This window comes from Anthonomus grandis, chromosome 1 (assembly GCF_022605725.1).
Source record: "Anthonomus grandis grandis chromosome 1, icAntGran1.3, whole genome shotgun sequence".
NCBI classification, from domain to species: domain Eukaryota; kingdom Metazoa; phylum Arthropoda; class Insecta; order Coleoptera; family Curculionidae; genus Anthonomus; species Anthonomus grandis.
The window spans coordinates 23,962,552-24,250,909 of NC_065546.1; the positions used below are offsets into that span (position 1 = coordinate 23,962,552).

General features: G+C 33.0%; 3 protein-coding genes and 1 long non-coding RNA gene across 7 annotated transcripts; 2 read left to right on the forward strand and 2 right to left on the reverse strand.

Annotated features, from left to right (window-relative positions):
• Nucleotides 1-759: 759 nt before the first annotated feature.
• Nucleotides 760-119,888, forward strand: LOC126744771 (uncharacterized protein CG1161). Of its 2 annotated transcripts, XM_050452330.1 has the most exons (5): nt 760-971; nt 1,093-1,217; nt 119,171-119,414; nt 119,470-119,496; nt 119,569-119,888. In XM_050452330.1, exons 1-5 carry the CDS (start codon nt 915-917, stop codon nt 119,710-119,712), a joined length of 597 nt encoding a protein of 198 aa, XP_050308287.1. In that variant the 5' UTR covers nt 760-914; the 3' UTR covers nt 119,713-119,888. The 2 variants fall into 2 exon arrangements, with proteins under 2 accessions (XP_050308287.1, XP_050308281.1); XM_050452324.1 differs by lacking the exon at nt 119,470-119,496 and having other exon boundaries at nt 766-971.
• LOC126744762 (uncharacterized) lies at nt 28,970-31,636 on the reverse strand. The gene is made up of 2 exons (XM_050452318.1): nt 31,213-31,636; nt 28,970-29,906 (listed from the first exon to the last, which is right to left on the reverse strand). The coding sequence occupies exons 1-2, from the start codon at nt 31,358-31,360 to the stop codon at nt 29,023-29,025; spliced, it is 1,032 nt and encodes a 343-aa protein (XP_050308275.1). The 5' UTR covers nt 31,361-31,636; the 3' UTR covers nt 28,970-29,022.
• A 3,926-nt stretch (nt 119,889-123,814) lies between the features above and the next one.
• Nucleotides 123,815-126,164, reverse strand: LOC126744787 (uncharacterized). Of its 3 annotated transcripts, none has more exons than XR_007663308.1 (5): nt 125,769-126,164; nt 125,573-125,721; nt 125,140-125,497; nt 124,660-124,733; nt 123,815-124,496 (listed from the first exon to the last, which is right to left on the reverse strand). It is a non-coding gene; the product is annotated as an uncharacterized LOC126744787 (long non-coding RNA). The 3 variants fall into 3 exon arrangements; XR_007663307.1 differs by having other exon boundaries at nt 124,572-124,733; XR_007663306.1 differs by having other exon boundaries at nt 123,815-124,733.
• Nucleotides 126,165-203,046: 76,882 nt separating this feature from the next.
• Nucleotides 203,047-204,100, forward strand: LOC126736459 (transmembrane protein 223). Its single transcript, XM_050440826.1, has 2 exons — nt 203,047-203,496; nt 203,546-204,100. The coding sequence occupies exons 1-2, from the start codon at nt 203,157-203,159 to the stop codon at nt 203,842-203,844; spliced, it is 639 nt and encodes a 212-aa protein (XP_050296783.1). The 5' UTR covers nt 203,047-203,156; the 3' UTR covers nt 203,845-204,100.
• The last annotated feature ends 84,258 nt before the right edge of the window (nt 204,101-288,358 follow it).

Sequence of the window (288,358 nt, forward strand, 5' to 3'; positions counted from 1 at the left end):
CCTGCATCTGTTCCATCAGAGAGAGCTTTTTCTAATGCTGGTAATATTGTTAATGCAAAACGAAGCTGCCTAAAATCTGACAATGTTAAAAAGCTTTGTACATTGTTTATCCTGTAACTTAGTTCTTCATTATTTTCTACTTTATCCATTTTGAACTATTTGTTTGTTATTTTGAAACCTTATTGTACGTTTCTATAAAATGTTATTTTTTTGAGTTTATTTGTTTGCGTTTTTTTGTTTAAGAGTTTTTATTTGTGCTCATCTATTTTTAAATGTTTATTTTATAGATTTATTGGTATTTCTTTAATATTCCCATTATGTTTCGATAATATAATATTTAAAACGACTTTTTCGGTGTTTAAATTTTAAATAAACAGCTGTTTAAATAATTGACTACCAATCTAATTGATTAATTTTATTGGAATATTCAAATAATTCGAATATTTGAATTATTCGACTATTGGCAACAAATTGGCAACAAATCGAAAAACGACTAATTGACTACAAAAATTTCAGAAATTCCGAGCCCTAGTTTCTACTAGTCGAAATTGTAATTCTGTTCAAGTTTGCAGGTGCGGTTTAGTGCAGCCAGTCGAAAACTTCAATAGTGTTACGACACATTTGTGCAAAATTTTGACAGCTTAAAAAAAGTCACAGTAAACACTGAGTGCTGAACTTTCATTACAAGTGGAAAACACTATAAGAATTACTAATATTTGTTCATTCTCATTTGTCAAAACCAGCTGACGTGACTGACGTAAGACGGACGGTACAGTCAAATACAGTGAAATCCTGAAAAAAAAAGCATCTATTTCTATACATAAATATCTCTTTGAGTGGTGATAATATAGGGTCACTAGTTTTTTAAAACGTCAATAGTTTTTTTAGTTTTATAATTAAAATCTCTTGTAACAATGAAGTATTTATTAATTGTAGGACTTTTTATATGGCCCTTATATACTAATTCCCAAGTAAGAATATTTAGATAATATGGCAATACACAATTTTCACTGTTTGATTCCTAAACTACTCTTGTTATTACTATAGATTTAATATGTGCCATTATTTGTAATTAACTCATATATTTTTTAGGCTCAATCATTTGATGACAAACGCTGCAAATGCATTTGCCCAAGCTTGTCTTCAGTTACCAACAAAACAGACAAATCCCATACTGAGACACTGATGCAGACTACAAATGATCCCCCTAATAAATGGTAAGTAAAATTAATAACTTTATCCCAGAATATATAATTAGATCCAAGATGCTATGATAATTTTGTTTAATATATTAGGTAGGATAAAGATGTCTGTTTATTTACTTAATAAGATAGTTCCTATATAGAAAATTCAAAATATCTTGATGGGGCTTAAAAGACCTCAATAACTTGACAACATGTTTATTGAGTCCGTTAAAGTTAAAGCGACGTCTAAAAAATGATTTTTTTTGAAAATTTTTACATAGAATGTTGAGTTTGAACATTTTATTGATAAAAAAGTGAGGATGAAGTAAAAAACTGCAAAATCTAAAAAATTATAAACGATTCTCTACTTATGTATAATTCACAATTACATCCAGCTTAACTATACTTTATTTGCGATTAGCCATCACAGTGACCATTATATATGCTATTAATTTAAATTTAAAGCCCTAAGTAACCAAATTCTTTAACTTAGAAGGATTTACATCACTTCTTTAGGTCATATAGACAAATTTCCAGATTCAAATCAGGAATATCAAATATGTAAATACTCAATACGGATTAATTCATAAATAAAAGAGACTGTCAAATGTCACTTACATGAACAACTATTATTTTATTGTTTATTGGGAGTGGCAATTATCATAATTTTCTGTCATGTCTCATTATAGGTAAGTATTTGTTTATTTATATAATTATAATATATGATTATAAAAATAAACAAATACAAATTTTCAAAAAAAATCATTTTTAGACGTCCCTTTAACTTTACCGGACCCCTTTAGTAGAGATAAGCAATGGTTAATTAGCAAGTTGTGTATACAGGGTGTCTCTAAAAGGTCTGTATAAAATCAGGAATATTTATTCCTGAGGTCAAAATAAGCCAATTTAAAGCAGTATACCTTAGTCCAAAGTTGCTTCATTTCTTAGTTATAGGGTGTTACATTTAAAAAACAAAAATCAATTTTATTTAATTTTTTTTACAATTTCCAACATACCACTTTGAAAATTGTTACCTAGGGGTTTTTTGGTATGAGAAATTTGAAAATGGATATCTTTTTACCATGACCAATAGAGGGTGCTCCATATTGCATTATTGTTGGTGTAAAATAGCCATAACTTTTTTGCAAGTGTGGTTTTAATTTTTTTTAATAAAGGAAACAATTTCCAGAATGCTTTAGAGTAAGAAAGAGACTCTTGTTAGAACCTGCATAGAGTTTTATGTCAAATTGTTATTTTTATAGTACTGTACATTCCTGTCCTTGTTCCTGATGCGTGCAAATTATTCTATTACGAAAAATCAGCCAAATATTACTACAGTTCTACTTGATATATTTTAATGCAATAAAATATTAGTGGAGCGGATTTTAGTAGCTATTTTGAATATTTTTTTCCTTTTCTTTTTTTCTTTTTCTTTCGGAATGGCTGATGTTTTCAATTGCTGTAGAAAACAAAATGTCAATTGGATATGCGTGGTGTGCAATAATATCTTCCATCCAAGTTCCATGAAAAGAACTAAAAATTATGAAATTTTGAATGATAACTTAATAATTTTGAATGATTACGACGCCCGAACCTTTCTAACCCTGATTCATAACTTACAAACTGAGTTAAAGCAAAAGAACAACTATATAACGCGATTAAAGCGTAACTCGGAAGTGTTAGAGGAAAAGTCTTACAAAACGGGGTTTAAATTTCATAATGCCTTTGAATCTCTTAAAACTAAAATTTAGGAATTGCAACACTAATTGGAAAACCAGGATGTCATTATCACGAAATACGAAGATAAAACATATGCGGATTGTAAAACCGAAAGGTCAATAAAGAATAATACCACCTCAACTTAAACCTCTATTTTAAGCAAAACTTCAAGAAGTTCCCAATCTGAAAAAGTTAGTGTATGTTCTTCTGGAATTCAGACCTTCACAAAATCATACATAGAAACATTCGATAAAATAACTGACTGAGCTAAATCAAAACATGATTGTCACCATTGAGGTTTTGGAGAAGGATAATAATCGATAAGTCTCTCGAATCCTAAAACTTACAATGAAGTTTCTGAGTTAGAAGGCGCATCAAAATCTTCAAATAATACTCTTTAATCATACGAATCTTACACTGATAGGCCCTATGTTACTGCAGAACCGTCCATTACTTAACCACACAATTGCATCTCAAAACTTGGTACTTCACCGATGTATGCGCGGATACAGCGATGTTCATATCTCTCCTCTCACCTTGGCCCATCCCCAAGCAGCAAGTGGCTAAATACCTTGTGAACTGCTATGCTCTAAATGATGGTGCACCTAAAGTCACTAAAGTAACTCTGGACCCCAAAATCCAAAAGCTGCCTCCAAAGAGTCACTGCAGGATCCTTATGAGAAACATTTTTTATCTGCCCGTCGAACCCCACGGTAACGGCCAGCAGCTCCAAGTTTTCGTTAGTGTTGTTGAATGTTCAATGTGTTCGTAATAAAACGAGTGAACTTTCTTTACTTTTACACGGACTTAATGATCCTAATATTGTACTCCTTACTGAACATTGGCTTAAAACGAACGAATTGGTGAACTTTCATAATTATGTAGTTATTTCTAGCTTTTGTAGGACTCAATTATCTCATGGAGGATGTATGCTATTAACTAACAAAACGTTTTTAAAGCTCTTTTCAAAGAATTGATAAATTTAACCATCTTAAAGAATCTGTGAATTTACCATAACTTTTTAACAGGAAAACCTATATGTTATTTGTATTTACCGTTCACCACTGATTCTGTTTATGTTTGGAAAGTCTATTGCTTGAAATCCCTTGCTCCTCCCTGTTCTACTGACAGGTGATTTCAATGTAAATTATAATGAGGAGATCTCTATTGAAGCATCAGTATACTACGTAACCTACTTAGTTCATTTACCCTTAAAATGCATGTTGAATCTCCGACTCGCGTTACTCATCCAGCACTATCGACTATATCTGCACTAACTATCCTGAACATGCGGTAAATTGCACCATTGTGAATTCTGGCATTTCGGACCATGAAGCAATTATCTGTGAAATTAGTGAAAAGGGGATATGCTCCAAGACTGCTCCATGTTCTTATGATCGAATTTTCAGCAGAAAGAATTTCGGTGCATTTCATCATGCATGTGTGGCGGCTGGCGTGATGAATTCGCCTGACCTAATCTCATGCTTCCACCAGAAATTGGTACACCTCTTTAATGCCTCTTTTCCCATGTGAAAATCAAACCAAAAAAAAACAATAAGTCCTGGTTTACTAAGGGACTTAAGACTTCATGTAGGAATCTCCTTTCTCTTCATACATTGAAAAAAATTCACAGATTGTCCAGTGTTTCATCAATATTTTAATTTATATAGAACCTTGTATCGCCGGTTAATAAAAGTTTCTAAGCGATCCTTCTATTTAAATCATCTATCTAAGGCTACAAACAGGTCAAGAGAATATTGGCGGATTGTCAACGACATCAGACAAGCACACAACAATTATTCTAAGGCTGTGCCTAACATCCCTGCTTTCGACTGCGTCAGTCGAAAGCATTCGAGACGACGAGATTCTGCTGCGAAAGCTCTTCCACCGTGGGTCCGTGGCGTTGTGGCAACCTGGTTTATTTCATATCTAAAAGGTAGCTGTCAACCAGTGTATGTGGGGTCTAAGTTTTTTAAATATAAAACTGTCGACTGGGGAGTCCCTCAGGGGTCTGCATTGGGACCAATACTCTTTTTCCTATATATAAATGACCTTACCCAACTCTGTATCCAGGGAAAATTTACATTGTTTGCGGATGACACGACCATTCTCTGACATGGAGAGCCATAATGACTGATCTTAAATTTATATTTGAGTGGTTTAGGGCAAATTTACTATCTTTAAATCCTCAAATAACCATAGCCTTGATAACATTCTTGTTGCCAACTGTCCTGTCCAGCAGTACTGTGTCAATAAATTTCTGGGTCTAGTTATTAACAAGGATCAATTTAGGGAACATTTTTTGTCCTTCAGCAATCGAGTTTCTGCAGGCTGTTATGCTGTTAGAGTGGCTTGTCAAGAGCTTGGAGGGGAAATTGGAAGGACAGTATACTTCTTCCTGGTTGAATTCCATATCAGGTACGGCATCTGCTTTTGGGGGAGCGCTAGTAACTACCTTCTGCAGATTTTGTTTGTTCTTCAGAAACGTGCTGTGAGATATATATGCGGAATATCATCTAAAGAGTCTTGTCGGCCATGCTTCATCAAAGAGAGTATTCGTACTATCTACTGCCTCTACATACAGGAAGTAGCATGCCTGATTTTCCTAAATCAACACAAGTTTGTCACCCAAAATCCGAGATATGTTACTCGCCAACATGGTAATCTACGTCTTCCTATACTAACATCTGCTTTAGTCAAGAGATCAATTTTTTTATGAGGGTATAAAAATTTTTAACCATCTGCCGAGAAGCATTAGGGAGGCAAAATCTCCTAAACAATTTAAATTACTATTAAAAAAATTCTTATGTAATCGGGCTTGCTATTCAGTGCTTCAATATTATATTATATATATATTATATATATAATTTATAGTGGAGAGATGCTAATGTTAAAAAGAATAGTATTAGGAATATATGTGCATATTTAATGTTCAATGTTATGCAACTTTTGTATATTGTGACTTTTTTTAATTGTAGTATTATATTATTTTATTAGACACAATAAGGCTTTGTTTATAACATTTTTTTGTTGAGAACAACAAAGCATATTTAAATTGAATTGAACAGCATTCTTATAGATGTAGATAAAAATGAAACTTATTTTTCAGTGAACCATTGTGTTCTATGTTCTCCTAAGTTTTTTATTTATGATAGAAATGGCTTTCTATTAACTTACATACTCAGTATTTTAATGAAATATTTTAAGTTATTAACAAAATAATTCTATTTCTGCGAGTTTTTTCTCTTGAGTTTTAATTGTACTTAAATATTTATTGAATTTTTTTAAATACAAAATACTCAGAAGGAGAAAATTATTCAAAGTTATTATTATTCACACTATTATTCAAATTCATTAAACAGCTATTTCCGTAAGTCAAATTAAATATGGTCAAAATTAATGATTTTTCTAATTAATTTTTCATAATTATAGACTTGCTTGGGTTTTGGCTTGACTTCTATTTGCAAGACAAACATTCGATTTTCAAGACGACGTTTTTGTAACAAAATAATTTGGAAATATAAATAGAAGACCTGAAGAAGACATTTAATATGCTAAATAAGGACAAGGCTCAACTTAGCGCGGAAAATTCTCAACTTAAGAAAGAATAGGAAGAATTATTAAGCCAAATTAATATTTTTGATTTCTCAGACCTTTTAATCACAGAAAATGTTAACCTTGAAAAGAACATTTCCGAGTAAGAAAATACAATAAAAACCAAATAACAAATCTTCATAAAAGTTAAACTATAGATGACAGTAAATATAATAATATTTTCAATGAGGGTCAAGTGTGCATTGAGAACCTGAAGTCTAGACTTCAGAAAATATTGCTAATAAGGAATAAGATAATAAGGAATGCGGTAATATGGGACACTTCGTCTATATGAGGGAGAGAAAAAAAGTTTTGCAAATAAATTGAAAGAACTAAAAGGAGAATATGCAAAACTAACTGGTTCGACTAAGGAAGATGTACAGCACAAAAGTAGCAAACTATGAACATCAAAATAGCGAAAGTATTTGATGTTGATTTTAGTGGGGGTAGTAAAAACAACAAGAATAACAATAAAATTACCCATGATAGGGATAAACATAGCAATGGAAATAACAAGAACTATAGGGAAAACATAAATTACAACAATAATAATAAATATAACATTCATAAAGAACCTAAACATAAATACGGGATTCTCTTACTAACGGACGAATATGGGAAATATTTGTATCCTTATTTTAAAAATCAGTTCTCTTCAGATTATAATATACAGGTTGTATGCAAACCTAATGAAACATTTTACGGAGTTGTAAATGGCCAAAAATCTTTTATTTCTGAGTTGACAATGAGTGACTTTGTGGTGGTGTTGGCTGGCGTTAATAATTTTGATATTGATATAAGTGATATAAGGCTACTGTCTGGTATGTGTTTCTACAGTAACCTTATTATATGTACCGAGTGTACTACTAAGAGAGGTCGTCGGTCATATCTCAGTAACTAGCTATCCCACAGCATAGGAAAAAAATCTTTCTAATCCTAGAGAAGAATGATTTTGAAGTATGATAAATTCTAAACATTTTTTATTTTAAACTTTTTTTTAATCTGTCAAATAATGGGTGGGGAAAGGGTTGAATATTTATATTCAAAATTGTTGATAACTTTTGATTGGCTTAACCAATTTTAACAAGCTTGATTTTTTAGCCGACTTAGTTGTTTTGTTGAGGGCTAGAGAGCGGTTTGTGTTATTTTGGACCTTTTCAACGATTTTCTGGCAAATATTAAATACAACAAGATAATTTTTTTTATTTTTCAATTTCAACTTTTTGTAATAAATAAATTGTTTTATATTTTTAATGGTGTCTCAGATGCTCAAACTGTTTTCCTTCAGTTTCAATACAAAGTCGAAGTCGTTGACAGAACCGCTGTCTGGATTTCTGCTTTGGGTAAGGAATTTATTGCATTGCGTATTCGGTCCTGCATGTCGTTCTTTGTTTTGGGTGGGGTGGCAAAAACAAAATCTTTAATCCTTCCCCACAGATAAAAACAGTCAGATATGGGGATCTAGCAGGCCAAGGAAAAATACTTCCTCTTCTTACCCACAAACGATACTGTCTGGTTAAGTATTGACGAACTTGAACTTCAAAATGTGCAGGGCAACCATCACGTTGGAAAATTATTTGCCTGCCCTCTTGTTTCCAAATCAACATCTTCCAGTAATCCCGGGAGATCATTTAGCAAAAAATGTAAATACACATTACCAGAAAGTGTTTGATTGAGAAAGAAAGGACCAATAATTTTTCCCCCAATAATGCCGCACCACACATTTACAGTCCATTGGCCTTGGTGTTGAGTCTCGCGGATCCAACAGGGATTATCTTCTGCCCAATAATGCAAATTATGCAGGTTTACACCACCATCACTGCTAAATGATACCTCGACCGTCCATAATATCTTCGAGATAAATCTTCTCTAACCATGTTCGACAGCCAATGGCAGAAATTAAGTCTATTATCAAAGTATTTTTCAAGAAGCGCCTGAACCACGTGATATGGATGAAGTCTAAATAAAAAGCAATAAATATAAGATATTAGGATGCTTATTAGCGTTGTAACAAATAAAAATAGGTACCTGTGCTCTTTCAGAATATTTTCTGCTGTACCGAGGGACATTCCCAATTCCCTACAAATATTTCGGATGTTTATGTGAGGGTTTATTTCAATATATGCCAAAATATTTATAACGTGTGCCTCTATGCACCCTCGCCTTGGTCTTCGATGAATATTGCCGCTAAACCGGTAAAGATTCTATGATTATCGTGTTTGCTATCAGGATATCTTTGGGCATAAATACGGGCTGCAATGCGTGCATTTTGCATTAACTCAAAATACACTGCTAGCATATCGAAAGCCATGTCGTTTGGAATTACGATTGGCATTTTTAAAAACTTAAGTGATTTCAAAAACGTCTTCGACGTGACATCTATCATAAACGTTTTATCATGGCCCCGAAAATATTTATCAAATTCATTTGTTTCCAAACCTTACTATTGACTATGTGACGCAATAATGCCAGCGCGGTGACAGATTTCATTGTTTAAAAAAATTTTAATATATAATTTCGGAATAAAATAAGAAATCAAGCTGCGATTTGTGCCAGTTTCTATGTTTTTCATGTCTTTTAGCTCAAATGAAAAAACTACATCGTAGTATTTAATATATGCCAGAAAATCGCTGAATAAATACAAATTAAAACAAACCGCCGTTTAGCGCTGAAACAAAACAACTAAAACGGCTAAGTAATTATACAACATAAAAGCCTAATAATTATCCTTTAAAATAAAAATAAGCTCGTTAAAATTCGTTAGGCCAATCCAAAGTTATTAGGAATTAGAAAAAAAAGTTATCCACCTATTATTTGACATATTTGAAATAAATAAGTGTTTAGAATTTATCATACTTTAAAATGGCATCATTCTGCTCTAGAATTTACTTTGAATATTTTCAATAAAACCAATTTTTTCTATTTCAAAGTTGTATTACGCCCCCTAGCGGGCATCGTACGAACTTGTAAATAATTTCCAGCAATTTCTCTTTGCCGCTTTTATCAGAAAGATTTTTTTCCCTACGCTGTGCGATAAGTAGTTACTCAGATATGGCCGGCGACCTCTCTTAGTTTTACACCCGGTACAGTTCCAGCTAAATATGAGGCATATTTTCCTAACAAAAATATAGAATTTATTAATAATAAAATTATTAATTTGGTGGCAGATCTTAGATAATATGCAACAAATATAAACCTCTTGGACTTATATGCACATTTAAATATTCAGACTACTCTAACAAAGCTACACTCAAAAAAAAAATCCTTAATTTAAGGGTACTCCTTTTTTTTATAGAAAGATAAGTAAAAATATTATTAAAAATTTTTATAAAATTATTATTTAATTAAAAATCTCCATATAACTGTTTTGAGAGATACTTATACTTTATCAAGCATACAAAGTTTATTCAATTAATGTAAATATATTCTTTCTTTTAGATGTCGATACCATATTACAAAATACGAAATTATTATAGTAGTTTAAAACTGATCTTGAATTAAGAACTTTAGTATTTAACATTATTACTCAAAAGAGTTAGTATAAAGTACAGTGATGTTCTTGGATTAACTATTATTTAGTTTTGAAATTCAAAATGTATTTATTTGCTCTAAGAGTATTTCTAGTTCATGATTTAAGAAATTTTAGAATTAGTATACAATATTGGAGTCGTCAACAATAAGGATTCATCTTAGAAATTAACTGCTACACAAAGCAGTTGGTGTAGGTGTCTATCAACTCCATTCTTAAGCTTTACATTTGTTTTTCATGATAGGGTAAAGACTTTTTCAAACGTTAATTTTGATAGAGCCGAAATGGACCTTCTCAAACTCGGCTTAAAACATTGTTTCAATTCAATTTTCAGTTGAGTTTGATACAGTTTTGGAGCAAATTTCTAACAACATCAATTTAAAAACGTCTCTTCGCAACGACCTATTTAGTATATAGCATAAATTTAAATCTAATTTAAAAAAATCAAAACCTTACTTAAAATCTCCAGACAAAGCCTTAAAATCCATTAAAAACAAAATAAAAAACTATAATCTGGTTATCTCAAAAGCAGATAAGGGAAATTGCTGAGTGATTAAGGAAAAAGTATTTTATATATCCAAAGTTGAAACTTTTTTAACTGAAAACAACAAATCACTAAAGTCGAGTTTTTTTAACAACTTTATTAGAAAGAGTTCCATTCTTTTAGAGAGAGAAAGAGTTTCAAAAATAATTTGACCATTTTTTAGAAGAATATAGTGCTCCGTATTCCCTCTTATCCACTAATCCACATCTTTATGGTTTACCCAAGTTACATAAAGTCGACATTCCAATAAGACCAGTAGTTAGTTTCACCATTCATTGTAGTTAGTAACACTCCAATTTTCCTTTTCTCCAATTTTATCCTTAAATTAATAAATAATTTAACAGCTTTCAGCCCTAAATTTGGTGTTAAAAATTCTACTGATCTTGTAAATAAACAGTCTCACAATTGCCTTATAATTATCTATTCGTTTCTTTTGATGTAACCAATCTTTTCACTGCAGTACCTAAATCTGAAAGTGTGAATATCATTAAAAATATTTTAAGGACAAAATAAATAACAATAATCTTATTTCCCTAATAATATTACTTAACCACTGCCTTTCCCTAGATTTTTTCCTTTTCAATAATACGTTTTACCAACAGCCAGATGGCTTAGCTATGGGTAGTTGTTTATCTCCATTTTTGGCGGAGGCCATCATCGCTTGGAATGAAATTTCATAAAGACTGATAACAATAAAGAGATTTTCAATTGGTACAGATATGTTGACGATTGTCTCTGTTTCTTGAATTGTGGCACAGTGGGAGCTCAGTTACTCTTAAACAAGCTAAACCAACTATATCCGAAGATTTCTTTCACACTAGAAATAGAAACGAATATTTGAATTTTTTAGACTTAACTATAGATAAGCAACCAAATAGTTTTTTAGAATTTTCAATATACCAAAAACCCAAACAGACCACATAATTTCAAATGTTTTCAACCACTCTCACCAACACACGGTTGCTTTTAATTCTTACATTCACCGTCTTTTAAACATTCCTTTATCTCCTTCTAATTTTCAAAACTAAATAAATATTCTTAAACTAATTGCTTATAATAACAACTATGACCCCAACCTAATTAATATTTTAATCAAAAAAATCAAGTTAGCTAATTTAAAAAAAAAACAGATCTTTCCTGATGTTAAAAAAGATACTAAATTCATATCTCTGCCATTCATTAATTCTCATCTAAATAAGAAAATTAACAATAGCTTCATTAAACACTAATCAGAATTACTAGTTTGAATTTGATCAATACCAAGGATAAACTTGACATATTATCAAAGAGTGGTATTTACAGGCTGCAGTGTGATTCTTGCGATTGTTCATATGTGGTAACCTGTAAAATTAAAAATTTCTTTACCCGAAGAAAAATTCACTGTTGTAGTCTAATTTGTGTCAACAATTTATCACCAACTAACTTGTACTTCCACACATTATTTATGATAAAATGACATCTAGACCGATCTGTCGTTACTACCGCTCTGACAGGTTCACATAACATTGATATAAATTAAAGTATCATACGTTTACCCACAGATGCATCGAACTTCCCCCTGGAAGTTGACTATAGGTTAACCTATATTAACATACTATTTCCCGCCATTTAAGAACTACAATAAAATGTAAACAAAACACGAGGGACACTAAGGTGCTCCCTTTTTAAATACTGTTTGTCCTGTTTAGTGTTCCGTATAGTCTTAAGTGTTTTTAAAAGTACTACGCTCCTTAGAATAATTTTGATACTATCAAATGTGTTCCCACCATGAAAAACTTCTGGGCTTAACTGACAAGTGAGTACATTCCATTTATGCACCTTTAGCTATAATGTTTTTTAATGCATATAACACCCAACTCATTTTTAGTTAGCACTGATGATGGCTCATACGCCGAAAGCGCTTTACTAAGCTTTTAAAAATAAATTGCTTTGAATACATCTGGTTTCATTAATTTGTATTATTTATTTGTTATATGAAAAAATTAGAGAAAACATTATTTTTTCATATACAGAAAGGGCCATTGAAAAACAAAACATGGCAAATATTTTATATACCTCTCCAAAAAAAATATCGCTTATACCCTTTTAACCCTCAACATTACTGCAAAATTTAAAGCAATCTCAAGCATTTTAAATCTCCTTTTTAAATGCAAGCCTTTGAAAATGTGGAAAAAATGGATAGTTTCTGTTAAATTCATGATAAGGATTACAGTTTTATCAATCAATCAATCATATGCTTTATTGTCAAAAAATTACAAAATTTTGTAGACAAAGCTAATAAAAACAAAACAAAACACACAAAATAAAAAAATAAAAATAAATATACAAACAAAATAAATACATGCAAAATTGTACAAAAACAATGTACCTGGTCAATATACATCGGAAAAAAGATTATGCATCTTTTTGGCTTTGTATAGAATAGAGCTTTTTACTAACTCGGACCGAGGGGTTTGCAGATCAAGATCATGCACTGCGTTGCGAAGTGAATAATTGTAAGACGGCCTACTTGGCATTTCTGACTTATGTTTGCGTACTAAGCAACTAGATTCAAATATGAATAAAGAGGGAAGAGTAAGTATCTTATATATTTAAAGATTTCTTGACAGTGAGCTCTGCTATTAAGTCCAAGCAGATACCGAACTGCTCTCTTTTGGATTTTAAAGATGCACTCAAATTGAGTCACACCGCATGTGCCCCAGAATGGAAGGGCGTAACGTAGATGTGACTCAAAAAGGGCATAATAAACTGTTCTTGATGTTTGAAAACTTAATTCCCTGGAAACTGATTTTAAGGCAAAACATGCTGAACTTAATTTTTTATATAAGGCATCAATATGCAAGTCCCATTTTAGGGAGTAGTCAACATTAAGTCCTAAGAACTTCACAGATTCAACGACGTCCAAACTGGTGTTGTTAAGTACAAAGGGTTGAATAGTAGTTTTATAATATGATAAGACTTTAGTTTTTGAGACATTTACGCACAGAAGATTAGAATCGCACCACGATTTAATGGTAATTAAGTCATTAGAAATAGTAGCATGTAGTGCCCTAGCATCCGGATTGCTCCATGTAAAGCTAGTATCGTCAGCAAAAAGACAAATTTTGCCACTGATGTTAAGATTGGCCATGTAATTTATAAAAATCAGAAACAAAATAGGGCCCAAGACTGAACCTTGAGGTACCCTACATTCTGTTGGTTTGCAAGAAGACTTCGTCGTATCAACCTTTACAAGCTGCTTTCTGTAACTGAGATACGATTTAAACCACTCAAGGGGCGTTCCTCTGAACCCATAGTGATTCAATTTGTCAATTAAGATGTTATGGTCTACATAATCAAAAGCCTTGGAGAAATCACAAAAAATTGTTGCTGTTGAATGATTATTATTTATACTGGTGTAAACACTATTAAAGAGAGAAAACATCATTTGTGCACTTGTTACTCAAGAATCCAAATTGGCGAGGAGTAAGAATTTTATATTTAAACAGAAACGATAAGAGCCTTTTTTTAACCAATCGTTCAATGATCTTTGATAAAGTGGGAAGGAGTGCGATTGGGCGATAGTTTGAAGCTTATTGTTTATCTCCTCCCTTATGAAAAGCAATAATTATTGCAGTCTTAAGGCAGGTAGGAAAGACTCCATTTTGGAATGACTTGTTAATTAAGTTTGTTAGATGGATTAAGGTGCAATTTGGCAGATTGGAAAACATTTTGAGAGTGAGCCCATCTGTACCAGATGATGATTTGTTTTTTATTTCATTTATTGTAGTTTGAAGCTCTGTTGATACAATGGGGGTAAAAAAGAAGCTGTGTAAATTTTCATTTGGGAGATATGAACGAGGATCGTGAGAAGGTGTTATGGTAGCCATTAGATTTTTAGCTACAAAGTAGTGATTAAGGTCCGCGGGTGAAGTAGGGATAGTGCTAGATGAAGAAGTCTTATTTCTTAATTCATTTACAATAGACCATGTTTCTTTGGCAACATTACTTGATTCGATCATCCTTTTATTATAATAAATATATTTTGCAGCTTTTATAGTCTTATGGTACATTTTTCTATAAAGCTTGACATAGTTATGAAAAAAATACGCTGTCTGTAAATTTTTTCAGGTGTGATAATGAGCGCATGTTTTTTGCAGAAACACGTAAGCCTTTAGTGGTCCATGGCTTATGATGTTTAAGTCTTATTATACATATTTTAAATTAAGAAAATTTATATTTTAATGGCATTTGAAAAGGCCACTAAAATGATGTATATCGCACTCGGCCCTCCTTCCTATTTAAGATTTTAGGGTGGATGCCACCCCCTTTGAGAGGGTTATGGGTATATGAAGGTGATTTTGTGATTATTAAGTGTCCTCCTTGAAATAAAATTGGACGGATCTGAGCGATTTTTTTAAACGGTATATGAAAAATTATCCGTGTTTCGTTTTGAGTGGGCCACTATAAGCAATAAATTAACAGTTAACTAATTACTATTTACAAAATCCTTAATTAGTAAATACTGATGTTTTTTAATCCTTACTTTAGCTATTAAAGAAAGTACATACATGCTAACGCAGTATTTGGTACATCTTTTGGCCGAAGCTCCGATCGAGGACCGGTCATGTAACGTTGAAGGTATTGATTAACCCAACTCCGCAAGCTTTTTTCTCTCTCTTTGTTGTGTTCGCTTAGAGCAGTCCGCGTACTGTTTTATAGGGCATCTACGCTTTAAAGTTTGCTGACCAATAACCTCATGAGATCTGCATGCTTCATTCTTGACAAATCCTTCTAATAAGACAGTCTCTTGCATAACAAGCCAATCGTGCTGTTTTTTCAAAAACCGATCTTTCATGTAATGATTCTTTTTCCAAAGTTCAAATAATTTTTGTCAAATATAAATCATGCGGTCTTGCAGCTTTTAAGATTGGCATTTTCTTTATTGCTTTCATCCAAAAGAAGCGTATTACATGTTTCTTTAAATACGAGCACACTCCGCTCAGCGGTGCTCAAGTTCTTGTTGCCATACCTTGGCCAAATTTCAAACGGATACATGGGCGTAAATACACACTGCCGACTTAAGCCTTACTAATAAGAAATAATTGAAAATACTAATATTATAATACCCAAAATAAAAATTATTATGTGATAATTTAATAAAACCATGAGTTAAAAACAAAGTAGTACGTATTTGTTTTTTTTACAATTACCTTAAATTGGCGAAAATGGGGAAAGAGATTCGCATAAAATATTATATATAAGCTAAGATATAACACATCAAATTAGATATACAGGGGGACGTTTAATTATGCATTTACTGAATTTCTGTCACCTCCTCACCTCCAGCTAACCTCACTTTAATATGTCAAATGGGAACCCCCATCGTGTGTGATACATCATAGTAAGCAGCGTAAAATTCTCTATTCAACGGTACCAAAAAAAACGAAATCGGTAAATGTGTAAGCAAATAGTTAGCGAAAATGTCTAGAAATAATGAATATTTTATTTACGCCAAACTTTGGTATTTTAAATAAATACTTTTAGTGTGGTACCTACATCGTTTTAAAATTCTTACATTTTTTATAATAGATCATCAAAAAAAAATACAAGCAATTTAGAAGTTAAAATGTGTGGTAACAAACAGTACATTTAGTTCAAGCAAATTATTTATTTTTTTAAGTAAAGAATGTGTTTGCGAGAAAAAAGAGTGTCTTCAAATTTTTTGCAAAAATCTTTGCAGTCTTATAACTTTGTATGTGTATTTATTTCACTTATATTTTTTGCGAAACCTACCTAATAGGTACAAAAAAACACTGCAATACCTTACATTTTTAAGGCGTTTAAAAAGCAGGCGATTTATTATTGTTAAAACTGTCAGTTTGACGCGTGCAATTTTTCAATTTTAGTTAAAACAGTGAGTTAATAAAATGGTGTATACGCTAGCCGAAAGAATAGAAATAATTTTTAGAAACATTTGCTTCAGTGACGAATCGACCTTTTTTTTAAATGGCCTGGTGAACAGACATAACTGTAGATACTGGGATAATGAAAATCCGCATGTTTTTCGGGAAGGCCATACCCAATATCCCCAAAAAATTTATGTTTGGGCAAGAATTTATGGGAATGAAATAATCGGGCCATTTTTTTTGGAAGAAAATTTGACTGGCGAAATTTATTTAAACCTTTTAAAAAATGCAATATACCCTTCCATCATCCAATCTATGGAAAATCAAGTAGATCAACATGGTGCTATATTATTGAATGAAAATTATATACATTATCAGCAGGATGGAGCTCCTGTGCACTACACTTTGGTAGTTCCAGAGTGGCTTGATGAAAATTTTCGATTTCGAAAAGTGGATTGGCAGACGTGGTGCAATCGAATGGCCTGCGCGGTCTCCGGACCTAACCCCACTAGACTTTTTTCTTTGGGGCTATTTAAAAAGCAAAGTTTATAAAACCCCACCTGAGAGAATTGAGAATTTAAAAAATAGAATATTTTAAGAATGCAGAGAAATTAGCGGGCAGACCCTTGCCAATGTTCGTAAGGAGTTTGAAAATAGGCTTCTTTATTGTCTTGCTAATAACGGCGCGCATTTTGAACATTTAATAAAATAAATTTGTTAAACTAATTACATTTGTTTTTCTACCCTACCGATTTACACTTTAATTGCTTCTTGGTCAATCAATTTTATTTTTTTTATAACCACTTGTATCACACCATGGGATAGCCATTTGACATACCAAAGTTTGGCGTAAATAAAATATTCATTATTTCTAAACATTTTCGCTAACTATTTGCTTACACATTTACCGACTTAATTTTTTTTGGTACCGTTGAATAGAGAATTTTACGCTTCTTACTATCTATGATGTATCACACGATGGGGCTTCCCATTTGACATATTAAAGTGAGGTTAGCTGGAGGTGAGGAGGTGATTGACAGAACTGCAGTAAATGCATAATTAAACGTCCCCCTGTATATCTAAATTGACGATTTTTTTTTTTTTTTTGAAATGAAAGCACGGTATAATAGTTACATAATGTTGTTGCCAAATTCTACTTATACAAATAACTTTAAAATTGTCAGTTATATATAAAAATAAAGTACGTACTTGAAAAAGTACGTACCTTGTCCTTGAAATCCATCAATTCGTAAAGACCGACCAATAAAAACTTGTAATATCTCGAGTCACTGATAACGCAACGAAGTGATAAGCGAACTGTCAAATTTGAATTAGTAAACTGCAAAAATTTGAAATATTTGTGAAATTCGAACATCATGTTGGTTACATTAATTGGTTCATTATCATGATATACATACAAGGGAGCCCTATACTATTTTAATTCAACACCGTTAATGTCAATTGCCATATGACATATTTAAGTATTTTGGTAGACATATAACATAATAAAATCTTAATTGTATTTATTTTTTTTAAAGGTCACTGTTGTTATATTGTTAAATTGGCATATACTACTCACATACTATTAGGCGGTTAGGGTTTAAATCTTAAATCTTGAATAGATTTTATGTCTCTACAAAAATCTTTTAAAATAAACTGATAGTAATAATTATTGTTAATATATAATTATTGGGCTTGATTGGAGAGTCAAATACAAAAAAAATATAATTGTTAATTTTAAAGCTGTCTTTTATTTACTCACGACTAGTTCTGTAAAGTTCTAGTTTAGGGTGTGGGGTTTATAAGTTAATAGGTTTTATGGTTTAAGCCGCCATAAGCCAGTGGCGCCGATTCCACCTAGGTGTAATAACTGGGAAATTAATGTATTTCTTTCAATAACAAATATTTACATTAGACATACAATTCTTAAGTTGAGCCAGCAAGGCATTTTGCTGCACCATTTGACATCCCCAATTCCCCAACCCTAGCGTGATTCAACAGTGTAGCAATTTCTCTGTAACATGACTCACCCAATCCTCTTAGCTCAGCAATAATATCAATATGACTAATATTGCCCTAAAGATGAGAATAAAATTCTTTGATGTCAGCTGGCATCAGTATGAAGATAACATATATGTTCTATCTATGTTAAGATGCCTTTTATTACAAGTTCATATTCTGAACTCCTCCTTCAAAATACATATCCTCAGCTCTGCAGTTTCAAGAGAATCAGCCACATATGCGATTGTTCATCATATGTATCATCAGCAAAAAGAGTAAATTTACTATATTGTTTTATTCAAGGCACAATAAGAGAAAAGTAGTAAAGAAACCATGAGAATAATTAAAGTATTTACATTTTTATGTAGGTTGTATTAACACTGCTTCCCTCTTAAGTTTGATCAATTCGATTAATCAATACCTTTAGTGTCAAAGATAGGTTCACTTGAGTTATGATAAGGGACCAGCCGGACGATGTTTACAATTTACATTTTCATTGTCAGACGTCGTTGGATCCAGTACTTTGATTATTATTACTTTGGTCTTTGATTCTTGTGACCCCATGAAATAGACCTTCCAAATCCCTGTGAAGCTTTGGTGGCTTGACCTTCATCCTTAGTGGAGTCTATAACACTATAAGAGGCATGCTGATAATTTACTGATAAATGTTTTTTCTTTGTAAGAAATCTTTTATTGAAAGATTTATAACAACCGAAACGCTGGTAAGAAACAAATAGTTTTATTTAGCACTTGACCAATTTTTTTTTGGTCTTGTGCTTGGCACATTTAGCCACTTGTTTCAATATAGGAACTCATTTATAACAGAACAGGTTGCTAATATAGTATTTAAACAGTTATACTATTGGGTAGTGTGACATTTTATTCTCATTGTATCTAATTTCCAAAAAAGAGTATAAAAAAGGAATAGTGCAAGAAAGATTAAAACTGGGGATCTTAAACAGTCACACACTTCTTCTTGTCTCTTCTCTTTCTGGAGCCAATGCAGGATATTTTTTTAAAAGACAAAACATAGGGGATCATTCATTCCTAATTTATGTAAATATTTGATAAAATTTCCATGACCCTCTAGAAATCTGAAGAAAGGTGTCAAATATCTTGGAAAGTTACATTTGGAAACCATACTATAACTGCTAAGGGACGTTTTTATCATAGTGTAGGTATTTGAGGTATTTGCTAAATATTCAACATATTTTCTTTTCTAAGTTTCTGAAGCCCTCCAACCTTTTGGATAGTTGGAATTAGATCACTAAAGTGTACTTTGGAAAGAATCCGATCTGTCTTAATTGCTTCCTTGGACTCTTCATCTGCCAAATAATTTCCTAGCAATCCTTTATGTCCCTTTAACCAAATGAATGCTACCTTAATATTATGTTTATCAAAATTACTACTTTGTAACTACTTTGTTTTTGATTGCAAAACTGATTATGAATCAGAAAGTATTAAAAAGTTTGAAATTATATTAGCATCACTAATAAATTCCAGGACTTCAAATATTTCTAACGCCTCTGCACTAAAAATAGAAGATAGTTCTCACACTTGTACTTTCTTTTAATATTAATTTTCAGAATAATAAAGGCACAACCTGTACCATCACCAGTTTTTGATCCATCTGTGTATATTTCTAAGTAAGTTTGAAATTTATTTAAAATATCTTTAAGAATAGTTTGATTGGCTTTATGACAGTACTAAATCTACTAATAATTATTATTGTGGACTCAAAAAAATGAACTCCAAAAGGTAATTGGTACATCCACAGTATATTTGTGTTTAATCAATGTCATTAATCAATTGATGGAGGTATTTTGTTTCAGTATAAGCTTCAGCCAATGGAAGACTATTTTTATTCAACCAAACCGATAGTTAAATTCGACATACCAACTTTATTAATTGTATCTATTAGTGGGTTATTGCGATATTGCACATTATTGCTCGATATTGCTCATTAGTCTCTGCTAGTAATGCTTCAATCGGCGTGGATCGTAAAGCGCCTGTGACTAATCTCAAAGCTGTATAATGTATACGATCAACCTTTAGTAGTAGTAGCCTTAGTAGGCTCGTTTTAGTAGCAAAACCATAAACATTGAGCCGTTATCCAGCAACGATTTAGTAAATGCTCGATAGAACATTAAAGCTGTTTTAACATCAGAGCCCCATTTTCGGGAGGAGACTGATTTTAAAATATTCAAGCTCTTTTTAGCTTTTTGTAACATATAATTTATACGGGTATTTCATGTCAATTTTTGGGCTAAATATATACCAAGGTATATTAGTTCTTTTATCCAAGGAGGGTAGTATTACTTAAAATTATTTGATTATTTCTTTGCAGATTGTGTCGTGATTACTACGGCTGATTTTTTGCTAGAAAGACTAAAACCATTGCTTGAAAAATATGTATTACAATTATACATAACATGGTTATGATCATTTTTACAAGTTGGCATATCTATTGCATATATGCTGTACAATAAATACAAAAATCGTCTGCAAATTGAAATATTTTAGATCTTAGTTGCAGCTTGTGAAAATCAGCCGTGTAAAGATTAAAAAGTAAGAGGCTCAAAACCGAATCCTGATGTAGGGCTGCAGATGTTGTCCTATAATCTGTAGTATTATAACCAGTTTTTATGGTAATATTTCTGTTTGTAAATAATCTAATAATATTATGAGCAAATCTTGCAGGAACACTTAAACCAATAAGCTTTTCTAACAGGACATAAAGATTAACATTTTCATAAGCACTTTGAATATCAAGAAATAATGAGTTGAAAGTTAAATTGTAAAAATAAAATTGGTTGGCTTAAATAGGGGTTTTTATCCGATTGTTTTCTTGGAATATATTGATAAACCGAAATAGGTGCTACTTTATTTAAAAATGTATTAGCAATATCATTATTTCCGGATGCAGTTTACCCTATTCCAAATTTTCGTTAGAGAGGTTTGAGCACTACAAAAGTTAATCCAGTTCTCTTTAGATTTTTTTTTAAAGTATAGTTTGCACTTGACCGATATTTTTTCATATGCTATGTAGTTTTCATAATTATTATCTTTACGGTAAAAGTTATAAATATGTTTAAGTTTATTTGAAAGGTTTTATTTATTTATTTCAATATACGGCAGAACCAGTTTACAAAAACAATAATAGATAATACTAGATAATATAACAATATAAATATAATACTAGAATTACAAAAGAAAATATATCAAGATAAAACCTGAAAAAACAATAATCAACAAAGCTAAAAACTTAACACTATCCAAGGAACGTACTATAAGATTATTAATTTTTGATTTGAATGACCTTAAGCCGCTGGAAAATGTCTTAAAAATCTTATGATCTTAAAAATCTTCTCTGTCCAACCTCAAGGCGTTCAATATGAGAATCATAATAAGGGGACCAAATTACAGACGCATACTCAACCAAGGAACGTACCAAAGAGTAATAAAGTAATTTGAAACAGTAAGGTGAAACATGTACACTATTTCTAGTGATAAAAACAAGACTACGCATACTCCTGTTAATAATATCCAAAATGTGCGGCAAAAAAGTTAGCTTGGTATCGAAAAGAACACCTAAATCTTTATCTGTATCAACTGACCTGAGTTCGTTTTTGTTGATGGCGTATTGATAATTAATATTTTTATTAGAATGACCAAACGAAATACATACACATTTCTTTACATTCAGTTCCATACTACTGTTGTGACCAGCACAAGTTTAGATATAAGGACAATAATAGAAAAAGACAATTATAAACTTAAAAACAATTATTGTGTCATCTAACTTTGGACTTAAATAATGTAACTGTGGCGTATTAATAACGCGCGTCGCCGTCCACCCCAAATCAATCAATGAGTATGCAGTATGAAGTCGTCGATCGAACAAGTAAAAAGTAGGTCGCGGTCGCCCTTCGCACCGTCGCGTCGGTCTCCGTCTGGACGGCTATTCTGTAAACGCGTGAAACAACATTCACACGAGAAGTGGGTGGAGCTCACTCGAAAATTACTAATAAAAGTTTATTCTGTAAACAGGGGAGCGCTCACATCGTGCGAAAAATGCGTGATCACACTTCTACTGCTAAATTGTGAGGGAGAAGGATATCCTAACCTAAGTTCCAAGACAGGTGATGAAAATCCAAAAAAAAAATAGCGTTGTTTTGTTTGGTTTGTTAGTTCTGATTATAAAAAAATCCCTCCGATTATTATTATTGTGTATAATAATAACCATAATATGGATTTTGCTTTTATTTATGGATTATTTATGGATTTTTTGCCTTTATGTTTTTCTTTAAATCTTGCTAAGACTAAAAATGAAAGGTATACTCAAAACTGTTTTTATTTACCCTAATGTTTCACCTACTTTTCGCCATTGCTTCCAAGTTTTACAGGATGCCCCAGGGAATGCATTTAGCGTTACAGTGATGTTTTCCCACAAGTTTTGGGCGTCTTTCTTTGTAAAACTATTTAAAAATAGTCCACTTTGTAGCTGGGGGTGTTTTTTCATCCACTCAGTTAGAATTTTTTTTTGTCCATTGGTCATGGGGGTCGATCGATTACACTCTGCCATTTTAATACCACATACTACTTCTATCTAATTTCTAATTTATTAAAGTGGTAACACTAACATAGATAATTATTAATGTCTTTTAATCCGTTGTACAAAAAAATAAAATAAATAATAAATACCCGGCATCCGGTACGTCAAATGTCAAAATCCTTGTCAGGTCAGCGGCGCGTCGAATGTATGAGCGCGCGTATTCTATTGGTCGAGAATCTGGCAACGCTGTAAGAATTACATGATCGTGATGATCGTTCACCACACGGTCACTGCTATTACAGAATACTAATTTTTATACCTAGGGAGAGGAACGTGATGTGAGATCCCTTCTCTCAGGAGGAAGTGTCACTTCCTCCAAAATTACAGAATAGCCGCCCTGGCGTCTTGAACTTTGCTCCCAGTTTTGGCGCGCAATAATCGATCTCGGTATCTTTTATGTGCTATTTATAGCTCGCGGCTTAAGTTTTTAGTAGTATTTATTTGTTTAGTAGTATTTATTTGTTTGTAAGTTTTTATTTGTACAAGGTATAGTTTTGTAGACTATATTTTGCACAATTTTATGAATTAATCGGGTTTAATAAAGTTGTGTTAAACCAAAAGGTTCTTGATTTCCCAAAGTAAGGCGAACCCTTGGGCAAACTAGTGAACGGAAATACAATTAAATCCCTCAAGAAATTAGGAGGGTCTCTGCACCGTGCAGTAGAGCGCTAAATTTATTGTGGAACGTAACCGCCTCAATAAGTTGGTCCTTCGAGCCGGATACGTCTTTCGCCCCCAGATGTTTACAAGCCTACTTTAAAAAATATAGTTCCTCTCCAATGCCAGTTTGTGCCTCTCCAGTTTCAGGCAAGATCACATACAATATTTAACGCACCGCAATAAGTTGCTACATGCATTAAAAACATTTAAAGCATAATATTCAACACTCCCACTTGTGTAAATGTTTTTCAAACGTCAGTAAACACTAACCTAGCACTTAACAATTCCCAACTTATCTAAAAATCTATAATGCTTTTGAGAATTTAAACCTTTAGTCAATAGGTCAGCGGGCGTATCAGCTGTCTGTAAATATTTCAGCACTATCAAGTTATCAGCAATCAGCTCTCGAATAAAATGATGCCTAACATCAATATGTTTCGATCTTTTATATAAACTTGGATTTACAGCCAGCCTATGTGCACTCTGATTATCATTATAGAGAATTACCCCTTTCGATTCTAACATAAGCTCCTGGACTAAATTCCTTAAATATATGGCTTTCTTAGATGCTTCGGAGATATATTCAGCCATATATTCAGCCTCTATCGCAACTATCTTTTGCTTTCTACTTTCCCATGACACAATAGAACCAGAAAGTTTAAAACAAAATCCAGTATATGACTTTCTGTCAACTAAACTATTACCCCAATCAGCATCAACAAAACCTAACAAATCTTGATTACCATTATAATATTTTAATCCATAAGATTTCGTACCTTGCAAATATTTTAACAAACGTTTAGCCTGTTTCCAATGACTCTCATTATCAGGCCTAGTCAAAATACATAAGTACATCAAGCTACCCATGAGCTGCTGATATTGCAACCTTTCAACAGAAACATTATCCTTAACTAAATTAACATTTGGTTCAATAGGTGTTGACATCTCTTTACAGGTACTCATATTGAATCTCTTTAACAACTGTTCAGTATACCTCTCTTGATCTATAAAAATCTAATTTTTATCCCTATTTATGGTAACTCTCATTACTAAACATTGTTTTAGCTCTCCTAGATCTTTAATCTTAAAATTAGAAGCTAACTCACATTTTAAAAATTCTTTTTCTTTCTTAGAATTACCAAAAATGAAAAAATCGTCAACATAAAATGCAATTACAGTCAGATTTATTCTCATCAGATTTATTTTCACCATCAGTTAAACTGCCACTCGCCTCCTACATAGTTTGGTACTCCTCAGAGTCTCCCACTGAAACTGAGTCTCTAATAATTTCGGGCTCGTTCATTGTAATTGTTGTCTCATTAACATCAGATGGCTTCTCTATTATTATAACATAGCTACCAAATATTCTTAGATTCCTGACGTCAGGCTTCCTGCTATACCATAATTCAAATGGAGTTTTGCTAAGTCCTGAAGCCATACTTCTATGTCGTAAATACTAAGTAGACAGCTGTATGAAATGCTTCTGCCCAAAACTTCTTGTCCATCTGTGCATCAAATAACAAGCACTTTGCTTTCTCAATCACAGTCCTATTCAACCTCTCACACATTCCATTCTGCTCTGGTGTGTAACTGTTAGTCTTCTGGTGTACTATACCATTCTGTGCAAAAAAACCTTTCTATGTCACGTTCAGTGAATTCTCCACCCTGATCACTCCTGATTATTTTAAGCTTTTTCTCTGTGTAGTTCTCGATTTAAGAAAGTACACAAAAGCGATTCTACTATAATCGTCAATAAAAAGCAAGAAATATCTTGACCCACCTAGAGAAACCGTTTCCATTGGGCCACAGAGATCTGTGTGTACTACTTCCAGAACACACTTGGCTCTTGTACCGTCCTCCTTGAATGACTGCTTAGCCTCGCAACAAATTTCACAATTTGCCTTTTCAGTTTTAACCAAACCACTGTAATCCAGCCCTTTCACCATTTCTTGAGACTTCACCTAGTTAAGATAACTGCTATTGATGTGGCCAAATCGCCTATGCCAAATCTCTCCACTTTCGATGGTCAAACCAGTAAACAGCATACTACTTGAATTTTTGACATTCAACCGATAGACTCCTCGAACTAAATCCCACCTGTACCAACCAACTCTGTACCAACCAAGTCACCAACCGAGTCGTAAATCAGGCAAACATTTTTGTCAAATTCCACAGTATAGCCATTCTTAATTAATTGACTTACCGACAACAAATTTGTAGTCAATTTTGGCACATACAGTAACCGCCTAAAGTTCTGCATAAATTCGATAAAAATTAGAGATATGATTTTTTGAGAAAACGCTCGGACCCGTCAATTTTTATTTTAAGTTGCGCATTATTTCACATACATTTTTCTATACAGGGTGGAACAAAAAAAATTTTTATTGCATTTATGAAATATAGGCGAAATTCCAAGCAAGTTTCTTATAATACATCTTATCTCGAAACTCAACTGTTTCCGAAATATTTACATTTAAATAACAATAAAACAAATAAGTACGTCTATTTACAAATTAAGGTAAAATGGAGGATAAAAATAATGTTATAAGCACTGCCAATTGTTTCTATTTCCATGGTTGCACTTGTAAAGAAACTCCATTTTCGAATGTCACTGTCAGTTCAAAAATTAATAGTTTTTATCAGAATAAATTATGGCTAATTTAACAGAAACCCAACGAATTGGAATTTTGATAATGCCAGGGTACGGGGATCGAGTGCGTACGCAAAAAGAAGTAAATGAACTGTTTAATTCCAAATACCCAAACCATCCTATTTCTCAGTCAACAGTTAGTAGAATAGAGCAGAAATCCATAACTTCAGGTCATGTTAGGGATTTGCCACGATCAGGTCATCCAAGAATTTCTGAAGAAACAAAATTAAACGTTCTGCTCTGCGTCGAAGAAAATCCGAACAATGCAACTTCACAAATTTCAGTTGATAATAATATAGGCGGAACGTCAGTAAGACGCATCTTAAATAATAACCGTCAGTTTGTGTTACGAGTTTTGTTTAAATGCAACTTTTTGTTTAAATGGTGTAAATCGGCAAAATTGTCGGTACTGGTCAGTATCAAATCCACACTGGGCAACTGAGGCTCATACACAGTAAATCTATTAATGTTTGGGCTGGCATCGTGGAAAATAAAGTAATAGCGCCATACTTTTTCGAAAACTTAACAGGACAACGCCATTTGAATTTTTTTCAAGAAGATCTTATCCCAGCTTTGGCTGCCCTATACCCAGACGAACAAGACCGGACAGTGTTCCCAGGAAGATGGATGGGACGAAGAGGGCCAATAGAGTGGCTGGCCAGGTCACCAGACCTAAATCCCTACGACTATTTTCTATGGGGGTACCTGAAAAGTAAAGTTTATATTGAGAAGCCAAACAACGTAGAAGATTTGAAAAATAGAATTAGATATGAAATTAGACGTATATCACCCGAAATAATTGATAGTGTTTTACATGAGTTTGTAAACCGTCTTGTTTTCTGCCAAGAAGTAAATGGGAATCAGTTTGAACACTTGATACATTAATAAGAGTTTTCACAGTTTATAACATTTTATCCTCCATTTTATCTTAATTTGTAAATAGACGTACTTACTTGCTTTCTTGTTGGTTAAATGTAAATATTTCTCAAACAGTTGAGTTTTGAGATAAGGTGTGTTATACAAAACTTGCTTGGAATTCCATTAAATTCCATTAAAAAAATGACCGATGACGTCATATCTTTTTTTTTGTTCCATCCTGTATACAAACATTTATGTGAAATAATACACAACTTAAATAAAAATCGAAGGGTCCGAGCGTTTTCTCAAAAAATCATGTCTCTAATTTTTATCTAATTTATGCGGAACTTTAGGCGGTCACTTTGTAAAACATCTTGGACTGTCACAGGCACAGTTTTATTTCCAACCACTGTATTAATTAGAACATTACCACAACTTTTGGCCTCTACAACTGTTCGATCAGCTATCATAATCTCTTGGATCTCAGGTTCATACCCATTTAATCCAATCTTTATTGGCTGTTAAGTGGATACTCGCACCACTTTCCACATACCAATCAGGCTTATTAAAACGACTACTCAGAAAAACAACACTAAAAGCATTCATTTTTTTCTGATCATTACCTGATTTCTCAGATATATTTTGAGGACACTTGTTTCTAAAATGTCTAAGTTGAGAACACTTGAGACACCTTACTTCACTTTTGTCCTTCTTATCAGGCTTTTTATACTGCGAACTAGACTTTGAATAACTGGAACTCGAACATTTACTAGCAAAAGCACTGCCTAAAGCACTGGTAACATGACATTCTATTTCCAACTTTTGTTTAATGGAATCAGCTCAAATATTTATCCCAGAATGCTGTATCGCCATAATCATAGGACTAAACTTTTCTGTGAGTCCAGCTAATAATAATGACCCAATCCATTCATCGTCTATTTTAAATCCTGTAGCACGCAATTTCTGTCCTGCCTGTTTCTATAACCTGGTTAACATAAGATTGCATTGTATCGCAATTTTCCAACCGTATAGAAATGAAATTGCGTAAAAGACTTATCTTTCTACTGTACCCGGAATCATCATACAACTTCTTTAAAACTGACCACAATTCAACACTAGTTGTAGCATCCCGTACATGAACGTATAACGATGAATCTATAGTTAAAATTATCTTCGCCTTTGCTTTCGCATCACTATCGGTGACAACCTCCGATAAGCACTTTTCTAATTCTTCTAACACAAGGATTTGTTCAACGGCAAAAGACCAATCGCGATAATTTTCTCGGCCACGCAGCTTCGCCTGGTGAAATTTGGCGTGGCGAGCGGAATAGCGGCGAAGTGGTATGAAAGTGATATAAAGCGCACTGAAGTGGCAAACAAGTTAATGTCACCGGTTCGCCATGTCGTCCTCGGAAGAAGAAGATGCCCTTTTATTTGTGCAACTTGCTAATCTAAATGCTCGACATCAAGAGACGAAGAAAAAACAGCATTGGGTTCATCCCCTGTGGCAAAAAAATAAAAAGTTTGGAATCTTTAATGTTTATAAAAAGGATTTGAACTTGGACGACCAAAAATGTAAACTTTTCTATCGAATGGAGAAAAGGACATTTTGCAAGTTACTGACTAAAATACGGCCTATGCTTCAAAAAAAGGATACAAACTTTAGGAAGTGTGTTTCTCCCGAAGAAAGTCTTCTAATAACAGTGCGGTAAGTATAATAAAGAATATAATTAAAGATATATTTATTATCGAAATGCAAATTTATTGTACAACGTTATTCTTAAAAAGCAAACTCATGATCTGGTAATAATGAGTTATTATACTGGATATTTGGTACAAATGTATCTTGTGCTTGTATGGGTGGCTGATGTACTGTCGAAAACGAAATATCTTCATATGTCCGCGAATCAGCTGTCTCACATCGAGGTCGAATAGAGCTAGTACATGCTGAAGAGGAACGGGTAGAAGGCATGCTGTCTGCAGCCAGCGATGAATAACTAGACGTTGGGGAGAAGAGACGTGCAGAAATATGAGACACTACAGGCTGATCCAGGATTTCATCGGCAAGATTTAGGACTCCCACTTTATATTTTCTTTTCTGCTTGTCCGTAATTTTTTTTAAATCGGGCAATAAACTCAACAAAAACTGCACATCGGCATCATCATTAGTGAAAGCAGGTGGTCTATACGGTGCTCGCTTCTTTTTTTCAAAAAATTCATAGGCAGATTTGTTAACATCTGCCAAAGATATTTGATTCGAAATAGTTTTATCTCGAGAATCGTTTTTTTCCAAACTGTCTAGCTGAGATACAGTAACATTTGATACATCCTCATTAACTTCTCCAGTAATCGACTGTTCGTCATCACTATCGTCATTTCTCCCTTGGTTGTTTTTGTAATGTCCAATTTTTTGACTTTTTCTTTTGGAGAATTGTTCAGTTTCAAGCTCTTCGGTCTCTAGGTCCTCCGTAATTGATTCTTCATGAAGTATATCGGCCGTTTCATTATTCTTTGGTGCGTCAACATTTCCTTTGGGTGGGCGTGACTTTGTGATCGGTAAAACAAAACATATGTACTCCGAGAGATAGTATGGGCGTTTTACCGATGCTCCAGATCCAGATGGCACGTATGTCTTCCACCTTTTCTTGCAGTCTGCGATGGTAGCTGCAATAGAAACACATCATTAAGATATACAAATTAAGCGTACTGCGCATGATGTGTGTAAAGTTCACTTTATTGCTTGTTATCATTATTATTATTAATATTATTATTATAGTTATTCATATTTTCACTTTTTTACGCTATTGAACACTATTGAAAAAAAACGTGAAATAAGGCCAATTAATATGTAATTTTTTATATTTTTAAAAGCGAAATTCCGTGCTGTGAGGAAAACTACTATTTCTGCACTTTGTTAGATAAAATAAAGTACTTAATTATTGTTTTTCTTTCCAGGTATTTCGCAACCGGCTGCAATATCAAGGCACTATCATGTTACTTTTTGAGAGGTCATACTACTATTAGGGAAATAATTGCAAGAACTTCAGTAGTAATTTGGGAAGTCTTACAACCAGCTTACTTGCCTAATCCTACCAGAGAAACATGGGTACAATCGGCTCGAAGTTACTGTTATGGAACTTACCAAATTGTGTGGGAAGTCTAGACGGTAAACACATCAGGATCAAACGTCCACCAAAGTCAGGTTCCGAATTTATTAATTACAAAGGGTATTTTTCCATTGTTTTGATGGTTGTATCAGATGCAGATGGATGTTTCTTGACCATTGATGTGGGTGAGTATGGCCGAAACAGTGACGGGAGGGCATTAAAAGAGAGTAATCTTGGAAAGAAATTAATCAACCGCACTTTAGACTTACCAGACCCATCTCCATTACCAGGACAAGACACACATTTTCCATTTTATTTTGCTGCAGACGAAGCTTTCCCATTGATGTGTAGTATAATGAAGCCCTACCCTAAAAGAGGCTTAACAAATAGAAGAAGAGTATTCAATGGTAGGTTATCAAGAGGTCGCAGATCAGATGAGTGTTCGTTTGGAATGATGTCATATAAGTTCAGAATTTTACACACAACGATTGGTCTTAATATAAATACAGTGAACAATATTGTTAAAGCAATATGCTTACTGCATAATTTTATTAAAAGGAATGATGAAGGAATAAGAAAGGAAATGATGATGACATAGAACTAGAAAATGAGGAACGGCCTTAACCGAGACTCTCAAATCAAAAAAGAGCTACCAATCCAGCAATTGCTACACGGGTGATTTTTTTTTCATAGTGGACGGGTCACTTAAAGGTCAAAAACGATTTTGTGTATGAAAGCAAGAAGACAAAAATATTAACACTAATAAACAATAGGCATGAGAACACTGGAGAATAAAAAGATAACTAAATAATGCCTTTAATAAAAAATATATTTTTCAAGGAACCACATTTTTTATTACTTACCACCTTCCCCAATGTCTTTTGCAATTTTCGCCCAAGCCCGCTCTTGCACATGGTTCATATGATAATCCTCCCGGGTATTGTCGTACAGACAGGGATATGCCTCTACAAGAGCTACAAAATTAATATTAAATTCTTGGTCGTCTCGCATGATTCACTTCAGAAAAAGGTATACAAAAATCCACGTCGCATCGATGTCACCAGCTTGCCAGTCAAAAATTGTTCGAGATTGTGGCACCAGACTGACATCACGCCACCTGCAAAATGCCACGCCGCCGCTACTCCATTTTAATACGCGCGTCTTCATTTGCTTATATAGGCTTAAGCGATTCCACCTGCCACTTGGTCATCGCGCCACAACCACGTCACTTACTCGCCACCTCAGTGCGCGCCTTGCCTTACCTGTAAAAACTGAGGTTATATCGGGAAATAAAACTCACAGGTCCAGCGTTTACAAGCGACTTTATTATTACTCATCCGTTGACAGTATGGTTGACATAAGAGTGACACATATTAAGACAAGTTCACATACAATATGTAACGCACCGCAATAAGTTGCTACATGCATTAAAAACATTTAAAGCATATTATTTAACAAATAATAGAAAAAGGCTTAAAAACAATTATAGTGACGCCATCTAACTTTGGACTTAAATAATGTAACTGTGACATATTAATAACGCGAAATACGAACGAAAAAAAAATTGAACGACACGGAGACTTTAAAAAACAATTTTATTTCTTAAAATACAAATTGACAGTATAACGTGCAGCAACAGAAATAATGAGATTAAGCGACTTAAAATCTAAGGTTTATATAAGGCAAAAAGTACTGATGTAGCCAACCCCGCAAGTGGGTAGATTTACACTGGAGAGTCAGCTCTTCTTAGGCATATAACTCCTCCCTCCTTAAGAGGCAAACATAATGGAGTGTAAACACACTCTAACTACTACATAAGAGCAAACGCTCTTCTGGCTCTTCAGGGTTGGAAGTGGCAGGTCCAGGTTTTGGCTTCTGGCATCTTGGAAGCAGCTTCTTCTGGGCAACCACTAGTAAAGTTAGGATTATAATAATAACAATAATCAGGGTACTGTTGATTATTGTTGAAGTCTGGATCGGTAAAACGTCGTCAATGGGATGTAGCTGGTTCGCTAGGCTCCTGAGTTCATATAAGTCTTGTATGTTGACTTGACTTATATTGGGCAACTTGTAAGGTCTGGATACTTGAGGTTTGTAGTCCTAGATTTCTGGTAGTACCAAAGGTTTCCCTTTTACTAGCTTGATATCATTGGAATATGTTTTTCCATCAAGCTTTATTCCGCAGTTTGCAGGAACTTGGATAAGGGTTGGTTCTTCCAGAGTTATATATTGGTCGGTCGTACATTTAGTAAGGACTTGGTGTGTTTATGGTTGGGATGATTAGAAATTGTCCTTGGGTAACTTGTTCAGCTAGGGGTTGAACAAAATGGGTTTGCAGGGGTGTGCAACTTGTTGGTGGACGTTTTTCCAACAACTCAATAGTGCAACTATCCTGAGGGTAAAAGTTCTCTAGGCAGTAGAATGTTTTCTTGATTTCCGGGCATAAGCTGTCTTTGAATTGGATGTCGACTTCTTCTTGTGCCAGGTAGGGGTATTTTGGAATAATGATGGAATTGTTTTGTATGATAGGAAGTAGGTGGTGGAAAGTGGCTTGTTTAAGTTTTAATATAGGGACATGAATTGCGAAAATTATTTTGTTACTTGAAAAACTTACTTGTGTTCCAAGGAATTGATAGTAAGAAAGAATGTTCTTAAAATTTGGCAAAGCTCTAGGATCGTAAATAGTTTCCAAGCATTCCATCATTTCTCTGATTTCGTTTACCGAAATTACAGAATTGTGTACAGCATTAAGTTTTGCGAAGGTGATGGCGTTTTCTAGATTATCCAAAAAGTTTATTAAGTTTTGGCAATCAAGTTGATTTGAGAAATTACACCTTCGAAAGAAATATAAAGATACGTATTATTTATTTCATTTTCTATATACATTTGTAGCATGTTGATCCCTTTTTCTAACTTAATTTGGTTATTTATAAGACTAGATATTGGGAATTATAGTTATCAATAAGTTTCTTTGACAATGACATTTGCGAGTTTACCGTCTTGACTAAATTGTCTTTATCTTTTTGCAAAGTTATTATTACGTCAGTATAGTATTTTTCATCGTCGGCATCAAGGGTGCCAAATAGCCATTTGTTTATTTTCCCTACTATGTTGAGCAGACCTCTTTTAGTCCTGTCTGTGGGTTCAAGATTTAACAATTTACTTTGAGTAATATTAATTAAATACACGGTTCTGAGTATTAAGCCATGGGTTAGGCCAATAAAATTTAAAGGATGAGTCGATTTTCCTTTAGAGGTTTGAGCCTTTAATTTGTTAAAATATACTTGTATATTATTTAGTTGTTGTTTTAGCAAGTGTGTGTCAATAAAATGGAGAAAGGTGTGTTTAGTGTAACTTATCTTAGATGGTCCTAATGAAATAGGAAGAATGGGGTTTTTGATAGGGGTTAGTTTAATTCCTTGAGGTGTCACAAAATGACCTAGGAATTCAACTTCTTTTCTGAGGAACTCACATTTATCGATTTGGATTTTTAATTTGACTTCTCTTAATTTAGAAAACACAAGTTTGAGGTTTTGAACATGCTCTTGGAGGCTTGTACTGAAAATGATGATGTCGTCCATGTATACCATGCATACTTTATTTTGAAGATCTTTTAGAACTTCGTCCATTACACGTTGGAAAGTACTAGGGGCATTTTTAAGGCCGAAGGGCATCCTAAGATATTCGTAGTGCCCGTTATCTACAGAAAAAGCGGTTTTTTGGATTGAATTCTGTGCCATTTCAATCTGATGAAACCCACTGGCTAAATCAAGGGTGGAAAAGTATTGTGAACGTCCTAGTTTGTCAAGTATGTCAGTCATATTAGGGATTGGATAACGGTCGTCTATTGTCTTTTCATTGATTTTACGGTAGTCAATGACAACACGCCATTTTTGTTGTTTGGATGCGTCTAATTTCTTAGGCACAATCCATATAGGGGAACTCCATGGACTAGTAGAAGGTCGAATTATTCCTTTCTCGAGCATATCATTTATTCGGGATTTTATTTCAGCCTTGTGGACATAGGGGTATCTGTATGATTTAGTGTGTACAGGGACCTCGTCGCTAGTTTTTATTTCATGCTTTACTTTGGATGTAAAGGAAAGTTCGTATCCTGGTTTATAGAATATATCTTTGAATTCGGTGCATAAATTAATTATAGCAAGCGATTCTTCAGAGTTCATATGCTTTGAACGAATAAGATTTTTTATATCGTTATTGCATGGTGAATTTTGAAAATATTTATTTTTTGAAATTTGCTTAATACAATCATATGAGGAAAATTCAAAAGTGTCTGATTCAAAAGGTTCGACATTAATTGGTCTGTTTAAAGTTGCATTAATAATCTTATCAGTATTGTTTAATATTTCAAGGGTTGCATGACCATTTTTTGCACAGCTAAGTGTCTGTGGGATAAAGAGCTGATCAAAGTACATCGAAGGTACTAATATTTCGCCTTCGTATACAGAAACAGGTAGACTTTTTAATGTGCGTTCGTGAGGGTTCAAAGATAAGATTATGTTAACGTCCTCGGGTCGTCGAAACTTAAATGTTATTGTTGTTTCGCTATTACAAAGTATTTGGTTATTAAAGTCAATGTTTAGGTTTGTTTTCAGTAAATCTGTGAGCCCGATTACTCCTTCAAAATAATCATGGAAATCAAAAAGGATAAAATTTATTTTATGGTTGATTCCATATTCTGACAGTAAAGGAATTGTAGCTTGATACTGAGTATTTTTGCTACCTACAGCTGTCTTTATTATGTTTTTGGAATTGTATATACAATTCGGGAAATATTTTTCTGCAATATACGGTTTTAGTATTGATCTACTACTACCAGTGTCGATCAACAATTTTGTTTTGGGGAAACTAACTACAATATAGGGTAGCGAGTTATAAGAAGAAATATTTATTTCTACTATGTTATTTGGTCTGTTATGTATAGGTCTTGAAAATTTAGAGAGTTAGTATTATAGATTTCATTTGAATTTTTCTCTTGTTTTTTTGATTCGACATTTTGATCAATTTCATCAAATCAATTTCGTCTTGAGGATAATCTGTTTCCCAATTATCTGCATAATTGGTGCAATATGCGCCTTCATAATTATCGGAATATTCTCGAGAGGATTTATCAGGATATTCCTGGTGATTTAATTCCTGGAATGTGAAGTTCGGTTTTACATTTGGATTTGTTTGGAAATAGTAGCGATTTCCATACTGTGGGGGTGGTCTGAACTTCTCATAGAAGGATTTCTAGAAGTAGTGGACATTGGTTCTGGTTTTGGTAAATCCCGCGGATTTATTTGACCGGGTTTGAAGACATTCTTTGGTTTTCCAAAAACTTGACTATTTGTGAAATATTTTTGGGGTGGTAACTGCCTTGGGGGTGGCATGTTAACAGGGCCAGTTGGAAATTGGGAAGTTTGCATTTGTGGTGTGAAAGAGTTATGTTGATTAGGGAATTGTGGTGTTTGATAGTACTGTTGTTGATTGGATTGTGAATTAAAGGAGTTATTGTAATTTTGTCTATTATATGACTGATGGTTGCTTGGGGAATTACTATTTCTAAAGTTATTATTTGTTTCGAAACTGCCACAAAGCCTTTCGAAATTTTCGAACCCTTTAATATAGGCCATTGCGTCTTCAAGACTGGTGGGTCTTTTTAGATGCATATTATTTTTTTGAACGCCTGTACAGCCTGCAATAAAAGTGTTTAGGGCAGTTTTTTCGTAATGTTTAATGTGGCATAGTTTTTCATTAGTACTATAGCTAGAATCATTACCTATTTTTTGAGCAATATCGCTTCTTAAAAGTTGAAGCCTATTACCAAAACTTAATAAATGTTCATTTTTGTAAGGTCTGGTTCTAACTAACTCTTGAGTTAGACAATCCAGATCTCTACAGTCTGAAAAGCATTGTATTAAAGCATCACGTAAAGTAAACCAATCAGTTATTTCGGCGCGGTTACCGACTAAACTTTCAGCTTTATTAATTAATTTTTCCTGGATGCATTCGAATATATGTTTATTCAATTCCTCGTCGTTGAGGTTCCTATAACTATCAATAAAGCTTTCGCACCTACTAATAAATTTATTAAGCTTATTGCAATCACCATCGTAAGGCTTAATATTGGTGGAGTCATTTCTATAAGTTTTTCTATTAAAGATAAATCACTGAGCGAAGTACTTAGTTCTTCTATATCGTTCATAAGAATGATAAAATGTTCTAAAACTAAATGCGATCCATGCGCTTGAGATTAAAATTAAATACGATCAATTCGCAGAAACTACCAACTAAAAATGCATTCAATGTACTGGTAATAAAATCTATATGCGTTTAATTCGCGAAAATTCTTAAATATTCCTATAAATTCCTTAAACAGAGGGTTTATAGAGGTGAAAGGAAAAGGCACTTACTGCGTGACTTCTTCTTCCCGTGATCTCTTGAATCTGCCTACAGAGGTGTCGGGTGTCGCTGGTTCTTCTGGATTGCACTATTAGTGTTGGAAACACTCCTAGAAGTCTTTGTTTTTCGGCACGATTTCCGTACGGTACGAAAATTTTGTAGACCGACTTTCTGACGACTAGGGCACAATCCTACCGACTGCGCTAAATACGAACGTTGAACGACACGTAGACTTTTTAAAAAACAATTTTATTTCTTAAAATACAATTGACAGTATAACGTGCAGCAACAGAAACAATGAGATAAAGCGACTTAAAATCAAAGGCTTATATAAGGCAAAAAGTACTGATGTAGCCAACCCTGCAAGTGGGTAGATTTACACTGGAGAGTCAGCTCTTCTTAGGCATATAACTCGCGCGTCGCCGTCCGTCGTCCACCCCAAATCAATCAATGAGTATGCAGTATGAAGTCGTCGATCGAACAAGTAAAAAGTAGGTCGCGGTCGCCCTTCGCACGGTCGGTCTCCGTCTTGAACATTTCTCCCGGTTTTGGCGCGCAATAGCCGATCCGTATCTTTTATGTGCTATTTATAGCGCGCGGCGGTACTTCCTCGGTATGTTTCAACTAAGATTTTAAATTTTTAGTTAAGTTTTTAGTAGTGATTTATACAAGGTATAATTTTGTAGACTATATTTTGGACCATTTTATGAATTAATCGGGTTTAATAAAGTTGCGTTAAACCAAAAGGTGCTTGATTTATTTCCCAAAGTAAGGCGAACCCTTGGGCAAACCAGTGATTGGAAATACAATTAAATCCCTCAAGAAATTAGGAGGATCTCTGCTCCGTGCAGTAGAGCGCTAAAATTATTGTGGAGCATAACCGCCTCAACTACTGCTATTACACCATTCTGCTACACTCAATGGCTATATACAGCTTAAAATCATCTTGCTTTTATGCTTTGAATGAACAATTACATCACTCAAATATCTTATGAACAAGTTAAAAAAGACCGGTTCAATATGCGAACCTTAAGCACGCGTGAAGATACTTCAATACCATTAGAAATATAATTATTTATCCTAACCAACTGTGTGCGACCAGTCAAAAAAACTGTGACGACCAAAGTCTTACCAAGGGCCATAGCCCCAAACTTCCTATTCAGATGTTCATTACCAACCCTATCAAAGGCCTTTGAGATGTCTGTATACACACTATCGATCTGTACAACCCTCTTAAAGCACCAATCGAATCATACAGGTAAGTCAACAGGTTAGTCACCGTAGATCTACCCTGAGAAAAACCATGCTGATGATCACTAAGCAATCGCCTACTGTGCCATGCAAATCACACAGAAAACAACCTGTCAAACAGCTTAGGAACTACAGATTGACTACACACCTATAGTTACAAATATCAGTTCTATCGCCATTTTTATGAATTGGTGTTAAAAAGCTTACCTTCAAATAATAATCAGAAAATTTGCCTGATGTCAACCAAAGATTAAAAAGGTGATGCAAAGGCTTACTCAGAGTACACACACAGTTTTTAAGAAAAACAGATGGGATACCATCAGAACCACAAGAATTTTTGATAGGAAGGCGTAAAATTTCATCAAATATATCCAACAAAGAAAAAAAGAGGCGAATCCAGACTGTAATCAAACTTATAGTCAAGAGCCTTGCTGATAGTTTACCTGAATGTAGTTTCAAAATACCTAGCAAATAAGTTATACTACAATATCTTGACCATTACCAGTAACCTCGGCTTCCATATGCATGCTATTGGGGTATGAATCATACCTACGCTATCTTTTGGTTTCAATGTGTTTCCAAAGTAAAGAAGGATCATGAGAAATTTTAGTATTTAATCTTTCAATATATGACCTAAAAACATTAATCACGAAGATTTTTACATTTATTCCTAAAATTTGAAAAATTAACATAATCTATGGGATCCTTACTATTTTTGAATTTTGTGTGAGCAATCTTTTTTTGAATAACAAGATTCTATAATTTTCTACTAAACCAAGTGGGAAAATTAGATGATTTAAAATGTTTAAGTGGAACAAACATCTCAATAGCAAGATAGAGAGCATTGTAAAAATATCAATGCATTTATTAATATCTTTCTGATTGAAAGCAGTATCCCAATTCATGCTAGCAAGGAAATTATTAATGGCAACAAAATCACAGTTCACAAAATCATAATAATAAACATCATACTTAGGATTTAAATCACAATTAATAGGAATACTTATTTCATAAGCCGGATGGTGGTTTGATGCCGGTGATAAATTTTCAGTGGCATATATGACTTGACATTTGACAAGCTTGAATAAACATATCAAGAACTGTACCAGACAAATTTGGCAAGCCATTCCCCTGCTTAAGATTAAGATAGTTACAACAACTACATAGCACATTTGCAGAAGATATAGACTCAGCCGTTTCAACACGCTGTCCGTTCACAGAGTTCCTCCATACCGCATGTGGCAGATTAAAATCACCACACAATAGAATATCACAACTAGTATGAACACTCGCAATATCCATGGATGTAGAGGCAAATTCCTCATAAATTGATAAAGGAGAAGCAGGAGGGATGTAGACAGCACCAAAAATTATATTCTTGTCACTGCATGATACAAGCACAAAGATGTGTTCCAGGGTTGAATCACTGGTCTGTAATAACCTGGCTATAAAACATTTACGAACAGCAAAGTGCCACCTTCCCGTATCTATGTAACTTCGATCCTGACCGAAAATATTGAAGTCAGCTCTACTCCGAGTCCAGAAAATCTTCATTAAGCCACGACTCCACCAAAATTACATCATATATGCAACTGTTGACAGCATTTCGCAGCTCATCTATTTTAGTTTGCAAACCACCCGCATTATGAAAGTATACATTTAGTTTTTTGTAGTTGGCTTAATAACATTATTCTTCTTTTGTTGGACCACCTTAGGAATGCAATTAAAATATTGTATGTATAAGTTCTGTCCTGTACGTGAGCGCAAAGTAAGTTCTTCATAAGCTTTTTTTATTTGCTTACGTTGAATAGGTGTTAGATTAGCTTTTATTTTAATTTGACAATTATCAAGTGATTTTTTATTTCTTAAACGTGAAGGACGCCAACTCACTATTAGGAAAACCACTCTTTTTCAGTTAGATACTTCTTATCGTGATCTAAACGAACTTTGGATTCTTTGGCATTAATCTCGGGACATCATAAAAAAGAACATTCCTGGAACTGGAAGCTCTATCGTGCATTACCTCGTAAATCTCTGCAGGAGTCTGCTCAGCAGTCATGTTAGCCTTACTTACCCCCTGAGATTTGAATTGATCCAACTCATACCTGATGTCTTGCATCAGTAATCATGCAATTTCATCCAACATACATGTCAACTTAGTGTTCTGATCTATTCTATTTGTTTACTGGACGATAGTGAATTTTCTCTCCTAACCCGAAAAGTCGTCAGCTGTTTCAGCGAATTGATCCTGAGCACTGTTCGAAGCATACCGCGGCGAAACACGTTTACGGGCTGTAACGAAATCGCTGTTGGCGAAAGTTTATTAGCAACTTCTGTTATTATATTAGAAATAAGTTCAATAATTTCATAAGCGTATTCAGGTTTATTTGTTATACAAGACATTTTGTGATCAATTTCGTATCTATCGTTATTCCAGTTATCTTGTGTAAGTTTCCAACCCAAATGCTGCATAGAAATATTAGCATTGTTAACTTTAAAGTTATTTAAATTCAAGACAATTAGGAGATGGTCTGAAACATATGAGTCCTGAAGTACCTTCCAATCTGAATTTTGAATCAGATTGGATGAAATAATAATAACATCAATAGCAGAATTAGATTTATTAGGGCCACCAACTCTGGTCGGTTGCCTTTGATTCCTAATAACTAAATTATGAAAATTGTCCAAGGAGTTAATTAGTGTAGTACCAAAATTATTAGAGCTATCAGAACCCCATGCTCTATGATGAGCATTGAAATCCCCACCTATAATACAATGCTCTTTTAAATGTGAGAATATTCTTTCGTAGTTGGAAATAGATACCTGAACATTGGGAGATCTATAAATAGACACAAAAGATATTTCTTTTTTGTTAAACATTATGTTAACTCCGCACAATTCTAGTTTATTATTTGTTAAATTTACAAAGTCAATTATATGGCTAGTAAAAAGTATAAAGTTTCACATAATAGTATAGCGTCTGCACACTTGGTGTCATTAATAAGGTTTTTTAAATGGTTATGATTAGAGTAAGCAGATCTAGCATTCCACTGTATTATATTTAGTTGTTGTCTTTTACTAGCTATATTTCATCAATAATATTTGTTTTTATTTATTTTATTTTATTTTATTTATTTATGTATTTATTTAGGTACAGGTACCCATTCACAGCAATAATATTACAAGGTACTTACAACTTAATTTTTATCTAATACTAAACATATTTTGCCAACAATATGGGTCAAGGATCCATATTGTGTTTGTTTGCGATTAAACTATTTCATCATGATTAAGAAGAAAAAAAACCAAATAAAGAACAAAATTTTCTTAATAATAATACATTCCCATTCAAATCTTAAAATATATGCGTACCATAACTCAAACACTAAGATGTAATATTAATTCATTACAGAAAAAAATAAGAATTAAAAGTCCAAAGGGATGCTTGTATCGGCAATCCAGTAATTCACTTTGGTCATTTACTTCTCAGGTCACTGGGTAAGGCATTGTATATCGTATAAAGCTAACATGTCTTTTTGCAACAACATGCTTTACAGATGTCAAACGAGATTTTGATTTGAGGCATGCCTTGTACAGCATTTTTACATTATTACATTTTTATAATAATCATTATTAAGGATAAATCTTATTACAGCTTTAATGTATAGTTGTTTCACATTTAAAAGGTTACTTTCTTGGAATAATATTTGACTTGGATATCTTTTTGTTTTAAACCTAATTATTTTTGTTATATATTTTTGAGCAACATCTAAACTATTTAACAAAACAAAGGTAAAAACACAAAGTCACGGTCTCATCAAATCCATATAATTTTTTAAAGCTACACGTGTTTCGCTCCTATCGGAGCTTCATTAGGCCTAAAAAATACATTAAGATATTTTTCACAAAACAAAAAGAACGCTTATAAAACTCATTACCTAGACCTACACAGATCACATTACAACTAACAACAAAAGAAAAGCTAGGTTAAGTTAACAATTCCCACCATAGATAAAAATATATGCTTAAAAAAGTATAAATGTATGTAATCGCAAACCAATAAATGGTTTGCAAATCATTTATTGGCCTCCTCACATGGTTTTTCTTTAACTCAGGGAGCGGATATTTTGCATGAGTGCTCAAAAGGCAAAAAACTAGACTTGTTAGAGAAAATGGAAATAACTAAAGCTAAGAAGAGCCCTATCCTTGTGTGTGTGAACGATATTTTCACGTTTGAACCTCACCTCATTTATAACAACCTCTCTTAAAGAGTCTTTTCTTCTTCTTTCTTTTTCGATTTTAGATATTTTTAGTTTTTATTGTGAAGATTGTTTACTTATATTCACACTTATTAGTATAGTTGGGTTGTTTTCCATTTTTGATCATGTTACTTGGTGGCCTATGGGTTAGACGCGCGCCTGTGAATCTAAAGGTTGCTGGATCGTTCCCCACTGGTGACATTTTACATTTTTACTTTTTTATTTTTTTAAGCATATATTTTTATCTATGGTGGGAATTGTTAACTTAACCTAGCTTTTCTTTTGTTGTTAGTTGTAATGTGATCTGTGTAGGTCTAGGTAATGAGTTTTATAAGCGTTCTTTTTGTTTTGTGAAAAATATCTTAATGTATTTTTTAGGCCTGATGATGCTCCGATAGGAGCGAAACACGTGTAGCTTTAAAAAATTATATGGATTTGATGAGACCGTGACTTTGTGTTTTTACCTTTGTTTTGTTTTCGTTTGGTCTCTTAGTGAAAAATGGATGATACGTTTCTATTTAAACTATTTAAGACATGCTTGCAGGCACTACCTCAAACAATGATCCCATAATTGATAAGAGACTCTACAAGAGAAAAGCAAATTGTTTTTAGTAGCTTAAAAGCCACAATATTGCGTAATTCATAAAACTTATATACGACTTTTCTTATTTTTGTAGTGACATACTCCAAATGTTTGATCCATTTTAAACATTCATCTATATAGATATCCAAATATTTTATATACTCCATTGGTTCCAACTCCCCTCAATCACAAACATCCATATAAGGTTCATAATTTGCACTGTGGATTTTTAATTTATGAAAGTCAGGTAATGTTTTCCTACTCAAGGCAAAAGTAAGAAATTTTGTCTTGTCAATATTTAATGACAATAAACTATTATCTAACTAGCATTTTATTTTTAAAATTGCAATCTCTGACCCTTTAATAGTTGTCTCCCATGTTTCCCCTACAACCAAAACTACAGTATCGTCAGTAAAACAGTATACCTCACCTTCACCCAAAATCGAAAGTATGCCATCAATATAAACATTAAAAAGAAAGGGACCAAGCACAGTAACCTGTGGCACAGCATAGTCAGCAAATACTGAATTACTTAAATAATTTTTAACTTTAACCTTTTGTGTTCTTCTATGTAAGAATGAACGAAAAAAAAACTCTCCTAATTTCCATTTTGTCCAGCCTCTCTAGTAGAATATGATGCGCCACAGTGCCAAAGGCATTGGTCAAATCAATATCCCCTAGACCCTCTTACCCCTATCCAAGTTACCTACAATGGCCTCTTTTACCCGGCAAAGTGCATTCTCAGTACAAGCATTCAAGTTATCACTTTCTATAAAATACATATACTGTAGGCTTACTTTAATGCATGGGCATATAGTTTGTGGTTAACCCTATATTTCCTTGTTTAAAAATAGGTACTATATTTGTCTTTTTAAGCTCACTTGGATAAATTTCACCACTAAAAATGCAGTTGACCATATGCAACAGAGGTTTTAATAAGTGTCTGTGATTATGTTTGATGATGTCAGAATGTAATTAAATCATCTCCACTTGCTCTATTGTTTTTTAAGGTTTTAATTTCTAATATTAATTAATTTTCCGTAAAAGGAGTGAAGTAAAAGAAATTTAAGTTAGTCTCAGTTCTTTCTAGATAATTTGGTCTTGACTTCTTAATTTTACTTGCCAATCTTTGCCCTAATCTACTAAAATAATTATTAAATTCATCAGCAATAAACGTGGGATCACAGGGTTCTGCTATTTTCGTCGACAATCTTTTTTATTTCACAGTTTTTTGTTATGTCATTAGTGGCCTCTTTTATCACTTTCCAAGTCTTTTTTAGATCATTATTGCAGTTTTGAATCTTTGCTTTGCAGTACTGATATTTAATTTTCTTTATAAGTTTTGTATGATTATTTCCATAGATTTTGTAGCTGTTAAGTGAATCTTTCGGTATTTGGATTTAATGTACATTTCCTTTTAAGCTTTTCTCGCTTTCTTATAGAAGTTAGTAGTCCCTGAGTGATTCACGGCCTTAATCTAAGATTTTTACAACTAATTTTACAATTATAAGTACATGTCTCAATCACACGCAAAATAGTTGCAAACTCCACAGTACAGGACTCTACATGTGAATTTTCCACTGTTATTCCAATCTAATTTGGATAGAAGGTTTCCAACTTTACATAGTCAATTTTTTGTATTTAGTTTTTTTTTGGCACACAAAACCCAGATTTAAGTCTAATATTCAATAGAATAGAATAATGGTCTGTAAAGTCTCTATTTAAAATAACTGAATTTATTTCATTATATATGTTAGATTGTAGATTCCAAAAATAACTTTTAAAAGAAACTTTTATTTCAAAATTACAAAAATAAAAACCGACATAGGTTTATCTTATACTAAATACTTAATAATAATGATCTAAGAGCTAACAAGCAATGGCTTTTATATAAAGAGAAAATGCTGACTATCATGAGAACAATATGATAAGGTTCTTTCCACGGTCTTTTTAAACAACAGCTAAGCATAAAAGGTTCCTGGAAGCGCCTACGGATCTGGTTGAGACGGTAAACATGTGGGTTGGCCTTGGTATCGGGTTTCATGGTATATTCTCATCTAACAGCTCCCCTTTTAAAAGAAAAGTTGGTGTTAATCTAAACAGCAACTTTTAAGCAGAACTCTTATTGGCGTTGAGTTCCATTGCTTCTTCTTGGTCTCCTAGGGGGATACTAGGACGTCTTCTTGGGACCATCCTCGAAAGCTGCTCTCTAAATATCCATATTCTGGGCTTAGGTTGGAATGGTGGGAAGTCATCATTGTTTAAACGATTCGTCACTATACCAATGGTTGGAGTTCGACGTCTTCGGCACTTGCAAGTAATGTAAAGAACTATGAGCAGAACTATGGATACAATTGTTGTAATGGTGAACCAATTCGTGTGTTTTTCGATGAAGGGTTGGTTGATTAATTTTTCAAGCTATTCGGAATACTGATTGAGATTATGTTCGGCAATGTTCAGGTCATCAACATTTAGTTCACTGGTGCGTAATGGTTTCAGTTTCGGCATTTTCGTTTTCTCTGGCAATTGATCACAGCAAGAGTATTGAATCAATATTGGAGATGAGTTTGGCTTCAACGAAGTCTCATTTGTTTCTCGTTCAAGTGAAGCTTGGATCCTCGTACTTCCAACAAACGTACCACAGGTAGTTCCAAGGATGACTATGGTATTGTCCGTGAGAATTTCTGAGACTATACCCTTGTTTTGATACTTAATGGTGATTGGAACTGGATGATGTGATTGATGTTGTGACTAGCCATGAGTTTTGACGGATAAGCTGCACATGGTAACCTTGCATAGAAAATGGTCTACAGGTTTTAGGCAGTTTTGTATGTTGCCTAAGGAGTTGTGCTTCACAGATCGCATCACTGTCGATGGGGTACGGAAGTACATTCGTACAGATTTTCGTTGCCCTGTCGATATTTTTACAATGGTCCAAGTTTTGAAATGTAGTGAAAAACAATGAATCATAATCACGTGCAATATAATTATTTGTAGTTGATATTGTGTGATAAAGACCTGTTCGATTATCTAAGATCGGGATTGGATAAAGGCGATACAGGGTATATACTGAGGGTTCAACAAGAGGTATTCTTAAAACAAATACTATTTTTGTATCAGATTGATAAGCATCTAATTCGAATAAATCTAAGTATTGAGCAATAGTTGAAGTTGAAATTGGCAAAGGTAAGTTGTATTTTTATAGAGAGAGAGAGATTTACCCAAGCGAGTCCTCTAAATCTGATGGTTTTATTATAGAGCCATGTAATATCTTTAAGCCTGCAAAGGTGACTGCATTTAATGCGTCATTTATAGTGTCTTTAATGAATGTATAGCTTTCCATTAGCGATTCACATAAGTCTAAGATTTTAAATTGTGCACGATAAAAAGCTAGATCATCTGAAAGTGAAGCAATTAAAGTTTCTATTTTGCAAATATTATGATTAAAGGTTTCTTCATCGATTTTAAGTTTTTGTATGGTAGAATTAAAACTCTTTATAACAGAAATTGTAACTGAAATTTGTTGTTGCATAAGCCGTTCGATGTTTGCCTCATTACTATTGATTTTGTTAATACAGTCATTAAAGTATTGTCCATCTGATGCATCTAAGTTTCCAGTTATTGCTTTCCAAACAGTTCCGGTACCGTGGAATATTCCTCGTTTTTCTCTTAAAAAATTAATATCTTTAGTACCGATGATTAATTCTTGATATTTAACGTTTACGTATTGTATTACGTAAACGTATTGTATTACGTATCATTCGATTAGATTTTTCGATTGACGGGCTGTCTAATAAACCGTTTAGGATGTTATCATTGTGCTCAATTGCTTGTTTAAAGTAAATGTTGATATACTAAAAGTGTCCATTTGTCGTTTAAAATTTTAATGTTAATTTCTTCATTGAAAAAGAGTCCAGCTGTATTGTTAATGGGCGTTATTCGGTATTGGCTGCTGGCGATCGAAGTCAATCCCAGTAACCTGCAAGGAAATGATAGGGAGATAAAACCTATTCGAAATATGGTTTCATTCTATCGAAATTAACGTTGGTTGTTTTATTCGTTTCGGGGTTTAATAAATTGGCTGAATTTAAAAGAATTTCAGTTATGACATACGGACCGTTAAATTTGTTTTCTGATTTGGATTTTATTTGTGATTCTCGGACGTAAACCTTATCACCAACGGAGAATTCGGGTGGTTTTTCCGATATACGTTGATCAAATCGTTCTTTTGACTTTTGTTTAGCATGTTCTGTTCTTTGCCTAGCAACTTTATAAAAATAGCTCATTCTGTTATTTAGATCGCGGATGTATTTTGAAATAAGGGCTTCTTGATTGTAAAGTGTTTCTGGGGGTCTATTTGACGTATGGCCCAATATAAGCTCATACGGAGTAAAACCGTGTGTTCTGTTTTTAGTGTTATTGTAACAAATAACAGCATAAGGTAAAATCGAGAAAGGTTGGTCTTCAGGATGTTCGGCCAGATTTACTCTTATCATTTCGCCTAAGGTCTATTTTCGTATCAAAAAGTTGACATAGGTCTTTTAGCAGTGTATTATCAAATTCTTTGCCAGAATCGCAATGAACTCTTAGAGGCGTACCAAAGTATTGAAAGTAAACTAAGAGTGTATTTACAACGGTAGAAGCTTTTTGGTCCCGTAAATGATAAGCTTGAATAAATTTCGTGAGCTCATCCTTAATGGTTAAAGCGTAGTTACGAGTTGGGTATTCAAAAATGTCAATGTTTATTCTTTCGAATGATGTTCGGGGGGGGTTTCCGTAATTACTAGAGGTCTACTTAAGTTTTTCCTAACAATTTTGACCTTTTGGCAAATTTCGCACCTTTTTATAAAGTCTTCGATGTTCTTATTCATACCGCGCTAATTGTATTTTTGTCTAATTCTTCGACATGTTTCGTTAATTCCGCGGTGTAGATTGTTTTTGCCAAGGTGGTATTGTTCTATGATAATAGGTATTTGGTCTTCATCAGGTGTGGTTACAATATTTTGACAAATTTTTAATTTGATTTCTTTGTTGGCAAAAATAAATGACATCATTTCTAAAGAAGGTAGATCTAAATTATTTTCAATGCAATAAACTTCATTTAATTCAAATAAGTCTTGATATTTAAATAAACAATAAAACAAGTGTTGACTACAAGAATTAATGCCAAATGTTAAAGGGATTATTAAATACTTCTGGTTTTTAACTGATTTACTATTAGCAACATTAATCTTTAATTCTTGGAAATCTAAATATTCTTCAAGAATGTCGTCAATAATTTTAAAATGTAAATCTTCCATTTTAATTTGCCTAAAGAATGTAACGATATTTTTATTTGATTTATCTAGTAGTTGGTTATTTGTAACCTCTATTTTAGAATAATCGATTAAAGATCTAATTTTATAATTATCAACAAATCGATTGTATTCCTTGGTTATGTTTCGATCGTCTTCTTCGGTAAATGAGGGTTGAGGGCTCGGTTCAGGGATAACAGTGTCTTCTTCTAACGCAAAAATGTTTACTTTTTTATGGAAATCTACGCATTCCTTAAGGTGATTTATTTTAATTCGAGAAAGTGCGTCAGCATTTTTATTATATTTACCGAGTTTAAATTCGATTTTAAATGAATATTCCTCGAGTTTGAGGCGCCAACGCGTTAACCTGCTTCCGGGGTCTTGAATGGACCATAAACATGTAATTGGACGATGGTCAATAACAAGCGTGAATTGTCTGCCGAATAAGTACGGTCGCAAATGTTTTATGGCCCAAACTATAGCTAATAACTCACGTTCTATAGTGGAGTATTTAGTTTCCGCGGCACATAAGGTTCTCGATGCGTAAGCGATGGGCATATCTTTCCCGATCGGTCCTTGAGATAAAACGGCTCCGATTGCAAAAGCACTTGCGTCAGTAGTTAAGATAAACGGTTCCTCGAAATTCGGATAAATTAAAAGTGGGTCAGTGGTTAATGCAGTTTTTAATGTATTAAAAGACTCTTGACATTCTTTACTGAAAATAAAAGGGGTATCTTTTTGAAGAAGGGTGGTTAGGGCTTTGAGATTTTAGCGAAATTTGAAATAAACCGTCTGTAATAACCTGCTAATCCGAGGAAAGATTTTATGTCTTTTTGATTTTTTGGTTCTGGAAAATTTAAAATACATTCGACTTTTGCCGGATTAGGTTTTACACCATTTTCTGTTATTAAATGTCCGAGATAGGCTACTTCTTTGCGTAAGAATTCGCACTTATCTGGTTGTATTTTTAGATTGGATTTTCTTACGCGTTTAAAGACTTCTTGTAAGCGGTTAATGTGCTCGTGGATAGTAGGAGAATAGATTATGATGTCGTCCATGTAGACGAGGCATCTTTCGTTTAAAATTCCCATAAGAATATTATCCATAACTCTCTGAAAAGTTGATGGAGCGTTTTTCAGGCCAAATGGCATTCGAACGAATTCGTAGTACCCATTTTCTACGGAAAACGCGGTTTTAGAAATATCTTTCGGGTCTATCTCTATTTGATGGAACCCTGACGCTAAGTCTAAAGTAGTGAAATATTGGCATTTACCAAGTTGGTCGAGGAGGTCTGAGATATTAGGTAATGGGTATTTATCGTTAACCGTAACTTCGTTTAGTTTACGATAGTCGATAACTACTCGCCACTTTTGCTTGTCTGAAGCGTCAAGTTTTTTAGGGACTACCCAAACCGGGGCTGACCAGGGAGATATGGATGGTCTTATAATATTTTCGTCGAGCATTTTAGAAATTTGTCTTTTAACTTCCTCTTTATGAATATGAGGATATCTATACGATTTTGTATAAATGGGTTTGGCGTTATTAGTATCAATCGAGTGTTTAATTTCGTTGGTAAACGTAAGTTGATCACCTTCGATATAGAAAATATCGGAAAATTCTAAACAAAGTTTAGTAATTTCCTCACGTTCTTCTTCGTTAAGGTGGTCAATTCTCAATTGTTCTTTTATTAGTTGCCGTCTATCAACAGGTTCGGCTGACTCATAATAATTCAAATTATTTATCGATTGTAGATCAGGTGGAGGTTCAAAAGACAAATTCGGGAAATCGATTATTTTATCAATTGCTTTAGGGTTAATAATGGTTGTTAAAAATTCGCCTTATTCGTTTACGTGAATAATAGCATTTGGGACTTTAACTTTTTCTTTTTCTTGACCTAATAAAATTACATCGGTGTTTTTTAAATTACATTTTAGTTTAAAGACTTTCTCAGTACGGAGTTCTATTGATATTAAATTTTTATTTTTTATTGCGTTAATTTGAAAATGCTGATTAGTTTCGGTATCAACTGTTGGGGTTAGAATTTGAGGTAGGCAAGAAGAGTCTTTAGCTAAGTTTGATTTTACTACAGGTTTTTCATCCTCTGGTGTAAATTTATACATAGGAATATCTTTAAAATTTGTCTTAAGTATTTTTGATTTTAAGTCGATAACACATTCATAGTGTTGTAGAAAATCGAGTCCTAAAATACCATCGAATTCGATATTTAAGTTACAAATATAAACTTTACAAGGATTATCTACATTAAAAGGAATCAAAGGTGGATTCTTGGATCAATATTTTTTGATCAGTAATACCTTGTACGACAATATTTTCCGCAAAGCGTTGCTTAAAACCGTCTGCAACATGATCCTTAAAAACTGAAATTCCCGCGCCTGTATCTATGAGTAATTTATATGTTTTGGAAGCATCGTAAATGTAGTAAAGTTTTTTTGAGCTTACGGTGTATAAATTATTTAAAGAAAGTTTTGTTCGGGTTTTTGTTTCGGGTCGTTGATCCGCAACGTTTGGATTTGTGTTGCAATTTGCGACATTGTCTGGTCTGTTTGTTTCTGATCTGGTGGGTGGTTTTGGTTCGATATTAATGGAAAATTTTGATTTGACGTTACTAAAGAATTTTGTTGTTAGTTGTTGTTAGTAGAAGTTATTATTAGATTCGTGTTGATTTCCTATTGGCTGTTCAAATAAATTATAATCAATTTGGTTAGAAAAATCTTCGACATTTTGATCGTAATAATAGGTTTGACTATTATCGGAATAATAGTTATACTGCTCGAGGTAGTTATCAGAATAACTATTCTCATCAAAATAGTTATTTTCGTCAAAATAGTTACATTGTGAACCGTCATCAAAGTTCATATGATAGGTTCTTTGATAGTTTGGGTTTCTTTGAATGACACTGGGACGATACTGGTTTTGGCTACTTTGTCCAAAATTTGGTCGTGGTTGGGGGTTAGAAGGGTTTTGAAATAAAGGTTGATTTTGTGAATATGGCCTTTGAAAATTATTTGGGTTACTATTTAAATTTGGTGCTGGGTTTCCAAAATTATTAGGTCTGGGGCTTGACTGTACTCTACATTCAATTGAAGTATGGCCAATTCTTCCGCATTTAAAACATTTTATACTAGGATTTTGCGGGCGTCTTAAGGTAGTGTTTGGTTTGGATGATAGATGTATGGGTCTATTTTGTTTTTGATTTTCAAAATAGAACAATTGCAATTCTCGCCTAATTCTAGCTTGAGCTACAAGTAAATTGTTGGGATTACTTGCGCGTACTATGTGACCAATACGTGGGTCTAAACCGGTTAATAGTGTGTTTAGAGCCATCGAGTCTATTAAATTCGTTTGCGCAATTTTTTGAGGTGCGGTTAAATTTTGTTTTTGCACGGCAGAGTGCATTTTAGAGTTAAGAGTTTGAAGCCTATTAAAGAATATTAACGGTGATTCATTTGGTCATTGTTTTAATCTCTGCAAATCTTGGATTAAAGAAGAGAGGTCCCGACTATCATCAAAATGTAAACTTAATAATTGCTTAACTTCTAAATATGATAATAAATTTCTAGAATTGACAAGTTGTGCGGCTTTTCCTTTTAATTTATTTTTTATGTGAATAACTAAAAGATCGCGTTGTTCACCGACTGCCATGTTGTAAGCACAATCGCACAATGTAAAAATGAGCCTAAAAATATTGCATCACCATCAAATTCAGGAATTAGAGAAAAAATTTCAGATAGTTTATAAGTTTCAAGGTGAATATCGTGAGCTGACGTATTCGCTTGTCGATTTTGTCTCGCCTTTGTATTAGTGGGCGATTTATGTTGTTCAGTTTGTTCAGTTTCGTTTGTGGTAGACATTATAATATTTTAAATACTTTTTTCGAAATACGAAATTAGAAAATCGAACAGTATAAAAATAGTAAAATAAAATGTGTATACAATATTAAAATACACAAAAACAAAAATATAAACGAATGATTCAATGCTTTTACTTACAAAAGAATCTTCTTAACCATTGTCTTGTTCTCTGCTTGTTGGATACCAGGGGCATCACCAGGTGTTCCTTCCATACCCTTGTTGCTGAGTGAGGACGCTGGATTAGCTTAGTGGTTCTTACTGTAGCTAATATCACTCGCGAATTTGGGTCAACCTGTTTTCGCGGCGTGTAACTATCCGTTCCGACTGCGCCAATGTTAGATTCTAGATTCCAAAAATAACTTTTAAAAAAACTTTTTTTTTCAAAATTAGAAAAATAAAAACGGACATAGGTTTATCTTATACTAAATACTTAATAATAATGAGAGAGCTAACAAGCAATGGATTTTTATATAAACAGAAAATGCTGACTATCATGAGAACAATATGATAAGGTTCTTTACACGGTCTTTTTAAACAACAGCTAAGCATAAAAGGTGCTACGTTTATTTATTCCTGGAAACGCCTACGGATCTGGTTGAGACGGTAAACATGTGGGTTGGCCTTGGTATCGGGTTTCATGGTATATTCTCATCTAACATATATATCACTCTTGCATTTAACAAACACGTGGTCAACATAAGTCGCCAAGTTCCCCTGTACTTTTGTAGGTTAATTTACCATACCAGAAAAACCATAATTATGCCACAAGCTTAACTAATTATTTAGAGTAGCCCTACTAGCGTCTAAGATATTCAAATTTATACCACCGGTAAAAACGCACCGGGGTTTAGGGTCAATAATACTCTCTTTTAAAATAACATCCAAACTATTTATGAAATCATTAGGATTAATTAAATGTGATCATTTGCCTGAATAATATGGCTTTGCTGGAATATCTCGGTCTTAGCATTGTCTTAGCAAATTGCACATCCATCAAATTTATTTAGCATGCTTTAATTGCAAAAAATATTATATCCTGGGATGTTGAAATCACTTTTGTTGTGAATTGTATGTGTCTCTGACATAATAATAATAATATCAAAATTTTTACCTGTAGATTCGAAAAAAACTAAAAAATTGTCATAATTCTTATATATACTTCTTATATTTACATGTATTATACTTAAGCTTATTATGGAGTCTCTAAAAAAAGGAACTTAAGTAAGATTTAACTCTAACCATATCAATCTTAACTCTAACCATATGATTAAAAGAAAGAAAGTTTAGGAAAAAAACTAGTTTAAGTTATCCTCTACATTCTGTAGGTCCTGATCTGATTTTATTTTAATAGGCATATCGCCATCTGATTTCCTTAGAAAAATATTACCATGTGATGTGTATACAGCCCTATAGCTAAACCTTGATTTCAGTTCCCTAGCTTTTTCAAATAATTATCTCTTATAAACAGTCATATCATCGTTCAGGTATAGTTTTCCATCCTTCCCCTCCAGATTGCACCCTCTTACAGTTATTCCCCTTCGCTGTCTAACTTGCTCCATAATTTGCCTCTTTTTCTCTTGACTCTCAAACTTTACCAGTATTCGTCCCCCTTCTCTCTTCTTTAGTTGGTAACACTCTTTAATGTCCTGATCCACCAGCGTTACATCCACGGCTTTACAAATTTGTTTTGTTATTTTATGTAGATTGGGTTCTTTTTGCTTTGGCACGCCTACAATTATTAGGTTATTAGCCCTTTCATGCTGTTCAATGCCATCTAAGGTACTTTCCAATAACTGGACCCTTTGTTTGAGCTGGACATTGTTCTTTTTTAGCATTTTGATTTCTTCCAATGCGTCCTCATAGGCCTTTTTTTGCTGTTCAAATTCATTAAACATAAACTGGACAGACCGCTCTAGGTTATTAAGTTTTTGGTCCATTTTCTTCTCCACTGGTAATTTTTACTCTCTGCGAACAACTCTAATGATAACTAGCACTACACTTTACACACTGAACTACTTCAACTACTTTTTTTTTTACAATTATTGCATTTTTTTTCAATTTTTTTACCATGGACATCTGCCATCCCATAACCGTTTAAAATTTCGCCAACACATTTAAGAATTTTTGGAATATTAGTAATGGTGTTAGAATTGAGAGATTGACTTAAACAATTCCTTATGTTCTCATGTATTTTTGTTTCAGTTGTTTTAAATTTTCTTTAGGTTGCTTCTATCTCAATTCAAGGGGTACTGGTATAAGACCAATCGAAATCACTGCGAATAGGTTCATAATTAGGGCTTCTATCCTGAACCCGCCGTTTTTTATTTGAATTACTATTGTCAGTAATTGGCAGGGAGTAAATTCATGGATTATTTATGTTTTTAGAAGAAGTAAGAAGAAGAAGTTGTGAACATCTTTTTGATTATATTTGTTGGATAATTCAGGAAAATTGTCTTGAGTGATAGTTAATGAAGCTGCAAATTTATTTTTGGCACTAGACTAGAATACGAGGGCATATCGATGATTTTTTCAGCTTCTTTAAATGAAATGTTTAAATTGGCCATGGCTTCTTTGACTTTTTTTTGTCTTGACATTGCTTGCTAGTTGAAGAATATACATTTAATTTACAGTGTCATTCATTGTCTGTTATAATTACTGAGCAATTTTTATATCGTTTCTTTCCGCGGCATTGTTTATTTGTATGTCCAAAATTAAGGCAGCTAAAACATTTAGTAATTGGACTGTACCACGTTTTGACTTCATATTTTAGTTTGTAAATATATACATATTGAGGTAATTGAAGATCATCAAAAGTTACAAGAATTTGTTGTTTAGGAACCCTAAGCGTTTTACCTTCATCATTTATAATAGTTTTGTATCTTCTTTGCAGTGATTGTATAGGGATTGAAGACTTAATAGCTCTAAATAGACTTTCTTCCAAATATGAAGTATCTACTCCTCTGATAAGACCTTTTTTTAGTATTAAATATGAAGGAATATAAGCAACTAAATCATTTATTTTAAATACTGGGTTAACTACAACTTTGTTTGCACCTAAAGCAGATTGACAAACAATGTGTACCTTAGGGTACGACCCACTGGATTAATATGATTAATATATTTCTTGTATCCTCCTAGATTAAGGAGTTTTTTGCTAATTTAAAGTGGATGTAACTTTCCAAAATTTAAGTATTTATGTTCAACATATATGATAAATCGGTCTTCACTATTACAATCTATATCTTATATTAAAATAAATGTTATTTAATTTTTCTGATATAATTTTATCTTGGGAATTATCGCCTAATATATTTCCTGCGCCTGAATTATATTGATTTGGAAAAGGCGTTTAGGGTCAGGCATCATGCATAGATAAATCTTTTATCTTTTACTATTTTTTTCGACATATGTGATATACACTACTTTAAGTATTTTGCTTATCGGAGGGTTTCCTCCCCCTCCCCCTTCAACACTGCCATCCCAATTATTTTAAGAACATGAGAGGGTAAGCAGCATGATAAATTTTTTTTTTGGCTTGGACTAGTTTTTAGTCGTTCAGCCAGTCACATTCTTTATATATTATTTAATATCATAATTTTAAATACACGATTGCTAGGCGGGTGTAGACTCACCGCGCTACCGGTGCCGGTTGGATAATAATTGATAATAATGGTTAATAATAAAAACATGATAATTATATTTTTATTTAAATTGAAATAGATTTAACTCATAGAATTGTTGCTAATTTTAAACACGCGTCGTTTATCTCTCGAAACAATTATCAGTCCGGTACCTATCGCAGATAAATCGATACTGCACCTGACCAATTTAACCTCCAAAAACCAAATTATAGTTTTGGTCACTAATTCAAAAGAATAACCAACAACTTGTTTTTTTTTCTCACACGGGAGTAGATAGAATGGATATGTCTGGATTTTTAACTACAAGTAAAACACACTTTGGAGAACAAACAACTCTTGATGTTAAATGCTGGGCAAACACTCAAGCACACAGGAGCTGACTTAGAAAAAACTACTTAACAACAAAAAGTTTCTATTACAATGTAGTTAATTATCAGTGAAAGTCAGTTTGTAAATGTATTTATAGAGCTCTCGGCAGTTTTGAAAGAAAATTGCCGAATATTAAAAGTAAATTTTTACCCTGAAATAAAGATACTGACTGAAATACTTAACAAGACAAGAAAAGGCAACGTAAAAAACACTAGTACCAATACATGTCGATATGTTTAATTTATCTTTCGTTCCAATTTACTGTATTCTTACCTTGGCAGGACATGATTATTGATGTAGAATATATTTTGTGCAAAATATCAAATTCCAAGGAACGTATTCTTAAGAGGAATGCTATTATTAACACCATTACTAACTTTTCGCAAAGCAAGTCAAATGACACATACTTCAATAACTCCGTTAACAGCAAAATCATTCTTAAAAAAGCATCCAAACTTATTAGTAATGACAGCAGTTAAAGGTAACAATTCAACAGCTGTTGGACAAAATATACTACTTATCAAGGTTAGCGAATGTCCCACACAATGGTCTATCTAACATATAAGGAGCCCTTGCCTCTAGAAAGCAAATAAAAAAAGTCTGAATACTGGCGCCAATTTTAAATCGAAATACAGTGTAAATACGTGAAAGAAAGATTTTACTGCGTGAATAGCAATGTAGACGTAAGGCACTGGTGCAGGAAATGCATTGTATTTAATGCCCTAGATGACGAGCCGTTAAATATTTTTCAGCAATTATGGTGGCAACAGGATGGGGCACCACCACATAATGGTATTGCTGTGTCTCAGTTTCTTAATCAAACTTTTCCAATAAGTGGATTGGAAACCAAGGAGCAATTCGCTGGCCTGCCAGAGGCTCCGATTTGTCACCTCTTTATTTTTTTTTATGGGGATATTTAAAAGACGGGCAAGAGGAAGAATGATCTAACTGGCAGTCACGAGTTATCTGCGCCGGCGAATTCAGAAATGCATCGAAGTTGAAGGCGGAATATTTGAGCATTTCATGTAGTTTTTTTCATTATCCAAATTTAATTAATGTTAAAAATTTAATTAACAATTAAATTTGGCTTTTTGGATGGCAGGATTCGACAAAAATACGTCATATTTACTAATATATTTCTTTGCTTTTCGTTAGTATTTTTAATATTTTAAAAAGATCTTAGTGTTTTTAAAAGATGTTAAATGTTGAAAGTATAGTTTATTTAGTTATTTATATAATCGGTAATTTTAACTGTCTTGTAAAAATGTGTGTGTTTTTAATATTAAATTTGAAGATAATGTTGATGATATGTATTTCATAGATATTTTATAAAATGAAATTATGGGGTGGATTAGTTTTTATTAATAATAAGTCGATACTTTTATAATAAAATAACAGACATTTTCTAAATTGTTTTTATTTTTATTGGAAATAATAATTAATAAATTATAAATTAATAACAAAAAAAAACATCTGTAATCCGTCACTTAAAACTAGAACTTTTAATAAGTTAAATGTTAAATATAGGTGTTTTTCTTGATTTAACGCCAGCAAATTCTTTTATAACTTCATCAAAATCGACTTTGTCAACCATCTCCTGCTCTATGGCTAATATCCCTAGCCCAGATAGTTTCTCGTGATGCATAGGTGATCGAAGAAAATTTTTTATTATTTTTAATTTTGAAAATGACCTCTCCCCAGAAGCCGCAGATACTGGTAAAGTTAATAGTATTCGTAAGGAAATTGTAACGTTTGGCAGAGATGAAGTTAAATTGTGTTCAAATATATATTGCAATATATCCAAAGGATTTGAAGGATGAGGAATTGAAAATAATTTTAAAGCTTTAATCTCATTAAACAAAACATCTGCCTTAATATCAGCCTCCATCTTTTACCACATCAGTAAGCTTCTAGTAGAGCTTGGAAGTTCATTAGGAGATCATCGTCACATAATGTAAAAATATTACTAAAAAAACCAAAAACATTGTCATAATTAGAGATCATATCAAATATACTTTTAGTACTTGATCAATAATTCTCAAAAAAAATTAACTTTAAAGGCGGTTTTGGGATTTTGAGGTGCTTCATCCCTATGTTCATAATAAAAAAACTTTGGTTTATATTTTCGTCTATACTCTATTTCAGAAGTGTATAGAGCAATAAACTGGGGAATTCCGTTCTGTTTGGCTACATTTCGTGGTAGTTCATAGGCGCAGGTACTTATAATATTTATGAATTTAATTTTCACGGATTAAATGCCTTTATTTTGAAAGAGATTAAATACTAAATAAATACTTTTAATCCTTTTGTATAGGTACCTATCTTTTAACGCTTTGTAACATGCAAAAATGGGGTCAGGTAATATATACAGACTATAAATACTTTTAAATCATATTTTAAACGTTAGTAGTCACTGCTACGCTGTAGTATAATCACAATATTATTATCCCAATATTTAAAAAATGGAGGTATTCAGTCCAACGAAAAGATGTACTAAAAATTCTCCACTATCGCTGAGTGAAAAAGTTATTATTTTAAATGTACATGATTGCATAAAACACGATTACCCTAGTTTTACTGTGCAAGAAATTGTTGAAAAATGTTCTCGAATGAGTGGAATTGGAAAGTCCACCATTTTCAAATTGTTGCGGGAAAGAAAAGTAGCAGGTCAAGTGGAATCTCCCAAGCAAAAGCCAGGACGACCTACAAAAGTCCTTGATGAAAATGCTAAATTCGAAGAAAAGTTCACTCTTTTTATTTTAAAAAGGAAATACCCACCCTAGACAAAATTTTAATGGAGCTTGGCTGAGATGACAGTATTCCGTTGATAAGTAGAAAACTTTTATGGAAAACTTTAAAAAATATGGATTTTGCCTGGGAAAAGCATAACCGCAAAGCACTTTTACTGGAGAGCGACGAAATTGTTTGTTGGAGACGACAATACTTGAGAAGTATCTAGCAGTACCGCAGGGAGCAAAAGAAAGTTTTTTTATCTTGATGAGACTTGGATTAACGAAGGTTATATAGTCCAAAAAATGTGGCAAGACAAAAATATAACCAGTGCTCGCCAAGCTTTCATAGAAGGCCTGTCTACGGGTATTAAAGTACCTTCGGGAAAAGGAAAAAGACTTATAATCACACATATTGGAAGCGAAGAGGAATTTTTAAAAGAAGGTCTGCTAACCTTTGAGTCGACTCGCACAGGAGATTACCATGAAGACATGAACTCAGACGTTTTCGAGGACTATTTTGGTGAAATGATAAAATTTCTTCCGGCTAATTCGGTGGTGGTTATGGATAACGCAAGCTATCATTCACGGCGAATAGAGAAGACGCCAACTTCAAGTTGGAGAAAGCAAGAAATTATCGATTGGCTGACTGCAAAAGGTATTGCGTTTGAAGCAAATTTGATAAAAAAAGAACTGCTGGCAATAGCAAACTTACACAAAACTCGTTTCATGAAATACGCCGTGGAAGATATAGCCGAAAAATATAATATAACTGTACTGCGCTTACCGCCATATCGCTAAATCCTATAGAACTGATATGGGCGCAGGTAAATGGATTTGTAGCAAGACAAAACACGACTTTTAAAATGAAAGATGTTAAGCTACTGTTTGATCAAGCCATTACGGAAGCGACACCAGAGAATTGGCGAAAAGCAGTCCAGCATGTAATTAAGCAAGAGGACAAAATGTGGAATCTTGACAACCTCATCGATCAGACAGTCGATCTTTTAATTATAATGTCAAGAGGTGATGACAGTTCGTCAGATGACGAAGAAGACTACAATCTATTATAATTTAAAATTGTTATACACTGTTCAAAAAGTGCCAGATCCAAAAGTGACATTTTCAACTGTTTTACTCTACATATTATGTTCAATAAATTTGTGAAAAAAATATATTATTCCATTTAAACAAAAGTAACTTTCTAAAATAAAATAGCATTTAAGTACATTAATTATAAGGTAAAAAACAAGTCCCAGTTGCACGCCTTTGGCGAACCGTTTTCAATGTTTATCAGTGGGTAACAATGGGCAAAACTCATAAATTGACCCAAAACCGGGTGGCACTACCTGCAATCAACAAAAAGAAAGAATTTTACATTGAAACTAATACCCAACTAAGGTAGTGGCATAAAATATTGGTGGATCACCAGGTACCACTTTTGCATACCTAATGAGGTTTTATTGCTCTACACACTTCTGAAATAGAGTATAGTAGTATTGATTGCGGGAAAATCTTGCTCTATCTCAAGATCGGTGGCTAATTTTGCCGCTTGAGCAATTATTTCCTCAAAGAAATTATCATTTCTATAATTTTTGAAATAATCGACTATATATAATAAGTTCTTTAATAATATAATGATAACTAATATAAAAAGTTCTTTAAATAATTTTGACATACTTTAATGTCAATTGTTACACTTTGTATCCTTTTGCTTACAATAATAATCTGAAATAACATCATACCAAATAATTACACTACAAATAAATTTAAATGTTTGGATATTTAATAGAAAAGAACTTGCTTTATTCTATGTTAAAAGTATCGTTATCCGCTATTTCTAGAAGACTCTCACAAATTTTAATTATAATACATTTTAATGGCTTTATATCATCTATCCTACTTGACCATCTAGTTATCACTTAAGGGCTTTAGATTTAATGTATTATAATTTTTTTTTATATCTTTTTGTGGGGAAGAGAAAAAACTTCTAGAAAACACGAAAAAAGCTCTAGGATTAACATATTGACACCGTTATCATACCCTTGACTCTCATGTCGTTATTATCTATATTTAAATTTTGTAAAATTTCAACTACAAAATTAAATAGTCTTTTTCCTGTATAATCGAATATTGGGCTGAAAGCTAAAAAATTCTCATGTATTTGAACTTTTTTACAATCTTGATTTAACACCGCATAACGCAAAACAAGGCTTATTTATTCTGTGTGCCTTGTATCTGGGGTGCAGCCCATAATTTTTAAATAATATTCGGAATTGCGTACCAAATTTAAAATATTTTGTACTTAGTAGAAGACATTAATTCTACAATTTCGTTTTGAATTTGATAGCATGAGATTTTTTTAAAGAATTTTCCTGGGAGTTTCGTACTTTCTTTACGTACTAAGATTTTCTTTCATCACAGGCTCAAATGAGGAAATCATCTCGACAGCCTTAAGAAATTTCCGTTATCAGGTTGAAAAAGTATTTTAGAGGAACCCTGAAATGCTAGACATTGTCGGGACAAAAATTTTACGACTGCAAGAATTCTTTCCAGAACATCATGTCAATATTTTTTTCGGTTTCTAAAACCCTTAAATGATGATAGTTTACAATAATAGATAATTTTAACATTTTCTTCAAACTCATCCATGTATTTATATGAACTTCATGTCTTTTTATAGCCAACGATAAGTGTTGCCAATCAAAAAAATCATTTGAATCAGAAAAAGTATTGATAGTTTTACCGAAAACCTTACAACAAAAGCAAAATATAGAGTTTTTTGAAACTGAATAAATAAGCCAAATTATCTCTGTTGTTTCACCATTCTCCAGTTTTCTGACAAAGTACATATTTGAAAATTTTCTTTTGTCTTGATTTGTAGGAAATTAATAATTGCGTCCTATCAAAGGAGGTTCCCGCTCCACCAACCGTCTGACTTCCTCGTTGTTAATGGTTCTACGCCACATACCAGGATTCTCTGATATAGAAGAATGGTACTTGTCATCTCAGAGCTCATTTCAGTCAAGACTTCGGTTTCATATTCACTTTCTACATTTTCTACGTTTTCACTGAGAGTTGATGTACTCGTAGATGGTTCAAGTGCAGGAACAGCTGAAGCAGCGACCGCCTCAAAGCATTGACTCTCTAAAGTTTCTGCATTGGAAACTGGAGCTTTTGCCAAGAAATCTTTTATTTTGCCAGCCATCTTCTCGTGTTCTTGGCCTCTAACTTGTTTTTGCTTCCGAAATTTTGCACCAGAAGGTCGCTTTCTCTTCTATGGTTCCTAGAATTAAACAAGTAAAGCTAATATACTAGATCAATAGAAAATGAGATGTAATCAATATAAATTAAGATGTACCAGGCTCAGAAAACATTTAAGAAATAAACGTGGTGAGATCGTTGGATGATAGGCGAATAAAATAATTTGACAGTTTTGGCACTACCGGCAACGCCGGAAAGAGATGTTAACTTCAGTAATTTGAATAAGATTGTTTAAGTCTTCTAGTAAATTTGATTCATTTTCTAACTCCTTGTTGTGTAGCTCTTTAACTTGGAATGCCGGCCTAGATGTAGAATAATTATTTGATCTTTGTTGTTGGGTAAATGGTCTATGTTGATTTGAAGGTGGCCTAGTAGTAGCTGTAGAAATTCCCGACATAGGTGTTGCCTTTTCTGTTATTATTTTATTTGTTGGTTTCCAAACATTTGTTGGAGTTTGTGTTTTCCAAAAACTTTGTAATTCTTGCTCATTTGTAAAAAATTTTTGCGGTTTGGGTCGTGGATTTATAGCCACGGGTTGACTAGGAAAACTTGGATTAAAATTTGAAGGTTGCATCATCACGTATGTATACTAGAAAAAATTGCCACCGTTTTATTTTTAATTGTTAATTGTTTCAGAGGTCAGGTATCTCAAAAATATTTTTAGCTATACTTTCTGGTTTACCTGGTTAAGCCAAGGGTTAAACATAAAATAATATAATATAATATTTTCACGGAAACCTACTAAAATATGTATGGAAAGTTTTGTAAGAATCGGTTGAGTAGAGTCGGTCAGAGTAAGAATCGGTCAAAAAACTATTGCAAGATTAAAAACAAACAATAAACAACTATACAGATCGAGCAATATTAAATAAAATCATTTATTAACAATTAAATGCTTATTTTAAATTTCTGCTAATATTTAAAAAAAAAATGTAATTGAAGGATTGCATTTCTTTAAACCAAATTAGAATAATATGCAGTATTCGTAAATCGCCAAGCTTGGCTATAAACGTGAAAACTTGTCGAGCTGTAATAATTGGTCCAGACTTTGGATAATTGGCATATTTTGGTTGATTTTTTCCAGTTCGGCCTCGTCAGGGTATAAATTAAAACAACGACAGACGTTCGCTAATCAGTTCTTGACATTCAGTGTTTAGTGTTTTATATTTTTGGTTATTGGGTTTGGTGTGGAAATTAAATTAATGGTCAGTATTATATTATATTGTACAAAAAATAATATTTATAATTAGACATATTCCAATAAAGTAATAAAATCCAAAATTAGTTTTATTAGAATAGTTAGATCGTACGTAAAACTCGAGGATAATCTCTTAAGATTTAATGGCTTTTGGTATATTTTAATTTTCATTATTTCAAATAAATAATATAGCTTATAAGTATAAAAGTTAAATAAAATAATGTCTTGATTATAGGAAAAAAATCAAATATAATTTTTGAAATAAAAATGATTTTTTTTTAATGTTTAAGGATATTAAATATACAAAAATCCAGTAAATTTTATGTGGTACTCTATAATAGGTAATAATATACAGGGTGTTTTATTCAAATTACTGAAGTTAACATCTCTTTCCGGCGTTGCCGGTAGTGCCAAAACTGTCAAATTATTTTATTCGTCTATGATACAACGATCTCACCACGTTTATTTCTTAAATGTTTTCTGAGCCTGGTACATCTTAATTTATATTGATTACATCTCATTTTCTATTGATCTAGCATATTAGCTTCACTTGTTTAATTCTAGGAACCATAGAAGAGAAAACGACCTTCTGGTGCAAAATTTCGGAAGCAAAAACAAGTTAGAGGCCAAGAACACGAGAAGATGGCTGGCAAAATAAAAGATTTCTTGGCAAAAACTCCAGTTTCCAATGCAGAAACAGAAACTTTAGAGAGTCAATGCTCTGAGGCAGTTCTCTCTGGCTGCTTCACCTGTTCCTGCACTTGAACCATCTACGAGTACATTAACTCTCAGTGAAAACGTAGAAAATGTAGAAAGTGAATATGAAACCGAAGTCTTGACTGAAATGAGCTCTGAGATGACAAGTACCATTCTTCTATATCAGAGAATCCTGGTATGTGGCCTAAAACCATTAACAACGAGGAAGTCAGACGGTTGGTGGAGCGGGAACCTCCTTTGATAGGACGCAATTATTAATTTCCTACAAATCAAGACAAAAGAAAATTTTTAAATATGTACTTTGTCAGAAAACTGGAGAATGGTGAAATAACAGAGATAATTTGGCTTCAATTTTTTAAATGGAAACACCTATATTTTATTCCATTTTTTAATTCTGCATATAATTTTAAGTGCATTTTGTATACCATGTTTTATACGTAATACTAACATTAATAATAAATTTGCAACTGTTTGTTTTCAACAATTTACAAGAAAATCCACATAACTCAACTCGACAAATTGCTGCAGATCAGTCGGTTAGTAAATCATGTGTTCTAAAATATTTGGATAGGAACATAGAGTAATTAAAAGTATGAGAGGGTTCAATCCCATAGTGACAAGTAGGCATCATCTTTACCCTAAACTTGATTGCAGCGTGCGGTTGCGGTCTAACCGAACTAAAATAATTGACATTTGTCACAGTCGGTAAAATAGTCTACTGTAATACCGATCCGTCATAGAAATCTGCCTGTCATTTCTATGACGGATCGGTATTACAGTAGACTATTTTACCGACTGTGACAAATGTCAATTATTTTAGTTCGGCTATTCAAAATTTTAGAATGGCGCGAAATTTAAAATTATTGACCCATTAAATCAATTTTTAACAGCGTAAAGGCTGCGAATCTCGATCACAAACTCTAAAAAATTATGAAATAGTGCAAGTGTATTAATTTAATTTTTGAAGAGGCTAAGAGTGATAATGTTTGTAACTTAAGTTTATTTTATACATTTTTTAATTGAATACGTTAGTGTTTTGACATTAAATTCATCAAATCTACTTTTAAGCTGTTAAGTTAAAGCATTTAGGCCCTTCAAAAAAATAAATTGTTAATTGCACTTTCTCACTGATTTTTAGAGAATGTGAAAGAGATTTTACAGCCTAATACGCTATCAAAAAAAGATTTAATGGGTCAATTATGTAAGACAATATTTTAGAGATTAAGTATAATATATTTAGTCCTATTTTGAGAATTAAATGCTCGATACTAACAATGTTAATTTCACTGTTATCAACAAATTAACAAGGGTAGGGGTAGAATTTAAGTCAATTGTAAAGTAAGTTTATAATTTATTGTCTTAAAAGGGATCCTGATACAATTTGTTTTTGTGCTGCTTTAGCACAACACTCCATGGTATGTATTTTGCTTTTTACATTTTACATTTTGAGGATATGATACAAAAATTACAATTTATCAAATTTATAAATTAATTATTTATAGACATAAGAACTATATTTCTCAAAAATATGCCCTAAAAATTTTACGTTTACTACCTACTTTTTTGTACAGAGGGTACCCAAAAATGTTAGGGGAGTGGTAATATATAAAAACTAACCCTGTAATTAAAATATTCTTTATGGTTAGTATGATATTAAAAATTAGTTGACACTGATGTATACCCTTAATTCTAGATGTCATCGGTCCTTTTTCTTAAATATTCAAAGAGCATCCCTGGATCTTACTCCCATCTTATCGAGGTGAGGTACCTCCTTGAGTAGTGACCTGGTAGAATGGAAGTTGTTTCACTTATTGTGCTTTTGGTACTTCCTAGCAGCAAAGCACTGATCATACCTTTCATCAGACCTAGTAAAAAAAGTTTAAAAAAAACTATGTTAAAAAACTACTATATACAATGTATATAAAATGTTTTGAATTGATCAGGGAGTTTTAAAAGAATTTTGTATTCATATTAATTGGTATCTAAAAAAGTTTTGATTAAAAAAAATATATTTGAATATGATGAAGTGAAGAGTTCCAATGCTGTGTTAAGGATATCATTTTTAATATTTTCACAATGTTCTTTGCATGTGTACCATTCAAATGAAATGAATTTCCATATAAGATGCTTGATTTTTTGCTTAATATGTGTGATATGCCCATAGGTGGGTAAAATAAAATTAACATAATCATGAATTTTTGAAAATTCAATAATTACTTCTTTCGTCGCATATATTAGCCTTTTTTTGTTATCAGTGTACTCCTTAAACATGGTAAACATGTGATGAGATTCCAATCCATCACTTAATAAATTTACTTGGCATTCCTCACAGTTATTAATTGATTTTAATTTTTTTATTAAAAAACCAGCAACATATGATAATGTATTTTCATCATGATCAGAAAAATCTGTAGTAATAACTGGCAAATTCAATTTTTCTATTTCAGAATATTCAAACACATCTAGGTTGACACAGTCTCTTTGAATATTATCATGCTCTAAAAAATCATGCAGGTTATCAAGAAGAGAGCTGTCATCAAGTTCACAGTTTCTGTTGGAATTAGGAGTGACAAGATTACTCAGTAAAGATGTTTTAAAGCAATCTATGAACTGATGACAGTTTGGGTTGGAGTTTTCAGCCCCAAAGTGTCGAATAGCTGAAAATGAGTTTTCTAATGGGTCCTGGTTTAATGACCTAGTTCTCAAAAATTTAAAACCCAAGGTTCTGCATGTTTTCCAGAGCTCTTGTGTAGCAGTTATTGTTGTAAGCCAACCTGATTTAAATGGCATTACTCTTTTGGACACATTATCATTGACAAAGACCCAACTGTTGATTCTTGGTAAAAGCCGACTCCAGAGAGCTAAATGTGGGGATTTATTGGATATACACCTTCTATAGGGTTTCCCATGCTCTGGTTTACAAGTCCTGCCATTTAAACTGTCAAAAAGTTGATCTATATCATGTACAAACTCTGCTGTATCTATTGCCTGAGCAGGAACATTGTTGGTCGGATTACTTACCATTTCTTCAATTGTGGCTGCAACGGTATGGCTAAGTGTTCTTACTGCTACTGACACTTTCATTTTTAGGCGACTCTCAAATTTTAAGTTTAAATAAACTTATCTAATTTTTCTTAAAGCTTGAAATCTTTTCTTTCGGTCTATAACAAAACATTGCCTAATATGGTCCAATCATTTTTTTTTCATTAAACCTAATATTGTATGTCAAAAGAGCATAACAATCAATAAAGTTGATTTAAGCAAATGTGTCACATCAAAAAGAGTAAAAACCCTATGGTTGTTTATATAAAAGTATGGACCCGGTCGAGTATTTTCTTTTGAAAGTTGTTTTATGGCAGAGCGATTATTAGATGCCTGGTCACATACTGTACATAAAACTGTAAGTCCAGTTTCCTCAATTTTGGCAATCAACTGTTTTATTAAAACTTTCAATTCTATTGCAAGTAAGTCCCTAGTAAAAAAATATGCAATTGGTTGCTTCCAAGTTTTGTGGAGGCCATTGACCATAAAAACTAATGCATGATTTGCAAACTGATTTCTTCTACCCATGGGCCCTAGGTCTACATAGCCATCAAACATATCATATAACTGATTGTACATTAATTGTTCTGACAGTGAAATTTCATTAAAAATTAATGAGCAATACCTATCAATTGCTTTCATTTTATTCACTCTTAATTTTAATTTACCAAAAAGCTTATCATTAATGCCCGCTTCAAAGGGTGCACTTTTTAAAAGTTTTTGTAGGGTGGATTTACTTGGTAAAGCTAGACTGCTTTTTAAAAACCTGTATGATTTTGGACCTCTTTTGTAGAGTGCTAGGGCATATACCTTATCTTTGGTTGTCCATGTTGGTCTTTTTGTTTTTAAATTTGTAAAGCAATTTTGAAAAAAAGAGGCTACTGAATGATCCATATTTTGCTCTAATTCTTTAAAAACTTGGGTTTTTGACAACTGATATGCTGCTTTCAATTTTTGTTTGCTCGAAAACAGTTTGCTTTTTAATTTGCAGATTCTGTTGCTTTGGGTTTTGTTTAGATAATAAATTTTTTTTTCTAGGAGTAAGATTTTTAACCCTTGTTTCAGAAATTTGACTCAACATACTAAATCTCTGTTTTTTTGTGCCATTTTCTCCATCAATATGCCCTATGCTTCCCACAACCTTTCTTTTCGAATTAGGGTGAATGACCATTGGCCTAGCATAATTATGTTCATTGTGAACATTATATTGAGATTGCTGGATAATGACAGCAGGTAATATAGTCAATGTATCTTCCCAAGGTACTTGTGCCTCAACCAGTACTGGGGCATTTTGAATAATACTTGGGCCAGCAATTGGGAGAGCACACTTTCTTAACCGAGTATGTATAGTACTAGTAAATGAAATATCCTCAAAATGGTCTTGACATAAATAACACCTTGTTGAGGTTGGGCTTAAACCAAGTATTTTAAACCATTGGGACCTCCTAATAATGTCACTTTCAGGAAATTTAAAGAAAATTTTATTTTTGTATGAATCTTCAATAGGACAATAGTATGTATTAGAACAAGTGGGTGCCTTGCATTTAAAAATTAATTTTCCTGGTGATGACATTATTAGGGCAGTTTTAAAATGGTAAACAACAATTTTAGGTGACCTACAACATGGTGAAAACTATTTGATAAAAAAAATTGCACTTACCCCATCCTAGGGATTTGAAACCACACAATAAAACAACAAAAAAGCTTCTGCCTATATGATGAAATTACACTTTAATGACTTTAAGCTACATTTTTAACTATTTTTTGGTGAGAAAAAAACAAAAGAACACATCCAATGGACGCCTAAATAAAAAGGAATAAGCAATGGCGACGATCGAAGATGCGAAGGTGGGTGATGGCAAGGAAGGAAAGAAAATCGATAATCTAATGACAATTATGACAGAAGTTGGCCCTCGATGCCGTCTAACCGAACTAAATATCTTAGGTTAAGGTTTAAAACTTGATGATCAATTTAGGCTACCTTTCAAACACTCTTTTAATATTCATTTCTCTATGGATAGGAATAAATGGCATGCATAGAAAATTCATTTAATTCAGGAGCCTATTAAGGCGCGGGTCTAGAAATACAGCGATTGCATTTTTCGGCGCTTGACTCTCGGCTTCGTTAATAAAAGGAGAAACTGGGAATCGGGGAGTACAGGTGGTGGGGATAGAAACAGATCACCATCATCGTCATCGCATCGCGGATCGAGGCGCTCGTCTCGGTACGAACGCGTCGAACTGTCGGCACTTAGGCAGTTGCGAGTTGTGATGTTTTTTTCTGTTTAGCGGAGCGAAATAGGGTAAAAACAAACTTTTGATAAAATGCTTTTATTGTTATTTATTGTCTTATTGGACATCCAAAATGGTGATTTACGATATTTTTTAGTGGTCAAGTGGTTTTTTATTTAGAAAAATAGCACCAAATTGGATAAAATCGAAAAATGTATTTTTCAAGTTTACACCACTAAGTTCTCTAATACTAACAAAGCTAGGAAATCATTTTTTTCACCATAATAAAGTTCATTTGTTGGGCTTTCTAACAATTCTATATATTTTTGTACCGTAGATTGTTTTATATTTTTTAAACGATCTTTTAAGAATGAAGTTACAAAAAGTGACTGTAAAACTTCACTAAGCGCCACATTTTTTTATTTTTTACTTTTTTTACATACGTTTTGCGAAGAAAATAAAGAAAAAATATCCAAAAAGTTTTTAAAGTAAAAATCTTTTAGCTAAGAGGATAAGAGGTATAGTTGTTTAGCTATGAATTTTATAAAACCGCGCAATTCTTAAAAACTTTCGTTGGAAAACGTCCGCGGGTTTGGCGACAGCGCAGCAGTTATTTAGAAGTATTTTGTGTCCGGAATATCTAAGAATAAAAACAAAATTAATATTTATAAAATAAAAAAAAGTAAAGCCTTTTCGACAAATTAAATACTTATATTATAAATTAAATACTTATTATACAAATTAAATAATTAAATATGTAAATAAATAATTAAGGTTTTTAAAATAATAGTTTTCTTCAATTTTGTATTTCTGGCAATTACATCAAGAGTCTCGCCCACCTAAAAAAGTTAATACAAATTTAAAACAAATACATATAATTAGGTATGTAAAAAAACTTTTACTTTCATTCCTTTATTTCTTCTTTATTTCCCTTTTTTTTTTGTGCATCTAAAATAAACTGAGGATCAAGGCACTTCAGTTTGTTTCCTCGTCTGTTTAAAACGATTTCTGGAGCTACACATTCCAGAAAAAATTGTTTCAGTTTAGGCAGCATTATGTTATTCCAAACCTCTTCATTTTTTGGAATTTTTTGAACAAAAAGCTCATTTTTAAGTCCGGAATAGACAACAAAATAACATAAACTTGCCCCCGTTATGGCCAATTGCCCTTGAATCTATTAAAATATATGAAAAATTTAAAAAAAAATTACAGCTTTTAATATTAAATGAAAACCTGAAAATAGCAATCATGTGATTCTTTTAACATGATGTGCGAATCATTTTCTACTAAATAGGTTATTTCATTGTCCTTAACTGCAGCTTCAAAGGTCTTTTCAGAATGGGCAATTTTAAAGCTGCATTTAACCTCTACAATTTCGTTTTCGTTAATTATGCCTACAAGAATGTGTATGGGTACAAATTTCTAACTTGGTTAAATAGTTCTTACCATCCGGTGATGCAGCCAAAAAACCATAATTTAGATCAATAAATAAGCCTGCAGGAGCCACAACTTTTCCGGTTTTTTCTGAAAAGACGCTTATTGCTACTAATTCGTTTTTTTTCCATATCTTGTGCTTGCTGTTTGAAAATCTTGCGAACCCGATAATATTTTTTTCACTAAAACATCGCAAGGTGTAGCGGTTCTTATTTTAACTACTGCCCCAAAATTAGAAGCAGTTAGCCTATTCAATCGGTGAGTTAGGTAAAGAGGATTATCAAACTGCCTGACAGTAGATTGGGATATTTGGATTATCTCCTCTTTAGTAACCTAAAAACAATATTTTTTTTTGGTTGTAACAATAAATCACCATCATATAAAACTAAAAATAATTCCGATTTAAAAGTTGCATAAAAAACGACAAATTTCATGTTAAATATTTGTAAGAAATATTAGTTTACGAACCTTGAATTGTTTAACAACTTGTTGAACCTCAACTTGAAGTTGCTCTGGAGTAAGCAAGATTTCGGCAATGTCTTGACCGTAATCAGGAACCGTTTCTTCTTTAAAATTTAGGCGCCGCTTTTTCGGTCTTCTTGAATCTCGGTCACTTTTTCTTTTTTTTTCCTGTAGGGATATAAACTTTTGAAGCGATTTTCCTGGACTCCGCTTAAACGTTTCTTTCCAGGGACTGACATGCCATTTATAATCATAATTATATTTTAGCCCTGTTACAATAGACCTAATTTCAAATGAGTCCCTCTGAATTAAATTAAGTCGTTTTCCCATATTAAACCTTGCTAAAAGGCTCATAAATAACTCAGCTCTATTATTTGTTTCTTTATCTAAAAGGAGATGCGCCTTGCTTGAAAGGTTATTAAGAGCTGCTTGTAGATGGTGATGTAAACCAGAAGCCATTAAGTTATCACAGTTGTTTTGTGATTTGTTGCCTACATTTGTGCAAAGATAGTCTTTGCAGGCTTCATGGTTTCCAAAAACATGAAAAACGGAATATTTGATATCGCATTTGAGGGTAATAACATCATTGATGTTGGCGTAAATAGCATTCTGAACCGAGTGACATAATTTATCTAAAATTTCTCGACTTAAAAGATTTCTTGCCTGAAGAGGTACCCCTTTTGTGTCCTGTTTTATTTTATAAAGAGCTTTTCCAAAATTTTTCATCACATGATTAGTACATTCAGCCTTTTGTACCTTAAATAGTTATTATAAAATAGTAAAATCATATTAGGTATATCACTTAATTTTATACTATACTTACTTCTAAACCATAAGAGACATATTTACGTATTTTTGAAAATACGGTTGAGTCTCCATCGGCAATTATTTTGGTGTACTTTAAACTATAGCTTTCAATACTTGATTTGAAAGCCTCCACAATAATATCAGACTCCATTGCGCTGGAAGAACCGCTCCAGTTTTTAAAGCATATGTGCTCAGGTACTTTATTTTCATTTGTCGCCTTGGCACAAATGGAACAATATTTATTCCTCACTCCCAGAAAAAGGACTTTTCCAGTAGCTTTTCCAATAACAACTGCCTAAAAGTAAATGTAAGAATTAGTATACTAAGTACTAATATTCTATTATTAGTATTTTGTTCGAATTTGGTGCTTTGTAAACCTATATCGAATTTACTTGCTTCAAAACAAACTTACCACTCCTGAACAAGCATTGAATGTGTGACCATAACTCCTTTTTGACCACCCACATCCATAAGCACGGAAATGCAAGGAATCCCTTGTTTGTCAACATTTCCATTTTTAATGGCAATTTCCTTTTCTTCTTTTCCGGCATTATTCATGGAATTTATAAGTTCATCTTTCCATACCTTAAAAAAAGTTAAAAATTATTATAGTTTTTCTTGGGTATTTATTTAAAGTAGTAGCTTTTAACACAAGTGTTTATTTAAAATAACTTACTTGACTAAGTTTCCTTTGAGTGTTATAAAACATAGACTTAGTTTGTCCCGGAATGTCCAAGACACTTAAAAATTCCTGTGTATGCGCATATGTACTACCAGTTGCAATCGTTGCCCAAACCAATGCTTTATTAAAAACTGAATTTTCCTTCTTAGGATGCTCATTAAAAAGAGAAACAGATTTATTGCAATAATTGCATTGCACAATAAAAGTGCTCCTTAAGCCAAGGCGAATTTCCTTTTTATAAATCAATTTCCCAAATGGACAAATCTTTGTATGTTCATATTGTGCAGAAATAGTGGTCTCCAAAAAAAAATTAATGTCTACAATCCTGTTTCCACAAATATTTTCAGTATCTTGAACTTGCTCAACTTCCAAGATGTGCTCATCAACTCTGAAAAACAATATAGCTTAGGTAAGTAGGAAAGACAATGAATACTTTCTTAAATTATTCGTAAAATGAAAAAAAAAACAAAAATTTTATTACCTCTGACATTCTTTGATATATTTCGAATCATTGAAAAAACCATACTCAGCATTATTGTCACATATTTTAACAACGTCTTCAAGAATGGTAGCTAAAATACTATTTACAGCAAGTGTAGCTTCTCGTCGGCGCTCACGATTTTGAGCAGCTTTTGCTTTTGAATTTCGTTTTTTGAAAGACATTTTTTACCAGTAGGTTCACTAAAAAATATGTTAAAAAATGATATAAATTGATATGTGATACATAATATATCTGCTTTATGAACCAACTTCTCGTTACAACTACCCTTTCTATAATAAAAAATTGCCACATTCCACAATCACAAAACTTAATAGATTTAGAATCCCACATTAATATATACCTACCGTCAACTGACAAAAAATAGCTTCTAGCTTTTTTTTGTTTCTCTTTCATTTTAACACCTATTTTCAGTAAATACATACATATTCAGGGTGATTCATGAAGAAATGTCAATACTTTAGATACGTATTCAGGGCCCAAAAATAAACATAAAAGTTTATACAAATATGATGGATTCGCAACGCCTTCGTTTCCAAAATACAGGGTGTTATAGTTTTTATATATGTATGTGAGTGGCGCCCCCAACAAGTAAGAGCCATACTAAGATTATATTCGAATTTATCATACCAAAAAACCCCCCGACACCAATTTTTGCTCCCATATTATTACAATATCTAAGATTTTATTTAAAAAATATAAAAATTTAATAAAAAGTTTAACACCCTGTATTTCGGAAACGAAGGCGTTGCGAACCCGTATTTGTGAAAACTTTCATGTTTACTTTTAGGCCCGGAATACTCACCTGAAGTATTGACATTTTCTCGTAAATCACCCCTGTAGATATCTAGAGAGCTGATCATAGACACTTACCTAAGAAATACTTTTTGTCACAAACACAATAAAACACACAAAAATTAAAATTGTCAATATAATCTAAAGTTCACAAAAAACAGCACTTTTTCAAAAATGCAACTTTCTTATTTTTTCAAAATATTTCAAAAACGAAAAAAGATAAAATCGTTCTCAAAGCGGCATTGGATTGGCATTTAAATTTCTTACAACTTTCCCCTTGCCGGTCATCGTTGTCGTGTTGATGTTGCTTCTTGCGATAAGGATTAGGAAGGGAGAGCTAGGGACGAGTGGCGCCTCTACAAAAGCCCATAGAAAAAACGGCTGAACTAAATTCTTGAAAGAGATCAGACCCCTCTCTCTCATACATTAACAAACGTCCATAAGAGCCGTAAAACAAATTTTGGGGTCGTAACCGGCTGGCTAAAAAAGCACAAATCTCAAAAAATATTCATTTCTTTGAAAATTTTTTTTGGCTATCGTATTTAGAAATGTTCCCAGATTAGTATAAAGTAATTTGGTTAACTTTGGCCCATTATTAACTGAAATATTGCGAGTTTAAGATGAGAGATCTTAATTCTGAATTAAAACCGGAATTTTATAAACGATTAAAAAAAATAGATAGAATTTTTATTAAAATTTGAAACTGCTTCATATAATAGCTATAGCTTATACCTTTATAATGGTGTAGTTTAAATTTTTAAATAATAAAAACTTTTTAGGATTTGTGCTTTTTAAATCTCTTATGAAAAATTAACATTGCTTTTATCATCCGCAGAATAGAGTTTTGCGAAATAATGATGAATAAAGGTAATGCAAACCCACAATTTCTAAGTAAGATTGTTTTTTTCCGACAAGGCAAGTTTCAAATCCACACTGGAGTATGGAAAATCACACACAATTTCACAAGAAGTTAAACGTATTGGCAAGAATTGTGGGCACGTCAATAACACGAACAGTACGAGATTAGCTTACCAACATATTCCCAAATAGATAGATTGGAAGGGAAGATTTTATTGAATGGCCAGCAAGGTCGCCAGATTTAACGCCATTGGCTTTTTATCTATGGGGTTATCTAAAATCTAAAGTTTATTTTGATAACCTGAAAGCTTAGAAGAATTAAAAAATAGAATTAGACAGTGCTGTGAATACCGTGGTAGTAGCAGCAACGTAAATTCTTGCCTTATCTGAGATAAGTTTTCGCGACCTAAGAAAAGTCTTTTATTCACGACTAACTTGGGTGGCGTTGTTTATAAAAGGGTAAGTTGAGCATAACTGATTTATAGTTTAATTTTTCTTCATATGCTTTCGTTTTGATTTTTTTGAGATATGTTTTGGCTTCTAATTTGGTAATTAATAAAATATATTAATTTACATCCTTTTACACAATGAGTGACACAGAGGGGGACGGATCCCCCCCAGCTAAACAACCAGTATCCAAATCAAATGTAAAATCTTTGGGAAATATTCCTTGTAATTTTGTTATTAATGATATTAGTAAATGTGAGTTAAAGGTGAACCAAATAGGTCCAAGGTCATCAGAGTAACATTCTTCAATAAATAACACAGTTTTTTACTCAAAAACAGATTCCGGTCCCTTTGTTGTTTACTTGGAATCTACAGAATAGGTTGGCTACAATATAGGAAAATTCAGTAATATTAAAATAGCAAGAGACATATTTAATTTAAATTTAACAGACATTAAAAAAATTAATAATAAAGGACTAAATAGAATTTCCATTGAATTTACTAATTTTCAGTCAGCCAATGATTTTATTAAAAATAAAGTTCTTATAAATAAGGGATACAAAATATTTATCCCATTTAACTTGTTACTTGTTACATGCAAAGGAATTGTAAGACAAATAGACACTGACATATCAGAGGATGAAATTATAAAAAGATGCAGTATAAATGGAGATATTGAAATTCTTAATGTTAAAAGGTTAAATAGAAAAGTAATTAAGTAAAAAACATCTTATGAACCCACAGGTTCCGTTTTGTTCACTTTTAAAGGTATCCTTCTTCCAAGATCTATTAATTTATATAGACTAGAAAGACCTGTCACAATATATGTTTCTCCAGAGACCCAATGCTATAGATGTCTACGTTTTGGACACACAAAAACAAACTGAAAAGGCCGGGAAAGATGTTTTAACTGTGGACTGGAGGAAAATCATTTGAATGATGAAAATAGATATACTTGTACCACACAATGTTTCTTCTGTAAAGAAAACTGGAAATCAATTTCAAAAAAATGTCCAGAATATATGAGACAAAAAAATATTAAGGAACTGATGGCATTTGAAAATTTAACTTTCCATGATGCAAATGAAGCATGCAAAAAATCTTATATAACCAAAGGAGAATTTGTTTATAATCCAAGTGGTTTTCTCAACACAATATTAAAAAACAAATCTCAGTACCCCAAAATTCAATACCTATTACACCCTCCCAAAGAAGAACCCAAAACATGAACAATAGCACTATTAAAAGGGCGTACTCTCAAGTTGCTACAGTCAATAACAATAAAAAAAGAATAGTCCAAAAAGGCTATGACAGAAAACTCCATGAAAAAAGCTTATTTTTTCCTAACTCTAGACCTAATAAATCCGATCCTGACCACACTTCTCAAATTCAAATTAATTCACAGTCTTTCTCATGCTCAAATTCTTCAAGTCCTTCTCAAGTAACTTCTCAAAAGCCTATTAGTGCACAGCAAATTTCAATTTACCTTGTAACATAGAAACATGTATACAATTTGTTAGGAATACAACAAATGATGACTATCTTGACACCCTAAAAAAACTCATCCCGTCAAAACCCAGATCTAGAAATGGATCTGGAATTGTCAGACTATTAAATAAATACAATTAACACACAATATTTAATACCTCCCACACAGATATTTATAATTAAAATATTATACATCAAATTCAATCTTAAAATTATACAGTGGAATATTCGTGGCATTAATTCCAATAGAGATAATTTGATATTATTAATCCATAGGGAATCACCAGATATTTTATTCCTAAATGAGACTTGGCTTAAATCACATTATAATTTTACTCTGCCAACATATACAATAATCAGGGAAGATCGACCAGATGGTTATGGTGGGATTGCAACCTGTATTAAAAAGAATATCGTTTATAACAAATTAAAAAGCTTTGATTATGACTCAACCCCAATACATTACCATTCAACCAGGTAATCTTTACCTTATAAATATCTATGTCAATACGGATAAAAATATTACTACCAGCTTATTGGAAGACCTAATACAGGAGACTACCTAAACATAGAACAAACCATTATAATGGGTGATCTTAACTCACACCACCCTCTATGGGATGATTCTCCTGTCAACAAAGAGGAAAAACTAATTGCAGATTTTATCTCAGATAATAATTTGGTGGTAATCAATGATGGTTCATGTTCGTTTGTACAAAGTCCAAACTCATACTCTACTGCTCTTGATTTAACTATGGTAAGCGGTATATTGGCAGTAAACAGTTCCTGGAAAGTCATACATGACTGTGCTAACAGCAACCACTACCCAACCTGTTTAGAACTAAACCTATCGCTAAAACTCAACGCAAGGAAAATTTTTATGACATCTTTTATGGCCAGAAACCTTAACAAAGCAAACTGGAAACCTTATCATGATAATATAATACTAGAAATAGATGCAGAAGACCTCAAAGTGTGGTGTTTCTAAGAACATTGGCAATTTGTGGTGGGACAAGGAATGTTCTACCTGGATCAAAGAAAGGAAAAATGCAATAAATAACTTTAATAATACCCCTACATTAGAAAATTACCTTACTGCAAAAAAATGCATAGCAACTACTAAGAAGAGAATTAAAATTAAGAAAAAAGAAAAATTTAAGCTCTTTTGTCAAACTCTCAACAGAGAGTCAAATATTAGTTATGTGTGGAATAAAATTTAAAAAATTTCAAATAATATAAATAATACTTTAAGCAACTATAATATTTCAGATGATATTAAAAAATAAATTCTCCAAAATATGTCTGGTGTGAATCTGGATCCCGATTTTGTTGTCTTGCAACCACGGGATGACAATAGTGTTACTCCATTTTCTTTAAATGAATTTAACAACGCAATAAGAAATAAAAAATTGTCCGCCCCTGGCATGGATGACAAAGCTTACCCAATGTACAAACATCTACCAATAAGGGCAAAAATAACTTTACCTAAATATATATAATAAATGTCTGTTTGAGGGATATATTCCAGAGGCATGGAGAAAATATAACATTATTCATATCCTAAAACCAAAGAAAAACCCTATCCTACCGGTAAATTATAGACCTATAGTGATGTCAATGTGTGGCTGTAAGATCCTTGAAATCGTGATTAAAAATCTATTGGAATGGTTCCTTGATAACAGAAATACTTTCACACATGAACAACTAGGTTTTAGGAAGGACAAGGGCATATATAATAATATTGCTTATCTCTCAAATTCAGTCCTTGAGGCGTTTGGTCGGTCTAAATCTGTCATTGCAGTATCTTTAGACATTAAGTCTGCATTTGATAATGATAATATATATAAATTGTATAATAAACTAAATCATCTTCAAATTCCTATTGAAATTAACAATCCTATTCATCAAATTATTGTGAATAGACTTCTATAAAGCAGAAAGGCTGATGGCACATTCATGAGCCCATATCTAGCTACAAAAGGACTACCACAGGGTTCTCCTTTGAGCACTATACTTTTTAATAGGTATATCTTTTTAATTGAACTTAGATTCTGCAAAAATAATTGGATATGACCTGGCTGTTTTTTGTGAAAGGTTCCAATGTCAGCGTTATGACAAACAAAATAAATGAAGCATTGGAAATGATTAATAGTATTTTAAAAGATAATGATCTCTCCCTTTCCGCCGAGAAGTGTGAAGCAATTTAGTTCACAAAGGGTAATCTCAAAAATCCCCCTCCACCTATACATATTGGCAATTATGTTATTGATTGTAAGCCCCATGTTAATTATCTGGGACATATTCTGCAAGAACACCTAAAGTGAAACACTCACATTGACCATATAGCTGATAAGGCTAAAAAAGCACTTAACATTCTGCGCGCTGTCTTTAGGGTTTGGTGGGGATCTGACCCTCTTACCCTGTTAACAATTTTCGGAGCAATGATTCGATTCCACCTGGACTTTGGCTCGATTTTCTGTAAACCAAAAGGGTCTAAATAAATTGGATGTAGTCTTTTTTGAAGGATTGCGAATATGCCTGGGTTGTATGAAATCGACTCCCAAAGTGGCTTTATTAGCGGAAGCGGCAATGGTAAACTTGGAGCAGAGACGAAAAACCTTGGCAGATAAATACATTGCAAGGTTGACCTCAATAACTAATCATCCTATACTAGAGATTTTGCAGAGTATCCGGAGAAAAATTATTACATTGCCAACTTACATTAACTCTGATAACGTTCCATATTTGATAATCGCCTTACAAAAATTCCTTCCTTACCTAAACACAATAAGTAAAGATACAAATTATGCATGCTATGGAATTGATTTTGATATCCTGAACAATCCAAATAAAATCTTAGACTTAAGGAATGAAGAAGAGTGACACTATGTTAAAACAATATTTTCTAACTGCCAACTTTTTAATTTTACCGGCCAACAATCTAAACATTTATACAAAAAAAAACATTTTTTGTTTTTTTTTGTATAAACCGTTGCATGCATGCAAATGCATAGTTATTTATACAAAATTTAATCGCAAATTTCTTAATAAATATTGAGGTTAGGTATACATGGTGTACAAAATATAAATTTTATACAGAATTAAAAAATATAATAAAAAATGGGTGTTTCTTTTACATGAGTATAATACATGAATTCATCATCAAAAAAAATAACTTGCGCGTCCTCACTGTATAGTTTAGTTAGTGTTTAAGATTTGTTCGGCAAGAATTTTGGTTAGTGGTAAAGCTGGCTCGTAATTTGAGTAATCATATAAAAGGTTTCCACCATAGGACCAATATTTTACAACTTTAGATTTGGCAAGCGATTTCCATCAAATACAAATTCACAAAGAAAGTGTTGAAATTCACAAAAAAAGACGGCCTTTTCAACTGAATAAGGACATTATGAATTCCTGAGGATGCTGTTTGGATTCAAGAATGTCCTGGCAACTTTCCAAAGAATGATTAATGGAGTCTTTAAAAAATACATTAACAGATTTTGCTTAGTTTATATAGACGACATAATTGTATTTTTAACATCTTTGGAAGGGCATATTAAAAATTTAAGAGACATTTGTAAAAAATTTGCGGAATAGAACCTAAAAGTGCAACTTGACGAATGTGATTTAAAAAAAAAATATTGAATTTTTAGGACATACAATTACGACTGAAGGCATAACACCTAATTCAAAAAAGATTGATGCTATTTTATATTTAATAATACCTTTACCTAAAACTCAAGTAAGAAGTTAAAAGCTTTCTAGTAGGTTCTTATAGAAAGTTTATTAATAATCTAAAACATGTCATTTTAGCAAATTCAACATTATATTGTGAATGGTCGCTGGTTCAATTGTGGCTAATTTAATCCCAAATTAGCGAATCCACCTTCGATATACTGCTGGTTCTGATTACTATTAAGTTTTTCCTTATACAAATGCCCCAAACTCTCAAATCTTATATTTTCCCAATGAAGGACCAATAAAACACTTTTTCACTTAAAATGTTTACTAATTATATTAATACTGGATATTTAAGGAAATAACGGAGATCGAGAGTCAACCGATTTCAGGAAGAATGAAAAAAATAAGAACGAGAGACGTAACCAATATTATGAAAGGCGAAGAGCAACTGACTTCTATTTTACCCCTCTTAATAGCCAAAAATAAATCCCAGACACGTTTAATAATCGTATGATGGTTTCCCAGAAGTATAATGAATTATGTTTTAGTTAGGGTTAAAGTTGGCCTATAAGAAATTGTCTTAGTGGTCGGTTATTAGCCGGCTTTTAAATTGGAAATCCAAACATCCTCCCCCCCTTGAGGCGAAGTCCTCAACTCATGTCGTAAGGAAGCGGACACATTTTGGTAATGGGCCTTATAAATACACCGTTCTTTGTTTTAATCTTTGCTACACGAACCTTACCATCATTTCCTGGAAATACCTCCAGAATACGAGCTAAATTCCATTTTAATGGTGGTAAATTATCTTCTTTAATCAAAACGATTGAATTAACTTTAATATTATTAGATGCAACGAACCATTTTGGACGGTTTTGTAGCCGATTTAAGTATTCAGTTGACCACCGTTTCCAGAAGGCCTGCTGTAACTTAGTGCATTTCTGCCAAAAACTTAACCTATTTTCAGGTACATTAATTAGGTTCCTTTCGGGATAACTAGTCAGTGGTTCCTCTATTAAAAAATGAGATGGTGTTAGTACATTAAAATCGTTCGGATCATTTGAGACTGGGCACAAAGGCCTTGAATTTAAAATGGCTTCTATCTGAGCCAAGACAGTGGAAAACTCTTCAAATGTTAATTGAGTTTCCCCTACAATTTTGCGAAGAATGGTTTTTGTCGATTTTATTCCAGCCTCCCATAAGCCACCCCAATGAGGACTGCTAGGCGGTATAAATTTCCACTCTATTTCCTTTGTGGATAAAAAATATTTAATTGTGTCTAAATTTGAAGTTAATTTGAAAAATTCATGAACTTCGCGTAATTGATTTTTCGCTCCCTGAAAGTTAGTGCCGTTATCGCTATAAACAGTTCCTGGTAAGCCCCGTCGTGAAATAAATCTTTTAAATGTCAGTAAAAATGCGTCAGTGGATAGACTTGAAACCAATTCAAGATGTATAGCTTTCGTAGCCATACATATAAATAATGCTATATATGCCTTTGAAATCGCTGCTTTGCGAACCCTTGTCTGCTTAATAAAGAAAGGACCTCCAAAATCAATTCCTACCTTTAAAAATGGACGTGAAATTGAAACCCTATCCGACGGTAAACTACCCATTAACTGACTTGAAACCTTAGCCTTGAACCTGTAACAAATAACGCACCCCTTTATGACTGTTTTAACTTCAGTTAATCCATTTATTGGCCAATATCGCAATCTTAAGTTCGACAAAACTGTTTGAGCTCCCGCATGCAGTAGTTTTTTGTGCTCAAACAATATAATAAGCCTAGTAACATGATGTTTAGATGGTAAAATAATAGGAAATCTTTGACTATAACTAACTGTTGCATTTGCAAGACGCCCATTGACCTTTAATAAGCCATCGATATCAATAAAAGGATTTAAACATTTTATAGTGCTGTTTTTCAATATTAAATTTTGTCTTTCTTCTTTTTGATCAACACCTTTAGAAGTTTTTAAATAATGAATTTCCTGAGCAAATCTTTCCATTTGAACTAATCTAATGATAGTTCTAAGAGAAATGTCTAACTCTTCAACTGTTAACGGACCTATTTGCTTATTAACATTTTTACAATTATTAAAGAATCTAAAGCAAACACTTACAGTTCTTTGTAAAAAAGAAAAACTAGAATATCTTTTCCAATCAATAACAATTTGTGAACAAGTTTGAACTAAACTCACTTTTTTTTTCTTCATGTAATGATGCGAATGAATTTTGTATTTGCTTAATAACTGGCAATTCCTTATTTTCGCGAAGAAATGACGGCCCATTCCACCATTTTTCACACAAAAGCAAATCTCTTGGATAAACTCCACGTGATATATAATCTGCTGGATTGTCCTCAGACTTAATGTGTCTCCATTCATAGTTAATGGTTAGTTCCTGGATCTCAGAAACACGATTAGCCACGAATGTAGTCCAACGTGAAGGAGTATCCTTTAACCAACACAAAACAATATTTGAGTCTGTCCATAAGATGACCCTTTTTGGCTCCATCCCGAAAATTTCTAAGACTCTGTTAAGTAGTCTTGATAAGAGTAAAGCCCCGCATAGTTCTAGTCGCGGCAACGATACTGATTTTAAAGGCGCAACTCTAGATTTTGAGCAAATCAAATTACAACTTATCTTCCCATCTTTAGAGATGCCCTTAATATAAATGCAAGCACCATAAGCTGCCATAGAAGAATCGCAAAACCCGTGAATTTCTATATTTGTCAATGTTCCTGAACCCAAGAATAAGTAACGAGGAATTTGCAATTTGACTAAATCTGGAAGAGTATCAGAAAGACCTTGCCATTTTTCCAACAAATGTGCTGGAAGTTCATCGTCCCAATCTATTTTGCTTATCCAGATTTGTTGCATTAAGATTTTTGCCAACAACACTACTGGCCCTACCAGCCCTAATGGATCAAACATTTGCGCAATTTGTGATAAGACTATTCTTTTAGTATATTTCATGTTTTTTATCTCAACGGGAGCTAAAATTTTAAAAGAGTCTTTAAAAGGAGACCATGATAAGCCTAAAATTTTATTCGATACACTCTCATCTTGAAATTCTATTTCGTTTTTAGAATCACTTAAATCTGAAAGTAGTAGTGATGAGTCGTTAGATGAAAACTTATGTAAATAAAATCCCGCAGATCCTAACAATTCTGTAAGTTGAGTCAACAACTCCTTGGCTTCTTCCCTTGAATTAGCTCCTCCTAAAATATCATCTACGTAGCACTGCTGCAAAAGAGCCTTGGATGCTAATGGAAACTCCATGGCCTTATCAGTAGCCAACTTACTCAAACAACGAGTAGCCAGATATGGAGCACAGTTGGTGCCATAAGTAACAGTTTGAAGTTCAATACATTTAAAATTATTATTTCGATCGTCTCTCCAAATAATATTTTGCAAATAGCATTGCTGAGGATTAATCCTCACCATCCTGTACATTTTTTTTATATCAGCTATTATTACATAACTGAAAGTTCTAAATCTACACAAAATATCAAATAACTCTGGTTGAGTTGTAAATCCTTTAAGCATTATTTCATTCAATGAAACCCCTGTTGATGTCTTTGCCGAAGCATCAAAAACAACCCTAAGTTTTGTGGATACATTTGATTCCCGTATTACGCAATGATGCGGTAAAAAATTTCTTTGTACCCCATTTTGATCTAAATTTTGTTTAAAATCATATTCTACATAACGTGCATGTCCCAATAAAATATACTCCTCAATAAATTTCTTATATTCATAAAAGATCTCTGGATACTTTAGAAACTTCTGTTCAAGAGAATAAAATCTTTTAATTGACGTAGTTAAAGAATTACCCAACCTATGAATATCATTATCGCTACGCAATGGCAAATCTACTTGATACTGTCCATTATCCAAAATCTTCACAGTATCTAAAAAGATCTGTTCGCAATGTCTATCATCTAAGGATAAAATTTTTTTATTTGAAACTCCTTCCAATTGCCAAAATTTTAGCATAGTTGTGTTGATATTTTCAGTATCCAACGATTGCCCTAAAAGTGCAACTTGAAAATGACATGAATTAAAATAATCCCTTGACTTAGCTGGAGCAGTACCACAAACCAACCACCCTAACTGAGTCTCTTGTAAAACAGGCAATCCAACACCCAATTTTATTAGTCCTGGTAAGAGAACATCAAAATATATATCAGCTGCAATTAACATGTCTATCTCTGAAGTTTTATAAAAATACGGATCAGCTAATTTTATATGCCCAGGAATATTAAATTTGTCTATATCTATATTGACATGCGGTAAAGGGCATGTTACTGTATTTAAAATATAACAGCTCATTTTAATACTTCTATTATTAGAATACCTTGTTTTAATCTGAATGTCCGCCATATCATTTACATGAGCGATACTAGTTCCTATACCCCCTATCGTTAAATGCTGTTTATATGGTTGAACCTCTAATTCTTTTAAAAGTTTAGATGATATAAAACTAGACTGAGAACCTGAATCAAGAATAGCCCGAGCTTTAATTATCTTACCATTGCCTGTGCATATTTCAACAATTGCAGTTGCTAATAATATTTGTGACTTAAATCCCTGAGTATGCAGTGTTCTTTGAATAACTGAAGAAGAAGTTGTACCATTTGTACTTGAATGAATCTGCTCATTGTCTTTTACATTTTGAGTATGCATAACTCCTTGACCCTGGTGATCATTTTCTTGAATAGTATTCAGTGGAAAACGCTCCTGATTACTTTGTGAGAAATTACCTTTTTCATTGTTAGAACTAAAACCTAAGACATTTCCCCCTTGCACATTGCCCTTAATATTGTCATCATGTAAAAGTGAATTATGCTTTCTTTTACAAAAATTGCACCCTAAAGATTTACAATGTATTACTGTATGATTAGTACCTAAACAATTATAGCACAGTTTTTGTTGCTGTATAAATTCTCTTTTTTGAACAAGACTAGCTCCTTTAAACTTAAAACATTTATTTAATGAGTGCCCTTCCCGATTGCAAAATAAACAGTTTTGTTTTTTAGTGTGCTGTGTGCTTACAAATGTTGAAGATTTCTCCCTTTTAACTGTATACTGCCCTTTAAAACTTTTAAAGTTTTTATCAGTCTCCGTAATATTTTCTAATGCCATACAACGTTTCTCTAAGAACTCAAGAAATTCGTTTACTGTTGGCAACACTGTAATATCCCTTTCTAATTCAAAAGCACGCCTAGTTTGAAAATCTAATTTTTGACTTAAAACGTACACAAGTAAGATGTCCCAAGAATCCACTGGTAAATTTAAAGCTTTGAGTGAATTTAAATGTTGTCTAACCTTTGTGAGAAATGATCTTATTTGATCCCCTTGACCTCTTATTATTTGTGGAATATCCATTAACCCTTTTACGTGTGAGTTTATAATAAATAAATTATTATCATACCTTTTCTTTAAAATTTCCAATGCCACTGTATAATTTTCATTTGTTATAGAAATGTTGTCAATTAAATTCAACGCTTCTTGTGACAGTGCACCCTTTAAATACATAAACCTTTGGACATTGGTCAACTGAATATTATCATGTATTAATGCAGTGAAAAGATCATAAAAAGATTTCCAATCTTCATATTTGCCAGAAAATGTAGGTGCATTTATATTCGGCAACCTTACTCTACTCTGAGAATCACTACCCGATATAGAAGTGGAGGGTTGAGACTGTTGGAAGTTCACCGTTGTAGCTACCCGACTTCTATTTTGAATTATTGTTTTAATTTTAGCCCAAGCTCTAAAATATTGTGTCTCTATAATTTCCCTATCCGCTGACTCTAGGTCGTCCTCATTTTCAATTAATGATTGAACATTATCATATGACTCAAAAGCCTTTTGTAAATGCGATTCCCTAATGACAAATTCATTAATATTAATATCTAAATTACTCTCATTATTGTTAACATAGTTTTCAATCCTAGTGATACTACTCTTTAGCTTTCTACGTTCCTTTTTGTTTTCTTCCATACTTAATTTTTAATACACCAAAGAAATTAAATTTAACAACTAAAATCTGTTTCAACTAAACTTTAAATAACGTAATAACCTTTTAAACAGTACCAATATACATTTGCAGTAGTAAATCTTAATCCCAGACCTAATCTTTATTTAATTAAAATAAAGCTTTATACCTTAGAAATTATTCTAAATTTAGAAATGTTATTTTAAACAACCCTATGTAATAACTAGCTATAAATTCAGCTTTACATTTAACCACAAACAATTAAAACCCTTTGTGTTTATTAAAATTCTTTTTCAAAAACTAATTAGATCCACCCTGTAAGAGCACATCAAATTTACAAAGAAAATTGAATCAAAAATTTTACACTTTTCTTCTAAGTCAATTCACTACACTTGCAACAGAGTACGATAATCGACGTAAAATATTAAAAAAATCTGAAAGATCTGACCTTGTAAGTCCCTTTGTCCAGCGCTCTGGAGTGAAAAGTTCCCAATTCCAATGTCTCGGAGTTGCTCGTCGAACTCTTGCTGCAAATTCCCTCAGCTTTGCCCTCAACTATCAGTGGTAAGTCTGCAAATCCCAAAGCCTTGAAGTAAATCCAAATCCCAATCACTTCGTTAGCTTGTCCCAGTAGTTTTCCAAATTCCCAAAACTCCTTCCTGGTCACGATAGTATAAGTGTAAGAATCCCAGTAAAAACTTAATAATCCGGATCGTTTGGACCAAAATGAATGGTCGCTGGTTCAATTGTGGCTAATTTAATCCCAAATTAGCGAATCCACCTTCGATATACTGCTGGTTCTGATTACTATTAAGTTTTTCCTTATACAAATGCCCCAAACTCTCAAATCTTATATTTTCCCAATGAAGGACCAATAAAACACTTTTTCACTTAAAATGTTTACTAATTATATTAATACTGGATATTTAAGGAAATAACGGAGATCGAGAGTCAACCGATTTCAGGAAGAATGAAAAAAATAAGAACGAGAGACGTAACCAATATTATGAAAGGCGAAGAGCAACTGACTTCTATTTTACCCCTCTTAATAGCCAAAAATAAATCCCAGACACGTTTAATAATCGTATGATGGTTTCCCAGAAGTATAATGAATTATGTTTTAGTTAGGGTTAAAGTTGGCCTATAAGAAATTGTCTTAGTGGTCGGTTATTAGCCGGCTTTTAAATTGGAAATCCAAACATATTGTTAATTATCATATTGTAATCCCACGCGTGTTGAATTGAAATGCCGCATCTTATCTTTTATAAAAATGCTAAGTACTAATTACTCCTGTGTTTTATCTACTTATTGTAAATACTAAGTGATTATAAACCCAACGTTTTAGTTTCTTGTAAGTTAGGCTGTTGTTGATTTGATAAAAATTAAATACAAGTTTAGAGTAATTTCATTTCAAGTCTAGTTTAGTACGAACCCTAAATATAATTGCCACCCGCTACAGGTTAGTTGCTTTGCCATATGGACGTTGGGCTTCTGCATCCATCCATCGAGGAAACATTGGTTAGAGCTGCCTCGGAATAGTTTTGTTTTGGAATCGAATTAATATGCATTGGATTTAGGTAGATGTACTTAAAAACTATATTTCAAATAATACAATATAGATGAGAATAATACAATATGTCATGTGAGGATGTGAAAATTCTTGGGGGAGGGGCGGAGTCCCAGAGGCCTCCCTCAAGACTCCGCCGCTGCTAATAGACCTTATTGACCTAACGAGCTAACGAGAGATATTATCATTAAATGATGGTCAGTGATTTCACCTAATACACACATGTATGACTTTGATCGTGTTCGACTTTTGTGTTAAGAGTAGTTATTTTGAATTTAATGATGATGAAGTATATTACCGATCTGCTCAGATATAGTACTGTCATAATTATAAAATACTTGTCCAGGTAAAATCTTCTCGGAACCGATTTTTATGAGGTAGGTGAAGGATGTTCTTGTGCATAGAGTAGTTGAAGGTGAGATTCTTAAGCTTTTAATTTGCTTTATCCAATATTGCAGTTTACTATAGGTCTTGAGGTCAATCACTCTATTTTTGGATACTAATGTCATAAAAGATAACCATAAAGCAAAACTCCGTTACATTTACAGTCAGGTGTAATATACAATTATCCTTATACAGTGCATTTTTTTTTAATCTCAGGTCATAGGGTTTTACGTGTAATATTTTCAACCTCATGTCAGAACCTGTTCTATTTAATCAATAGGATTGAAACTTGGAACAAGTGAAGTTTAAGTTAACAAACTTTAAAAAATCCCATTATTTTGCAAAAAAATTTGCGAGAAACCTATTTAAAATACGTTTTTCTGATGAAAGTTTGCTTTTTCTGCACCTCGTAACCTTCATTACCTTTACACTTCAAAGCAGGTAGACAAATATCTGACAGTGACACAAAATAATTTCCTCAAAATCTCAAAAATATATTTTCAAAAATCAACAATAAACAAATAAAACCTTTCAAATAAATTGTTCAAAGTGCCCTCCAAATTGAGCCAAACAAAAGCCCAGACAGTTGTAGAAATGTCTTTTAACATTTAGGAGCTGCCGGAGAGTAATGGTACGCGAAGCCTCGATAATTCTATTACGAAGTTCTTCGATATTGTTGGGTCTGCCTCTAACAATATCAAACACTTTCGATGATAGATAGCCCCAATAAAAGTTATCTAAAGGCGAAAGATCGGGGCTTCGCGCCAGCCATTTAGATGGCCCAAAACGTCCAATCCAGCATCCTGGGAACGTGGCATTCAAAAACTCGGTAACAGTCGCTGCACTATGAGCGGGGGCTCCATCATGTTAAAAAATTATCCTGCCATTTTGAACAGCGTTTCCTAATGCGGGAATGACCTGCACCTGAAGTAATTCTAAATATTTTACAGTATTCAAGCTACCCTCTATGAAAAATGGTCCAATTATTCGATCTCCCAGAATTCCTGCCCACACGTTAAGTTTCTGTCTTGTTTGGGTATGCGTTTCCTGGATGACGTGAGGATTTTCTCGCGCCCATATTCGAGTATTTTGTTTGTTGACTGTACCATTTGTACAGAAAGTACTTTCGTCTGAAAATAGTGTTTTGTTTGTAATTGTGGGGTCGTTGTTAATTCATTCCATCCACTGTTCACAAAACTGCATTCTAAGAAAATAATCATTAGGCAAGAGTTCTTGAACATTTATAACTTTAAAAGATTTGTATTTTTCTTTTCTGATTGCCTTATAGCAACTACTCCTACTTTTTCCGGTAACTTCAGCAAACTGAGTAAGACTATTTGTTGGATTTTCTTCAACGCCCAAGCATACCTCCATTTTAAATTCTTCATCTACGACAGTTTCGGTTCTTTTTCGTTTTAAGTGAAAACTGGCGATGCATCCAATCGTAATAAATTTTTCATGAAGCCGTTGTACAGTTGATCTAGACGGGACGGGAGGGTTAGGATAAGACACGGCAAAATTATGTACCACTTCTTGCGCCCACATTCCTCTACTGTCGTTTGAAACCATCTCAATACGTTCCTCCGTAGTGTAAATCGACATTTTAAAGAGTTTTTGAACAAGTTTAATGGAGCAATTTAAAAATTATTTTGTGTCACTGTCAGATATTTGTCTACCTGCTTTGAAGTGTAAAGGTAATGAAGGTTATGAGGTGCAGAAAAAGCAAACTTTTTCATCAGAAAAACGTATTTTAAATAGGTTTCTCGCAATTTTTTTTGCCAAATTATGGGATTTTTTAAAGTCTGTTAACTTAAACTTCACTTGTTCCAAGTTTCAATCCTATCGATTAAATAGAACAGGTTCTAACATGGGGCTGAAAATATTACACGTAAAACCCTATGACCCGAGATTAAAAAAAATGCACTGTATATTGCAATATAACATTTTGAAGCGTTTTTACCGTTCGTTGTGAAGTAGTGAATTAAAACACTCGATGCACAAAAATAGTCAACTGATTTATTTTATGCGTACGCGCTAAACACGATCATTTAAGACTACTACAAATATTTTATTTACTTGAGAGTGGTATCAAGAAACCATAAGAATAATGCTGAATAATCCGATTTATAGTATAAATAGACATATTAAATAATAACAGGTAACATTACGCCAGTGTCAAAGCTAGTTGCTATTGCTAAAAGTATGTAACTTTTAGTAAATAATAAGAATATTCATTAGCTTGTGTACTTAATTGGCGCTGCGGACAGGATAGGGCAATTCTATTCTCTTTCGTATATCGTTGAATAGAAGTGATTTTGAAATAAATCTGATGCCCTATATCCGACCTATAAAAACTTCGTAGAAGGTCAGTCAAAACTACTAAGGAATTTCCGTAAAAGCAAAATTTCACAAGGATCTACGAAAATCTTTAGAATCGACAGAAATATTGGTGGAGCCAAAAGCCCTGACGTGCCGCTAGTGACTAATACTGAGACTATCGACCGCGTTGCCGAGACTTTCTCCATTATCAGTTTCCTAAAACCTGTACGTTCAAGTCGACCATTCCCACTATACTATAGGCTTTATGGATTCCTTGATTGTACTGTAAGTAACTATTAAAATGCCATTTTTTTAACTTTTAAATATTACTGCTTTATGCCTAAATCCATGAAATCGTTTGCCGCTGCTCTAAGGAAACAAAAATAGATTTTCTTTAGGATTAAGTTCTATCGAAGAAAGTGAAAATTAAACATTCAGTATGACTGCTTCACATAATTCAATAAGTTTAGAAAATCTTCTGTCAAACCTAGCCTTAAGTTCAAGCTATCCAAAGAAGAACCACTATCAGATATGGAAAAAATTCGTTTTTATACATCTCTTTTACAAACTTTCTTAGATATACAAAATCACTTTAGTTTAAAGGCACGAAGTTTTATCATCAATACCGGGTTTAAGAAAGATTAAAAACTTTCGTCTGAATATCTGCTTAAACTCAATGTGAAGTGCCAGATTTAAATTTAAAATTAATTTTAAATGATCAACGTCAAAACACATTCGTATTAATATTGACTGCAAATTCACAAATTAATTTTACGAATTTTACCCATTCTTTACAGTACTTTACACTATTGGAAACAACCTTCCAATAATTTATTTCACCTACCCCAAACAATCCTAAGAACCAACGAGATTCCCTATTCTACTAAATTTGGCACTTAGCCCATCTCGGTACAAACCAGACCCTCCACCTCTTTACAATTTAATAACCCTCAAAATCCAGAAATGTTTTTTTTTCAACATAACCAACCTATATTAGAACCACCGACAACAATGTTTCTATGCACTTCTTCCAAAATCTTTCTTAAAATCAAAAATTCTTTAGACTTTCTGATTTCCCGAACTTTATATCCCAAGAATTGACAAATTTTTAAACCTACCCCCACTTAAAACATGAACCCCCAGAGTATCAACATGAGAATACACTCATTAGACTATACAGAGGAGTACCAACAACCGGAACCAACAATTGACCTAAATAATATGGCTCAGCAAATAGAATTACCATATATTTACCTCACTGAAATCGAGTTAACGATAGATTCTGGAGCGTTTGACTCTATTAGTCTAAATATTGCAACATTTTTTGAATAAATATTTTTTATGAACCATTTGAAATAATATGTAAAAATGTATATAAAGGAAACAAAAATGTAAATGTATGTCTTTTAAAAGAATTAGGAATATTGTATAAATTTAAGTTTCGAGTTCTAAATTGACATAATAATTTTATGCTTTTATTGAATCAAATATCGTGAAATATTGAATGCACTTATTGATTATAAGACCAAAACCATGACAGTCCAAAATACAAGAATTCCCTTTTTTCGAGATTTCAATAAACTACTAAAAAAACCAATTGAATACAGCTGCAATAATTGTCTCATCTTTCCAGTAAATTATGAAAACGGTATAGCAATTTTACCCCCGTTTACCGGAAATGAACATATTGTCCCAGATGGTCAATTATTATTACAGTGCAAAACGGTTTTTGTAAAATTCCTAACCCAACTCCCAATGTTAACTAATGTATTTAATTTTCATTTAAACCAAAGACACAATGCGCACCAATTTATGCAAAATCCTATAGACACCCACCAGCCATGAATATTGAATTTAAATCCCCAATTCAAAATTAATAGACAATAAAATTATCAGGCCATCTATCTCATCCTGTTCAGCCCTTGTTTATATTAGTTGTATTGTGAAAGAAAAAAGATGCTTATGGAAAACAAAAATTTAGGCTAGTGATTGGTTATCGTCGCCTGAACGACGTCACTGTCAAAAAAACCACTCCCTTCCTCGAATAGAAGAGATCTTCATCAGATCAAAATATCAGATCAGAGGATGATGGATGAGATTTTAAAACATTATGTTATAATAAAATAAAGAGAATTAGAAAAAATCAGATTTCTTGCAGCGTCCTGATCCTCCTGACCCTGAAGAACCCATGCCTAGCACTTCAAATTCAAAAAATGCTTAACAATGAATATTTCTCAGCAGAAATCTCGTCATCCTTAGTATTACTACTCCACCTATATCCTATTTAATTTTACAAACATAAAAATATCATTAGTCCATATTTTCTCTAATGTGTTAATCACCTAGAAGACAACCACCTTAACAACGTTATCCAGAATTTAGAAATGCACAAGATTAATGAACTCGGCTCATTTGCTGGCAATATAAGACATTTCGAAGAAATTCTAAAAATTGTCAAAGAAAACGACAATCGCATTCGTAATACATTTTTCATAACGAATCAATTATAATTTAGAAAACGATCTAAATTTTATTCTTATTTAAAGCTTTCCAATTTAAATGACTACTTAGAGAAATTACTTCGGGTGATCACATTTGCATATTTAAAAACATTAGATTTGGAAATATTTATCTTAAAAGACATTATACAAATCTGGGACTATTTAAGAATGCACTTCCTTAAAAATTCCTATGGTCAATTAATCATATACCTGAATTAAGTTTAATTTGCAAATCAGGATTTTTAAATTTAGAAGAAATGGCAATTCTAGTTGTTAATGTACCTATTTTTAATGAACAACCAATATAGCCTCAAGTTTGTGCATCCAATCCCTAATAATGAATCTAAAATTCTAATTATACCCAGCAAATTTTACTCTGGTAATTTTCTCATTGCCAATAGTAACCCCTTGAATTAAGAAAATCACTATGTTGTTGTCTGAAATAACTTTCAAATAAATATACCGTCACGTACGAAAATGCTTTATTGTTTTGTACAAAAACTTCAGAAACAATTTACGAAAACTGGTACCAATTTGAGAAGGTCACTTAACAGAATGTCATCTCATTAAAAGTCAGTGTGAGTCATAATTAACCATGATAAATTTTCTATGTCCAATAACAATATCTCTATAGCTTTGCCACAAAATAAAACTTCGACATCTTACTAACCTTAAGGAAATTAAAGAAAATTTAATAGCAGATATAACCTTTGAAGATATAGAAATTAAGCAACGACATTATATAATAATTATTGTTTTCCTTATCATATTTTGTATTTTACTTTTAGGCATTTATCAAAAAAGTAGGTTAGATAAAACAATTTCTGTAAAACTTTTACAAAAATTAATCAACAAGGACGTTGAAAACTCTAAGGGTGGATGATTGATATTCACAAACCATAAGAATAATAAGTAAAATCTGTATTGTTGTGACGAATTTATAATGAGTTACTTATCTTATTGGGTATTATGTCACTTATAGCAAAAATCAATTTAGAAATTTTTCTTTGTAAACCGCCGGACTATTTTTGACATAACAAGCTTAAAAAAAATAATCGTATTTCAAAAGAATTCTATAAAATAAAAAAGGTTTGAATATCTATTTAACTACGATCTTAATTACTTGAAAATTAAATCATAAGTGAATGGTAAAACTAATTATGGGAACTAATACTAGAAAAGCTTATTTTGCGATACAATGAGATAATATTGCAATACATTATAATACTATTGTTGCAATATTAAATTGTATTTATGCAATAATAATATTATATTAATCAGCAGGATTTTCCGGTCATCCGGTTTATCGGCTTAGTTGCATCAATTGCTGGAACAGTAAACAGGTCTTCCTGCACCTCAGAGAATGGACTCTTTCCGCCATAAGAATGATGTGCCATGAATTTGAAATGCCAAATCCAACTCTTGTTAGATTTTCCGTAGTTCCGCGTCTTTGCTGTTTTCATAATAAGGAGCCAGTCTATTAAGTGAATGACTCGAACTTTACCTCGCGGCGGCTTTGTATTATGCAAAGAACATCGTTGATGACTTCCAAAACTTTGTATAACCCATCTCAGGATGTTGACAAATTTCGTTGATAGACCCTTTCATCTCTTAGGATCGTAAAACCAACGGTAACTTGGCCGTTGTTGTACTTCTGGTCTTGACATAATATGCGTGCTCTATCCGATCCTGGAATCGAAATGCGTTTATGCGTGCTCCATCCGATTCTGGAATCGAAATGCGTACTTGACTATGAATGCGACCTATTTTTCTACGCAGCTCACTGATGCAATCTTCCCCAGAACATCGGTTCTTTTCCAGCAACCAAACTTCATCGCATAGGAGACGAAGTTGTCTTTCCACCATTATTCAAGACTTTCTTATGCTTTTATGGATGGTCGATCGATAAGCCAGTAACGAATAAAAGATACCTATCTCAGTCTCTTGGGTGGCCAAAAACCAATTAATTTTGTCCAAAAACCAATTAATGGTTCTATGCATTCGTTCTACCATTTCATCTGACTGTGGGTGTAATGCAGTAGTCCTCGGTTTTTTGATTCCAAGGAACAAGTTGGGTTCAACATTTCAGATGACAGATCCATTAATTTATTAAAGTGGTGACAATGAAGGTTTTCTGATTTGGTGGAGGGGGTATGCCTTATTTGCTGAAGTAGTCATCACGACGTCACTCGTCTAATCCTCCATTTCATCGGAGAAAGGTTTTCCTCCTTAATAAGAACTATAGTACCGACTTTAGCTTGATTATGCTCCGTTTGCCATCTGGTCCTCTGTTGAAGCTCAGATACATACTCCTTGGTCCATCTGGCCCAGAAGTTCTGCCGCATTTGCTTGAGAAGCTGGTACCGGGTTAGCCGTCCTTCTGGTACGTCAGTGATATCAATTTCAGGTGTGATAGTCAAAGAACGTCCAATTAAGAAGTGGGCAGGATCACATGTTAATGGAGAAACCGCCTCAATCTGTACAAAAACTGTATACATTTCCTCTGTAAGAAATGTAAGAACATTATTACCGACTACTCGTTTTAAGTGCGATTTAGACGACTTAACGTCAACTTCCCAGAGTTCGCAACAATGAGGGGAATTTACTGGAATAAATCGCCATTCAATACTCTCATTAGCGCAAGGATCTATTATCACGTCTGTATTATCATGTAAAAATTGGAAAAATTGACGGTTTAGATCTGCACTAGCTCCCACAAAATTTGTTCCCTTATCAGAGTAAATTCGTGTTAGTTTACCCGTACGTTTTGGTAGTCAAATCCAAAACTAATTCGAAATGTACCGCTTTCGTTAGAAACACACAAAATGGGCCAGCATAATCCACGCCGCAAGTTTCAAATGGAAAACTGCCCTCTAGCCTTCTTCGAGGCAAATCACCCATCATTGGAGAAATATACGTAGGATTACATCTAAAACAAACGACGCTCTGTCACGTATCACGTACTGTGGATTTGGCTAAATTTCGACCACCGATTGGCCACAAAGTTTCTCTCAACTGTCTTAAAAGTAGCTGCGGACCTGCATGTAACAACTTTACATGTTCATATTTAAAGATTAGTTTTCACAGTTTGTCTTTTGCCGAAATAATGATAGGATGTTGCTTGTTGTGGTGAAAATCACCATTATTTAGTCGACTTATCTAAAAAGGGGTTGAGCTTAAAAAGCTTATTGACTGATTTTTTGAAAGGGCGTTTAACTCTGTCAAGAAATCCTCATGCTGACTTTGTTTTATGAAAAATAAATATGCGAAAACATCTTGTCGAACTTGCATTGTCTTATTTATTTAATGTAACACGACGTTTCGGTTGGTAAGTATCTCCAACCGTTATCAAGTGTAAACTGACAGCAAACTACTATTCTATAGGCTTATATACTAGATGTGTGCAGCGATGTGGAAAGGAAAGTCATCCATGAAAAGAGTTGGGGGGAGGACACGCCTCTCTCTAGATCCTACATTGTCCTGAGAGTAGAGGCTTCCAGATGTTGGGTACATCGACGCTTGGCTGGCTGAAGATCCCCTGATTCTGTGAAATGAAAACTGCCTCTACGAACTTCCTCTTCCGCCAGTGCTGTTCCTTGTGCAGAATCTTGGCTTCTGACCAATGGATATTGTGTCCATTATGCCACGCGTGCTCTGCTATTCCGGATTTGGAAACCTCTCCTCTTTGGGTCCAGCTGCGATGTTCCTTCGCTCTGACTTCTAGGGGGCGCTTCGTTTCACCTATGTATGAGTCACCGCACTGACATGGGATTCAGTAGACGCAATTTTTGGTATCCAACAGGCCATCTGGTTTGGTCTTTGATACCACGCTTCTGATAGTGGTGCTAGATCTAAAGGCAGTTCTAATATTGTACTTGCTGGCGATGCGTCGGATTTGTTCCGATGTACCCCTAATGTAAGGTATGGGTAGAAGTTTGGTTGTCGTGGTGGCCTCGTCTCTGATTTGATTTGGACGCGTCCTTTGGATGGTCCTACTTATTAGCTTCTGTGGATATCCATTCTGTTGTAGGTCTTTGTAGATGGTATCCACTTCAGTCTTGAGATCCTCGTCGCTTCTACAGATGGTTCGAGCTCTATTGTAGAGGGATCTTATGATGCCTACTTTGGTGGTTGCAGGATGGTTGGACTCATAGTGAAGATACTGGCCCGTGTGTGTTGGTTTTCTATAAACTGAAGCTCGTAGATTTCCACCGACCTTTTTAACGAGGACATCTAGGAAAGGTAGAGCTGAGTCCTTCTGTGTCTCCATCGTGAACTTGATTGTTGGTCTGAAGTTGTTGAGGTGAAGCAGAAACTCCTGAAGTGCTTTTTCCTCTTTGTCCCAGATGATGAAGGTGTCGTCCACATATCGAAGCCAGAGCTTGGGTTTGCAATGGGAGGCATCTATTGCATGTTCCTCGAACCATTCCATGAAGATGTTTGTTATTACTGGGGAAAGAGATGAACCCATCGGAAGTCCTTCGTCTTGGGCGTAGAATCTATCCTTGACCTGAAAGTAAGAATTACGAAGACAGATCTCCAAAAGTTCCATCACCCCGTCCAGAGGCAGTGTGGTCCGAGTTGAGAAAGCTGCATCCTTGCTTAGTTTGTCTCGGATGATGTTAAGAGACTCTCCTATGGGTACATTGGTGTAGAGACTTTCGACATCAAAACTCACCAATCTGTCATTGGTCTTGACTTCGATCCCTCGGTCTACAAAGTGGGCAGAGTTTCGCACGAAAGACGCTGCATTTCCCTGGATCGGTCTAATGATCTCCAAAAGGAATTTCGAGAGTTCTGATGTCGGTGAATTTCTAGAGCTCGTGATGGGCCGCAGAGGCATTTGCTCCTTATGAATCTTGGGTAGTCCGCATAGGTGTGGAGGTTTGCCATAATGTGGTGTCAGCCTAGAGCGTACCGCATCCGACAATGTTGAGGAGTACTTTTTAAGTGCTCTGTAAATTCGACCTTCTATGGTTGTCGTCGGATCCTTAGATAGTAGCCTGTATTCGCCTTTGTTCAAAACTTCCTCAACCTTGTTTTCGTAGGTTTCCAGGTCCATAATCACGGTTGCATTGCCCTTATCTGCAGGAAGAATTTTGATGTTCTTTTCACTTTTGAGATTCCTGAGAGCTGTTTCCTCTTCTTTGCTGATGTTCTGCGAAGGTTTCTGTTTTTTAAGTGAGTCCAAAGCAACCCTTACCTCGTGTCGAAATTCATCGGCCTCAGGACGTGGTAGGTGGATTGATTCTACTGAAGACACTATGTCTATAAAGGATGGTTTTGAGGATATGGCGGATAAGTTTAGTCCTCTGTTTAACACCTTTTGTTCAGCATCGGTAAGGGTTCTTTTTGACACATTAATGATGGTGGCGGGGAGGTTAGAGGTTGGTGCTGGTTGAGTCCTATTGGTTCGTCTGGATTTAAGGTTTTGGAGTTTTGAAAGGTGGCCTGCTCTTACCTTTTCTCTTAGTTTCTGGCAAGCGAAGTCTATTTTGTCAAAGATTGGTTGATAGTCTTCCTCCAATGTAACTTCTTTGATTTCTTCGAATCGTTGAATGCATTCGATTTCTATTTGTGCTTTCTTCCAACGGTGGTAGCTAAGTTGAGATCGCAGCAGCTCCATACTAGCACGTTCAAGAATACGTTCTGATTTTCCACCTGGTATAGCGGTTTTGAGGCGTAGACCAGTAGGAATGACATTGGCGTCTCTCGTCTCTCGCAGGAAGCTGATGTGTTTCTCCTCCTTGATCTTCATCTTCATCTTGGTTTTCTCAAAGCCTCTAAATAGGTTGCTGGTTCCGGGTCCGTACCGGTTATCCTTGGTGTTTCTTGTGCAGAATCTTGGCTTCTATTCCGGATTTGGAAACCTCTTATGTGAGTGCGGTGACTCATACATAGGTGAAACGAAGCGCCCCCTAGAAGTCAGAGCGAAGGAACATCGCAGCTGAACCCAAAGAGGAGAGGTTTCCAAATCCGGAATAGCAGAGCACGCGTGGCATAATGGACACAATATCTATTGGTCAGAAGCCAAGATTCTGCACAAGGAACAGCACTGGCGGAAGAGGAAGTTCGTAGAGGCAGTTTTCATTTCACAGAATCAGGGGATCTTCAGCCGGCCAAGCGTCGATGTACCCAACATCTGGAAGCCTCTACTCTCAGGACAATGTAGGATCTAGAGAGAGGCGTGTCCTCCCTCCAACTCTTTTCACGGATGACTTTCCTTTCCACATCGCTGCACACATCTAGTATATAAGCCTATAGAATAGTAGTTTGCTGTCAGTTTACACTTGATAACGGTTGGAGATACTTACCAACCGAAACGTCGTGTTACATTAAATAAATAAGACAATGCAAGTTCGACAAGATGTTTTCACTGTACCATTGTATACCACCTTTAAAAACAGAAATAAATATGCGTTATTGATTTCGGATGAAGTTATCATGCAATGTTTTACAATTGTGGACAAAACGAAATTAATATGCGCATATAAGTTTTATTCTAATAAAATTCGAAAATCGGTCAAAGTCTATAAGGGGTTCGACTGGTTTTTATTTACGATAAGTTGACAGCCTGTAAGTTTGGCCATTGGTCTTACATTCTGATAACCAGCATGGCCCTTGCCACCATAACGGTAAATCAACCAACTCTGTTGAGAGTTGAAGATATTCCACGAGTTAATATATCCGCCCGATTTTGTCTTATCGGCACATGCCTCCATACTTCAACTAGAAATGATTCCTGAATCTCAGAAATCTTATTAGCAACGAATGTCTTAAGCGAATTAGGTGAGTGCTTGAGCTATCCTAAAATTATCGTTGAGTCTGTCCAAAATCGTGTTTTATTTATTCTTACTCTGAAAGAAGGAAAAACCTTTTTCGCTAGTCTGACAACTAAGACAGCCCCACACAGTTCAAGCTTAGGTATTGTGATAACCTTAAGAGGTGCTACCTTTGTTTTGGAACACAACAGGTTCACGTGAATGGATCCGTTTATAACGACAGAACGAACGTATATGCAACAGCCATATGCGCATTCACTTGCATCAGAAAAACAATGCATTTCTATATATTTTGTGCCTTGGCAAATGACATGTCTTATCCCGAAATTTATGTCATGAAGAATGAATTGCAGTGGGAACCGATTCATCCCAGGATAATTTTTCTAACCAAAGAGTTTTTATGGTTATCACGCATAAAAATTCTTCTTCAGAATCACTTGGACTTCAAGCAAACTTGTAGCAAACCAAGAGGATCAAACACCTAGGTAATGCATGAAAGAATAACTCGTTTGGTCACGCGACCTGTAGTGGAAAACATACCTATATTATAGGTTAACGTATCATTACTACTACACTAGGCAAGTCCAAGGGTCTTTGTTGATTCGTTTGAACCAATTTTGACGATTTAAACCTTGATTAAATCGGCATTTAAATTTATGTTTTTTACTATTTGTTCACAATTAGAATGCCATTTTCTTAGTATGAATCCAGCGATGCGCAATATTTTAAAGATTTTAATCCTGAGACGGTATAATTTTTCAATAGATTCACTTCCAAATAATCCATCATCCACGTAAAAATCATTTTTTATTACTTTAGAAACATCAGGATGCGCGGCTTCGAATTCTTGTGCCAGTTCAAAAAGGCAGCGTATGGCCAAAAATATGGCACTGCTGGTTCCGTATGTAACGGTTTACAATTCATAAGTACTAGTTGGACCTGTAGTATTATATCGCCACAAAAATCTTTGCAAGGGACATTGTGATTTATGAGAACTTGGCGATACATTTTTTCAATGTCTACAGAGATAACAAAATTATAGTTCGAAAACGTAGAGAATATGGATAGTAAGTCGTTTTGAATAGTTGGTCCGACCATCTGTAAAATATGATTAATTGAAACACCGGTTGATGTCGGAGCACTACCATCGAAAACGACTCGAAGCCTAGTTGTTTAACTATCCTCTTTAAAAACACCATGTTATATGATATGTTTTAGGTATCAAGTGGTGTGATTTTTCGCATAAGATCTAGGTCTTCGTATTCTTGCATAAGTTTCGCATATTCAGTTTTATAAGATAAATCACGGGATAATCTTCGTTCCAAATTTAAGAAACGCCTTTTAGCTTGAGTTCTCGATTCACCCAATATTTCTAAAGAATCTTTTAGCGGAATAGAAACAATGATCCTACCATTAACATCGCGTTTAGTGTTTGTGGTATCTTTTGATTCACTAAGTTGGATTTATCAGCAAATGCTTAGATAGCAATTCAAAAAATCTAACCACGATTTCGATACATAAAGGATATACCAGTTTAATAGAGCACCATTTGGTATAGCAAGTATTCCCTCAAAATTTCAGAAAATCATGGAATCTCTTTTTGAAGGCGTAGAGGGGGTGGTTGTGTTTATCGATGACATTTTATTTACGGGAAAAGATCGTTTGCAACATTTGGAACGTTTAGATAATGTTTTAAAATTATTGGATAGGGCAGGTCTAAAAATTTGCTTGGAAAAATGCAAGTTTTTTATGGAACAAGTTTCATATCTAGGACTTAATATCAATAAAGATGGTCTTACGACGTGTAAAGAACAGATTGATGCTATTATAAATGCACCCATTCCAACAAATTTAGCCCAATTAAAATAATGTTTGGGACTATTAAATTATTATGGCACTTTTCTTCCCAATTTGGCAACAGTGCTGTTTCCACTTTACCAGCTTTTTGAAGATGATTTAAAATGGAATTGGACCAATGAATGTTCTAATGCATTTTCTGCAATAAAAAAACTTATGACTGCTGCTCCAATATTAGTGCATTCTAGGCCTAGTTTACCTCTAAAGTTGGTAACAGATGCCAGCGATTATGGGTTGGGCGCGGTTGTATTCCATGTTTTTCCAGACAATATTGAAAGACCTATTGCTTTTGCATGGCGGACATTATCTGCGACAGAAAAAAAATATAGTCAGGTGAAAAAGAGGGCTTAGCCATAATTTTTGCCTTATGCAAATTTAATCAATACTTATATGGCCGTAAATTTACTCTTATGACTGATTCGAAAGCGCTTACTACAATTTTTCATCTGCAAAAAAATATACCCCAATTTTCAGCAAATCGCTTACGGAGGTGGGCTGTTATTTTAGCAAATTATCAGTATGACATTCAATTTGTAAAGTCAGGTGATAATTTAGCAGATAGCCCATCACGTTTGCTGTCGAAATCATTGAAAGTGGGAGGATGTGGATATTCATTTTATTAATTATTTTTCAAATAATCCAGAATTTCCATTAAATTTCGAAACAATTAAAAGCACATCTCGAACAGATCCCAAAACTTCAGAAATAAAAAATTGTGTAAAGAATAATAAATGGCTATCTAAGATATTAAACAGTTTAAGATACTATTATCGCAAAAGAAATGAAATGAGTATAGAGGATGATTGTCTTTTGTGGAACAACCGCATAATCATTCCAACCGAAATCCGCGAGCATATTTTAAATCAACTACATATGTCACATCAAGGGGTGGTGAAAATGAAAAGCTTAGCACGGTCGTATTTTTGGTGGCCTGGACTTACTACAGATATTGAGAGGTTGGCAGGCAATTATGAAAATTGTTCTTTGTATAAAAAAATCCTAATAAGGCTGAAATTCACCACTGGCCATGGCCATCTCGGGTATGGGAGCGTGTACAAATTGATTTTATGGGACCATTTATGAATAAATATTTTTTTGTAATTATAGATGCCTATTCAAAATGGTTAGAAGTTTTTCCTGTTAACAATTTAACAGCAAAATCAACAATCGAAATTCTACTTTCAGTCTTTTCACGATTTGGATTACCTGAATTTTTGGTGTCAGGTAATGGCAAAACATTTTGTTCTAAAGAATTTTTCGAGTTTTTAAATAAGAATAATATTCAACACTTACAATCTCCACCATATATTACAAGCTCCTCAAATGGAGCAGCTGAAAATGCTGTGAAAACGGTAAAGGCATCTCTAAAAAACTCATTGGGAAATAAGTTAGGTATGGATATAAATCAATCATTATGTAATTTTTTATTTGATTTTCGTAACACTCCACATTGCACGACCGGAGTGACTCCTTCTTTTCTCATGTTTGACAGGAAGATCAGAATAAGATTTGATGCTTTACTCCCTAATAACTTAACAAATAATACTAGAAGTAGCAAAAACCAAAATATTACTGAAGTCAGAAACAAAGTATTAAGTAATCAAGCTAAACAAAAAAGTTATCATGGAGGAGAGCGTTCTGTTGAATTTTCAATCAATGAACAAGTTTTTGTTTTTCGATGGGATAACAAAGTTAACAAACGTAAGGGATTTTCGTTGTGTAACAAAGCCCACCTGGATAAAAGGTTTTATTATACAAGAAGTGGAAAAGAATATATATATATATATATATATATTTTTTTTTTACGTTTAAATGTTTTAATTTCGGTTTCCGACATGTTTTCTAAGAACAAGTATAAAAAAATAAATAAAAAACTATACTTGAGGTCCTCTTAATAAACGCAAGTTAAATAAAAGTGTAACGCTTAACGAATAATCTTAAAATGAAGTGCTTCTCTTAATGTAGCCTTAAAACAATAACCGACAACGTCGCTTTACCGTCCGCGCCGAACCACACTGGCTAGACAAAAAGGCAATCGAAATAAAAATGTCGATTCCGTCACGGAGCGAAAAGGAGCCGAAAACGTACGAACCGAACGCGGAGGTATTAATATTTTATTTATAATATTTCGTATAGTATTCTAGTATTCGAATAATACAATTATTAAAATCGCATCGAGATTTAACGCATAAATACAGGGTGATTTTTATAAGAAGTTCATGCTTTTGGGGGATGATAGGGGACGTTCAAATATAACTTTTGATATAAGACACTATGGGTCGGAAATGCCTCAGAAGCAAAATACAGGGGATTAAAGTTTTTAAAAAAATTAAGAAATTAATTTTTAGTTTTTTGACTATTTTTAAGATATCGGTGTCAAATTTTCTCAGTAAAGCTACCTAATAAAGATGCTTTAAATGTAAAAAGTAAATGTTTTAGTTTCAGCCGTAGATCAGGTAGGCATTAGAGTAATTTGTTAATAAAAAAAAATAGTACGCCACTGATAATCAAAAATTTTAAGAATCCTTGGTTTATTTAACAGAAAAAAAGGTATCCTGCATCTTTTTCCCAAAAGGCACCATTTTATCAGAATTTAAAAATAAATAACTTTAATAAAAACTAAGGAAAAAAATTTATTGGATAACGTTAAAAAATACTAAATAATAAATAATAATAATTTATAATTAATTTAAAAGGTGCTCAAAGTGGCCGCCATTTTGTTGGATACAGAGCCTGCAGCGTAATGTTAAATTGTCGTGAATTTTCTGAATAACTTCACCCCTATATTTAATTTCGGTATTTGGTCTCGCACGAACTCATCGGATTCGCCGAGTGTGCATATCCGCTAACTTAGTGCCACGCAAATTGCAAAGAGGGACATGATAACAAAATAACTAATAGCTTTGACGGTTGCTAGGATATTTTTGACATACGAATCAAAACTTTGTTATAACGTCATCTTCCTGATTAATTTAAATAAGGTAGTTGTTCTGCCGTTGCTTTATTTTGAATGTTATGGAGCGATTTACGTGGAATGAATTGGCAGATATGCATTTAACCCTTGTTGAATCCAGAGGAAATGCTGTATTGGCTTGCGCGATTTATGCTGAACGTTTTCCCAATCGAATGGTCCCAGAGAGAAATCCTACAGAAATCTGCTTGGAATTCAAGGAGACATCCTAACATTTATTATCGAAGCTAAATACTTTATCGAAACCAATAACACCATGGGAAAATGAATCTCCACTAAGAATCAATAAAATTGTTAGACGAAGCTGACTTGGCCTCCGACTTTCTAAAGATGTCGAGCAATTTCTGAAAAACTTTGAAACGTGCCAAGAAACTAAGATATCGAAAACACTTAATTGGACCATTAGTTAGAAAATCCCAAAGATCTCTTTAGAAAGAATTAACAACGACGTTTTTAAGTACCCAACAAGAAACCATGCATTAACAATTCGAAATAAACTAACCAACATTACCCTTTTAAATTATATCTTCGCTTAAAGATATAGCAGCTAAAACTATTGTTAATACACTTTTCGTTCTCTTTTCGAGTCATAGCCTATGCGGTAATGTGGTGCAACAATACTTTTAATAAGACATGAATTTTTCTCATACAAACGAATACTTCAAAAATTGTATCAAGAGCATGACGAAACCTAAATTGATGAAAAATCAAATATCCAATTAATTTGAGTGATTTTTTGTCTGAACTCTCTTAAACAAATCTCAAACAATAAATAAAATTAATCTACCTTTACTCGAAAATAGTTTAATTATTAGTGATATAGTAAAATTCTTCTAGTAGAACTAGAAATTTAGACACTGTATCATGTTTATCTTATGTCAGATAGTAGAACCGACCAGATAATAACTCGATGCTTTAGGTTTCTTTGCAAAATTTGGAAAACTGTAAAAGTTTAGAACGAAGTAAGAAAATTTGTCTGGACGGACTATTTCGAGACGCAATCAGTCAATGGCGACTGCACGAACCCTCCTATTTTGTTAATAAAATAACAAAACAATTAAAAATATTCACTAAAAATAAAAATAAACAGGTTAAACTAATAAATTCCCCTCGTACATAATTAACCTTCTATCCAAGCCTATCCAGCGGGATTTATCAGTAAATAATTTTTAAAGTATCCGCAAGAGTAAAGTAATGACTGGACATTGGTGGTAGCTAAACTTTAGTTCTACAGGGTTTCGATTCGAATGCAACTCGATGCGACGTCACGCGAAGCACGTTATAAAATATATAGCCGTATATATCGTTATAAAAATATATAGCCAATAGATCGGCAAGTAGATCTGTAGTTATCCTGCCAACGGACAGTGTCATGCATCTACTGCGGGCACAAATGTTTGCAACCTTTCGGGGTTCAGCCGTAACGAAATAGTTTATTTTCATTGCGGATCTCATCTCGTCGTTTCGGTTGGATTTTTTATGTTAAATGTAAATAATAATTATCAATAATGAATACAATTAAATTTAATTTAAAAAACTAGGCCACCGACTTTTGAAGAAAAACTTGACAATAAAAAGTTCACGTCAGATTTACAAATAAAATTAATGGTACTATGTTGAATGTTGATGTTGAAAAAAAAATACAAGAGAGTAAAGATGGTAAAATCCGTCAAAAGGACTTCTATGTAATTTTATTTTCCTTTTAGAAGCCCTTCATCATATAACTTTACAAGTCGAAATATTTCTTAATAAAGATCAGTCGAAAAATGCTGATAGTATTTATATACTATATTTGTATCTAATGAATTTTGGAAAACGCGTACAGGAAATTCGAAATCATAAAATTTATCTGATTTCGAATTTCCTGATTTTGTAGTTTTTCTTCTTTAAATACTTTCCTTTTTTTAAATTCGGGTTCACCTAGCTTGATAATGGGAGGGTTCAAACAGATGAATTCTACTCCATGCAAAGCCATAATTTTTAAGAGGTATGAGGTTCCAAAAATGTTTTTCGTAATGACTTTTCGGTCAAGAATTTGGGAGCGGAATTTTCAGTGTTTTTAGCCTCCGTCGGATCACCTACGCCGCCTTTTTTTTATCTGTCATTTTATTTTACCACCAAATAAAAAATCCACGAACCGCAATATGTGAAGCGCAAATCATGAAACATAATACCTAACTACTACCACAAATGTGCCAACTTAATTTTCTCCTAATCAAAGGTTAAATCAAAAAATAAATCAAAACTTATGGTTGGTTTAATCAATTACTACTAAATGTATACGAAGTGAGCCATCTTCCAATATCTCCAACTTAAAGCGTCTTGTACAGCCTTCATTAATAGCACCAGAGTATGAGCCAAATTAGTTGAAACTTCAAACAACACATCAAAAATCAGTTACAAAAACCAGCCTGTACTTATTTTCTATCAATGTTGTGAGCACCTACCAAGTAAACTAAGTAAGATCAATACAGACGCTCTTATTATTACTCGACATAAACTGGCTCAATACTCAAGAATTGGATCAAATTTTACAACAACTTGCGATAGATCAACACACCTCCTTGCTTACTATTGCATCATGCTTTTCGTGGTCATTTAAATTTTGTTGAAATATAAATTGCTGCAACTTGTGAATATCACTTCAGCAGATAATTTTCCACCAATTTCGAGAATACACAACCGCAACGATTCAGCGGTATTTTTTCCCAGTAGAAGGCCTGCTGTTTACCCCGATGCGTTTCTCAAAGAAACCACAGAGTTGACTCTGTCGTAAGAAGTTGCTGCAAGGCACCAGCTTTAACTAAATGAGGGGACTGTTTAAGTTGAAATACAAAACTATCCAGGTGTAGTATTTGGCAACAAAACCCGTCAGCAGTTAAGGGAATAAAAAACTTCTAGTATTTCATCAATAGCCTGGTTCTTCCACCATGGGAACTGCTCACACAGCTCTACCATAATTAATCTTATGTCCTTTTAAATTTTGAGTTTTTAATTAACAGTTACAATCTTTTTTAGAAATAAAACATTTAATGAATTTTTCTAGTTTATCAGTTTGTTTATATAATTTTTTTTTCATTATATTTTAATTGCTTCTTATATACCTGTAATATGTGTTTTTTCTATTTTTAACGCGGGAAAACTACCACTTCAGTAAATTGTTTTATTAGTTTTTTCTCCTCAATATTTTTATTTATTTATTTTTCTATGGTTTTGGTTAAAACTTGTCTCTACCACTTTGCCTTTTTCTCTTTTTTGTTTAAAGATTACTTTCTTTCTATCTGTTAAAGAGCCCTGAAGATGAATTGATTATAATTCGAAAGAAGTGGCCAGAAATAACTAATTTTCTTTAGAGTTTGATCACTTTACCCACATAAAACCACATCTGATTCACAACAGTATAAAACCAAAGTCCCTAGGATTAAAACCAATAGATTTCGCCTTAATTTTATAACGTGAGTTCATTCTGTTTCTAGGTGAAGTTTGGTTCGCGCCTGTTCATGGAGCGCTTGCAAATAGCCCTTTTGTAGATAGTCCAGGTACTCCTTAAGAGTTTCAGCTTTATAGAATCTAAATCTAAGCGTAACCCAAGTTCATCTTCGCAAATATTTTTGCCAGGGTTTTTCTAATAGACAGAGAAACGATATGACAATAGGAATTGTTGTATACAACTATCCCAGTTAGAGCTTAGAGTTTACTACAATTCTTAAATAGGTTTCAAAAAGGCGATTATAACTTTTAACCATTTCACTCGTTGAAAGTGTAACCACTGGGGGTGGTACGAGTCGTATTGATTCCCAGCAACTGTAATACTTGTTGGAATACTTGTGGCTCAAAGTTTCCTCCTTGGTCTGAATGTATCCGTTCAAAGAGGGCACCAGCGTTCAACATCGTCATAACTGTTCAACCACTAAAACCTTTGTTTCACCTTTGCCCAAATCTTACTATTTCCAAAATGTCAATATTCTGGCTTTGGGATTTCTTGAAATATTGTTCATAAATAAGAACTATTTAAGAGAACCATACTCGATCACTCATAAGAATGAATCACACGGCAGTTCTGTTCTGACTTTGACCGCGTTTTACTGAAATAAGCTATTACTTGCTCGCTATCTTAATATTTTTATGATAGGATAGCTTTAATTCTTGTTAGCCTTTAAAACGCTTCTTCAAAGTTTTATGTAAATGATTTGCAAGGTTAGCGAAATTTTTTAAGAATGTTCTGCAATATGTACAAAGGTCTAGAAAGCTTCTTAACTGGTTTTCTACTGTGATTCACTGAGTCGTTGCCTATTTTCAATTGCTTCTACTTTATTTGGATCAGTTTTGGCGTATATTATGTCAGGGCCTGGTAACTTGTATCGTTGAAATTAATTCCGTGCCTATTTAGAGATTAACAATTTTAAAAACAATGTTGATACCAAATTTTTATAGGCTACAGTCTGCGGCACTCCCGCGCCCCCGTATGCATGCACAAAAATCAACTCCAATTAGGTGTCTCTCGCAAAAATTGTGGGATAGTACGAGCGTCGGAACGATATCTGGTCGGGATACAGTGTTTTCGTTGTCATACCTTTATAGTTGGGTATACACTGTTATGTACATACTTTCTTTTTTAAGGCATTATTCTCCTATCTGTAATATTAATTTCCCAATGCTATATAAAAAATTTATAAGTGAAGAACACTGGTATCGAACAACATTGGTAAAGAATATAATGAAATATATTTATCATGTGTCAAAGGATTTGTTAATAAGTAAACAATGGTCGAGATGTCGAACTTCTCTTTGAAAAAACCATTTTTGAGGTTGGTCGCTCTAAGCTTATAGTCGCCGCCAAACATAATTTATTTTGGTTATTTGTTAAAGAACCTACTTGAATATGTCAAAGAACCTAACAAACAATGTAAATGGCAAGTGGCAATATAGTTGTGATAAGTAAAAGGCAAGAGCTTTGATAGGTCCAAAATAAATTATCTCTGGCAGCGATTATAAAAAATACTTCTTGAACGTTCTTCAAAAGTTCTTCCCAGTATGACATCAACCAGATAAACTAGGCATGTTTCTTAAGTCATTAGCTTTTCAAAGGTAGCTGGAGCAGTACAGACTTCAAAGAGCATGATTGTAACTTACCAAAGATCTTTCCCTGTCGAGAATGTAGTCTTTTCATTGCACGAATCATCAAATAATTAAATGAAATGCATCTTTTGGATTTTTATCTGCCAATATCCGCGTTGAAAACCATTGTGAACCCAATAGTCTGTCCAAGTTATTTATATCCATTTTAAACTTCTGAGCATTCATAACATATAAGAATGTATTCACTTGATCCTGCATCCACTTCCATCTTACATTCCCAGCCGCATTTTTTTTCCGATACTCCCAAACTCTCTCCAGGATATAATAGCTGGTCTTATACGAGGGGATTGGTATCACCTTGTTAGCTTGCGACCTATGAAGTGGAAGATTCTCTGGTTCCTCAGGTCTGTCAAAGACGGAGCATTGGCTTTTAAGGTGCTCTTTTTCATTAGAGTTTCAACTACGGAATGGTCATTCAGGTTTTCTGGTTTAAAACCAAACCGGTTCATCCTTTTTAACGCGGTCTTCGAGGTCACTAACCGCATTTTTAACTGGTCTTATTTGAGACTGCTTTCTAGTTGCTAGACAAGCCAGCTCATACTTCAATCCATGGGCCAAAGCGTCTGAAATACTTAATACGATTAGCAATTATCCTTTGACACTGTGAGATATAACGATACATTTATAATGTTTATCCAGACATATCAGGATCACCCTTCTTCTTACGAATGGATCTAACCTTGGATAACTTAAAAACATTCAGAAAGGTGTTCTCCTTCAGACTTTAGTCAATTAGTTTGGTGAGGGGACATACAATTAAAATATATCAATAAAATACTCAGTTTTTTCCATCTGATTAGTTCACATTATGATTTACAAAAACAGTAAATTGAGCACAAGAATAAAGGATTTATATAAGTTTCAAATGAGGATCCCCAACACTGAATTCTAAGCAAAGATTCATAAGACAAAAAATACAATCTCATGACACAATTGAAAACCCTAAAGATACAGTTTAAAACAGTAGTCCATGACTTATATATTTGACTTATATATGTGAGTCTTTTGAAAAGTCACAAATCACCAATGCCAAAACCTATCTTGGGATACCTTGCAAAATCTGGGATAAAACATTATAAATATAATCATTTATAACATAAGTGGTATTATTCATTTCTTTTTGGCATCTCATTTGGTTGTAGATTATTCTCCTAAACGCATAGGTGAAAAATTAGCTCTGATGACATAAAAGCCGAAAGTGCGTTGCTATGATATCTTAATTCGGTTGGCTAGGAGATTCTTGTTATATTTTATTATATTCTTGTTATATCTTAATATTTTATTATTATTTTCGGAAAATACTTTAACAGTAAGTAACTCTTATTCTTATGATCCTTTGACATCCATAATAAGTAAAAATAAAAGAGAAATTAAGGCTGTATTTTCGAAAACCTTGTATTCATAAACCAGCACAAATATCATTTAAAAAAATCATCATTCTGGTCTTTGTGAACATACCATACCAACTAATTTTGTTCCTGAAATACAGGGCGAAAAAAGTATAACCATACAAAGAAGTCTAAATAAATTAAGTCCGGTGACCTAGGGGGCCATCTGATTGGTCCGTGTGTGCCAATCAAGCGTACCAATTACCTTACCATATTACCTTTTCTGCAAAATTCGAATCTTCATTAGTTTTAGTTAAAAACCAATTAGAAAATTCTAATCGTTATGGATCATCAGGATGCAATTGTTGAACAATATTTACCTTATAGGGTTTAAATTTATGCTTATATTTATTTTTTTTAAATGTTTGCACTTTTGTTTTTGAAACTCCTACCTACCTCTTATTCTGGAAACCTAATAAGACCTTTTTTATTTTTTGAACTTTGTAACAAAATAAATAAGCCGATTCTTTACCTGTTATTTAAACACAATTGCAGCGCTGCTTCGACATTTTCGTTAGAAAGGTTTAAACATTTTATATATTTCATGTTGTCACCGTCAACCATCATTATTGATTTGTATCGACTCGGTTTGTGACTTACTTTCCATGAATACAATAAGCATAACATTTTTTTTGCATACTCAACTTTTATGCAAGTGTGAAAGAGTTCATGGCTTACTATTAAAAAAAGATTCAAAAATAAATATACATAAATATAGATTTTTCTGATTTTTTTAAACTAAAATTTCAGAATTTGTATTAAGAAAAAAAAACAAAAATTGGCGTTAAAATATACAGAACGTTTCATTTAAAAAATACCAAGATTGTATCCAATCTTAAAAACAATGCTCTAAAAAATTATTTAATAGGCCACTGACTTTTAGGTAAAAATATCTATTATAAGCAGTTTTTAGTTTTTTTCTAACTTATACAGGACCTGAGAAATAATAACTCCAAACCTCCAAAAGTAAAAATTTTCGTTTTCGCCCTGTATTTCAGGAACAAACAAACAAGTAGTAGGAATATGTTTGTTTATGGTTTTAAAAGTTTTACAAAAAAGTGATACAGGGTCGCGAAAACTGCGAAGCTATATCTTAAAATATGACAGAGATACGCTGCAATCTCATCCAAAATGGAACACAGTGTACATTTACAGAAATTAGCAGTAATATTAGCATTTATATCTGTAAGATCGTAAAATCTAATCAATAAAAAAACAAAAGTTCCTTCAAAACCAAAATATAATATTCCGAGACGTTTTAATAATAATCTAACACAGCTGTGGTTTTACACCGAATAGCGAACGAAGACTAATGGTAACTTTCACTTTTCTTATCTACCCTTCTGCCTGTTTGTCTGCGTGGGTAGTTTTCGGGCGGGTTTTATTTACCTAGCAGATGGGGTCTGTATGAAGGTCGTATCACAAGCCGGCTCGCTTGTGGTTTCTTTTAGTCGGCCATGCTACCTATTTTTCGTCCTCGGAAAACACTATTCCTGTGAAAGGAAACAGAATAATGTTAGAACCAGAATGAGATTAAAACGTCGACATATGTTGTTTATTCGAAATAATTATTTAAACTTTAAATCTCTAAATTAATTCTATTTGGTAAAATACTTTGAATGAGTTCTATTTTGGTAAAATACTTTGAATAAACAAGATATATCGTTTTATGATCTACTCATCAAGTTCGTCAACGTCATCGGAACCTGACGAGTTACTTTCGTGATCAGGGACATAGGGTTTTAACTTATCAATTGATGCTATGCCATGATATCTTTTTGGAGCTCGTCGTGCGCCCGGAAGATCTTCAATGACATAGCGATCAAAATCAAGCACCTTGGTCACTACGTATGGACCACTGTATATAGGAAGAAGCTTCTTACTTTTTCCCTCATTAGATGCTATCTGTTTACGTAAAACCACATAGTCACCTGTGCTATAGTTATGCTTGCCTTTTCGTTTAGCATTATAACGTAATTTTTGTTTGGCTTGTGCAGCCAAGATTCGTTCTTTAGCCTCTTCTCGGACATCATTTACGTTATTACAGTCTGTTTCGTTTAGACTGATCTCCTGAGTTATGAATGCGTCATCCATACCTCGAGGTTGATATCCGAAAAGAAGCTCGTGGGGACTCTTTCCCGTAACACTATGTACGGAGGCATTGATTCCGAAACGTATGGACTCAATATTAGTATCCCACTTCCTCTCGTCGTCGACCGTTGTCGACAGGGAAGCAAGGATCGTCCGGTTGTATCGTTCAACCTGCCCGTTGGCTCTTGGTGTTGCAGTTGCGTTATGCACCACCTTAATTCCAAGCTTCTTCATGTAATCTTGGAAAGCTTTGCTTGTAAAGCACGTGCCTCGGTCACATATGATACGTTTTGGCGTACCAAAAGTACCAAACACTTCATGACAAAACTTTAACAATGGACCCGTCTTAGTTGATGAAACTGCTTTGCTCCAAACGTACTTTGTGAAAGCATCCACTGCTACTATCAGGTATAAATTACCTCGAGTACTCTTCACAAAGGGACCAAGATGATCGATATGAATAGTGTTCATAGGACATGATTTCTTAGGAATGGGTTGTAAGAATCCTTCTTGTTTACCAGTAGGCGTTTTGTTATATTGACATTCTAGACATGCTTTAATATATCTGTCAATATACTTGCGCATCCTTGGGAACCAGTAATTTTCACTTACTGCCTTTAGAGTTTTGGTTAATGCTGGATGGCCTCGTTTATCGTGATAATACCCAACTATTGTCCTTTGGGCCCTTTTCGGTACATACCACTTAGGACCATAGTCAGTATTTCTATACAAGCGCTCATTCTTTAAGACATAATTGGTTGTCAAGGACTTATCATCAATGTCTGCAAGAGGATTTCGTAAAATATCTATGATATTCTTGCATTTGTTATCCTGTAGTTGTACTGATAAAATCCAATCATCCTCTACAATATTAATTTCCATAATTTCAACAACAGGTATAGGTGCTTCGTCTTCTTGCTCAACCGGATTACGGCTGAGGGCATCAACATGTGACATTCTTGTCCCAGGGCGGTATTCCACAGTAAAATCATACTCTTGCGTTACCAACCACCATCTTGCAATTCGTGGAATGATATCTCTTTTTGTCATTGCAGTACGTAATGCAATACAATCTGTCACTAGTTTAAATGGGATTCCTAAAATATATACTCTAAATCTTTGCAGGGAGCATACTACTGCGAGAGTTTCCAACTCATACGAATGGTACTTATGCTCTTCTTTAGTGGTTTGCCTGCTGTAATACATAACAGGTTTTAGGACTCCCGTTGACTGCCATTGTAGTAGTATACCACCTAGACCACGAGTGGAAGCATCTGTATGCACTTCAGTTGGTAGCTTGGGATCATAAAGAGCTAAAATGGGTCTATTGCTAAGGTGTTTTTTAATGCATTGAAATGCTTCTTCCTGTTCCACATTCCAGTTAAAGGTAACATCTTTTCTTGTTAATTCAGACAATGGACTTGCAACTTGAGCAAAGTCTTTGACATATTTTCGAAAATAACTCGCAAGCCCAAGGAATTGTCGAACCTCATGTACATTGCGAGGTGTTGGAAACTGCTCTACTGCTTTAGTTTTTACTGCTCCTGGACGGATTCCTTCTGAGCTAAGCTCATGGCCAAGGTAGTCAATATTCGTTTTGAAAAAGTGACACTTGGATAATTTTAAGGTAGCTCCAAAGTTCCTGAAGGTGGTTAAAATTTCTTGGAGAGACTCCAAGCCAGATTTAAAATCAACACTAGGCAATAGAATATCATCCAGATAGGCTAAAGCGGTTGTATTTTTCATTGTCTTTAGCATTTTATTGACAGTACGCTGGAATACCGCTGGGGCGTTAACTAATCCAAATGGCATTCGCAGATATTCGTAGTGCCCATCAGGAGTTATGAATGCAGTTTTGCTTCTGGAGTCTTCAGAAACTTGAATTTGGTGGTAACCACTTGCCATGTCTAATGTGGTAAAGTAAGTCATATTAGCTAAAATCTCTAAGTGTTGATCCGATGGAATCATGGGAAAACTTTCTTTTACTGTTTTAGAATTAAGTGCCCTATAGTCTACACACATTCTTGTCTCACCATTTTTCTTTTTAATTAAGACAATAGGGCTGGCATATGGGGAATGTGACTCCTGGATAACGCCTGCGTTTAACAGTTCATCCACCATGTCTTGAACTTTTTCTCGTTCCTTAAATGCAAGGCGATAAGGTTTATAAACTACAGGTGCATTATCTTTTAAAGTAATATTCATTTCAGTCCCACTTATACATCCTAACTCGTTAACATTTTGCGCAAAACAATCCCTAAATTTATTTATGGTATTTAGTAAAATCTTAACATTTTCCTGACCTACATCCAAATTAACTTGATTTTCTATATCTTTTAGTGAAAAAGCCGGAAGTTGAGTTTTATTTAAAACATTAATCGATACCTCAAGCTCCCTTTTTCCTACGTCAGGAATACAGGCTAATCCGCGTACAACCAACTGTTTCACGTTGAAACAAATTGGGTGCTCGGATATGTTAAGCAAAGGTACGATTATGTCATTAGAGGTCGAAGTAACACAACGTGGAATAATATATTCAGCATTTGGTTTATGTGATTGTCTTAAATCTATAAAAATATCTCCGCTATATGAGTCGGCTGTAGTACAAACTATCAACCCGATATGATTTGGGGAAATTGTAGTAGTGATTTTAGATCTAAGTTGCACCTTAGTTGGAAATTCATCTAGCTGAGGGAATAATGACATATGCTTATCAAAAATTCTTAGTTCATTATTTCTCATTAAAACTACGGCATCAGCAGCATTTAAAAATGTTTGCCCTATTAAAACTGCCATACTTTGAAGTAAATTTGGAACAATAAAAATTTGGATTTGTGCTTTAAATAAATCTACCTTTAATTCCGCCGTGGTTTGACCAATTACAGCTACTTGTGCCCCACCATAACCATTAATAATTATATTTGATGGGTACCATTTTATTCCAATACTTATAGCATCGGATTCCCTTAGGGTAACGATTTCACAACCCGTATCAATAAAGCCTTTTAATTGACTTCCATTAATATAACAAGTTACGTTTAGGCAATCTGGACTTACCCCTTTTCGAAGCTCTCCTACCATACTCTTTTTGGAGCCACTCGGTTTATTTCGTCTGCATTCAGCCAATGTATGTCCCAAACGTCTACAAAATGAACATTCCTTTTTGGGTTTTGGACACTGCGTTTGAAAATGTCCGGTTTCTTTACAATTGTAGCACTTTTTCTCTTTTTTTGTAAGAGAATTCTTTGAGTTCTCCGCAACTATATTTTTGAGTACAGGTCTTGGTTTTGGAGACTCCGTAGGTAGAGTAGATAGATAATCTTTATAAAGGTCTTCTGGGGTGCCGTACCTTCCTGCTTTAGCTCCAGCTTGAATGGTTGTGTTTTCAATACCATCAATTATCATGGCAACAGCATTTTTATTTGTAATTCCACATTTTCTTAAAAGTTGATTTTTTTCGAAATAATACTCAGTCCAGTTCTCTGTGGAAAGCTTATTTCTTTGAACTAGGGCTTTAAGTGTGAAAGGAAAATCAAAATGATCTGGGAAAGCATTTTCTATTAAAATTTTCCACTGTTCCCAACTATGGTCATAATTTTCTAAATTAAAATACCATGTCTGAGCTAAACCTCTAAGTCTGGATTGCATTAAATAGACCATGGTAGCTTTATCCCATTTATTGATTTCTGCCAACTGTTCAATTTTATGAAGCCACTTGGTAGCACTCATACCAAATTTTCCAGGATTTAGTTCCGGAATTACATCCCCTCTAGGCATTGGCGCTGCTGTTCTGGACTTATTTTTATCTAGCAGTTCTAATACTAAGTTTTCCAGCGCTTCTATCCTCTTTTTATCATTGTTGGATTCACTGCGTGTTTCTGTAGGAACTACGATAGACGTAGCTTGGTCCGAATCTTTGCGGGTTTGTGGGGGTGTGTTTGACTCGGGTTCTCTATTAGAGACACACTCGATCGACATTCTCTTAGATCTAGACGTATACCGTTCTTTTTGGTATCTGCTGCTACCTTTAAACTCCCTTTTAGAGCCCCTTGTTCTTGAAGGTGATCTTTCCGATCGAGAATAATCCGAAGAACTTTCATCGCTAGATGTAGAACTACGTTTATTATATCTTCGTTTTCCCATGGTCACTTTTAGTGAGTATAAATAACTAACTATATACACTAACTATTTACACTAAACTTAACAATACGTAGAAATTGTCCTAATACAAAAGTGCGCGGTATAAACCGTAAAAATCACCAGTCTCTTCAGATATTATGAGTTATATCCCGCCGCTGCACTGTAAGATCGTAAAATCTAATCAATAAAAAAACAAAAGTTCCTTCAAAACCAAAATATAATATTCCGAGACGTTTTAATAATAATCTAACACAGCTGTGGTTTTACACCGAATAGCGAACGAAGACTAATGGTAACTTTCACTTTTCTTATCTACCCTTCTGCCTGTTTGTCTGCGTGGGTAGTTTTCGGGCGGGTTTTATTTACCTAGCAGATGGGGTCTGTATGAAGGTCGTATCACAAGCCGGCTCGCTTGTGGTTTCTTTTATATCACTTTTTAATTTTTAAAAATTTTTTTGAATAGTCTTTATTTTTATTAACATTCTTGTACTTGTTTCACTAAAATAAGAATTTTAACAATCTAAACACAAAAAATGTGCCATATAGTTGTTTCTTCTCCAACCGGAGGTTTTAAGTATTTGATTTAGAAAAATATTCCTGTCTTGAATGTCATGTTATATACGTACAATGTGCATGCTAAATATCGATACTGATACTATAGTTTAATTTTATTTATTTTTTAAATATACATTAAATATTTATATTTTAAGTAGACCTATACTGACCATTTTATAATACTGGTCAACTTTGTGTTTGTTATTAAATGTTTTAGGTTCAATAATTATTGTTTTGTTTCCGTGTTTCTTTGTTCGTATTTTGTTGTAATTTTCAAAAAATGTAAATTTTATCATTTGTATTTTCTTATTAGCTATCTGAAGAAGCCTCAAAGTCTCGAGACGAAACGTCATGCCATAATAAAAAGAAGTTGAAGCTTTATTTTTGGAAACCTTTTGTTTATAAAAAACCCTCGGCCTGGAATCTTCACTCCAACCCTATATTAATTTTCATCAAATCCTCTCTTGCTTGTCTATTGATATAGATTTAATGAATATTAATAAGATTTAAATGAATGATAGTTTGTTTTAAATGAATGTCTATTGATAAGATTTAAATGAATGATAGTTTTAATGAATGCAACCTACTTATGAGGATGATAGTTGATGGTAATCTATGTATATTTTGTCATATCAGGCTTGTAGAGTGGTAAAGCTCTAACCAAGTTTCAGATTTGTTTGTATAGATAAAAGGTGTTTGCAAAATCACAGTAGCTGCAAGCAAAAACCTATCCTTATTTCAACATGTCTAAAGAAGATATTAATTGGTTGTTTAAATTGAATTTCTTGGGTTTGGATAAATTTATTATTAATGAAATGTGTCTTTAATTCCATTAACTTTTCTAAGTATTGGTTTAAATTCTTCTAGTATATTTATTTACATTTAACATTTCTTAATGTTTATAAATATTAGTAAACTTAATAGTTTTTCACAGCTGTTACTTGTCTTTAAAAAGAAGTACAGAATCTCCTTCCTATTCTTCTTTTAATTTATCTGTTTTATTCAGTTTTCTTTACTTATTTATTCAGGCTAGAATTTTAGCTTATCAATAAATAGTAATATCAATATTATCAAAAATTTTTATATTTTATCTCTTGCAATAATTGTTTTTTAGTACCTGTGAAGTGGTGATGCTTCCAAAAGTGGCAGACAAACTAAATGTGACGGAAATGAGGGAATTTTGTCCAAGATGTGCGTGCAAGTATGAAAATCGGAACACTACAATCATTCGCCATGTTGTAATCTTTGTTATATGGGTCATATCAATCCTGGTAGTCTACATGTTATTTCTTATCATTCTCGATCCGTTACTCAATAAAAAGGCTAAAGGAAATTATCAAGAACATACTAATGAAGAGGTAGTTTTTTTATACTAGTTTTAATTATATAAAAAGTTTAGTATTATTTTTTTAGACTGTACGTTTTATTATGGAAACTGATGTATTCTGACATTTTGCTTTAAGCAAGAAATTACTTCCTTTTGGAGTACCTTAAATGCTTTTCTTCTTATAGGAGGATATACACCCAGGAGTGTCTCACAATATGAGTATAAGGGGTAATGTGCTGAATAGAGTCAGCAACCAACAGGACAAATGGAAGAGGCAGGTTAAAGAACAAAGGAAAAATATTTATGATAGACATACCATGCTTAATTAAATTTACTTTATATTTAGGCAATTTAGGTATTTAGCTTAGATGCTAACTTTTATGATTTTTTTATACTCATAGAATCATTTACTGTATTTAGTTGTAGAAAAATGGTTAGCTGATTTGTAAATATTTTCTCATATTTATGGTGTATTATTTAGTTGTAAAAAAAGATATTTAAAGTTGGTTGTACAAATTTATTTGCACACAGTATTATTGTAGAGCTTTTGTCAGGCTTTGATGAGTCTGAGGATATGTTACATGAGAAAGAGGCTATTAGACCCTCAGATTTGATGAAATTTTTCATTCAATCTGTACTTTATCGATTAATATTTTTTCTCCTTCCCGTGACGATTCTCAGATTTCATTGAATTTTTCTATAATAAAAAATTTAAATAATAATATTCAACTACCTAAGTTATCTTTGCCGATTTTTAATTGTAATCTTAAAGAGTGGAGTTCTTTGGTAGATCGATTTAAAGTTTTAGTACATAAAAATCAAGATTTATCTAATAATAAAAAATTCCAATATCTAGTTACATCTCTAATAGGTGAATCCTTAACTATTGTAAAGACTATTTCTCTTAATTCTTCTAATTATGAAATTGCCTATATTGCTGTATCAAAATAAAAGATTTTAAAGTTCTCATTGCCCCTAAAATAAATTCTGAAAATCCTCAGGCCTTGAGACATTTTTTACACATTTTTAATGAATATTTAAAAGTTTTAGAAAATTTAGGATTTTCTGTACCCCACTGGGATTTTATAATTTTTAGTTTATTACTTAAAAAGAATTATTCTCAATCAGTTAAAAGTTTTGAATTGCAGTTTAATCCGACTGATTCATTCTTATAAGGAATTATAACTGTATTTTTTTTACAAAAACAATGTCTAGCACTTCTTACATAAATCTTGACACTATATTTGGTTGGGTTATGGGGAAAAAAGATGTTGAGGAAACAGGAACTCATACTTTTCTTACTGTGAGTCACCTTTATATGTGACCCTTGGAAAATTTTGGGAAGTTGAGGAAATTCCGGTTTTAAAAATTGTACTGTGATAATAGATTTACTGATCCAAGTAGGGTCAATAGGAAGTACATCATTTCATTGATTTTTAAACAAAATGATCTTCAATCCGTCGGATCAAACCAAATTGCTCTTCGGCGCTTTTATTCGTCAGAACAACGTTTCCTTAAAAATCCTACTTCATATGCTGCCTATTCGGAATTAATGAAAAATTATAAAGATCCTCTAAAATAGGTGATTTGAACGGTCAGAAGTATTTTATTCCACATTTTTGCATTTTTAAAGTCGGACAGTGTCAGTACTAAATTAAAAGTACTGTCAATGCTAATGATGCAAACCGGATTTCATTAAATGATGCTCTTTTAGTTGGCCCTAGGCTTCAGCAAAATATCTTTTCTTTATTAAATAAGCTTCATGAAATAGTATTTACCTGAGTTATAAAACAAATGTATCGCCAAATATTAGTAAAAGAAGAACATCGAAGATATCAAAAAAATATTGTGGCGATTTTCGCGAAAAGTTCGGATTCAAGAGTTTATTTTAAACACGGTTACCTAAGGTGTGTCTTCTTCACCATTTCTCGCTTTGCGTACTATTGTGCAAATCGCAAAAGAATAAAAGGCAAACTTTCCTATTGCTTCGTAAGTTTTGCAGTCGGACTCCTTTGTGGATGATTTGGCAACTGGCGCACATTCCATTCAATCAGATTTACGCCTGCAATCGGATTGTATCCAATAATTGGGTTGGACTGGGCAAAAATGGGCCTCAAATCATCAGGCTATTCTTCAAGCAGTACACTTGTAACATTGTCAAGACCCTCAATTCACAAATCACACCTTCTCTTGTATAACACTTTATTTTATATCTTTATTGTGTTTAAAAATCTTGGGTCTAACATGGTTGCCTAACTTAGATAAATTTTCCTACAGATTCATACCGAAAATAGAGGCTTTGGGTTTTATAGCCATATAAAAAAAGTTTCGGTTGTTTCCGACACACAGGCACAAAATAATGCTACTGCTCCCCTTTAATAAAATATCAAGTATTTTTTTAAATAAAATATGATAAGATACTCTATATCGAAGTCAATATACAACATTAAATAAAGTATATTAGAGAAAATGGTAATGGCATCGCAATGCCGCTCGATCGCATTGCCCCCGATACAAGCAATGACGTCGGCAACAAATATTTACATGATGAATATTTATAATTTTTATAGAGTTTAAGTATAAGTAATATCACAATTTATGAGCTATTTATGTGTTTTCTTAACGGACTTCATTAGAGGAAGGTCCTAATAAAAAGCATTTAAATGGAAATGAAATATTTTATGAATATTATAGATTTCTTAATAAATCATGTTTTAAGACACAAATTTTTAACATTTTGCAAAATTTTATTGTATTGAACAATCCTCAGCTTTACATCACTTATTTTATATCACATAATATATATTTCTATGATGCTGACTTTTTTAAAGGGACAGTGTTGCTACAGCGGAAAAAGTTAGAACTACAAGGATGTTCAAATTGTTTCAGGGGCGACTCGTCAGGTGAAGTAGGTGAAGGTGAGCTTCACCGGAAAATATAAATAAAATAAAAACAACATATGAGTATTCTCTTTTGATCTAAGACAATCAAAAAGTACCAAAATAACTAGTTTTTATTAAATAATATATCAGTTTATCCAATAAACAATAAATTCTATTAATCAGTTCTGCGCCACAACCCGCAAAACCCCAATATACTAATTTATGTCCCGCGTTATATCCGCGATCGCCTGCACCGTTGCCATGGCAACGTGACGTCAGCCTCGCGCGGCATCGCATAATCGGCCATAAGAAACTGAGGCGGATGCAGATCAACCCATATATTTGTGTTCTGTGGATGAATCAGTTTGATATTCACCTGTTGTTTTTCGCGGTGTCGAGCATAGAGAAATGAATATTAAAAGAGTGTTGGAAAGTTCTAAAACTTAACCTAACAAATTTAGTTCGGTTAGACCCGCATCGAGGGCCAACTTCTGTCATAATTGTCATTAGATTATCGATTTTCTTTCGTTCCTTGCTACCACCCACCTTCGCAAAGCATAGTTAAAAGACAAATATGCCCAGCCAATGAGAGCCTTCCGGCATCACGGAGGTGTGGCTTGCGTACCGCCAAAATTCAAAATACGAATTTTTCAGTGCATATAGTTGAACAGCAAGATTTGGCATCTCTTACCTATATAATTGCTAATATAGATATTTGTTTTGTTAGGCATTTATATTTTAGATGGAAAAAGAAATGCCATATGAATATAAAAGACGCTCAATAAAGAAATATTTGTAGCTGTTATAAATTAGTAAATTAATGATTTTTTTATATATATTTACTGCGTGATCAAGATTTTTAAGAATATGAAATTAGGTAATTTGTAAATAATCGCCAAATTTGATTTTTATAGATATCTACCTTATTTCATTTCATATCTCTATTGCTATAATAATGAAATCATTTTATTATGATAGCGATAGAGGTATGAAAGCAATATCCATTATTACTGGAGATAGTTGTTGGATGGGGTAAGAATTAAAAAAAAAAACAAAAACCAGTCATCCTCAGGACACTAAGTACTTCTAGGGTTCTTTTTCTTTAGTTGAAGTTTAAACGTGGGTAATACGGAACGGAGTACGGTAGAGCTGCTGCATTACTCAGTAAATAAGTCCAAGTGCATGAGTGAGTACGGTATATACAAAACACATTAAACAATCCAAAAAATTATGACATTATTATTAATGATAATACTTCAAAGTTTGTATTTTTTGCTTGGTATTTTAGCTTGTTTTAAAGATGTTTTTATGGTATTATATTAAAATTTAGTGTGAAAAAACCTCTTGAGACATGTTATATTCCTACGATAGGTACCTATAATTTCATAATATAATAATTATTGTCAATGAACGTTTGAAGTTTATTTAAATAGCCAATAATTATAAATTACTTAGGAAATTAAAATATGTGGATCAGAGAATATCAAGTGGATATATGATAAAGATTTTTAGGCGATGAATGTATGTGAATTTTCAAAAAAAAACCATATGAATAACATATAAACTTTTATTTAACAACAATTAAAATCAAAATATATATTACAAATAATCCTAAAAAATATGTGTGTTTATTTTAATTTTTGTATAACTGTTTATGCATTGTTTTGATAAAACCCCATAGCATCATCATAGTCGCCATAAGAAGTAAATATTACATAAATATTTTGAGGCAGCTTACTTGCTGAGTAGTTTTCAAAGACAATTTGAAAATTATTTAAATCATTGTGATGACAGTGATATTACTTTGAAATGAAAAAATTCCCATCATATTCATCAAATATCTTAATGCCGACTAGCTTACTGAAATGTTTTAAATTTTATAATAACATGTTTTATATTAATAGTTTTTAAAATAAACTATACTATGGACTCTATATTATATTAAGATTGGTCAAAATGTATTATATTAAATAATAACAACTTAAAATTAAAATGGTAGAGAAGAAACTAAATCTATCATGCTTGGTCTGTAGCACTTCTTTAGCTAGCATTGTCATCTCTGCTGGTCACGAACAGCCCAACCTTCCATTCAACAGATTTTTTTTGTAGTACCATGAAAGAAAAAAAAATACTTTTCTTTACACAATTTCATAAATAAAGATATTCGCAGAGGGTCTGTCCCTCATCATTCCATCACCGTTTTGAAGCAATTCAGTTAGGTTTTCGGCGCTCTAAAAGTATTATACTTATATAGCAATCCAAATTTAAGTACATTTGAAAATTTAAATAGAAAATAAATAAAATACCAATAAGCTAAAATACTCTCAAGATAAAATATAGGTACACCTATATAGATAGAAACCAAACACCTAGGCTCTTTAAATTGATATTTACAATCTTTTGATTTCTTCTCCATAATTCAATGTATGTAGCAAAATTGTTATCATTCAGTCCCAGATAAGAATTCCCTAAAAATTAAAGCTTAATGAACAAGGAGTTCAATCGATGTTGGTACAATCTGATTAGTTTGACTAATTGCTACATTTATTGCAAAAAAAAATCACTTTAGAAACTGTCACATCAATTTGTAAATGGAATTTTTAAAAAGACAACCTACATGAAAATAATTTTTCATGCAATTATTTTTATGTAGTAATTTTTCAATTATGAAAAACTAAAGTAAAATTATGAAATTGGTCAGAAAATCAGATGTCTTTCATTGATGGATCAACCCCCATATACATGAGCACTTTCATTATTTACATCATTATTAAAACACCCAAAACTCTCTAATTTATTATGAGTATTAATTGTAATCTTTATACACAGACACATACCAATTCATTTGAAAACAAAGCATAATTTTTCCCTTACCCATTTTTTCCTTTCCCATTAATTCTTAAAGCAGTGGCTACCATATCATAATGGTCTCTTTTCTTGTCAACATTATATTTCCTTATCAAATATGCCATGTTACCTCTTGTTACCAAGTTTGGCCTTTCTATTGTGTCATCTCCTTTTACATGAGATATTGAATGTTAAAAGTAAACAACAAAATATACAATTATGTCTGATGACTAAGAGTTTATACTACTTTTAATGTCGCTCCTGTTATAATTGTATAATATATGTTCTTCTCCATTCTTAAATTTATTTTGGATCTGACAATCAGAATCAATCTCCCTATTACTTTGTGCCCTCCAAGAGGTATATTATTCAAAATTCCTAAAATCTAAAAATGATTGTTTAATCATTCTTTGTGAATACCAAGCAAATGTTTGTTTAAACTATTGATATAAGAAATTACCTAGGTACTGTTGGTATACATTAGACATGTAATGTGTTTCTTGTATTCCTGGCCAACAAATTCTTGGTGAAACTTCTTAAGATGTCTGTTTCTCATTGATATGCTTGAAAATTCCTTCTCACAGACTTTGCAGATTGCATACATGTTGACTAGAAAATACATAATTCAGATTAGAACTAAAAAAATTATATCTTACTTTAGTGCCATAATTATCGTAAACAGGCACTGCAGCAGCTAAAAAAGAAATTATACAGTAAAAAAATCACTGGAAAATTTATTAGAAAGTCAAACACTAAAATGTTTGTTTTTAACTCAAAATTAGCGTAGAACCGAATATTATAGATAAGGGAGTCAACACCAAACACTATGATTGTTCAAAATAGTCGCAAAATCGATATAATAATAATTATCCATGATAATTAAATCATTCAGGAAGCAAAACAAATAAAATCTGCAATCTAGGTTAGGGACATAGAACAATATTATAAGGTGGTTTGGTTAGGGAAAACAAAACAACAAAAGTAATATGTGATTCGCGAGTTACATCCTGTACATAATATGCCCAGGTACGCCACTGGAAGCAATGTAACTGACTGATAAAGATGGGTTTAAATGAAACTATTATCAATTTCGTAAATAATCTTTTATACCGATTCTTATCTTGTAAATATTATACCATTGTAAACGACGTAATTTACTGATAAAAATGGGTTTAAATGCAACTATTGTCCATTTCATAAATAATCTTTTATACCGATTCTTATCTTGTAAATGATAATTAACGACATTTAACTTAATAAGAACTCTACCGTGTTTTATCAAACTACATTTTAGCTAACTCAACATTTTTATCGTTAATTATCATATTTAATTTCCGAGTATGTAAAACACCGTATTTTATCTTTTTATCAATCTGCTAAGAACTAATTATTCCCGTAGTTTATCAAGCATTTTTAGTATATAAGATTCATGATTATAACATGTAGTGTCTTAGATTCTCGATAGTCGCCTGCTGTTCTTGATTGTCTCTTTAAGTTATAATAAAACTTCTTAAAATCAAGTATTAGAGTGATTTATTTGGGGCTAAGTCCAAGTTAGTTTCGAACCTTAAATATAATTGGCGCAGTCGGTAGGATAGTCCTGTACAGAAGAAAAAGAAACATAGTGCCGTTTTTCGCGGATAATGTTCCTACAGACTCTGGTGATTTTTAAATCCTTGACGGGATTTCCTAAATCAATTTTGGTGGTGTGTGGAACTGATATTCCCAATCTCATCAACGGGCCTTAGTGGACAGCAAACCATCAACGGAACGAATATCCCTTGGTTGGTTTTAGACTTTAAGTACATGGTAAGAATTTTTGATTTTATTTTTCTTATATTGTGTGGATTTTATTTCTCTCTGTTAGGAGAACCCATTTATCCTTGTTTTCATTTTCCCAAGAATTTATGCAAAATATATTTTTGTTGATATTTATATTTTTGTGTTTAGATTTATAAATGTTTCATGATTTAAGAGAAGCTCAGAAATTAAATAATGAATTTCGAGAACAAATAAAAAATCTCGGTAATAATTCTAGTTCTAGTGGTACTTCTAATAATTCTTCATCTAAAGAATCTCCGTTAGATTATCAAAATACATATTTTGAATTTCCATCTCCCAATTTAGATAACATTTCAGATCAGCTTGCTAATATACATTTGAAAAACAACATGAGTGAGAATTACCAGCAAATAAGATTATTTTTAGACATAATTCCTAACTATAGTGGTGATCCTTGCGAACTTCATAACTTTTTAGCTGCTTGTGATGAAACTTTAACTACTTTTGCAACAGAAAGCGAAACAGTAAAAAAATTAATTTTTAGAGGAACAATAGGCAAATTAAAAGGCAAAGCTCTAACTTTAATTAGTAGTCGCTTCGAATTAGATACTTGGAATAAGGTGAAAGAACTTTTAAGGTTATCCTTTAGTGATCAAAGATCGTTTACTTGTTTGTTGCATGAATTGCATAACTTAAAATCTTATTCTAAGGAAAATCCTTATAACTTTGGCGTACGTTGTCAATACACTCGTAGTCTTATTTTTTCTAGTATAAATGATGATGCAAAAGTTGCACAAATAAGTAATATTGAAAAACTAATTTTAATAACATATTTAAAATACTTACCACTTAACATACAAATGGCAGTTAGGTTAAAAAATCCTTTAAACCTTGAAACAGCCATGCGACATGTTATAGAAGAAGAAAATTTTATTTCATTTGTCAGTAATACCGAAAGACGACAAACACAAAATACATTACCTCCACCTAAATATAAAACTTCATCCCAAAACTTTTATCAAACATACCCTCAAACATCAAGATTTCCAAATCCCAATTTTGGATATGACCAACAAAATTTTCAGAATTTTCCGAGTCAACCTATTAATATAAACCCAAGACCAATACCCAATCAAAGATTTTTCACTAACCAACAAGTTTTTGGAAAGCCAAAACCCCAAACAAATGTTTGGAAACCCACGAATAAAGTTATAACTGAAAAACCAACCCCAATGTCTGGTATTTCTATAATATCTACGAAACCACAATCGCAGCAGAATAAGCCTGTTACTTATCAACAACCAAGATCCAACAATTATTTTGTTCCTCAATCCAGACCAACATTCCGTTTTGAAGAACTTCAGAATTCTGAATTACCTTCTGAATTAGACACTGACCAGAATCCAATTGAAGATCTAAATATCCTCCTTCAAGAAAATCCAGTAGAACAACATGATGACTACTTAATCCCAGATCTTAATGATTTACCCAATTCCGATCAAGAACCTGTAGATGATGAAAATTTTCCAGAACAAGCCTCTGAATCTGTAAAATTTTATTTGACCAATGATTTAGACAATCGTAAATTACCTTATATAAAAATTCTAGGTTATGGAAAACCAATTAAATTACTTATTGACTCTGGAAGTCATATATCGCTTCTCAATCCTCATCTAGCAAAAACTTTTTTTTCTGAGTTCATTGTTATCAAACCTAACATTATTAAAACAGCTTGTGACCAACAAGAATCTAAATATGAAGCTCATATTCCAGCTTTCAAGGAATTTGATTCATGCCAAAAGATAATAATTACCCTTTTGACTTCCATTCATTTTTCGATGGTTTAATCAGTTTTCGTGATCTACGAAATATGGGTTTCAACTGGAATTTACAACAAAATATTTTATTTAAAGACAAAATTACTTTACCAGTACATCAATGTACTCCTAGTGATTATAACTGTTTTAATATAACCCTAAATGAAAGTGAAATTTTAAAAATTAAACTTCCAACTAATGCCATTTTAGATGGAACATATTACATACCTTATAATAAATTAAACTCACATTGCTTTATACCAGAAGGAGTTACATATGTTAAAAATGATCATGCTATGATTGAAATACATAAAGTAAATATAGATGACACATACGTAAGTCTCAATAAACCGATAGAAGTATTTCCCATAGATAATTGGGACCTTTATCAAACAGAAATAGAAAAAAACTATTTTTATCCAAATGAAACCGAAATAGGATCCCTATTAAGACTTGAACATTTAAATGAAGAAGAGAAACATAAAGTTGTTACATTGTGTACAAAATTCAAGTCAATATTTCAAAATCCCAATGAACCCTTGTCATCCACTACTCAAACGTGTCATAAAATCATTACTACCGATGAAGAACCTCTATACTTTTCAACCTTGGACCTGGCAAGTAGTTTTCATCAAATAAAGATCCATCAAGATAGCATAGAAAAGACAGCATTCTCAACTGAACAGGGACATTATGAGTGTCTAAGGATGCCCTTTGGATTAAAGAATGCTCCCGCAACTTTTCAGAGAATGATTAACGAAATCCTATAACAATACATAGAAATAACAATACATTAATAGAACTTGTTTGGTATATATGGATGTTATTATAATATTTTCAACTACTCTTGACGAACATATTAAAAACCTAAAAGAAATCTTCAAAAAACTACAAGAATATAATCTGAAGGTACAACTTGACAAATGCGAATTTTTAAAAAAGGAAACTGAATTTTTATGACATATAATCACCCCTGAAGAAATCAAACCTAACCCAAAAAAAATTGACGCTATTTTAAAAATACCGTTGCCAAAAACTCATAAGGAAGTGAAAAGTTTTCTAGGAATGGTAGGTTTTTATAGCAAATTTATTAATAATTTGTCAAAAATAACAAAACCAATGACCCTATGTTTGAAGAAAGGAAAGAAAGTTGAACACACTCAAGACTTTATTCAATCATTTAAGACATGTAAAGCAATCCTTTGCAACGAACCAGTTTTAATACATCCCGATTTTTCAAAAGTATTTAAATTAACAACTGATGCTAGCAAATATGCCATTGGAGGCGTGCTTAGTCAAAATGGAAAACCTGTATGTTATGCCAGCAGAACTCTTAATCCCAATGAAATCAATTACTCAGTAACCGAGAAAGAATTATTAGCTATAATATGGTCAGTAAAATATTTTCGTCCGTACCTCTTTGGAAGGCATTTTCAGATAAGAACTGATCATAGACCTTTGAAATGGTTAGAAAGCCTTAAAGAACCTAATTCGAAACTGGTAAGATGGAGGCTATTACTATCCGAATATGACTATGAAATTGACTACATAAAAGGAAAAGATAATAGTGTAGCAGATAGTTTATCCAGAAATACAGCAGAACCCATAAATTCAAATTATACTAATCCAATAGCAAATCCAAACTCTTTATACAACGAACCTCGTGATATTGACATATCAATACAAGACTTTTTTGAGATTAATGTGACTACTGTACATTCAGCTGATGAGCCACCTTTACTATCTTACCCTTATTGTGACAAACCTCTTAATTATCACAAACAACATATGATAATTGTCAGTGTAAAATGTCAGAAAGTTCAACTGTACCAAGATTCATAAAAGAAAAAGTATTTGAAAATTTCAGATACTTTGTTCACATTAGGAAACGTTTTCTAGAAGAAGACTTAGAAGAATTTATTGCTAACTTAAAAAATGACGTCACATATTATATGCATTTTCCAAATAAAGAAGACGAGAGATATTTCCTCAAAAACATTCAAGCTCATGATATGTTCCTCAAAAATAACTGATGTTGTCCTGGGATCAGAACAACAAGACAAAATAAACTATCATCATATCTATAAAACAGGACATCGCGGGATTACAACTACTATAGACTCTTTGAAAAGAAATTATTACTGGCCAACATTAGTCAAAGATGTAACTAATTATATTAACAATTGTAATATCTGCCAAAAGTCCAAATATGAAAGAAATCCAAATCAATTTATATTTCAACCAGTACCAATAGGTTCCAAACCTTTTGAAAGAATCCATATAGATACTCTGTCTATTTCTAAAGAAAAATTTTTAACTGTAATTAGCCCTTTTTCCAAATTTGCAGAAGTGTACAACATCCCTGGAGTAAATGCAGTTAATGTTCTAGATGGGCTGTTAACATTTATATCTCATTACGGACTACCAGAAACTATAGTTTGTGATAACGATATAGAACTTAATAACAACAACTTTACTGATTTCTTTAAATTGCATAAAATTAAACTTCTTTACACTACTCCTAAAAACCCCAATTCAAATAGTTACATTGGACGATTTCATAGCACTTTATTAGAACAAATAAGAATCAAAACTCAACAAAACCCGAAAGAATCTCTCAACAATCTCATAAAATATTCTTTAATTCATTATAATAATACCATACACTCTGCGACTGAATACACACCCTTTGAAATCGTATCAGGGCATTTCACTTCAAAAGATCCTTTCGATGTGGAAGAAAAAAATATAGTTTCAAAATATGTTCAAACCCATAAAGACAACCTTAAAGACAAGTATAAAGAAATCAATGAAAAGATACAAGAAAAGAAAAATAAAAAATTAGAAAAAATAAATTCTAAACGTGTAGAACCCATAAACATTTCTGTAGATGATAATATTTATCACAAAGAATTACCCCGTGACAAATTAGAGCCAAGATATGTAAGAATTGACCCTATAGCGCAAACTACTAATAGAGTAAAGACAAATACTTCCAAATATTCAAAACACAATATTAAGAGGCGCAAGAAATAATAATTATTTTTCTTTATTTGTTTCAGATGAGAATACTTCTCATTCTCTCTCCTTTATTCTTAATCCTTATCACTAATGGTTCAACTCAAGAATTATCTAATCCAATTTTACCACTTAGTTTACAACCTAGTAGAATAATACTTAGCAGACATACATATGTAAGTTATTTGAATTTTTCGGAATTATTAGAAATTCGAGACAATCTAGCCTATCATCTTGGTTTCATTACAAGAAAGAATAATATGGGGAATCACACTATTAATCAAATCTGAAAAGGGATCAAACTTGAAAATTATTGGCGACATAATTAATAGCTTCTCAGTCGAGCTTAACGATATTAATACCTTAGATTTGCTTATTAATTCATTGTTGACCTTTTATATTCAGTTAAATCAAATAACGAATGCAATAACATTTGCTAACCTTAATAAAGTTCATCCTATTTTCTTAACGTTACAAAACCTAAACTATTTAATCCTACAAACAAAGTCGATCTATTCTACAATCAAGTTGCTCAATTTAAGAATCATTATAGCTACTATTCATTTTTAGGAATTCAGTTAGTATTTAAAAATGATAAAATATTATTTTTAATACACTTTCCTATTTTAATGCATAACTCTTTTAAAACATATTTTGTTTATCCAATCCCTATTGATAATAAAATTATTATACCACCTAAACCTTACCTTGTCCTAAACGAGAGAAATGAATTTTACCAATATCAAGAAACGCCATGTGAAGAAGTTGAAAACACCTTCTACTGCAAAAACAAACTACGAGCTGATGAAGATTGTATTGTTGATATTATACAAAGAAACCAACCTCAGAACTGTACAACTGTCTCGATCCACTTGAAGAAAGCCATAGCCAATCAAGTGAGTCCACATTCAGTACTTCTAACCACCCCTACAAAAATCCTTGTGATAGAAGATTGCTCCATTGAAGAACGTCACGAGTTAAACCCTGGAAGTTATTTGATTACTATTCCTACCAAATGTCACTTTATCATCAACAATGAAAAGTTTGTTGCTGGAACTGAAGAAATATCACCAGCCCTAGTAATTCGACTATCCAAATTAGATCTTTCTCTTCTGCCAGAGCATTACGAAACATTGAAACTAACGAACCTGGACTTGGAAGAAATCAATCACCTAACTGCTAAAATCAAATCACAGCATGAGGTGAAATTTATGGACTAGATTGTTCGAACACCGCCCCTTTGGGTCCACATTGTGATATATCTTGTGGTCTCAGTCCTCATTCTTTTAGTAGTAACATGGTACTATCGAACATGCTACCCATATCCAATTTGGTTTATCCGCCGACAGAGAAAAAACCAAGAAGATGTCGAACTTGATGATCAGCCCAGGTCACCTTAGCAACCTTTCCAACCCTAAGGTTCCATCTCAGTTGGGAGGAGTTACATCCTGTATATAATATGCCCAGGTACGCCACTGGAAGCAATGTAACTGACTGATAAAGATGGGTTTAAATGAAACTATTATCAATTTCGTAAATAATCTTTTATACCGATTCTTATCTTGTAAATATTATACCATTGTAAACGACGTAATTTACTGATAAAAATGGGTTTAAATGCAACTATTGTCCATTTCATAAATAATCTTTTATACCGATTCTTATCTTGTAAATGATAATTAACGACATTTAACTTAATAAGAACTCTACCGTGTTTTATCAAACTACATTTTAGCTAACTCAACATTTTTATCGTTAATTATCATATTTAATTTCCGAGTATGTAAAACACCGTATTTTATCTTTTTATGAATCTGCTAAGAACTAATTATTCCCGTAGTTTATCAAGCATTTTTAGTATATAAGATTCCTGATTATAACATGTAGTGTCTTAGATTCTCGATAGTCGCCTGCTGTTCTTGATTGTCTCTTTAAGTTATAGTAAAACTTCTAAAAATCAAGTATTAGAGAGATTTATTTGGGGCTAAGTCCAAGTTAGTTTCGAACCTTAAATATAATTCGCGCGCGAAATTTCATGGACGTAAACGAAGGGATCAATCGGTTTTTGGTCCCGTCTTCGATTCTCATTGGCTGGGCATATTTGTCTTTTAACGTATGCTCCTTCGCAATCCCATCATCGCTCGTCGCTATTGCTTATTCCTTTTCCACCAGGAAAATTCATTTTTAAATGCAAGGCACCTACTTGTTCTAATACATACTATTGGCCTATTGAGGATTCATACAAAAATAAAATTTTCTTTAAATTTCCTGAAAGTGACATTATTAGGAGGTCCGAATGGTTTAAACTACTTGGTTTAAGCCCAACCTCAACAAGGTGTTATTTATGTCAAGACCATTTTGATGATATTTCATTTACTAGTACTATACATACTCATTTAAGAAAGTGTGCTCTCCCAATTGCTGGCCCAAGTATTATTCAAAATGCCCCAGTACTGGTTGAGGCACAAGTACCTTGGGAAGATACATTGACTTTATTACCTGCTATCATAATCCAGCAATCTCAATATAATGTTCAGAATGAACATAATTATGTTAGACCACTTTTTACTAGGTCTGACGAAAGGTATCATCAGTGCGTTGCTGCTAGGAAGTACTAAAAGCACAATAAGTGAAACAACTACCATTCTACCAGGTCACTACTCAAAGAGGTACCTCACCTCGATAAGGTGGGAGTAAGGTCCAGGGATTCTCCTTGAATATTTAAGAAAAAGGACCGATGACATCTAGAATTTAGGGTATACATCAGTGTCAACTAACTTTTAATATCATACTCTCCATAAAGAATATTATAATTACAGGGTTAGTTTTTATATATTATCACTCCCCTAACATTTTTGGGTACCCTCTGTACAAAAAAGTAGGTAGAAAAAGTAAAATTTTTAGGGCATATTTTTGAGAAATATAGTTCTAATGTCTATAAATAATTAATTTATAAATTTGATAAATAATTGTAATTTTTGTATCATATCCTCAAAATGTAGAAAAAGTAAAATACATACCATGGACAGTGTTGTGCTAAAGCAGCACAAAAATAAATTGTCAGGATTCCTTTTAAGACAATAAATTATAAACTTACTTTACAATTGACTTTAATTCTACCCCTACCCTTGTTAATTTGTTGATAACAGTGAAATTAACATTGTTAGTATCGAGCATTTAATTCTCAAAATAGGACTTAATATATTATACTTAAATCTCTAAAATATTGTCTTACATAATTGACCCATTAAATCTTTTTTTGATAGCGTATTGGGCTGTAAAATCTTTTTCACATTCTCTAAAAATCAATGAAAAAGTGCATTATTAACAATTTATTTTTTGAAGGGCGTTAATGCATTAACTTAACAGCTTAAAAGCAAATTTTATGAATTTAATGTCAAAAAACTAACGAATTCAATTAAAAAATGTAAAAAATAAACTTAAATTACATGCATTATCACTCTTAGCCTCTTCAAAAATTAAATTAATACACTTGCACTATTTCATAATTTTTTAGAGTTTGTGATCGAGATTCACAGCCTTTACGCTGTTAAAAATTGATTTAATGGGTCAATAATTTTAAATTTCGCGCCATTCTAAAATTTTGAATAGCCTGCCCTTAATTTTATGACGGATCAGTATTACAATAGACTATTGTCATTGACAGTCAGTGACAAATGTCAATTATTTTAGTTCGGTTAGACCGCAACCGTATGCTGCAATCCAGTTTAGGGTAAAGATGGTGCCTACTTGTCACTATAGGATTGAACCCTCTCATACTTTTAATTACTCTATGGTGTCGAGCATTTAATTGTGATTAGTTTGGGATTTTTCCACAGAACACAAAGAGGAAAATGTTCCTTGGTCTGTTTTCTGTGGATTTTTCGGATTTTGGATATTAGTTAGTAGTGTGTTGGATTTTTTGCGGTTGTGGACATTGAATTTGGAGATTGGTTCGTGTTTAAGATTTTTTTAGACAATATTTATAATAAACTAAATAAAAATGAACCCGATTAATGACGTAGTGTGCAACATACTGGAATTTCCCTTTAGGTATTGGATGGATGAAGATAAAAGGGATGTGCTGTTATATGGTCGAACCAATATTCTAAGCATAGAATTAAAAAAGGAAGCGGGTCTTGTCGACTTTAAGTATCTCCGATTTTGCAATATTTTAAAATTTGAGCATAAAGAGTACTTTGAAAAGAATAGATTAAAGGAAAAAAATTTGCGGAAAATTCACATAGGACGCTAAAAAATAATATTAAATTATGTAAAAAAAGAGGTCTACTCTACTCTATTTGATGATCCAAACTCGTTGTTATTGATAATTACATTGTCAAACTTTTGACATATGATCTCGCAGTTGCCAAATTGTGTATATATGTAATAAGAAACAAGCACATCTAAAAAGCACATCTTATATAAGAGAAAACATGAAAGACATCTAAATCTATCTGCCAAAATGATAGCAGTATTTTTACACTATAATAGTGAATGGGTTTCACTTTCACACACATTTGTATACAAGCAAAAAATTCATTCCCTTATGCAAAGGTTCGTAGCCTCCATATTTTCTAACATTTTGAGATTCTATTCATATGAAAAAATATAGAGAGGGCTCGTAAATGTCGAGAACGTCGTAAACGCTCAACATCCTAATTTAAAACAATTTACCCCAACCCATCACACAGGCACACGGGGGGGCTTACACCCCCGTGTGCTAACGCAACCCAAAATCAACCCAATGCAATTTAACCGAGCCCAAAACACTAAAAACATTCATATAGAAGAAATAAAAAACTCTTTAATCAAAGAACATGTATGGCAACGCTGTCACCTCGCGGCGTTATGTCAAACGTCAATAAAAAAGAATAATGAAGGAAGGTGGAGAGGAATTTTGTTTTTGTTATTTATATGAAAAATAAATATTCTTTAGACTTAATTTTAAATAGAATATGCCTATATTTCATATTATGTTGAATTAGGACCGAAATGTAAAAAGTATCAAAACAATAAATAATACATTATGGGTGTCTTCGGTATGTTTTTTTTACACGAACATAAAGGGACTTAATTACAAGAAAAGGTAAAATAATTTTTTTTATGTTATATAAACAATTTCGTCTTTTTGGTCATGTTTTATGTATAATTTCATTTAAATTAAATAATTTTTCCAAAACTACAAAATTCTTAGTCGCAAAAAAAGAAAAAAAAGTAGAGCATGGCTCATAGTTCACTCTCATTACCATTAAACGATGAAGCGCTTGCGGCGAATGTTCGAAAACGAGTTTATATCGTACATAGGTACACATTGTCATGATTTTTTTTGTTTTTATTATTTTATTAAAGAAAATGTTATTCATCCTCCAATTTTTTTTTTGCTTAAAATAGTCCAAAAAAGATTAGCTTACTATTTCATATACAAAAATGTTAAAATTCGGAGATACTTAAAGTCGACCAAGGAAGCAAAGAAAAGAGGCAAGTCTTCATATTCATTTTAAGCCTTCTTGGTTTACCGAATTTAATTGGCTGTGTAGCAGCAAGGTGCTGCAAAGATTATATTGCTGGCCCTGTTTACTATTTTCAAACAAACAATCTGTATGGAATAGGGATGGCTTGGCTTTACAGATTTTATTAATATTAATAGGTCCTTGCATAAACATGCAGATTCTGGAGAGCATTTAAAATTCCAATTAATGTTCAAAAACTTTGAAAATAATCAAAACACCATTGCCGACGCCTTAAAAAAAATGCTCGACTATATAAATTAAAATTTAATGAAAATGTTAGATTAAATAGAATTTGTATGAAAACAGTTATCGATGCAGTTTTGTATCTCAGTAAACAAGAGTTTTCGTTTCGCGGACATGACGAGAAAATTGACTCAATAAACAGGGGAAATTTTAAAGAGTTATTAAATTTGTTGACCCTCCGGCGGAGACGTCAGAAATTAATACATTACTGGTGACGTCGGTCTCCTAGACCGATATAGGGATATGCTCTTACCGACCCCTTTAAATAGTGAATTATTATTTCTTAAATGTTTTAATAATAAAACAAAATGAAAAACCAAAATAAGTGTTTATTCCAAAACTCTAAACAAAAAAAGAACGTAACAAAATAATCTTTTCTGGGCGTAAATATATATCTTCATTAATTATTAATCTAATATTAATAATATATTAATAATACATAATATTAACCTAATAATAATAATATACGTATATTTTCTTTTAACCCCTATCTTCCAAGCATTGATGACAAATAATTTTGGCATGTTCTAAACATAGGACCTTTTTGCACACTTTGCAATAATATTTTGTTTTTCTATTTTTTTTTTAATGTGCATATTTCACAACGTCCTGAACGTGTTGGTGAGGCATCTTTTATTTGGTTTTCATTTGGAAGCTTATGGATTTGCTGTATTTTTTCTCGGATTTGACGCGGCATATGCTGATCATATTGTCTCTATATCATTTAATTTTTGTTAGCTCAAAGGAAAGTTGAGTGAGAAATGTTCTTCTAATAAACGTTTTATCCGGTTTCTGGTTGCTCTTATAGATCACAAATGAATTAATTCCTGTTACATTGAGCAAAGCGTAGAACACAACCATAGGCCATCTTCTGGTATTACGTGCTACATTATAATTGGAAGATAATTAATTGGTCGACCATATCAACTCCTATTTTCGTTTTATTATAATCGATGATCATCATGGGTTTTTGAGTTGTTTCATGAATTTCATCATCATGCATGGAAGACAACAATAAGACATTTTTCTTTGGTTTTGGCACATGGGACACCAAAGTACAATTTTTTCTAAATGCGAAGATGCTTGATGGAATAGGACGATCTTGACCTAACTGAAATTGAATTGGTAGTTGTCTCTTGTTTTTACGGATTGTCCCCAAAAAAGTTAATTTGTGTTTTTCCAATAATTTTTCACATAGTTCAACACTGGTGAACCAGTTTGTAACTCCAAACTTAGCAGGTTTAGAAGGAATATACTGCCTAAATAAACATTTCCCACGAAATCCTATCAACATTTCATCTATTGTTACATAATTAGAAACACTGAATTTTTTTTTACAATCTTCGTTTACTTGCTGAAATACTACACGAATTGGAGACAGTTTATCAACAGCTTTTCTATAGCATCTCTTGTATCATGATCATCAAATCTAAGATGTTTTAAAAGAAAAAGAAAACGTTGCTGTGACATCGTCAAGCGAAAAAGTTCTGGTGAATCCCCATTTGTACTAAAAATGTCGTCAGAATTTAGTCTATTCATCTTTTTAACTCCGGCTAGGTACAACAAGCCTATCAATGCTTCAATTTCTAGGGTGTTGGTGGGCCTTGTATATGTTTTCCTAGAATAATTTCCCTGGGCAAAATTTTCAATGTGCTGATTCGTACATGTGACAATTGTTTCAATAATGGACTCATCAAAAAACTTCTTCCAGATTTCCAAAATATCAGTCAAATTTCGAGTAGGCTGTTTTGGTCCCGGTAGTTGAGTTATAATATTTTTTGATTTTGTCCTATAAGATCGAAGCGTCGTTGACGGACAGTGTTTGATCCACAGAGTGGTTTTGTCTTTTCCGGTAAAAAATGGGCCAATTGTTGGTAAATTTTAGCTTCTTTGGACGTTTTTTTCTCTCTTTCTATTTCGATGTTTTCTTCTTCAGGGAGTTCTCCTTCAGTGACTTCCATCCTATTTTCGGAAGTCATTTCTATGGTATCAAATTCTTGTTCGCTTTCCGAACCTTAGAGATGAAGGTTGCTCAACCTGGTCCACTTCATCATCATCGCTGTTGTCATCAACCTGTGTCACATTATCTTCTGGCAAAATTTCATCTACAAGTTGCTATATCCACGCTTGATCTTTCTCGTAACTCATTTTTCTGCAAATTAGACATATACTGACAAAAATTCGTAAAAAAAATTACATAAATTGTGATGGAATATATTTTAAAATGCGTAGTTTATATAAAAATTTATTTATTAGTAGATATTATTTAAGTTAGTAATTATAAATAAAATAAGAGTAAAAGTAACTCGCAGAATAACTTCTGTAAATAAGACACTGACAAAAAATCTTAAAAAAATCATAATATAAGTTATCATTGAATAAACATATTTAAAATAGTTTTTATCAAAATCTATTACTGTATTATCCGAGGTAGTAATTATCAATAAAATATGAGTTAAATTAAGAAAATATCAAGTTTTAAAACAATACCTGGAAAATTAGTCACTTACAAAAAAAAGCACCAACTTCGGTGACGTCGGTCTCTGACACAAACGGACACCCGTACTACTATCAAGACACTTTTGTACTGAGCCATAAAATATAAACCTACGGACTCTGTAGGTTTATATTTTATGTACTGAGCTAACGCATGGCTACAAGATGGATGTCTAAATATGATGCATGTACTTAGACGGACGAAGCGCTCCGCCTTGCTTTGGCGCAGTAATATTGGCATATGGATACATAATACATGATACATGTTAGTTGTCTCTGATATTGGTTTATCTTTGTCATCGATCTCTCAGACCGTACATCACCGCTCGAGGGTTAATGGATGTAAGCCCTGAAACCAAAAACCACTACAACAAAATTAAAAATGTTTTTAGTGGGGTGTCAAAAACAATTCAAAATGAGATAATTGAATGTATTTCAAATTACAGTGACTACATTAGATCTGAAATTAAGGATACTAATTTTTTTCCTCCAAATTGATGACACTACTGACATAACCCAGACCTCACAGTCATCAATAATATTAAGATTTGTTAATTCTCAAGGGATATTAGTAGAAAGGTTTTACGGATTTTATGATGTTAGTGCTGGGAAAACCGCTGATCATTTGTTCACTATGGCTGCAACAGTTTTAGAACCTTAAGAATACAAAGATAAGCTAATAGGATAGTGTTATGATGGAGCGAGTGTGATGTCAGAGCATTTGAATGGACGTCAGCAAAAAATAAAAGAACTTGCCAGTTATGTTTCTTATCGTGCGAAGCACGTTTTAAAAAACAGTTTTTATTAGACAATAAGTACAAGCAGCAAGTATGGTACAACGAAGATTAAAGCATAAGGCCGTTACATGATATTATATAGACTTAAACTAGCAAATACAGCGAAAGATAATATAAAGCAACGTTAACATAATAGTAAGCAAATATATATACAGAGTGGTCAATATTCTGGCCATAACTCCTCCCTCCTAAGATTGAAACAACAGGGATGTCATGTTTGTTTAGGGATGTCATGTTTGTTTCAACAGTCTCGGTGGCGTCTTCTTTTTGTTCTGGATCTTCTGGAACTGTTCTTTTCTTGGAGAATAATTCGTATACTGCAAGGGCTATGCAGCACAGGATCAGTATGACTCCAAGGGTTGTGGTAAAACTCCATGTAGCTGGATGGATTTGGTCATCTTCTTCTGGAAGGGTTTTGATAACTCTTAGTCTTGAAGTGCTTTTACTAAGATCGGATCGATAGAATCGAGCTGGATTGTTTCCATGGGTAATTGGAATTCAATGTTAGTAAAGGATATTTCTGGTAATTGGAAGGGTATATAATCCAGGATTGTTTCTTCATTCCAAAATTGGGATCCTAGGATTTCGATTCCACATTTGTATGGTATCTGGACCAAACTGGGTCTAGTTGCGAAGAAAATTCTTCTTGAATCGCAGAGCATCTGGACTTTTACTTTTGAGGAAGTTGGGATTACCAATACAAACTCATTGGTAATGGCTTGTATAATAGGAGTAGAAACATTGACTTTGAGGAGCTTGCAGGGTGAGTTCTCAGCTTTCTGGATCAGAGCTTTTGAGCAATCAGCTTTTGGTGGTCCTAAATTGTTCTGGCAAATATATTGGTCTTGGACGACAGGACAGGCTTCTTCTTGATATTGGTGCGAGTAAGGCCCAAGTATAAGGTAAGGTAATTCCGGAACAATAATTGAATTATTTATAGGGATGGTGAACAAGTGGTAAATATTAAAATTTTCTTTTATAAATAAAGGAAAATGTATGGCAAATATAATATTGTCTATGAGAAATTTACTTGTAATCCGGCAATTTGATAATAATAATTTAAATCTATAAACTTTATAACGTTTTCTTCACCATAAAGAGTAAATAAATTAGAAATTATCTGTTCTAATTGACTAGCTGAAATTACTGCACTATGAAGGGTATTGAGCTTTGCAAACATTATTGCGTCTTCTAGGTTGTTTAAAAACGTTATGAAACTTTGACAATTTATTATTAATTGATTTATGGTATTTTGAAGTTTTAATAAAATTGAGAGATCATTAATAGTTTTATTCATATGTTTTTCAAATAAAGCAACATGTTTGTTCAAAGAGTTTTTATTTTTGCTTAGAATAGTGATAGTGCTATTGTAATTATTAATTAAGTCTTTTGTTAAAGATATTTGTTAAGTTAAGCCCCTTCTTATAAGAGTTTTGAGAAAGTTTAAGCTCATTTATTGCTTGTTCATATCTTTCTCCATCGGTTGCATCTAAGGTTTGTTTTCTATAACTCTGGCATTTCCTAAGTGAAATGGGAGTAATGGAGTTTCAATAGGATTTATTAAAAGGTTACGGTCATTCGCTATCGCTGCTGTCATCTGTAGGATGATGGCGAGGCTTGTCAGGAGGTTCATTTTTTCCTGGGGAGAAGAAAGTCTTTTGTAGGAAAGGTTTTAGGCTTTTGAATTAAAGCTTTATGAATGACTTTCTCTTTTTGTGTTATTATTTTGTTACCTATATCTTGTTTTACATATTCAATTCTTTTACGGGGTTTGTCCTTAGTTCTTAAGGCTGTTTTGTCCGTTACATATATTTTCTTTCCAGGGTTTAATTCGGGTGGTATTTCGCGATTTTTATTTTGCTTTTCATTTAATCTAGTTTTTGTATTGACTGACTGGTTACAAATTTGTTCATAATTTATTTTTAATCTTTCTTTTCGATCATTAACATATTTATTGATATTAATTTCGTCTGTCAAATCAAAGGGATCTAAAGCATTTAAACGTCCGTTTATTATGTCAAAGGGTTTTTGTTTTGTTACGCTATGTACAGAACAATTGTATCCCATAATGGCATAAAGCATGAGTTGTTTTGTTGTCGCATTTGGGTGTTTTAAGTTAAGACTCAAATGGAATCAATAAGGGTTGAATGTAAACGTTCCACAGGGCTATTACTATTAGAGTTGCCTGGTGTGGTATAGTGAATTTAGATATTATGAAGTTTACAAAAGTCTATCATAAGGGGTGTTTTAAACTCAGTACCATTGTCACAAGTGATTAATTGGGGTATTCCATGATGACTAATAAATATCGATAGATTATCTAAAACAGTTATTGCATTATTGGTAGGCTCTAGTGGGTATGCTTGTGCATATCGTGAAAATACATCGATTACTGTTAAGAATTTAATATTAGATATCTGAAAAGTATATATGTGGATTGATTCTAAAGGTTCTTTTGGAGTTGGGGATAATGAAAACTTTAATTTTAAAGGATGACGATCGTATTTTGCCTGTTGACAAATGTCACAATTATTAATATATTCAGTTAGATCATTTTTCATGTTAGGCCAGTGATACATTTTCTTTAGAGACATTAATTATTAGATATTAATTATTAATTATTAGAGACATTATCATTTAAAAAGGTGTTAGATATCACTAATTTATAAGAATTGTGGCTGAATGTATTCGATAGAATAGTAGCTATTTTATTTTCTAAATTATTGATTTCAGTTTGTTTAATAAATAAACAATGTACAACTTTGGGGTTTATGTATTCTTTAAAGAAGTAAATTATTTCATTTTCATAGTTTTCAGTTAAGGTTAAATGATATCGATTTTTATTTCCAAAATGAGTAGTTTTAAAAGCATGATATTTTTCATTAAAGCCGTGAGTTATTAAGATTTCATTTGTATAGGTGTTAAAACAATTTTCTGTAAAAGGTATATTTAGAACTGGGTCTTCTGTTGCAGAGTGTGTGGTTTCTCCACTTGTTAATGGACCAGGGGGTCTTATTTGGATATTTTGTAAAATTTGGATTTTACTTTCTTTTTCTGGAGGATTAGGTTGTGTTAAAGATGAATCAAATACTTCAGTTAGTTGGTCTAACTCTTCTAATGTAACATTTTCGTTAGAAAGGTATTGATCTATGTCGTTAGAAATATCTCCAGGGCTGCCAATTATTGAGTCATTTTCTATCATAAGGATTTCTTTTGCATCTTTAGTTTGTTATTTAGATGAGATTGTCTTATTTGGAGTTTTATGTTGAAATTCTTTTTATAACGATTATTGCAAAAATGGGATTTTTCTTTTTTATTTAAATGTAAAAAATCATAATTTTCTTTTATTCTTTCGGGGAAAAGATAACAATTAAAAGGTTTGTTTAAATTAACGGATATGTTTTCATCGGTATTGTTGTAAATGTCTACGCGGGCAAAACCGTTTTTTGCGGTACATATTGTTTCGGGCACGTATAAATTATCAAGAGTACCTTCAGGAATAACAACATCGACAAATTCTTGTGTGGTAACAGGAATTTTTGCACTAAGGATTTCGTGTGCATTTACCGTTATCTTGAAACTTGACTCAGGTTTACGATATTTAAAGGGTAATATAAGGTTTTGAGTTGTTTATTAGTCAGGTCGATATTGAGATGAAATCGAGTTAATTCTTCATTAAATTGGTTCATTTGTTTTGAATTCGTTAAATGCTGGTAAATCTGCTTTGAAGAGAGTTTCTTTTTCTCCTGTTTTTAATTTTGAGGAAAATTGATAAATTCTGTCTGGGAAATATTTTTCAGCAATTGAGGGTCTTAAAATGGAAGAATAACATTCAGTATCAATTAGTAATTTCATAGCGGGATTTTTTATTTCTATAAACCGTTTTACAAAAAAAAAGTTATAGATATTTATTTACACGTAATCTCAATCAAGATTGCCTTGAGCACTTTGGTGAAATTAGGAATTGTTGTGGAAATTTAAAGAATCCTACTCCTAGTCAATTCTATCGATCCTTTAAAAAGGTTTTTGCGTCAGGATATTTAGATAATGTCGAAACAGCTAATTGTATAGATGATGGCGCTAAAGCCCTATTAAATTTAATTCCCGATTTTATTAGGAGTTGCAATAATATATGCAATTATTCTCCCACTAAATATATTTCTCTTCGAGTCCTTACCAACGATTATGTTAATTTAAAAAGCGCAGAAGGAAATGCTTTAATATATGTAGCTGGATATTTATTTAAAAAATGTCTCTCACGACACTCTTTAACTATTTTCTAACATTACCTTTAAGTTAATCCCTGTAATGAATTTCCCATTGACTATTTTTTAAGTATATATATAAGGGTGCGTATTTATTATACATTAAAATTTATAAATGCCGATATTAAAAAAGAAAAATGTAAAAAAAAAAGGTAAAGATGTTTATGTAAGCAAGCTTAACATTTTAAACATTTGTAAATACTCGTAGTACTTATGTATCATACTAAATAATTATTTTATATAAGTTGATGTATTTCGTATTTAGGTTAAAAAATATGTTTACAATGAAGTTATTATATCAATAAAATGGTCAGCCTCTCCGTCCATTTATAATGTACCTACTTATTTTATTAAAACTTTAACCAGTCTTTGTAATTATTATTTTTGTTTCATTTACAATAATAACCTATAGGTTAGGTATAGGTATATGTAGGTGTAGTATAGGTATATACAATTCCAAACAGGTAACAAATTGATGCAAATAGGCACTCGTGTATTGTTATTAGGAGCCTATGGAATTTCCAGCGTTCTCCTACACCCAGGTAAACATTGTCAATGGCCAAGTTTTGGCTTTTATTACCCCGGTCTCCACACTAATTTTATAGCTCACACCTGCAGAATCATGACAGAACACTGCAGAAAACACAGGCGCGTCTTTGTACGATGATTTTCAAAGAGCTGGCGCCGAGTGACCCAACTTGTATTCTATTCTGTAAACTTTGGTTTATGTAACTACTTCATTTTTAACGTAGCGTTTTAGCGTTATTTTCAGTTTCAGGTTTTCAGGCCCGTATTATATTTTATCCAAATGATGCACTTTTAAACAATGTAATGATGGCGAGGTCCAATAATTTCAATTTAATTATAAACAATTTCTTAAATATAAATAATTATTTGGATGAATAGAAAGCATTTTACCAGTGTGTATTTGATTGTATCTTTTTTTTTTAATTTGATATAAGACTAACAGTTATTTAGTAAAGGCTTGTATTTATAGTTATTTCTAAGTCTTTTTTTTCTTTTAATAAATTTGTGAACTTAGTAACGACAAAAACATTGAGTCATGCATGAAATTTGTTTAGCAGATAAATGTAGTAGAATAGATAAATAAGTGTCAAGTGGCGTAACGTGCTTCACATATTACTTCATTTTTAATATAGCAAAGGTTTTCGGGTCAGTATTCTATTTTATTTAAATAATGCATTTTTTAAATGTGCCAAATCAAATCATACTTCGATTTTATGGAAAAATTTTTTAGAATTAATTTAATTTTCACCAGAAGAAGAGTTCATATAATCAAGTGTTCTGCCATATGTATTATTTAGTTTGATTTATTTTTTTTTTGTATGACTTAATTCTTCTTAGTTCCTAGATGGAACAGCCTTTATATTTTAAAGTTTTCTATTTAAGTGTTTAATTCTCAATTTGATTAAATATATATTTCTCATCCTAAAAAGCTCAAATGTAAGACATCACTTCAGAAGGCCATCTTGATTAACTTCTCATAGTCTAATTTAATCAGTAATATACAGGGTCATTGGACATTAAATAAAAATTCTTTATTTAATAAAATGGCAAGTTCATTTTTTTAAATGGCAACCTCTATATTATATTTTATTTTAATAGACAGTTAAAATTTAATTTATTATAAAACATTTCTATACCTAAGCAGCCACGTATAATTTTAAACATTTTTATTTTGTAAATTACTTAGTTTTCATAGCTAACTAGGTAACTAAAATGTCACAGTGGATTAATAAATGACAGTGAAAAATTTAGTCATAGCATTATAGTACTTTTATTTTTACTTGTACGAGCCAAATATTACGCCACCGCAAAAAATATATTTAACTCTGCCGTCGTCAGAAGCGTGCCGTTGTTATAAAGCCGCTGGATAATAAAAAAAATAAATAAAAAATATATAAATATAGATAAATAAAAAATTCTTAATATTTCTAATTCATTTGTTTTTATAATAGTGTTATTAACAAAATTAACTTTGAATGGTTTGATCTGATAAAATTTGTATCAGTACTAGATCTGTTTTTGTTTAACCGATTTAGAGTTGATACTATTAAAATGTATTGTTATAATAAAGCTTACATGGGTTATGGTTTTAACATTATACAATATTTTAGGTTAGAAATCCAAATAATCAAAAGTATTTTTAAGATAGAGATCATTCTCGAAATATGAAGTTTAATTTAAAATACAATGTGGTTTAAAAATTCACCTATTATATTATTATAAAACAGTTTGATATATATTTACCAATATTTAATATTCTAAAAGACACTCTTCAGAAGTAGAATCGTCAACGGCAGGTCGAATTTTATTTTCGGATGTGGGTGGTAAAACCATATATTCGTTTTCTGTTTTAATTACCCGTCCTACTCAATTTTTCTATACGTCACTTTCGAATTCTGCAATAGCTTGGCGTATGTTGTCAATAGCTACCGTACTCAATGTTGCTGAAGTGTTGAAACACTTTCGAAGCTGCTATTTTTATATTACCCCAAACTAATTCGTTTTAGACACAATAATATTAAGGCAATCTTAAAACGGTATATCCATTACTTTTGCCAATATTGTCAATAAGATACTCATTTATTTAAATTATAATCTTTAATTACATTTAACAACTCCTTTTTTTAATGGGATTTTGTCGGGAGCAGGAATATTCTTAATTTTCACAAGAGTTATGAGATCTTGTTTTTTAAAACTAGTATTTGGCATTTTATTTAAAATTCTTAAATGGCAAGATGCATTATCCATAAAATTTTACTGACTTCGGAGGAATATTTGGTTAAGAGCTGATTGGAGAACCATTTTTCAATAATGCCGCAGTCAGAATTTCATAGTAATCAGCCGAAAATTGAGAAATATTTTTAGCAGACAAAAGTAACGCATTCTTAATAAATCCTTCAGTACTGCTGGTATGAAGTATAATGATTCGTATGCCTTTTGAGCATGGCGCATTCAAAACACAATCCGTAGAATTATCAACCCAACGTATTTATGTCATGCGTATCAAACCACGTTTCTTCTAAATATATTTATTATATGTCTATTTAAGTCACTATATAAATTAATACTGCGCCACTGTTAATAATCTAAATCTTAAAATATTAGAGACAAAAATTTTTGCGGCGGCAGGGGCTTTGATCTGGTATTGTACCGATGCCGACGCCCACCTGCATCGGGCGGTATTTTTTTGCAAATCCGCCGCCGCACTAATAAAATATGAAAAGAATTGACAGGAGAAGAGTAAGAAATAAAAAAACCATAAACGAATTGAATTGAAGCTATAGAAGCCGAGATATAAGTAAAAATGTGGGAAAAATAAAAGAAAACTTCCTTTTTCCCACCGTACAATTTTTTTTCCTAAAATGATTATTGGCAAATTTTAAAGTAAGCCCTAAACTAACAATTTCCAGTAAAAAAACTCAATTAAAAAAAAATATTTTTTTTGGTCGAAAATCGAAAAGAAAAAAAAGAAAATCCCACGAAAAGTTTCGAAAAAATTATTTTTATTTTTTCCTAAATTAACTGTAAGTCTGATAACTTTTTGTTTCAAATAAAAGTTCTCAGGAATATTACGAGGTATCCGCATGTCAAAATGAATCGGTTCTAGCTATTATAGAATCGGAGAAAATTGAAAAAAACTGTAAAACATAAATATCGAATTATCAAGAGCCCTATGAAAAAATTTTAATTTTTTATTGTTCTATCCTACACTACTTCAGAGTACCTTTAAAAAAGATTATTACCGATTTGACTCTAAAATGAACGGAAAACCTATTTCTTTGCATTTATCGATTTTCGAACAAAATCCGGGGTCAAAATTACCATTTTTTCAAAATATGCTCCGAAATCAAAAATTATTTTTTCTGCTTAAAGACGATTTAAAAAGTAGTAAAAAAGCTTTATGACAAATTTTTCCACGATTCATACGAATGCCACAATCTAAAAAATACGAATGCTAAAATCAGGTCCTATAAGAAGCTACATATTGGAATAGGACAAATGGGTTTGTTTCTTGATTTTTTTTGTATTTTTATTTTGAAAGGCAATTATAATAAAATTTAAAGGAAAAAAAAAGAATAAAAAAATGTATCAACGTATTAAATAGAAGCTATAAAAGCCGTGATCTCAATAATATAGTAAAAAATATATAAAAATACACCTTTTTTTGACACCGCATCAATGTTTTTTTCTAAATTAGTAAACTAATAATATAAATTTATTACCAATTTACCAACCCCCACTAAAAGAACCCTAACTAAAATAAAACTATTATTACTGTTATTTTTTTTCCAGATATTTATACCCTGTCCTTCCCGTTATGCTACTATAAGTACTATTATTATAAATATTATCTGTCTTTTAAATATTCTGAAACCTTAAAACACTGTAGATTAATATTACTACTATTAAAAATAGTATTTTTCTTATAAATGCCCTAAAACCTTAACACCCCCGGTATATTCCGATTACTATTAAGATAAATTAATAATATTTTCCTTATTTATGCCCTCAACCTTATAACCCCCCGTATAATTCTATTTTTATACTTTTATTATCCGCATAAATATCCCGTAATATCAATACCCTCTGTATATTTCAAATATATATTTTGAAATATTTATATTTATTTTATTTATCCTAGTAATTTACCAAAAAACCGTTCAAAATTGTCCCTATAATATTAATAATTCATTAATAAAATAACTCATGACGTCACGAGACGAACACGACGCGTTTCGGCGTTTATAATTGCGGCCAGACATCCTCCATCCCTCTCTAAAACCGCTTTTCCTACTCTAACTCGGAACGCAAATAGGCCGGCCGCATATTCGGATGTAACAGTCAAGATATCCACTTCGCCGAGCCGAACGCAGCCGAACGTTGTTTTATATGTAACGTGCATGATAGCACTTAAATGGATATCCAGACTGTTACGACTAGCGAAAGAAACTTATGCAGATAATTTGTTGTTGTTTTTGGCTGAAATGGATATCGATGACTACAAATTTACTTCAGATGTAACAGAAAAGTGTTAGTTTTAATTCAAAACTAATTAAACAATCGTTTTATTGGATTAGTGCAAAGGATGTCAACATTCCAACTTTCTTAAATATGTGGAAAATATGTATTTACGAATTGAGACTTGGTGTTCGTTTTACAGGCGTAATTTGGTTTTACGCGGCTCAAACACAAATAATTATGCAGAAGTAATGTTCCGATTACTCAAAGTTATACCTTTAGAACGCACAAAAGCCTTTAATCTTACTCAATTAGCTGATTTTATATGTACTGGATTTGAAAGATATTATCAACAAAGGATTCTTGATATTGTCTTAAACTTTGAGAGTAAAGCAGTTAAACTAAGATATTTGCCAAAAGAATTGGCTGAAAATATGAATATAAAATACTTAGGAAATCATCAATATGAAGTTGTAAGTTTTAGTGACCCTAATATTACTTATCAGGTAGATATGATAACATGTATGTGCAGTTGTCCAGTTGGATATAATGGAAAACACTGCAAACACCAAGCTGCAGTTATTTCAAAATTTGGCATTTTGAAAGTAATTAATACTTTGACAGACGAAAATAAAATATTGTTTTATCAAATTGCTACCGGCAAAGAACCGAAAAAGACATTATTTTATCCATTACAATCACATAAAACTTTAGACACCTGTCATACATCAAATTTAATAAGTCCTAATGAAGTGGATCCTTCTATCACAGAACCAAACATAGAACCAAATGTACCGGAAGAATTTAACATGGTAGAAAGCTTGGGATCGGAAATTGAAGCAACACGAACAGCATGGTTGGCATATAGTAATACAATTTTAAAGCACATTGAAAATGATCCAGAACAATTCCTACCAGCTGTCAATTGGCATTTGGATAATTTCAAGAAATATGCTACTTCTGTACCATCCTTATTGTCAGATCTCCACACTGCTTACAAATACAAGGGAGCACTTAAAATCCAATCAGGCAAAGCTGTTAATCCTAAAATTTCAAGAAAAGGAGTAAAAATTAGTGTTCAGCCAACTGCCGTTGCTAGACGAAAATCCCAAATCTCTGGTAAAAGAAAACTCGTAGGAAGACCCTCTTTAAATAGCAAAAAATCATGTATTACATGCATTGAGTACCACATTCATTGAGTGTATGCGTAAAGAACAATCGTTGTTTGGGATCCAACAAATCAAAAAAATAAATTGTTTGTATTTTACTGTTTTCATTATTGTCACCAATGTCACCTTATCATTATCAGTTTAATAAAAAATATTACATTACTAGATTAGAGGTGTTTTTTTATTAAAATACATAATAATGTGCAAAATATTAATGAAATAAAAAAATAACATCATTAGGGAACTGAATTTGGATTTATATGCATATTAAAGTATATAATAAGCTGCTTTAAATAATTAAAGTTTTATAGTCTATATGTTTAATCCTCGGTATAATCCAACATAAGTTTATTAACAATATACTATACCTACTTAAATCACATCAAAGAATGTGTGAAATGTTCTAATAAATATTGAGAAATATATAAAATGAACTATAGTTATATGTAACAGTCTGAATGGTTCCGGTTAACGGTGACTATAAGGGAAGCCAACGGGCCTACACCCGTCCGAGCCAACTGAAGGTCATCGTCGCAGACCAGCTATACACCGTAAACCGTCCATTCGGCGCAACGACCCCCATGATCCTGAAAGGGAGCGTGGGGTACGTGCTGATGAACGGCACGGGGGTCTGGGCTTAACCACCCGGACCGCGTGGTGAGAACACTATAAAATCTCCCAATTCCTAGGGTATGGCGCGCGCCAAGGGATGCAAGACTGGGGGGAAGCCCAGTCACTAGCGGCCAACCCTGGGGAACAAGGCGCACCCCATTGTATACAGCCTTACCCCTGCATGCGGGGCTCCGCAGGGGTGGACTACCCTTTCCCTAGCTACTCGTGGGAACATCTATGATGGACCAAGATAACCAAAACACCAAAGAAGGGGGCCAAGAGCAACCTTTGCCAGCAATGGCGGGACCTAAAGTTTGCAGTTTGCAGGCGTAAGCCATGGTGGGGGAATCCTTCACATCACCTGTGTCGACGAGTCAACTAAAAATTGGCTTGTCGAACTGGTGCAGAAGGAAACTCCCTGGGAAGGGGCTGAACTCCAGATAACGGAGGACGGCAAACTTCCCAGACCGGTGAAGGCAATAACCTGGGTGCCGGGACCTACTGAGGAACCGAAAGCACTCCTACACAAGCTGGATGTTCAAAACAACATCAACACCAGCTTGTGGAAAGTGCTCGATATGAGGAAGGACCAGGACGACAAGGGTTGCCTGGTAACGCTCCTCATGGATGAGAAATCCTGGGCCAAAGTAAGGGAAGCGAATCAATCGCTATACCTCAACTTTGGCAGCATAAAAATCAGACTCTTGGCCAGCAGCCAAGAGAAAGAGAAGAGGGACCAGACAACCCCTATGGAAACAGAGAGGATTGCCGGGAACCTCTTCTTCCTAAAATGGCTCTCTGCAATGGGTGCGAGGCTGATACAAATAAACCTCCACCACTGCAAAGCAGCCACTGCGGCCTTACAAAAATGCATAGCCGACAACAATATTCAGATAGCCCTGATTCAGGAACCTTATACTTATAGGGGCCACATAAGGGGACTAGGAAACCTCAACGGGAGACTAGTGTCAGACCCAAAAAAGGGACCTAAACTAAGAAGCTGTATCTTTATAAGAAAAGATATAGAGGCCACACCGCTGTGGGAGTTTTGTGACAGGGACACAGCGGCGGTCAAAGTACAAATCAAAACAGCGGAGAGGAGCTACGATACAATAATAGTATCAGCATACTTTCCGCACGATCAACAAGGGGAACCACCTCCGACAACAGTTCGGAGGTTGATAGACCATCAAAGATTGGAAAACCTTATAATAGGCTGTGACGCCAATGCTCACCACACTATCTGGGGAAGCACTGGAACAAACAAACGAGATGAATCATTATTAAATTACTGTGCTGCCTCCGGTCTAAATATACTTAATGTGGGGGAGGAACCGACCTTCGTCAACATACTCCGCAGAGAAGTAATTGATCTAACCATTGGCAAGGGACGCATCTGCGACCTCGTTAAAAAATGGCATGTATCTGACGAACCAAGTTTGTCGGATCACAGGTACATAAGATTCGATCTAGAATCTATGGATACAAATCCGGAGACCTACAGGAACGCCAGGAAAACGGACTGGGACCTCTTCAATGAGATACTAGGACGCGAACTGGAGAACTGTCCAACGGAGGCAAAAGACAATGTAGAGCTCGAAGTGCTGACAGAGTCAGTCACTGAGGCTATTAAAGTTGCTTTTGAAAATTCATGTCCACTAAGCAAACCGCGCCAAGCAGGGAACACCTCATGGTGGAACCAAGAATTGGGCGAGCTAAGGAAGACAGTAAAAAAGCTTTTTAACAGAGCCAAAAGAACTGGCGAGTGGAATCTATACAGACAACACTTAACCAGGTACAATGATGCTATAAAAAGAGCAAAGAAAGAAGGGTGGAGGAAGCTATGCCGGGACCTAGCAGAGACACCAGCTTATGCTATACTCGACAAGGCAATATCCAAAGGGCCATGACAAACCCTAGGCTCTTGTCTAAAACCCGATGGAGAATATACGACAACCGAGGAAGAAACGCTTGGCTTAATGCTGAACACGCACTTTCCGGGATCGAAAATTCTCCACCAACCAGAACATACCCAGGACCCAACCCTATCATTCCGAACAGGGGCAAAAGGAAACACTGGGAACTAGCAAAAAAGGTAGTAACCTACGAGAAGGTTAAATGCGCGATAAATTCCTTCAAACCATTTAAATCTCCCGGAATGGATGGCATAATGCCAGTCATGTTACAGCGGGGTAGCGAACTGCTGCTGCCTGCACTATGTAAAATAATACGGGCAAGTCTAGCCATGGCGCATATACCAGAGAGTTGGAGGGAAGCAAGGGTGTTATTTCTACCAAAGACAGGACGCGACTCCTATGCGAAACCTAAATCCTTCCGACCAATCTGCCTTACATCATTCCTCCTAAAAACAGAGGAAAATCTCATAGAAAGGCATATCAGGGACAATGTATTACGGGTCAACCCTCTACATCGACACCAGTATGCCTACCAAACAGGTAAATCTTGCGAATCAGCGATTCACGAGATAACCCAAAGGGTCGAACAATCTCTGAACAACAAAGAGATCGCCCTAGGAGCTTTCTTAGACATTGAGGGAGCATTCGACAATACATCATATGACTCAATCCACCGTGCGATAGCAGCACGAGGAATACATCCCATGATTGGCGGCTGGATAACCCAAATGCTAAATCATAGGAAAGTAGCAGCAAATCTCAACAGCACAACGGTTAAGGCCAAAGTGTGCAGGGGAACACCGCAGGGGGGCGTACTGTCACCGCTGCTGTGGAACCTTGTATCGGACAGCTTGCTGACACGACTGGAGAGGCAGCTTATCCTCGCTATAGGATATGCTGACGATATAGTCATCCTTACACGAGGGGGTAGTCAGGCTCATGTATTCGAAAAAATGCAAAGAGCCCTGACTACTGTCGAGCACTGGTGTGAGGAAGAACAACTAAGGGTAAATCCCACAAAAACTACTCTGGTTTCCTTTACCAAAAGAAGGAAACTAGAGCCCATTAGAAACATAAAATTTTATGGAGAAAATCTGCGACTTGAAGATGAGGTCAAATATCTAGGTATAACCCTGGATAAAAAACTCAGCTTCAAGAAACATGTAATCCAGGCTACAAATAAAGCCACGAAAACTCTTATGTACTGTAAGAGAATGTTCGGTAGATCATGGGGACTGTCACCAAAAATGGTACATTGGATGTACACGACAATGGTTAGACCCATCATTACATACGCAGCACCTATATGGTGGCATGTGGCAGAAACTCAACAAAACACAACGAATAGCATGTCTGGGCATAACAGGAGCGATGTCAATAACGCCGACTGCTGCCCTAGAGAACCTGATAGGACTAAGCCCGCTACACTTAGTGGTACGGGCTGAAGCTATAACGGGGGCGAAAAGACTGCTGGCGCAACAATCCTATCGAAAGATGGGCACAATGCCTTATTTGACAAGATACAGGACCTTGGGCGCCTGGCCCTAAGAACAGACAGAATCAAGGTCACATACCTAGTCAAACCTTTTGTCATCAAAGAGCAAAAGGGACCACTGGACGCAGAAGCGGACAGGCTCAGGCAAAGAGGTTACTCAGTATGGCACACGGCAACCAAACGATCCAAGATCGGGGTAGCTGTGGGCATGGTGGAGGACGAACAACAGGGCAGACAACTTATGCTAAACCTGGGCCTCGAAACAACAAATTTACAGGCAAGCATAATAGGAATACAAACCTGTGTCCAACTGATGAGAGAAGGGCTGCCAAGAGGCAAAACCTTCGCAATTTTCACAGGAGACCAGGCTGCAACACTTGCACTACAACAGTTCGAGACTAAGTCAAGGACTGTGCAAAGCTGCTGGGAGGATCTCAGGAACCTCGCCGAAGCGCAAAATAGGCCAGAGATAATCCTAGCAGAGAATATGGGCAGCGATAAGGCTGCAAGAAGGGCTATCCAACTTGCAACCCAGGGAGCCAGCAACAGCCTGGTAGGCCCTGAACCAACATGTTATGTCAGCGATAAGACCTGAAAGAGGGAAATCGGCAACTGGCTAACAAACCAGAACAAATTCTACTGGGAGCAAAACCAACATGTTATGTCAGCGATAAGACCTGGAAGAGGGAAATCGGCAACTGGCTAACAAACCAGAACAAATTCTACTGGGAGCAGCTGCCAAAGATGGAACAATCCAAACAACTTATAGGCAGAATTTCTCCACCGACCCCAAAAAAAAAAAAAAAAAACAGTCTGGATATCTATTTAAGTGCTATCGTGCATGTTACATATAAAAAATCCGTTCGGCTCTGCGAAGTGGATATATTGACTGTTACATCTGAAAATGTAACAGTCAATCAAGTCCCGTAAAAAATAAGATGAGACGTCAGATGCGTGGCGAATTTTCCCGCCGCAATAAAAACAATTCGATAAAAGATATGCACATATTCGGAAAATTTAAAGTTTCCTGATATCGTCACTACCAATTCCTGATCATTTCCACCCATTTTAAGCCGCTAATTCTCGAATTGAAAAAGTCGGATCCGCCCGAACGTAGAATTTGCCGCCATGACACCGAAAACCCCGCGGTTGCGTCATCTGGCCATGTGCGACTCGATAGTGACGTCGTCCGTATGCTTTTACATTGGGTGCTGCACCGCCAACTTTATTGTACCATGAGCTGGCTCCCTGTGTCTCCAGGGTATGACTGGTTGATTGGAACGGCTTTTTTTTGGGGTTTTTCTTAAATAACAGCGCGTTGCGGAAAAATGGTAACATTTAAAGAAAAACGGTTTTTAGTGGATTATAGCCAGATAGTGTCCGGTGATTTCAGAAAAAAAATGGTTGTCGTAGGTATCATAGATATGCCAGTATTAAGCGTCAAAGTTAAAAAAAGGTGAAGAGTAAAAACTACTCTACGTAGATGGTTGTATACTATGTCGAAAAATAGGATTTAAAAAGTTCTTAAAATGCTGAAAGTTTGAAATTTCTAGGTGCTGCCAATAAAGAGTTATTAAGAAAAGTATAAAAAAACGGTCAAAAAAAGGCTCAAAAAGGGGTTTATATTTGTTAACACAGCTCATCCTATATAATACGTAGCGTCATGAATAATACCTCTATTTAATCCTAAAGGATTAAGCTTTCAAACGGTGTTAACAAAAAAAATTTTAAAAACTTTTTAGAAGTAGAAAAAAAATTATTTCTCGAAAAATTCACTTTTCACTACAAATTTTAAGTTTGAGCTCGTTTATCTCGGTTGTTTCTTTTGGAAAAAAATAGTTTTAATAAAAAAGAAAGCTACATTTACGTAGAAAAGGGCTGTTTTGTTCGCATTATCGGGAACATTATCGTTTAGGCCCCACAACCGTTTAAGTCCGCGAGGTACCGCGCAAAAAGTTCAAAATTCATTCACAGAAAAATCTGACTTCTAAAGGGCTTATCTTAAAAAGCGCCCTTTGGGGGCAGGTTTCCGTAGAGGTCTTTGATAACAATGAGTTTCATAAAATTCGACTTAGTCAGTTTTCCACAAACTGCTGCACCGACTGTTTTCGCGAAAAAAAATTTACATCACGTAGCCTCAACCTTCCCACATAAAACGCTGAAAACCGAAAAAAAAAATTCGCCATAGAAGCAAAGTTATTAACGTTTATGTGACGCGAGTCCTAAAATCTGTCAATTCTTCACGAGCACATATAAGAGCTTTGCTCTTAACAAGTATACAAGTAATGACTACTTTGTAACGAATACAAAGTATCTGATATAAAGTATCAGTATCTACTCGATACTTATAAAAGTATTCGTTGCACATCACTAGTTTCGACCGACGGCGACGGGACGGTGTCACCATCCCATTGTCGGGTACATTTTCGTCCATAAGGTTGCGCATCTTTTCAAATATTCAATCAACGTGCGATGAAATTCGCCGATTCACATTAAAGTAACAATCAACATGATGTTACTTTAGCAATTGTTAAAATGGCTGCGGTTTTAGTAAACTTACAGCCTATGATATTGAAAGTCAATTTGGCAGACGATCCCGAAGAAGATAGGGATATATGTACCTGTTTATATGCATTTTATAACTAAATAAAAGCAATGCATTTCCAGTGAACCTCTTGATGATCCATTTAACATTTCTGTCAAATGGATCATCTCTTTGTACTTACTCTTTTCATAAAGCAAAAGCATTTCAAAATTGATATTTGTTTAAAATGAAACATTAACTGCTTCACTAAATATCTAATTTTTTAATTTTTTTATTTCCATTCTTACAATTTTTTTTTAACATAAAATCCTCACAATGCTAGTTAACGCTTATCTACAACTTACAATTTAATTATGAAAATAAATAAAGTTGTCAGAAGCCCTAAAGACCAGTAAAGGTAAATAAATAGATAAATAGTAAATCATTGACTTCTCTTGATATGCAGCGTTTTTTACGATGTAAGCTCCTCTCTTTTATACAGGAAATTTGCATTCGCAACTAGTTATTATCTGACAAAATTGTAAAACAGAAATCTAATTACTGGGACACAATAAGCGATAACTTTTACTTTATTAAAATGGTGGACAAATTTGAGATGTCAAATGCTATCAAACATGATAGTACTAGTTCTGTAATATAACATCATGCTGTATTTGCAGACAACTTTTTTTAAACGCACTCTATAATAATCTTCTGCAACAAGAAGAAGTTTAATACTTATAATCTTTAAAAGTATATTTATTTCTAGTAAATCAGAAAGTAAAATTGTACTAGTAGAATTTCGCCATAGGTATGTAAAATATGCAATATGCAAAAATGCGGTTCACAAGGTCATTGATAAATTTTCTTTAGGATCTCAATTAAGAATGGAAATAAAACCATGTAAAAACAATATAGTCAAAATAATGATCCGCTTACCGTAGAAAGGAGTAATTTCAACTTCAAAATTACCTCATCATCCGACAAAAATCGATGAATGTCAAAAGGGTAACTAATAATAAAATCACTCAAGGTGTTTGAATTTCACTTTCTCTTTAAAACAAAACATGATTCGTACTGGCTTTTTTTGTGGACATACAGAGTGTTACTTTTATGAGAAATCCATTAGTTAAATTAAATGATTATCAATTTCTATTTTTTTGTGAAGTTTAAATTTTTTTTCCAAGATTATCTTTCAACTTACAAGTCCAAAGACTTAAATTAGCTGCCCCAAAAGGACCAAGAAGCTTGGAGGTAAAATATTTTAATGCATCAAATAGCACATGATGATTCGCCATCTGATACTTAATTTGTTTTAGATTGATCAGCAACAATTTGTGTAATCAACCCAAATAATCAATCCACGATTGGCCGAGAAATATATAAGGATCTTTTACAACAAATTTAAAATTTAAATACTAGTGAAGTGTTGTTTTTTTTGTTTCAGGCCCGCAAAACTAACCGGACAAGTAGCATTTGATTCAAATTCAATCCTTAATAACCTTTTCAGTATTGATTTAACAGTATTGATAATTGATAATTCTTTGCCAAATTTGAAGCTACAAAAAATTCTGGTTATACAGGGGTTAATAAAAAGTTATATTTAACTCTAAACTTTTAAACACCCTGTGGAAAAAATTTACAATCCAATATTAATTCTTTTTGCTGCATTTTCAAGCCCCATCTTTCCTCAACAACTTATTTTTTGAAACATTCCGATATCTGTATTCTTAAAGAAAAAGCTCAAATGAAACAATGCAATAAAGCTTTAGTAGCAAGAATTTGTTTTTAAAAATATTGCAAAGCTAGCTGTTACTACAAAAAAATATGTAGATCAAAACCAGAAAAGAACCAAAAAACAAGTTGCTAAGAAAAGATGAGGGCTTGAAAATGCAGGAAAAGGAATCATTATTCGTTCGGTTGTGAATTTTTTCCACAGGGTGTTTAAAATTTAGTAAAATTCAACTTTTTATTAACCCCTGCTAAACAAAAAATTATGAAATTCGTTGCATACTGAAAAAGTTATTTAGGATTAAATTTGAACCATATTTTTGTTGTCTGATTGATTATGCGGCCTAGTGTATTTATTCTTAATATGCTATTTGAAAGGAAAAATTTTAAACGCCAAAAAACATGTCTATAAGTTTTGAAAAGTAGAATATTATTATTTTTAGAATGTTATTTTCTATAGAAATAAGTAAAGATATACCGTTCACCTCATTTAAAATTATAAACATAAAACAGTTTTTTAGCAAATCGTGACAGAAAACATAAATAAAACGTTAAAAAATAAACATTTACGTAACACACCTACTTGCCAAACTTCATTTGTTTTATTAAAAAAGTAACATCTGGTATATTACCAAATTTGTTAGTTATATTGGTATTTTTGAACTTAAAGAAATCTTTACCATTTATTGATTTACTAATATTTCTTAGACAAGCGAAGGATAAGTCATTAAATGGCAGTCCGTTCATAAAAAATAAACTTAAAAAAATATTAATTTGAGAAAGAAAATAATTAGCAGTTCTAGAAAAGTAAAACTTAAAAATAAAATGTCTCATGAAAGACTAAAATACATAATAAAAAAATGGTGGTTTACCTGTATAATAAATCATAATTGTATTATATCTTTTTAAGAAAAAAAGCCCTATGTTAATAGCTTTTGATAAATTAGTAATTAAGAAATTTCTCGAACATAATAAAATTGCCCTTTAATATGGTTCCCCAAAATAATAAATTACTGTGTGATACTGAGTACGGAGTTGAAAAGTTCTGCGCTCATTTTTCTGAGGCTAAACCAAACAATGGTTAGATTTCGTTTTCCGTATAATGGGAAAGAAGGTTCATCTGAAAATAATTTCAGAATATTAAGTTTTCAGAAAGTTCTGTTCTTCGCCACTGGTCTTAGTATCTTCGGAATATTGGAATATTCGAATCATTTGTGGGTGTTTCTTCCAAATACTAATAATAGTTTCATGGTCCATACTCAGTTCCTCTTTAACATTTCTAGGGTACTACAAATCATTTCCTTTAGTCGTTGTTGCCACTGTACCTATACCTTATACCCTTTCGATAGAAGGTTCTCACACCTTTGTGTGGCATTTATGACAATCTTGAAGACAAAAAGATGGCTCGAAATTCGAAACCACATAATTTTTTTTTGCAATGAATCGGTTTATTTTCAAATGTAATTAAAAATAAATCCCTACATTGCACTGCCGAATTGCCCCCATAAAACTATTTTAATAGTTTGAACTCTTTCGGAAGAAATTTAAAAACAGCCATAATAAGTTGAAAAAAAGCGCTTTAAAATTCAACGTGAACAGCAAAATAGGGCTTGCCAATATTATTATTGTTATTCTGTAAAAAATAAAAACAGAAAATACCTATCGAACGACCAGAGACCTCATCGATAAGAGGAAGTGCTGACATTATTTTGGACAATGCGTAATCCTCAATTTCCCCACCTGTATGTACAGAGTGTTTTCTTTTTTAACTGCTTGTAGGACTAGTCAAAAGAAATTGATATACCAAAAATCACATATGTAAATGTTGGATAATAAAAGTGATACCTAAATAAGATAAAAGAGATGCTAGTAAAATATTAAAAATTTTAAAAAATGTAAATGTTAATAAATAAATTTATTGACATTCCCGGCAAATTCTGTGTAAATTCTTACTTTTTTTTCGTTTTCAGTACGAACCGTAGGTCGATCAGTTGTATTAGAAATGTTACAAATAAAGGCATACATTTTAGAAATGGTCGAAGACGACCAAACAATAATTACTAGAGCCATAGTACCGCAAGCTGAAGTTTCTCAGACTAAAGTGTGGAAGAGAATACGATAAGACGTATTATCCTTATTATCAGTTTGGCAGAAATGAAGATTTTAAAAAATCAACTTTGTGCACGACGCCATATTTACACGAAATGATGTGCAAAATTTCCATAATATTCATATTTGGGCAGTAGAAATACCACATGCTATAAAAAGATCTAATTTAATAGAAGAATAGGTTTTAATTAAATGTTTGAGCTGGCGTAGTAAATGACATGCTTCTGATTGGACTTTCTCTTTTCTCTTTTCCACCTCTACTAACCGGTGAAATTAATTTTGATTTTCTTCTCTACAATCTGCCATAATTATTAAAAGATGTTCCTCTAAATATGAAACAGAATATGTGGTTCCTGCATGATGAGGCCCTACCATATTTTAGACGGGAAGTTCATGAACCTCTAAATAATATGTTTTCGAATAGATTGATAGAGCGCAATAGACTGCGATTTTTTTCTGTGGGACTATTTGAAACAGTTGGTATATCATGATGGGGCAGTAAATACTCGGGAAAAAGTTTGAGAAGCTTATGAAGAAACGTAGATTCGCCGAGTAAGATTGTATATTAATCGAACAAATAGGGATAATTATTAACAATTTTTGTAAAAATAGCCAACCATTTAACTTAATAAAGATTTTTTTTAAATAATTTTATGTAACTCTCTTAGGCAACTTTTATTTAAGTGATTCGTGGTATATTAACTTCTTTTGACGAGTGCTACAAGGTCTTAAAATAAATGACTCTATATATGTCTGAATATGTTCATCCGCTTAAACATTTCCGCTTGCTCTTTTTTCTCGCATTACTACAAGTGGCAACAATTTATAACTTTTGATTCTTCTATTTTAAACTCTCTAAATAAGATTGTTTTTATTTCAAAGCCAAATGAAAGTGTGTGATCAATGTTATCAAAATGTGAACATGACACAAATACTTAGCTTTTGTGTCGGGATTTACGAGTAATATTAACATAAACTATGAAAGAGTAATTTTTAATTTATTTCGAAAATAAAATTTAAATAGACAAAGGCAATAGGTTTGTCGATAATATAATATTACTAGTAAATATACATAATATATTGGGTGACACAGGAAAAAGGGAACACCTAATAACCATTTAACTCTTCAAGATAAAAAAATGAAATAGCATTTTTTAACTTATACAGTTGTTTTTTGTCACTTTTTGTTTAACCGCAAGTGACATTAACTTTCTTTTTTTAAATAAGACACTTGGTATAATATTACGTATTTCAAAATAATACTCTGAGAACAATGATGCTGCATTTGCAACTTTTTGTTTTATACTTTTGTTTAAAAAAATTCAATTTTTAAATTTTAAAACAAAATGCCATGAATGCGTTAAAAAATTAAATTTTTAACCAAGTAATTACGGAAAAATAGATTTCATTCATTCAGCATTTTATAATATCTATATTATAAATCTTAAATTTTTTATGCGCCTATTTAAAATGTCCAAACCAGTAATTTTGGCATTTTAAATCGGTTGATAAAAAAGCCCGTAAGAAGTAAAAAAGTAAGCCACATAAATAAACGATTTATTGAATAGGAGGCTACGTGTTAACGCGTTCTTTAATTATTCTTTTATTGACATAATACATGACTTCATATCAAGTGCAATTTTAGTGCTTACTAATATTTGAAATCTTTACTGACTATATTTCTAAAAAACTGAATTTCAAAAGTGGTTGTTCATAATAAGATGCTATTTAAAAAAATAAAGTAAATGCCAAAAATACTGGTTCAAGTAATAGAATACAATGAATATTATTTTTTCGTGATTACTTGATTAAAAATTAAAACTTTCAACATATTCATGTCACCCTATTTCATTTACCATTTAAAAAACTATTTTTTCTATGAGTATAAAATAAAAAGTAGCAAAAGCCCTATCATTATTCTCAGAATATTATTTTTTCTATTATCACAATACGTAATAATATACCAATTGTCCCATTTAAAATAAAAAAATTAGTGTCACTTTCTGTTGAAAAATAAAATAATTATATCAAAATATGCTTTTATAACTATTCTATGGATATACCAAATTTCATTTCTTTATCTTGAAAAGTAAAAAAGTTATTAAGTGTTCCATTTTTCCTGTGTCACCCGGTATATAATTATATTATATATAATACTACCTACTAGTAGAAAAATAATTACTCTTTTAAATGATCAAATGAATTAATAGTTTTCATTGGTATTTTTTTCTTCTAGTTTTTTATTTTTCCTGAAAAAAAATTAAACATTAAAAATATTGTATAAATAGTGAAAATGATACGTAACAACTCAACAGTCGCCACTGATGAAGTTTTCTAAGTTTTTTTTTTATACTTCATTTAATTAATTAAATAAGAGTCTATTATCCAAAATAATTCATAGAAATCTTGTGTTTCCGCGTAACTCAAACAAAATAATTAAATTGTAAGAAGTTATTTGTATTAAAATAAAACCGATCTGCTTTTGTTGCTAATTTCTATCTGCATTCGTAACACTCCAGAAAAGAGGGTTTAAGGACAACGGTAGAAAATAGGATAATCAGGGGGAGTAATAACCACGAAAAGTTAATTTTACATACGCTATATATAAAGATAGATCTGACAGATAAAATCTGAAAGTTTTAAATTTCTCATTGTCGCAGAAACTGAAGTGTCTAATTATTAACCCAAATCAAGACTAGGGCTGTTGGATCTGATGGAATACATGTAATTTTTTTAATATTTTGCTGTCCTTTTATTTTAAAATATATCTAATAAATAATTGTATAGCAAATTCTCTATTTCGGCTGTTTATTTGAATATTTTGGTGGATTTATATAAAAATAATGGTTTATCATGAAAACGGGCTGATATTGTGCTAATTTCGAAAACGAATATTGTAAAGGGTTTTAATGGCTTAAGGCCCATTTCCCATTTCCATTTCTCCAATATTGTCTAAGGTTATTGAACAAGCCCTGAAGAATCAAATTGTAGGCTATGTGGAGTCTGAAAAGTTGATTGACGCCATGCAATCAGGTTTTCGAAAAGGTCACAGTTGCGCTACGGCTCTTCTTAATGTAACGGATGACATTTTTAAATCTATTGATAATGGTAATTGTACTATTCTGGTTCTACTCGATTATTCCAAGGCATTTGATACGTTATTACTAGTCTTGAAATATCTTGGTTTTCATCAGAGTTTAATCAGAATAATCTGATGAATCGCCAGCAATGGGTGGTTTTGAATGGCAATAAATCATATTATCTTGGCATTAATTCAGGTGTCCCTCAGGAGTCAATTTTAGAACCATTTCTTTTTATTTTATATACTTCCCAATGTCCTAAATTTTTAAAACAATACAAAATACAAAAGTATGCAGATGACACTCAAACATATTACTCTTTTTCGCCCTCGTTGCTGGCTCATAGATGTCTCTCTGTAACTGAAGATCTAAACACACTATACAAAATGTCTAAAGACCATGCTTCAAGTTAATCCCTAGTAAATCCTTTGTGATGTTTTTTGGCGGGGCTATTGGTGTAAAACATCTGACTAAAAGAGTTATCTTAAAGATTGGAACAAAAAAACATATTTCTATGTACATTCAAAAATGTATAGGGAATCTGCCTTATATAACTCCAGACATTTCCTTAATCAAAAAACTAAAAAAGTTTTATGCGATTTAATGGTTTTCTCTGTTTTTAATCATTGTGATGCTGTTTATAGACTTTGTTTAACTGCAGAGTATTATAAGAAAATAGGAGTTAAAAAATATTGTTTAAGATTTATTCATGGTATTCGCCGTAGACAACCAGCAAGTCATAAGCTGGAGGTCACCGGGTGGGTAAATATGAAACAGAGACGTTTAATTCATAGATGTGTATTGTATCATAAAATAATAAAGTTAAAGTCTCCTCAATACTTGTTTAAAAAAATCACATTCAGGACAGATTGCCTTAATTTGCGATTCAATGGGATCATTATACCTAGACATCAATCCGCAAAATTGGAGAGATCTTCTATATATGACCTGGCTAAAGTATTTAATAGTCTACCCTCTGCTCTACAAGTCTGCTCTATCTCAGCCTTCTCTAAATAAATACTCTCTAAAATATTAAAAATTATGTCTCGTCTTTGCCTGTCTTAATTTAATAGCTAATTCCGCTAATAGTCAAATTTTGTACACACACATTATCTAGTTTTTGATAGATTATAAAAAAAATAGTTTTTGTTCTTGAATTTGTTAGCTTTAGGATTTTGTTTTATTTTACTGAAGAAATGTATGTCTACTTCTCCTTAAGGATAAGTGTATAGATCAGCCGAACAAATTATGTTCAACTGCACTCTTGCCTTTTCATTGTATATGTATATATATGTATATACATTGTATATGTACTTATACTTAAATAAAGATTATTACCTAGATTTTGGAAGAGCTCACTAAACTAAGGTCTGAAAACTTAATACTTAAAAAAAAAAATAAACAACTAAAAGTCAAATTGGAACAAGTATTAAAAAAGACCAAAAAATATAATATTGTTGTTTGTGGTTCGGAAGAATCAGTCAACGAAATTGAAGATATTTAGAAATGTTTGGATATTGTCAATAACAAACTGGAAGTCCACTTCCGCATTAACGATATCAGAAATCTCTTAAGGTTTAGAAAAACAGAAGAGGGAAAGCAACATCCACTTCTAATGGAGTTTGTTAGTTATAAGCTTAAGTTGGGTGTACTAAAAATTGCAGAGAACTATAGAGGGCACTATCATCTACATATCTCCTGAATTAACACCACAAGAATATCAAAACAGTAAGATCATACATGAATACCAAAAAAAGACCAAAGAGAGTAATCACAGATCTTATATCAAGAACAACAAGCTGCACGTGGATGGTAATGAATATACTGTAGCTGACCTGTAACTGAGGCCAACAGAGTTTCTAACAAGGAAGACGTTGTCAAAACATCAGTGTAAAAGTAAATAAGGTACTGTAATTACTTACTAAATAATTATAATATTTTATTAATTAAAATATAATATTCGTGGCATCTACATTTCTTTTTGGTTTCTGTTTATAATAATATGGAACTCGGATTTTTTTTCGGATCTAATGGTTTTTTATCGTGAGCAACAGAAAAACAGTTATAATAATAATAATTTTGTGGTCCACTATAAACATAGTGTAGAAGTAAGTCTTGTCACAAATTTATTTTGGTATTCCGAGAATTGGTCCATTACTTCTTTATCAAAGGGATTTTTTAGACTGCATTTTTCTTATTCAAATATTAAACTTGAATACAATAGTATAAGCATACACATATCAATGCCAGATCGATTTTAATTTTTTTTGAAATTTCTTAAGACTATATTGCTGATTTTTGGTATGATTTAATTGGAGTATCTGAGACCTGCCTGTATAGGGATATTGCTGATAAAATTATTGAATTGTAAAACTATAATCTTGTTAGGCAGGACCGTATGGGAAAAGGTGGTGGTATTACTCTTTACCCAAAGTCGAGTATTCATTTTCGTGTTTTTTCAAGGGAAACAAATGATTTCATACATCCCTTCGAGCCAAACTCAGATCAGCCCTTTGTTTTGGGATTTTTTTCCGCAAAATTTATTTTTCTGTACCCGCAAAATTTAAGTAAAATTAGATTCGATTTTTTGAACCAGCTTAAAGCAACAAATCTTTTTTTTTAGTCCTTCGAGCCGGATTTACTTTATTTAAAAAACTTTGTTTGAATTAAATTGATGGCAAAATTAATTAAAGTTACTTTAATCAATTGTCTTTTAATTAAATATCAAAACTGTATATTTTACATTCCATGAAGCATACATTTCGCAATTTTTTACAAAACATCAAAGTTGTTTGTATTTTTTTGAAAATATTATTTACTAGCAAACCTAATTATTAAACCAAAAATAGCCAATTTACTGAGCATTGTTTGTGGCCTTGAAAGTGCTTCGCATTCTTCCAACTACTTCGTCAGTTTTTTTTATTGTTTATTTTTATTTTTTTTTAAAGATTTAATTCAAATTAAAATTTTTCTTGAAGGTTGAAACTAGCAATAACAATTAAATATTCTCCTTATTTAAGTAAGCAAAATGAGTAATTAACAAGAAAAACTTGAAGTTTTAAAGACTAAACGTTCTGTTGTTGTAAATCGATTAAGGGAAGTTTATGAACTTGCAATAATTTATATGGAGGATGAAAAATTAGAAAGAAATTTGCAAGTGCGTTGCAATGATCTGTAAAAATATTTTGACTATTTCGAAACATGCCATTTTGCTATAATAAATTATAAAGATATGGAAGAAGAGCAGTTAGAACTAGACGAGAGTGTTAGAAAAAAGTTCAATGACCAATATTATTCTATAAAGACTGTTCAAAAAGAGTTATTAATCAAATTGGAAGTTAAACCTAATGATTTAAATGTTTCTAACTTTGTTCGTCAAGCTCAGACTCTTAATACAAAATTGCCTAAACTAACTTTGCCCATGTTTGATGGCAACTTTAAGCAATTTTTTAACGCCTTTTTTGATTTATATAAAAGACTTAACATAATCAAGGCAGTATTTCCAATACCGAAAAATTTCAGTATCTATTAACCTTTTTACGAGATGAACCATTAAATTCCATAAAAAATATACCACTAACTAGTGATAATTATGAAATCGCACCTAATACTTTGGAAAATAGATATCAAAATAAAAGAATTCTTGCCAATACTTTTTGAAATGAAATAACAAATGTCGTTTTTTTAACAAAATCTTAAAGGCCACCTCATGCGGCTTTGAGATATATTTTAGAATTTTTTTTAGAAAATCTCAAAGCTCTTAAATTGTTGGGTTTTCCAGTAGGAAGTTGGGACTTTGTTTTATTTAATTTACTTTTGCAAAAGTTAGATTCAGAACTTATACAAAAATTTGAGCTTGCTCATGGCCATCTAGAGATACCCACATATAGTCATTTGCGAATATTCTTAAACAAACATTGCAAAGTTTTGGAAACACTAGCAAATTCTTCATTTGATATGCAAAAAAAAAACAATAATTTTTTAAAAAGGTAAGAGTAAAACTCATGTTAATGCTTACTCGACCGCAATTCAGCCTAATTTAAAATGTAAAATATGTAAAGCGGCTCATACATTATCAAACTGTTCACATTTTCTTAAATTGTTTAAGTATTTCACATACTTTTTTGAAATGCAATTCAAATCTGTCTGCCGCACATGTCAATCACGCCATCATATACTTTTACATTTTGACAACTCTTTTACTTCTGTAGAACAAGAGCCCGCTTCTAGTACCTCGCACCATGCGACCCTAGGCTCTGCGCCAAATTTTGAGCATAATTTGCAAAATACGTACATGTCCAACCCTTTTCCAGTTGTTCAATCTAGTACATCCACCGCTAATTATTTAAAAGTCTCATCTGATCAAGAGGCTTCTCAAAATCGTCCTTATAATTTAGCCCCTAATTTATCCGCAAATCAAGATATTAATAGCTTTTTTAGCTCAATGCGTAATGACTCATTCGTTTCGTTGGCAACCGCAATTATTGCAGTTTTGGATGCTCAGAATAATCCACACCATATTCAGGTGTATTGCAATTTAATTTTATTAGAATCAATCACCCGATCAAGTCAATTGTGACGTACTTTGGCGTCTCGCCGCAGAGGCATTTATGTTACCGAACAAACGATGCAAGGCCTTGCAGGACATCCCTTCGAGCCAGAGTCAGGTAATAACTGACCCCACAAGAGTATTCAATAATTGATTTAATCTTTTCTAACAATGAATTGATGATAATGAAATACGAGATATAAATATATCGAATCATATGTTAGTTTAATGCTCTTTTAGGTTGAAGATATCCAAGCCAATTCAATGCAATTTCACTTACAGAAGTTTGAATAACATTGACAATAATCGATTTCAGATCAATATAATGTCTGTTCCTTGGCATTTAATGTATAATATGGAAGATGTAAATGGCAAGGTAGATTTTTTGGTTCAATCTGTATTTCAGGTTATGAACTTTCACGCACCTTTGAGGACCGTAACTGGTAAAAATAAACCTTATAGTCCTTGGATTACTCCCAACATTAGACTTCGTAACATGGTTTTAAATAAATTTAGAAATTCGAAAGAAAAAGAAGACTGGGATAGTTATAAGTAATACCGTAATCTTACTATCAGTGCAATTAGAGCAGAAAAAAGCCTATTTAACCTACAGATTCGAGAACTGCAACTACTAGCAAATAAGCCTGGAAAGAACTAAAAAAAATAACATTTCTCAATAAAAAAAAGAAGAATTGCCTATATCCTTATAAAATGTGGATGAATTAAATAAATTTTTTACCAGAATAAACAATAACAATGCAAATAGTCCAGATGAGGAGTTTATTAGGTTCTTTAAAGAGCACAGAATTACATTAAACGAGTTTCAATTTAAGTTAATAACACCAAATACCGTTATAAGTATCCTAAACAAAATAAAAAGTAAAGCATTTGGGGCTGACCATCTAAATATAAATCTTATTATGTTGCACTGTTATTCTCGATCCACTAATTCATATTATATCAATTGAAAGAAGCCAATGTCGTACCTTTTCCTAAAACAAAAAACCCAACGGAATTTAATCAAATTCGTTCTATATTCATTCTTTCAGTATTCTCAAAGGTACTAGAGAAGATTATGGAAAGCCATATAATAACTATAGAAATATTGGAATCTTTAAACCAAACAATCTGTTACCCGAGAATTAATCTGGATTCCGAAGAGGTTATAGTTGTGCCACTGTTCTGTCACAAGTAACTGACGATATATTTAGGACCCTTGACAATAATCAGGCTGCAGTTATGGTAGTCCTAGATTTCATGACTTTTGTCATAAGATATTATTGAGTATATTGGAATATATCGGCTTTGGTAATTCAGGTTTAGCATTGGTCTTATCTGTTTTATCTAACCGTAAGCAAAAGGTTATACTTGATGGTAGATTATCTGATGTACTTCATCATCGTTCATTCATCATTCATTATATTGGGAATGCCTCGAGGTAGCGTTTTGGGCCCGTTATTATATACCCTTTTTACATCACAAATCACTAATAATCTAACACACCGCAAGTTCTGAGGTAGTTAATGCTAATCAATGTATTAATGAAGATTTAAATAATATGTTACATCTTAAGGCCCAAAAAATGCTCTTAAAAATTAATCCTACTAAATCAATAGACATTCTTTTCTGTAGTGATAATCACCGAGCATATATCTTGGAAGATTTAAATTGGCGCTTAAGCAATAATGCTATATCGTTTAAAACATCTGCTAAAAAATTAGGGCTTATTATCGATAAAAAACTAGGATTTAAAGAACGTCACTTTTAAGTTAAGAAATGGATATTCTGCTCTGAAGTCTGTATTTTCTCTCAGGCTCTCTTTAAGCACTAAAATTAAAAAAATGCTATGTGATTTGTTGGTTTTATTACCACTAAACATCTGTGACGCCATCTATGGCCCCTGTCTTGATAATTCTGATGCGTTTAAAATTCAGAAGCTTCAAAACTATTATCTAAGGCAGATTTATGGTGTAAAGAGGGGATACCACATATCTCATAACTTAACTAAAGCAAAATGCTTGAGTATGCTCTGCCGACGAGACTTACATACACTCTGTTTTTTTAATAAAATTCTTAAATTTAAAACACCTCCATATTTACTTAAAAAAGTAAAATTTCGTACTACCTTCTGCATTTTGTAGAAGGATCTTCTAACTATCCCGTCACCAAATAAAGAATTATTTAAGAGGTCTTTTTCATATTTGATTACTCATTATATAAATAAATTTAAGATTATCCAGTTTGCTTCCTCCGAACAAACTTTTTGGCTTCAACAGAATTCAGGCACTATTTTATTGAATGGTCCTAGAAGTCTGAATTAATGGCCTGTTAGTTACCATATATTTAATTAGTTTTAGCACTTACCTATAATAAATATAATTTATAATGTAATATTTTGGTAACTAATAAATGTATTATTATTACTATTATATAAAAAAAGTTATTCTAACTGCTAGTCCTCTTACTTTTTTTATCTTTCATTTAATGAAATTGGAAGTTTTGTTGGATCAATAAGCTAATTTCAAAAATAAATAATTTCTAAATTTACTACTTCTTTAATTTAAAAGACAATGTATTCAACCGGACCCAGTTCAGTAAATTGATATGCTAAAATAATTTTAAATATTTCTAGAGGCCGTTTCTTGATTTAACTTATATCAAAAAAATTTTTTCAGTGAAATCGAAATGAAATAAATTAAAATTTTGGTATAGCGCTTTCGACTTATCAGTACTAATGACTTTTTCTTTAAAAATTTAAATCGTTCTGCTAAACTATACGTAAATAATTTTTTTTTGCTTAACAACACTTGGTTTAATTTCTTTACAAAAATCGTTTTCCTTTAAAAGCTTGATCACTTGGCTTTTTTAAATAATAGAGTCAACAACTGCAATTACGAGTAGCAACCTAAATCAGGAAAAATCCAGAAGTATTTCATACAAAATTTCAGTGATCCATGGAAGTTTTTTATCAAAACTTTAACTTTTTCGATTGAATCTTTATATTTTAAACAAGTTATAGTTAAACGAAAAAACTTACTTCATATTGCTCCTAAGTATGTACCACTTTATTCCAGAGACCATTTACTCGAACACATATAAAAAGACCGGGGGGCTCCCTTTAAAAATTGTATTATGTACTAAAAGATTACATACTATATTTCCATATTAGAATCTAAACCTAATTTGTTGAACGAATAGCAACTTTTGACATAGGCATAATTTTGCATCTGATTATTACATATTTTTATTTATATTACTAAATATGGCAATTCTGCACTTTTTGTATGATTTGTAGATATCACTCTTCCACGCTTATAGTTTTCAAAGTCCTCGTAAATACATTTTTGTAAAAGTTTTACAGGATTTGTTCTGTTTAACCCCACTTTTTTGATATAATCAAATGCTTAAAACTAAAATACAAAACATAAGAAAACATCTGCCACAAGTATATCCGTTTTGATGGGTTTGGACAAGGTGCGCCATGTTGCAGTTAGTATTCTAAAAGTAGATTCGATTGTTTTTCGAGCTCTGGAGAGTCTGTTGTTAAAGCATTCATGATCAATAGGCAAATTTTTTCTACCAAAAGGTTTCAATAAAAATTCTAAAAGTAGATAGGCTTCGTCCACTATAAAAACATAAGGAGCCTTCGTTTTTATGCCTGGAAGATTAGAAGGTTCAGGTATTTTGATTTCTTTTGCGGTTAATAATTATAAAATATTTTCATTTAATTTATAAAATAATTACAAAAATCTGAGGACTGAAAAGTTCCGCCGTCACTTTGGTTCACTTTGGACTTTTTATGCACTAGTGCGTAAAAGTCAACTATGTTCATGATTTTTATGAAAACAAGTAAGTTTTAAAAAGATATAATAAAGAATTTTTAAAAAATTGCAAAACTTCAAACTAATAATCGTAATATTTAAAACTAGTTTAAGATATAATATTAAAAATGGAAGTTTAGTATTCCCAATAAAAAAAATCTTAAAAAAAGTTTAAGTCAATACCTTAAATTAAAAAATAAAAATTTATTTAAAGACTTAAAAGAGAAATAAAAGTTATAAGGTAGGCAGTTTTACAAATCTAAAAAATATCCAGCGTACACTATTTTCTTATTTTTTTAAACCTTTGCATTATTTAGTTCCTTGGTCTGATTCCTGGTTACTCTCTTTATTGTATTACCTTTTCTCTGGGCTTTAAATAGTGGTGCTTTTTGTTTATGGATGTTTGTCAGTGTTTCACGTCTCCCTTGTATTTCGTCAAGTTGAAGCCAAGCAGTCCTTTTCTGTTTTAACTCTTCCAATGTGTATGCGATTCCCTCTATGATTAGTTCGTTTTTCTTTATAATGGCCTCTTAATTATTCTGACGAGCTTCCTTTAAGTATGTCCTCATCACTGTTCTTACTTTGTAGTCCTCCTGGGAGTACTCTGGAGTAATGTAGATTGTTGACCCTTTAATTTATTTGCGTTATTTAGGATATCGCTACGTAGAAAATAGCTACTTGTCCCAATAGAAATTGGTCGTTTTTTTCACTTATTTGTTTTCCAACTCTGTATAAATTTCTTAGATATTCAAAACGACAGTCAATATTTAATTTTTGATTGAATTGTGCACTAATAGTTTATATTTTTTTGCTTCGAGATCTCTGTTTCCTAATTTTGTTCTTAGGACACGTACTTCGTCCTTTAGCCCTTTGTTTTCCTGTTTTAATTGTTTGATTTCCCCACGTAACTCCTCCTGTAGATTTTTTATGTCACGCGACAATGTTTCTTTGCTTTTTCTTATTTGTGTCTTTATTTCCTCGTGAAGCGATCAGCGACTTTATCAGTTGTCTTATATCTTCATTAGCCATTTCATTCAGCTGATTATGAAATACGATTTAAAAAAAAAAAGGAAGAAGATGTGCCTGCTAAAATGCTTTTGGTATATGGTCCGTTTGTACAATTGTACAAAATATTTTTGTGGCGATAAAAATTTAGCGGGACTGACAAGCCAGCAATATGTGTCAGTTTACAGTTTTAATATTTGTTTATATGGTAAAAAACGATTATAAATTTATTTAAAGTGTCATTAAAATTAGTAGTAATTTGCACATATGGTTTTTGTATCCTTCTGGAACAAATTTTAGCAATTTTTATGAACTTATTTCCACTTAAACTTTGTAGATTTGCGAAGCACTACAATTTCGATATTTCAATTATGAAACTATACACCGAGTGTGTGACCTTGTTTTCTAAGTTTTCTATTTGTTTCATTCTTCATTTCATTTCTTCATTTTATTTCATTCTTTTTGTCTATTATTTCGCCCCTTAATAAAACTTAGCAGCATAGCAATGACAGGCAAAAAGCAACCCAAATAACTTGTCAGTATGTAGGACTTCTGATTAGACAATTTACTAATTTTGGCTTATTTTTTTCTTTTGTCTCACGAAACTCGAGGTCGAAATAAAATTGGGTACACAATCTTTTTATTCTCAATATCATCAGATTACAATTCTTTCACTCATAAAGACATTTGGCCTCTAAATTGTTTTCAAGATAAGTGACAAAATTGATTAAAATGTGAAGCATCTTTTAAAAGTTCACGAAATTATTTAGGGCCGCTTAGAGAGTTTTACATTGTTTTTTACTAATGGAGGCCAATAATTTTTAGAAATCACTGATAGTCAGACGTAAAAACTGAGACCTACAGCTAAAACTATTAAATGAATCGCAAATGAGAATTAACATAACTACTGAACTTGAAGTACAAATTAAAAGCAAAACGATAAAAAATATTTCCATTGCCATGATAATGTAATAATTTACATTACAATAGCAGGTAGATATTGTAATAGTTTTCAATTCAATTCAAGTTTTCAACAATACAAAAACCTGTGCTAGTAAACTTAAGGTATCTCCGATTTTTAACATTTTTGAATATGAATTTAAACAATTCATTAATGTTCAAAAATTACGATGTAATTTTTAGGTATATTTAGTACAGAAACATATCACAGCTGTGATGTAAACATCACAGATGTTTAAATCAAGTTGTTACATGATGTAAGTGTGATGATAATGAGTGAACTCGAAATGTATAACTCTTAAGAAAAATATTGGCATTTTTATTCGTGGAGAAAAGTCTTCTCGCCCAACCCGCTATATTGCAGCCACTCTACTTCAAGAATGGACTTCTACTTACAAATATTAGGATCTGTTATGACACGGATTAAAGTAATTAAAAAGGACGGTATTTTACTACAACATGCAGAAAACGTTATAAAAAATTGAGGTAGGTGTTAATAAAACAACAAAATAAATATACATCTAAAAGACACATAGGATTACGGTCAAGAAACTCTTACTAAGAATAGAATATATTGCTTAATTATTCTTTTTACTAGATTTTTAAAAGGATTTGGCGGAAGCTCTCTAATACTGACAGGTAGCCTATCAAAAAATTTGAATGCTAGTCATTCTAGCCTAGATTGAGATTTTGAGAGGCGACAAAAAGCCATCATCAAATCATTTCCATGTCGCATTAGGTAATTATGTATATCATGGTGGCTTTCTTGTTTTTGTTCTGGGTTATTGGTCTTCTGCTTCCGATTGGTGCAATTAGCAGCTCATTCGGATGAATTAGGAAAAGCCGTAGGGTATGTTCCCTGCTCCTCGAATTAAAGATTTCACAATAATTAATTAAGACTTTCACAATGGTAAAGTTATAACTTTTGCACGTTGTCGCCTCCCCCATGATGCGTTCGGCATGATCCGGTCTGGTTACAAGATGTTCCAAAATTCCCCCGACATAGCTGAGCCACTTATAACGGACGGAAAAGTCAAAATTTGAAGCCCATAAAAAGCTTCTCAACAGTATTTTCTATAACCTAATCCCGCTATAATTCTTATTGTCCTTCTATGTAGTGCTAAGAACCCTTGTTGTAGAACTAGCTCTGTTCCAAACCAAAGCGCCATAAGAAATAGTTAAATGGAAAAGAGCATGGTATAAAGTCGAGAGATTCTCCTGTAAAACTTCACTAGTCAAGCTCTGAATACAACATGAACGCCCCATTTGAGTTTTGCATATAGGTGAACTTCTAGTAATATTGACATAACCCTCAGAGTCATCTTTTACAGTGTTCAAAGAGGAAATATAATTTTTTGGGTTTTATCCACGTTGAGCGATAGCTTGTTAGGATTAAACCACAGTTTAGCCCTCACACGCCACCCCTCCACCGCATTGAGGCTCCGACTGCAATTTCTGGTACATGTATTGAAATGTAGGAATTAGATAATTAAATTGAATGAGTGAATATAAAGTAAGAAAAATTGGATTTAATCGGTGCGACGCGATACGCTCAAGTCTCTTACCTGATGAGGCTTCTAAATCGAACTTGGGTACTGGAATGGTGATTAATCAATTCATCACCCACATACGATTAATCAAGTATTTGGGTTGAATCCAGAAATTGGTGGTTCCGGAATCTCAACGCGCGAAATAATGCGGACGGTAGTGTCACTTATCACACCGGAGTCCGTTCTCGTTCTCTTTCCCCACTCAAAGTGGGCTTACCAAATTTATCACTTATGGACAACTTCGATGCGAAAAAAGACGATCTGTGCGTATATTTAAAAGACATTATACAGAGCGATACTGTATATTAGATGCGATAAAAAGTAAGATTATTTTGCATTATTCTTTTGAATATAGACATGTGCTGAAATTAATCTTTATTATAAAGTTGAAATGCATTTATTTTCAATGTTCTACCCATTCAATAGTCTCCAATCATTTACCAAGAAAAAAAAAATAAAGATTTAAAAACATTCACCCCACCAAAACGAATGTTTTTAGAGAAAAGGAAAAAAAATGTTTTAAACTAATTTTATTTGTCCAGGTAAGGGACAAATCTTAACCACCGGCCTTCTTATTATACCCCGCGAAGTCCGAGCATCCACAACGCGCACCACATTATAATCAGGTCCGGAGAAAATGTCAACAACTCGACCGAGTTCCCAGTGCAGAGGAGCTTGTGGCTCATTTTTAATAATAACTAGATCCCCCTTAGAGACTAGCGGTGAACCTTTGTTCCATTTATGTCTTTCTTGCAGAGTTTTAATATATTCCAAGGACCATCGTTTCCAGAAATCGCTCTGAAGACGTTGCAATAATTGCCAACGGTTTAATTGATTAATGTTTATACAACTTAAATCAGGGTCAGGAATCAAATTATTCAAAGGTTCAAATACTAAAAAATGTGCAGGTGTAAGTGACTGCAAATCATTAGGGTCGGAACTGATCGGGCATAAGGGATGCGAGTTTAGAATAGCCTCAATTTGAGTTAAAACTGTATAAAAGTCTTCAAAAGATAAAATTTGAGAGTCTATAACGCGATAAAAGTATGTTTAAAAGACTTCACCCCAGATTCAGCTAACCCGTTAAAATGAGGAGAAGCTGGCGGAGTAAATTTCCAGAAAATTTCCAATTTTTGGGGCCGCATTCTGAGCAAATTCGATAAATTGATTGTTAGCACCTTTAAAGTTGGTACCCTGATCATTTACTATTAAACTACATCTAGCCTGCGCAATAAAACGTCTGAAGGCAGACAAAAACGATCATGTACTAAGATCAAATGTGGCTTCTAGATGAATCGCCTTGGTAGCAGTGCAAACGAATACGCAGACATAACCTTTAAAGGTTTTAACTCCTCGATAATTGCTCATTAAAAGTGAAAACGGACCCGCGAAATCAATGCAAACTGAAGAAAATGCCTTAAGTTGCGATACCCGAAATAGGGGCAAATCGCCCATATATGGGTTATAGGATTTAGGCTTAGAGCGAAAACATCGAGTGCATTGAGTGGAATAAGACGTTCCTTGTTGCTGCTATCAATAACATTTTATTAATACCCAATTATATTACATATATTGTTTAATTCACTTCCTAATTAATTATTCAGCAAAATACATAATGTCATTGAACTGGTATATTATAATACGTGGAATAATACCTAATGCTTACTAAACTATTTAAGGTTAATATACCCATGGTAACAATACAACATATTATTTAGATTGCACCATTTCCTATAACTAGAATATAATATAATTTGCTTATAAAATATTTTGAAGGTTATTGATCCTTTACACCTCCCTTTCCTAGAGAATGACCTTCACTATGGCCACTTGTGAAGTAAATTTTTAATTGTAAATTTTATTTTGTTTATACTCTATATAAACAAAATAAAATTAAAAAAAAAACTATAAAATTGCTTACCCTATTAGCTACCTAGATACCAGTTTATATTTTACAATATTATATTATTTAAAAAAATAATTAATGCTATACATGTTAATAATAATTATTATTGTTTAACTGTACTGCCTTTCAAAATTATTTTAAAGCTTTTCGCATTTGAACTATTTCCGCGCACAAATCACTTTTGTAGAAAAATGCCAAAATACACTGTGTTTGCATTTATACTTGTTTCACTGTGTTTTCCACTGCTTATGCTCATTAACTTAAATCTAATCTAATAATTATTACAATGAAATTATATTTTACATTTGGTTTACATATTTCTTGAGCCTATTTTTATGAATTATAGACTCTTAGCCTTTATTATCCTTTATAATACAGTTTGGACCTTGTACAGCTATGATGGTCGAAGGGCCATCATACCAAGGATCTAGTTTATGACGATCTTCATTCGTGATTAGTACTAAATCTCCTGGTTTAAGTGACAATTGAGTTGAATTCAGGTCAACATATGCTTTACGATTACATTTTGCTTTGTCAAGAAATTCCCTAGCTCTCTTATGAGCCGCTTGTAATCTGAAACGTATTTCTTTATCACACGCATCTAAATTATACAGGGTGTCAATTTGAAAACTTCCCATCCCTATTATCTCGAAACGGGTTAGGTTTTTATAAAATCGCTAGGACACGTCGATTTTATTATCGAGGGGGAACAATTTTTATGCAGAAATCACTTCGCCTCTTTCAACCCCCTACCCCCCAGAACCTCCCTCTCAAAAATCTTAAATGGCAATAGGGGTTGAGTGATACCTCATTTGAAAGAACTTTTTATTCTCTACATTTTGGCACCTTATTTTTTAAATTTGAGTGCTGCGTTGCCAAGTTAGGGTTATTTAAACATTGTTAAATTTCTTATTATTAAACATTATTCCTGTAAGTGTTTTAATTACGTTAAAGCTATGATTTGCATTGAAACGTGTAATTTAGGTTAATAGTATTACATTGAAACATGTTATTTAAGTTAATATTATTTTTACTAAACATTTGCATAGCCGTTACAATTATGGTCTTTACAAAAGCACGCCTAAAATTTATTTTATTAACACATCTACTTTAAGAGGTGTTCAAAGTGTTCTCCATTGTTCTCCAAACAAAAATAAAGTCTATTCTCAAATTCTTCCCAAACATTCTGAAATACCTCTTCTGGAATAGCCCTACTTGCCTCTGTAATTCTTCTTTTTAAATCTTCGATATCATCAGGCTGAGTTTTGTAAACAACCGATTTTATGTGCCCCCATAAAAAAAAAATCTAACGGCGTTAAGTCTAGTGACCTAGCAGGCCATTCTATCGGTCCCCTTCTACCAATCCATTGGTTAGGGAATCTGTTATTCAACCACTCCCGCACTGGCCGAAAATAATGCGGCGTAGCTCCATCTTGCTGAAAGTGTAGTTCGTTTTCTTGCAAAATGTTACCAACTTGATTTTCCAGTTCAGTTGTTATCAAAGGATCAATTACATCTTCAAGTAGGTGTAAGTAGAGCTCTCCAGTTAAGTTTTGTTCAATAAACAACGGTCCTATAACAGCATTTCCAAGAATACCGGCCCAAACATTAATTTTTTGTGGCCTCTCTGAAAATGTGGGGATTGTCCTCACTCCAGTATCGACAATTCTGTCTATTGACATGGCCGTTTAGGAAAAAGGTACATTCATCACTGAAGCAAATGTTGCTTACCACAATTGCACGAGTGTTTATTAAGTTGGACATAATTTCGCAAAACTCTATTTTCCTATCAAAATCGTCCTCATGAAGTTCCTATAAAATTTGCATCTTGTACGGATGATATTTATGTAACTGTAATGCTCGTCGTACAGTTTCATGTGACATTCCAGTTAGACGTGCTACTGTACGGAGAGAATTGGTGGGTTCTGCAACGAATGTTCCCAAAATCTCTACTTGAGCATCTTCGTTTAAAACACGCCGACTTGCCCTTTTTTTGTTTCCAACTGAACCCGTTTCATTAAATTTAGCTACTACGTCCAAAATGTATCTGTGACTTACATTACAATTAGGATTTCTATTATTAAAAACTTCTGCCGTTCTTCTTGCGCATCTTCCTTGCTCGCCATAAATAAAAATCATTTCAATTCTTTGCCTAAGCATGTATACCATAGTAACTAACAATAACACACAAATTATCGAAATAAATTTTAACTGATTTAAATACCTAGTGACATTGACTGGTTGGAAAGTTCACTAAATACTATTTTAAATTTCGGATCATATCATCAAACTGTATTGAGACGAATTCCATTGCAAACGAAAATAAACAAAAAAGAAAAAAAATTAAATGTTTATCTTTCATGACCAACAGAATTTGTCGGATTGATAAACACTTTCAGTGAGAAATGCACCGGTTCGCTTTATGGTCAAACACGTTCCAATAGAAATCATAGCTTTAACGTATTTAAAACACTTACAGGAATAATGTTTAATAATAAGTAATTTAACAATGTTTAAATAACCCTAACTTGGCAACGCAGCACTCAAATTTAAAAAATAAGGTGCCAAAATGTAGAGAATAAAAAGTTCTTTCAAATGAGGTATCACTCAACCCCTATTGCCATTTAAGATTTTTGAGAGGGAGGTTCTGGGGGGTAGGGGGTTGAAAGAGGCGAAGTGATTTCTGCATAAAAATTGTTCCCCCTCGATAATAAAATCGACGTGTCCTAGCGATTTTATAAAAACCTAACCCGTTTCGAGATAATAGGGGTGGGAAGTTTTCAAATTGACACCCTGTATAATGGTTGTTTAGCAAAAATTAATTCATATGGGGTATAATTATGATATGTGCTTGGTGTTGTATTATAGCAGAATACAAAATATTTAGTCCATATATCCCAATCTAAACGCGTTTCATTTACATACATTCGCATAAACTCATTAAGAACCCGGTGATTACGTTCGCAACCACCTATTGTTTGGCTATGATAAGGAGTAGACGTTTTATGGGTAATTTTTATTAAATTTGTAAGGTTTTTAAAAAGTTCATTCTTATATTCAGTTCCCATGTTAAAGTTTCTGAAATACTTTCATGATGAGCCATCCTTAAAGCGTGGTTAGTATCTGTATCTCGAACTTCATCAATAAAACAATTTACAAAAATTTGTTCTCGGAACTCTGTTGGGCTGAAGGGTAAGCCAGATTAGTAAATCTGGCAAAACTGGTGAAACATCTGGTGAAACATCGGCCTCAAACTATTGGAGTTTTTCGTCGGATTGTTGTCTCCTAGATTTTAATTGGGCCTGGTACACTTATTGTAGATGGACTTCACCGTATCTCATCTCTACGGTACGCACCAGTACATCGAAATTGACCTGATCCTCTGATGGCACCATTCTTAATATTTCTGTAGCTATGTCCTCTAAGGCATAGCTTAAGATTGATTGCCCTTTCTTCGTTATCTTAGCGATTTCCCCTAGCAGCGGCCTCAAACTGATTCAAATAGGTACTCGATGCTTCTTTGCCGTCAACTTTTGGTAGCTTCACATTCATCTCTGTTTGCATTCCAGGATCGGGATGAAGAGATGCCCGCTTTACTTTTATCTCGAGTTCTTGGATTTTTTTTTGTACTTGCTCCAATTCTTCTTCCACTGTTGCTTCGAAATTAGTCATGAATTGTTTTTGACTCATCTCCAGATCTGCTTATAAGGCACATTTATAAGGTGGTCTTGTTTTCTGTCTCGTTTTTAATTTTCTTTCTTCAGGTCTTCTGTCAATATCTTAATGAGGTCATCATTTTCTTTCTTTAGGTCATCTTTTGTGGTCCTAATCAAGTCTTAATTTCCTTTCTTCAGGTTAGATTTAATTGTCTGAAATAAATTTTGTCTTTTCTTTATTTAAGATTTGTTTCTTCTTATTCTACTTTCTGTTCGTTAAACTTCCTTAAGAGCAACTTCATCAATTTCTCGGTCTCCATTTTGGCCTGAGTGCTTATTAAAGTTATCCAATAAAATAGGCTTCCAAATATCCTTTACTTCTGACACCAATTGTAACGAAATTCAGGAACACATTTTTATTGGTAACGTCAAAACTTTGACTGTCGTTTAATTATTTCCAAGGTCAAAACTGATTAAACAATTAAGACTGAATTAAATGTCACGAAGCGCGTCCTTTTTAAACCTCGATAGGACAATTACGAAATATCTAGAATTCTCTTTATTGCTTTTGCCAAAAGAGATAAAGAACTTGAGGAGAATACAAACAGTCAAAGCAAGCAAGTATACAAATTCTAGAAAATTTAAAATACAGGGATTATTAATAATATAACTTAAATAACCTACATTGGGGCCAAAATTGGGCCCTCCAACAAGATGAACTACTTATTATTCTACTTATTACTTATTAATTCCTAATTTTTCCCAAGATACTGGTCTACTAAGGAAACTCTCAAGTACAGAATACGATTAGTAGTTGTCAGAAATTAAAAACAAATCTTTTAGCCGCTGAAAAAAACTTAGCAACCAGTAGAGTTTGCCTCGGTTTTTTTAACAGAGATGCCTCAAAGGTATAATCATATTGAGAAGTAGATGCTTGCTTTAGTTTTTAGATGTAAAAAATTTAATTTTTATCTATATAGAAATAAGTTTTTACTTCAGACCGGCCATAGGCCTCTGTTAGGCCTTCTTAAAAAGCCACTTGATATATTATATATAATTATAAAGATTGGAAATCAGACTCTTAAGATATCAATTTTCTCTGAATGGGTTCGCTTGTGGGCTTAGCGGAGATCCAGTAAACGAAACAATAAATACTGATTATCTAGAAAATCAAATAAAACCTCTGTCCTTGCAACTTTTAAAGAAAGTGAACAAAAACGGCTAAATGCTATTTATAGATCCTATTATGCAGAAAGTCATAGATTATACAATTTTAGGTTAGCCAAAGGATAAAGGCAATTTAAAACCATTAAAGCTTAATGTAGTCAATTATACCCGACTACATAATTTCTATTACCAATCAAGCCATGCAGTACTATCAATTCACCCTTTTCTTCTATTTTGTAGTTTCAAGAATACATAGTGAAAATACCGAATATCGACCTCAGGCGAAACAGATGTTAAGGGCTTGTCGCCTTCTACTTTCTATTTTGTCTTGTCTTTTTTGGGTTATTGGTTTTTGTTTCCAATCTGTGCAATTTGTCAGCTTATTCAGGGAAAGCCGTCGGATATGTACCCTGTTCTCCGAATTGATTTGCACAAGACTTTCACAATGATAAATTTATCACTTTTATGCGTTGTCGCCTCCCCCATGATGCATCCGGCCTGGTTACTGGCGTGAATAGGTTCAGCTTCCAAAGGCAGCACCACGATACGAGGAATTGGAAAGGACAAAGTACGTGTTGACTGAATGTATAAAAGTAGGTGGTGTGAGTTCTTATTAAAACCTTCTTGTGAAGAGTTGTGTGTTGTCATTTATTGTGTTTTTAGTTGCGATTCAATAATAAAAGACGTTTAAAGCGCATTAAGCAGTATTATTTTTGTTAAAGACTACATCAGAAATGGTTGTGAACATATTTGTATGTGCGGTCGCAAAATGCGTATGTATGTGTAGCATGCAATAAACAACATAATTTTTCATGTTTTGCGTACATTTAAGTGCTAAAAAAATGCAAAAAAAAAGAAAAATCTAGTCGTTATCGTTATAGTTCAAGTGCTAGTTCTAGCAGTCAATCGATTAGCTCGAGACACAAAAGCCTTCCAAGTGAATATAAAAAGCGACGTACGTTACGTAAGGAAAGTAACAAATAATCTCTGACAAATTTAAGAAGCTATACGCCTCCTGCTCGATCGGTGAGTACTCCTCCTTCATCATTAACAAGCTTAGATCAGTGAATAGAAATCATTGATAATTACTCTCACATTTACAGAGGGACCACAAAATTAAAATGTACAGCACATATTAAAATCATGTACAGCACATATTAAAGATTAAAATCTTTTCAAGGCATGTACAAGAAATTCTTACACCATTTTTATGGACTTAGCAAATCACCGACCAACATTTGGTTGTTCTCTTCATCAATTTTGTTTTGAACATTTATTGAAAATAAATAAATTAAGATATTGAGGAAAAAATCAATTCTGAAGTGGAGTCAATATAACATTGAAAAGATAGGAGTGATGCATTTTGGCAAGTGATCTTACCATCATCAGACTCTAAATATATTACAAACAGTTCAAAAAGTTCAAAAACAAAATGTTGTAAATATAAATCACATTAAATTTACCAGTATTTAATTGAAAACTGCAAAATGAATTTAATAAAATTATTCAAAATATGGATTGTGATGTATCCGACGTACACGATATTACCAAATGACGTATCTGACGTACCCAATTTTTTTTGTGAATATCTGATTCAAAATATGTACTGTTGTATGTGTGTATTTTCAAAGTTTCTGTAATCGAATAACTTTTTGATGCATCGCGTCGCCCAGCTCTTTGCGAGTCTATTTTATTGTTTTCTTCATACATCGACCACTTTTTAAAAAAATTTAATATATTTTTTTGTTTTGGAATAATTGACGTGCGAAGTTTTAAGAGAAAAACCCTATATCTATAGTATATATATAGTATAGATAGTGTTGACGTATAATGTTGTAATTTTGCTTCGAATATCCTGAATGTTGTTCTTCTTGAATGAAATAATCCGCTTCTGCGGTGAAGAATATTTTTCCAGAATTTCTTTCTTTAGTTCCTTTTTCAAATGCATTGTTTTTCAAAATATTTTCTTTCAACCTGGCAGAATTATCTCTTAATTTTCCCAAATACACTTTTTAGCTTGGTAAACGTGGCAAGGTTTTCTTCCAGTTTTGCAGTATTTTCCGGCAAATCATTTTTCAAACCTTTGGGCAAATTTTAAAATGGTCAATTGTTGAAATTTTTGTAACAATTGACCAACATCGCTTGCACCAGCAAAAGGTTATCAAAGGTGCAAGTTGGGTTCATCGCCTTCCTCAAGTAATTGGTTACGAAGCCGCTCCTGCAAGTCCGCTTTATTTCCCGTCGTACTGCAGTCCCTTTCCTCCAGCTCCCTTTTAAGCAAGAGCTCAACAACTGGTAAAACCACCAGCTTTGGCATTTTCATACACTTTAGTCCTATATATTTTCACACCCCACAGGTGGCACCAATGTGGCGTTTTTACCCGTTCATTAAGGTGTGAATTAAAACACTCGATGCCCAAAAATAGTCAACTAATTTATTTTACACGTACACACCAAACACGCCTTTTTTTCGTATAAGCTCTCCCAGACTCTTTTTAATAATCCATCTTGTATGACCAACGAATTTCATTAGGCCTAGTAAGCTTTTCGTATGGTAGATTTGCAGAAATATCTTTCCATACTAGCTTTGAAATTTCCCAGAGACTTTATTTTTTTAATCACATTGATCCTGGATTATACTAGCTGCGTCCCAGTCTTTAAAACTGTTATTGACAATAAATATCTCTGGCTATTGTTTCAATTCTTTTTTAATACAATGTTGACATGTTTCAATCCATGGTCGTCTTGATAAAGTAGCGGCATTTGGATTTTTGCCTTTCCTATGTTCTATTCTAAAGTGTTATTCTTATAGTCATTGAATTATTATTGTTGTCATCTTGCTATTTGTCCATCAGGGTTTTTGAACTGAAACAGCCATTTCAGAAAAGTCTGGTCAGTCGTAAGAATGAATTGTTGACCATATAAATATTTTTGGAAATGTTCAGTAGCTTTTTCTGCTGCCAAAAACTAGCGTATGGTCACACAGCTCCTTTCTGGCTTTGATAGAAGGAAACTGGTTTTACTGAAATAAGTTATCACTTGCTCGCCATCTTCATATTTTTCTGAAAGGGTGGCTCCAACTTCAACATTGCTTGCATCTGTATGAAAAATAGAAGTATATCTATGAATGGGATACATTAAAACATGCACAGTGCTGTCTTTAGCGCTTGAAATGCATTATGTCTTCTGTGAGCTTATGTAGAGGTTTTGCAAGATTAGCATAATGTTTGTACAAATCTCCTGTAATATAGATAATAAAGGCCCTGAAACCTTATTAACTGGTGTTTGTCAGTGGTCAATTTTCGAACACCATTTCCTGATGTTACATAGCCGCCGTATCGCACGTTTCAGGTTGGCCTCTCGGAGCTTAATAAATACCTCTTAATTTTTTAAATGATGAAAGTCACCGATAATCCACACAAAATCTGGTAGATCCATCCTTTTTTGTTACCGCTTTAACTGAATATGTCCAAGGATGGTTCTATAACTCCTTGTGTCCTCATTTCTTGAGTCAAGACTTCACCTTGTTTAACTATAGAAATCTTTCGAGGTGCTTGTTTTATCGGATTATTTCCACCAGTGTTGATTCAATGCTGCGCCAAAATCCGCAAATGCTGCGCCAATTTTCTCGTCTTGTTTCAAGAGTTGATCATATCCTTTCAAGGTTACCATTTGAACCAAAACAGTAAATATGTTCTGAGTGGATAACGTCTTTCTTGGAAGATTCCTTGACCATATACTTTATAGTTTTCCATGGGCTCAATCAAAACATCCGTTTCTCCATCTTTTTCCCCAGTTGTGGCATTAACTTCGACCTATGTCCTGTAGGACACGACAGACATTTTCATTATCTTTACGAAGATGGTGCTTAAGAACAGAGATAATAAAATGCCGTAAACTTTGTTCTTGTGGTCCACAAGGTAGGTCTACAAGGCAGCTCATCGAAAGTTGCCTGACCATTGCATCGAAATTGGTTGAATGATCATTATCCTAACGAGTGAATTGGAAGAAGAGATCCTATTAAATCGCCACCTAGAGCCCCGGACCTAACACCTCTTGACTTCTTTTTGTACGGCCACCTAAAATCTGTGGTTTTTAGAATGCAAACTAAGTCACTAGAGCAACTCCAGCAGAGAATAATTCAGGAATGCCTTGCTAAATCCAGATAAACATTTGTAAATGTACGTTAATAATTTGAAAGTAGGCTTTATTATTGTCTTTAAAATAACGGCCTTAATAATTTTTAGCATTTAATTAAATATTTATAAAAATTTCAAAACAGTGTGCAAAATTTTCCGAAATATGGCCGTCTATGCATTTTTCAAGATCTTCAAAATTATGATCACTCGCACCCTCTTTCTATTTAGAAGTTTAACTCACCCCGTCCAAGAAGGGCGGGATAAAATGTTTGTTTTTGTTCCCTCTTCGTTATATAAAAACTGTTTTCAGCTTTTTTTGTTCAGTTTTTCATTCCTAACATATGGCTATTTCTAGTTTTTACATTGTCACCTGATATAAGTGTGTCTTACTCAATTCCATTTTAGTGTTGTCATTCGCTCGACGATGTTCCCTTACGCTGGCTCTTCGCCGCAGGGACTGGTTTGTAACGTGGTCCTTAGAGCTCTTTCAGACGAGGATACTGTATGCGAGATACGCATATCCGAGATTCAGAGTCACCAAATGGACCTTTTCACACAGCATGGGCGACGCATACAGTATCGCGATACCAAATTTCGGTATCCCAGAACCTTCCGCCGTTGGACGCCGAATGCGTATGCAGGATACAAAATTACCATTACAATATATGGACGTGTTCAGACAGGCATACTTTTGCAAAGAATTATACAGATAGCATAGACGCCGACAAAGTTCAAATTTCCAGTACTATTTTAGCTTATTAGCAGTGCAGGTAGTGTTTGCTCCGTCCTATGATCATGCAGCAACAGGTTTTTGACAACGAAAAATGTATCAGTATGGTGAAGTCAAATCCTTGTTTATGGGACACAGGAGACCCAGATTACTGCGACCGGAATAAAAAACAACAATGTTGGTTAAAAATTTTAAAAGAAATGCGCGATAATTTCGAAGAGATGACGTCAGTGCAGAAAAATGAGTTTAGTAAGAAAATAATAAAATAAAATATGTATATTGTAAATCTCAGCAGTCACGAAATCACTTGAACTTTCCCCGTATTTTGAGTGGAAATCTTAAAAATGTCGAAAAACAATTTGGTATAGATCATGATGAAATGTAAAATATCAAAATCTTATAAACAATATATTTCAATATCAAGAGAGAATTTTATATGAGCTAAAGGGAATTTGTGGGAGAAGCGGCTTCGTAGTTTATTTTCAATTGTTGTGTAATTGGCATTAAGCACATATTCCACCTGTCTTTCGATTGTCACATCCTAAAAGCAGCGGGATTTTTTTTAAAGATTTTCAACTTAACAAAAATGATTTAAACATTTTATAATAAAAATAGTCCAAATACTTCAGAGCAGAATGTATTAAAGTTTTTAAATGTATCATTTAGTTTTTCAATATTTGCTAGATTTTAGTAGCTACAGTAGCAAAAGACAAAACGTACGATCATCTTTTCTCTGATTACAGACCAAATAGTAAGCATATAAAACTTTAAGGTATTTACATAGTAACATCTATTTTGTACACAAGTGTAGCTATTTTGCCAGAATAATACATCAGTATTTACAACATAATTAGCAAAATAATCACGAATAGCATTTGCAGGCCTTCAGCTATACGCTCCTATATTTCTAACATTATCGTCATGAAATCCTTGGAATGATAAGGTATCTTCATGCCCGTATCCATCTCGCCTACGTACAAAATTATGGAACACAGCAAAGTCCATTGATACATTGAATGGTCTGTGGAATATTCTCTACTTATTGAAAAGAATTCCAAAAGTGCACTCAATATATCTTCACGCCCTAATTAACCTATAATTGTGTATTTTTTTCATTATCGAGATATTTTTTCCACCATATGGTCGCATTCAATGTAAATAATAAGCTTAACTATGATATATGGTATTTTGTAGTGATTTTTTTTCCTAAAAAATCTGGATCAGGTATATCTAACTTCTTTGTTATTAAATTTTTATGAAACTAAGAATTTCTAAATATACATGAATCACTTTTTTAGCTGTAATCTATCTACAAACGTGAAGCAATAGTTTGAGCCACGCAAAGCCAGTAGTTGTATTGAGAAATAATGTTTGTAGTTAAAATAGATTGATCCGCTGTGTTGTGGTTTTATGACACGGATATGCTTTCCATCAATGGCTCCAATACAATGGGGAAAGTTTGCGTTTTTTTAAAAACCTTCAGCAATATCTATTCATTTTTCGCGTGTGGGCTTTGACACACATTGGTCTTTCATAAGTGTCCAAATTAGCTTGCATGTATCCTGAATTATTTTACTTGCTATTGATATTCCTACTCGGTAGTTATAATGTAGTTCAGTGAGGGAAAAACTGGTTGCTAGTCATCAATTAATATTTTCAGGAAAGAACTTCTTTTCGAGCAAAAAAATCTTTTGCTAATTATATAATTATATAACTAACTCTTGCTTCAGGACTACCTTGAATTTTACAGTTGAAAATAAGGAGAAAGCAGAAGCTACAAAAGAAGAATACGAAAGTACCCCCGAAACAAGACCCTCGCACAAGAAAAAGAAAATTACTCCAGCAGACATTGTGATTTCCAAATAGCGCCAATATTTACAAAAAGCATTGAACAGCGAGAGAAAGAGGCGAAATTGTATTATACAGTGACGCTGACCCTCATTTTCTTCTTTCGCTTTTACCGAATTGTCTTATGACAGAAAAATGGATCTAAAAGTGGCAATGATACAATCGATAAAATCCGCTTAACTACCGACTCGGTTCGTATTTTCTTTTAATAACCAGATGCAACCTTTGCCGTCTCATTTTTCTTGTTTAAACTTAGCTACAGAAAATGTTTCCCCACATATTCCTCATCCCAACATGTTTCTGCATTCTTCACCTGCCACTTTCTTCAATTCTTCACAGTTTACATACAGTCAAAAAGTAAACAATATTCACAAACCTACACTTGTACCTCATTCTGTTGATTCATCCGTTATGAGTTATTCTTCAACAAATTTACAAGGTTCTTTCATCTACCCCTTCACTGGCGGCATAAATTCCATCCTGTCAGAGAATAGAGACCATTCATATTGTAACGAAATTCAAAGAACACACTTTTATTGTTAACGTCAAAAACACTAACCTAACTCGCCTTGACTGTCGTTTAATTGCTTTCAAGGTAAAAACTGACTAAACAATTAAAACTGAATGAAATGTCATGAAGTCCTTTTTAAAGCCCGATGAAACAGTTTCTAAATATTTAGAATTATCTCCATTGTTCTTGCCGAAAGAGACCAATAATTTTAGGAGATAACTGACAGTCAAAGCAAATAAAGTAAAAAAAATAATAAATAATAAAGTAATAAAAATAATAAAATAATAAAGCAAGTATACAAATTCTAGAAAACTAAAACAACAGGAATTTACAATAATATAACCTAAATAACCTAAATTGGGGCCAAAATGAGGCTCTCAAACACGATGAACTACTTAATAACTAGACACTATAGATAAAAATAATAAACCAAGCGTAAGTAGCACCCTAAATTAACCGTACGAATCAACTGTAGAATACTAATAAAATAGTACAAAAACTAGGAGAATAATTAACGTATTTACATTTCCATAATACTGCTCCCCTCTCAAGTCTGATCAACACCTTCAGGGTCAAACATGGGACCGCCTGAGTTATGATAGGGCGCTAACCGGACGATGTTTACAATTTTCATCTTCGTTGTCGGATGTCACTGGATACGGTACACCACGTCGTTTTTTCTGGTGACCATATTAAATGGACCTTCCCGCTCCTTCTGGAGCTTTGGTGACTTGCCCTTCGTCCTCTGTGAATTGTATAACCAGACTTTATCACCAGGATTAAAACCGGTAGAATTTGCCTTTATATCATACTCCTCAAGGATTTCAGACTTATAAGGTCTTCCAGTAATAATGTCTAAAGGTAAACGAAGTTCATCACCGAAGACAACTTTTGCCGGACTTTTTCCAGTTGACTTGTGAATTGAAGAACGATATGCCAATAGGAATGGTTGTATACAGGTATCCCAGTCGGTTTGCTTAGAGTTTACCACCATTCTCAAATAGGTTTCAAATGTGTGGTTAAATCTTTCAACCATTCGATCAGACTGAGGGTGTAGAGGGGTTGTACGGGTCTTATGGTTTCCCAGCAACTGGCATACTTGTTGGAATATTTGTGACTCAAAGTTCCTTCCTTGGTCTGAATATATCTGTCTGGGTACACCAAGTCGACAAATCCAGTTCTGGAACAGCACTTGAGCTACTGTCGTTGCTTCTTGGCTTGGAATCGGATAAACCTCGTAAACCAAACTTTTCCTCTCAAACCTTTCCTAATATTAGTAGGAAAGGGTCCTGCTATGTCTATGGCAATTCGTTCAAAGGGTGCACCAACAAGATGTAACAACTACATAATTTTTCCTCTTGTCTGGTTTCTTGGGCCCTTGCTTGACGAACACTGCTCACACTGTCGGCACCAGCGTTCAACATCTTCATGACTGTTCAGCCAGTAAAATCCTTATCTCACTATTGCCAAGGTCTTACTGACTCCAAAATGTCGTCCGACACCGCCATGAACAGCTTCAAGAATTTCCGGAATCCGTTTTCGAGGAAAGACTGTCAAATATGTCTTTTCTTATTCCATCTACGCTCTCGCAGACTCTTTTTAACAATTCATCTTTTATAACCAATGAATTACATTGAGCCAATAAGCTTTTAGTTCTGGAGATTTGTCAGAAGTATCTTTCCATTCTGATTTTGAAATTTCTCGAGATTTCAGTTCGTAAATAAGACCAAATACTGGGTCATCACACTGATCTTGGATTAAACTAGCTACATCCCACTCTTTAGAACTGTGAATAAACTTGTGAACGATTACAAGTAAATATCTCTGGATGCTGTTTTGATTCCTATTTAAAACAATGTTGACATGTTTCAATACAGGGTCTTCTCGATAAAGCATCGGCATTTTGGTGATATTCGCCTTTCCTGTGTTCTATTATAAAGTCATACTCTTGTAATCAATGAAGCCACCTTGCTATTTGTCCTTCGGGGTTTTTAAATGATGGTTTTTTGTGATAGAACGGCCCTAATTCCAACATTACTTGCATCGGTATCCAAAATAAAAGTTTGTCCAGGAATCGGATATGTTAAAATTGGAGATGTGCATAGTGCTCTTTTTAACCGTTGAAATGCTTCTTCACAGTCTGTTGACCAACTAAATACCATTTTGTTCTCCGTGAGCTTAGGTAGAGGCTTTGCAAGATTAGCGAAATTTCTTACAAATCTTCTGTAATAGGTACAATGGCCCAGAAAGCTTCTTAACTGGTGTTTTTCAGTGGCCAATTTTCGATTGCTTCTACTTTATCTGGATCAGTCTTGACACCTTTTTCTGATGGCCAAGGTATCGTACTTCTTTTTGAAATAAGCAACATTTTTTAGGACTTCAGGTTGGCCTCTCGGGGTTTAACAAATACCTTTTGAATATTCTTCAAATGATCTTCAAACATTTTTCCCAGTATGATGACGCCACATAAACTAAACATGATTCCCAAGTCATTCCACGTAAAAATGTTTCCATAAGTCTCTCAAAGGTAGCTGGAGCATTGCAGAGTCCAAAGGGCAGGACTGTAAACTGCCAAAGTCCTGTTCTGGTCGAGAATGCGGTTTTTTCCTTATCTTCTGGGTGCATCTTTACCTGCCAGTATCCACTCTTTAGATCGAGTGTTGAGAACCATTGTGAACCTGATAGCGTGTCCAGGGTGTCGTCAATTCTTGGTAGGGGATATCTGTCTTTCTTGGTAATGTCATTCAGTCGCCGATAGTCTACACAAAATCTAGTGGATCCATCCTTTTTCCAAAAAAGGATGAGATCAGAAATTAGAAAGAGGCCAATAATTTTAGGAGAATAGTGACAGTCAAAGAAAGCAAGTATACAAATTCTAGAAAATTAGTTACAGAGATTTACAATAATATAACCTAAATAACCTAAATTGGGGCCAAAATGGGGCTCTCTGACAAACAAGATGAATTACTTAAAAATAAACACTATAGATAAAAATAAAAAACCAAACGTAAGTAGAACCCTAAAGAAACCCTACGAATCAACTTTAACTACAGAGTACTAATAAAAATAGTACAAAAACTAGGAAAATAATTAACGTATTTACATTTTCATAATAATATTTATTGATAATAATTTCGTCTGTCAAATCAAAGGGATCTAAAGCATTTAAACGTCCGTTTATTATGTCAAAGGGTTTTTGTTTTGTTACGCTGTGTACAGAACAATTGTATCCCATAATGGCATAAAGCATGAGTTGTTTTATTGTCGCATGGGTGTTTTAACTTTAAGACTCGAATGGAATCAATAAGGGTTGAATGTAAACGTTCCACAGGGCTATTACTAATATAGTTGCCTGGTGTGGTATAGCGGATTTTGATATTATGAAGTTTACAAAAATCTATTATAAGGGATGTTTTAAACTCAGTACCATTGTCACAAGTGATTAATTGGGGTATTCCATGATGACTAATAAATATCGATAGATTATCTTAAAGAGTTATTGCATTATTGGCAGGCTCTGGTGGGCATGCTTGTGCATATCGTGAAAATACATCGATTACTGTTAAGAATTTAATATTGGATATTTGAAAAGTGTCTATGTGAATTAATTCTAAAGGTTCTTTTGGAGTTGGGGTTATTGAAAACTTTAATTTTAAGGGATGACGATCGTATTTTGCCTGTTGACAAATGTCACAATTATTAATATATTCAGTTAGGTCATTTTTCATGTTAGGCCAGTAATACATTTTCTTTAGAGATATTAAGCATTCATTAATACCTTTATGACGTGATTTTTAGATATCACTAATTTATAAGAATTGTGTCTGAATGTGTTCGATAAAACAGTAGCTATTTTATTTTCTAGATTATTGATTTCAGTTTGTTTAATAAATAAACAATGTACAACTTTGGGGTTTATATATTCTTTAAAGAAGTAAATTATTTCATTTTCATAATTCTCAGTTAAAGTTAAATGGTATCGATTTATATATCTAAAAATGAGTTTTTTAAAAGCATGATATTTTTTATCGAAGCCATGAGTTATTAAAATTTGTTTTGTATAGGTGTTAAAACAATTTTCTGTAAAAGGTATATTTAGAATTGGGTCTTCTGTTGCAGAGTGTGTGGTTTCTCCACTTGTTAATGGCCCAGAGGGTCTTATTTTAATATTTTGTAACATTTTTATTTTAGTTTCTTTTTTTGGAGGATTACTTTGTTTTAAACATGAATCAAATACTTCAGTTAGTTGGTCTAATACTTCTAATGTAACATTTTCGCTAGAAAGGTATTGATCTATGTTGTTAGAAATATCTCTACGGCGGCCAATTATTAAGTCATTTTCTATCATATGGATTTCTCTTCTAGATAGGGCATCGGCGTTGGTATTTATGGATCCTTTTTTATATTGTATTTCGTAATCATATTCTTCAAGTTTTAATCTCCATCTTACTAATCTGGAATTTGGTTCTTTTTAACTGAATAAGTACTGCAGGGGTTTATGATCAGTGATTATTGGAAATTTTCTTCTAAACAAGTAAGGTCTAAAGTGTTTTGTAGCCCAAACAATGGCTAATAATTTCTTTTCGATGGTTAAATTATTTGTTTCTGCTGGGTTTAAAGTTCTCGAAGCATAGGCGATGGGTAAATCTTGTCCTACTTTACCTTGGCTTAAAACTGCTCCAATAGCTATGTTAGATGCATCGGTTGCTAAGATAAATGGTTTCTCAAAATTTGGATATTGCATAATCGGATTATTACACAGAAGATTTTTACAAGTTTCAAATGCTTCTAGGTATTCAGGTGTTAGTTTAATTGTTACGCCCTTTTTTAAAAATTGTGTAAAAGGTTTCGTCAGCTTTGCATATCCAATAATGAATCTTCGATAATATCCTAATAGTCCGAGAAATGATTTTATTTCTTTAGCTGTTTTAGGAATCGAGAATTTTTGTATGGCCTCGATCTTTTTAGGATTTGGCTTTACTTCTTCTTTGGTAATAACATGTCCTAAGAACTCTACTTCAGTTCTAAGAAATTCCGATTTATCAAGTTGTATTTTTAACATGGCATTTCTTAGCCTTTCAAAAACTGTTCTCAAATTTTTTATATGTTCTTCTAGACTGGCAGAAAATATTATGATATCATCCATATATACTAGGCAGAATTTAAGGCCTCGTAGTATATAATCCATATCCATGTTTTGGATATTTCTTCCTTTATTTCATTGACTATTCTCCATTTCTGTTTTCCACTAGCATCTAGCTTTTTGCTAACAATCCATATTGGACTGCTCCAGGGACTTTGACTTGGTCTGATTATTCCATCATTGAGCATTTTGTTTATCTGTCTTTGGACTTTTTCCTTATGGATAAACGGGTAGCGATAAGATTTGCAGTGTACGGGAATTTCATCGGTTGTCCTTATTTCATGTTTAGTCTTATTTGTAAAAGTTAATTTTTCATTATCCTTATGAAAAATATAAGCGAATTCTCGAATTAATTTAAATAATTATTTTCTTTCTTTGTCATTTAGATGAGCGTATCTTATTTAAGATTTTATTTGTCGAAATTCTTTTTATAAGGATTATTAGAAAAATGGGATTTTTCTTTTTGATTGATAAACTCGTTTATATGTAAAAAGTCATAATTTTCTTTTATAAATTCGGGGAAAAGATAACAATTAAAAGGTTTATCTAAGTCAACGGATATGTTTTCATAACGATATTATAGTAAATGTCTACGCGGGCAAAACCGTTTTCTGCGGCACATATCGTTTCGAGCACGTATAATTTATCAAGAGTACCTTCAGGAATAACAACATCGACAAATTCTTGTGTGTAACAGGAATTTTTGCATGAAGGATTTCGTGTGCATTTACCGTTATCTTGAAACTTGACTCAGGTTCACGATATTTAAAGGGTAATATAAGGTTTCCAGTTAAATTAATGAGTTGCTTGTTAGTCAGGTCGATATTGAGATGAAATCGATTTAATTTTTTTAATCCTTAAATTCCATCATAAAATTCATGAAAATCATACAAAATAAATGAAATTGGTTCATTTGTTTTGAATTCGTTAAATGATGGTAAATCTGCTTTGAAAAGAGTTAATTTTTCTCCTACACCTGTTTTTAATTTTGAGGAAAATTGATAATTCTGTCTGGGAAATATTTTTCAGCAATTGAGGGCCTTAAAATGGAAGGATAACATCCAGTGTCAATTAATAATTTCATAGGGGGATTTTTTATTTCTATATAAGGTAAAGTATTATTGGTTGTTTGAGTGTTTATTTCATAGGTCATTTTTGAGGATCTAAAATCGGGGTTGTATGAAAGTTTTCATTTTTACAATATGTTTGATTTTCTTCTAAATCGCAATTTTCAATTGGGTCGTTATAACCTAGACAAGAAGCGTTTTCATGAGGGTAAGCTGACTGATAATCTGATGGATCGTATTGGGGGTCATCATATTCATGATTTTGGAAGTCATCGTGATTTCAGTTATCTATTTGAAAGATTTCTAGAGACCTAAAGTTTCTGTTAGAAGGATCTCTGGGTATCGTATAACTTGTACGAGTTGACATGGGCTCAGGTTTATTTTTTGGAACTTGGCCTGTTGGTTTAAACACGTTCTTGGGTTTTCCAAATACTTGTTCGTTTGTTGGAAGGGGTTTTTGAGGTATGTATCCTGGTTGAATAGGTACAGGGCCTCTAGGAAATGTTGAAGAAGAATTTTGTTGGAAATTTTTATTATTTTGAGGGTTATTTTGTCTATAATATTGTTGTTGATTATAAGAATGATTTTGTTATTTTTGTGAATTTGTAAACTGATTTGAATGATTATTTTGATTTTGATTAGAATTATTATGGTTTTTATTATGTTTATGTTGTGGTAGCAACATAAACATAAATCTTTTAGCAAACAAACATCTTTTAGCAAATTCAAGTGGATGTTCATTACGTATGGGCGAAGCCACAAAAAGATCTTGTTCTAAGCGTTCTAAATGTCTTTTATCGCTAAAGCAAGTAATTAGTTCATTCTTAATTCCATATCCATTCCATGGATAACCAATCTGTTAATTCCATGCGACTACCTACTAAAATTTGAGCACGGTCTATGAGCTTTATTCTTATTCCTTAATAAATATTGTTTTAAAATAGGATCACTATCATTATTGTAAGTTTCAAAAAGAATATCAGCTGCACTGATAAAGCTGTTTAAAGTGTTAATATCACCATTGTATGGTAGAACGGTGTCTACATACATTTTTAAAAGGTTGTAATTTACAGTGATGTTCGGCATTGTGCTGGAATTATTTATTATTGGTGTCGACTCTTCTTGAATAGTTTCTAAATTTAAAGTTTCAGCCAACTAGCCTCTAATACGTCTATCATTTGTGGTTCACTCATCAATTTTAAAGTTTCGCGCCTATTAAAACTGATTTGTGCTAGTTATTAATTTTGTACTTTTAACTGAATAAAAGTATTGTTATACTTTTAACTGAATAAAAGTATTTTATACCAAAACTAATAAAGGACTAGATATATAAAATCTAATAATATTATTATTTGAAGATTAAATCTTTCAAATTAAAAATCATAAATTGTCATACACTTTGTATTCAAGACAATTAAATAAACAAAATATAAACTTAAAACTACTTTCCACTTGCTTAACCGGAGAAAGGGAAAGGATCTGAGAGGATTGGGCACTTACCCCTCGACGGAGAGACGTCAACCTTTTCCTATTCCATTCAAGGTGAATCTCCGTGTTAGCCAGCTCTTATCTGTGCCTTGATTGCCAAATGGTATCTCGATTGTTCTTCTTCCCGTGGTAGACCACTTCAGGATTGATTCACACATGTTTTTATTTGACAATAAGTACAAGCAGCAAGTATGGTAGAACGAAGATTGAGGCATAAGGCCGTTACATGATATTATATAGACTTAAACTAGCAAATACAGCGAAAGATAATACAAAGCAGCGTTAACATAATAGTAAGCAAATATATATACCGAGTGGTCAATATTGTGGCCATAACTAGTTTCAGGTGGCTGGTTTTCTAATTATAGAAAAGGTTAAAGAAATAATTTCACATACTATACAAGTAATTTATATGGCAATAATAAGTATATAAATATAATTTAATAATATACATATAGCTCATACATGTATACTTAAGTGTATATTTTATACAGGGTGTTCATTTGAAAACTTCCCACCACGGATTTATCGAAAACCACTGTTAAAAAAAAACGCCGAAATACCTCAGAAGGTTTGTCAAGGATAACTTTCTAACCTAAAATTACTTAGGAGGTGAAGTAATTTTCAGATAAATGGATAGGGCGAAGAGGGCCTATAGAATGGCCTGCTAGATCTCCTGATATAACGCCGCTAGACATTTTTCTATGGGGTCATTTGAAATCTATTGTGTTTACTCCCCAACCTGAAAGTTTGGATGAACTTCGTCAACGCATCATCGACAGCTGCCATGATATCCCACAACATGTTTTTGAAAATGTCCGTCAGGAATTTGAACATCGCCTATATCATTGTTTGGCCAAAACCGGGCAACATTTTGAACACTTATAACTGATATTTTCATGTTTTTGTTGTTTATCTGAACAAATTAAGATAAACAAAGGTTTTTCTAATTTTCTTGAAAACGAATCGACCGATTTAAAAAAATCAAACGTCAAAATAAAAGACTTCGAAAGACCTTTTAAACAAGCTAACTCGATACCCCTTACCATTTTAAATCTTTAAGGGGATGACCCTGAGGGGCAGCGGGTAAAAGGGATGAAATAATTTTAGGTTAGAAAGTTGTCCCCCTTGACAAACCTTTTGACGTATTTCGGCGTTTTTATTTTTAAACAGTGGTTTTCGATAAATCCGTGGTGGGAAGTTTTCAAATGAACACCCTGTATATTATGCCTTTGAAGCTTTACCTTCCAAAACTTCATTCCTCTTTAAAATCCTTTGTTTTGAATTAGAAGCTTTCTGCAAATGTCGTGGGAAATTAAAGACAGAAGGAACAACACCTTTTTTCAGAATTTTGCTTCCATGGACATTAAGCTCATAATCCGACTCCAAGAAATGTTTTTCACAAATTGATGCATTTTTGAGGTAATTGTAGAATTTTTGGGGTTGTAGTCTTTTCTTTTTATAACATGTAGCCAAGCTTTACGCAAATTAACATCAGTTATAGGTATCCTGAATCAGATGTTATTTTTAATTAATATTAAAAACAAACAAATCTTATCAAAATTAACAATAAAACACTTAAAACAGTAAAATATAATTTGTACTATTATACTCCTTTTCTCCACCTGTTTGTACAGTTTATAGCAGCACAAGATTGAACCATTTTTTCCTTTTTTTAAGCTTCCTTTGGTACTAGAAGCCAAACACTTCTAACTAAACAATCGAACATAGGAAACACCGTTTAAAATATCGACTCTTGACCTGCTTTTGCCCAAATTAGCTCCTACTCTTTCTAGGACTTTTCTCTCATGTGTTGGAGTCAAAAGATTACACGGCGCGTAATGAGTGGGGGCCCGTCCATTCTGTCAGTGGCTGTCAAACAGCGGCTAATATAACGCGAAGCCACCGTAATCTATCTTTGTGTTCTGTGACCGTAATATAGAAAGCCAGAAACATCATCCCACTCTCCAGCAGCTACGTCACGTCGAACGTCTATTGCCCGAACGACTCGACTACCTCGCCCAGCCCGGCATTAAGGTATGCATCTATACCGGGTATTGGACGAAATCATGTAAAATCGAGCGCTCATTTTCCTGTACAATAATAATAATTAATTAAAGTTTTACTTAGATTTTTGAATAGAATTACCGCAGAGGTGTGAATAAATTATTAAATAATTATTGCTAGTAGGTATAAACTGCTAACTAATTTCTTTTAGATGCCAAATCGTTGCTGTGTTCCTTTATATGTAATAGCAATTATGATAACACGGCTGAGAATGTTTCGACTTTTCAATTTCACAAATAAAAAAGTCAAATGGAATTATGGTTGCGGCGTTTTAATTTATTATAAATATATATTTCGGGAGGTATTAAAAGCTTGTATGGGTTTTTTGCCTTATACCTTGTTAAAGAATGTTATATTTTTGTTCTAATAAAAAAATATGATTTTATGTATCTTGTACTACTACCAGCACACTATCAATTTTAAACAATTATTTAGTATTTTATTAAATTTGTTTTAAACCATCTTACAGTGGCTATATTTATAATTTTTTTAAGACTTTTGTATTTGTTTTAATTAATAGTTATAAATATATATATGTTTCAGTAGTTATTAAAAACTATTGTATCATATATGTATCATTAAAGAATTTGTTGATTTTTATATCATTTAAGTGTTTTTATAAAGATCGTTGTAAAAAATTGTTTTATTAAAAAATATGTTTTTATTATTTGTACTTCTTTCTACTAACACACTATTAATTTTATTAAACAATATTATCATTTAAACGATACACAATGATAATATTATGATTTTAACAGCGGTAGTATTGAATAAATACGGCTATAACATACGAACGACACGGGATACTCAGACGTTCGACGTGACGTCACGACTCGAGGGTTCTGGCTTTCTATATTACGGTGGCTTCGATATAACGTTTACGTCAAAACATATGCATCTTTGAAAACTGTCTGTCTAATATGATGGTATATAACGTACGGCACAGATATAGATTCTTCCTTTTTTAATACGTGCATAATGTAACAGCATCCTTTTTTTAGACGTATTTGTTTCATTTATTATTTGCCAATAGTCATACCAGGCGTTTTTAGTTATTATATATATTATCTATGATACCAGGTTTTTATTAGTATATCAAGAAGCTTTCTTAAACACAACAACTAATAGGTTTAATTCAACCCTATTTTTCACAACCTTCTATTAATAATAGAGGCAGAGGAAATAGAGTTACCATTGAATGGGCAGTTTTAGTACATATATCAAGATTTTATGCCACATATTATTACCAAAGAAGCATTGGACAAGATTTTAAATTTGAAATTAGCGAAACTACTCCAAGTCATTCGATCCATAAAATTACTGAAATTATTGACAATCACCTTGCTGACCGATTTATTAATTTTTCAAATATAAGAGACTAGAGAAATTATTAAATTAACATTTATAGAGAGATCCAATTTCCCTGGTGTTCTAGGTCCTATTGATTGCACACATATTGCCATATTAAAACGTTTAAACATACTAAAAGTGGATGAACACAACATTTTGTGATTTTCCATGAATTTAATTATGATTTTCCAATGGATAGTGGTGGTTTTAAACGGCAATTTTTTATTTTAAACAAATAATATATTTATTTAAATAAAAAAAGGCATATATTTAAATAAAAAAACATGAAGGCGAAAAAAATTAACAAAATAAATGAAAATTCTTAATATTTATCAATAGAAAAGACTTGAATTGACGTTTCCATCGGTCAAATATTAGCGAAAATAACAAATATATACCAAGAAACTTAAATCAAATCGAATAAAACGAGTTTGGCCGACGATTGAAATTTAGAATCACCTTTCTCGTCACGTCTGAGTCGCGGTCGAATTCGAAGTCGTGATCGTATCGAGATCGAGTCGTGATTTTAGAATCCCAGGGCTGGGATTGCTAATTCCAAATTTAAAATCTTGTCAAATGTTTCTTTGGTAACAATCTGTGGCATAAAATCATAACATACTAAAACAAATACGTTTAAAAAAGGATGATGTCACATTATGCACGTATTAAACAAGGAAGAAGCTATAATATTGTCTGGTGTATACGATATACCCAAGCGTGTCGTCGACAAATCGTTAAAAACTAGGCAATCCGCAGTACACTTACGACTAAAAATTTCATTTAGAATCAGTCATATCGAGTAATCGTGTCGAATCGTGATTTTAGAATAGTATATCAAGAAGCTTTCTTAAACACAACTAATAGATTTAATTCGACCCTATTTTTCACAATGGGCAGTTTTAGCACAGCTTAAATAATTACAGTCTTCCTTATGCTGTGGTTTTAGTGTGTGTTAAGATTTTATGCCACAGATTGTTACCAAAGAAGCATTTCGACAAGATTTTAAATTTGAAATTAGGGAAACTACTACAAGTCGTTGGATCCATAAAATTACTGAAATTATTGACAATCACCTTGCTGACCAATTCATTAATTTTTCAAATATAAGAGATGAGAGAAATTAATAAATTAACATTTATAGAGAGATCCAATTTCTCTTGTGTTATAGGTCCTATTATTGCACCCATGTTGCCATATTAAAACCAAAAGTGGATGAACACAACAAGTTTTTGTGATTTTCCATGAACTCAATTATTATTTTCCTATGTGTAGCGGTAATTTTAAACGACATTTTTTTTTATTTTAAAGAAATAATATGGGCATATATTTAAATAAAAACACACGGAGGCGAAAAAAATTAACAAAATATAAATTCTTATTGTTTACCAATAGAAAATTATGGTACATACCTTACGTTTATTTTTTGTGTTTTCTCGAAGAAGAGGAAGAAGTAAGGAAAAAAAAACAGATGACATAACCTCAAATAAAGTCGAAAAAAATATTTATGAATTTAAAGTTTTATAAAGCTTAAAATATGTACAACTCTGTAAGAATATATAAAAGTATACCATTACTATGTTTTCGCAGATACAAACTACAAATTCCAAGATTATTCAGCCAACAGAGTGTAGATGTAAATACCAATGTGATAAAAGATGTAATTTTATACAAGTCAAACAACCAAAGATTCTTCAGACTAGTAAATCTCTGCGGGATAATACAGTTTGGATTCTGGTCTTATTTGTCTATTACTGCATATTCAACTCTTAGAGATATACCTGTAGACCGAACAAAGAAAAATGTTTGGTGGAGAAATATTAACTTTGGAGACTCGAAATGGAGGACTACACTTACAACCATATCATTTTTAGTTGGTAAGATTTCAATTCCTCTTATATCTTTATTTGAAATCCTTTTTTGTAGGCTGGGGAATTCTTACACTAAGCTGGATGTACACTCTTCGCTCTATAAAATACTTAATTTTAAGAAAAGGAGGCAAAGAAGCAACAGTAGTGACCTACACACCTTGGGGACATAATAGAATGTTTACACTTCCAATAAGTGATATGAGTGCAACTCAAGCTAGAGCGACAGCTTCTTCATTTATTCCTATAAAAATTAAAAATCATTGGTTTTATTATATGATTGATATGCGGGGGGAGTTTAGAAATGGACCACTTTTTGATAGCACTGCAGGGTTAAAGAGATTGTTTAAAAGTTAAGGTATTTTTTATCTTTGGTGGAAAATCAATCCTTGGACAAAACCTGGACTGATTTTAGTTTTCTTAAATTAAATAATAATGTTTCTATTATTTAAAATTGATCTAATAATTTAAATTTAACTGACACCAATTCTACACTTTATGGAAGTTGTATACACTATAATTATAAAGGTACCACCTGGTTTTATAAATTTCCTGTAACATATATATTATGAAATTTGAGAAGTTTTAAAATAAAAAGTGTTTTTAAGAAAGATACAGTTTTTAGTGAATAACTTTTCAAACCCACTAAATGTTTCCAATTGATAGAAAAAACTAGTCCTAGATATGACATGAAATGTAAATTTAATTCACACTTAGGTTGTGGAATATTTAGATCATTAGCCATATTGGCTTGAGTTTCATAGATTATTTGATTTTAACTCTTTATTACCATCCACAAAATTGCACACTGCAATTTGTAGTGTGCAATTTTGTGGATGGTAATAAAGTTTATTTAAAATTATAAAACTGTTTTTTAAAAATGTAAACTGTTTATTTAAAATTATTCTTTAGATATAATTCTGAGCTACTTTTAATTGATTTAGGTGAGGTAGTCATACATTTCACCCCACACAATAATGCCATATCTCAGAAGAGGATCCACTAGTACCTTAGAAGTCATAAGAATTAATTTAAAGCTCAAAATGCTGTGTATAATATAGAATTTATGAATGAGGAATCTTATTTTTTAATTGACATAAAGCACATGCTAATCCCACTTCAGATGCCTGTTGATAACAATGCCCAAGTATTTAATATGGTATACCTCTTGCGGAGCTTTATTTATATTTTCAACCTTAATTTGATCAAATATAGGTCTATTTGCCATTGTTATGAAAAATGCTATATATTGAGTTTTTTTTAAGATTTAAGGTTAATTAAAAAGTTCTTAATCATAGTAAAGACGGTCTTTAGTTTTAGACGTGCTATTTCCCGGCTTCTGGCATAAAATATCACTACAGTATCATCAGCATATGCAATGAGTTTTCCATCAAATTTAAGTTTACAGAGATAATTTACATAGACATTGAAAAGGACAGGTCCAAGTGTGGTACCTTGTGGAATGTCATGTTGAACTGTTTTGGCTTCACTTAAGGTATCTGTCACCCTGACATACTGTACCCTAACTTTCAGATAATTGGAGAAGACATTCAATACAGCATAAACCCCTAACCCCATGCCTCATCAAAACTTGTAGCAGCAGAGGATGTAATATATAATAATCTATATCGAATGCCTTCGCCAGGTCCGAAAACAAACCAATACACTTTTCACCTTTATCTAAGTGAGACATTATTTTAGACACTAATTCATAAACTGCATATGATGTACTTAACCCCGACCTAAAACCAAATTGATTGTTCGATAATATCCCATTTTAATCCAAATACTCGACCAACCTAGCGGTCTGTAAATGTATAGGAATTTTTCCAGTTTTGAAGATTAAATTAAATATATGAACCATAGGATTTAAGAGATACGCAGTTCCTTTATTATTTTAGTGCTCAGTTTATCTAGTCCAGGGGAGCAACCATTTTTCCAGCTTTTTATATAATTTATAATTTAATTAGCGTTGGTGGGCTTTAAGAACATTGAATAAGATAGACTGCTATCTGCAAATCGCAAAACATTATCTGGGTCTTTAATTTTTTCTGACATCTGGTGGTGAAAAAATTGTTGGCAAAAAAAGTTGGCTATTTTTTTCTTTTCAAATGTCTTTTTTATTGTTCTTATCTTTTATGCAAGTTATTCCTGTCTGTGATTGTTCTTTATTTGTTGTCGCTTTAACCAAATTATAATTTTTTTATGTTTGTTTGTTTTGATTAAATTTGTTCTTATAATAGTAATTTTTTGTGCATGTTATAATTTTGTTAAAATGGTTCCGATTGTTTTTATATCCATTTAATTTAGTAGGAGAGGCATTTACTTTAAGGGCTTTTTTAAGCTTGTCTCTATGTTTAATGGACTTGATTATTCCATTTGTAATTCAAGGCTTTAGCTTATAATAATTTTTTATATGTTTAAAATATTCAGCTTTTTTTTTATTATTGTATTAAGTTCGCTTAATAAATGATTTAAAGCTTCTTCTGGTTGACTAAAATTAGTTTAAACTATAATATATATTAATGTATGCATCCAATTTATATCAGATGAAAGTTTTTGTAATTTGTTTATATCTATACATTTAAGTTTTGTTTAAGACCTAGATGATGGAGAAGAGAGGAATTCAGAATTGAGTCATCTAATATAATATGGAGCATAAGGGGCAAATGGTCAGTTATATATCATGTTCAATGATATATCACCCAATAAATATCAGTATTACTATCGTTATTTAAATTTGTCTCAAAGTATATATTCAAATCATTTAAAAAATGTCTCTTCTCTTCAAACTCTTCAGTTTGTTTCTTTCTCAAAAAAAAACAAACTCAAGTTTGTGTTTGTAATTTTTGAATGTAAACAGCAAAAGGAATTTTTTTATAATTCTAGTCTTGAAAGAAACACATTGATATAGACTCTAAAATTTTAATTTAAAATGATCAATATTGTGGGAAAGGTTACTTTAATTTAAAGATAATTATATATTTAAAATTATCAACTAGATATTAAAGTTCCTATGTAATAATAATGTGTTATAATTTTTAATGCTCTTCATAAAATTATCTAAGAATTTTGTCTTATATAATGACTATTAAGTTATTTAAATAATGTGTTTTGTTATAGTTAATGATGAATATAATATATAATTACATTATATTAGAAAAAATTGGCAGTATTGATGATTTCATTGAACCAGAAGTCCTAGACACTGCCAGTGGCATAAAAAAGAGAAAAGGTGTGCTATCATCGGAAAATAACAAGAAACAAGACAATTCAAGGAATGTTACTTGACATATAATAATATATATGAAAGAAAACAAGCTGAAGATAGAAGGCACAAACAAAAATTAGAATTAATAAAAAAATTGTTTGCTACTGATAACATAATAAATATCTGAATTTAGTGTGTTTAAATGATATTAAAATGTGTGCATATTAAGTTATAATTAATTGATTTGAATATATATGTAATATATTAAGTTAAAAAAAAATCAGCCAACAGTTAAAAAAAATCATTCAAGTTTTTGAATAGATATGAATACAAAAAATGGTTGTCTGCTTAATTCATTTTATTAAATATAGTGTAAATTATAAACATAACTTCGTTTTACAAAATCCCTCTTTTCTTATTCCTTTTTCTTCAAATGAAGCCATATTAATCTAATCATTTCTCCAATAGAGTATTTACTTCATTCTTGTTATCTTCTTTGTATTTGCTTCATAATTATCTATTTCATCACTGTATAAAATTTGAGATATTATGAAATATGCAAGAAATAATATATTTTTTTAATTTTCACCATACTTTAGGCATTTGAATTTGCAAAAGTTTCAGAAACCTCCTTCTTAGTATTCTAAATGAATATCGAGATACGAATCGTTCACTAAATATTTTTTCGCCATCCTGTGAGATCGCCATGGACTAATGAAATATGCCCCATCCCCTAGAGCGTGATGTTTGGTTCGTTTTGAAGTTTCACATCAGATACGAAAACACGGTATGTAAGCGGCTCCAGTAAAGATATTTCCATTCTGCGCACTACGTCATGTGTGTAGCAAAATTTTAAAGCATGTAAACAATAAACCTTGGCTTTTAGGGTTGAAAATTTAGTGTTTGTATGTGATTTATGTTGCTAATTACTATATAAAACAAAGTTTTGTTGAAAAAACATCAGTACTTATTTTAACTGTAAAAGCCCACAAACATTAAAAACGATTCAATTAATCGAAAGAAACATTAAATTATAATATCATCAAATCTCAGGTCAATTTTACCAATATCTTTATTACAGAATAATAACAACAATGCAAATATTTTTAATAAAAAAAATTCCATCAAATTTCCCCCTTTAGATCTCCACAACAATATATACTCTTGCAACCAGAAAATAGATTTCCAAGTCGACCTATCCCAATTCAGCCCCAACCTGTTCAAAGGCACTACCCTACAAACGCCCAAGTCTTCGGCAAACCCAAAAATGTTTTCGCTCCTCAAAATAAGCCTATAAAATTGGATCCTCCTGTTCCCATGTCATTCATTCAAGTAAGTAATAAAAATTTAAGAATTTTCCTTTTAGAAGAATTAGGCATAAATTATTTAGGAGAATTTTAATCTGACATAATTACTTTGACGGATTAATAGGTACAAAGCATCTTAAAAACTTAAATGCACGTATCGACTGTTAAGTCATATTTTATTTAATCAAGGCATTTTTAATTTTGTTAACTTCGGCAACGCCGCTTTTCTTTGTCATTATTCACGTGCGAAATGCGGCGAGAGAGAGGGGAGTCTTGGGTTGTACGTTAAGACGTTAAGGTGCTGCGTTGTTGCTCTCACGGCAAATGGCTTTAATTCTCCATATCACGTATAAATAAAAATTGAATCCACGAGTGGTGTTTACTTAAGTAAACACCACAATAATAATAATAATAATAATAATCCCTCAAATAAGATGGGAAAACCCCTACATATTGATGGTCCTTCGGTCCTGGATAGTTCCAGCCAAGCGTAGCCACGATATTGATGATCCTTCGGTCCTGTGATAGTTCCAGCCAAACGTAAAGTCATGATCATCCACGTTCCACGTCGAAGTTAAACGTTACACGCAATACCAGAACCTGGATCGCACGTACAAGGTCAGTCCTTTCCATACCTTTATTTACCCCAATGCCTATAATTTGTCGACTTTGCAATTAATATTGCCTCGTAATCGCGTTAAAATTTAAACAATTTATTTGTTTCTCGTACCAAAAGCCATTCTAGTTTTAAGTGAGATTATGCACCACATCTCATAAAACCTCATAATCTCGTAAAACCTCGTAATCTCGAAAAATCTCGTTACCTCGAAAAATCTCGTAAAACCTCGTTATCACGTAAAACCTCGTAAAACTTTTAAAACTCGTATAGGTATCTCGTATCTCGTTTATTAGGCAAAAGATTGAAGGGTCACTTTAACATTTCACGTTAGCTTTGCATTTTATAGTTATTTATATACCTATTTATGTAAGCAATTTATTATTTCATTTACTACACAAAGTATCTACGAAATATTGGAATAAATCACGATTTTTCACGCATTATTTAATAAAATTAACGCTGTGTTTTATTTGGCATTTGTCACTGTAAATATCTGCAAATATACTCGTAAATCTTCATAATCATAAACTTTCCTATTTAAATACATAGTTTGCAGATAAATATAACGATTTTGTTACTCGAAAAATAAAACAACACAACGTCATATCACGGTGATGAACAAATCGCTCAACCAGAGTTCGATCTAAATCGTTTAAAAAATAATAGGGCTCAAATCAAAGCCGAATTCACCTGATTTATTACATTTTTAAAAAAAACAGATCTAGAAAAATCCATCGAATTATTACAAGTACAATAGGAATCTATAAAAAATATTCTTGATAAATTTAAAAGTGTTCAGTCCCAATTCGAAGAATTAATATTGGCTGATTTTCCCGATGATTTCGATGAAACAGCAAATAGTCAAGAACGGGATGACTTCGAAACCCGGTATTTTGAAGCGTTGGCATCAGTGCGTAAGATTTTGGATGGGCAGCGGTTTGAAACTCAAAGCGGCCGCCGTAGTAGCGGGGATGAATTAATAAGACATTCGAATCTATTTATAGACGGCGGTCGTTCCGGGAAGGAAAACACATTCGCGGGCGGCGCTATGTTGCCAAATGCTGGGGCACGATTACCATTGATAAGTTTACCTGAATTTAGCGGTTCATATAGTGATTGGCAGAGATTTCTCGATATGTTTCGGGCTATTGTTCATAATAATAGCGCATTATCAGATGTTCAACGTTTTTATTACTTAGAATCGTCTGTTAAGGGTGAACCAAAAAATTTAATAGCTTCATTAACGCCTACAGATGCAAATTATATTATAGCATGGGAGCTTCTTGAAAAATGATATGAAAATAAAAAAATATTATTAACTTATTATTAATATTATTATAAACTCGCACTTAAAAGAAATAATGGAGTTACCCGCTTTAAGTAAAGAACATCATATCTCGTTGCGACAACTCTCAAACTCATTTTTTAAAAGTTATCGGTGTTTAGAAGCTCTCGGGGAAAACGTTTATGATTGGAACACGATTTTAATATACATTCTCTCTACAAAACTAGACAGTAACACTAAACGTGAGTGGAAAACTTATTGTAGGACAATAAAATTCCTAAAAATCGAAAATTTTAATGAATTTTTGTCTCAAAGGTGTCAAATTTTAGAAGCTCTTGATACAAAAACGGCTTCATATACTAAAACATTACAAGACTCAAAAACATTTCTCACTGCTCAGACAACATTTCGTCCCAAATGTCCTTATTGCAAGGCCGAACATTTTATATACTTCTGCGATAATTTTAAGCAACTATCAGTCTCAGACCGTTGGGACAAGGTGAAAAAATTGAATTTATGCTCCAACTGTCTACGATATGGACACAAAACTTCTGAATGTCGTTTGTCAACTTGTAGAAAATGTCATCAAAGGCACGCGACATTACTTCATCGTTCTCAAGAAATGTCAAATTTTAAATCCCAATCGCATTCACTCTAATAACAATCAATGTGATACTCCAAATCAAACCTATCTCACGGAAATCAAAGAAGATTCAAACATAAAGGTTAATGAAATTAAAGCTGATGAAAACCAATCTAAAGAAAATACGATAGTATCAATTACATGTCAGAATGTTGCTAACTCGTTTATCCTTTTATCCATAGCTCTCGTTAACGTCTATGACGTAGATACAAACGTCATCACTTGTAGGGTATTGCTCGACTCTGCTTCGCAATCAAATTTTATTAGCTCTGCAATGTTAGAAAAATTAAATTTACCATCTCTAAGGGTTGACATTCCAGTTATAGGTATAAATCAAGTGAAAACAAAAATAGAGGATCGAGTCGATGTAACATTTGCATCGCAACATTCTGGCTATAAGGCCAAATTAAATTTTCTTGTTTTGTCTTTCATAAGGCAGTTTTCACCTCAAAATTATTTTGACGCATCAAAATTAAACATTCCTTCTGAATTATCTTTGGCAGATCCTAATTTTAATGTTCCTATGGAAATTGACATGTTGTTAGGCTGTGAAGTATTCTTCAAACTTCTTTGCATGGGGCAAATTAAGTTAGGCAAAAATCTTCCTATTTTGCAAAAAACGTTACTTGGCTGGATAGTAAGTGGTCATGTTCCGTTTGTTCAGAGCAACTCTAGTAAACAAGATGCCATGTTGTCAAACTGTTTTCTTAGCCAGGATTCTTTAGATAAAAATCTAGAAAGGTTTTGGTTGGTTGAGGAAGTTAGCGTAAATCCACGAGCCTTACTGTCTGCTGAGGAAATGGAATGTGAGAAGCATTTTCAACAAACCACGACTCGGGATAAAACGAGTAGATTTATTGTAAGATTACCTTTGAATGATGATTTTACCAAGTTAGGTGATTCCAAGCAAACCGCACTTAATCGATTGTATTCTCTTGAAAGACGGTTAACAAAAAAACCCAGAACTTAAAAAAGCGTATACAGATTTTATGAAAGAATACCGAGATTTGGGACACATGTCGGAAATTCCATGTGATATCGTATCGAAATCTCCAATATATTACGTTCCACACCACAGTGTTGAAAAACCTGATAGTACCACTACTAAAGTAAGTGTGGTATTTGACGCCACTTGTAAATCTTCTACTAATATCTAGTTAAACAATGTCCTTAAGGTAGGTCCCACGATACAGAGTGACCTATTTTCAATATTGATTCGTTTTAGACAACATAATTATGTTTTAATCGGCGATCTGACCAAAATGTATCGTCAAATATTAATTCATGAAGACGAAAGAAACTTCGAATAGTTTGAAAACAGCGAATAGTTTGGCGTGATTCTGTTGAAGAGGAAGTGAAACATTTTCAGTTGAATACCGTTACATATGGAACGGCGTCCGCGTCTTTTCTCGCAACTCGATGTCTTTTCGAAATTTCCTCAATCGTTTCCGAGGAATTTTCACTAGAAAGTGAAGTATTAGCGTCAGATTTTTTTATTGATGATCTTCTAACAGGCGCTGCAAGTGTTGATTCTTTAATAAATTTGAGGCGCAATATTTGTAAGATTTTCTCGAATTTCGGGTTTGAACTAAGAAAGTTCCAATCCAACGATCAAACAGTCCTTGAAGATATTCAGCAGGAGTATCTCTCTCAATAATAAAAAATATTTAATCACGGATGATTCAAGCGTTAAGGCGCTTGGAGTTTCATGAATTCCCAGTAACGATAAATTTGAGTACAACTCTCATAACATTGTAGCAGATCAAGAAAGTATTTCGAAAAGAACGGGTCCGTTAAAGTTAAAGGGATGTCTAAAAAATGTTTTTTTTTTTGAAAATTTTTACATAGAATGTTGAGTTTGAACATTTTATTGATAAAAAAGTGAGGATGAAGTAAAAAAGTGCAAAATTTTAAAAATTATAAAGGATTTTCTACTTACGTATGATTCACAATTACACCCGGCTTAACTACACTCTATTTGCGACTAGGCATCACGTTGACCATTATATATGCTATTAATTTAAATTTAAAGCCTTAAGTAGCAAAATTCTGCAACTTAGAAGGATACATCACTTCTTTAAGTGATAAACACAAATTTCCATTCACACGCAAATCAGGAATATCAAATATGTAAATACGGACTTATTCATAAATAAAAAAAACTGTCAAAATGTCACATATTTATTGGGAGTGGCTACTGTACTAGTACGATTATCGTAATTTTCTGTCCTGTCTCATTATAGGTAAGTATTTGTTTATTTATCTAATCATAAAATATGCACACGGGGCGGTAGCCCCGTGTGCGCATACAAGGTGGGCGCACATGGGGCGGCAGCCCCGTGTGCGCACATGGGACTGTGTGGTTGGCGCACATGTGGAGTTGGGATTGCAAAAAGGGATTGGAACCTTGGGTTGGCGCTAAATAGTGGGTTGGGTAGTCGTTTAAGCCCTACTTAGTGAATGGGATAATAATTAAAAAATGGGAATTATAGGCACAAACACGCCTATAATTCCTATGCCTTATTCCTATTCCTAATGCCTATAATGAATTTAAAGATATTTATTGTTTTGACTATAAGTTAATGTACATTAAACCTCATCGTTATTATTTACCTATAAATAATTAAATATCTTAAATTATGTTTTTTTTTTCAAAAAAATTACATAAAATATCAAATATTTTAAATAAATAATACCTATTTTTTAACACCTGACAAATGTGTTTTGTTCATGTAATGTAAAATCTAACTATATTATGCTATTATTATTTGCTATTTATTATCTAAAATTGAGTCCACAGCCAACCCATCCAAATAAAAAGTGTTCCAGGCAAAACCAAAAAATACTACTGGGGACGTAGTGAAGCCACTGCCATTTTTGTCAATAAGGTTGTTGTTTTATTTTTCTTGTGTGTAAGTTACAAAATATGTAATTAAAAGGGGTCCAAAGCGATAAAAAATTATATAAATTTACAATAATAACCCCCAAAAAGTTGCAAAATTGCCCCAATCTATATATATATATTTTAATATATATATATTTTTTAACTATAGCAAAATCAAGAGCTAAAAAACCTTGTGCAAGTTGGCAATAATTACGTATGTAGAAAAACCTTCATAATTTCCAAAATTTTGTATTTTTTCCAATCATCCTCACTTTTTTATCAATATTTTGACCATACTCAACATTCTATGTAAAAATTTTCGAAAAAAAATCGGTTTTTAGACGTCCCTTTAACTTTACCGGACCCCAAAGCTTATAATTCAAAGACTATGGCAATTGAAAATTGACTGGGATGAAAGCATTCCGCAACAGCTTTGTCCTCTAAAATCTCTTTCTTACCACGCCTAGAGTTTTTAGGAGCTTTATTGTTAGCTAAATTAATTGCAAAATGTCACTCAATTCTGAAACTTGAAATAAGTCAAACATTTTTGTGGAGAGACTCCACAATTGTGCTTTCCTGGATAGCAAATGAGCCTAGAATCTGGAAAACATTCGTTGCAAATCGGGTGGCAGAAATTCATCGATTAACAAATATTGCAGATTGGAATTATATTTCGCCCGAAGAAAACCCGGCTGATATAATTTCTCTCGGCTCAACTGTTAAACATTTAATTGGCTCAAAACTATGGCTTCACGGGCCTAGTTGTTTGACTGAGCTCGAACATTGGCCGCAAGGTTCAAATATTTCTAATTTTACTCTTTCAAGGGATTATGTGCCTGAAATTAAAACACGGTCAGATGTAACTTTTGTTGTACAACATAATTTAAATACACAATTTATTGAAAATTTTTCGAGTTTAAATAAACTTATACGAGTTGTCGCATACCGTTTAAGATTCTTTAATAATTTAAAATTTTCGAAAGACCAGCGATTCAATGGAAGGTTGAGCTCTTTTGAACTAAATCGATCGGAATTAACTTTAATAAAGTTCGTACAATATCAATATTCCTCATCGGAACTTCATGAGCTTAAGCGTAAGGAATGTGTATCAAAAAAAGTAAGCTCAAGGCTTTATCACCATTTATCGATCAAGATGGAATAATTATGGTTGGTGGAAGATTAAAGAATTCAAAATTCAGTTATGACGTAAAACATCCCATAGTTCTTCCCGCCAAGCATACTTTTACACAACTTATTATTGATAGCGAACATAAACGGTCCTTTCATTCCGGTATTCACGGAACTTTATCTCATGTAAGGCAAAAATACTGGCCACTTAACGGCAAGTAAGTGGTAAAATCATTTATTAGAAGGTGCGTTCCATGTTTTAAAGCAAAACCGAATATCATTTTTCCTAAAATGGGTGAGCTTCCTAAAACGCGTGTCACTTCACGTCCGTTTTTGTCTATTGCAGTGGATTATGCGGGGCCATTTGAGTTAAAAGATAGCAAGGGTAGATCGAACAAGGTAGTTAAGGGTTATGTATGCATTTTCATCTGCCTCGCAACAAAAGCTGTTCACATTGAAGTTATTACCGATTTGACTAGTGACGGTTTTTTAAGTATGTTAAAAAGATTTGTTTCCAGGAGAGATTTCTGCTCCTATATTTACAGCGACAATACTACTAATTTTGTAGGTGCAAATAACGATCTACTCTCAATTCAGAAATTGATTGAATCGCAGGTTGTTCAGAATTACGTGAGTTACTCCAATATTGAATGGCATTTTATGCCGGCGAAATCGCCACATTTCGGTGGTCTACATGAAGCAGCAGTAAAGTCCTGCAAACATCATTTAAAACGTATTATGAATGGCACGCGGTTACATTACGAGGAGTTTTATACTTTAACCACCCAAATCGAGGCGATTTTAAATTCAAGGCCGCTTGTTCCTTTATCGTCCGATCCCAATGACTTGCAAGCGATCACACCGGCCCATTTTTTAATTGGTCACGAGCTCACAGCATTGCCTGAGCGAAATTTGTTGGATGATAAGATCAACTTTGTCAAGAGGTACCGCCATCTTCAGCTTATGGGACAGCATTACTGGTCGCGCTGGAGGAAGGAATATGTTCACCACTTACAGCAAAGGATAAAATGGCAGTTCAATAATGGTGCTGACTTCCATATTGGTAGTTTGGTACTCGTTAAAGAAGACCATGTTTTCCCAATGTGCTGGCCTTTGGCAAGAATTGTACAGTTACACCCTGGAAAGGACAATGTCACTCGTGTGGTGACCATAAAAATGAAAGGTAGTGTATTCAAGAGGAGTATCACCAGACTAGCGTTGTTGCCAACAGAATGAACTCAATAGACTTAAATAGACTGTTAGAATGTTAATTCATTTCTTTGTTAGTATTAGTTTACTTAATTAGTCTATTTAGTTTAAATCGTTTGTTTTCTTTAATTGAAAGTCCAGCCTTTCAAGGGGGGCGATTATGTTAAGTCATATTCTATTTAATCAAAGCATTTTTAATTTTGTTAACTTCGGCAACGCCGCTTTTCTTTGTCGTTATTCACGTGCGAAATGCGGCGAGAGAGAGAGGGAGTCTTGGGTTGTACGTTAAGACGTTAAGGTGCTGCGTTGTTGCTCTCACGGCAAATGGCTGTAATTCTCCATATCACGTATAAATAAAAATTGAATCCACGAGTGGTGTTTACTTCCCTCAAATAAGATGGGAAAACTCCTACATCGACTATGAAAACAAAACAATAACGTTACAGAATATTAATATATCATTTTCTTTTGCATACAATAAGCCACCTAAAAAACCTATTCAAAACTATAATAGTAATTCACTGACTATACCTGTTAACTATGAAAATGGCTTAACTATTTTACCTTCTTTTATGAATAATGAACATATTATTCCTAATCCTACCCCTCATGTGAATATCAACTTTCATCAAAGAATAAAGGTAATCCCAGAGAACCAGTTTGAAATGTTAGATCCATCTCCCTCTAGCCCAATAAATTTTGACCTAGAATCATAATTGAGGTTAACACATCTAACCCCTTTAGAAAAATCAAAAATATTCCCATTTTGCCATGATTTTAAAGACATTCACAGACAAACTGTGACAGCTGTGAACTGTGAACAAATGATTGTCCTATTTACGTCAAGTCCTACAGGTAACCTCCTGCAATCAATCAAGAAATCCAAGCTCAAATTCAAAATCTGTTAGACAACAAAATCATTCGCCCTTCTATCTCTCTCTATTCCGCCCCTGTATGGATAGTCCTCAAAAAAGACGATGCTTCTGGCAAAAAGAAATTTCTTATGATTATAGACATTCGCCGTTTAAACGAGCAGACAATAGAAGAAAAGTATCCTTTCCCCAGATATAAAGAGATTCTGGCCAATTTAGGTAAAAGTACCTATTTTACAAATCTTGCTCAGGGCTTCCATCAAATTGAAATGGATTGATAGAGAAAACGGCATTTACTGTGAATAATAGTCACTTTAAGTATCTCCGCATGCCTTTCAGCCTTAAAAACGCCCCTACTACATTTTAGCGCATGATGAACGACGTACTCCGAGATTATCTATATAAATTCTGTTTCGTATACATGGATGACGCTGTCATCTTTTCAAAATCCTTATCTAAACATATTGACCACATTTGAATCATTTTCAGAAAACTGAAAAGAAGTAAATCTTAAAATACAGCCTGACAAGTCCGAGTTTCTATGTAAAGAAGTAGCATTCTTAGGACATATAATCACCCCGGAAGGCATTAAATCAAATCTTTCAGAGATTAAGGCTATTCAACGCTACCCTCTCCCCAAAACTCAAAAAGACCTTTTCTAGACTTGGAAGTCTACTACCACAGGTTTATTCAAAATTTCTCCAAAATTACCTTCTCTTTAACAAAATGTCTTCGAAAAAAAAGCAAAATTAATCCCGAAAATTTAGATTATAAAAACGCGTTCATAAAATTTAAAGAGCTAATTTCAAATTCGCCCATTCTGAAATACCCAGACCTTACCAAACCATTTAAACTAACAACAGACGCATCAAACGTCGCCATAGGATCTGTCCTTTTACCAGATGACTGCCCCATAGCTTTCTACTCTCGCACTCTTAACACTGCAGAGAAAAATTATTACACCATTGAGAAAGAACTTTTAGCCATCGTTGATTGCACCAAACATTTCCGTCCTTATCTTTATGGCCAAAAATTTCTTATAGAGACTGATCATAACCTAACTAATTTGGTTGTAAAAAATTAAAGAACTCGCCTAACACGTTGGAGATTGAAACTTTTAGTTTCAATCAATAGATCAATAGATTGAAACCGAAGAATTTAATTTCGATATAAAATAGAAAAAAGGCAAGAAAAATTTGGTTGCCGATGCTCTTTCAAAAATAGATCAACAGATCTGAAATTAACAATACACAATCTAACGCCACGAATGTTGATGAAACTGTCGTAAATCTTGCTGATTTCTACATTGCAAATTTCATCTTATCTCATCTTAAATGAAAATTACCTTAACCCTATTCCAGGTCCACCATCTTCTAAATTAGTGCCCGCCAGCCCCGAAGCTAATAGTAATAGCTCCGACGCCACTGTCGAATAACGACATGGAGGAAAATTATTATCCATATCAGAACTGCCTGTAAATTATGCAATATACTAATAATTGATTTTGGTGACCAATATAAACATACATTCACAAAACCTCCTAAGAACCACCACTTTATTAAAATTTCAAAAATAGAACAAAGAGACGAAACATTAAAAATTTTATAAGAAACTATCAAACCGGACACTTACATTATACATAACAAATCCAGAACTTAAATTAGAATCAAAGAGTAATAAATGAAAATCTAAATTCTTCAGAATAAATACAAACGCCATCCCTATAAGATAGCATATGAGGCCCATGGCTGAAAAATCCTTCACAACTCTTCATTGAGATATTTTCCAATGTCTTAATTACCAATTTCTAACTATCATAGATTCGTTCTCCTAGTATGCTCAATCATATTTTATTCCAGATAAAAATGCAATAACGATTTTAGGAAAATTAAGGCATTATTTTTCGCACAACAAAACTCCCCAGAAAATTATTTCAGAACAAGGGAAAGAATTCAACAACAACCTCCTTAAAGAATTTTGCCAAATATTTTGTATATAACTTCATCGCACAACCCCTTCCTCCAGTAGCTCCAATAGTCCAGTCGAAAGACTCCATTTCACTATATTTGAAAAGTTAAGGACAGTAAAAATGAGGAATCTAGAAGAAACTCCACAATATCTCATGACATCTTCCATTCTTATCTATAATCAAAGCATACAATCAACGACAGGTTTTTCTCCCATTTCCATTTTGTATAGCCTTTGTATATTACTTAAATGAACCAAATATAAATATCGATCTGAATCTGTTTGAACAATATAATGAAAGGCGAAAAAAACGAGCTACTACCCTTTCATGACGCTATTTACAAAAACAATCCCAAAATACCCAAAAACAAAACAATACCGTGTAATAACGGGAGGTTTAATTATATTTTATTAAAACAACCTGTTTCTCTCATGTCTAAAATAAGACTATATTTTAATTTAATAATTTAGTACAAAGAATCCATTTGTATATATTACATAATTGCTTAGTTAAACTATTATTATAAAACAGAACTATTAGACATAAAACAATTATTAATAAACATATTTCTACATTATTTAACATACTTCTGCAAATGAACTGGCATGAATCCTGACTAAGTTATTGACTATATATAATTAATTATAGTAACATAAAATATTACATACGTAATATATACGCTAAAATATAAAATAATCTGATAAACTTAATTCTAAATAATATTATATAACTTAAAGCCTCTAGTATTATACTACAACCGGAAAACCCCCTGAACTCGAATCTGACCAAACCGTATATAGAAAAAACGCATCGCGTAATAAAATGAATCCCCAGTACATACCAACAAAATTTACGACGGTTAATAAAAAATAAAGTAGTAGGCATGTTTAAGAAACACCTTGTAACTACGCAGTTTAGAAAACTAAAGCGAATTAGAAGAGATCCTCTTTGTTTCGAGCCTCCTGACCCTAAGCCTCCAGAGCCCTTGCCTAGCTCTTCAGGTACACAAGATCCAGAATAATGGTTATTTTAAACAAGATATTTCGCCATCTTTAGTAATTAGTCATTACCATGCAACATATATCCCTTGTAATTTTACAAAAATCAATTTTACATTATCTCAACTTCTTAGTAATTTAGCAGTTTTACAATATAAGGTAGTTAACCGGAATAGTAACTCAACGGAGACACATTTTAATTTTGTTTTTAAGGTATTGAACGACACTTATGATATTACATTTGCAAAATTAAATATCTACGAAATAAGTAGTTCTCATCGCAACAAGCGTGACTTTTTAGGAAGTGGTATCAAAATTGTTACAGAGAATCTTGATAACAATGATCTAGAGATCATTGATCATAACATACAAATAATTAAACACAATCAGTTGAATTCCATGCAAGATTTCTTGTGTCGGTGGAAGCAAAAATGCAATCGAGCGGCGATGCGATGTTGTGGCCTTTTTCTCTAATATAGGGACGTTATTTACATTTATTTAACTTTGAATGTTGACTGAATTATCATTTTTGATGAAAAAAATGCTTCATATTTTATCCAAGAGGCTTAGTATTATTTTGTGCCTGTCAAAATACGTGATTAATTTTTATGATATTATAAAGTATGTTTTTTGCTATTCCTACACAAGCATTTGGCATCATTGCATCAGAGATGTTGCAAGCAAACAAACGCCCATAGTTCCACAGCAATGCTAATTCTAGCCTTTCAATACTCTCTTTTATCTCCATAGATGAATTATAATTTATTAAGCTTAATTGATGTTCATATAAATCATCCCCGATTTCTTCTTCTATATCTTCATCTATGAGGTTTCCCACATTTTTTCTGGACACTCAATCTATTGACTCGTCTATTAAAAAAATATGTTACCGAATTTAATTTACAAAATTATTGAACTGCAGACTATATAAAAGCTATAAAAATGAGGCAAATGAAAATTATTTTAAAACAGCTTTATATTGAGTTACTTTTGTATAAAAATAAATAGTGATTGAGGCACCATTATTTCACGACGCAATACAAATATGCCATCTCATGGCGACCTAATTAATGCAACCTTCCTACTAAGAGAATCCGTTTACTGTGATATATTGTTACATATTTAAAGGCAAGAGATAGTTTTGTTTTTTGGCGTGAGTAACCATTAATAAAAAGCTACTTACAAAACACAACTATATTTTTGTAAGACAATATGTCACTGACAAGAAATTTGTTTCAGGTTTGGAGGTTTGTTGAGGGATGTTTTCATGGCCATTCTTGAAGAAGCTTATGATTCCAAAGTGCTAACTGCTACGAATAACCTCAATATGCAGTGAATTACAAGATATCTGATGTGAAACTTCAAAGCAAACCAAACATCACGCTCTAGGGGATGGGGCATATTTCATTAGATCATGGCCATTAACTTCATATAAAGACAACGGTCATTTAACAGGATGGCAAAAAAATATTTAATGAACAATTCGTATATTAATATTCATTTGGAATACTAAAAAGAAGATTTCTGAAACGTTTGCAAATTCAAATTCATAAAATATAGAGATTTTTTTTAAATTATCATTTTTTGTATTTTTCATAATGTCTGCATTTTATACTAGTCTAATTTATTTTAAATATAGCCTATAAATATATAAGAATCTATAAGAATAATTTAAAAAAATGTTTTATCTATTCAAGATGAAACTTTTCACCCTTTACTAATTGGAGTTTACTGAGAGTTTAACGATAATTCGTTTACTGTAGAATATACAGGGTCGCAATTTGGAAACTAGAAATCGACATATATTAAGAACAAGAAACACCGAAAACTATTTTTATAAAACGAATGAGGAGCAAAAACAAGCATATTATCTCGCCCTTATCAACCCTTATATAGCAACCCCTTGGACACCCCTGAGATACACCCCTAAAATCTTAAATAGAAACGGGAGTCGAGTGATACATCATCTTGAAGCTCTTGAAAAATGCTTTCCAAACATACTATAGAAAGCTTCATTTCAGAGAATTCTTCTTTGTTTATCAAGAAAAACAATAAATAAAAACAGTATTTTGAAATATAATGATTTTCGTTATTTTCAAAAAAAGGCTTTATTATTTTCTTTAAATAATAAAGCCTTTTTCTACTTCACATACATTTACAAATGTTTCTCTAAAGGTTTCGTTTTAAAAACCACAAATTTTAGGTAATCCCACAAAAAAATCAAGGTGTTAGGTCTGAGAATGTAGATTGCCATTCACCAGGATCTCTTCTTCCAATAGTTAGGATAATGATCATTAGACAATTGCCTAATGGGAACTACATAAAGTTCCATCCTTTTGGAACTAGAAGAAAATTAATTTAATTTATTTATAATTTTTTTAAATTTATTTCCCGCACTGTTTATGGTTCGATAGACCTCTGCAGCATTTCACCATACATATCGCCATTTAAGCTTTCAGGTATAAACATGGGCCAATAATGCCATCTCTCACTATACCAGCCCAAACATTAATTTTCTGGGCGGTACTGGGTATGCCCTTGTTATTCCAGTAACGATAATTTTGCTTATTAACATGCCCATTTAAATAAAAGGTATACTCATCATTTAAGTAAACATCTTTAATTACTAACTACTATTAGTTACTTGTGGAGATCCTGCAGTAATTGGGTAAGTGTCCGGGTCGTCACGTCGCCACCAAGTTCTTGCAGTATTTGCAGTTTATAGGGATAAAACTTCTGAAATATAAGTACCGTTTTTATTTATTTAGGAGATAATCCAATTGCTACAGCTGCTAGACGATTTAATAAAGTTTAAATCATTGCACACTGACTCAGAATTTCAATTTGCGCTGTTTCTTCGACTAATCCCGGTTGATTTCTTTTTTTACTCGTGACAGAACCAGTTTCTTTAAATTTGGCTACTAGTTGCCCGAATATACTCTGGGCTTACATTTTGGCCTAGATGCCTGGAAACATAAACGAAAATAATGTCGTCACGTTCAGCTATGTTATACACCATTGTTAAAGATCATTGATTAAGAAAGAAGTGAGTTTTTCATTTAAATTGAACGGATAAAGATCAGCTGTTCTTAAAATAATAATACTCGTATTATACATTATATATTTAGTATTATAGAGTATTTAGTTTAGGTGAAGTTACTTGGTCAAGCTCCAAAATTGAGGTACACTCAACAAGCTAAAATACGCATTAAAATAAACTGCAAAATATATTACGATATTTAGTGATCGATCCCCGTATATATTTATTGTCGGTTCAAGTCTTTCCATGGAATCCCGGCCTGCTTAACGATCAATATTTGTCAGATTCTAGAAAATGCAGTTATTCTAGAGGTTATTTATTACTGTTATTTTACATTTATCTTCAAATAAATGAATATAAGTAAAATATATACTTATATTGCGTTCTATTATTGACAAAAGTCTATGCGGTCTGCTTGCATGCTGCCATGCTTTTTACTATGCGGCCTGTTACAAATTTCTAGCTCACTATTGGGATCTCGGTCAATATAAGATGCTTAAATTTAGGGCAAAGTTGCTCATTTTTGAGCCTAAAAATGTGTCATTTAAAAATTTGTATAATAAGTATTTAAATTTATATTTCTTGTTGGGGCGATATTGGACCACTCCTGTACGTGGAAATAATATTTCGAAGAATCAACCATTACTTAACGCGTGCCATAATATATATGTCTGTATATGGAAACAAACATAACAATTTTGAATTTTGTCAGTGTCTGTTATAATTAACATGGTGCAGACTTGGCTTACCCTGAAATTGGTTTTGCGTTTATATTATACTATAGTTCTTGTTGCTATTATGTTTGTTATATACTGTTGCCTCTGAACTTATTTGAACAAAAATATCTTTTTGGCGGCCTTTTGATAGTAGTGATAATGAATCAAATAGCTAGGTAAATATTTTTAGGCAATTTATGATGTGTTAGTTTATGACCATTTTACCGATCAAATTTTATGATAGTATCAATTTATTAACACATGTCATTTTCGACCTGAATATATTTTAAACCTGAATTATAAGTTTTAAATACAATATACCTTGCAATATATCGATAATATTTGCTTAATAAGAAAAATACAGTACTTTTTTTAAGATAAAAGTTCAAGTTTAAAAGGTATTGACATCAAAATTGAAAACTAAATTTTTCTTAAAATTTCCTGGAAAAGTTCCATTAAACTCAAATTTTGTTAGTAATCATTTAGGATCCTACTAAGTCGTTCAATAACGCAATCCGTACATTAAAATTGCCTTTTCGCATTTTTTGCGTAGTAAGTCTAAAAAAAGTGGAGTACCAGCCGAACTTAAAAATGATAAAAAATTGTATTTAAATCCAAAAGACATTGCAAACGCATTTGCATGACATTTTCAGTCTGTATATGAAGTAGTTACGAAAATAAAAAATAAGTCCAGATTTTAGCAGCTCCTTTACATTTTCGTTAAATTACTGAAACAAATGTCATCAATAGCATAAACAAACTTAAACTAAAAAAGACAACTGGTCATGACAATGTACCATCCTACATTTATAAAGATGTGGCTGAGTTTTTTGCTGCTTTACAGTATATTTTTTATCAGAAAAAATAACAAATTTCCAGAAGCACTAAAAGCTGCAGAAATAACATCGTTTTTAAGAGTGGCAGTAAAAATGCCGACTAAAAATTATAGACCAATTAGTTTGATTAATGTTTCAGCTAAAATTTCTAAAAGACAAATCAGCTGTCATGAATCTGTCAATAATAACAGAAGCTGAAGCTAAAGCTATTCTGAATAAAAGCCAGTTAGGTGTTGTTTGAACGGGCTGCGAGAAAGCGTTTCATAAAGTAAATTATGAGCTATTGCTTTATAAGCTTGTAGAATTAGGTGTATGTAACAGGGGAGATCTTCCACTTTTTTTAATCATATTTATCTAACAGAATACAGTGTGTTAGAAATGGTACCTGCGAATCAGATTCCTTTATTGCAATCTCAGGCGTGCCACAGGGTAGAGCTATAATCTAGGCCCTTTTCTTTTTTTGTGTTTTATGAATTATCAGAGAATCTGTCAAACTCTAGAGAATTACTTTTTGCAGAAGATTTCAAACTTTACAGAGCCATAAAATCAAAACAGATTGTGATTTGCTACAGCTCGATATCAATAAAATAGCTAAATGCTTCTCAGATAATAAAATGTTTCTTGACAAAAAAAATCAGTCATAACGTTTACCAGGAAAACAAATCCTATTTCACATAACTGTAAAGTTTTTGATGTCATAATAAAGCGTGAAAGTGAGGTAAAGGACTTTAAAGTTTTCTTCCAGTCAAACTTGGAGTTTACCATTCATTTCTGTCATATAATAAATAAATCTATAAACGCTTCTTGATTAAAAACACAAAAAAGATTAAAATTTCTACAAAAGCTAGGTTGTATGGTGCTTTAGTTAGGCCGCAATGGAATATTGTATTGAAAGGGTTCGGAAAACATTTTTGTGTTACCTATAAGTATAAAAAAACGACACAAGAGATATGTGTTTCGAAAGTTTCATATAAATATATGTTGGATATTTTTAATTTTAAGTCATTTTTACAAAGAAGATAACAACAAACTGTGATATACCTTTATTACATCCTAAATAACATAAAGTACCAAGAATGTGAATTAATTAATTATATAAATTTTATTGTACCAAAGAATTATTTAAGAATCCTAAATAATAAAAAATTATTTCGTCTAGATCCAAATAGTATATCTCCCTTTAATAGAATGATGGTAGTAAGTAATAAAACTCTCTATGAGGGTCAAACAGAACTGTTTGACATTAATCTCAAAAATTTAAAGACTTTGCTGTAAATTCTCCATTGTGTTAGATTTCTTTATTTTTTCTGTAGTTTTGGATTTTTGTTTTGCCTTTTATTTTCTTCTTTTTTTTGTCAACCAGTCTATAGTAACTTTGCATGTAATTACTGTCATATGGTGTTTGTAAAGTATTTAATAAATAAATAAAAATGCTTCCTGTTTAAAAAAAAGCAATAATGAAATATACATATAAACAAATATATATATATATATATATATATATTTATATTTATATTATATATATATATATATATATATATATATATATATATATATATATCCAATTCTCATCTCTCTCTAGTCTTTCTTACTAGGACTACATGATGCCAAATCTTTTTTTTTACAATTTTGTTCCTAAAAATAAATTTTTCTTCTAGACATAGTGCAACCTGAGTAGGCGCATCAAGACTTTCATGTTCAAACTTAGAGGATAATCCAAAATTTTTACTCTAGTTTAAAAAGTGAAAGTGTTTGTGAATTGACTAAGCTTAGTCGCAGAACTGTTGTTAAGAGTGGTTAAAGGCAGTAATGTAATAGATGCTCATTAAAATGCAAACGAGTTGTTGAATTAAGAAAATTAAGAACAGCACAAAAGAATATATTCGTCGTATCATTATGATTTTTAAAAGGAAAATAAGGTTCCAACAATGGAAATGAGTCATGAAAAATTAAAAAACTATACAGGCTATACATACAAATCACTTCACACGTTACGATAAATTTCACTAGATTGTGGTTTTAAAAACAAAAAATTGGATTAAAGGATGGTTGTCAGGAAATCTGCTTGCCTTGCATCATTGAGGCACGAATATTTACGGAAAATAATGGAATATCGAAGCAATAACAGACCTATAGGGTATTTAGGTGAAACGTGGCTTGACACTCACGATGTTGTCAATTACGGGTGAGTGTATGACAGCATAAAATGGTGTTTAAATGCTCCTTATTCTAGAGGCCAAAGAATTATAATTTTGCATGTCGGAACTGATAATGGTTTTATAGTAAATGCTTTATTGCTATCCGCAAAAAATATAAAACTATCATAAGACATGACAGCCAACCTTTTCGATAAATGGCAGGAAGAACAGCTTTTACCGAACCTTAAGTCCAATACTGGCATAGTAATGAATAATGCTTTATACCATTCCCGCATAAAGCCGGACATTAAAGACCCAAATACGTAGTAGTGAAGAGCCTGATATAGTTAAATTTATGGCAAGTAAAAACCTGCAACTCCCTTTAAAGGCCACAAAAAAATATTAGTGGCAATTATAAAGGAGCAATTGCGTCCATACTATTGTATCTTCAATTCTATTGAGATGGTCTGGGGGAACAATTAAAAAACAGTTAACAATATTCAAATTTAAAATAATTTATTTGCCATAATCAGAATTACAATTTTACATAAGCTAATCTCCAAAATTTAAGTTAGGATAGGCAAAAGGATTGAGTCGCGATTCTTAAACCGATATAATAATATATATATAATAATATGTATATATTTTATATTAATTTATACTATGAATTAGCCAATTAGCCGACTGTGATACGACCCTATAAAGCTATATAATAACTTAAACTAATTATATCTGAAACCTATACTAATAGAAACTAAATACTATAATTTATAATCTAAGCAAGAAAAACTAAAGTAAATAGAAATAAAATATTTTTTATTAGGAGGTTCCAGGTAGCATAAATATTATATAAGTGGCAGGATGCGACGGTGGCAGAATTACGGGCTTACGGCATCTATTGGCAAATAGTGGTGTTAAATAAGAAAAGAAATAATAATAATTATTATTTATAATTAATAACAATTTAATAATTAATAATACTTTAATTTATAATTAATTACTTTAATACTTTATCTTATTTACCTGGATTAAACGAAATTTGAATGGACAGATGGGTAATAACAGGAAGGAAAAAGGAGAGTAAAGGTATGGGAAGTGAGGGTTAGAAAAGGGGTACAAGGGAACCAATGGAAGGAGGGAGACTTACTATAGACTATAGAGACAGCTCAGGGGATCTTCTCAAAGGGAAGCCGACTAGCATTAACCACTTTGGTAGAGTGGCGTTGATTCCACAAGAGTTCAATAAAATATAAGCGCCACCTTTTTTATCCCAGATAGATAAGGAAATCCCGATGACCAAGAAAACAGGAAATTACTAAAAGCACTATACCTATAAACCTGAAAGAAAATCTCACAAGGAAGAACAGACAGGAAGATTTATAAATACAATTAATTATATTGACCCTTAATATTATGTACAAGTGTTATGGTGTAATTAGTAAATTAACAATAAAATAAATATTAACCCTTTACTTTGCCTATTAAATTATATGCTATTAAATAAATTACAGCTTTAATGTGAGAGCACCTTAAAACTCATGGTCACACACCAAAAGTTGCACTTTTTTGGTCACACATCAAAAATCAAAATAAACATAATAGAAAAGCTTTAGTTCTGAGATACATTCAAGTGAATCTATATTAAAAGAAAAGTTAATAATCAAACGTATTATTTTAAAACAAGTTATGTTGCCCTTTCTGAATATAGTGTCTATATCAAGGGTAAAATCTCATATTATGTTGTTTGGGGCTAAAAGTTCGCGTGAGTACTTTCGAAATAGGCCTATTTATCTAGTTTACAAGGAGATCTATACGGTCTATTTCAATAAAATTACTAATATGCACCTAGTTATTATGAAACTATTCAAAACAACAGTGTAGTAGTGAAATCTAAAATGAGAGTGATAACAATGTAATTTTGAGGTTAGTATTTAGTATAATATACTACAGTAAAGCTAATAAATGTTGATAGGACTTAGGTTTACTAGTTAGGTGGTTTACTGACTGCATGGTTCATCATATACATCACAAACATTGATCAAACTTGGCTCCAAAAGGGCTGCATGATTGAGATGGAGGACCTGGGTGGATCGGTTTAACAGTGAATGTCAATGTAGATGTTGTGGACGTTATTGGAGTAGATGAGTGGAGATTTCTACCTCTTATAATAGTGGATAAAGACCATACCGGGGAGAAAAAAAAAGCCAATACAATTGGCCTTTTCTCGGGAACACAAAACTGGACACTTAAACAAAGAACCTTGAAAAAGTTGGGATTTAACTACACCACTTATAATCCTGCACTATTGCAGTATGGCATTTAGTATCCACAAACTAAAATAACCAAAAGGTGAGTTTTTAACTTTTCATTGGAGTAAAATCGGCAAAAATACCAAGAAACAACCCTCTTCAAAGGCTTGTTCTTCAAGACTCCTAGAGGTCAAAGATTTTCGCGCCAGAAATGGTTTTAGTAAGGATATAGGAGAATGAGCTGGGATCTTATTGGCTAGGATATGACTTCCGACAGTAAAATCAAAACAATTAAAAAAAATTAATCTTATGATTAATAATTTGAGTTTCATCATAAGGGTTGAAAATTATTGATATCAAAAATAGAATTAATACTGAAATGATAACTGTTTATTTTATTAACTTTAGCACTAGAATAACTTAGAAATTGCCTCTTAAAGTTCTATAATCCAGCTATGCTTTCGCTAACATTCTGGATTTATTTTATTTTCTTATCCTTTATGTATCTGCAGAAAATAAACTGTAACACTCAAAAAAAAAATAATTTTTCAGTAAAAAATTTTGACCAAGGAGGCAAAACAAATGTGCTACATATTGTAATTACTACAAAAAAGAAACACGAAAATTTGGCCTAACTAAGTTAATTTACCTAAACCTTTTAATTAATTTACTCTAATATTTCTAACCTAATAAACCTATTAACTTATTCTAATCCTAATCTAAGTCAAATCAAGATATACAAATACACACTGTTCGAGATCAACGCCGACTACACGATCGATCAATCTTTGCCATACGGCGGGGGCATTTGTCAATCCGAAAGGCATACGTTTAAATTGAAAGAGACCTCGAGATGGAACAGTAAATGCAGTTAAAGGACGTGATTCTTTTGATATAGGGATCTGCCAGTACGCAGACTTAATGTCTAACGTTGTTAAGTATTGGGCATCTCGAAGCTTATCTAAGATTGAACTAACAAAGGGAAGAGGGTAAGAATCAGGGGTAGTAACCTTGTTAAGGACACGGTAATCGACACAAAATCTCCAACCTCCAGACTTCTTCCGTATCATAACTATTGGAGACGACCATGGAGAGTCGGATGGTTCTATTATGTCTTCAGACAACATTTTTTCTAACTCCATATTAACTTCCATCTGAAGAGCTGGGGACAAAGGATAATACCTCTGCTTGATAGGGGGTGAATCTGTCTTGATGACAAGTTCGATGAGATTTGTACACCCAATTCTACTTCCAATAGCCGAGCGAGTGTCCTCAATAAATTTGTCTAGGATTTGTCGTTGCTCGGAGGTGAGCGTGGCGATTGACTGAATGGCCGACAAATGACTAGTTTCCTGCAGGTCGGAGCGAAAACTCCATTCTGAAGAAAAAAGATCAGGGATAATCTTCATATTCCTCCAAAACTCTATACCTAGGATGACGTTATGGGATAGAGACGGGACAATAAGAACTTCTAGTAGGATCACTCGATCGCGAAGCTGGATAGGCACTTGTGCAGTTCCTAATCCTTTAACACTTTCGCCATTTGCTACAATACAACTGGAATCATTACTAGGATTTATGCAACAGAGTGGTTCTAAAATCTTCCATCCTTTAGAACCGATAATAGTTCGAGTAGAGCCGCTATCTAATAAGGCAAGAAAGGATTTTTCATAAATTTTTATTTCTAGATGGGGTCGCAAATTCCCTTTGGCGTGTGATAAGATAAAGTCAAGGAGTTCACTTTGGTTGGCCGATATATTAGAATTAACTGAGGAAGACGGAGGGCCTACTGACGTCTTCCGATCTCGGAGTTTTTTGTACACTTGCTACAATTTTTGGAAATAACGTCCGGAGAGCCACATCTGAAGCAAAATTTCTGGCGAGGCTTCTGGCACTGCCTGAAATTATGACCAACTTCTTGACAATTCCAGCACTTTTCTCTTGAAGAAACCGGGCAAAGATCGTGTCTTCCTCAAAATGAAGAAGATCTTCTGACATAGCTGGTTTAATTGAAGCTAACTGTGAAGGTTGCCAAGAGGGTTTATGATAAGCTAACGATGGTTCCAACAAATTCCGGTAATTTGTAGGAGGAGAAGCAAATCTTTGAACTCGTGCTTCAGTTTCCTCAATTGATCTACTTAGATACAATAGTTCATCAAGAGTGTTGATACGTTCTGTAGCAAGTCTTCGCTGAATGTGAGGCAACAGATTTCTTCTGATAATCTGTAACCGGGTGGTTTCTGATGGCAAATTTGGGAGTTTTCTAAATAATGCTTCTATAGCTACAACAAAACTAACCACACGTTCGTGGGAACCTTGAGTTCGGTGATGAATCTCATCCCAAAGCCCAAACTCATAATCAAAAGGCTGGAATACAACTCGTAATTGAGCTTGTAGATCATCTCATTGGGAAAAGCGTTTTGTCCGAAACCAAAGGAGAGCATCTTTTGTAAAGAGTTCTGGGGCAGACTTTAAAAGATGTTCTTTGGAGACTCCTCTAGACACACGAATCTCTTCAAGGTGTTCGAGAAAGTCTGTCACACTAGACTGACCATTATATTTTAAGTTCCTCGACGACACATCGTGATACTTGTAAGGCGAAGAATTTATATAATATCGACTTGGTTGTCCTCGTAATGAAGAAAACTCACAATTGTCAAGTCGATTGGCAAGATCCACAACTGGATTAGGGTGACTTAAAGTTTCATCTATGATATGAGATGCATCAGTATGCACTTGTCGTGAGGCATCTACTTCCAAATCCATAAACCTTATTCGAGAACGTCTTTCATTAGGTCCACCATGTTGGAAATAACCTGGATCATACTGATCATAAGATGTGGTTATTTAGAATGGAATCTGAGGTTATTTAGAATGGAGAGAATGTAACTGATTATTTACACGCCCGTTAGAAGATGAGTGAGGAACTTGAGAGGAATGTCCTAAAAACTGACGGTAATTGTCTGATACTCCATTTGTCGGATGCAAAGTTGCTGAGGGTGGAATTTGTTCTGGAATTCCTTCTGCGATCATTGAGTCACGACGTCTCTGGGATATAGGTAGCAAAGTATCTACACCTTGGGGAAAAGACAAGTCTGAAGAAGGAGGTTAAATATCAACAGGCCTAAAAGAGAAATGTGGAATATTTTTGTGACTATTAGGGTCAGATGACTCTAGATAGTCTTCTCTTACTAAGTGAGATGGTGGATGGATCACTCGACGGTAATCAGTTACTGGCTCTAATATATCGTGGGCTACAGTTAGAACAGACTGAATAGATGTCTGTCTCTGATTTTCATGTAAACTAATCAGATCATGAACGATGGCTGGGTCTTCGTGGGTAGTTGTATGAGGAACTAATAATGGTTGAGAATCATTGGGGTTATTTGTGTCCAAGATACTGTGATTAGTGGATTCATGTCGATGATGGTTGGGTGCAGAATGGTGAGTGTGTACAGGAATATAGTTTCCTTCTTTTACAAGCACCAAGCGATCGAAAAGTTCATGGCAATTCTTCTCAATCTTTATTTTCGCATCTCGTTCAGATCTTTCGATGCATAAAATCCGGTTTAAGCGAGATCTAGTATGCGTAAGTAAGGTAAAAATGCGACAGACTTCGTTTGCTCTGTTATTAAAATCAAAATTTGTTATATTGCGAGAAAGGGTGATTAATTTTGCTTCACAAATTGACAACTCGCTGTGAGAAACGTAACAGGAAGTAGTCGGTGATGGCATCCGTCACCGTCCGACCTCGCGCAAAGTAGTACGTTTTTGAGCAAAAGTACCCGATAATGGAAGACCAGGTATCGCTAGTTCATATTTGATTTCTTCCGTGCCAAGCAAATTAATATCCATTTTATCTAAGCCGTGTAGTAAAGACAAATTATAAAAGAAAACCCAAACTATTCGTAACCAGTATCTATCATAAAAAATCACTAGGGAAAAGTAGGCTAAAATTAAATTTAAAAAGAATGAGCAAAGAAAACAAAAATATTAAGTCCCTAAAGCAAAAAAAATATTATTATTTTCTTTTATTAACATAACTTCAAAAAAAACAACGTTATGAGTTGTGAATAAATTCACAAACTCGCCCAACAGTTAAAAAAAAAACAAAAAAAAGACCAAAAAGGTGTAGCAACACCAAATATAAGGCTGAGTATTATTCGAAGAAGTAAGAATGCGTTAACCTATAAATTTAACTGTCACAATATATTAAAAGTATTTCAAAAGATACTAAAACATTTTGGCTTGCGATCGCGAGACAGGCTACATTAAATTTTTGGAGGCTGTGTTTCGATCTTGTCCTACTAATTTATTTTCTGTTTGTGCGCGTGTAAAAGGTAAGTTGACCTTATTCTAAGTGGTTAAAGCTTTCTACATACTAGCTTGCTTTTACTTGCTTTTTGACTAAAAAATTTCCATTTTGTGCATGCTTATTTCCAATTACATTGCTTAAAGTTAAAGTATTATGAGTGAAGCGGGGGGGGCGGCCCCTCCACAGCCCATGGCAACAATGCCAAAAGAATGTGACGGTACAGATAATGGCAATGTTGATGTTTGTAGTATTTCAAATATTCAATTATAGAGGCTTCAAACATTAAAAAAAAACAATCTTGAAAAAGAACCAGTTTTTTATTCTAAAAATAATACTGGCCCATTTCTTGTCTATTTAGAATCCACTGAAAAAGTGGGTTTTAATGTAGGCAAATTTAATAATATTAAAATTGCTAGAGACATTTTTAACTTAAATCTGACAGACGTTAAAAAAATTAAAAATAAAGGCTTAAACAGAATCTCTGTAGAATTCATTAATTTCCTGTTTGCAAATAATTTTGTTCAAAATAAAACCCTGTTAAATAAGGGCTATAATATCTATATTCCATTTAACTTTGTGACTTGTAAAGGGTTAGTCAGGCAAATTGACATAGAAATAGGCGAAAAAGAAATATTAGAATTTTCTAAAACTGATACCGGCATAGAAATTCTAGAGGTTAAACCGAAAAATAATTAAAGACAAAGAAATAACATATGAACCCACTGGCTCAGTTCTTATTACATTTAAAGGTGTTTGTCTTCCCAAATCCCTAAATATCTATATACTGGAAAGACCTATTTCTATATACATCTCCCCTGTAACGCAGTGCTTTATATGTTTACGGTATGGTCAAATTCGCACTAACTGTAAAGGCAAAGAAAGGTGCTTCATATGTGGTGAGGGAAAAATTCTGATTTAGAGGAGCACCCCTCTTGCTAAACTAGATGTTTCTATTGTAAAGGTCCCCATAAATCTACAGACAAAAGCTGCCCCGAATATACTAGGCAAAAAAACATAAAAGAGTTAATGGCATTCGAAAATATTCCCTTTTTTGATGCAAGCGAAATTGTTAAAAAGACCTATTTGATACGTAATGAATTTGTATATCATCCTTCTGACTTCCCTAATATTAAAAACCTAAATAGTCCTGAAAAGAACAATCTAAAAGAGAATGTAATCCAACCATCACAAAGACGAACCCAACATGCAAAAACTGACCCTATTAAAAGATCATACCAACAAGTAGTCTCTGAAAATAATATAAAGAAAAGAATAATTCATAAAGACCACATACAATATATTATAATTGAGATAGGTAAATTGCAAGTGGTTAACTTTTATTGTAACTCACATAATCACATTAATGAGGACATCTTTAATGATCTGATATCTTTTAATCCTAAAAATATTGTTATAATGGGAGATTTTAATTCTCATTCTCCCGTGTGGGATAAATCTACACCCAATAAAGGAGGCAGAATAATAAATGATTCTATTTCAAACAATGGACTTGTAATCATGAATGATAGTTCACCAACACTTTTTCAACTGTCCCTGTCATTGCTAAGTGCTGTAGACTTAACTATGGTTAACTATGGTAACTATAAGCGGAAATTTAGCTTTACAAACAACTTGGAACACCATCAGGGATTGTCGAAACAGTTACCATTTTCCCATACGTTTTATACTTAACAACCATGACAATAATGATTTCCACAACATCATTAGGCCCTATAATATTAGAAACTTCAAAAAAGTAGATTGGGAAAGTTTTCATGATAAAGTGTTAATAGCCCTTTCAGATTTGAATTATAACCTGTCTTATAATGAATTAATTGGTCATATAAACATAGTAGCCGATCAGGTAATCCCAATTAAAACAGTTGGCACGTTTAAAAAAAGGGGTAATCCGTGGTGGGATGTTGATTGTAGATCCTAGATCAGGGAAAGAAAAACGGTCATAGCAACTTTTAATAATAACCCATCAATAGAAAATTAAATTGCAGCCAAAAACGCCATAGTCATTACTAGAAAAAAATTAAATGATAAAAAAAGGAAAAGTTTAGACTATTTTGTGAAACTTTAAATAGAAATTCTAGCATTAAATATGTTCAAAAAAATTAACAACAACTCTAAAGTAAACCGATTTAATGTTACAATTTCAGACAACTTTAAACAATTGATTCTTAATAATATGACAGTTGTAAACGTAGACCCCAACTTAAACTTTGTTCGGGACAATGATACTGAGAACATAAAGCTTTTTTCATTAAATGAGTTAAATCTAGCCTTAAAAAATATTATCTGCACCAGGTATCGATGACATGTCATATCAAATGTTCAAATTTTTACCATTTAAAGCAAAGCAAATTCTCCTGAATATTTACAATAACACTTCGATGGGGGGGGGGGGGGGGGGTGAAATACCTATATCTTGGAAAAACTTCAATGTCATTAGTTTCTTAAAGCCAGAGAGGGATCCTTCAAATCCCGAAAATTATAGACCAATTGTTTTATCTTCATGCGGAGCCAAAATCTTAAAAATTCTGGTTAAAAATCGTCTAGACTGGCAATTGGAACAAAACTTAGAATTTTCACATAAACAGACAGGTTTTTGCAAGGGAAAGGGTATATACAATAATATTGCATATATCACTTCATACATTAACCTTGCTTTTCAATCCTCCGAATCAGTTATTGCCGTTTTTTTAGATATCAAGGCAGCATACGATAACGTAGATATATACAAACTTTACGACAAAATTAAAAATCTCCAAGTGCCTGGTTTTTTATGTAATTTAATTTATCTCTTGACGGAACGGTCTTTATTTTATAGGGGTAATGATGGGTCTTTTTTAGGACCAGTTCGATCAACTACGGGGGTACCACAGGGCTCCCCCCTAAGTACGATTTTATTCAACATATATATAAGGGACATTTTTAATTTAAATCTGGGAGAAGCATCTATAATTGGGTATGGTGATGATCTGGCAGTAATCATTAAGGGTAAAAATGTCACTTCCATGGTGAATAAAATAAATAATGCCCTAGAGCGCATACACTTATTTCTCAGTGAACATAACCTATCTGTTTCTTATAACAAAAGCGAGGCAATTTGGTTTACTAGAGGGAGGAGAAGCAATGCCCCACCATCTATACAATTCAACAATTCAATTATTTCTTATAAACAACAGGTAAAATATCTGGGTGTAATTCTACATGAAAACCTAAAATGGACACCTCATATTATTAATATTACTAATAAGGCCAAAAAATCATTAAATGTCCTAAGAGCACTTTGTGGGGTATGGTGGGGTGCTGACCCAAAAACCCTTACAATCTCGTACCTAGTACAATCCCATCTGGATTTTGGATCAATTTTTTTCAAGCCTTGTTCAAACACTGCACTGCAATAGATTAGATGTGTTTTTTTATGAAGGCTTACGTATATGTCTGGGATGTATGCGTTCTACCCCTAAGGTTGCACTTTTGGCAGAAGCATCTGTCATGGATCTAGAACACAGAAGAAAGATAACTGCCCTTAAATTCATTTCTAAAATCCTATCTATAACAAATCACCCGACTACACAAATAATAAATAATATCCGAATGAAAGTAATCCATAGACCAGAATTCTAGAATGGGAACAAAATGCCATATTTAGTGGAAGCATTACAATCTTATAGGCCACATCTAAAATCAATTTATAGAGGTCCAACTTTTCCCTGTTATGAGATTGACTTTCCTATTCTTTGCGAACCTTTAAAACCCATAAATCTTAACTGTAAAAAAGGGGATGGTATATCTAAAAACATATTTGCGGCAGAATCCAACAAATTAAAAGCCATTATTATTATATTACAAAAATATACATTTATTTTTTCTGATGCATCAAAAAAAATGTGAAAGGGTGGGGTTTGGCATATCCATCCCTTCTTTGAATTATAAATTCTCACAACGACTCCCCAACAATTTAACCAAAAAAATAAAAATGCGACAGTCTTTTCAGATTCAAAGGAAGCCATAACTAAACTCTGCAACCCTTCGTTTGCAGCTAACTCCGAACATTGGGTTTTGACTACAAAAAGGCTGATTGTCACAACTAACAAAAATGATTATAACATTAAATTATCCTAGATTCCAGGACACTCTGGTATAACCGGCAATACGGAGGCAGATACTCTGGCCAAGATTGGGACAGACTCAAATATTCCTAGAAAAATGTTATATGACATAAAAGATATTTTTAATCCTCTTAAGCAAGAAATTTCAAACGTCTTCAAAAATAAACGGAAAGCTTTGGTTACAACGAAACATCACGGCTATGCCGGGGTTCAACCTACTTTTAACAGTAAAAAATGGTACGCCTATTTGACCTGTAGGGATAGAAAACACGTTACAATAATAATTAGAATGCGCACAGGTCATTGCCTGACTAACGCCCATCTATATAAGTTTAAAATGAAAGATAGCCCTTATTGCGACTGCGGTATGTTTGATGACCTAAACCACATATTTTTTGAATGCCCTATTAATAATATACCCGATCTAGACTTGTATAAAATCTTTGTATTGAAAAAGAAAATATCACCATTATCCATAACTCAAATTCTGTCTGCCCCCGATGACGAATCAATAGAAATAATCATGCGATTTATAAACATCAATAAGATTAAACTTTGAAGCTCAACTATCCAATGCCCCTCTTGTATCCTACAATCCCGCTTGTTTTAGTGCTTGGTGTGGTCCCTCATTCCTTTTGTTGTAACACTAACGTTTTTCTCCCGTATTATAGCCACAAACCATAAAGCCGACGGCCGATACAAGACACAGCTATAGTCACAAGCTAAACAGAACGAGCAAAGTTGTAATATAAGAAGATATTTCGGAGATTCCTGCATGGTCCAGAGCCAGACACAGAAGGAGTATTCCCCAAATCGGGCTGGCTATTGCCTTTCAGCAAAGCCATCAACAAAACAAGACAAGACAAGATACTAAAAAAAATGTGGCAAGAAAAAATAAAACAATACCCGTTGTCAGGCACCAATTTGTTAAATAAGAATAAAAAAATAATAATAAGAAGTATAATTAATAAGAATTTAATAATTAATAATACTTTAATACTTTATCTTATTTACCTGGATTAAACGAAATTTGAATGGACGGATGGGTAATAACAGGAAGGAAAAAGGAGAGTAAAGGTATAGGAAGTGAGGGTTAGAAAATGGATACAAGGGAACCAATACAAGGGAAGGAGGGAGACTTACTATAGACTATAGAGATAGCTCAGGGGATCTTCTCAAAGGAAAGCCGACTAGCACTAACCACTTTGGTAGAGTGGCGTGGATTCCACAAGAGTTCAATAAAATATAAGCGCCACCTGTTTTATCCCAGATGGATAAGAAAATCCCGATGACCAAAAAAACAGGAAATTATACTAAAAGCACTATACCTATGAACCTGAAAGAAAATCTCACAAGGAAAAACAGACAGGGAGATTTATAAATACAATTAATTATATTGACCCTTAATATTATGTACAAGTGTTATGGTGTAATTAGTAAATTAACAATAAAATAAATATTAACCCTTTACTTTGCCTATTAAATTATATGCTATTAAATTACAGCTTTAATGTGAGAGCACCTTAAAACTCATGGTCTCACACCAAAAGTCGCTTGTCTAACTTAGAAAGTTAGACAAGCCAATCTTTCAAAAATCAAAATAAACATAAAAGAAAATCTTTAGTTCTGAAATACATTCAAGTGAATCTATATTAAAAGAAAAGTTAATAATCAAACGTATTATTTTAAAACAAGTTATGTTGCCCTTCCTGAATATAGTGTCTATATCAAGGGTAAAATCTCATATTATGTTGTTTGGGGCTAAAAGTCATATACCTATTATTCCATAAATAATAATAGGAATAATAGGTATATTCTAAAAGTTCGCGTGAGTACTTTCGGAATAGGCCTATTTATCCAGTTTACAAGGAGATCTATACGGTCTATTTCAATAAAATTACTAATATGCACCTAGTTATTATGAAACTATTCAAAACAACAGTGTAGTAGTGAAATCTAAAATGAGAGTGATATAGTCGCATTCGCTCTTATCGTGCGGGTTCAAAGGTCACCACGTAATATGAATCAAATTGAAAAATCAGTGGCTGCCAAAATGTTATTTTCTTGAGAGTTTGACAATACATTGAACGCCGTCATGTGACATATTAAAGCCGCGTATACACCTTAGATCATAATTATTAACTGACGTGATGCCTTTAACGCCGTAAAAATGTCTGCGGAATACTACGTATCCGAGATTCGACATGTAAAACATACGTTGGTTATTTCCTTTCATGACGTGAAAAAGCCCATAAGTATAAACCCCGTTGGGTATACGCCTCATCGGTATATGCCTAGAATCCCCGATATTCTGCTAAATTGCCAGACATAATATTTACTTTTCTTTTTTGAAAAATTGTCCGAAATAGACGGAATTCTCAATAACAATTTTTCTTTACGCAATAATATCTAAATCTAAGCATTTTATATTTTTTTATGAGACCAAAAATGCCTCCCTAGCCTTTCATTAAAATTGTACATATTTCATTTAAAAATGGTTGTTACCTAAATTTTTGAGAAATTAGTATACGATTTAGCATGACCCTGTGTATGTGCATAAAATACTAACTTGTCGATTTCAGGGCACAGCGTCTAATTTTTAACGATTATTTGATCTTGTCTTCTTCTTTTTTTATGTGTGATTGTGTTTTTTTGTAATAATTATTGGGAAACTATACATTTTGGTATAATGACAAACAATTAATTTGTATTGTGTGTGATGCAGTGCAGTCAAAGACCAGAAAACTACTTTCTTTGTTTAAAGGCAAGTTCATGTTACAATCTTACTTTTAAAATGACATTTTAATTTTATGATTTATTATTTGTCGTTCGACCCAATCTATACGTTGATGCACAGGAAATTAAAAAAGCTGTGTTAGCTTTTCTTTTATATCAGTTAAAAGTCAAAAAAAGATAAAAAATAACTAAAAACAAAAAACTGGTGAATGCGGCGGGCATTTCTATCTCCCAGCGCATTCACCAATTCATTTATTTAACTTTGTTTAAAAAGATAAATACGAGACGAGCTACGACAGTTCTTTAAAATGTCGTTTTCTTAAGACAATTTTTTTTAAACATTTAAAAAAAACTGGTGAATGCGGCGGGCATTTCTATCTCCCAGGGCATTCACCAATTTATTTACTTAGCTTTTTTAAAAAGATAAATACGAGGGGAGCTACGACAGTTCTTAAAAATGCAGTTTTCTTATGAATATTTATTTATTTACACATTACAAGGCAAAAAAAGATTGAAACTAACTATTAAAAAAATGGAGAATGCGCCGGGTATATCTATATCCCAGCGCATTCACCAATTTATTTACTTAGCTTTGTTTAAAAAAAATAAATTGTACTTTTTAATTATACCTAAACCATAAACGAAATGCAAAAAGAAAACTAATTATTTTAATAACGAAAAAGAAAATAAGGGATTGCTTAGAATGTACAAGAAGAAGTAGCTAAAGCGCTTGGAATTAGTTTAAGAATGGTGAAAAAGGTTGTATATGAAAACAAGAACAATCTTATTTCCAAGCAGGAAACAAAGTGTAAAAGGAAGAAGCCGAAGACTGAAGATTTAAGTGAATGTGTAAAAATGAAGTAACAAATTTGACTAAAAACTAGAGAAACTAACAGAGTCGGAAAACTCTTCGTCATTTTCCGAATCTTCTTCAAATGGAGCAATGATCAATGGTTCAACTTGGATATCGAGTACTTTTTCTCTCTTCCATCAGGTTCTAATAATGTTTTCTGTGTGATCCACTGATTTCCGCCAATACTCCTTTGTGATGTGATTCAATGCCTCATTCCAAACAGCTTCAACCTGGTCAGATCTAAGCCCAGCACCCACATGTTCCTCATAATAAGATTTTGACCCTGCCCATATAAGCTCAATGGCATTAAACTGACAATGGTATGGTGGCAATCTTAAAACTTCATGGCCATATTCACGTACTATTTCGTCAACAGCATATATTTTTGGTCTTTTCAGCGATTTTGCAATTGAAAGAAGTTCGGATTTTAGCATATATGGCAAGGGATTCTGATTTTCTTTTACTAACCATTCATAAATTTCGCTTTTTCTCCAACTTCCATTTGGTTGTTTATTCAAAATTCTTGAATGATACGACGCATTGTCTAATACTATTAAGGAAGGTTCTTGCAAGTTCGGTATTAACTGTTCCTTTAACCATTTTTCAAACATTTCGCAATTCATATTGTCATGATAATCCATACTTTTCGACCCGGCATATAAAATAATAAATCGTTTTCCCTGACCACATCCTTTTTTTCTTTTCACGCTTTTCACAGATTCATCTTGCCAAGATTTTATTCCACTCCCGTTTGAAAATATCCAAGTTTCATCTAAAGGTTTGTTCTCACTACAAATTTCTTACAAGTTTGAAACTGTTTCCAAACCATACTTGATGCGCATGCGTAAAATAGTACAACTTCTGATTGATTTGAAACCATATGTGCGAACATCAAATACGGGTTGAGTGCAGAAGAAAAATAACCTCACTTTTTTATGCCAGTGGAAAATGGGAAAATAAATGAAACATAAACAAAACAAAATTTACACTACAACCTTAAAATAGCTGTATAATATTAATCGAGTGTAAGATTGTATGATTATTTGCTACTTCAGGGCTTCTAAAATGGTCGAGAAATTCTATTCTATTAAATTGAGACACAGTTTCATCAAAATAGTTTTTATTTTTGGGCCTTATCCTCTTATCTTCTTTAAAAGTCTGTGTCGGAATCAACAAAATTCTGATCAGATTTTTCCGACGATTCAAAATCACTCATTTCCTTAAAGTGTATTATTAGACTAATCCAACAATTTAAAATACAATTTTTCAAAACGAATATCAGGGACAAAACAACAAAATACAAACAACAATTTAGAGGTTATGTTCATATTCCGATCCGAAGATCGGCGTTGACTGCCTACACGAATTCTCTGACATTTTGCTTGAATTAAATCCGAAAACAAGTCTGACTATCAGATGACAATCAGAAATTTGTGTAAGAACATCAAACTTTTGATTTGAACCGATCATGTTTATTTGTCGAAAACTTGTTTCTTACTGCTGTGAGAACAAACCTTAAGAATACCACTTCCAATAAAAAAAAAAAAAAAGAAAGTCCAATTTCCAAAGTGCTGCGTTGCTTTAAAACATCCCTCAGAAATGGCAGCGTTATATTTGTTTTTAGCCTATATAGTTCATAAATCCTATCCCTTACTTCCATTTTTACACATTCACTTAAATCTTCAGGGTTCTACTAGTCGACTTTAGGTATCTCCGAATTTTAACATTTTTGAATATGAAATAGTAAGCTAATCTTCTTTGGACTATTTTAAGCACAAAAAATTGGAGGATGAATAACATTTTCTTTAATAAAATAATAAAAACAAAAAAAAATATGACAATGTGTACCTACGTACGATATAAACTCGTTTTCGAACATTCGCCGCAAGCGCTTCATGGTTTAGTCACAGCATAAAGAAACCAGCAGTCGCACTTTAATAAAAATACATTGGCTTGAATAAGCGAGTTCGGTGCATGTGTACTAACGCAGGCGAGGCATTTTTGCTTATAGTAGGGATGCCGCTGACACTCGCTACGGTCCACGCGGCTTTTGCCTTGGCTATAGCCGGACTTAAACATTTTTTTAGATGTTATTATCTTGTAAAATAAAAATACCTACATAGTACAAATATTGATTTTTTAATATAAATAAAGTTCATACATTAACAAAATATTTAAACAAAAATAAACATCGCATTTCTACATCTAACAACGACGATATAGAAGAATACGTGCAGGAAGTTAATTAGGTATGTACCATAACTTTAAGAGACCATTCTTTGAGTAATTTTAAAACAAAAAGTTCATATAAACATATGTCCAGAAATTCTTCGTTCTCAATATACAGGGTGTTAAAATTAAATTGTTAAACAACTAAAATATACGCCACTGACTTTTGTGCAATTTTTATTATGTTCTGTGGATTATACAAATAAAACTTTTCTGTCTCTTGAATTTTTTTCGTATCTTGCTTAGTTAATAATGAATTCCAAATGAAACTTTTCCCCAAATTCCTTGTGTGATCCAGGGATATGCAATTAAGTGGACTTTTTTTTTCTCGAAAAATAAGCGAGATACGAAAAAGTTGTATTTGTATTTGAGTAAATCAAATAACATATTAAAAATGGCACAAAATTCAGGTGCTCCAATTTTTTTGCCACAAATATTTCTTCAGGTACCGTTCGAGATTACACTGAACCTAATAAATTTAATCATGTTAGGGGTAAATTAGCTCCTTAATGTTATAAATAACACCGCCAGAGAACTTGCGGACCTATGTTCATATGAACTTTTTGTCTTAAAATTACTCAAACAATCGCCTGTTAAATAATTTATGGTACATACTTAATTAACACCCTGTATAGTAACGCTTTTAGATTAACATCTGACTACATAGTAGTTTAAGAATAACTAATTATACAAATAAAGTAATATTTCAAAACAAATAGAAACTCTTAGGCCAATAAATAAAGACAAATAGTTGGCAACAATTCAAAACAATTCTAACATCTGCGAATTTTTGTTATATTATTAAGTACCAACTAAAGTAAAAGTATACAATTTTGCAACTCTTTTAAATATGGCAACACTGTTAAAATGGCAGAAATATAAATAATGTCCTTAAAAATCCAAAAAAAAAAAATATTACATTGCTGCAACTTTAATTGATGCTTAATTATGTTATTTAAGCCATACAGCCAAATTTGCAGCTATTAAAAACTTTGGCAAAGTCAATTATTTTGCTTCATTAATAATTTTTGACATACCCCTCTTTTAATACGAAAGTTTTTATAAGAAACGCTACGCTTTGTAAAAATGCTATTAAAACAGTCACTAAGTACGGCGCTGAACTAGGCGATACACCTATGAACACAGTTCGATAAACAGTGAGCTCGGCATCCGGAGAACATGGCTGCGGCATGGCTAAGGATGCTATTAGTTCGCTTACATTTTCGAGCGGAGTGAGACTGCTGGTTTCTTTATGCTGTGGTTTAGTGGTAATGAGAGTGAACTATGAGCCGGTCGGCCTGGGTTCAGATTTCAACTGTGCCAGTATTACTTTTTTTATTTTTTTGCCACTAAGAATTTTGTAGTTTTGGAAAAAGTATTTAATTTAAATGAAATTATACATAAAATATGACCAAAAAGACGAAATTGTTTATATAACATAAAAAAAATGATTTTACCTTTTCTTGTAATTAAGTCCCTTTATTTTCGTGTAAAAAAACATACCAAAGACACCCATAATGTATTATTTATTGTTTTGGTACTTTTTAGATTTTGATCCTAATTAAAAATATGTAATATGAAATATAGGCATATTCTGTTTAAAATTAAGTCTAAAGAGTATTAATTATTTTTCATATAAATAACAAAAACAAAATTCCCTTCCACCTTCCTTCATTATTCTTTTTTATTGACGTTTAACATAACGCCGCGAGGTGACAGCGTTGCCATACATGTTCTTTGATTTAAGAATTTTTTATTTCTTCTATATGAATGTTTTTAGTGTTTTGAGCTCGGTTGAATTGCATTGGGTTGATTTTGGGGTGCGTTAGCACACGGGGGGCGTTAGCCCCCGGTGTGCCTGTGTGTTGAGATGAGATGAGATGAGATGAGATGAGATGAGATGAGATGAGATGAGATGAGATGAGATGAGATGAGATGAGATGAGATGGGTTGGGTTGGGTTGGGTTGGGTTGGGTTGGGTTGGGTTGGGTTGGGTTGGGTTGGGTTGGATTGGGTTGGGTTACTCTGAGGAATATTTCCTAGGAAACAGTGCCGGAGCGAGGAGGTGCCGAACGGGGTGATGTTTAGTGGGTAGTGGAGATCTTAAACCATCAAAGACTCTGAGTCCCACAGTACTTGATAACAAGACAAGTCTACGTAAACGTATTTTACACCCCATAAAAAAAAAAAAAAAAAAAAAAAAAAAGGGTTGGGTTGGGTTGGGTTGTGTTTTTAATTTAACCACTGACATTTATCTTTTTATCTTCTTTTGATACATTAACGCTGCATATATCTGTTTCGTTTATCTGACGCGTTGTAGTTAAAAAACGTTGTTGCGCAAATTGAAATAAAACGTAACTACAAAAGTTTGTCGTTGATAATCCGATACACCCGCACGATACGAGCGATTTTGACTATAACAATGTAATTTTGAGGTTAGTATTTAGTATAATATACAACAGTAAAGCTAATAAATGTTGATAGGACTTAGGTTTACTAGTTAAGTGGTTTACTGACTGTATGGTTCACTATACATCACAAACATTGATCAAACCTGACTCCAAAAGGGCTGCATGGTTGAGATGGAGGACCTGGGTGGATCGGTTTAACAGTGAATGTCAATGTAGATGTTGTGGACGTTATTGGAGTAGATGAGTGGAGATTTCTACCTCTTATAATAGTGGATAAAGACCATACCGGGGAGAAAAAAAAAGCCAATGGAATTGGTCTTTTCTCGGGAACCCAAAACTGGACACTTAAACAAAGAACCTTGAAAAAGTTGGGATTTAACTACAACACTTATAATCCTGCACTATTGCAGTATGGCATTTAGTATCCACAAACTAAAATAACCAAAAGGTGAGTTTTCAACTTTTCATTGGAGTAAAACCGGCAAAAATACCAAGAAACAACATTCTTCAAAGGCTTGTTCTTCAAGACTTCTAGAGGTCAAAGATTTTCGCGCCAGAAATGGTTTTAGTAGGGATATAGGAGAATGAGCTGAGATCTTATCGGCTAGGATATGACTTCTGACATTAGTAAAATCAAAACAATTTAAAAAAATTAATCTTATGATTAAGAATTTGAGTTTCATCATAAGGGTTAAAAATTATTGATATCAAAAATAGAATTAATACTGAAATAATAACTGTTTATTTTATTAACTTTAGCACTAGAATAACTTAGAAATTGCCTCTTAAAGTTCTATAATCCAGCTATGCTTTCGCTAACATTCTGGATTCATTTTATTTTCTTATCCCTTATGTATCTGCAGAAAATAAACTGTAACAGTGGAGTACTCATTCAGAACACAAGCAAGGGCCCTCTTAAGGGTAGATAGAAGATATATAAAAAAATGGTATGTGGCCAATTTAAAAATTAAATTATATTCGTATATTATTATTAAGTTTTGAGTTTTTAATTTTTATTGAAATCCAATAATAAGAAATCTTTTAAAGATACTGTGAGTTTGTTTTTTTGACAAGCTTTTAGCATACACTAAAAGACTATTCCACAAGATTTGGAAATTCATTATTCAAAAACTTAACTGCAGTTGATGCAATTATTCATATAATTACAATCGAACTTCATTACAGGTAAGTTCGTTTGATTTAGTAAATATATTTCGTCTTCGTTCCGTAAATAAGATAACGTAGATGTTTAAAGATTCAATTCGGATCCAACACAAAATTGTTTGTGTTAAAAATTATTACCTAGATTCCTCTGAGCAAAGGCAAAACCTAATAACATGCGGATTTATAAGAAATCTACTCTATATACTAATATACTGATGCCATAACCAATGTTTGCGAATAATTCAACCTGATCACATGATCCCCCCCACCCCTCAAGAATTCTTAATTCTTCAATCTAATTAATAAATAATAATTTAATTTTCGCATAAGAGTCGTAACAACTAAAGTTTTAGCAATTTTAAAAAATTCCTTTCATTCTAAAGTATGTTGCTAATGAAGACTTATAAGTCTGAGCTATAATCGACCGATAGAAATTAAGGAAATCATATGATGCTTCGTTATTCTATTCTTGGGAATAAGAAAATATTTCTTAATCTCTTTGATCTCTTTTTGAAGATCTCCCAGTCAAATTATCAAACTCTTAAAGAGGACGGACTTGATTGGGGAACCGTAAACACCTAGGAGTGAGACACAATAGACCTAGGATCGCAGTGGAGGGACAGAATTAAGGTGCCCCACCCACAACAAACCTAATAACCTATTTTATTCTTGGTGCAGAAAATCTAAATTGGTTGAAGATGATGCAGAAAAGCAGTCTTCCTGCACTGAACAGCGAAACTGATTTCACAGCTTTAAACCAGAATTATACCGATTGATAGTAAATGTTGTAACCCCTTAATTCCCGGGGCACCTTTTTTTACTCAAGGCCACCCTAATTAAATTTCTTTTACCAATAACATTATGACTGAGTAAATGTTTTAATTATTATAAAAAGAAATTATACACATTATTATTTTTACTTCACTCGATATTTCAAGCAAATCAAGCTATATTTTATGTGTGACTGGCATCAGAGATTACTATATAAAAGGGAATTTGCGTTGGATTGTTTCAAAGGTACAAGTGTTTTTCGTGTAACTAGACAAATACCCAAAAAGCTGGGCATACATAAACTAATTATGTATTTTACAATGTTTAATCCTTAAAAGGAATCGCACAGAATTTAGAATTTCAGTTGTTTTTTTTTTATTAATAAATGAAGAATTTCTTGTGTTCCTTTCTATATTGGCAAAAAAGTGTGCAGATGAGTAGTAGTAGTAGTAGTAAGGGTGGGGGAGCTAGAGCTCGGCAAGTAGGCCTAAACAGTCACTTTTCGCCAATCCCAGAATCACCCACCCCTACGCCTCCACTTCGCGCTCCAGTGCGCGGTCTTAACTGAGTTGGCCCGTTCTTTTAATAAAGGCTTGCATGTTGAACACGTTGCACGTTGGCTGCACGTTGACACATCTGGGACTTGATTGGGATTGACTGGGAAGATCTTTAGGATGTTCCCGTTGGAGTGTCGTTACTCCGAAAGTTTTCCTTCTCAGACGACTCCACCTATCACAGATACCTAGTATGTGTTATGAAGTTTCCTCCCATGTACCGCAATTCGGACACAGTAGCCTTTCTCTTATACCAAGAAGGTGTAGATGTCTGTTTAGACTGTTATGCCCAGTCAGGATTCCCACCAAGTCTTTGATACTTTGTCGGGTCTTTGTTAGCAGTCGCCTTGCTTTAGAGCCGTCATGGTCTGGTATCATTTCCTTGGCTTGTCTACATCCTTCTGTCCTTCTCCAATTTTTCCTTGTTTTTTCCCCGGCCCAATTATTAAGTGCCTGGGAGAAGACCGAGATAAGGGTTGGATCAGGATCCAACCCTCGGTCTTTAGGTCGTTAGGCCCTGGCCTAACCCTTGAATCATCCGTGATTAAATATTTTTTATTATTGAGATACTCCTGCTGAATATCTTCAAGGACTGTTTGATTATTAGATTGGAACTTTCTTAGTTCAAACCCGAAATTTGAGAAAATCTTACAAATATTGCGCCTCAAATTTATTACAGAATCAACACTTGTACAGCCTGTTAGAAGATCATCAATAAAAAAATCTGATGCTAATACTTCACTTTCTAGTGGAAATTCCTCGGAAACAATTGAGAAAATTTCGAAAAGACATCGAGTTGCGAGAAAAGACACGGACGCCGTTTTAACACCAAACTATTCACCTGTAAGTTTCTTTCGACTTCATGAATTAATATTTGACGATAAATTTTGGTCAGATCGCCGATTAAAACATAGTTATGTTGTCTAAAGCTAAGCAATATTGAAAATAGGTCACTCTGTATAGTAGGACCTACCTTAAGGACATTGTTTAACGAGATATTAATAGAAGATTTACAAGCGGCGTCAAATAATACCGTTACTTTAGTAGTGGTACTATCAGGTATAACTATCAGGTTTTTCAACACTGTGGTGTGGAATGTAATATATTCGAGATTTCGATATGATATCACATGGAATTACCAACATGTGACCCAAACCTCGGTATTCTTTCATAAAATCTGTAAACGCTTTTTTAATTTCTGGGTTTTTTGTTAACCGTCTTTCAAGAGAATACAATCGATTAAATCCGGTTTTTTTGGATTCACCTAACTTGATGACATCATCTTTCAAAGGAAATTTACAATAAATCTACCCATTTTATCCCGAGTCGTGGTTTGTTGAAAATGCTTTTCACATTCCATTTCCTCAGCAGTCAGTAAGGCTCCTGGATTTACGCTGACCTCCTCAACCAACCAAAACCTTTTTAGATTTTTATCTAAAGAATCCTGGCTAAGAAAACATTTGACAACATGGCATCTTTGTTTACTAGATTGCCCTGAGCAAACGGGACATGACCACTTATTATCCAGCCAAGCAACGTTTTTTGCAAAATAGGCAGATTTTTGCCTAACTTAATTTGCCCTATGCAAAGAAGTTCGAAGATTAAAATTTGATTGCGAAGCAGAGTCGAGCAATACCCTACAGGTTATGACGTTTGTATCTACGTCATAGACGTTAACGAGAGCTGTGGATAAAAGGACAAACGAGTTAGCAACATTTTCACATGTAATTGATACTATCATGTTTTCTTTAGATTAGTTTTCATCACCTTCAATTTCATTAACCTTTATGTTTGAATCTTTTTGGATTTCCGTGAGATAGGTTTGATTTGGAGTATCACCTTGATTGTTATTAGAGTAAATGCGATTGGGATTTAAATTTGACATTTCTTGAGAATGATGAAGTAATGTCGCGTGCCTTTGATGATCTTTTCTACAAGTTGACGAACGACATTCAGAAGTTTTGTGTCCATATCCTAGACAGTTCGAGCATAAATTCAATTTTTTCACGTTGTCCCAACGGTCTGAGACTGATAGTTGCTTAAAATTATCGCAAAAGTATATAAAATGTTCGGCCTTGCAATAAGGACATTTGGGACGTTATCTGAGCAGTGAGAAATGTTTTTGACTCTTGTAATCTTTTAGTATATGAACCCGTTTTTGTATCAAGCGCTTCTAACATTTGACACCTGTAAGACAAAAATTCGTTTAATCTTCGATTTTTGGGAATTTTGTTGACCTACAATAAGTTTCCCACTCAAGTTTAGTGTTACTGTCTAGTTTTGTAGAGAGAATATTTAATAAAATTGTGTACCAATGATGAACGTTTGCCCAAGAGCTTCCAAACACCGATAATTTTTAAAAAATGAGTTTGAGAGCTGTCGCAACAAGATAGGATGTTCTTTACTTAAAGCGGGTAACTTCATTATATCTTTTAAGTGCGAGTTTATAATTATTTTTTTATTCTTATATCGTTTTTCAAGAAGCTCCCATGCTATAATATAATTTGCATTTGTAGGCGTTAACGAAGCTATTACATTTTTTTTTGTTAACCCTTAAGAGACGATTCTAAGCACAGAACACCAATATAGATTCTAAGTAATAAAGTCGTTGAACATCTGATCATGCGCTAATATTATGAACAATAGACTGAAACATATCGCAAAATCTCTGCCAATCACTATATGAACCGCTAAATTCAGGTTAACTTATCAATGGTAATCGTGCCCCAGCATTTGGCAACATAGCGGCGCCCGCGAATGTGTTTTCGTTCCCGGAAGCGTGATTTCCATTCCTAGTCGACTTTCTAACGGAAGAACGCCGATTGGTAAAAGACGTCACGTGACTTTCCGTCTGTTAGTTTCTCTCCCTCTTTCTCCTTTGCTAAGCTTGTCAATTGTCAATAAAAATTGACATTTCAAGTAAATAAAAATATTGAATATATTTATACTATTTAATTTTTTGTGATTATTATTATTGAAATAATTTCGGAAAGTAGCAAATCTCCAATACCAATAATAGTAGCCCATTGGAAACTTGCCTCCGAATTTGTGAAATTAATCTTCCGATTCATCGGCTGAACACAAAGTTATCTGAATATTACAACTCCTTATGAAAATGTAACATCCAGGAAGGGTAATTCTGCAGTTTAGCGGCTTTTGTCAAAATTAACGAAAAATGGTTGGGTTTTTTGCAAAGTGGGTAGATTCCGATATATATTTTTCACTAAGAGTGGCGGAAAGCCAAATTTTAAAGAACCCAAAAACATAATGACCATATTGATTGGTTGTATGATACAGGCAGCATTTGAATAAAAGTATCTGGATATGTTTGAACACTATATTTGAATTTGTGTGTGTAGTGATATGGTGTGTAGTGTGTAGTATATTCCGTTAACAGGTTCAAAATAGGTTGCAGTTGTGAATTTTGGGTATGTACAATAATACATATTTCTGGAAACTAAAATTTGTTTTTTTTTTCATGTGTATAAAAGGAGGGCCATTAAATAAAACACTTTTTTAGACAAATCTATATTTATTTTTTTGCAGTCGTTTTTCCTAAAGATATATTATTGGAAACACAGTAGGATAGTGAATGTGGTGAAGCAGTTTTGGAAGAGGTTGCAATTTCAAAAACATTTTTATTGAAACCTCTAACTTTACTGTAAGCATGGTCTGAAAGATTTAATCTCTTAGGAGGTCTACCACTGCTCTTTACATTTCTACCTGCTAATCGAGACTTTCTACGCATAATTGCAGTTGGTTGAACTGCTATTTTACGGCCCCCTTTACAATTTTTGCCTTTTTTTATTACAGGTACCCCATCATTATATTTTCCAAATGTATGTAGTGCACTTATTAATGACGAATCTGTTTTACATGAAGAAACATTTTCTAAAATTTTTGCAATTGGTTTGCTATATAATTCAACATTATTCTGATATTTTTCAATAAGCACATCAACAAACCCTTCTAATTTTCTCCGAATAATAGATGAGTCTTCAAATTTACCTTCCTGCTATAGGTACATTTATTAAAATATTTGAGGAAACATTTTCACATTCAGAAAAAATATTTTCCTCAACATTTTCAAAATTATTACTTAAGAGAAAATCAGTAGGGTTGGCTTCTTCAACAGGTTCTTTCAACTCTGCATACCATCCCTCTAATTTACAATCGGCCCCAAAAATTACTTTGTGTAAAAGCTTTTTAAAACTACTCTTAACTAATGTTGGATGGAATTGTTGAGATGTTAAATTATATTTAACATTTACAGCAAACTGGTGTTTACATGGCGCCCCCTTTATTCCCATAAAGCATGTACAGGTTTCGAGTTCAGTATTAACGACATAATATATATTTTCTTTTGATTTTACTTCATACATATTTTTCCCAAGTAATTCATAATTTAAATCCAAAATTTGATCATTTTTAAAATAATATTTATTTTTTTTCTTTGACCCTTCCCAACCCCTATTTATTATATCAGTAATTTTTTAAAAATAAAAATGCTCAAAGTTAGAGGTAAGAAAATCAAATAATGGCACAATGCTAAATGCTTTTTGTCTCAGTAATATCTTATCTTTTAATATTCTAAATGTTGATTCGGCATAATTATTAGTTTCATTCCCACGAGTCAAAAGTTCTGCTCGGTAACACATAGCCCATATATTTGATGTTTTTTTTAAATTTTCAAAATATTTTATTAATTTGCTATTATTCACAACACAATTTTGACTCAAAAGGCTATTATAGACTTCTAGAAACTCCTCTTCATTCGTACAATTTAATGCCCTTCTAAAAATTTGGTAAATATACACTCTGTTATCTTTACTAACACCATTAGCACTACCTTATAAATACCTCATAACTGATTGTAGCACATGAAACCAGGGCCGAGCCTAGGGTATTTGCAGCCCAGGTGCAAGAGCTAATTTTGCCGCCCCTTCTGCAGTGATTTTTATAAAAAGTGTTTTAAAAAATGCTCTTACCAAAGTACAACGTTTAAAAAAAAGGGTGTAATAAAAAAATCATATTGAATTAAATTCCAAACACACATATATTAATCAATATATCAGAATTATCTATACAAAAAATATACATAAAAGCATATATTATTTACTTATATAAGTATTTCTATATTAATATGTAATTACATCGATATAAACACCTAAAGAAAATATATTTTACTTACACACTAATTTAAAGAAATTAAAAAAAGTAATTAGAACCCTGGTTTAAATGCTAACATTTACTTTTCTTGCCTTTTTATATGCAAATTCCCTAATTAGGTCGGTAACATCTAAATTAGAAACAATGTCTTCCTCAATACTTATTATTGATAAATTTGATAGTCTTGATTGGCTCATTGCGGATCTTAAGTAGTTTTTTATTAATTTTAGTTTGGAAAATGAGCATTCCTCATGAGCTACAGTGACTGGCATTGTTAAAAATATTCTTAAAGCTACGAATAAATTTGGAAATATGCCTTTCAAATCGTTAGCAACCAGATATATTATTATTATCACATCTCCGTCCTTCTATGAAGCCACTGGTAGGTCTCATTTTATGGCCTATCGACGCACAGAAGTTTCGAAGAATTCGTAAAACAAACAAACCCAAAAAATCTCTCTTTACCTGCTAACCCTAACTCAGTTCATTTTAATGTGCCGTCGCGTGCAGATATTCGCCAATTATTTGCCAAAGGTTTAAGGAAAGAAAAGAAAATTATCTGAATTAACCAGGGATGTGGATGATATTAAGGCGACTTTGGCTCGTCTAGAGAAGAGGCTTTTACCTCCGAGTAGTCCATCTTCATCATCTTATTCTGGTAGGCTAATAATATTTTTATTTTAATTAGGTATAGGTTTTGGAGGTCTAAACAGTTTTTGAATGGTTTGGACAATAGTAATGAGGTTACAGATTGTTTTGATCTTATACCTTTTTTACAAAATATTAGGTCTCTTATTACAGTAATAAGGCAGGGTTGTTTTGATCTTATGCCTTTTTTAGAAATTAATTTCTTGTTATTTGTTTTGATTAATAAGATAATTAAGGTTGGTTTGACCTTATTCTGCTGATTTTTTGCGTATGTTTTTGTTCAAAATACTATCCGCTATCTTTAGTTGGTTTGACTAGGAATATTTAGAGAGTTTAGACAAAAAGAGTTGTTTTGACTCTTCTTTGTCTTAGAAATACTGTATTAGTTGTCTTGACTATTAACAGTATTGATAACACACTTTTTTATTTATGTTCAACGTTTTAAGTTCTTATAATTATATAGACTTTTCTTTACTTGCCAGATTCTCAGAGCAGTTCTGACACGGAGGAGAGTAACAGTGATAGAGGCTCTAATAACCCTCCAATAGCTGGTAACCACAGTAATATACCGGAAAACAACACTTCTAGTGAAATTATAGAACCAGTGGCGATTAACAATGCCGAACAGGATTTTAAGGACAATCCTTTAGAACAAAAAAGTGTTGGTCTGTTACAGGTTAAAATTGGCATTTTATACTCTTTATTAAAAGCACTGATTATAGTTATATTTTCAAAATAGATATTTTACAAATATTAATGATTGATACTAGTAATGCCCTCTCTGTAATAGCCTCCCAAGTAAACCATAGTTCTGTTCTCTAGCCATTTCAAATTACAGTATTCTTTTTTTTTAAGGACACATTTAGTTTTGTACATTTCAGCTTCATATTGTACTGGTTGTTAATGAAATTTTATTTATACTCTTATAAAACCCGGTTCTGGACTAAAGAAATATTTTAGAGTTTAAATTATATCCCATATTGCTTATTCCATACTTTATTTAATTATTTTATAACGAATAATGATTAATTGGGCATGTACAATTATTGTGTATGTTGTACTGTTCATAGTACAATATCTGATTTTGGCTTGACCATACCAGATATGCTGGTTGATTTTACTCGGTCTGACCTATCTAATTTTTGTCTCTTTTTATCTAATGTAAATATTAGTTTTCTTGGAAGATAGCAAGAAGTTGCTGGTCTAGGCAAAATCGAAATTGATTGTCATAGTGACACATATTTTCATTGCCAACTTCCTTGGGCCACAAATTTTGTTATTTATTTTTTATAAAAGGTTTTATGGTACTTATAAAAAAAGTTACGTTATTTTGTTATATATTTCGATTGGCAATACACTTTGTGCGTGATTGCTTAAATACGGGTTTGACCTCTGCGGTCGTTCCTTTTCCCAGACCGCCGTCATGAAGTGAAGAGTGCTTTAGTTCTTTTTGAAATTCGTGTGAATTTTACCCATATGGGGATATAATTGACTAAATGTGATGATAGTAAATTAACTTTTTGGGCGTAATGCTATAATTTGTTGTTTTGTTGAATTTACTGGCCTTTATGGCGATTTAAAACCTAATAATTTTTCACGTGCCCTCGAACATCGGCAAAATAGCGGTTCTGATTGGCATTGGCAGGGGACAATTTAATTAGCAAAGCTACATAACATGGATTTTGGACGGATTTTTTTTGTACGGACCTGATTTCTTCATGCCACATGGTGCTTTCGTTTTGGGGTTATGTACTCTACTGGCTCTAATCTAGAAGGAGATTTTAAGCAACTGTGAGCTAACGTCTAACCTAGACTACTACCAGAGCTTGGCGTATTGTGAAGTGGAAGAGGTGAAGCTTGGAAGCCTGCAGTTTTTCTTTGACTGGGAATTGGATGTCTGGGAGAATCTCGAATCTGAAGTAGTCTGCTGTGTGTGGAGCTAGGTGACACAACATAACATTTTTTTATTCACTTATTTTATTTTTATTATCACAACTTTTATCTTTTGAGTTGAGATACATACATAAGCTTATTTAAAATCTTATTGACATTATTTAATCGATGCTATTTTATTATTGAATATTACTGATAAGAGTACATATATATGTGACAAGTGACTCCTGTGAGGTAAGACGCAGCCGGCTTCGTAGTACTACGAGTATATATTTGGGTTATATTATTTATTTTCAGACTACTCCTAAGATGTCAAATTTTCTCAGATTAGCTAGTAAATATTAGAGTAAACTAATAAAAGGGTAATTTTAAGTGGGGAAGCTTCAACAGTTAGGGTTGTTTTTTTTTTGCTTAGGTCAATGTCCGTGGCGGGATATACCGGACCATGTAAATTATTAGTTTAATTGAATTGAAGCTTCATTCCCCAAAAGGTTTGGGTGTAACATAATTTATTTTATTTTGACAACCACACTTTGATTGTGTATTTTTTGTGTGATGTTGTGGTTCCTTATTACCAACTTAAATAATTATTCCTCTTAACGATAAATAACATAACATAATTCTCTGTGATAATCAAGACTTAAATAAATTGTTATTTTCTGTTGTTAATTTGTTTTTCACTTGAGTTGAGTAGGTTGGAATATCATAGGTAATTTGGAAACAATAGTGTATACTGATTTGACTTTGATTTTGTTTTCCAAGTTTCGTTTTGAACTTGCCTAAATAAATTTTGATAAATATTGGGCGTCCTTTGAGATTATATAAAATCCAAAACTTGGTGGCGCCATACTGATTTTGACATTTAGTTGGGTAACTCTTGGGTAGTTACTACCTAAGAAATTTTGGTTCATTTGGTTGAGAAAGAAGCTAGAACCCACATCGGCTTGAGCTAGCAGCATGGTGAAGGATTCCTTCTCTGGGCGTTTCAGGTAAGAGGGGTTAAGTTCCTCCGGGCATCAACAACTTTTGGAGACCCTCTTAAGGCTATAAACTTTCACTATTTTTAGTACTTCTTTGCTTTTGATTAACTTGGCATTCATCGCATCACCATAATTCCATTTAATTGCACTTTAGGAAAAAAAATATAACAGGTCCTAAGATCCATGAGGAGTTAGCTGTTAGGTGGACCTATTATGTGCGGGAGGGTTTAACGGCTGAAGTAAGGAAGGATTTACTTCAAAAATACCTTATTTCAGAGAACTGCAAAACAATGAATGCTCCTCTTTTAAATGAAGAACTAAAACCGATTCTGTCATCTCAGACGTTAAAAAATGACCATTTCCTATCAAGAATACAGACTCAAGTAGGAGCTAGTCTATCAGCCCTAGGGACGATTATATCGAAGAAAATTGAGAACCTTAGAACATTGAAAGGCCTTTCAATGTTCTACGTTGAGAACCCGGAGCAGGATTTTTCGAAAGATATAATGCAGCAGTTGATAGAAGCGGGTCAATTAATGTCCAATGTTCATCATGCTATATTTTTAAAAAGAAAATTTGAAATAAGTCCTTTTATCAATGAAGAGGGCCGAATGGCAGCTAATAAAATTGCTATTGACGAGTTTCTTTTTGGGGGTCGTTTTCCAAGGTCAAATCTTGCCAGGAGATGAAAAAAGCTGGAAAAGACTTGACAGTTTCCAAGAAAATTGACTTTTCAAGGCCTGGTCCTTCAAAACCATCGACAAGTAATTTAAACTACCAGCGCTCATATCCCAAGACCAGGATGAAAGAAGACAGGAGGGGGAGAAGGCCATCGTCCAGCAGAGTCGACTATCAATGGAAGGGCCAGAGGACAGAGTTCAAGAAAGGAGAGGGGTATAATCGGCCACACAATAGGAAACCTTATCAGGAACGTTAGAGGTAACTAGAATTCCAACATCTATAAGAGGAATTAAGTATGCCTTAGAACAGTGGAAAAATATATCTCAAAATAGTCAGATTTTACAGTGGGTTGAGGGAATTAGAATACCTTTTAATTTAAAACCCCACCAACAAAGAATACCAGATCCGTTTATTTCAAATAAAAATTTAAAAAAAAATTTAAAGAAGTTATTCATCAACTATTAAATAAAGAAGTTATATCTAGATGTCATGCTAGTAGGGGTCAATTTCTTTCATCATATTTTTTGATTAAAAAAAACAGATGGATCTTATAGATTTATTCTTAATTTAAAGAAATTAAATTCTTTTATTTTTAATTGTCATTTTAAAATGGAGGATTAACGCTCTAAGATTAATTTCCAGTGGTTATTATATGGCTAGACTAAACCTTAAAGATGCATATTATCTATTGTCTATTGACAAGAGAGATAGAAAATACCTACGTCTTCGTTTTGAAAATAGGTTATATCAATTTAATTGCTTACCTTTTGGGTTAAGTATAGCTCCTCTAGTTTTTACAAAGTTATTAAAAGCTGTAACCAGCTATTTAAGGCAAAGTGGTTGTAAAATTATTATTTATTTGGATGATATTTTGATTCTTGGAAACAGTTTTGTTTCTTGCTTTGAATCGGTAGTTAAAATCTCAAAAACTTTCTAAAAACTCTCTAACTAATTAAGGACTTACAATAAATTATGATCAAAGTATATTATTTCCTGTCCAGGAAATTCAATTTTTAGGTTTTATTTTTAATTCAGATGAAATGGTTTTTACATTACCCCAGGAAAAGGTAGTTGCTCTTTTAAAATTACTGCAAAAAGTTAAAAAAGAAGAAAAATGTAAGATCCGATATTTTGCATCATTAATAGGAAAGTTAGTTGCGGTTTCCCCTACGTTAGATTACAGTTGGTTACATTTAAAACCTCTTGAAATTGCTAAACAAAAAGCCTTTAAGAAGAATTTTCACAATTTCAATAAAGTTATGATTATCCCCAGAAACATAATCCCAGAAATTGATTGGTGGCTAGATAAAATTCCAAAAGCTTCAAAGTTAATAAAACCACAGCCTTTTCTTTCCGAGATTTTTTCGGATGCATCTGAGACCGGCTGGGGTGCATTCTCTAAGAAAATAGAAGCAAAAGGTTTTTGGAATAGAGATGAAGTAGGAAAACATATAAATTGGCTGGAGTTATGTGCTGCATATTATGGTCTTAAATCTTCGGCAAAAATTTATAAAAATTGTAAAATTTTACTTCATATAGATAACATCACAGCAATTGCCTGTATAAACCGGATGGGTAGTATTCGATATACACATTTAAATAATATAACACGTCTCATATGGGACTGGTGCGAGTCAAGAAATATTAAAATATTGGCTTCTTATATTAATACTACTGAAAATACAAAAGCAGATTTATTGTCTCGAAATAGATCTTGCAATACAGAATTTGAGTTAAATAATTTTAATTTTTCTAAAATCATACAACTTTTTGGTAGACCTGATATATTTATTTGCCTTAAAAAGTAGTAAAAAATTTATCGATTATGTTTCTTGGGGTCCTGACCCAGACTGTGTTTGTGTAGATGCGTTCACTATTGTTTGGAGTTCGTATTATTTTTATGCCTTCCCTCCCTTTTTATTAATTGATAGAGTTATTCAGAATAAAGCTACAGGTATTTTAGTGGTTCCTAATTGGCCGACTCAATCTTGGTACCCTTTGTTTTCGGAACTTTTAATAGAAGAACATATAATTTTTGTTCCAGATAAAAACTTAATTTTTTCTCCTTTCAGAGAGAAACACCCCCTGTACAAGACCCTTTCCCTGGTGGCAGGGAGATTGTGCGGGAATCATTAAAAAGAAAGGGAATTACGGATTCTGCTTTTCCGGTTATGTTAGATTCGATAACAGAAAAACACCTTAAAACAGTACAATATCGGTTTTAGAAAATGGTGGGATTACTGTTTGGAAAGGAAATTAGATCCATATAATGGTGATATTAATATCATTTTGGAATTTTTTCTTGAGAATTTTAACAGGGGTCTTTCTTACTCATCTTTAAATGGATATATAGAGCAGCTTTTGCATTGATCTTTACTTTTGGAGGTGAAGATGAAAGAATACTAACACGATTTTTTAAGGGTATTTTTAATAGAAAACCTAGTGCTCCCCGATATTCAGCAACATGGGACCCTAGCCCTGTTTTAGAATATTTGACATCTCTTTTTCCTTTGTCTTAATTATCAATAAAAGACCTTACCTTAAAACTAGTCACATTATTGTTATTGACATCGGGTCAGAGGGTACAAACAATATCGAAGATTGAAGTAGGTAATATCGAAAATAGTCCTGACAAGATAGAAATTCGAATTCCTGCTAGATTAAAGACGTCAGGTAGAGGCAGGAAACAACCGTACTGAGTTTATTCATTTTTTAAAAATAAACCGGAACTTTGTGTAGCTTCTACGTTACAACGTTACTTAAAATTACGTCTCAATACCGCTTACAAGAGGAGTCACTTATTTTAACTTTTAAAAAGCCCTTTCATCCTGCCTCTACACAGACAATAAGTAGATGGGTAAAGGATGTTCTTAACAAAAGCAATATTGATACGACAATATTTAAAGGTTATAGCATAAGACATGCTTCGACTTCTGCAGCTGCCAGAGCAGGCTTAGATATTGACCTGATCGGTAACACGGCAGGTTGGACTAGAAGTCGATGGTGTTCAATATGTTTTATAATCTTCCCTTAGCACAAAATCCTGAGAGTTTTACAAATTCTGTATTATCAACAACTTAGGATATTACACAAATTATATGTTAATTTAATGTTGTTTATTATATAAGCATATTTAGCCTTACTTATCTTATCATTTAGTCTTACTTACCTAGGTTATCATAGACAAGGTTTTTTGTTTGTTCAATTAATATGGGAATTTAATTTTTTGGTTATGGGATGTTTGGTAAAACTTGGTTTTAGGAGTAATATATTTTTCTGCACAAAAATCGCATTCATTTTCTTACCTACAAACATCTACCAGTAGCTTCATAGAAGGACGGAGATGCGATGAATAATTATAAGATTGGTTGACTTACCTGTAAGGAAGATCAATCTTAATTATTCGAACATCGGAGTCCTTCTATGATAGGGCCCACCCACCCAATTATTATTTTTGGCATTTTCCCTAAGGTGCTGATGCGATTTTCCGCATCACATAATGAACTGAGTTAGGGTTAGCAGGTAAAGAGAGATTTTTTGGGTTTGTTTGTTTTACGAATTCTTCGAAACATCTGTGCGTCGATAGGCCATAAAATGAGACCTACCAATAGCTTCATAGAAGGACTCCGATGCTCGAATAATTAAGATTGATCTTCCTTACAGGTAAGTCAACCAATCTTATAAATATTTCTTTGGCCGAGAAAATATTTCTATCATTAATGTAAATTGATAATATGCCGATTTCATTATAGAGGTCCAATCCATTTATGTCCATATTTTTTGTTTCAGGGTTAGTTAATTTAGCTTCTAAATTCTTGCAATAGGTCATTATTTCGGGTTTGGAAAATGCTTTCAAATTGTTTAAAAAACCAAATAATTCAATATGTTTTTGTAAATCGTGAAATCTCTCTCCAATTTTGAGGTTGAAATATCGAGAATATTAAAAAAAAATTTACTTTAAGATTTATTTCTGGAGATTGGATTGGCTCATCCTTGTGTTCATAATCAAAAAACGTTTTTTTTTCCTTTTTTTGTCTTATTGAGTGAATGGCTGGAAAGGAAATTTCGGCGTCTACTTCTTCCGCAATTTTCTTAGATTCATTTATCATGTCTAAAAACCCGTTTTCGAATCTTATTTGTGTCAAAAATAATTTGATTTCTTTTAGCATCTGTACAGCTTCTGGTAAAATAACATTAGACTTTTGCAGTGTTTTGCTTACTATATTAATTTTTGCCAAAATGTTGTACCAAATAACTAACGAACAAATAAATTTAAATTATTTTATTTTATTTATTAGGGACATTGCAATATTCTTTGTTTCATTATCTCTGCTTTCATCATTAAAAAGCGTAAACAGAGCATCATACACTTTTTCTAACTCAAATCTAAGAGTTTTTATTGCCTTAATACGGCTTTCCCAGCGGGTATCCGATAAGGGCTTTAGTGTTAGCCTGGGCAGCTCTTTTAAGAGAGCATTCCATCTGTAAGTTGAGACCGAAAAAAAGACATATATTACCTGAATAATGCTAAAAAAATTAGTTACTTCTAGAGAGCTTTTTGCTGCATCATTAACTACTAAATTTAAACTATGGGCGGCACAGGGTACAAAAAGCTCTAGGATTAATATTTAATTTTTTTTTGTAGGCCATTGTGCTTGCCTTTCATGTTTGCTCCGTTGTCATAGCCCTGACCTCTCATATCGGCAATATCAATATCCACTTCTTTTAAATAATTTAATAAAAAATCTGTTAACCCCTGACCAGTAGTGTTTGTAACTTTACAAAATCCTAAAAAATGTTCTCGAATTTCTATACTTTTAGAACAATCATCAATAAAAACGAATCTAACAATAATGGTAATTTGTTCTTGGTGACTAACGTCAGGTGTACAGTCAAGAATGATTGAGAAAAATTTGCATAATTTTAAACATTCAACAATACACTTTTTTACTATTTCTCCTATTAAAAAAATCAATTGATTTTGTATTTTATCTCCCAAATAATGCGGCATTTTGTTCCCATCTTTTTGGACTCTATCAATATGTTCGGCCATTACAGAATCAAATTTTGCAATCGTCTCAATTAATTTCAGAAAATTACCGTTCCCTTATCAAATAGTTTTTGACTATTACCCCGAAAAGCTAAATTTTGTCCAGCTAAAAACTGGATAACAGATATTATTCTCTCTAAAATCGAAGTCCATCTTTTTTATTCCATTTGAAATAAATTTGGATTGATAAGATAAGAGTCCACAGTTAAACCTTTTTCTATTGATTTTTTTAATTTAAGCCATTTCCTAACACTTTCAAAATGCCCCTTACTGGTTTCATGTATTTCTAAAGTCCGAGATAAATGTCGCTAGTCACTATAGCCATTCCCCTCATTAAAACTATTATCAGAAACTTTAAATAATTTACAAGGAAAACAGTACACTGAATCTTTAGATTTTGAGTAAATAAGCCAGGTTCTAGGAACTTTTTCATTGTTAGTTACTTTTTTCAGAGTAAGCAGCGCTAAAACATCTATTTAAATTATTAATGGGATAATTAATATTTTTAATTTGAACAGGTCCTATTCCTAAAATCAATAATCTAATATTATCCGTTAATATTTCGGGACAATATGCTGGATCTTTAAATCGTTCTTCATTTACCTGAATAGCTTCAATGTTCTCAGTTTGCGTATTTGCTGGCGTATTCGTCGAGTTTCAGTTCATCTCCTGATGGTTGTTGATCTCCATCATTTGGTTGTTCTACATCGGCATCGGCTTCAGTTCACGTCAAAGGTTGAACATCCGGCCTTTGGCTTATTGAAGGTTCAGGTTGTGGGTTCGTTGATGACGCAAAACACTTTTTTAACGAACCTGCCAACCGCCTGTCATCTTCCTCCTTTTCTAGCTTCCTTTTTCGGTATTGGGAACCAGAAAGCCTCTTTCGACCATCAGCCATCTAAATCAACAAATATTTTTTCTAGAATTGGCACAAAATCAGGCATTACTTTTTTCAATGAAAAATTGCTTAAGGGATGAAGTTCTAAATATTTGGAACATATTAATAAAAGCAGACCATCCAGAATGTCTTATCAAAAGCAACCTTAACCTCAATGGCGAAACGATAATATTTTTCAACCCTCAGGCCCTAAAAACTTCATAGCCGAAGAATTAACCAATGTAGAAATATATCCCGACCACAATAATGCTGATCCTTATGTTCTCGAACAACCCCCTGATATTAATGAAGCCCCCAACCTCCAAAACTCCGATTATCATTACCATATTCAGGATTTCGACGACCAAAACTACGAAGCTACACACTCCAATCTATATTCTACTGAATCTTCAGAAAATTTTCAAGACGAAGCCTATATCCAACCATTAACTTAAATAATATAGCTCAAAAAATAGCTGCCCTACTTTCATCTTCCAAAAAAACAAATTAGCATCCTTATTGACACGAGCGCTTCCGACTCCATCATTACCCCAAAAATTGCAAATCTATATCCAAACAAAATATTCATTGAACCTTTTGAAGTTACAGCATGTAAAAAAGTATATAAGGAAATCCAAAACTTAAGAATAAATTTATTAGAAGAATTAGGCATTCCCGAAACATTTAACATGCGCGTTTTGAACTGGCACAATGACTTGGACGCCCTAATAGGCACAAAAGACCTTAAACGACTTCAAGCTCTTATTAACTATGAAAACAAAACTTTCACCCTTCATAACATACAAATTCCATTCTCATCTCCCGTTAACCTGGAAAACGGTATTGCTATTTTACCATCCTTAAACATAAAAGACCATATCATCCCTGATTGTTTGGTCGAAGTTAAAAATGGATTTTGTAGAATTCCCAACCCAACCCCTAAAACCCAAATAAACTTTCATCAAAGAATAAAAGTCGTACCTGAAGTCCAATTCGATTTAGTCGATCCCTCTAGTACAAATTCAAAAAGTATTGACCCCGAAAAAATGCTAAGATTCGATCACTTAACCGCACTTCAAAAATCCAAAATCATTCCCCTTTGCCATGAATTTAAACAGATAATGTATTACGAAAATTGTGACCTCTCATTTACCAGTCAAACGAAACACTGTATCCGAACAAAAACTGAACGACCCATCTATGTCAAATCTTTCAGACATCCTCCCGCTATGAACTCCGAAATTCAGTCGCAAATTCAAAAACTATTAGATAATAAAATAATCCGACCGTCCATCTCTCATTATTCAGCTCCCGTCTGGATAGTGCCAAAGAAGTCAGATGCCTCTGGAAAAAAGAGATTCCGACTTGTTATTGATTATCGTCGTCTAAATGATGACTATATGAGAAATTTGGCCTCTTCCTAGAATTGAAGAAATCTAGGACAGTTTAGGAAAATGCACTTATTTTACGAGATTAGAAAGGGTTCCATCAGATCGAAATGGACCCAAAAATCCATCGAAAAAACATCTTTCACTGTAAATAACGGACACTACGAATATTCACGTATGCCGTTTGGCCTTAAAAACGCTCCAGCGACATTTCAACGCATGATGGACGAAATTTTTTGAGAATACTTGTACAAGTTTTGTTTTATTTACATGGACGATATAGTTATCTTTTCAAAATCCTTGTCAGAACATATCGACCACATAAGAAAAATTTTTTAAAAATTAAAAGAAGTAAACCTTAAAGTCCAACCCAATAAGTCAGAATTTTTATGCAAAGAAGTAGCATTTCTTGCCCACATTATAACTCCTGAAGGAATAAAACCTAACCGTTCAAAAATTGACTTTTTTTTTGACGCTATCCAGCGTTATCCTTTCAATTTTGATAACAAATAAAAACAAGGAAAAGAAAATCATGTTGCTGATGCTCTTTCAAGGATCGAGCTCAATACCCAAGAAACTAATGAAACCCGAGATACCGAATCAACTGCCCGTAATGCTGATATATCAGTTGCAAACCTCTGTGACTTCGACCTTGCTGATTTTGTGCTTAATGAACGATACAATGAATCAACAAATAATAATAATGTAGATCAACCCAACCCTGACCCTCTCAATCCCGCAGAACTTGATTTAAATGATGATAATTCTGACATTACGGTTCACTCTAATAATGACACAACAGGAAAGCATATCCCAATTTCAGAGCTACTCCTTAACTATGCAAGTAATTGAGTTGTCATTGATTATGGAAACGAATACAAGCACGTATATACAAAACCATTTAAGAAAAACCACCATTTCATCAGAATCCCCAAAATAAATCCTGAAACATACATTTTAAAAATAATCAAGGAAATAATCAAACCAGACATATCGTTTACCATATACATCCCCAATTAAGAATTAAAAGTAGAATTTCAAAAACTAGTAAATGCAAATTTAAATCCATCAGCAAAACTTTTGTTTTCGAATATCTATTTAAACGACGTCATCGACGTAAACCGACAAAAAGATATTATTTGAAACTATCACCAAAACAACCACAACGGAATAACTGAAACCTACAACCACATTAAACGAAAATATTACTGGCCCAAACTAAAAGACTCCATAACATACAGTATTAATAACTGCGAAATATGCCTGCAAAATAAGTACGAAAGGCACCCTTATAAAATCGCTTATGAAGGCCCCTTATTAGCTGAAAAGCCATTTAAAACTATACATATGGATATCTTTCAATTCTCAGATAGCCTTTTTCTAACCATTATTGACTCCTTTTCAAAATACGCTCAAGCATATTTCATCCCGGACAAAAACTCTGTCACTATAATTGGCAAACTGAGACATTATTTTTCGCACCATAACACACCCCTAAAAATAGTTGCTGACCAAGGCACAGAATTTAAAAATAACCTTTTCAAAGAGTTTTGTCAATTATTCTATATAGAAGTGCATTATACAACCCCTGGCAATTCCACAAACAGCCCCGTAGAACGACTACATTCCACTCTACTAGAAAAATTAAGAATCCTTAAAATGCAGAACCCTCAAGCTTTAATGAAACACCTCAAGCTTTAATGACTTCCGCTGTACTAATCTATAACCAAAGCATAGATTCTACCCCCGGCCACTCTCCATTCTCCATCTTAGATGGCCGTTATCTTAACGAACCCAACCTTGACAATGATCTTACGGTATTCGAATAATACAACAAAAAAAGGAAATAAGAACTCGCTCCCTTTCATGATGCGGTATACAAAAAGGCGTATCAAAAACAAACCAAAAATACTCAGCGTTTAAACAAAAGCGTAGAACAAATCCCCCAACTAACTTTAAATCAAACCGTATACAAGAAAACCACCCATTAGAAATAAGATAAATCCTCAATTCATACCTACAAAAGTCACAAAAATAACTGGAAACAAAATAACAGCTATTTCAAAGAAAAAATCAACAACGACACATATCCGAAAGATCAAAAGAATAAGAAAAAATCCGATTACTTTCCAGCCTCCTGATCCTGACCCTTCGGAGCCAGATCATCCCTTGCTAGGCCCTTCAAACCCAAAAACTCCCTAACAACGGATATTACCTAGAAGATGTCTCCCCCGCTCTAGTTGTAAGCTATTATCATACAACATACGTCCCTTTTAACATAACTAATATTAAGTCGACCCTGTATCAATTATCTAAAAACCTACGTAGCACATATTCTTTGATTAATGAGCATAGTAATAGATTACATTTCCAACTCTATTATATATATATATCAAAAGCTTTACAAGACACCTATGATACCTTTGCAAAGTTAAATTTGTATAAAAACAACTCAATACCTAAAAATCGTAAAATCGTAATAAACGCGGTTTAATGAGCTTCCTGGGAAGCGGCATCAAGTTCATAACTGGTAATCTAGACAATAATGACCTGGAGACTATTTCGCAAAATTTGCACATTTTAGAACAACATCAAATTAACACTCTACAGAAAATCAATGACCTTAGTTCTCTTGCAGGAAACATAGTAAACAATTTGGAGAAAAAATTTTTAATTATTAATAAAAACGCAGAAAAATTTAAAACCAAAATACAAAACCTTTATGGCGAAATTAATTTGCTATTATTACTGCAAAGCCAAAATATACACAGATTGTAAGTATTAAGGAGTTCTTAGAAAAATTATTACGAACAATTTCTTTTGCTCATCTAGGGACTCTAGATCTCAAAATATTGAGTTTTAAAGAAGTTGAAGAAATTTGGCAATATCTTGAAAAACACTATCCCGAAAATGCTCTATGGCCTCTAAAACACTTATCCGAATTAACACTAGTATGTAAGACTGGCCTCCTAGTTTTAAGCGATTTGGCAATACTAGCAATCAAAATACCTATTTTTGAACAAAAACTATGTGATTTAAAATATGTATATCCTATACCAAATAATGAAACAAAAATACTTGTTAGTCCTAGTAAATATTACTGTACTAAATTGTGGTATAGCCAATGCTTAGAAATTAGTTCCAATTGGATGTGCTCTGATCCCATTGCTAATAGCTGTTCACCACCAACAAACTGTCGTTACGCTGAAGCACAAAATACAAAACAACTACCAAATACACACAGTGACTCATAACAAATCCTTACTTTTCTGTACAAAATTCCCAGAAATTGTATAGAGAAAAGTAACCCTACAGGACTGTGCTCTAATTTTCAGCCAATGTGATGTTATCAAACATCAACAAAAATACTTCTTATCCTCAAATAATATTTCTTTTACTATACCCAAAATTGAAAAACTTCAACCGACAAATCTGTCCCTCAACTTGCAAATTAGACATCTGGAAAATCCTAGAAAAATCCAGGAAGACCTCATGGAAACTTGCCAAGCCCAGACGTTTAATACCCTATGGAATACCGGCCACACTGTACTCGTAATTACTTGTATTATATTTGTATGCATCTTAGGTCTAGTAATTTACTTTTGGCAAAAGCAAAAATACCTTAAGGCCATTCCAACAAAGGTTCTAGAAAAATTGATCAACGAGGACGTTGAATGTTCTAAGGGTGGAGGAGTAATATCTAATAACTAGTATTTAACGATGACATAGCAATAAGAGTATATATAAGTAACCGTAACCCATTAAACAGTAACATTAATATAGTGTAAAAGCCTAGTTGCTGTTCATATTAATTGTTCCATAGATTTAAGTACGTTTTTGTAACAATAAAGTTTTTTTAAAAGGAACTTCGCCCAGCTGTGTTCTTATTTCGCGGCTCTTTTAATTACGCCGCCCTTATAACATCATGAGCACCGGCGGCGCCCTGGCTGAACCCACCATAATTGCGGTGCTATTGTTTTTATTACCTGGTCCTGGTACCTATTTATTTATCTATATAGATTATTATTATTATAGCAAGGATTCGGGGAACAATGCTCGGTTTCAGTAAACATTGTATTCTGTTGGCCCCTTAATTATAAGTTTTAAATTTTATACATTTTTGTTATTCATAATTTTGTTTTCATTACTTGGCGCTTTTTTATTTTATTTTGTGATTAAACTCGTGAATTATGTCTATCCATATTCCTCGAAGCATCTACAAATATGACTTCAGCTGAAGCTCGTATATAGTTGTGTACTCTCTTCATGATAGGTGAACAAACTGCTATTACAAAATCTTCAGATATGTCCATTGCAGCACATGTTGCAGTCATTGCATTTATTGTTGTATTCTGCTATGGCCTTTTCCATTGAATGTACCATTTCGATGCCTGTAGGGTTTCCATACTCCTTTTTAAAAATCTGATAATAAAGATCATACACCCACTTCTGAGTAGGACACTTAGATCCATCAGCTACTATTTCATTATATTTATCTCCATTTTCTTCAAGCAATCTATCTTTAAACATGCTAAGAGCTGTAGATAGGGAGTATTTTTTGTTGTTGAATTTTTGAAAGTGGTCTGAATTTTAGAGTTGCCGAGCTGTATACAGGGTGATTCAAAAGTAAGCGGCATCCTTTCAGGGGCGTAATCCTTATATGAAAATAAGGCAAAAAGTTCATATTAATATGGATCCGAAATTGCTTTCTAAGGGAGCTACGCCCCTTTGAATAGGACCCCTTGAAGACAATTTTTTCTCTATAACTTTAAAACCCTTTAGAATTAAATTTTGAAAATTGGTGTACGGCATAAACATTTCGTTGTGAATAAGATTCTAAATTCAAATTTTTTAAATTTTATTCAGGTGCGTCACATGCGGGGGTTGGTAAGGGTAAAACATCCCTTTTTCTTTTACTCTTTAGGTTATTGTGATTTTGTTTGAAAATTATAAAATTTTAGAGTCTTATACGTAAAAAAGGTACTCTTAGTTCAATTCGATAGAGCGTACCATTTACGAGAAAAGCGACTTTGAAAATGTTCTGAATGCGTATGTTTATTGATGAAAATTAATTCGCATTACGATCGACAAAAAAGACACTTTTTACTCACATTTTATTTAACAATTTATAGAAAGTGTTCAAAATTATTACCATTCGCGTCACGGCAAGCTCTTAATCTGTTTATTAGATTATGGTGCACACGTGGTAGAATTCTTGGATTGTTTTTAATTGCCTGAAATCCTTCCTTTATTCTTTGCCTGAGAACATCAATATTGGGTATAGGGCGGGAATAAACTAGTTGTTTTAGGTGTCCCCATAAATAAAAATCAAGGGGGTTTAGGTCAGGAGACTGTGGTGGCCATGGCACTGGACCCCCACGACCTATCCAGCGGTTTTGATAGGCATTATTTAAATGTTCTCTAGCGAGAATGCTAAAATGTGGGGGAGCACCATCGTGCATAAACCACATTTGTGCTCGTAATTGAAGTGGTAGATTTTCTAATATTTGTGGTAATTCATTCTGTAAAAAAATTGTGTAAATTTGTCCATTAAGTCGTTGCGGCATAAATACAGGTATTTTTAAATGCCCATCGATTATTCCCGCCCACACATTTAAACTAAACTGCTGCTGATGTGCCTTCTGTACCGTAGCATGGGGATTCTCATCCGTCCATAGGTGGTTGTTGTGGAAATTGAAAATTCCGTTTCTTGTGAAGCCGGCCTCGTCAGTAAATAAAATTTTCTTCTCAAAATTTTCAAAAACAACGCGGTTTTCTTCTAGCCAATTACAGAAGTGTACACGAGGAAGGAAATCTCGCTCTTCCAAAGCCTGAACCCGTTGAATATGATAAGGGTAGAGTAACATATCGTGCAAAATTCTCCATACGGTTGACTGAGAGGACCCTTCTTGATTTGCGATGATGCGAGTGCTCAAAGATGGATCTTCTTCAATACGATCTAGCACGCGTTCTTCTAATGCTAGGGTTCTGGTATTTCTTGGTCGCCCAACAACTTCCTGTCTTTGAAATGTTCCTTAACAAAAATTTAAGTAGATATTATGCGATATTACTCACATTTTTGAATTTACCTGTTTCCCTGAAATTACGATCTACTCTTGCGAAAACCGTACGGTGTGGCACTCGTCGATTAGGAAATGCCTCATGATACAATCGTCTTGCTTCAACACAATTACCAAATGCTCTTCCAAACATAATGTGAATATCAGCTTGTTCTTGATATGTAAACTCCATGTTTGCTTTTTAAACTTAGAAACACAAAGTACCAAACTCAACAAAGGCAATGCCCTTCTTATTAATAATAAATAGTAATTTGTAAAACACTCTATGAAACTAATTTTACTTTGACAAAGTAAATTGTATTTTACGATGACATTTATCAGTCATTTAAATGCCAAAAACTAAAAAACAACCGCCAACTTCGTTTTAAATGCGTATCCAGTAATTTTATTATGTATTAAACATACGCAATCAGAAAATTTTCAAAGTCGATTTTCTCGTAAATGGTACGCTCTATCGAATTGAACTAAGAGTACCTTTTTTACGTATAAGACTCTAAAATTTTATAATTTTCAAACAAAATCACAATAACCTAAAGAGTAAAAGAAAAAGGGATGTTTTACCCTTACCAACCCCCGCATGTCACGCACCTGAATAAAATTTAAAAAATTTGAATTTACAATCTTATTCACAACGAAATGTTTATGCAGTACACCAATTTTCAAAATTTAATTCTAAAGGGTTTTAAAGTTATAGAGAAAAAATTGTCTTCAAGGAGTCCTATTCAAAGGGGCGTAGCTCCCTTAGGAAGCAATTTCGAACCCATATTAATATAAACTTTTTGCCTTATTTTCATACAAGGATTACGCCCCTGAAAGGATGCCGCTTACTTTTGAATCACCCTGTATAAGATGATTGTGATTGTGTCTTAGAAAAATTTCACATGGAAAACTTTTCAGGTAACCATCCTGGCTTCTGAAAACAAAAATCTATATATGAGTATATAAAGTTGTATATATTGTAGTTGTATGCAAACATCAAATACAATTTTTATTCATATTCTTTAAAAATTAAAAAAAAAAACCTATACAGTATGTCCGGCGATGTGGTAGACAAGAGGACAAAATAGGGACCAAAAATGTCATTTTACGAATTTATTTATTTTCTCCATAACGAAGCATATATTATGAAGAAAATTAAGATACACAAAAAAGTGTTTCTTTTTGGATGTAGAACTTTATCCAAACATTAGCAATTATTCCTTTAACACCAATTATTTGTTAACTTATTTTTTAAAACTTAGGTATTTTTAACAACCTGTATATATCTACAAGACAGGAAGAATACCTTCGTTCTTATTGTGTAATAGAGGAATCGCCCCTAAAATATCTGTACTGAATGTTGCAACACTCTATATAGTTTGAGGTGTAATATGTATGACATAATTATTATTTAATCTTTAATTAAGGAATGTAGTCCAAGGTATGTAGGTTAGTATGGTGTTCTAGATTGTCAAGGCAACGCCAATATATTTATAATTTATATTATGCTTATTACATAAAAAACAGCATGTAGGCGCTGCGTAGTTAATGTTACTAGTTTAGGATTATTGTAGACGTAAGGCAGTTGTAAGTCAGATGCTAATAAATGTATAGTAAAAAACCACTCTAACGCCTTCGATTTACGATGAACCTTTTCCCAACATCACATGGCGATCCTGCCAGTTGGCGTTATTATAGTAGTGGTAAATAATAAGTAAATAAAGTTAAAGTAATTTTGTAAATGTGTATAAGTATTGGTGCCGCAGAAGATATTTAGTGGATATCAAGGGAACCGAATATTCAAAAGAAGAGGTAATTATTGCCCAAGCGGGTAATAGTGGAGGCCTAACCAACAACCCCAGTATCGCAAAAGCCGCGTCATGGTCACTCAAAGATATTTTAGGCCTAGGAGTGCTGATATTGGCGATTTTTGTCATAATTTATTTCTGCTGGAACAGATATAATAAATTTTTAAAGCAGAAGATACGGAGAGAAATAGCTCTAAGCCAAGAGCGTGTATAAGTGCCGTTTTGACGACATTAGACCGATTCCGAAGAGCGGTCACAACATGCGACCTTCAACTGGTTGTATCCATACCGGACCCAGCATCGTGGGAACGCATTAGTGAGGCAAAAAGCCGCTAATACGCACCGAGGAATGAGAGATGCATGGAGACTCAGGAGCTGAGATACCTTTTGGACGAGCTTAAAGTATTTTATAGGAACTTGAATAAGGATCCATTAGATAGGCGTGATAATGTTAATATAATAGGGGTAAGTTAGACACGGTTAATAATTTTAGTATAGAATTTGTGAACATAAGAGATAAATTTAATAGTGTTAATCATAAAGAAGAGGTAATTTCTGAGGCTAAAAAATATATTATTATTATTTCTCCGCCATCGATAAAATATTACAAAGTAGATTAAAAACGGCTATAGCTGAACAAACAGAAAAAGCAGAAAGTAGTTCAGATAATTTAAATCCATATTTAGAGAAAGCCAATTCTGATTGTCTGGAAAAAGTCGAAATCATGGGGGAAAAATTTGATTTGAGAACCGCTGCAACCCTTTTGCAAGTAATGGATGGCACAAAAAATACGACTAAAATGTTAATTGATGGCATCGAGTTATATGATTCACTGCTGGAGGCTAATGCAAAACAATATTTAACTAATTATGTTCTTAAAACTAGATTAACAGCTAATGCTAAAATACGCCTCCAACGATCTTACGAGTCTAACGAGTTGTTAGTACGTGCTTTAAAAAACAATTTCCTAACTAAAAAGTCTGCTGCAGTATTATCCGTCCAATTGAGTAATGTTAGGCAAGGTAATAAGTCTGTCGAAGAATTTGGTAGAAAAATTGAGAATCTACTGCTTGATTTGACTATTGCTCAATCGGAGGGTAATGACGGAGCTGTAGCGCTTTTAACTCCAATTAATGAAAAACTTGCCATTAACGTATTTGCAAATGGCCTACAAAACATAGAATTACGCACAATTATAAAAGGTCGGAATTATATTAAATTAAGTGACGCTATTTGCGGCGCTAAAGATGAGGAGGTTACTAGGCAAGATGGTAACTCGCGACTTTTCTATATTATGAAAGGTAGAGGTAATAATAACTCACGGGGTTATAATAGAGGATTTTTTCGCGGCCGAGGGTTTCAAAATTCTCCAAATAGCTATAATAGCCGGCTTAAAATAATTATAGGAATGGTTTTCGAGGGTTAAGATATACAAGGACTTTTCATAATAGTAGAGCATATTACATTCAGGAAGATAATGTACTTACGGATAGCGCAACACAGGCTGATAAGTTTTTTCGTGCCTAAACAAGAACAAGAGTCAGTTATTCTTAATGTAAATGGTCTAAATTTTATACAAATTTTATACAATGGTAAACAGTTAAATTTTTTAATCGATACGGGTGCTTCCATTAGCGTTATTTTTAGTGAACATGTTGACAAAAGTGAAAACATAAAAACAGGAAAGCAAATAAAAATAAATGGCATTTTAGGGTCAACGTTTTCGCAAGGCTCTGCAAAAATTTTATTTTACGCTAATGATAAAACCTATAAAACATATTTTTCATATAATGAGTAGTTTTGAAAGTGGAATGCACGGCGTTTTAGGGTCTGATTTTGTTCAAACATACAATGCAAAAATAAATTATGAGAAATTTGAATTAATTAATTAATTATTAATAATTAATTATTCTTTATAAAAATGATTTAATAACATTGCCAATGTTTTCAAAACAGCAATTTTTTATTAAAATACCAGCGAGGTGCGAAGTAATTAAATATTGCTGGGTAGACAAAAATGAGGACTGTATTGTTTTTCCCGAGGAATTAGGTGAAGGAATATTTATAAGTACTTTAGCTAAGTTCTGTCAAAAGAGTTGATAAATTGTTGGACTTATTCAGAATGGTCTGCGCCACTCTTAATTGTGGCCAAAAAAGCCGACCAAAATGGAAAAAAAAAGTTTAGAGTAGTCGTAGACTTTCGACTGCTTTAATCTAGAATAAGGGACGATGAAAAACATCCTTTGCCTGCTATTGCAGAAATATTAGATTCGTTATCGGGAGCAATGTACTTTTCGCACTTAGATCTTTCGCAGGGATATTACCAGGTAGAACTCGAAGAGACTAATAGATCATATACTGCTTTTACTACTGAACGGGGACAGTACCAAATGACAAGACTACCTATGGGGCTAAAAATAAGTCCAAGTGCATTTTCAAAGCTTATGACAATCGCAATGTCAGGCTTAACTATCAAAGTTGCTTTGTTTATATAGATGACTTGATTATTTTTGGAAATAATTTGATAGGTAAAGAAAAGTGAATTTAAAATTAAATCCGAATAAGTGTCAATTTTTAAAAAAATAAATTTTGTATTTGGAACATTTAATATCGGAGGAAGGAGTTTTTCCTGACAAAGAGAAAATTCAAGTAATCCGACAGTATCCCGTACCCAAAGATGTAAACGAAACAAAAAGATTTGTAGCATTCGTAAACTACTACAGCAAATTTATTCCTAATTTTGCACACATTTCTTTTCCTTTAAACAATTTAACTCGTAAAAATATTCAGTTCATTTGGAATACAGATTGTCAAAATGAATTTGAGAAGCTTAAGTCAAAACTAATAAATCCACCAATTTTACAGTTTCCAGATTTTGCCGAGTCTAACGAATTTATTCTAAGAACAGAAGCTTCAGGATTCGCCCTTGAAGCTGTTCTATCAAATGGAATTGATAAACCTGTTGCTTACGCAAATCGGTCATTAAACAAGGCGGAACGAAATTATTGCACAGTGGAAAAAGAACTTTTAGCCATAGTGTGGGCTGTTAAACATTTCAGACCTTACTTATACGCACGTAAATTTACTATTTACACAGACCACAGACCTCTTGTTTATTTGTTTGGCATGACAAACCCATCCAGTAGAATCACAAAGTTTAGATTAGTTCTTGAAGAGTATGACTTCGTAATAAAGTATATCAAGGGTAAAAAAACGTCACAGCAGACGCACTTTCGCGTATAGAAATTTCCACAGAAGATCTTAAAAATGTAGGTTCGAACGTGAGTAATTCTCTTTTTGCTATAACTAGGGCAACGGCAAAGCAATTTGATGAGAGTAGTAACGGTAGTTCAGATTCAGTTCTTAACAAACGGTTTGATTACCCGGGAGTAGTAGAATTGGTTAAACGGCCGGAGGACTCTTGCGAACTCTGTCCAGTGTCCGAAAATAACTTTAACACGTTTTGTCAAAACCAAAAATATTACTGTAAATCAGGTAATTTTGTTTACTTTAAAGATAAATGTATAATTTATATGAAGCAGGATCCTCGATTGACGTTGGCACTAGCTGCATCATTAAGAGACCTGCAAATCATTTGTATACGAAATTCGCGAATACGAAATTCGCGAATTAATAATTATAAAAAAAGAATCATGCGCACAATTAATAAAATATATGTTAAAAAATAAAAACCTGATACACGAAACCGGTATAAAAATAACTATCTTAAAAAACATACAACAAATAACAGATTGCGAAGCTAAGCAAATTATTTTAAATGATTTCCATTTACATCCTACGGGGGGTCATGCAGGTGTCAACCGCATGTATAACAATATTAAAAGGTATTACGCGTGGATAGGGTTACGGAATGATGTTGAGAAATTTGTAAAGAAATGTGACGATTGCCAAAGGTATAAATATTCGGCGCCAAATATTGAGCCAACAGCACTACAACAGCAACTTCCGCATTCCAAAGAAGTTATGTAGATTTAGTAGGCCTTTGAAGATTGCATTGCAATCTTAGCAAATTTGTAGAGTATTATGTTATAGAAAATAAGGGGGCAAAAACAGTTGCCACCTCATTTGTTGAAAATTTTATATTAAGATACGGAATTCCCGAAGAGGTAGTATCCGACCAAGGAACGAAGTTTATAGCAAGTTATTTTTAAGGAAACTTGTAAAATATTGCAAATTAAGCAATTAAATTCGGCTGCTTATCACCATTAGACTATAGGGTCCTTAGAAAATTCGCATAAAACGTTAGGCGCATACTTACGTATACAAATAGCGAAAAACCCGGAAAGTTGGAGTACTTGGATACCTTTTTGGTGTTTTTCGTACAATAATAGCGTGCACAGCGAAACTCAATACACGCCGTATGAACTCGTTTTTGGCCAAGTCAGAAAGGTTACGTCGACTTTATTTAAATTATAAAATATTTTAAATAAAGTCGATCCGGTATATAATTTCGATGATTATCCGATAGAGTTAAGATATAGGCTACAACAAGCATGGAAAGATCCCCAGAATAACTTGTTGTCATCAAAATGCCATTTATTAAATATTAATAACAAGTCAGTTTTAGTACATTAAGTAGAGTTAAGAAGTACCATAGTTAAAAAAAATAAATAAATTATGTAATATTATTTTTTTTTCATTTCCCAGGGGAGTTGAGGTGTAATATGTATGACATAATTATTGTTTAATCTTTAATTAAGGAATGTAGTCCAAGGTATGTAGGTTAGTATGGTGTTCTAGATTGTCAAGGCAACACCAATATATTTATAATTTATATTATGCTTATTACATAAAAAACAGAACGTAGACGCTGCGTAGTTAAGGTTACTAGTTTAGGATTATTGTAAACGTAAGGCAGTTGTAAGTCAGATACTAATAAATGTATAGTAAAAAACCACTCCAACGCCTTCGATTTACGATGAACCTTTTCCCAACATCACAAGTTACTTGTAAGTCTCGGTTGTAGTTTATCCTCGAGCTTACCTTTTTAAGTTCTTGTTTTTGACAGTCACAGTTAATTTTGCATTGCAATTCAAATGCTTTTCATGAGGCTGCTTTCACTGTTTTTTTGGCCTTGTGTTATGAATGCAATGATATTGTTTCTGTAACAAAACCAATACACTCAAACATTAAATTGAAGTGAAAGTATATCATATAATAGCCAATTAACAATTAACCAGATTAAAAGTTCATTGCGAGATGAGAATAAACTTTTTAACCTGATTAATCGGATCAGTGTTCCCAAAAAGGTCTTTAATAATATGTATAAAAAGTGATATTTATAAATACCTTGAAAATGATTCTCGGAGTATTTTCGGGGAACGTTTTATCAACCCTAAAACTAATACCACTTTTTTCTGCAAAGTTTTCCAACCACTGTATAGCATCATTTTTATTATCAACATCTAACCGAATGATTGCAGAAAAACCATTCTGTAGACTTTCGGTTTTTTCCACAAAGCCCATCTTCAGTTGTTAAAATAGCATGCAACTGCAACAAGATTAGGAAATAAAATTTACACCTCTCCAACAAAAATATGAAGCATATTTATATAGAAAATGAAATCCTATATTATTGAAATTCCTATCAAACCATCATATTAATTTACTCTTACCGTTTTGCTATGCTCCTCATTTGTAATTTTCGTAAAGCGCATATTGTCCTTCTCGAAAAAAAAACAAATAATAATTAAATCTATTTAACAGATCTTGATTTTTCGACGCCTTTTGAAATAACGAGGTTGTACGAGATTACGAGGTTTTACGAGGTTTTACGAGGTTTTACGAGATTATGAAGTTTTACGAGATGTAGTACATAATCTCACTTTAAAACAAGAATAGCTTCTTGTACGAGAAACAAATAAATTGTTTAAATTTTAACGCGATTAGGAGGCAATATTAATTGCAAAGTCGATAAATTATAGGCAAATGATTAGAGTAAATAAAGGTATGGAAAGGACTGACCTTGTACGTGCGATCCGGGTTCTGGTACTGCGTGTAACGTTTAACTTCGACGTGAAACGTGGATGATCATGGCTTTGCGTTTGGCTGGAAATATCCAGGACCGAAGGACCATCAATATGTGGGGGTTTTCCCATCTTAATTGAGGGAAGTAAACACCACTCGTGGATATTCAATTTTTATTTACACGTGATATAGAGAATTAAAGCCATTTGCCGCGAGAGTTATTGACTTCAACGCTGTTGTAGACATATTATATTTTATATTTTTATTTATGTTAGTGTAAGTGTGTTTTTCCTAAGTATGTTTTGAGTAAGTGTGTTGTTTTATTTATTGTTTGTTTTATTTTTAAGTACTTAACTAACTTTCTTATTTTAAATAGGACACTTGGTATATTTTTACGTATTTCGATAAAAACAATAATACTGCATTTTCCACTTTTTGCTTTATACTCATAGAAAAAATCAATATTGTTCAATCAATCAAAAAAATCAATCATAATTGTTATTCAAGTAATCACGGAAAAATAAAAAAGTGTGTAGTTTTTGTATTTAGATGAGGTCTGATGATGCCCTAATGCGGCGAAACGCATAACCTTTTAAATAGACGCTTGATTTGTGATACTTTGGCTTTGAGTATACTTTCTCTTCCTTTGATATATATATCTAATTCTCTTTCCATATATCTAATATATAGGGTGTTCCATTTAAAATAACGAAGTTGACACCTACTTCCGGTATAACCGGAAACGTCACAACTGTCAAAATATTTTAGTTGTGTGGCCCCCATCGACTGTGCCATGTTGCCGAATTTTCAAAATTTTTGAAAAATCAGTTTCTGAGATATCGATCCGCGTCTATTCGTCGTGAGACACCCTGTATATGGACCGTTAAAAATTGTATCTTTTTTATTACCAGAACTGTTTTTAAGTAAAACTTTGTCTCCAATTTTAAGGTAAAGAGGTTTGGATTTTTTATCAAAATTAATTTTTCTTTTTTCTTTTGAATGAACAATTATTTCTTGCATTAGACCAAGCGTTTTGTAATCGGTATTTTAATTCAGAAGGATAGTCATCAAAATAATTATAACGTGGATCAATTTTGTTAATAATATTAGATGGTAAATTGCATGTTTTTCCGAAAACTAGTTCATAAGGTGTATATTTCGTTTGAGTATATACACTGCTATTGTAAGAAAAACACCAAAATTATAGCCATGAACTCCAAGATTCTGAATTTTTCCCTGTTTGTATTCGCAAATATGTGATAAGTTGTTTGTGAGAGTTTTCTAGAGATCCCATTTTCTCATGATGATAGGCTGTAGAAGACAGTTAATATATAAACAGTATAATTTTTAAGATTTCACAGGTTTCTTTTAGAGAACAAATAAATTCAGCACCTTGATCAGAAATTATACATTTTGGAATACCATATCGTAAAATAAAATTATTAAAAAAAACTTCTCGCTAAGGTTGTGGATTCCTCAGTTTTTAGAGGATAACACTCTACAAACTTTGAGAGTTCACATTGTAGAGTTAAAATATATTTATTTTCCTCATGATCTTCATTTAATGGTCCTACTATAGCTAAGTAAACATTCTTAAATGCTGAAGATGCCGTAGTTGTGATAGACATTGGTTGAATATTAGGCCTAGAGTTTATAACGTTGACCTTGATATTTTAAAACCCTTTTCTTTTATTTCTAAAATATTTCTTGTTATATCACTTACAAATTGCGCATTTTCTTTATTTTTAATAATGGCTAATTCTGGAATTTCATATTTCTTACATATTTTATCTAGATCTCTCAACGATGTACTTTGTACGAGCACCGATCGAGAATCTAAATCGTTATGCTTTACATAAATGACTTTTTCTTTTTTATTTAGAATAAAGTTTCCTAACTCGAAATCAACTTTTCCATGGTTTACTAAATTTTCATAATTTTCTAGTAGAATAGAACTTTCATATTAGTATTTTGGACGTTTTAACAATTCCACAACTCCAGGATGATCAAGCCTGTCGTTTAAAGAACTATTAAAATCGTTCTCATCCTCATCCGCATGATTTATATTTTTACTTTGTTGTCTTGTTATGGCAAATATCGACGGTTTTCGACATATTTTTTAATTCATTACAAGAAAGCTGTATCTGCGATAATGCATCAGCGGCTACATTACTTTTACCTTTAATATATCTATTTCTTTCTCTATTTTAAAGTCATATTCCTCTATAAGTAACCTAAACTTTGTAAGCCTACTAGAAGGATTAGCCATTCCAAACAGATAAACCAATGGACGATGATCGGTATAAATAATAAATTTCCTATCAGACAAGTAACAAGAAATGTTTTATACCAAAGATTATTGCTAACAGCTCTTTTTCAATTATAGAATATTGTTCTTCTGCTTTATTTAATGCTCTACTCGCGTAAGCTATAGGCATATCATCGTTATTTGAGAGTACTGCACCTACACTATAACCGGAAGCATCAGTCTTTAAAATGAAAATATAATCTGGAGAAAAGTTCGGATATTGCAAGACAGGAGGGTTAACTAGAGCATTTTTAAGTGTTTCAAAAGATTTTTGACATTCAGACGTCCACTTGAATGGGTCATTTTTTCTCGACAACTAATTTAAGGGTACAACAATTTCAGCAAAATTTTTAATATATTTTCTATAATAATTAGCGAAAGCGACAAATCTTCTGACTTTATTTGCATCCGTTGGTACTGGATAATAGCCATATGAAGACAGTATATGGCCTAAGTACAGAAGCTCGTTCATAAGAAAATCACATTTATTTGGGTTTAACTTTAAATTAACCTCTCTCATCCTTTGGAGTACTTTTACGAAATTTATATTATGCTCATAAACATTTTTTCCGAAGACAATAAGATCATCTAAATAAACAAAACATTGATCATAATTTAAACAGGACATCGCTACCGCCATTGCTCTGGAGAAAGCGCTAAGGCTTATTTTTAAACCCATAGGAAGTCATTTGGTATTGTCCTTTACTGCCTACTGTAAATGCGGTGTATGGACTACTAGCTTTATTTTATTCTACTTTATGATAACTTTGTGACAGATCTAAATGTGAAAAATAAGTTGCACCAGATAAGGAATCAAGAATATCAGTTATACAGGGTAAGAGCCATTTCTCATCCTGTAACTGAGAATTACAACCTCGATATTACCACCCTAAAACTTTTGTTGCCATTATTGTCAACTTTTTTTGGAACTAGCAAGAGAGAAGACCACTCAGATCTTGCTTCTTCAATAATACAAAATAAAAAAAATGTTACAGGATGGTATTATTGAAGATAGGATAATAATGCTACAAAAACACAGTTACTTCTTCTACAACAAAAAACAGTACTTGTATTATAAGTTTCGTAAACCGGCTAAATATCAATACTCTACTTTCCAACAGTAAAGCTAAAACTGAACTCTCCAATTCCCCTGTTTGCATTCCTCAGCAAAAAAAACTTTATCCGTTCGAGTCGTTCTTTTTCGTATCAACACATTAATATTTATTACCTGCCGTAAACGGTTTCTTTGAATGGTATAAGAATAAAATAAACAAACCGAACGGATTGGTAAAATTAATATAACAATAAGCCTACTGTTCTTTAATATTTCTTACATTCGGCCATCCTGTACGATAATTCGTCCTCGAATACTCAAAAGAAAATATACAAATTTAACACAATTACGGTAACAACAAAAATACTAACAACTATTAATACAAATAGTATTCTATAACACCATTAATTATCTACCATAATATAAAAGTCTATATAGAAAATCTTAAGTTAGTTTCTATATTATTACAACAATAAATTACTTGATTTTCCACATATGTATTTAGTTTCAATACTAAGTCGGATGACAAACAAATAAATCATTACTTAAGGTATTTCTGCTTAAATTAATACCAACAATAAGCCATGTCAACTTCAGATAAACTCGTGCCAACGGCTCATTAGATATTGCCAACTGCACCAAAGCCAACACTAACTGAATTTCAACCAATGCCAACTGCACTTTAACCAATACCAACTGCATTTTAACCAATGCCAACTGCAATTTAACTAATGCCAACTACATTTTAACCATTGCCAACTGCAATTTAACTAATACCAACTGCATTTTAACCATTGCCAACAATTTAACTAATGCCAACTGCATTTTAACCATTACCAACTGCAACAAGCCCAATGCCAACTGCATTTTGACCAATGCTGACTGCATTATGGTCAATGCTAACAGAATTTTGACCTATACTAACTTCTCACGTAACAAAACCCATGGTTTCATTTTATCCACAGCTACTACCGTCTTAAGCCTTTTAGAGCCATCTCTCAAATCTTCAACTTGATAACGGTCGTTAAATAGTACTTTGTCAACACGAAACGGACCCTTGAACTTTGCTAGTAACTTTCTACTACTGTTCGTTGCTGGGTGATCGGTTCTAAGAACCATAACCACGTCGCCTACTCTGTACTCTTTTGCTTTGGACCTCTTTTTATCAAACCTCTCTTTCTGAGCTAACTGCTCCTTTGCGATGCATTCATCTATTTTGGTTCTTAATACACGTAAATCAGTACGACTCAAACCTTCCTTCACAAAATTCAGAATTTTCGACTTCGCCACTATTCTGCCCTTATAACCTGTGAGAGCTTCTATTGGGGAAACTTTTGTTGTTTGATGTACAATTTACTATACTCTGGATTTGTTTTACGTACTTGTCCCACGATTCTTCTGAATCTCCACCAGCTGTGGTTGCCAGACAGTTTAAAACTGTTCTATTCACTCTTTCGCACTGCCCATTGGCCCTTGGCGTAGCGACTGCATTTAGGACGTGCTTAACCCCATAATTCTTACAAAATGTTCTGAAGGTCTTAGACGTAAACGCTGATCCTCTATCAGATATTAGTCCAGAAGGCGCGCCAAATAAATAAAATAAATCCATCAATGTTTTCGTAACATAACGAACTTTAGTATTTTTGACCGTTTCCAAATATAAAAATTTTGTAAAAGCATCTACTATAGCCAAAATATATTGCTTCTTTTTACTACTACACACAAAAGGACCCAAGTGGTCTATGTGAAGCGTATGAAACGAAACAGGTGACTTTTCAATAGGATAAAGCATACCATGTTTTTCTTCTGAAGGATGCTTGTAATATAACAATTCAAGCATGCTTTAGTGTATTTTGAAACAAATTTTTGCTTGGAAACCAATAGGTATCTGCTATTCGCTCTAAAGTTTTTTCAAGCCCTAAGTGCCCTGCATCATCATGGCACAATCTGCAAATCTGCCATCTAGCGGTTTTTGGAACCACCCAGGCCGTTTTGCCGCACCCAAGCTTCTTATAAACTTTGCCATTTTTAGGAACATATTCTTTATTATATTGATTAGCATTAGAACACTCCGTTTTTCCTGACAAAACTTCGCTAATTTTAAAAATCTCTTCGTCCTGTAGTTGAGCTGCGGTGATCCAGTCTCCCTCGGTTAAATTTACGGAAGCAACTTCCACCGTAAGCACTGCATTCTGACTCAATGCGTCCACATGCATCATCTGTTTACTAGATCGATATTCAATTTGGAGAATCCACCATCGCCCTACTCTGGGAATTAAATCTTTCTTAGTGAACGTTGTTCTCAGGGCATTACAGTCTGTAACAACCTTAAAATCTAAACCAACTAAGTATGCTCTAAAAAACTTGAGAGCTAAGACTACAGCCAAAGTTTCTAGTCCATACGAGTGATAACATTTTTGGTCACTAGTAGTTTGTTTACTAAAATAACCAATTACTCTCTTTTCTCTATCTACTTTCTGAAGTAAGATGCCTCCTACTCCATTGGCGCTAGCATCCGTATGGAGTTCTGTAGCCAAGTTTGGGTCAAAGATAGCTAACACTGGCCTGGATATTAAACATGCTTTTATTTTATTTACAGCTTGAACCTGTTCTTGTGACCATTCCCATTTTATAGCTTTTTTTGTAAGTCTTGTTAACGGCTCTGCCAACGTCGCAAAGTTTGGAACAAACTTACGGAAATATCCAGCCAACCCCAAAAACTGACGAACCTGCTTAACGTTTCGTGGCTCGGGCATATTTTCCAATGAGGCTATCTTTTTATATCCAGGTTTAATTTCATCTTTAGTGACTTCTCTTCCTAAATAGTCGATATTAGACTTAAAGAATTCACACTTACTCAACTTTAACGTAAGTTTATGGCCACGTAAAACTTTTAACACGGTTTCTAACCTACTCAGCCCCTCTTCTACGGTTCTAGCTGGAATAATAACGTCATCAATAAAAGGAAAAGCTATCTTGTTTCGTAATTCACCTAAAACATTGTTTACCAATCTTTGAAAAACAGCTGGCGAATTTGCCAAACCAAATGGCATTCTGGGGAACTCGTAATGCCCATCTGGCGTAATAAATGCAGTCGCCTCAATAGACTCCTCCGCCATTGGCACTTGATAAAAGCCAGAAGCCATATCAAGTGTGAAAAAGCAATTATGATATCCTAAACGATCCAGCTGATCATCTATTAAAAGAAAATAATATTTTTCCTTTACCAACTTGGCATTCAATCTTCTATAATCAATCGCTAAACGATAATCCCCAGTTATCTTTTTAACTAAAAGTACCGGGCTCGCATAAGATGAAACCGACTCACGTATAATATTGTTATCCTTAACAATATTACGTAGTATTTCCTTTTCAGGAATCGACATGCGATAAGGATTGTAAACTACGGGTTCTTCACACTTAAATTTTAAAGTCATTTGGATCGAATCAGTTTTACCCAGATCTTGCAGCGAAAAAGAAATGCAGTCACGATATTTGTTTATCAGTTGTAACAACTGCGACGTTTCGGTATCTGTAACTTGCTGGCCAATTTTTAACATATCTAATGTTATAGGATTCACTTCCACTACGTTAACATCATAGTCCTCTAGAGCATCAAAATTGAACGGTTTTAGTTTACGCAATGTTAGCTTGTCACGCACTTTTAACATCATAATATGTTCTTGATTTATAAAGTCGGTACCCAAAATAAAATCATACCCTAATTCATGGTCATCTAACAAAAGCATATTGACTTGCACTTGCCTCTTCAACTGTTACCCAAGTAGTAGTAGCCTTCGTTACAACAACCCTATTACCGTTAAAAGATATCAAAACTTTCGGTTCGAATGTAACATAATTTAATTGTAACTTTTGTTCTAAGGAAAATCTTAAAAGGGAACAGCAACATGAGTCTACTAAACACTTAACCTCACGACCGATAACATAGGCCTTTTTTACAAACAGATGTTGTTCGTTCCTATTAAATACTTTACAAGACGCCACAATGTCTTTATCTTTGCGCTTCGAGTTCGTTGGGCACCCATCCCGCAAATGTCCAAATGTCCAACCTTTTTACATACAAAACATTTCTTTAAAGGTTTTCTACACTGATTTAGAAAATGGTTTTCTTCCACAATTATAGCAAGCTACATTCTTTTTAATTTGATTTCTCTTATCGCTAGCATACGGAAGAACAGAATATTTTTGTTTAGTTTGTTCATCTTTAGGCGAAATAAACACTTTAGGACCTTTATCTACAGCCCTAAAACTCGTAGGATTACTTTTAATATTACTTAAATAGTTAGCCATTTCTCCGACAGTCTGAAAATTGGCAGCCCTAGCAGCCAACGCTACGTTTTTATCGACTAAACTTTCAATGACACTATCTATTAAAAATTCATCGGGTATAGGTAAACGAAGTTTATTGAGTTTTGACACTTTTCTAAATAACAATCCCCCAAATTTTGACTTGAAAATGGTCTGCGGAGCTTCAACTAATAATTTCCCGAATTTTATTGTTCCTGGAAAATTACTTTGTAAGAGTTGCTTAATATCGCTCCAGTCTAAATTAGCCACCTGCGCTGTATCATACCACTTACGTGCATTACCACGTAAGCGATTGGTAGCTAACTTTAAGGTTAACAAATCTTCCCAACCGTACTGGGTAGCTAGATCGTCCACTTTTTGAACCCATTCACACACAGTCAACTTTTCCAGACTAGGGTCGAACACTGGTATAATTGTGTCATTGACAACCGAGCCAAAAGTTGTCATTTGTTTATTATAACTATGACTTACTTGATCAGTCAGCTTACTTAGCTTTTGTTCTAACCTCCGGATTTTCCGGTCCTTGAGATCCTCATTTGACGAAGAAAAACTGGAGGATGGTGATCGCCTGCGTTTTCCCTTCTTAGACCTTTTGCCCATTTTAGCAACTTTCTTTTAACAAGTCACGTCAAGGATCATTAACATTAAGGGGTATTGCGCACTTCCATTCTCTATAAATAATCAGCTGTATCACATCACACACGCACTAGCTAACTTTTACGGTATGTATTATCCCACCGCTGCTATGTAAGGATAATAATGCTACAAAAATACTTCTAAAAAAGTTACTTCTTCTACAACAAATAACAGTACTTTTATTATAAGTTTCGTAAACCGGCTAAATATCAATACTCTACTTTCCAACAGTAAAGCTGAAACTGAACTAAACCAATTCCCCTGTTTGCATTCCTCAGCAAAAAAAACCTTATCCGTTCGAGTCGTTCTTTTTCGTATCAACACATTAATATTTATTACCTGCCGTAAACGGTTTCTTTGAATGGTATAAGAATAAAATAAACAAACCGAACGGATTGGTAAAATTAATATAACACTAAGCCTACTGTTCTTTAATATTTCTTACATTTTATTAATTTGTTTATCTATTTCTTCTTTTTGAGAGAAAGGTAACCGATACTATTTTTTGTATAGAGGAGAAGCATTTGGTTTTAAATACATTTTTTGTTTATATATATTAGTGGTGGTTAACGGATCGTTTTCTAAAAGGAATACGTCAGAATATTTAGCACATATCCTTTGTGAAGCAAACTTTTCTTTTTCATTTAAATGATTTAAATTAATTAATTTTAATAATTTTTCTACTCTACTCAAGGAATAATTATCGCTGTCTCCAAAATTACATAAATCATAATTTTCAAGTAAATCAATTTTTGGTTTAAATTTTATTAAAGTAATATCCTGGTCGCTTACGTTACTTACTTGACTCATCTGCAAAAACAACATAATCTTTATGATTATTCTTGACATTAAATTATTTCATTATATCAGTTCGTTTTGAAATTAAAGTCAACATCTCATGTTCACTTTGCATAGGTATTTTTATAATATTTTCACTGAATAATAAAAAGAAAATACAAACTTTTCAAAATCTATAGTGGCAAAGAATTTAAAGAAAAAATCTAAACTTATGACACCATGAATATTATTATCAAATGCATCAATTAGCAAAAATGTATGGCATACATTTCGTTTATTTACATTGAAACATACGTTTGCTGAGCCTTGCGAAATAAGAGAACCAGAAATTTCATTTATTTTAATTCTTTCTGAATAACTAACATTTTTAAATTTATCAATATGATTTTTAAGAAAAACACTGGCACCTGTATCTAGTAAAAGTTTTAAAAATTTACCATGATAACCAACTGTTATATAATTTAGTAGTAACTTTGGTTTCTGATTTTCTATATTCCCCTTAGTCTCGAAAAAACAACTGATTTGTATTAATTAAACTTGAGTTTGCATTTTCACTTAATTCTGCACTTGAATTTGTTGTATTAGAATTTTGCATAAAATATCAGCGCTGGCCATTATTGTGGCTTACACGGCTATTTCCATGGATTTTCACGGAATTATTAGCTGGTCTTAAATGAAAAATTTTTTTAACAACCAGTCAAAGATATTTCTTCATTTATAGCACCGCTGATGGCATCATTTAAAGTTAAATAGTTTAGAGCTTTAATAATGGTTCTTAATTCATGATTATTTAACCCATTTGCAAAAGAATTAATTGCAATTTTTTCATTAACGGGTCTTAAAACTCGCATATTTTGTTCGTTACCCTCAGCTTGTGTTAAGGTAAGATCAATTAATAATTCCTCAAGTGACCTTTCAAATTGATCTAGAGATTTTGATTTTTG

What these genes read in the sequence shown, in the direction of transcription:
- LOC126744771 (XM_050452330.1), top strand. Translation starts at nt 915, where the DNA reads ATGAAGTATTTATTAATTGTAGGACTTTTTATATGGCCCTTATATACT. An exon ending in AAGAACATACTAATGAAGAG is followed by an intron (nt 119,415 to 119,469) that starts GTAGTTTTTTTA and finishes TTATTTTTTTAG; the next exon opens with ACTGTACGTTTTATTATGGA. An exon ending in GTTTTATTATGGAAACTGAT is followed by an intron (nt 119,497 to 119,568) that starts GTATTCTGACAT and finishes TTCTTCTTATAG; the next exon opens with GAGGATATACACCCAGGAGT.
- LOC126744762 (XM_050452318.1), bottom strand. Translation starts at nt 31,360, where the DNA reads ATGCGAGACGACCAAGAATTTAATATTAATTTTGTAGCTCTTGTAGAG. An exon ending in AAAAGACATTGGGGAAGGTG is followed by an intron (nt 29,907 to 31,212) that starts GTAAGTAATAAA and finishes TTTCTATTGCAG; the next exon opens with CTACCATCGCAGACTGCAAG.
- LOC126736459 (XM_050440826.1), top strand. Translation starts at nt 203,157, where the DNA reads ATGTACAACTCTGTAAGAATATATAAAAGTATACCATTACTATGTTTT. An exon ending in AACCATATCATTTTTAGTTG is followed by an intron (nt 203,497 to 203,545) that starts GTAAGATTTCAA and finishes CCTTTTTTGTAG; the next exon opens with GCTGGGGAATTCTTACACTA.